General features: G+C 36.1%; 30 protein-coding genes, 2 long non-coding RNA genes and 1 pseudogene across 45 annotated transcripts in view; 22 read left to right on the forward strand and 11 right to left on the reverse strand.

Moving 5' to 3' along the window:
- Nucleotides 1–210, forward strand: part of LOC130717689 (leghemoglobin-like) — a 1,049-nt gene extending 839 nt beyond the window's left edge. The window contains exon 4 of the mRNA XM_057568027.1: nucleotides 1–210. This exon is cut by the window's left edge and continues 59 nt beyond it. Within this exon, the coding sequence (XP_057424010.1) occupies nucleotides 1–70 (70 nt within the window). The 3' untranslated portion in view covers nucleotides 71–210.
- Nucleotides 211–5,373: 5,163 nt separating this feature from the next.
- Nucleotides 5,374–5,835, reverse strand: LOC130717505 (uncharacterized). The gene has a single exon (XM_057567748.1). It carries the CDS (start codon nucleotides 5,833–5,835, stop codon nucleotides 5,374–5,376), a length of 462 nt encoding a protein of 153 aa, XP_057423731.1.
- Nucleotides 5,836–18,425: 12,590 nt separating this feature from the next.
- LOC130720708 (uncharacterized) lies at nucleotides 18,426–20,831 on the reverse strand. The gene is made up of 2 exons (XR_009013222.1): nucleotides 20,341–20,831; nucleotides 18,426–19,063 (listed from the first exon to the last, which is right to left on the reverse strand). It is a non-coding gene; the product is annotated as an uncharacterized LOC130720708 (long non-coding RNA).
- Nucleotides 20,832–23,072: 2,241 nt separating this feature from the next.
- LOC130716920 (uncharacterized) lies at nucleotides 23,073–34,574 on the forward strand. Of its 2 annotated transcripts, XM_057566962.1 has the most exons (16): nucleotides 23,073–23,220; nucleotides 24,168–24,564; nucleotides 24,675–24,900; nucleotides 24,978–25,223; nucleotides 25,320–25,435; nucleotides 26,017–26,115; nucleotides 26,219–26,306; nucleotides 26,921–27,150; nucleotides 27,833–28,014; nucleotides 28,243–28,442; nucleotides 29,637–29,969; nucleotides 30,077–30,178; nucleotides 30,379–30,676; nucleotides 33,086–33,234; nucleotides 33,315–33,599; nucleotides 34,241–34,574. In XM_057566962.1, exons 2-16 carry the CDS (start codon nucleotides 24,266–24,268, stop codon nucleotides 34,454–34,456), a joined length of 3,069 nt encoding a protein of 1,022 aa, XP_057422945.1. In that variant the 5' UTR covers nucleotides 23,073–23,220; nucleotides 24,168–24,265; the 3' UTR covers nucleotides 34,457–34,574. The 2 variants fall into 2 exon arrangements, 1 of the variants encoding a protein (XP_057422945.1); XR_009012223.1 differs by lacking the exons at nucleotides 33,315–33,599; nucleotides 34,241–34,574 and adding an exon at nucleotides 32,062–32,164 and having other exon boundaries at nucleotides 33,086–33,224.
- Nucleotides 34,575–36,622: 2,048 nt separating this feature from the next.
- On the reverse strand, nucleotides 36,623–40,267 carry LOC130720611 (probable inactive heme oxygenase 2, chloroplastic). Its single transcript, XM_057571278.1, has 5 exons — nucleotides 39,869–40,267; nucleotides 39,183–39,406; nucleotides 38,338–38,445; nucleotides 38,101–38,245; nucleotides 36,623–37,091 (listed from the first exon to the last, which is right to left on the reverse strand). The coding sequence occupies exons 1-4, from the start codon at nucleotides 40,239–40,241 to the stop codon at nucleotides 38,153–38,155; spliced, it is 798 nt and encodes a 265-aa protein (XP_057427261.1). The 5' UTR covers nucleotides 40,242–40,267; the 3' UTR covers nucleotides 36,623–37,091; nucleotides 38,101–38,152.
- A 7,375-nt stretch (nucleotides 40,268–47,642) lies between these two features.
- Nucleotides 47,643–48,752, reverse strand: LOC130717512 (uncharacterized). The gene has a single exon (XM_057567759.1). The coding sequence runs from the start codon at nucleotides 48,750–48,752 to the stop codon at nucleotides 47,643–47,645; it is 1,110 nt and encodes a 369-aa protein (XP_057423742.1).
- An 829-nt stretch (nucleotides 48,753–49,581) lies between these two features.
- Nucleotides 49,582–50,193, forward strand: LOC130717515 (uncharacterized). The gene has a single exon (XM_057567761.1). It carries the CDS (start codon nucleotides 49,582–49,584, stop codon nucleotides 50,191–50,193), a length of 612 nt encoding a protein of 203 aa, XP_057423744.1.
- Nucleotides 50,194–51,871: 1,678 nt separating this feature from the next.
- Nucleotides 51,872–58,395, reverse strand: LOC130717373 (uncharacterized). 5 transcript variants are annotated; one of them, XM_057567581.1, is made up of 10 exons: nucleotides 57,358–58,383; nucleotides 55,821–56,993; nucleotides 54,545–55,699; nucleotides 54,339–54,380; nucleotides 53,531–53,607; nucleotides 53,314–53,398; nucleotides 53,160–53,243; nucleotides 52,939–53,040; nucleotides 52,757–52,855; nucleotides 51,872–52,327 (listed from the first exon to the last, which is right to left on the reverse strand). In XM_057567581.1, the coding sequence occupies exons 1-10, from the start codon at nucleotides 58,072–58,074 to the stop codon at nucleotides 52,217–52,219; spliced, it is 3,645 nt and encodes a 1,214-aa protein (XP_057423564.1). In that variant the 5' UTR covers nucleotides 58,075–58,383; the 3' UTR covers nucleotides 51,872–52,216. The 5 variants fall into 5 exon arrangements, with proteins under 5 accessions (XP_057423564.1, XP_057423563.1, XP_057423568.1 ...); XM_057567580.1 differs by having other exon boundaries at nucleotides 55,821–56,996; XM_057567585.1 differs by having other exon boundaries at nucleotides 55,821–56,946; nucleotides 57,358–57,496.
- A 3,790-nt stretch (nucleotides 58,396–62,185) lies between these two features.
- LOC130717520 (60S ribosomal protein L7-4-like) lies at nucleotides 62,186–68,158 on the forward strand (annotated as a pseudogene).
- Nucleotides 68,159–70,255: 2,097 nt separating this feature from the next.
- LOC130717521 (uncharacterized) lies at nucleotides 70,256–71,732 on the forward strand. The gene is made up of 2 exons (XM_057567766.1): nucleotides 70,256–70,711; nucleotides 70,800–71,732. Exons 1-2 carry the CDS (start codon nucleotides 70,256–70,258, stop codon nucleotides 71,730–71,732), a joined length of 1,389 nt encoding a protein of 462 aa, XP_057423749.1.
- A 4,202-nt stretch (nucleotides 71,733–75,934) lies between these two features.
- Nucleotides 75,935–78,551, forward strand: LOC130718301 (patatin-like protein 2). The gene is made up of 7 exons (XM_057568857.1): nucleotides 75,935–76,151; nucleotides 76,480–76,661; nucleotides 76,894–77,083; nucleotides 77,248–77,409; nucleotides 77,534–77,836; nucleotides 78,021–78,196; nucleotides 78,324–78,551. The coding sequence occupies exons 1-7, from the start codon at nucleotides 76,011–76,013 to the stop codon at nucleotides 78,397–78,399; spliced, it is 1,230 nt and encodes a 409-aa protein (XP_057424840.1). The 5' UTR covers nucleotides 75,935–76,010; the 3' UTR covers nucleotides 78,400–78,551.
- A 1,290-nt stretch (nucleotides 78,552–79,841) lies between these two features.
- Nucleotides 79,842–84,502, forward strand: LOC130717830 (26S proteasome non-ATPase regulatory subunit 14 homolog). Its single transcript, XM_057568207.1, has 6 exons — nucleotides 79,842–80,134; nucleotides 80,225–80,402; nucleotides 81,258–81,339; nucleotides 82,258–82,434; nucleotides 82,529–82,696; nucleotides 84,088–84,502. The coding sequence occupies exons 1-6, from the start codon at nucleotides 79,993–79,995 to the stop codon at nucleotides 84,277–84,279; spliced, it is 939 nt and encodes a 312-aa protein (XP_057424190.1). The 5' UTR covers nucleotides 79,842–79,992; the 3' UTR covers nucleotides 84,280–84,502.
- A 2,419-nt stretch (nucleotides 84,503–86,921) lies between these two features.
- Nucleotides 86,922–87,503, reverse strand: LOC130717522 (probable carboxylesterase 4, mitochondrial). The gene has a single exon (XM_057567767.1). It carries the CDS (start codon nucleotides 87,501–87,503, stop codon nucleotides 86,922–86,924), a length of 582 nt encoding a protein of 193 aa, XP_057423750.1.
- Nucleotides 87,504–89,351: 1,848 nt separating this feature from the next.
- LOC130718881 (succinate dehydrogenase subunit 5, mitochondrial) lies at nucleotides 89,352–92,267 on the forward strand. The gene is made up of 4 exons (XM_057569512.1): nucleotides 89,352–89,593; nucleotides 90,135–90,445; nucleotides 90,551–90,736; nucleotides 91,982–92,267. Exons 1-4 carry the CDS (start codon nucleotides 89,452–89,454, stop codon nucleotides 92,036–92,038), a joined length of 696 nt encoding a protein of 231 aa, XP_057425495.1. The 5' UTR covers nucleotides 89,352–89,451; the 3' UTR covers nucleotides 92,039–92,267.
- Nucleotides 92,268–93,033: 766 nt separating this feature from the next.
- Nucleotides 93,034–94,520, reverse strand: LOC130718038 (uncharacterized). Its single transcript, XM_057568475.1, has 2 exons — nucleotides 94,254–94,520; nucleotides 93,034–93,613 (listed from the first exon to the last, which is right to left on the reverse strand). Exons 1-2 carry the CDS (start codon nucleotides 94,419–94,421, stop codon nucleotides 93,143–93,145), a joined length of 639 nt encoding a protein of 212 aa, XP_057424458.1. The 5' UTR covers nucleotides 94,422–94,520; the 3' UTR covers nucleotides 93,034–93,142.
- A 6,313-nt stretch (nucleotides 94,521–100,833) lies between these two features.
- LOC130717866 (uncharacterized) lies at nucleotides 100,834–106,929 on the reverse strand. Of its 2 annotated transcripts, none has more exons than XM_057568247.1 (7): nucleotides 106,359–106,929; nucleotides 106,147–106,235; nucleotides 105,892–106,051; nucleotides 102,844–102,933; nucleotides 102,564–102,686; nucleotides 102,027–102,289; nucleotides 100,834–101,528 (listed from the first exon to the last, which is right to left on the reverse strand). In XM_057568247.1, exons 1-7 carry the CDS (start codon nucleotides 106,516–106,518, stop codon nucleotides 101,418–101,420), a joined length of 996 nt encoding a protein of 331 aa, XP_057424230.1. In that variant the 5' UTR covers nucleotides 106,519–106,929; the 3' UTR covers nucleotides 100,834–101,417. The 2 variants fall into 2 exon arrangements, with proteins under 2 accessions (XP_057424230.1, XP_057424229.1); XM_057568246.1 differs by having other exon boundaries at nucleotides 102,844–102,939; nucleotides 106,359–106,907.
- Nucleotides 106,930–108,385: 1,456 nt separating this feature from the next.
- Nucleotides 108,386–109,373, reverse strand: LOC130720588 (uncharacterized). Its single transcript, XR_009013178.1, has 2 exons — nucleotides 109,085–109,373; nucleotides 108,386–109,000 (listed from the first exon to the last, which is right to left on the reverse strand). It is a non-coding gene; the product is annotated as an uncharacterized LOC130720588 (long non-coding RNA).
- A 271-nt stretch (nucleotides 109,374–109,644) lies between these two features.
- Nucleotides 109,645–113,512, forward strand: LOC130720587 (uncharacterized). The gene is made up of 12 exons (XM_057571240.1): nucleotides 109,645–109,801; nucleotides 109,989–110,048; nucleotides 110,126–110,179; nucleotides 110,270–110,330; nucleotides 110,420–110,496; nucleotides 110,584–110,633; nucleotides 111,128–111,210; nucleotides 111,486–111,556; nucleotides 111,653–111,812; nucleotides 112,759–112,901; nucleotides 112,982–113,080; nucleotides 113,182–113,512. The coding sequence occupies exons 1-12, from the start codon at nucleotides 109,763–109,765 to the stop codon at nucleotides 113,251–113,253; spliced, it is 969 nt and encodes a 322-aa protein (XP_057427223.1). The 5' UTR covers nucleotides 109,645–109,762; the 3' UTR covers nucleotides 113,254–113,512.
- Nucleotides 113,513–114,403: 891 nt separating this feature from the next.
- Nucleotides 114,404–117,638, forward strand: LOC130721294 (DNA-directed RNA polymerases II, IV and V subunit 8B-like). 2 transcript variants are annotated; one of them, XM_057572061.1, is made up of 5 exons: nucleotides 114,404–114,542; nucleotides 115,211–115,331; nucleotides 115,873–116,006; nucleotides 116,794–116,885; nucleotides 117,312–117,638. In XM_057572061.1, exons 2-5 carry the CDS (start codon nucleotides 115,259–115,261, stop codon nucleotides 117,427–117,429), a joined length of 417 nt encoding a protein of 138 aa, XP_057428044.1. In that variant the 5' UTR covers nucleotides 114,404–114,542; nucleotides 115,211–115,258; the 3' UTR covers nucleotides 117,430–117,638. The 2 variants fall into 2 exon arrangements, with proteins under 2 accessions (XP_057428044.1, XP_057428043.1); XM_057572060.1 differs by having other exon boundaries at nucleotides 114,412–114,547.
- Nucleotides 117,639–119,861: 2,223 nt separating this feature from the next.
- LOC130721418 (origin of replication complex subunit 2) lies at nucleotides 119,862–123,945 on the forward strand. 3 transcript variants are annotated; one of them, XM_057572219.1, is made up of 7 exons: nucleotides 119,862–120,019; nucleotides 120,797–120,976; nucleotides 121,076–121,182; nucleotides 121,516–121,648; nucleotides 121,842–122,136; nucleotides 123,030–123,254; nucleotides 123,443–123,945. In XM_057572219.1, exons 2-7 carry the CDS (start codon nucleotides 120,827–120,829, stop codon nucleotides 123,637–123,639), a joined length of 1,107 nt encoding a protein of 368 aa, XP_057428202.1. In that variant the 5' UTR covers nucleotides 119,862–120,019; nucleotides 120,797–120,826; the 3' UTR covers nucleotides 123,640–123,945. The 3 variants fall into 3 exon arrangements, with proteins under 3 accessions (XP_057428202.1, XP_057428203.1, XP_057428204.1); XM_057572220.1 differs by having other exon boundaries at nucleotides 119,875–120,019; nucleotides 120,802–120,976; XM_057572221.1 differs by having other exon boundaries at nucleotides 119,905–120,120.
- Nucleotides 123,946–127,124: 3,179 nt separating this feature from the next.
- Nucleotides 127,125–132,341, forward strand: LOC130718867 (probable protein phosphatase 2C 12). The gene is made up of 10 exons (XM_057569495.1): nucleotides 127,125–127,282; nucleotides 127,511–127,830; nucleotides 128,531–128,702; nucleotides 129,981–130,134; nucleotides 130,221–130,284; nucleotides 130,714–130,821; nucleotides 131,019–131,144; nucleotides 131,344–131,579; nucleotides 131,670–131,869; nucleotides 131,964–132,341. Exons 2-10 carry the CDS (start codon nucleotides 127,621–127,623, stop codon nucleotides 131,987–131,989), a joined length of 1,296 nt encoding a protein of 431 aa, XP_057425478.1. The 5' UTR covers nucleotides 127,125–127,282; nucleotides 127,511–127,620; the 3' UTR covers nucleotides 131,990–132,341.
- Nucleotides 132,342–139,685: 7,344 nt separating this feature from the next.
- LOC130717530 (uncharacterized mitochondrial protein AtMg00810-like) lies at nucleotides 139,686–140,093 on the reverse strand. The gene has a single exon (XM_057567776.1). The coding sequence runs from the start codon at nucleotides 140,091–140,093 to the stop codon at nucleotides 139,686–139,688; it is 408 nt and encodes a 135-aa protein (XP_057423759.1).
- A 20,140-nt stretch (nucleotides 140,094–160,233) lies between these two features.
- LOC130721401 (ethylene-responsive transcription factor RAP2-1-like) lies at nucleotides 160,234–161,311 on the forward strand. Its single transcript, XM_057572201.1, has one exon. It carries the CDS (start codon nucleotides 160,424–160,426, stop codon nucleotides 160,967–160,969), a length of 546 nt encoding a protein of 181 aa, XP_057428184.1. The 5' UTR covers nucleotides 160,234–160,423; the 3' UTR covers nucleotides 160,970–161,311.
- Nucleotides 161,312–172,262: 10,951 nt separating this feature from the next.
- LOC130717540 (uncharacterized) lies at nucleotides 172,263–172,802 on the forward strand. Its single transcript, XM_057567786.1, has one exon. It carries the CDS (start codon nucleotides 172,263–172,265, stop codon nucleotides 172,800–172,802), a length of 540 nt encoding a protein of 179 aa, XP_057423769.1.
- A 4,136-nt stretch (nucleotides 172,803–176,938) lies between these two features.
- On the forward strand, nucleotides 176,939–182,055 carry LOC130716987 (polyadenylate-binding protein 2-like). The gene is made up of 9 exons (XM_057567059.1): nucleotides 176,939–177,456; nucleotides 177,610–177,728; nucleotides 178,284–178,940; nucleotides 179,037–179,114; nucleotides 179,207–179,296; nucleotides 180,038–180,175; nucleotides 181,066–181,239; nucleotides 181,325–181,525; nucleotides 181,647–182,055. Exons 1-9 carry the CDS (start codon nucleotides 177,183–177,185, stop codon nucleotides 181,887–181,889), a joined length of 1,974 nt encoding a protein of 657 aa, XP_057423042.1. The 5' UTR covers nucleotides 176,939–177,182; the 3' UTR covers nucleotides 181,890–182,055.
- Nucleotides 182,056–207,541: 25,486 nt separating this feature from the next.
- On the forward strand, nucleotides 207,542–208,123 carry LOC130717548 (NAC transcription factor 29-like). The gene is made up of 2 exons (XM_057567802.1): nucleotides 207,542–207,964; nucleotides 208,115–208,123. Exons 1-2 carry the CDS (start codon nucleotides 207,542–207,544, stop codon nucleotides 208,121–208,123), a joined length of 432 nt encoding a protein of 143 aa, XP_057423785.1.
- A 137-nt stretch (nucleotides 208,124–208,260) lies between these two features.
- LOC130718755 (uncharacterized) lies at nucleotides 208,261–212,500 on the forward strand. Of its 2 annotated transcripts, none has more exons than XM_057569380.1 (3): nucleotides 208,261–209,114; nucleotides 209,568–209,780; nucleotides 211,557–212,500. In XM_057569380.1, exons 1-3 carry the CDS (start codon nucleotides 209,010–209,012, stop codon nucleotides 211,602–211,604), a joined length of 366 nt encoding a protein of 121 aa, XP_057425363.1. In that variant the 5' UTR covers nucleotides 208,261–209,009; the 3' UTR covers nucleotides 211,605–212,500. The 2 variants fall into 2 exon arrangements, 1 of the variants encoding a protein (XP_057425363.1); XR_009012784.1 differs by having other exon boundaries at nucleotides 208,264–209,184.
- Nucleotides 212,501–223,455: 10,955 nt separating this feature from the next.
- LOC130717710 (probable E3 ubiquitin-protein ligase RHG1A) lies at nucleotides 223,456–229,697 on the forward strand. The gene is made up of 6 exons (XM_057568049.1): nucleotides 223,456–223,888; nucleotides 224,710–226,644; nucleotides 227,166–227,216; nucleotides 228,748–228,846; nucleotides 229,101–229,241; nucleotides 229,328–229,697. Exons 2-6 carry the CDS (start codon nucleotides 224,803–224,805, stop codon nucleotides 229,457–229,459), a joined length of 2,265 nt encoding a protein of 754 aa, XP_057424032.1. The 5' UTR covers nucleotides 223,456–223,888; nucleotides 224,710–224,802; the 3' UTR covers nucleotides 229,460–229,697.
- An 8,103-nt stretch (nucleotides 229,698–237,800) lies between these two features.
- Nucleotides 237,801–240,648, forward strand: LOC130716607 (transcription factor LRL3-like). Of its 4 annotated transcripts, none has more exons than XM_057566576.1 (6): nucleotides 237,801–238,186; nucleotides 238,581–238,688; nucleotides 238,775–238,840; nucleotides 238,989–239,054; nucleotides 239,892–240,149; nucleotides 240,381–240,648. In XM_057566576.1, the coding sequence occupies exons 1-6, from the start codon at nucleotides 237,935–237,937 to the stop codon at nucleotides 240,459–240,461; spliced, it is 831 nt and encodes a 276-aa protein (XP_057422559.1). In that variant the 5' UTR covers nucleotides 237,801–237,934; the 3' UTR covers nucleotides 240,462–240,648. The 4 variants fall into 4 exon arrangements, with proteins under 4 accessions (XP_057422559.1, XP_057422561.1, XP_057422562.1 ...); XM_057566578.1 differs by having other exon boundaries at nucleotides 238,584–238,688; XM_057566579.1 differs by having other exon boundaries at nucleotides 237,803–238,183; nucleotides 238,584–238,688.
- Nucleotides 240,649–242,576: 1,928 nt separating this feature from the next.
- Nucleotides 242,577–245,136, forward strand: LOC130720346 (probable BOI-related E3 ubiquitin-protein ligase 3). Its single transcript, XM_057570972.1, has 4 exons — nucleotides 242,577–242,735; nucleotides 242,899–243,011; nucleotides 243,323–243,639; nucleotides 244,433–245,136. Exons 1-4 carry the CDS (start codon nucleotides 242,653–242,655, stop codon nucleotides 244,958–244,960), a joined length of 1,041 nt encoding a protein of 346 aa, XP_057426955.1. The 5' UTR covers nucleotides 242,577–242,652; the 3' UTR covers nucleotides 244,961–245,136.
- An 11,710-nt stretch (nucleotides 245,137–256,846) lies between these two features.
- On the forward strand, nucleotides 256,847–257,988 carry LOC130718381 (transcription factor HEC2-like). Its single transcript, XM_057568967.1, has one exon. It carries the CDS (start codon nucleotides 256,960–256,962, stop codon nucleotides 257,596–257,598), a length of 639 nt encoding a protein of 212 aa, XP_057424950.1. The 5' UTR covers nucleotides 256,847–256,959; the 3' UTR covers nucleotides 257,599–257,988.
- A 9,914-nt stretch (nucleotides 257,989–267,902) lies between these two features.
- Nucleotides 267,903–272,625, forward strand: LOC130717503 (triacylglycerol lipase OBL1). Its single transcript, XM_057567747.1, has 5 exons — nucleotides 267,903–268,323; nucleotides 269,320–269,513; nucleotides 269,657–269,690; nucleotides 271,411–272,018; nucleotides 272,207–272,625. The coding sequence occupies exons 1-5, from the start codon at nucleotides 268,014–268,016 to the stop codon at nucleotides 272,486–272,488; spliced, it is 1,428 nt and encodes a 475-aa protein (XP_057423730.1). The 5' UTR covers nucleotides 267,903–268,013; the 3' UTR covers nucleotides 272,489–272,625.
- A 289-nt stretch (nucleotides 272,626–272,914) lies between these two features.
- Nucleotides 272,915–277,842, reverse strand: LOC130717502 (uncharacterized). The gene is made up of 8 exons (XM_057567746.1): nucleotides 277,403–277,842; nucleotides 277,122–277,281; nucleotides 276,948–277,040; nucleotides 276,129–276,845; nucleotides 275,304–275,667; nucleotides 274,703–274,784; nucleotides 273,849–274,088; nucleotides 272,915–273,280 (listed from the first exon to the last, which is right to left on the reverse strand). The coding sequence occupies exons 1-7, from the start codon at nucleotides 277,598–277,600 to the stop codon at nucleotides 273,882–273,884; spliced, it is 1,821 nt and encodes a 606-aa protein (XP_057423729.1). The 5' UTR covers nucleotides 277,601–277,842; the 3' UTR covers nucleotides 272,915–273,280; nucleotides 273,849–273,881.
- Between the last annotated feature and the right edge of the window lie 6,245 nt (nucleotides 277,843–284,087).

Consider the following 284,087-nt stretch of genomic DNA (forward strand, 5'->3'; position numbering starts at 1 on the left):
GGAATTGAGCACTGCTTGGGGAGTAGCCTATGATGGACTCGCAGCTGCAATTAAGAAGGCAATGAGCTGAAGTTGAAATTTATAGCCATAATGGCATAAATAGTTTTAATAATAAAAATAATATGTACTCCAATAAAACTTATTACAAATAAATTCAAATACGTTGAATATAAATTTATCTATTCAATTAAAGATGTTTCTGGTTTCGCATGGCATTTTTTCTAATTTTTAGGTAGAATACTTGAGGAGACATCTATTTTATATATGGGGTTTTTGTTTACCACATAGGATTATAATAGGGATAGCACCCATGCGGATCAGGAAGTAGTGTGGAAAAAATTAGACTGAGCTTTGCATAAATAGAATTAATGACCTGCTTAAACAAATCAAGCCTTGGGTCTGCCATATTTGTCATATGCTTTTTTCTAGGCCTAACCTGACCTTGAAAGTTTAGTCCCGGCCTGTTATCCTGTTTAATTGTATGTTCCATAATAAGAAAACTAAGTAAATTGATAAATCTATGTGTAAATAGGCTAAGAAGCTTATAGGCTAATGGACTGAAATATATTAAAACAAAACTATCTATAAATTGTCCAAATGACTTTATCGTGCAAATTGTCCAAACCCCTCACTACTAGCTCAGTTCTAATGGCTCTTGATACAATTGGTGCGGAGACAAACTTTTCTAGAAAGCAAATAAAGGTTACCTAATTCCATAACTCAGATAGCAAGTCCGTGGATCCCAAAAGATAATAACCAATATGAACATTATGCAGGCTGACATAGGCAGAAGTTCTTGGCACTCTAAAATAATAACAATAAAGAGAGCTGCTTATTTCAATAACCACATTTTTCTTTTTCCCTGGGAGAGTCTCTTGTTTCTATTTGGTAGTTTAATTTCAAAGAATCAATTGGAACACGACACCCCTGCCATTTTCTTTACACTTTTCAAACTAATTCTAGAAAACTAGGAGAGTTGCTTCTTAAACCAAGCTCAACGTGTTCAAACATGTATCAAGAAGGTAAAATATAGATATTAACATTGTAAACTAACCTGCTGGACATGTTTCCTTCACTAGCTGGCCAAGGTGGAGTTTACTTTGGTCCTATGCTGATTGTGCATTAGCTTGTAAGCAGCTATACCATTAGACCATCAAATAAGGAAACAGATCAATATGGCTCTTGTCTCTCCCTGCACAGCCTCTGCAATTCTCTGCTCTGCATATGTAGTGAAGACCTAAAACCACATTCAACAAATTGTTTCATGATCAGAGTATTAATTTTGCTTTAAAATACCACAAAACAAATCAGTTGACAAAGCCAAAATCTATTCTTGAGAGAAGTGTATTTGGCTGAATTTCTCATTGTTATTGAATTCAGAAGTGTTTCTACTTATATACCCATAGCTACAAAGAGAGAGAAAAAATAACAAAACTGCTAACAACCTCTAACTAACTCTAACAGCCTCTAACTAACTCTAACAACCTCCAACTAACTAACTGACTATATTCTGCATAATTAACTATTAGTCCTCTAATTTAACTATATTTCCAATACCCTCCCTCAAGCTTAGACATACAAATTTTTGAGACTAAGCTTGGACAATAACAGCTGAAACTGAGGAGCAGGGAGAGCTTTAGTATGGAGATCTGCAAGTTGTGCAGTTGTCGGGATAGGCATGAGTTTGAGGATGCCTTGTTGAATCTTGTCTCTCACCAAGTGACAATCAATCTCAATATGTTTTGTTCGCTCATGAAAGGTTGGATTTTGGGCAATATGAATGGCTGAGAGATTGTCACAGAACAAAGCTACTGGAGTCACCATAGGCTGATGAAGATCTGCCAATAAGTATATCAACCACTGAATTTCACAAGCTGTAGTAGCAATGGCACGATACTCAGCTTCGGAGGATGACCTGGAGACTGTGCTTTGTTTCTTTGATTTCCAACTAATCAATGAGGAACCATAAAACAGATTGTACCCTGTGACTGATCTTCTGGTGTCAACGCAGGAGGCCCAATCTGAATCACAAAAACCTGTGATTTTATGTGTGGAGCTAGCTGAAAAGAATAACCCCTGACCAGGTTGTTGTTTGAGATAGCGTAAGACTCGAAGTGCAGCATCATGGTGTTCCTTCATTGGCTTGGAGAGGAACTGACTCAATGTACTCACAGCAAAGCACAAGTCAGGTCTTGTATTGGTGAGATATAGAAGTCGACCTATAAGCCTTCTATAGGCAGAAACATCCGGAAATGGATTATCGGTTTGTGCTGTGAACTTGGTGCCTGGAATCACTGGTGTTGTGACTGGTTGACAGACCAATAAACCTGCCTCCTCTATTAATTCCAAGGCATATTTTCTCTGAGAAAGAACTAACCCTTGCTTGGATCGGGCCACCTCAAAACCAAGGAAATATCTGAGATCTCCTAAATCCTTGATTTTGAATTGAGTGTCGAGAAATTGCTTGACCTTAGTAATTTCCTGCAAGTCATCACCAGTCAGAACAATATCATCAACATACACAAGAAGAATGGTGAGATGGCCATCAGTGTGTTTGACAAACAAAGAATAATCACTCTTGGATTGCTTGTATCCCAAGGAAATCAGGGAAGTAGTCAACTTGTAGTTCCATTGTCTGCTTGCTTGTTTCAAACCATATAAGGATTTGATGAGTCTGCAGACCTGAGTAGAACGAGTTGTTTGATAGCCAGGGGGAGGCAACATGTAAACCTCTTCATCCAAATTACCATGCAAAAAAGCATTATTTACATCCAATTGCTTCAAGTACCAATTATTTGAAGCTGCCAGGGCAAGAACCAATCTCACAGTAGTCATTTTAACAACTGGAGAAAAAGTTTCAAAGTAATCCAAACCCTCCTGCTGTGTGTAGCCTTTGGCGACTAACCGAGCCTTAAAACGTTCAATGCTACCATCTGCATGCCGCTTGATCTTATATACCCATTTGCACCCAATAGGATGCTTGCCAGGAGGTAAGTCAGTCAATTCCCAAGTATGTTTTTTCTCGAGAGCTGCAATTTCAAGGTCCATAGCCTCCCTCCAACATTCCTCTTTCACAGCTTGGTTATAAGTTGTAGGTTCAACAAGTGTAGAACAAGAGAGAACAAAAGATTGATATGTAGGAGAAAGAGAAGAGTAGGATAAAAAATCAGAGAGAGGATAATGTGTACCAGATGATTGAGAAACCTGAGATGTAGTATGGACCAAATTGCAATGGTAATCCTGTAAGTAAGAAGGTTTTGTCTTGGGTCTGGCAGACTGTCTTACTAAGGGCAGAGGGGGAGAAACGGGGGGTGGAGGAGGAAGAGGAGTGTGTGTATTTGAGACATTTGGTGGTATAGGATCAGTGGTAGAGGAATTAATGTCAGTGGGTAAGGACAAGGAATTAAGGGTAGAAGTGTATGATTCAGTGCCACTGCCATGAAATGGGAAAATGTTCTCATAGAAAATAACATTTCTAGAGAGAAAAATCTCTCGATTTTGCAAATCTAAAAGAAGATAACCTTTGACCCCGTCCTTGTAACCAAGTAAGACACACTTTCTAGCCCTTGGTTCAAATTTAGTTCTGTGTGCCTTAATGGTAGTTGCATAACATAGGGAACCAAAAACTCTTAATTGAGCTAAGTCAGGTTGAATGTTATGCAAAACCATAAATGGTGTTTTGAAAGATAAAACCTTTGAAGGTAAAAAATTGATCAAGTACACAGCATGCAAAACAGCAAAGGACCAAAACTGAATTGATAGTTTAGATTGGAACATCAAGGCACGAGCTACATTTAGAATGTGCTGATGTTTCCTTTCTACTACCCCATTTTGCTGTGGAGTCTCTACACATGTTAACTGATGTTGAATACCATGTTGTGTGTAAAAATCTGGCATGCTAAATTCAACACCATTATCAGTCCTTATGGTTTTAACCTGTGTATTAAACTGTTTTTGTGCAAAGATAATAAATTTTTGAAGAGTGATTCGAGCCTCAGACTTTGATTTCATCAACTTAATCCATGTAAATCGAGACTTGTCATCAACTATAGTAAGAAAATACTTTGCACCAGTTACAGAAGCATGACTATAAGGACCCCAAATATCCACATGTAATAGAGCTAATACATTGACAGAAACAGTGTGACTTAATGAAAATGACAATCTTTTTTGTTTAGCATAATGGCATGAATCACAAGGTGTACAATGGGATAGAGGGATAGTAGGGTACAACTTATGTAAATTTTCAAAACAAGAATGGGAAAGGTGACCTAGCCTATGATGCCAAATATGAGGCAGTTGGATTGGTAGGGACCTAGCCATATTGACTGAATGAAGAGTAACTAAAGGTTGAACTTGTTGTAGTGGTGGAAGTACCATGATATAAAGTCCATGCTTGATCTCAGCTCTCCCAATCATCTTCAAAGTGATCTTGTCCTGTATATGACAGTAATCATCACTGAAAATCAGTTTGTATGACAATACCTTGGTAAGTTTATGGATAGATACTAGATTAACAGAAAAACTAGGCACATAAAGAACATTATGCAAAGTCAAAGTGGGAGAAAGATATACTGTTCCTATGTGTTGTGCTATTGCACTTTCTCCATTGGGTAATGAAACAGGCACGGGCTTTATGGCATAATAAGAAGCAAAGAAACTGAGAGAAGAAGCAATGTGATCAGTGGCACCTGAGTCCAAGATCCATTGCTTAGTAGGTTTACCTATGGCATTGGAAATAGCATTGTGACTGCTCACAAGATTAGAAGAATGTGTAGTAGCTGTAGGCTTAGAGGAAGGGAGCAAAGCTAAGAGACCTTGAAGTTGTTCCCTTGTGAGTTCCAAACTTGAAGAAGATGACTGCTCCTCATCAGCAGGAACATCATCACCTGAAGCAGCAAGATAAGCCTTCTTTGGCTTATATCCATTTGGAAATCCAGGAGGATATCCATGTTTCTGAAAACAAGTTTCCACTGTGTGATTGTTTCTACCACAATAGGTACACTGCCTGTTGCTCTTGTTGTAAGATTTTTGGTAACTCGGTTTTCCTTTGTTAGAAACAGATGACTGAGATTGTGCATTCTGCGATTGTGATTGTGAAGTTTGAACTGCCATTGTTGCAGGTTCTGGCAACACTCCTATGCCAAGATGTCTCTCCTGCTGTATGATCATAGAGAATATCTTTGGCAAATCAGGTAAAGGATCCATTAGCAAAATTTGTGAACGGGCTGCAGCATAGTTATCATTCAGGCCTCGCAGGAAACAAAGTACACAATCATTGTCTCGATACCTCTTAAAGGTTTTCACAGCTTCACAACAACAAGCATCAGGAGAAGTACAAGTTGGAATTGGCCTATAGTTGCACATTTCATCTCAGAGAATCTTCATTTTTGTGTAATATGCAGTAATTGACAAATCAGCTTGCTTAAGAGAATACAATTCATGATGAAGATGAGAGATTCTTACAGAATCACCTTGTGAAAAACGATCTTTCAGATCCTTCCAAGCAGCTGATGCAGTATCAATCCAGATGATACTTGTGGCTATCTCATGCGAAACAGAGTGATTGATCCATGAAAGAACAAGATTATTGCAACGCTTCCAGGCAGAGAGCATAGGATCTGTATCAGAAAGCTTGGTGATAGAACCATCCACAAAACCAAACTTGTTCTTCATCTGCAGAGACATTTCCATCGCACGAGCCCAACCGTGATAATTGCTTCCATCAAGAATCGGAGTCACAAGCACCAAAGACGGATTCTCATTCGGATGAATGTAGTAATCATGAGTTGAATCCTGAAGATTCGCAGCAGTGATCGCAGCGTGAGTCGCCATTGTTGAAGAAAGGAAAAAGCTTCAGTTGAAGGAGAAAAAAAAATTGCTTCAGAAACTGAGCAAAAAATGCTTCAGAAATCGAGCAATCAACGAGGAAAAAACAGAGAAATGGTGATCAAAACACGATCCACCATTGTTGAAGTATGTAAGAAGCTTCAAGAAGCTTGGTAGAAACACAGAAAATCAGAGGAAGAAGAAGATATTGTGCGGAAGAAGAAAGAGAATTTTTGCTCTGATACCATCTTGAGAGAAGTGTATTTGGCTGAATTTCTCATTGTTATTGAATTCAGAAGTGTTTCTACTTATATACCCATAGCTACAAAGAGAGAGAAAAAATAACAAAACTGCTAACAACCTCTAACTAACTCTAACAGCCTCTAACTAACTCTAACAACCTCCAACTAACTAACTGACTATATTCTGCATAATTAACTATTAGTCCTCTAATTTAACTATATTTCCAATATCTATTACCAAGAGAATATTGTTCTCCTTCCTTGCTAACTTTTGAAATGAACAACTAAAGACCAAAATACAAAAGCCACAGATGGATGTTCGCAAACCACAATAAACATTATATTTTCGATCAATTGAAAAAACTTGGTCAGTGATGCTTTCTACAGAGCCATCTCAAGAAAAGGATCTGCGAAGGTTAAGTACCTTGAGGCTAGATGAGAGAACATCGAGTCATGAAGAAGCAGAGAATGAAATCAAGAAGACACAGAACGCAATCGTGAAAGAAATCGCGAGTAATGATTGAGGAAGAGAGAAACTCGTTCGTCTTCCTTATCATGCTCTCCGCCCTCTGAACGCCGCCGCTATGCCTCCCACCGTACAGGTTTTGTTGGAAAATTAATGATATTCCAAAAGTTCCAAGTCCCACAATTTCCACATGTGCACCATCCACTTCCTTCAAACCTTGGAATTTCCAAAGCTTGTTGACTGTGCATTCAACCTTGAAACTACAAAGCTTTAATTTTTACTCCTTTCAAACATTGGAATTCAACCTTGAAACTACAAAGCTTTAATTGTTATCACCCAAAATTAATGTGCAACTTACCTTCGAATTAAGGGTTTTTTGGCTATATATAGAGGACAAATTTTACATTGTTGATCACTCTCATCTCCTCTCTTCCTTCCCTACCTTTGTCCAGTTCTTGAGCAATCACAATATTATTATTATTTCTCGCCAGTTCTGTTACCCAACTACTCGGAGGAAGCTATTTAATCCTGGGGAGGTGTTCTGGATATTCCGGGATAAAACCTTCAAGGACAGCGAATTGATTTTCGCGACTCAGCTTATTTTCTTGCAGGTTCAGTTCGTGACTCCGTTGGTGCTTCAAAGTCACTACTCCGCGTCAAATATCCAACAGGTTTCACCACGGGAGGCTTCGCCATTCGCCATCTCTTTCTTCAGAACCGATGAGGAAGGAGAGCGAGGGCGACGTGGGAAGAGAAAGTGAGGGAGAGGAATCACTTGGTGTGGAAGAGAAATCGCTGGAATGAAAGCTTTCATTTTTGTGACAAATAGCCGCTATACATACTCTAATTTATTAGCGACCAATTTCAAATTGTCAGAAAATTAGTAATTTTGCATATAAAATGTCTTCTAAAGTAAAAGAGTAAATAACTCATCACAACTATTGATTTTTTTTTGGTACAAGAGGAAAGAAAGAAAAGGAAAGCAAGAAACAGAAGAAAAAAAAATAGCACTAAGACCTCAAAAAGGAGACACCAAGCGCATTTGCAATCAGCAGGCGACCTAACCCCTCAGTCAGTGTCTCAACTAAGGCCAGCTCCAGCTCTTGATTAGCCCAGAGCTTCGCTAGGAAATCTGCTCAAGCATTCCTTTCTCTGAGCGTGTGATTAAGCTCCACCCGCCATGCTCGACTCAACAAATCTCTAATGTCCCATAAAAGCGGAGCATAAGCATGAATCAGCGGAGGCTCAGACTTCACCAACTCAACAACACACAGGGAGTCTGATTGACATTCCACCACTCGATATCCACGATCCCACGCCAAGGATAACCCTCAAAAGATAGCCAATAATTCCAAAAGCAAGATATATGGGTCATCCAAGAAGCCATAAAACCCAGCAATCCATTCTCCACCCAAGCTACGAAGACAACCTCCAAGGCCACCAAGATCCATGACGCTACCATCAACACTAACAACAGTGCAGTCGTGAAGGGAAGGAGACCACCTAACCCAACAGTGTTGTCCATGAGGAGAATGCGGACCCACAAAAGCACAGTCAACATCAGACGCCATAGAAGTGATCAGCACAGCCAGGGTCTGGTCTGAAAACTACAAGTTCTTAAAGCAGCAAAGGTTCCGGGACCTCTAGACCCACCACAAAGTTGCACAAGCTACTGATAGGACAGAGTTGTGGATGGGTTGGAGCCAAGTGCGAAACGGAGCACTATCCACATCAAACTGCAACAACGACCAAATATGGCGAGCCCGGGTGCAATCACGTAAGCCCGAGTCATCTAAAATTATATTAGTTACTTTAATATAATTTTAGATGACTCAAATTCTAAAATATTGACAATAGTACTAATTTCGTTATAAAATTGTCGCTAAAGACAATATTTGTTGTAGTGAAATAGGTCGGCATGATTATTATATATATGTTAAGTGATAACGTGAGATCATATGCGAAGTTGTATTGGATTTCTTAAGACCCCGAAGCTTTTTTAAAAGTATACTTCATAGTGAGGTATTTAATTGTCTGATCTATTTCCAACCCAAGGGGAGCACCTCTTTACTAGTATCATGCGTAGTTATTAAATTATACATTTGATAAATAAAAATACAATTGATATAGAAGAGTTGTAGTTGATTTATATGAAAGGTGATAAGTAAGCCAATTAATTAAATGAGTGTATAGATAAAAAAATTAGAAAAGAAATGTCTCGGTTTTATAAAACAATAAACATTTTTTAAAAATGAAAAAAAAAACTAAAACAACAATTTTATGAACGGAGATAGTACTTAATTACCAATAAAAACATGATTTTATAGCCAGAGATGTTTACATCAATTGAGTTGAAAGATATACAAGCAAAGTAAGAAGTTCAAGATGCTACAATAATAACAATAGGGATAGATTTCCAAAATGCATAAAAGGGACATATCTACACATCCTAATTATACATACAAATCATGGACTACAAATATATATACACATCATAAGACCTTGGAGGCATATTTTGCATCATAGAGAAAATAATGACGGGTTGAAATCTCTTATCCTAAATGGCTTTCAATTTCGGTCGTAAGTTTGTAACTATCGCACTTCTATGACCTTGGAGGCTCGTTGGCATCCATGGGAATCGGAGAGGAATGGCCAACACCGGGACTATGACCTGGATCCGTTGGTTTGAAATCGTTGATCAATTTTCCAACCTTGTGATCATTTTCTCCTGTGGCCATTTCTTTCACACTGTTATTTTCGTACGTTGTCACGTGCTCCTTGTTCTCTGTTTTGAGTGGCCTGCCATGAGCTGAAAAAATGAAGTTAGAAAACATCAAGGTTAGAAGAAGAATAGAACTGATCGTGAACACAAGCTTCTTCGAATTGGTCATTATTGGCTTTAGATAGATAGATGAGGGAGGTTTTATTTTAATTAAAAGAGAAGCAGAGAGAATTTGAATTCAATGTAAAGATGTTGAGAGGTGTGAGCAAAGGTGCGCTTTGCAAAATGTTGTGCGAGCGCGGGTATATATAGGCCTTGAGGGAAGAAGCCCGGGGGTTCAAAAGTTCAATGCATCTAAAGTTTTAGTGAGAACGTGGGAAAAGAAACTGAAATATGGTGAATGTCTATTAGATTTTATTTTTTTTAATAAATCGCATCCGCCAGGAATCGATTCTTGGATCTCCCCTACCCAACTCATATGTCTCTTGCTCCTACCACTTCCCTCAACTATATTCTTTTTTGCTTATTTCAAAAAATAAAAACTATATTCTTTTTTGCTGTTGCTGATCTCCAATGAGACGGTGTGTTTTGAGGGAAAGACGCGGTGGTGTTATTCACTAGTGTAGTTTACTCTGTTTAATTTTAGTGTATAAATAAATGGCAAATTGCACTAACATCAAATGAAAGTTATTATTGTTGCACTAATTTTCTTCCTTATAATTTAACAATATACTAATTATCCTTATTTTAGTGAGAATTTTTAAAGAAAATAATCATTCATAAAATAAGAATACAAGTATTAGTTTCCTATAAAAAAATTCAAATTTAAATTGCCGTAGAAGTTAACTGAAAAACCCTACTAATATCTTATTGTCTGTATTGAATAAATAAAATATAGTTTGGCTTTGTGGTTAATACTTTTCCTTACTTCTTGCATGTCCAAGGTTTGATTCTCACATGCTCCTAATTTTTAGTGAGCATAAACATTTTTTAGCTGTCGTTTACTTTGACCAAGCGGTGACTCGGCCACCTTCATATCGGCTGAGTGGTACCGGTTCTCACTAGTCCCCTTATATATCGAATGACTCTGATCCTACGAGAGGCTTGGACCGATCAGGTGCCCGATTCTCGGACGTCCAACCAGTCAAATTGATCGGTCCAAGAGTTTTAAAACACAGATATGGACAAATAGTATTTATAAGATATGTGAGGTGAAAATTTATGTATTTCTTATAAATAATATTATTTATAACAAAAACTAAATTATAATCTAATGTGGTAAATTAATTAAACAGCCTCACGTTTTCACCTTCCTTTTGAAAATAAGAGTTGTTTAGGGTCTCATAAGTATAGAATGAGATTAGAATTTATTAAATAGAAATAAGAGAGTTTCCCTCTCAGAAATCCCTCTCAGAAATCACAAACAAGTCCTAGGTATTGGAGACCCGATTCTCTCCTTACCGAATTACTTTAGAATTTCCTGATACCCAAACTATCTCACACTTTATATATTTATAACTACTCATAATATAATTAGTATAATAAAACATAACTCAAACATATATAACTAACATTAATAATAACTAACAAATAATTTCTCTTAACTGATCGAGGACTAACTTTTTTCTAATCTCGCCTCCTGCCCTGTACTTGTCACCTGCAGGTAGTGCGCCTCAGCCACCGTTGTTGTGTCGCTTGTGGTGATCTTCCCTAATAATGTCGTTGGTTTGGGTTCCTGCGATTGTAAACCTTAATGATTGGGGGTCACCCTCTTCCAGGGTCCATTGTGAAAAATGAGACACAACAAATTAGTTGCCTAATAGCTTCAAATTAGTTAGAAATTTGCAATGGGAATTCCTAGCTAATTTGCTGATATTCACAGCTAATAACGTGTTTGATTTCACTACCTTCTAGTGAATGCTGGAATACATACTTGCATTCTCTATCTGACATTGTCAGAAATTTAGTTCAAGACGAACCACTTTCTCTTTTGGGTGCAAGTCTCTTTTGTTGGCAACTATGAGAGTGTATCTTCCATTTAGATTCTTGTACGACTCTGTTTTTGCATGGCGTGCATATTCTATTAGTGCAGTTGGCTAAAGTTCATCCCTCAAGTACTGAATAGTGCGACACAACTAGACACACCCACTATGCTTATCTTGATGAGACGTTTCTGGTGCGATGAGTCCAACTTTCACAAATAGTTTGGCGGCCCCTAGCTATAGATTCCTGACTCTGAGGAATTAGTTAATGGAAGCAACTATATACCATTCATCATCATAGTTCACGTGGTGTCACTCACTGCCACTAGGGTGAAGAAGAAAACATTAACTACACTAGATAGGCAAATTACTATGCATTTTAATTGTAGATGTAGCTATGAATTGCTTTAATAGATTATGCGAAGGGGGTCTGATATTTAAAGTTGATTTTGAAACACTACAACAAAATTGTTGATTAACAACGGCTCAAGAGCGTAAATTAGTGTTTCAGTCAATATCAGCGTTAAGCTCACAGTAAATTGGTCTGAAACTAACTAATAATGTCGGTCGGGTGATTCACACTACACTTTAGTGTCGGTTCAGATGACTTTAAGTTGAAGAAACTTAACTAACACTTCGATCGACACAAATTCATGAAAACTAGCGTCTAATATAAAGACCGACTCTAATTAGCACCGATCAAGCTGACACTATGTACAAAGTAAAAAATCATGAACTTTGTGTCGGCTAGGCCGACGCTAATATTAGTTGTTAATGCAAAATTGATGATGAGTTACGTCATTTGCTCACAATTTACATGCCCTTAAATTGGTCTCTCTCGACTAGGCCAACCAATACTCATAATTTGGAGATATTATGCTTACTATCTCCAATATTATGCTTAATATCTAAAAATTACAAGTATTGTTTGGCCCGCAAGAGACCATCAATGTAAGGACCTAAATTGTTAGCAAATGATGCACAAAATTACTGAAGGTTAGCGTCCACCCCGATGTGCCCATCCAACCGCTGTTAACTGAGGGCGGACACTACATTGGTCGATAATATTAGGGATGTCAACAGGTCGGGTCGGGTTTCGTCTTTCCCAAACCCAAACCCAAACTCGAACTCTCATAGCAAACTCAAACCCGTCGGGTTGTGGATTTACCCAAACCTGTTATAGCCTCAAACTCACGTCCTAACCTAACTTGATGCACATAGTTTTTCGCAAAACAGAATGTAACTTATATGATTTTGTTATGAAAAAACATTTTATATCTTCTTTGCAAACAAATATAGTATCTTGTAATTCAAATATAATCAAATTGTTAACAAATCAAGTTGTTAGCATGGTATATATAAGAATAAGAGTAATTTTATTATTTTATATATATTGTTCGAGTTCGATTGCGGGTTTCACCGATATCAAACCCATAACCCTAACCCAATCATATCAGGTTTTACCCGTAATAAACTGAGTCGGGTTCGGATGGGCCCACGAGTTCAGGTTATTTTGCCATCCCTAGATAATATTAGCATCTATTAGGATCGACAATAATTAACAATAAGGCGATGCTAAGTTAAGTGGTTCGAAATTTTGAACCGATGCTTGCATCAACTTTTGCGTTGATTTGGCAGAGGCTAAAGAGAACAAGTTAGTGTAAAATATATACTGAAAATGAAGAGAATTTTACGGAGTATGTAAAATATCTTCAGTTCATTCAAAAGAATATTCTCATTTTTGGCTTGAATATAAATAGGCAGACCGTACAACTAATGTAGATTTTCTCTCCCTCAGGGCCCGTTTGGTGCACCGTATTAGGTCTGATTGTATAAGCTAATACAATACGTTATGGGCTTATGAAGTGTTTGGTGCTTACATCGTATTGGATTATTTTATCCATCAATCCTTCTAATACATCAAAATGATGGATAATTTAATCCATCATCTAAAGGGAGGATAAAGCCTGATAAGTTTTGATGTATTAGCTACTTAAAAATATTCCAACCCTACCCTAGCCCCATTCATCTCGTAATCGCTCATCATGTTCTCCATCGACGTTCCACTTCTGGCTTCTGTCACGTTCCTCTTCTAGCTTCCTCTCTTTGACGACTTGATTCATCTTCTTCCTCTTCTTTCTCCTCCATTATCAAGTAAGTTATTTTTCTCCATGGCTATTTTACAATTTCTCACCTTATAATCTCTTTTGCTTTCTTTCATCGTTTACATCATCCTTGTTATGAAAATTGTTAATTTTCTTATATTGAAAATTGTTTGAGTAGTTTCTTTGTGTGGGATTTTGTTGGGTAAAATTCATATGTTGTTATGCCTCTGTGCATCGAGGGGGGAATGGGGTGCCTATGTCCAATTCATATGTGGTTGATATTGTCCTCATAGAGGGGAATTTCTGTGGGTGTATGGTGATTAGAATTGTTTGGCTTAAATCAGTTTATGTGATATGTGATGTGTTTATGCAGGTGGGATTTGTGTGTTTATGCAGTTTATTTTGTCAATTTAGTATGAGGATAATTCATTGAAATTTGTGTCTGTTATATGACTTATATCTATAGTACTTTTGGCCTAAAACTTGACAATATCAATTCATTGAAATTTGACTAAAACATGTTAACTACTTCACTCAAAGTCAGATTAAAATGAAAAGAGAAAGTGTCCACTGTACAAATCTACCTCAAATAATCTAAGTTAGTTGGTCTTACTGGTTGTTGAGTTTACTAGTTTTTGTTTGGGTTGTCAATTGGTGTGAGATGGGTGGTTCGTGCGTGATGGGGGGAGGGGGTGATATGTTTTATTGGAGGCTTTTGTGTCTTGTGTGGGGTGTTATGTTTTTGCAATTGTTTTGAAGTGTATGCTTGTTTTTTGTACTGTGTCTCTGCAATTCTTGTTATATTGTGTTATGTTTTTACCAAAATATACTTAGAACAAAATTAAGAGTTTGTAGTTGCTTGTGTTGTCCACTCAGAAGAAAGAAAGGTTAATAAGGAATTTTAATCAGTTAACTCTTTGCTTTATTAGTAAATTTTAATCAGTTAAGTTTAAAAGTTAAGAGTTAACTCTGCTTTATCCTATTTGGGAAAGGTGCAGAAGATCCCGCTGATGTTGTTGAGGACCTGGACAAAGAAGCTAATACTCATGGGAACAATATTACTGATGAACATATGGAGGAAGTTATTGGGTTAAGTGATGAAGATATTCAAGATGTCACTCAAACAATGTCCACTAATCAAAATAAAGTTAAGGAGAAAATTACTCACTCCGAAGGTCGGAGGGCAAGAAAAAGGTTAAAAAGAGAAGATGCAATTGCCAACAGCATGGACAAGTTTGCTGACCAGCTAGTAGAAGTTGTTGGAAAGTCTGCAGATAGGATGGGACAAATGGCTGAAAGTGTCAAGTGCATGGCTGAAGGTGTTAAAGTTGTAAAAGAATTTTATAATGATTCAAGGGGAATTGCTGATGAGTTGATGAAATTGGAAGATCTCACACCTAAGGAGCGCAACAAGGCTGGTCGTTTGCTTATGCAAAACCTCCCAATGGTGCATTTATTTTGGGGTTTTCAAGGCGAACACAGAGTTCAATTTGTGAGAGATTTACTTGAAGATAGCTAAGGGCACTGCAATTTGGAGTTACAAAATTTTATTATGCAGTTAAAAGTTATGACAGTTAGTAGATGAAGAAATTTGATCACGTTTTCTATTATTATAATTTGATATTACTTGATGTTACTTTCCATTAGAACTTTATATTTTATTATGGAGTTATATGTTTGGCTATTATATATATGGTGCACTAAAAATGTACAGTTCTTACTTATTTTTTATATAATTACGTTGTTTGAAGTTTTTGTATGAGACTTGCTAGACATCAAAAATATGTTACATAATATACCGTAAACTTTTGGTATGACTTTGAAATTTTTGTACTATAAAATGCTATATAGTATACCGTAAACGTCTTCTAATAAAGGGTATTTTTGTATATATATTTATTTTTTATACTATCCATCATTATCCATCACTTCACCAAACGTAGGATTGTATTAAGTTAAACAATACGAGAAGTTATGCGATGTCTCACCAAACGTTGTATAGTATTAAATTTTTAGCAGGCCTAATACTATCAGGCCTAATACTATCAGGTCTTATACTATCAAGCCTTATACTATACAGCGTACCAAACGGGCCCTCAATGTCGAGATATGTCACTAAAAGACCAAGGGATCTTGACCAAATGCGCACTGAAGCCTGGAAACCATTGCAAGCAAAACAAAGGTATATACACGTCTGAACCCCACTAGGATTCCATGTGGACCCTTTTGCCTTAGTCCAAAATAATAACGAAAATTATTAGTCAAATGAATAGATGATGGTTCCAGTTAACTTCAAATTAAAGGTCCTCTCCCTGTCCATTAAAGGAAGCATGAGAGGTTGATGAAAACTTTGTTGACTCCAAAAGCTGGGGAAGTTCAGAACCATCGAATGGTGAATGGAGCTGGGTCCCAACAAAGCGTTTTGGTTATGGTGCTAAATAATCTCATAAGAAGGGGAAAAAAGGTTTCATATGTGATGTTTAGTGGTACAGTGATGCATCAAGTCCTCATATAAGTTTCCAGCTCTTCACTCTTTTTATGCGTGCAAAATTATTTTTTTAAACAATGAAATGATATTATTAATTAAAGTGTAGCATGTTCTGAATGATAGCTCAAGTGATTACAGTCGGGGAGCATATGAATTAGGGAGGGAAAGATTTAGGAATCAATCGTTAGATGATGTTTTTTTTTTAAAGACAATTATTAGATGATGTAATTTATCTTTCTAATGTATCTAAAAAATTAAAGTGTAGCATATACAATTAAAGGACAGGTGCTACGCACAAACTAAACATTATAACAATTTTTGCCTAAAAGGCACCTTGTCTATAACAACCTTAGAGCATCTCCAATGCAAGGTTCTTAGTTCTTATTTTTGAGTTAAGAACTAAGAACTGAGTTCTTAACCATTTGGAGAAGATGACGTGGAGTTCTTAGTTCTTAAAAATAAGAACTAGGTTCTTATATAAGATGTTTTACTTTTTGAGTTCTTAGCATGAAAAGTTAATTTTTTTCTCTCTCATTCATCAATTCATTTAATTTAAATATTAAATTAGCATTTAAATTTAAATCAAAATTATATGAAAGTAAAAAATATTACTACTATAATGATATTGTGGGACCAAATAAATAGTACTAAGAACTAAGAACTAAGAACTCATGGTTGGAGCAAAATATGCATAGAGTTTCTTAAGCACATGTGGCAGTACAGACCCACATGAATAGTGCTACGAACTAAGAAATAAGAACTAGCATTGGAGATGCTCTTAGTTTTGCTAAGGAATTACAAAAACTATTCACCTCCCTAAATACATGTAATATGTCCAGGCACACAAATTCTAACAGATCAATTATGTTTAAGAAGTTTAGCAGTTTTCATAGTCTATTTGTCTTGTTGTTAACCCAACCTACCGCGAGAGTTGAGTCACTCTCAATTATTACTTTTGATATGTTAAACCATTGGCAACTGTTATCTGGTCTCATAAGCCCATAAATGTCTCAATTGTTTGGAGAAGCATCCCAAAAGAGAAGAACATTAGGAGTGACTATTAGAGTAGTTTTAGCATAAAACTCTCCAACTAAAATAATGAATTGTTAGTGTTTTTTTTTTCATTCTACCGTCTCACATCCCAATTATAAAGTTATAAAGCTCTCTAACCAAAATAGTTAGTGTTTTTTTCACTCTCTTATATCATTAAACCATTTACCTCCAATTCTTAAAGCAAGTTAAATACTTATCGTAGCAATGTAGCAAGTCTTCAACTATTTCTCCTTCTTGTTCCAATGAGTCTTCCACTCTTTCTCCTTCTTTTTGTTCCAACGATTCTTTCACTATTTCTTCTTTTTGAACATCCAATGAGTCTCTTGCTTTTTCCACCAGAGTCCTTTTATTTGGCACTAGCTTGGTAATTTTAATGTTTGTTATTAATGTTTTTTAGTTTTTATAGAATTTTAACTCTTCAACCGATAAATCTTTTTCTTTGACATAATTTAATGTTAACACATTTTTCTATGTAACATTGAAAGCTATTTTGGCTATTGTTATTGGGATTTAATTTCCACTGACTGGATAAGACTTTGAATTGAAGCAATGAGAGTTATTGAGAAAAGAGAATTTTATGAAAAATGTGAAATGAAGTTATTTAAAAAGTAAGGGTATAATTGACAAATTACAATCTTAAAACATCAAAATGACAATTAAAAAGGAACGAAGGGATTATGCACTTGCCATTGAGTTTACACCCCTGATGTGTGGAGAGAGCACACTCATCATTTCTATCTAATTTGAAATACTTTATGAAGGAAATATTCAATTTTGGATGGAAGACCATGAAAACCTTTGTGATATTGTGTATTGCCTCATCAGTTATGCTCCTTACTGCAATTGTCGTTGATAACTTGTTATTGAGGACAAGAAATTTCACTCATTTTAGGGTTATATTGTTTAGGGCCCGTTTGGTGGCCAGGATAGGATAGGATAGGATATGATATGAAAGCAGGATATCAACAGGATATGATAAGAGCAGGATAGATTGTTATCCTGTCAAGCGTTTGGTGTGCACCAGATAGGATATACCCATATCCTATCCTGTGTTTGAGGTGGACTGGATAACAACAGGATATGATAAATATTATACTCAAATGACAAAATTACCCTTTAATGTAAATTAAATGTATATTTTTCCAAAATTATATTTTACACAGTATTTAAAATTAATATCTAAAATTATATCTATAAAAATGGTTTTTGATTAGTTGTATGATATAAATAATTTAATTATTTTCATAAAGGACACTTTTGTTTTATTTCTTGGAAAACAAAAGATATGTTTGATTAAATAGTAGCATAGGCTAAAAACTCTCTCAAGTGACTAACAAAGATTATAACCAACATACAAAAACAAGAGCAACAAATATTATAAACTAGTCCTAATGAAATTGCTCTCTAATAATAAAAACCAAAATAAATAAGTTCAAACAATAATTTGAGACAACATTATCAGCACCCCAAGGCACATCCAAACTTGAAAAGACATGGGTATTAAATAAGGATACCACACACAGTGAAAATATAATGGATAAGTTGAATCATGTGCTTTTTATAAATAACATAAACATCATAAACATCCTCCATCAAAATAAAGTAACATAGCATAAACACCGTCCAACAAAATGGTGTACTATCCGAATGTAATAGAGGAGCAATGTCATCTCCACCCTAGAAATAGCATAACAAAGCCAAATAACATAAACATCCAACAAAATGGTGAACTATCCGAATGTAGTAGAGAAGCCAACATAAACAAAGCAAAATAGCATAAACATCGTCCAACAATATGTCATTCTCCAAAGCAATTACTCAAAGCAATTATATCAATGACTTCACAAACTTGAGACGGTCCTCTCCATGACAAGCCCAAAACATGTGCACACGATGAGGCATAGACATTATCTTATCTCTAGCTACATAACGCTCTTGATCCGTTAAACCCATTTTCAACAGCTCATCCATGACGCCCCTGGAATCATCAAACATGTCTTTATCAACTTTGAGGCTATTACTAGCCTCAGCCAATCTTTCAGCACTCAATTCAAGCCATTTCCCAAGAGTATTTCCTAATTCAGATATACTATTAGCAATCAGATTTGCTCCTCTGTTTTTTTTCCTTGATTGACTTTCCACAAGACACATTTACCCCTGTTATCAAGACACATTTCTGACAAGTATAAACATAGTAAACTATTAATGTGAAGTTTATGGTTCCATAGGGAAAAAATAGCAAGGAAGTTAGTAAAAAAATTACAAGCATAACATAAGGGACATAGATAACTAAATGAGAACTCATCAAAGCTACCACTTAAGCATACATACATAGGTAATTAAATGAGTATACAGATTTGGTATGCTACCATAAATATCTACAATGTTCTATGGAGGGAAAATACTATGTTGAGATCTATAATTAATTAATCTAGACCCTGTGTCAACTTGCAAGTACTCATATATTTATTTTTTGGTAAGCAAAATGTTCATTTAAGGAGGTACTAGGGGTACCTCAACCCAAAAGAAACAAGGAAGAAAGGGGAAAAGAGAATAAAAAAACTCAAAAGACAGAAGAAAGAGCCACCTAGACTACCCCAAAACTCAACAAAATCCTACTGCCAAGAATAGCATGCCATATACAAAGAGTCTATTCTTCCATTTCCATCAGTGCATTTTCCACAGCCTTGTATACCACTTCACCACACTCATTCATCAATAAAGCTTGGTGGAATGATATTTGAGAGCGTATGAAGGCTTGGTGGCACACTTGCACAAATACTGGAGGCATGTATAGGCATCGAACAAGCAGTTATTGGTTTCTTATTAGGCAGGATAAAACAGGTAGTGAGGTATCAGGTTCAAACCCACAACCCAAGAGATATTAACAAAGCAATGTAGTTGGCCCGAGACGTGGAGGAAAAATTAAGAGCCACAAGGATGTACCAAAGTCTCAGGGTCCAATGCATCACATCGATCTTAGGGGAGGAAAATGCGCTTTCTGGTTTATAATTGGGCATTCCATTACAAACTGCTTCAATCTTTGCTTCAATCTTATGGATTTATAATAAAACACAAATAGCAGACCCAAGGGAGAAAAAACTGGTACATTAACCGTGAACCTTCAACCATGTTCTTCTCAACATGAAACATAAATTAGGCTACTAAATTTGAAATCAATGGTGGAGAAGAACTCATATATAACAAGATTAAATTTTAAGCTACACCCAGAAATAGAAATTAACAATTTTAACAGCTCAATTGAAAATTACAGCAACTGAAATTTTAGGGTTAGAATTTCATTCATTCACATGGCAACCCAGACCACCATATCAGTTCAATAAATTAGGGAAAATGAAAGAAGAGAGGAAGAAATCGTTTTCCCCTTTCTGAAAAACCAAGATAAATAAATAGAAGAAGAAGGAGGACGCAAGAGGAGAAGAGTTGCCATACCTGCAACAGGTGCGTGCGGCGGCAGCGGCGGGCGGCAGCAGCGAGAGTGGCGGCCGGTAGCACTGGAAGTAGAAGAACGAAGGAGGAGAAGAGTAGGGCTTGCAGAAGAGAAGACAAATGAAACGCGTGAAGAGTAAGGGAGTTGGGTTTGGAGCCCCACCCCTTAGGCTTTGCACCCCACTAAAATAGATACGGAATTTAAATTTCCGTATCAATACGGAAAATAAAATTTCGTATCTGTTTTAGTATATAATGAGTGGTTGAAAATGTGACACGCATGCTTAAATACAGTACGGAATTTTAAGTTCCGTATTCAATATGGAGAATACGGAACTTTAAATTCCGTATTTGATAAAGTGGGGTGCCAAGCCCCATAGGTGGGGTGCCAAACCCAACTCCCGAAGAGTAAGGAGAAGAACGTAACTTTTTTTCTTATCCTATCCGGTCCGTTTCTATCATGTGTCCCCCTAGGATAAAAAAAATAACTAAAGAGGTAGGATAGGATATGATAAAAGGATAAGCTATCATATCCTATTGAACCACCAAACACTGGATTAAAATAGGATATGATAAGTATCATATCCTATCCTATCATTTCCTGTTCACCAAACGGGCCCTTAATTATGTCATCCTAATTATCAGAATTTAAATTTTAGATGGAAAGCCAACTTAGCATAAACTGTTAAGTTTTAGATAGAAAGCTAGCGGTGGACCATAAGTGCTTAATTCATAATATGAATGCTCTCACTTCGTGCATTAGGATAGTCAAGCCTAGAGGCATAAACTAAGAAACACACAATCCCATTTTTTTTGGGAAAAGGTTGAGAGGGTGAGTGTTGTTGTAGAGAAGAAGTATTAAATTAGGGTTTACCATAACCGATGTTTCAGGCTTCCGAAATACAATGGAATTTACGTCAAGTTGATAATTATTTATGAACGTAAAAAAGTGAATGGACTAAAATTACCAAAATGAAATCAGGGAGACTAAAATTAAGTAATCAATAAACTAGAAGGACTAAATTAAATTGTAATTAAACAAATTTTTTTAAAAGAAACTATTCAACTTACTTTTGGCGTGGGCTTTTCTTGTACTCTTTGACAGAATTGCGATAGTGTGGGTTTTTTTTTTGTTTTTGGTCAAAGTGTGGGTTTATTTTGATCAAAATTGTCATGTGGGCTTCAACGTTTTAGAACTAGGCCTAGCAGAGACCAAAATGAAGTTGATTTCTATATATACACACACCATATTATATCCATGCACCCTAATATTTTAATTCTCAAAATATGAAAGCATATGGGCATCTTATGTTGGTACTTAGTAGTTACGTGTACTAATTACTATAAATTATTTTGTTTTTGGAAAACCGACCAACACTACCCGGGAGGGGGTAGGGAGAGAGGGGAGCGGCGAAACTCCGGCGAGGGGGTGGCGAAATGACGGTCTTGACGATGCTCCATTGTTCGTCGTGCCCGGAGGGGTCCCTGCGATGTCACTCCGACGCTCAAGTTAGAACGTGGGTTAAGATTGTGAAATGGGATAGATGAATGTATACCTTAAGTTATTCATGCCTTAGCTTTTATAGAGTTTGAGAGTGCCTAGTACATCCTTGAGCTTCGTGCCTTTGCCTTGGTTGTTGGTCCATAATTGCCTAGTTCGCCGGACGGGGTTGATCGTCCCTATAATTAGTCGGGTTGAGGAGGCAACGTGATTGACCCAGGGGTGATCGGCTCGAGTGTCTTCCAGAAGAGGATGCAGTCGTCCTATCATGGTCGAGTGGGGAGTGAGCGATTTTGCCGACTCCCAGAATATATATATATATATATACACACACGATATTATATCCATGCACCCTAATATTTTAATTCTCAAAATATTAAAGCATATGGGCATCTTATGTTGGTACTTAGTAGTTACGTGTACTAATTACTATAAATTATTTTGTTTTTGGTCAAATGAAATCCCCATTCTAATAAATATAAATACATGCAATATCCGGGCTAGTTTTACAAAAGAAAAGTATACCCGGGCTTTAGTTGTGGTAGTTGTGGGTCGGTGCTGACAAGAAAACAGGACGGAGGAGAGACGCGGAACGAAGCCAAACAATTAAAAGTGCACACAAGATGGCGAAACCAACGTGTCGTGTACCTATCCATCTATTTCAATTCTTATACGTCTCTTAGTATAGGAAAATTAATTAAAAAATATTAATTTCATAGACTAATGCAAATGGCGTGCGGATGTCAAATGCATCAATTCAAGAACAGAAAATTTGGATTTGTAATTATTATTTTTTTAAAATATTTTATGAACATAGAAAAAACACATCTAGACTTCTAGTTAGGTGTCACATGCTGAGGAAGCTAACAGAGGTTCACTCTTGGAACAAAACGCACACTCCTAAAAAGAAGAGTTGTCCACCAATTAAAATTTTAATGTAAGAGATTCAAATCTTCGACTAATAAAATGGTAAGAATTGAACACGAGACTAACTAGCTGGACAACACGATATGAGAGTTATAATTTGTTGGTTGCACCTCGGGGTTCAGAGTTAAGGTTCGATCCCTCAACAAATCTTAAAGTCTCGAGTGATTAGCCCCATTGCTACTGACTAACGAAAAGATGCATTAAAAAAATAAAACTTAAATTTCAAGAAAAGAAAATAATTTGTTGGTTGCACCTCGGGGTTCGGGTTTAGGAAGCGGGTCAAGAAGAAAACGGGTTTAAAAAGAATATGCCCATTATGCCGTTGTATGTTGTTCGCAGACATTCTGAGATGCCTCAATCTCTCTCTTTCTCTATCTTTGTTGTTTCATCATCTTATATTGGCACGCACTTCACATGCTACTTTTTTCATTTCCACCTTCTCTTTCCATAACCAGGTTCGTTCGTTCTTCATCTCTTTCTCTCTCAATTCAAATTTCAAACATTGGGAACATCGTTTGTGATCTTCGTCTCTGTGCAACTGTTCTTTCGAACATGTTCTTTTCTTTGGTGTTCGGTGTTGTTTTCGTTACGTGTCGTCATTCATTGCTTTCGTATCTTTGTTTGAAGATTTTGTTTCCTAATGTATTGTTTTCTTTGGTTCCTTTTCTGTAAACTTGTTAGGTAAGGAAAACCAAAATTAAACACAACAAAACAGAACAATAGAATGGGAATTAGAATTAGGGCTTTGTTTTGTTTGCCCAATTTCACTGTGTAGTTGGTTCCTCGAAGTTCAGTTTACTGCTTTACAGAACCTAAATTCCAGGGCTATTCTCTTCTAGGTGTGGAATGAGAGCGGTATTTTTCGTCGTATGCATTTGAAACTGTATGGATAGGGAAGTGTTGAAGAATTCAATTATTAGGGAAATCATAGGAAGAGTGAAGGATAGGAATGAGTAGGTAATAACTAATAAGTGAGATAGAATTTGTTGGATTTTATTCATTTAAAGAGCCGGATGATTCAAAAATTAACTACCTGAATTTCATCATACTTTGTAATAAATGAATCTGGGGTTTCAATCAACAATTTAGAGCAGCCAAGATGAGAATGTGATTCCTGAAAATAGGGAAAGGTGAATCCATAGCATAATTTCAGTTAATTTTGACGAATGATTTCCTTAGCGTGCCATGAATAGCTGTGCTTATCAAAACTTGTATTTGTTCTGCCCATTAGGTTTTTATTGTTGTTCTGCGTCCTGTGCTTTGCTATTATGCCATGTAAAATGAATATTGAGTTTGCAGTTGCACTTAGCTTATCTTATGGTATCATTGTACTTCTTGGTCATGTATATTGATGTGGTTCTGTTGCCATAAATACTAATGCTGTTATTTTTATTTTCTGCAGGCTGTTCTTTCTGGTTTTCTGGAACTCCTAAAGTGAACTTCATTAAAAGAACATTAATTCATTATAATAGACTTTTTGTTTTTTTATGAAAGATTTGGATGGGCTCTGATAAGCAGTCGGCTGGTTTTCTTGATACAATAAAGATGGAGAGGGTTAGAACTATATTTACCCACACTTATCCTTACCCTCATGAGCATTCCCGCCATGCCATAATTGCTGTTGCTGTGGGTTGCCTGTTTTTCATCTCATCTGACAATATACATACTCTAGTAGAAAAATTAGATAACAATATTAAGTGGTGGTCTATGTATGCCTGCTTGTTTGGGTTCTTTTATTTCTTTTCAACACCTTTTATAGGCAAGACTATCAAGCCAAGCTATTCAAATTTCAGTCGATGGTGAGTTTCTTTAACAAATTGATCTCCCTGTATGTGAATGTTTACTCTGTATCTTTATGAGGAAGAATTCAATTTACAGGATTTGAATTAAGTTGATGTCTGCTTTGCAGGTACATAGGGTGGATTTTAGTGGCAGCTGTGTATCATCTTCCTAGTTTTCAGTCAATGGGAGTGGATATGAGAATGAATCTATCTTTGTTTTTGACAATATATGTATCGTCTATTGTATTTCTTACTGTGTTCCACATTATATTTTATGGACTCTGGTATATTGGCCTGGTTTCGCGTGTGGCTGGGAAGAGACCAGAGATCTTGACCATTCTTCAAAACTGTACTGTAAGTTTGGAAGATGATTTTTTGTTCCTCGCAAGACTCTATATTATTCTGATGTTTATTTAAAAATAATGTAATAGGTACTTAGCGTGGCATGCTGTGTATTTTATAGTCATTGTGGCAACCGAGCCATGTTAAGAGAAAGACGGCCTGACCAAAAAAATTCGAATTGGTTTTCTTTCTGGAAGAAAGAAGAGAGAAACACATGGCTTGCGAAGTTTCTTCAGGTGTATGAGTTGAAGGACCAGGTTTGTTCATCTTGGTTTGCTCCAGTTGGATCTGCAAGTGATTATCCTCTTTTGTCAAAATGGGTTATTTATGGCGAGGTATTTAATTTAGTTATATAAGTTGTAAAGTCTTCTATGTCTATGTCCGTGTAGTTCTTTCCATGTGATGATGTCAGAGTTATTTTTGTGTTTTAGATAGCTTGCAATGGTTCATGTCCTGATTCATCTGATGAAATTTCTCCCATCTACTCACTCTGGGCTACGTTTATTGGGCTTTACATGGCAAATTATGTGGTTGAAAGGTCCACTGGGTGAGTAGTTCTTTTCAGTTGGTTTTATGTGCCGAACTTTGTTATTTTCTGCATGTTAGTATGATCATTTCTTTTTCGTAGTCCAAAGTATAAAAATTGTGTTGAAAAATGCTTTTGATAATAATGCAAATTAGCGTCATGTAATATACAGTCTTTTTTAATTAAATTGATCAATAAATAATGTCAGTTTTTGTTCTTGGCAGCAATCTTCTGTCGAGCATTTCTGAAGATTTGTAACAGATTTATTGTGAAAATTTTGACCTAATTTAACATTTTTTCCTTTTTTCCATCCTTCATAATGAGATTTTCAGAACAGAATGAGATTAAGACTTAAGTTTTCCTATATATTAGTTTTTTAGGTAATATATGTATTAGTAATTTATTTTTGCAATACTGTTTTCATGGACTATATTTCCCTGTGAATAGAAACGTGCAATAGTGCCATGAGCCTTTGGCACAATAGTGCACATTGAGAAATATTTATTATGGGTGGTATGGCATTTTCATTTTGCATTACACCAGCCTTTATTTTCTCATTATTTTACTTAATTTCTTTGTTTATATGTTTTAAAAATTAACAGGTGGGCTCTCACTCACCCATTATCTGTTAAAGAATATGAGAAGGTGAAGAAGAAGCAGATGAAGCCTAATTTTTTGGACATGGTTCCTTGGTACTCTGGGTATGTGTATAAAATATTTTGTTCCAAATTACTTTTATATTATATTTCAAAGGTGTTTTGAAGGTTTTCTTGGGTGCATGGTCACACTTGCTAAATGATGCAGAACATCTGCCGATTTATTCAAAACAGTTTTTGATCTCATTGTATCAGTTACTGTCTTTGTTGGGCGTTTTGACATGCGTATGATGCAGGTAACATTTTTACTTTTCCTTGCCCATTGTATTTCATTTAAATTTAAAATTATAGCTTGAAGATCAAAGTTATTTGCTACTGTATTATATTCTACGTAGTATTAAATTATAATAATTGTTGCTGCAAGTATTTTCATAAATTTAATTCGAATAAGTTTTTAGTTACTCACTTACTCCATATATGATGTGAGGATAATGTTAAATCGTTGTAGTTCTCTATGTTGTGCCCAATGACCTCGTATGTGGTCTTTGTTTCTTGAAGAACATCACGATAAATTCAAAGCCTGAATCGTGGATGTGCTTGCATACAAATTATAGAAGGGGTTTTATGATAGACAATTTTTTCATGCTTGTAAAATCTTCTTAACATTTAACTTCTAGTCTCTAGGTTTAGATTTAAATTGTTCAGCGCAGTTTTTAACTTTCTATTGAGCATGCAAGTGCTGAACTTTTTTTCACCTGTCTTTGCTGATAGTTTATCACTAATATCTTTAAGAAGTCTTCGTACATGGCACTTTTTAATTCTCATATTTATGGTTGAGGATGTATTATTCTCAAATTTGTAGTTTGCTTTGCATTATTCCTTATTGTTGTCACAACACTGTCATCAACAGGCAGCAATGAGTAGGGCTGATGACGGAAAGCAACAAGGTGACCTTCTATATGATCATTTTAGTGAGAAGGATGATTTTTGGTTTGACTTCATGGCTGATACTGGTGATGGTGGGAACTCTTCTTATGCCGTTGCACGACTTCTTGCTAAGCCTTCCATTCGCACACTAAAAGATGATTCTGAGGTTTCGTTACCACGTGGAGACTTGCTAGTTATTGGGGGTGATCTTGCGTAAGTGGCCATACTTATTTGTTGTGGCTATTATCACATGATTTGGTCAATTATTATTTATTAACTTCAAGCTTCGGAATGATAAGTTGATACCATTTATATCATGGTTCTTGATTCAGAATTTTGAAAACCTTGGTTTAGAATCACATCGTGAACAACAAAATGCCGAGCCTTCTCGTTAGTTTGGATTTTTTTTTTTCAACTTCTACTTGAATTAAGATTGAAAGTATTTAGTTTTGTGTGTCTAACTCTTGGTTTCTGGAGCATGTGAGTTATAAATCCTCATTATAGAACCTAACAAATTCAATGTAAGAACTTGTGAACTTCATCCAATGCTTTTAGATTTTTGGACCGTGATTTTGCTATTCTCCCACCCTTTGAAAGTCTCTGTAGTTTAGCTAAGATTAAATGTCTTAGCTTGCTTTGACATTGACAGCTGATTTCCCGCTTCACCCTTTTGCATAAACCTGATGGCTAACTTGTGGCGATTTTATGACATTAGATTTACTGATTTTGTTTGAGGTTTGTTGACACATTGTGAGACACCGAAACTGCTTTTTCAACTGACATCAATAATCAATTATCTTTTCGTAATCTTTTGAAGTTTTAACTCTTTTCTTTTCATTATTCTTTTTTCTATTTCTGTGCTATTCTGCAATGACTTATTTATGTCATGTTATAGATATCCTAATCCATCAGCATTCACATACGAAAGGCGTCTTTTTGTTCCCTTTGAGTATGCTCTCCAGCCTCCTCCATGGTATAAAGCAGAGCAGATAGCTGTGAATAAACCCGAGGTACCTTTTGGAGCTCAACTGAAACAGTATGATGGACCTCAGTGTTTTGTTATTCCTGGGAACCATGGTTAGTTTTGCTCCTGGTTTGAGCCTCAGCAAATTATATGTTACTTTTTCCAAAGTTCATTGAAGTTTCATAGCTTTCCCTTTTTGTGTCTATTATTATTAAGTTTCGTTTTTCCCATTTATTCTTTCTTTTTGTCGTTTTTCCTTATCTCAGTTTTCAAAAGACTTTAAACTTGTATTTTAGGCCTAATGCCATTATGATGTATTGTTATTATTGTTTGATTCACAGACTGGTTTGATGGACTTCAGACTTTTATGAGGTACATATGTCATAGAAGTTGGTTAGGTGGATGGCTCATGCCCCAGAAAAAGAGTTATTTTGCTTTGCAACTTCCTAAACGGTGGTGGATTTTTGGGTTTGATCTAGCTCTTCACGGTGATATCGATGTGTACCAATTCAAATTCTTTACAGAGCTGATAAAGGAAAAGGTAGAGTATTCTGTCTATTTCTTTGTTATATGATGGTGAAATACATCATGAATGTTTTTGTTCACATTTTTGCTTGAAGGAACTGTTATATGATAATTTATATCATATACGGTCAATTTTGGTAGAATGACTTAAGTGTCAGCATGTCAAGTCTCAAGACTCAGACAATGATATGTAGTGAGTTCATTGTAGAATGTGGTTATTTCACTTATTTGATTATAAAGAGTTGTGATTTCTTGACTAAATTTTAAATTGTTGACTGTTTGATTCAGTATTTCAACAGCATCTATTTGAAATCTTGTTATGCATTTTTGATATTTTACTAGTGATCTCAGTTTTTCTTGTGGTCACCATTGTTTTTCTTGATCTCAGTTTCACTTACTGATTGCATTTAGACATTCAAAGTATCAGCTATCATGCTTTATGACTAATTTTGTAAGGTTATGGTTACTCTGTCTTTTGAGACCTTCTTGGATATTATGCTTATGATTTTGGTTTATATCTAGGCTAGGAATGTAATTTCTGCTTGATGCTTCTAATCATTCATAGTTTCTTGGAATGGCTACAACATTCCCCAACTACAGGAATGAATTTCGATGTTCACTCATAATTTATTTAATTTTGAAGCAAACTTAGTATTATACATGGATATAGATTTGGCTCCCTCAAAATTAAATGTTCTTATCTTGAAGTCTCTTGATTCTAATGTAGTTTTACTAATGTTATTTGTACACAGCACTTTGCACCCCTTTATTACCAGTCATCTTTTTGTTGTTACAAAATAATGCTTGATGTATATATAACATTTACTAGTAAAAGACTTTGGTATGAGAGGTGGAAAAAGGATTAGGATTAAAATCTGTCCTATATTTTTCTGGCTGCTATAATCATTGTCATGGACTATGTATTTCATCGAAGGGGCCAGTGAATTTTGTTTTATCATAAGACTAGTGAAACATATTAAGTACCATAATATGCTGTGTTTTTATTATGTACTTTTGCTTATGAGTGGCTGTCCTGATCTATAAGTTTTGACTAGTGGATACAATATAGTTTTTTTTTTGTTCTTTATTTACTGTTGCATATTACTTTCTGGTTACAATTTGGACCCTCTCTGTCTTTATACTTGCTTTATACCTCCTTATTTGATCCATAGACTGATTGAGCTTACCTGTTCACATTATGACAATTTAGGTTCAAGAGGATGACTCTGTGATCATTGTTACTCATGAACCTAACTGGCTTACTGACTGGTATTGGAACGATGTTACTGGAAAGAATGTTTCACACCTGATTTGTGATTATTTAAAAGGAAGATGTAAGCTTCGAATGGCTGGGGACTTGCATCATTACATGCGTCATTCCCATGTAAAGTCAGATGGGCCTGTCCATGTTCACCACCTTCTTGTAAATGGTTGTGGTGGAGCATTTCTACATCCCACCCATGTTTTCAGTAAATTTAGTAAACTTCATGGAGTTTCCTATGAATGCAAAGCTGCATATCCTTCCTTTGAAGATTCAAGCAGGGTTTGTAGTTGCTTGTTATTGTCTTCCATAATTTTAAGCACTAAATCCTTGTTTTCTAATACGCTACTAGAACATTATGGTGTAACATATTTTTAAATTTGATGCAGATTGCATTAGGGAATATCCTAAAATTTCGAAAGAAGAACTGGCAATTTGATTTTATTGGTGGCATTATATATTTTGTACTAGTCTTTTCAATGTTTCCACAAGTGAGTTCCTCCATTTCTTTGGTATTCTCTAGTTTTTTTTAATATTCTTATGATGTTAATTTTGTTTTTATTTATTGGATTCTTTTTCTTTCCTTTTGGCCCATAGAGTTAGCACTATTAAACTTTATGCTTATCAGATACAGATAGGGTAATGTCATTTGTCACTATCATGTAACAATCTTCTTTTACTTATTTTCTAGTGTGAGCTGAATCACATCCTCCAAGATGATACATTTTCTGGTCAACTAAGAAGTTTCCTTGGTACTGCGTGGAATGGATTTATATATATCCTGAATCACTCTTATGTGTCATTCGCGGGAGCTATGCTGTTATTAATTGCAGCATATTCTTTTGTTCCACCCAAATTGTCACGGAAGAAACGAGCAATGGTTGGAGTCCTTCATGTTTCTGCGCACCTCACTGCAGCACTGATCCTTATGTTACTTCTTGAAATTGGCATTGAAACATGCATCCGGCATAACTTGCTGGCAACTTCAGGTTTTGTTTTCCTTCCTGTTGAATGATTGGTATTGATATCTTTTTCTGGAACATGTACTGCCTAAGTTGATTAATTTTATAGGTCCATTCAGTTTCACTAAGCTTTTATTTTGGTTCCTCTTCTGAAATGCAACTTGTGGTTTTGAAGTTAATGCTATTAAGGCCCCATGACGGATTGGCATTGATGTGGTACTATGGCATGCCATTTCCAATGTCCAGAAAAAAGATGCTTTATCATCAATTTTTATTATTTTTATTACTATTCTTGTTGCCATGTCACTGCACAGTGCCATATCAGCACCAAACTAATGAGTGTACTTAACTGCATCATTTTGAAAATGATTAGAAATATAACTTTGTTCTTGGGCATTCATGGAACTTTGTGTTAGTAACCCAAGACTCGGAACTGAGAATATATTTTTATTGAAAGAAAAGAATAGGAGAGTAATCTTCTCCAAGGGTTGCCCCTTACAACTGAGCAACTTCTTTGTTTCTCCCAAGTATACATCTGAGTTCCTCCCTCCAATCTCACATCCTACTATATCTAACTAATCATCTCATGTTATCTACTAACTAACTGCAACAGCCCTAACTACTATAGAAGCCCCTTACTCATTTTTCTTCACTCTCTACATCCTAACACCTTCCTAGCTTTTAGGTAAGTTGTTCTTAAACGTAGTATTAGAGCTTCTAAATTCATATGATTAATTGGTTTGGTATTTGATTTGTACTGCCCTTATTTTAATTAATAAGTTAAACTTTGGTAGTTGTATTGACCACATTTTAGGTGAAGCATTGCCCACATTTTAACCCAAAGATCTATTGAGTGGGGCAGTTTGCTAGAAATATTAAAACAATATTATGAGAATAAAAGCATAACGTGCAGTGAAAGTGACTAATAGGGATGGCGTGGGTCCAAGACCCATTGGGTACCCACAAAAAATACCCACAATGGGTAGGGTAAAAACCCGCTAGATGGGTATGGGGTTGGGTATGGGTAAATACCCGCAAAAACTAATGGGTACGGGTGCGGGTATGGGTACTATAGTACCCAACCCGCCCCATACCCGCACACATATTATACATTTGCATACACATAATTGGTAGTATATGTTAATAAACTTAAAGTATAACTTCCTCACTTCTTTTAAAAAATACGTAAGTGAAGTCTTAATATTATATATACGAATCATAATTATTCTCACTTATTTTTAAAATAAATTATTAACCGACAACTTTAGGAGTTTATCAATAATCTAAATTTATAAATTTAAAGCTTCAATTCTCGCTTATTCTTTTTATAAAATTTATACCTATTCCAATGATTTTACTTCTTAAATATTCGGATGATCGTTTGTATTTTTAATTTATGCTTTTTTCGCTAGCTAAATTGCGGGTAACGGGTACGGGTATGGGCATATAGGTACCCACAGGGTACGAGGACGGGCATTCAGGCTGCTACCCACGCGGGTATGGGAACGAATACAGGTACTTTTTGGAAACTCGGGTATGGGGATGGGTACTATAGTACCCTACCCAAACCCTACCCATTGCCATCCCTAGAATTGAGCTTCAGTTGAACTAGGAAGACCATTAATGTAGTAAGGGATGTATTGTATGTAGCTGTGCAGCCAGGATCGTAAGCCACACAATACTGATACATCCACAATAGCCAGAGTGCTTATAAAATATTAACTATCATATTCATAATTATTTACTCAGGTATTTATTTATGCTTCAGTTAAATGTTAGGAACTAGGTTCAATGTTAGAAACTAGGTTCAGTTGGTTGGCTCCAATAATCTTGTTTTGACTCCTAATCTGGTGAATTTTAGTTGAGATCCAGTTACTCTGTCATTATTTATCACAATAATTTAATGAGAAAAGGATATGCATCCTTTGTAAAATGTAAAGTAGGGTTATTGAAGGTGGCCTAACTCAACCCGAAAGCTAGCTCACGAGTTAAGGTTTGCACAACCATATATAAGCAATTGCTTGGCCACATCTCTAGCTAATGTGGGACTCTAACACACCCCCTCACGCCCAGTGTAGAACATCTGGAGCGTGGAATGAAACGGGTGACCCAAATATGGGGAGTCAACAAATGGATCTAGGATAGGGGCCCAGGCCCATGGTCAAACAACCATCAGCTCTGATACCATGAAGGAGGCCTAACTCAACTCAAAAGCTAGCTCAAGAGTTAAGGTTTGCACAACCATATATAAGCAATTGCTTGACCACATCTCTAGCTAATGTGGGACTCTAACAGTTATGTCCGAGTATCCTATTTGGGACCATTTTTTTAGTACTTATGTTGTATGCACTACACCCCTGATAGTATTGCCGTTTATTCTTAAATGGCTTGTTTCCTCTTTGGGTTATAATGACTAGTTATTTGTCTGTAATTCAGGTTATCACACTTTATATCAGTGGTATCAACAAGTGGAAAGTGAACACTTTCCAGATCCAACTGGCCTCCGAGCTCGAATTGAGCAATGGACATTTGGTCTTTATCCAGCATGTATCAAGTATTTAATGTCTGCTTTTGATGTGCCAGAGGTATGACAATTGTCGTGATTTTTAATTCTGACCTCTTATTGTCCTTATAGCGAGTACTGTAATGGAGATTATTTTCTCAGGTCATGGCTGTCTCACGAAACAATATTTGCAAGAATGGATTGGAGTCTATTTCCCGAGGGGGTGCTGTAATATATTATTTTTCCATCTTCCTTTATTTTTGGGTTTTCTCGACCCCTGTTGTTTCCTTAGTATTTGGAAGCTACCTATATATTTGCATCAACTGGCTTCACTTGCACTTCGATGAAGCCTTCTCATCTCTCCGAATAGCTAATTACAAGTCATTCACGCGATTCCACATCAATTCTGATGGTGATCTTGAAGTTTATACACTGGCTGTTGATAAGGTAGGAAGCCATTATTCATTTTATGTAAGTTGAAGTATTGAGTTGGTTCAGGTTACAATCATTAGTTAAACAGAGTTACCGAAGATACTTTGATTATGTGATTGCTGTGTTGTTTTGCTTTCTTTAATATTTTAGACTCCTTTTTTCTACACTATCAAGACACTTGCTCTTATTGACTGCACAATAAATCCCACATCCCCTTTTTGTGTTTACAAAAATTAAATATTAGATAGAAGAAGAGCATGTATATATTCATTGGAGAGGAGTGCTACTATCATACTCTTTTCAAAACACACACACACTCCATATGATTGGTCTATTTATAAAATAGTGAGAGAAATTCACATATTAAAAAATGTGTTGACTTTTGAAAAATTAAACCAATCAAGTTGAAGTGTGTTGCTAGCATTTCTCATTCATTGGTAATTTTTTGTATATTCCTGGTTAAAATATTTTAATTGTATACGCATTTAGCGTTCTCTGTAATCGATGAAAGGTTCAAGAACACTAAGATTGCTCAGATTCTTGACTGGAAATTCTTTGGGGGCTGCATGAGAAAATTTTAAATAATAACTATATTATCTTGGATTTGATTAGTTTTCACCGCTTTATTAAACAGTGTTAATATTTTGAATGTGTAGGTTCCTAAGGAGTGGAAGCTCGATCCTGATTGGGATGGGGAGCCAAAACAACCAGAACATTTGAGCTATATGAGAAGCTTTCCTAGCAAATGGAGGGCAGCCACTGCCCACCAGGATCCAGTGCATACTGTCAAAATTGTTGACCATTTCGTTATTGAACGAACTGAAAAGAATGACAATGTTACTGCTACAGCAGCTAACGAGCCAGTTCAATGATTTGTTGATTTGGTTATTCTAGTTGTAACATAATTTAGGTAGCTTTTCAAAGAAATGAAAAGGGAAAAAAAATGCAGTTTCCTCTAGTTATTACAATCTATGTCCCACAGCTTCACCACTTGTGTAGTTTACTATGCATTTCTGTTATTTTTTAACTTTCTGCTAAGATAGGCCGAAGTTGGGGAGTGCCGAGTTTATAGTTCAATTGTGATAGTATAATATGTATCTGGCCCTGATGGAGGTGCTGGTGACAGTGAGCCTAGAAAACCAAATGTAGGATAACTTGTGAATAGAGTGTAGGTTAACTCATGAGTAGGTGAGCAATTAACAACACTGTTGAATTGGAAGTGTTTATAGACCCAAGCTTCCTCAACGATGGACTTGAGAGGAGTCTTGAAGGCGTCACATTCTTACCGTCTCAGTCACTTTGTTTAACTTGTGAACTTTCTTTTTCAATTAGATTCTTTTAATTTTAGCTAGTTCTTATCAAATTGTGATTGACCTTTGATAAGTGGCTCGTTAGCTAGTTCTTATATCTCAAGTGAGAGATCTAGAGATCTTTGCTCTAAACTTGAGATATAAAACCTGCTTCCCCGTTAGGCAATTAATACATGTCTATCAAGAGAGTAGTCTCCCTCAAACAAACAAGATTCTCTCAAACAGGATTCTCTCAAGAATGTAGAAAATGAATCTAACTCTCATTAACCAAATACACATTATAATTTAATAACGTGCCTAGAAATAACTGTTTTGTTAACATTTTGAATGTGTAGGATCTATCTAACTAGACGGTAATTTAATTTTGATTTGTTCTAAAAAATTCCAATTTCCAACAGGACAAATCCTTGTTTATTTGTATCAATCAGCCATTTTTGTACTTCATCCCAGTTTTCAATTTGCTTTGCTAAGGGCGCAGTATGGATCTTGACCTGATGGTTGTGAAGATGTCTTATAAATTCTTGAACTTCCTTGATTGAAGTAGATGAAATTTGAAAAGGAAAAAGCTAGATGGCGTGAGGGTTCTCATCCACAAAGTGACATGAATGCTCTGGCTGATCCCTTCATTTAACTTTTGTTTTCCTCGCCGTAAAAAAGACTTTCCATTTCCTCTTCTGCCTTGGATCATCTCAATTGCAACTTTCAAGCCCTGATCTCCTCAAAACCACCGTCCTATTAAAATGTTCGTTGCTTCAGAAAATGGAGTTAGGTGAGTTGTCTGATTTTGTGAAGACGAAAAATCTCTAATAATAGATATTAAATCCCAAAAAGATTTAATAGATTCATTGGATACTTAAATATATGAGATAAAATATTTCACATAACTATCCTCTCCTTTTCACAACCGATCGTCACCTCCATCTCACTGTTGCGTTTGTAATTGGTGGTTTCCACATGACATCGGCATCCAGGGAGATCATCTCTACCACTACCAAGGAGGAGATGTGAGGTGGTAAAAACATGTACATATTTTTTTACTACTATTAAGAAAATCATTTATTTTGAATGACTAAATTAAAAAAAAAAAATCATTTATTTTAATACATCACCTATTTGGTGGTATAAGCTATAGAATTCATCATTAGAAACATGTACATAGCTTTTTACTACTATTAAGAAAATCATTTATTTTGAATTAGACTAAATTAAAAAAATCATCTCTTATACAAAATAATGCAAAGATTTAAATGAAATGACTATGTAATTAAAGCATATCTCCGCAAGTAAGGTATAATTTATCTAAAAATAAAATCAGCATATACTTTTCATTACATCCCTTTCGGAAGATTCACTATTATTATATTAGTATGTTAAAAAAGTATAGGAGAAAAGAGATAACACACCATCAACCCTACCATCAATGCCATCTATGAAAATCAGGAGGGGCTTAACTCACATTGTAATTGATTTATTTTTTAGAAAATGTTCTCACTTCTTTAAAAATTGACTTTTCCAAAATATAAATCAATTATAATGAGTGTGTTGGAGTGGTTTCTTAAAAGAATGTGTTGCTAGCATATTTCTCCTCAAATCATTAGTGCACTAGTCTAAATGACAAACGTAAGGGATCTTCCTAAAGAGGGATGCTCTCCAAGCATAAATTTGGAAATAGCATCCACAAGTAGATCTACAGAAGTTAGTGAAAAGACAAAGGTTTTGGAGATAATATGGAAAATTGCACCCATGTAAAGATCAATAGTCATATATACCACAAATTTTATACATTATGGATAAAATTTTCAATATAGCAACTCAACAGGAGCATAAGGAATATCTGTTAAGATATCCGTTAGTCACCGGTGTACAGGACATTAGCAAACACTTGTTGACAAAAAGTGAATAAAACCCTTCATATTGATTGAGGTAAAAGTTCATTCACGTTGCACTCAACTAGTATCCAAACACACTAAAAAGGATCTTAAAATCTCAACAACATCCAAATTACAACATCAAACCATTAATAGCTAGCCGGAAATAATGTCCACAATACGAAAGGAATCATGAACCTCAAGAAGTTGCCGCTAGGCTATATCTGTATTCTGTAATAAAGATTTAAGTCTTACCCCCTTTGGCTCTACCTTAAAAATTCTTGCCAATAAGGAATGGGCAAATTCTTGACAGAGGTAATGTCCTGCATCTAAAAGAAACATTGAAATTAGAATAAATGTGAGCAGTGACAACAATAACAATAACCAAATCTTTTCTGAGTAGGTAAACTACGAATCTCTAACTTTATTAATTGTTTGGTTGATTTCTCTCTACTTCTAGATTCGTCATCCTTCCTAGTTGATGGTTTAGTGGGTCTTATTATATGTGAAAATTATCTACAGACTAAACTTTACCATCTTTTCTACATAAGAGTTAGCCATATTTTCTCCCTAATAATCGTACTACAAGTTCTATATTGTCTTGTTTATTCACTTATCCATTGAAACAAACTCAAATTCATCTATTTGACATTAATTTTACTTTCATGCTAGCTCTTTACACCCAACATTTAGTCTCAGATATTCTGTATGATGGACCAAAGGTACCTAAACCATGAGACCAATATATTCTCCAATTTTGACCTCTAAGTTACAACTCGTATCTATCTTGATTAACTTACATTTTATACACTTTGTTTTTATTTCACTTATACAAAAGTCATGTGTTACCGATGTTTGTCTCCGTCTCACAAAATTTCCATTTATTTCTTCTCTTCAATTTCCAATTAAGAATATAACATCCATAAAAAAGCATGCATTGTGGTATTCTCTGGGATATGCTAAAATTAAATGATAAGGCTCAAAGTCATCCCTTTGAAATTTGGCCTGAGACAACAACAATATTTGCTGTGACAAGACTGCTGCTATGACCTCCTTGGGCTTAACTAATATTCCAATAGCCCAATAAACAAATTTTACATGCAATCTAATGTAAGAAATATGATACTCAAGAGCAATACCACATGTTAAAACATGAAACGTATCATTTTTCCTTTTCAGCATTAAAAGTAAAACAAACATATATTTCTCTTTTAAGAATGAAAAACATTTTGTAAGAATGCATCAAACAATAGCGGTGACCTCGCCTGATCCGATATCAATTAAAAGCCTCAATTTCCAGAAGTTAAAGGAAGAAAAAGGAATTTCTAGAAAGCTTACCATAAAAAAAGTCAGTGCTATTAACAAAATAGAAAGAGCATCAACAGTCTTCTTATAAGATGATCAGGCGAACAATCTGTCCCATATACCGGAATGACTTTGTTGTTTCTCTTAAACATTTATTTTTTTCATCTCGAGACCAATGCTGCATGAACCAGTCAAACATAAATAAATAAGAATGACAGAGCATCTAAATATTATACTAAAGCCACAATTAAAGGATACATAGTAATCAACCTCTGAGAGCATGTTAAGCTTCTCACGAACACCTTTCAGCATTTCTGGTACATCTCCTTCCCATCTGAAAAATTCCAGCTCCTTACCTTCCAGGAGCTGTTCAGAAACCTAGAAGCAACAAAAATAGAATGATAAGCTTAGGGTTTCATCCTATGTACATAATTAAGTTCTTTATATAAGGAATTCTTCAATTCTGATTCAAAGTTGAACTGCAGGGTTTTAAAACCTATTAATATTGGAAAGACAAATCATAGTCTCTCTTCTGCAAGATTGGACGGTCTATCTGCACAGAAAACCTACTCCTGCCTTTGTTCTGATATCATTATGTGTCAAAATCAAAATTAAGCTATCACTCAATACAATCCAAGAGTTAATGGGACAAGATCCACACTAAAAACATTTAATTGCTTGATCCGATGGCCTATTCTACTCCAAGTTTCCAACATCCCTTTCAAGGGCCAATATTTCCTCAAATACCTACCTACATAATAAGGGCAATCAGATTATATTCAGTTATTCCATGAATCCATGCTTGTGCAAATGGAACTTCAAGTTTTTTAAGAAAGCTAAATCTTTGAGTTGTGGTTTCATTTGATAAGCGATAACCAATCAAATTCCTACTCTCTCTCTCTCTCTCTCTCACAAGGGTCTGTCTGTATGTCATCAACTTCCAAAACTCCCTTCACTTCTTATATTAAAAAATATAACAAATTATCTAACTGTTTCATCTATCACTCACTATCAAATGGACTCAAAACAGTTGTCTCCTTTCCTGTTTCTCCAATCGAACAACAACACCTTGGTAAGAAAGAAAGAAAATCCCACTTTCAGAGGAAGGTAGAAACCTTTTTTGCTATGACCTGACCAGCAGCTATATGAGAAAAATGGATGTTGTAGAAATGGGAGAGAAACAAGGGCGCACTTGTCTCTGCAAGCTCCTCCAAATACTTTGCATATGTAACCCCCGGAGAGCTGGGAGTCGGAACCACAAGCCCTCGTTCCTCAAACCATGCTAGATCCTTCAATATCCCTTTTGATCTTTCCAATCCACATTTCCTCATGTACGCATCTGCAAACACACAAAAGACTCATAATCATAATCTAACCATAATAATTATCCAACTTCCATATCAATAAATAAATAAATCATAAGTATAATACATTAATAACATATTGTCAAAATACCTTAACTTAAAAGTAATAATATAGTGGAACCTAATATAATACCTCCGCGATTAACGACTAAATGTTTGTTTGAATTTCCGTTGAGCTCAATGTGGCAAAATCTTACTTCTCCGATCCAAGTTAGGTTAAACGAAAGCAATTCTAGCTTCTCTATTGATAAAGTAATAATATATTGGAACCAATTAGTAGCCTCACTTGCATAGCAACTAAGTGTATGTTTGAATTTGTATTGAAGTAAATATGGATCTACAATTGAGCTCAATCTTACTTAACCTTGAATTCAACTTGAGAAATTCTAGCCAATTTCAAAATTAAGGAAAAATCTAAGCTGAAATTAAGGGTTTACATGAAACGTTGTCGGACTCGTCGACGATGCGTTCGAGTGTGGCGAAGACGAGGTTGTTGTCGACCAAGAAGCGGAGGAAGCCATCCATGGAGGGCTGCCACGTATCGTCATGGGAAGTGGAGGGAGCGGTGGCGACGGTGGTGTCGTTGCGGAGTTTCATGGCGACGAACCTCATTTCTTCGGTGATTCCAGTGGTCTCTCCAGGGTAGAGCTTCCGGTACCGCTTCCTCTTCTTTTGCACCGGCGGAGAAGTGTTGTTGAAAACCACCCTCATTTTGACGGTTGTTCTTGTGGCGGAGCTCCACTTAGAAGGCGGAGGAGGTGGTGTTGCTGGGAACCATAGTTGTTGCACGGGTTTCGCACTTAACCACATCGGAAACACTCACTTCTTCTTTGTGGGTTTTCAAGATATATATATATATATATATATATTTTACTTTTTTTTTGTTTTGGTTACATTTATTTTTTATTTTATTTTTTTTACTTTTCTTAGAAGCCTTAAATATGTTTATAGTTAAAATCAATATCAATATCAATATCAATCAATTAGAAAAGAAGAACTCTCATCAGGCCAATTCGATGAGGTGTCGCTTCCAGATTAATTCTCAGGCCAATTTAATGACGTGCCGCTCCTAGATTAATTCTCAGGCAAATTTGATGAGGTGTCACTTACAGATTAATTCTCATTTAATATTAAAAATATTAAAAAAAACATATAGAAAATATTTTTTAAGGATTTTATTTTGTTTTTATTGTTATTTGTTAGATTAATTTATTATTAGTCTTATCTCATTGAGATATAGTTTAGATTTGTTTCTCTATTTTAGATTAGTATCTACTTAAATAGTTAAATAGAGATAAGTTTAGATATATTTAGTTTCTTTTTATCTCTTTGTTAGATTAATAATAAACTAAATCTTAACAGATATTCAACAGAGTCCTTATATGTCTTTGGCTTCTCTGCATTCTTAGCACTTTCTTCTTCCCCATCTTCTCTATTGGTACAACTTGCTTTGTTCCCTTTTCATAGACAATATTTTGTTCTATTTCTGCTGATTTATGCTACCTTTAATCCATGGAGACTGCCTTCTTGATTGAATGATTGACTTTTACTTAACTTTTTCCTGACTGACATAGAGTAAACGTGTTTTGATTCTGGTTCGATATGAGAATTTTTGAAATTGCTATATTCGCACAGATCCTTCTCAATGACCTTCAAGCTGTCTGTTTCAGAGACCGTGAGTGAGGAATAAATTGATTGAAGAGGTAAGCTAACATAGAAATAGAAACCGTTTTGTGTTTTATGTTTTTGATATGTTATTTGAATTGTGATCATTGTTATTGCTCACATTTCTTTTCTTGGATTTTCCTTCTCTATATTGTGGACTGCACTCTAGAATTTAACAACTTCAGTGTTACTGTATACATATGCATGTAGTTTTGTTGTTTGATCAACAGTGATATAGTTCTCTGACATAGTGTCATCTAAAGTTGCATACTTCACTTTGTTATTCCTAACCCTACTTTATTAGTTATAGCATCATATTGAATGTTGTTTTTAATAAAATATACACAAATTGAATAATTCTAAATAGTTAGTGTATATTATTTTTTTTAAAAATTGTATATTGGAAAACACAAAAAAAAACCGTTTGAATTAATTTTTTGAATAGGTAACTGGATTTATATTTAAGGCATTTATAAAAAAAAAATCACATGTTGACCAAAAATATGAAGAAAAATACAACAAATTATCTAAGCACATGTTGACCTTTTTAAATTTTAGATTTGATTAGGATTTAAGTTGTTTATTTCTTGATTTTAGATGTTATTATTTATTTTGCCCTCTGAAGATGTTTGCCACCACACAAATTATATCCATAAACCTTTTTCTCCGTGGCAAAAATCAAGCAATCACCATTCATAACGGCAAACCCTTCAACTCTTGGATCTTTCTCCTTCAATCCCATTGCTTTCACCCTTATTTCAAAATCCTTCTCCATAAAGTTGACTTGTAGTCTTCCAAGATCCATACGGTAAAGACACGCTTCCGGTACCTTACTAAACAAATTGAATGAACTGAACTCTTCACCTTCCCCCATTCAAAAATGCCCATGTCGCAGCTATCATCATGAGAACCCCTTCTTGCATCTCTTGGGAGCCTCAGCATTGTTGATTGACCACTCTCATAATTGTAGTCCATTATATATGGCCTAAAGAAATGACTTGGTAAAATATGGAGAACTATCAGATATGACGTAGAGAGAATTATTCAGAGTCACAGGCATATCAAATCTCATGTTCCTACTACCAATGAAGAAGCTTTTCTCCATGGCCTCTCACACACCTTTCTTTGGAGAATACACTTTCTGATGATTTTCGCTGATTTCGCCAAGAAACTCAAAAAATCTTATAAGAATTGAAAGTCACTTTGAATGATGAGCCATTTTCTGAGTTTCTTGGCGAAATCAGCGAAAATCATCTCATCAAGCAATGGACTAGCCTTGTGTCGAAGCACGTCGAGAGAGTGAAGTTGAGCTTTTTCTGTGCAATCCTGTCACAGAAACATGGCTCCCAATTGCTACTCCTGCCAGTGTTCATGAATCCCCTAATGCTAATGTGGATGTTGTGTTTCAGTGCATGAACGATAATCTTGATGTGGATGACTATAGAATAACCTTGATTGATGGCCCCCTTGAATGGTCATCACATCGTGATTTGAAAGTCTATTCTCCAAAGAAAGGTGTGTGGGAGGCCATGGAGAAAAGCTTCTTCATTGGTAGTAGGAACATGAGATTTGATATGTCTGTGACTCTGAAGAATTCTCTCCACGTCATATCTGATAGTTCTCCATATTTTACCAAGTCATTTCTTTATGCCATATATAATGGACTACAATTATGAGAGTGGTCAATCAACAATGCTGATGCTCCCAACAGATGCAAGAAGGGGTTCTCATGATGATAGTTGCGACATGGGCATTTTTGAATGGGGGAAGGTGAAGAGTTCAGATCATTCAATTTGTTTAGTAAGGTACCGGAAGTGCGTCTTTACCGTATGGATCTTGGAAGACTACAAGTCAACTTTATGGAGAAGAGTTTTGAAAATAAGGGTGAAAACAATGGGATTGAAGGAGGAAGATCCAAGAGTTGAAGGGTTTGCCGTTATGAATGGTGATTGCTTGATTTTCGCCACGGAGAAAAAGGTTTATGGATATAATTTGTGTGGTGGCAAACATCTTCAGAGGGCAAAAGAAATATGTGAGCGTGGATTGAGAGGCAAAGTTTGTTTCACTTCTTATTCTAACATTCTTCGACCGTGTGGAACTGGTGCCACAACCTTTCATGGTTATGATATCACTCATTGTCCCAAGGAAGAAAGAAGCACTTCAGCCTGCAACACGAAGTTCTGCTCAGAAGAAAAGTGACCTCTTATTATTTCTTTAATTGGGTAGAGTTGCGGAATGTTAAGTTGTAATTTTCAGATATTGTTAAATAATGAGATGTAGTTGTTTAATGAGTTTGTACCTATTGTTTTACTAATTCTATGTCGTTATTCTGATATTCCTTTCATTGAATTCAATTTTTCTGATTTCCATTCAGTTTTACTTTTTTTTCTCAGCTCCATATCAATCTTTCTTATAACTTTGCCATTCTGAATATTTTGTTTATTTTCTTTTGCCAGAGGCTTTTCAAATCCTTTAGCATTTGTAATTGTATGGTATAAAGTATTGGTGGTTGTTATGCAGGGTTCTGTTAAGGTACTTTATTTTGGTCTTTATTTTCATTGAAAACTCAGCGTGCTTGAAATTTTGAATTTGGAAACCAATTCTCTTTTGTATTCCGGTTACTTAATTTTGGAACAATAATGAGCAAAACAAAAGGGGAAGAAAAGTCTCATTTTCCTAGCATTGGCATTTGATTCATTAGGGATAGTTAACTTGATGAAAACTGTTATAGATTATAAAATATAAACTTACAAGCATTTAAGAAGGGAGCCTTTGACGCAATGGTCAAAAGTTGTTGTCATGTGGTTGAGATCACGAGTTCATGTACAATAGACCAAGTAATCGGACCCTTCCCTAGCATTCAGATTTAGCATAGTAAGTGTTGGGGGGTAATGAAGAAACAGAACCATCAGTTTAGTAAAACAAAACCTATAAGTATATATGATCAACGCTATGGCAAGTGAGTTCTTCTTTAAAAGGGAACTATTGATGAATAAGCATAAGATATATTCCTAGAAACAAAAGTAGCAGCAATGTAATGAACACATTTTTTTTGGAGGCAGGAGCTTAAAAAGCAGTGATTATCAGAGCATTATATTCCATCACTTGTTGGGTTGAACATATATCACTATGCTGATAGAACAATGTAGTTCGATCTAATAAGCTAATGCCGAAATTCATTCTAAGACTGTGTTTTTCGGAGACAGAATATTGGTAAACATCTAAGAAAAAATTATCTATATTTAATCCACCTTCATTCATACCCAAAAAAGAAAAATTGCTTGGCTTATAGCTATAACTTCTATTTTAGCAAACTAACTACTTTGGGACAATGGATTACAATTTTTGGGTAAAACATGATGCAAGAGCCCTGACAAGTATTTTGTTCAGATTACCATAGGCCCGGACAAAAGGGTCTTATTCATAAAATTCTCACATGTTGAAGTAAAAGGTATTTTGAAATTTAAGTTGAAAAAACAATTCATAATTCATGCTTAACTTTCCTATAAATAACTCCAAGAGTCTTGGGTTTGGAAGAAGAGATTTATATGACACAACCTGAAGGTTTTGAAGTTCCAGGCACGAAGAATCTTGTATGCAAGCTTCACAAAAGCTTGTACGGTCTGAAACAGGCACCGAGACAGTGGTACAAGAAGTTTAATGAGTTTATGAGCAACTCAGGTTTTAATAGATGTGACATGGATCATTGTTGCTATGTTAAGAAATTTGCTGACAGTTATATTATTCTTGCTTTGTATGTTGATGACATGTTGATAGCAGGATCAAATATGACTGAAATTAATAGGTTGAAGCAACAGATGTCAGAAAACTTTGAGATGAAGGATCTTGGTCCAGCCAAACAAATCCTTGGTATGAGGATTTCCAGAAATAGATCAGAAGGTGTTCTGAAGTTGTCCCAAGAGAAATATGTTGAAAAATTACTGGACAGATTCAATGTTGGAGATGCCAATACCAGAAGCACCCCTTTGGGAAATCACTTAAAGTTTTCAAAGAAGCAGTCCCCACAAACAGATGAAGAAGAAAGTTACATGTCAACAGTTCCTTATGCATCTGCAGTAGGGAGCTTGATGTATGCTATGGTTTGTACAAGACCTGATATAGCACATGCTGTGGGAGTTGTCAGCAGATTCATGTCAAATCCTGGGAAGGAGCATTGGGAAGGTGTAAAGTGGATACTGAGATATCTGAAGGGTTCTTCAAGAATGTGTCTATGCTTTAGAAGAAATGATCTCACTTTACAGGGGTTTTCTGATGCAGATCTAGGAGGAGACTCAGATGGTGGAAAAAGCACCACAGGTTATATTTTCACCTTAGGAGGAACTGCTGTGAGTTGGAAGTCTAAACTTCAAAATAGAGTTGCTCTCTCAACCACTGAATCAGAATATGTTGCCATTTCAGAAGCAGTCAAGGAGATGATATGGCTGAAGAATTTTCTCAAAGAATTGGGAAAAGAACAAGATGTTCCTCCATTGTTTAGTGACAGTCAAAGTGCTATTTGCCTTGCAAAAAATCCTGTCTTTCACTCCAGATGCAAGCACATACAGATGAAGTATCATTTCATCAGAGAACTTATCAATGATGAAGAATTATCTCTGTTGAAGATCTTAGGATCAGAGAATCCAGCTGATATGTTGACCAAGACTGTTACAGCTGATAAGCTGAGGCTTTGCATTGCCTCAGCTGGCCTTCGAGGATAATTGAAGACGAAGGCGCTACACTAGGTGGAGAGCAGATTAGCTTATTGCTTACAAGAAGTTACTGCAATTAGACTCCAAGTGGGAGAATTGTTATGTTATGTAGTCTATTTGTAGTCCCACATCGCTTATGTAGTCTATTTGTAAGTCCCACATCGCTTAGAATAAGGAGGAGGTTGACTTACTCCTACTATATATAAGCACCTCATTGTAAGCATTATACACACCAAAGAAATATTACTACCTAGTGTAGCCGTGGACGTAGGTACGCACATTATGTTCCGAACCACGTTAAAATTCCTGTGTGATATTTCTTTCTCTCTTCTCTCTTTTCTATTGTTGCTCCCAACATTGGGTACCAGCACAACACATTTTCGTCACATTTCAATAAGCAAGGTGATCAAGTAGCTATTCACATCACAGTCACACGTACACTAGCCACAATGGTTGCCAAATTCAGTTCTATCAAGTTTCATTGGCATTGCTTCTCTTTTTGGCACTCTAGGCATTTCAAGCGGAATCCCGCACTCTCTACGATGCATCAGTGCATGCGAGGCATGAGCAATGGATGAGTTGCTAGGGAAAAATCTACAAGGATCTCCAAGAAAGGGGAAAATGTAAATTACATTGATGCTTCCAACAATGTTGCCACTAAGCCTTACAAGCTAGGCATCAATCAATTTGCAGACTTCAAAAATGAAGAGTTCATAGCAACTAGAAATAGATTCAAAGGGCATATGTGCTCCTCAATCACAAGGACAACCACATTTAGGTATGAAAATGTGACTGCAGTACCTTCCACTGGGGTAAGTGTCCTATAATTAAAGCATTAAATCTCATAAATTAAGATTGAAATGTCATTTAAGTCAAGTTTTAATTTACCTTTAAAACTAACACATCCACATTCCTCAAATCACAGTCAAACACAAACACCCTACCTTTTTGCTTTTTTTTTCCTGACACCTTTTACCTCTACAATCTATCATTACATTACTGAACAGCTAACTGCTGCTAGTATTGTCATCACTGAAACATGCTGCAGAGTGATCATGATCATAATCTCCTCCAGGGTAACTAGGCAAAGAGGCATAATATATAATATATAGGAGTAATTTGATTAGCAGGGCTGAAAGTGTTATGAGGTTGTTGCTACATAGCATGCCAATAGTCTGCATCATGCATGTTCATGTTCATCATTGGTGATGGTTGGTTATTGAAGCCATTCATCATGTTCATTAACATTGATGATGGATATTGATTTGGGGCAAAACCACTATTAATTTTGAATAGCAGCAGCTGCAGAGAAATTTCCCTGAATCATGTTGTTGGACTGAACAGGAAACACTCTAATCCCATTGGAATTTCCCCAAGAACAATTGCATTGCCAACATTACCATTATGAAGTTTTTATTTTTACAAATTAAATCGGTTAATATTACCCTACTATAAACTAAACATATTTTGGTCTTTGATCAGAAATGCCCACAAGCATGGCCACCCCGTCGAATCGGAATTAAGTGGTGATTCATAGATTTCAATTTTTTTAAACATCATAGGTAAGTTTTACTTAATATTTTGTCCATTTATTAAGAGGAATAGAAATGCATTAGGTTGAAATTACTCCCAACAGAAACAAATCCTAGTTTTATTTTGTCTACTCAAAATTTAGTAAACAATTTCAATCATAAACATCATGATAATTCCCAAAAAAAACATTCAGATGATAGTCCTGCATAGTGCATACATTGAATATCTACGGAATGATTAAAAACAAGATCTAGAAAATTAGAAGACATAGGTGATAATACAATGCAAAATAATCAACTTAGACTTAAAAGTCATCTGAAGTTGGAACCACCCAAACAGGTGGTGGATCCATCTTATATGCAAATGGGGTGAGGAGTTTGACACATCTATCTTCAAGGTTGAAAACACCCCAATCATGCCCACCATATGAATAGTCCAAATTCATCTCTTCACTTCTATCGTCCGTGAAGTAAATCGAATTCGCTTCACATCCTTTATACTCTTTGGCAGACACCGAAGCCGACTCATTGGCACCAAGAAAAAGAACTCGGTCATTCAAAGAACTCTTCTTTAACCACTTGTTCTTCATGTAGTCAAGCTTATACACCACAAAATATTTGGTCCTATAAGGACAAATTACTTCACTATCATAACCCGGTGGCTTATATCCTTCATACACCACTTCACCGTCGGCATTGACAAAATCTCCGATAAGCCTTTTCACCAACAACAACTCTCCCTCTGACATCACCAAATATATCTTCGACGAAAACTTGTCTCTCGGGAACTCTTTCTCTTCTTCCTCGTCCCACTCCATAGTTAGTTTAAAATCTAGGATTTTTCTTGGAACTTCTTTATTAAAATCCCATTTTTCAAGAGACCCATCTTCCGCAAGAGCATAGAGGATGTTGTCGTGGAACACAATGTCGCAATAAAAGCACTTAGCACTAGTGGGTTCCACCCATGTTGAAGAGTTAGTGCAAAAGGCGAGTCTGCATGGGTAGCTAAACAGTATGGCAAGTGTGTATTGCGAAGAAGATGGAGAACGCATGAGCACTGCTTTGGACACAAAGGAATCCAACAAGTGTTGCACAAAATAAGAGTATGTGATTCCGGCACGGTGCATGAATGCTTGAGAAAAGGTTGGCAACCGAATGCAAGTGGAAGAAGGTGGGTTTAGTAGAAAAGGACACCCTTCAGTGTCTAAAATCATAAGCCAACCACGGGAAGAACCAACACACCAGGCACCTTCATAGCCCTTGAAAATATTCTTCAATTCAAATAGCATGTTCTCCTGCACAATGAAGATGGAACGATGAGCTGGGGTTATGTGATCTTCAACATCATGATCAGCGTCATTGTCTGTTTCTTGGAGGCAGGGGAGGATCGCATAGGGAACAGAGAGGAAACCCATTGAAGCTTTAATTCGTGATTATTTGTTTAGCACTGAGTTCATCCTAATTTGTAAGTATCTTTATATAAAATCAGATGAAGCTAGCATATCAAATATATATATATATATGTATCACGACTTGTGATTGTTTTTCCTAGTTAAAAGATTTGATTTCTGGACTTAAAAGGTTTTAGATTAGATTTCAAAAAAAAAGTTTTTAGATTACGTTAAAAAAAAGATTAAGTTAGATTAAATTTGATTTGAAGATTCTAAAAAAAAATTGATTTGAAGATTTAACGTTAAAAAAAAGGTTAAGTTAGATTCAAAAAAAGATTTGAAGATTCAAAATAAAAATAAACACAAAAGATAATCCAATAGAAAAGTTCGTTATCTTATTTGATTCTAACTTTTTCATATTATATAACATTTATCTCTTATTTTAAATTTCTTGATCTACAGAGGATATAAGTTATTTTAATTGGAAATAAAATTAATTATGTAAATCAACAAAAAAGGAAACGAAAATCAATGAAGGAAACAATCCAGTGATTGTACATCTTAAACAAAAGATACACTTATTCCATAAAAAAAAAAAAAACAAAAGATACACTTAAGATATGAATTAAAGTCGACCAGTTAAACAAAAGATATGAATTATTTTGTCGAAAAAAAAAGATATGCATTAAATAAGATAACCAAATTGGAGATCAAGTTAAAGACTAAAATTATAAATAGCCTTCATTCTTGACAAGTTAACACATCTGAAATCATAAGACCTATTTTGCTTCATCTCACTGTGTCTCGGCCTCTAGTTCAAGATTAGAGAGTGTTTTGTTCTACTGTGTTAGTCATGGCATTATGTGAGGATGAGCTATTTCAAATCTTTTCATGGCTTCCAGCTAAATCATTGTGCAAGTTCAAGAGTGTTTGTGGGTGGACCTTGAATTTCAGCAAAGAGACATATTTTTGCATGAAGAATGCACAAAATATGTTGGTACAAGACACTGGATTTTTTATACAGCAAGACAATGGTCAGAGGTTTAGTGGAAGAATTGAAAGCCACTCTTTCAATGCTGAGGAATTATTATGTTCTGGGGTGCCTCAAGATTTCCTCAGTTTGTTGGCGAAATCGGGGAAAATCATCTCATCTAGCAATGGACTAGCCTTGTGTCGAAGCGCGTCGAGAGAGAGTGAAGTTGAGCTTTTTGTGTGCAATCCTGTCACAAAAACATGGCTCCCAATTGCTACTCCTGCCAGTGTTCGTGAATCCCCAGATGCTGATGTGGATGTTGTGTTTCAGTGCATGAACGATAATCTTGATGTGGATGACTATAGAATAACCTTGATTGATAGCCCCCTTGAATGGTCATCATATCGTGATTTGAAAGTGTATTCTCCAAAGAAAGGTGTGTGGGAAGCCATGGAGAAAAGCTTCTTCATTGGTAGTAGGAACATGAGCTAGACTTGATATGCCTGTGACTTTGAATAACTCTCTCCACTTCATATCTGATTGTTCTCCATATTTTACCAAGTCAAGTCCTTTCTTTAGGCCATATAATGGCGTACAATTATGAGAGTGGTGAATCAACAATGCTGAGGCTCCCAAGAGATGCAAGAAGGGGTTCTCATGATGATAGTTGCAACATGGGCATTTTTGAATGGGGGAAGGCGAAGAGTTCAGATCATTCGATTTGTTTAGTGAGGCACCGGAAGAGCGTCTTTACCATTTGGATCTTGGAAGACTACAAGTCAACTTTATGGAGAAGGGTTTTGAAAATAAGGGTGAAAGCGATGGGGTTGAAGGAGGAACTTCCAAGAGTTGAAGGGTTTGCGGTTATGAATGGTGATTGCTTGATTTTCGCCACAGAGAAACAGGTTTATGGATATAATTTGTGTGGTGGCAAACATCTTCAGAGGGCAAAAGAAATATGTGAGCATGGATTGAGAGGAAAAGTTTGTTTCACTTCTTATTGTAACACTCTTCGACCGTGTGGAACTGGTGCTACAACATTTCAAGGTTATGATACCACTCATCCCAGAACAGAAAGAAGCACTTCAAGAGCCTGCAAGACAGACTATTTCTACTGTGAAGAAAAATGATTTCTTATTCTTTCTTTATTTTCAGATCTTGTTAAATTGTAACATGTAGTTTGTTTAATGAGTTTGTACCTATTGCTTACTAATTGCACTTTCAGTCAAGTCTGATGCTCCTCTGTTGTTGATTCAGATATTCCTTTAATTGACTACAATTTCTAGCTTCCATTCAGTTTTACTTTTTTTGTTTCAGTTCCGTGTCAATCTTACCTATAACAATAACAATGTCATTCTGAATTTTTTGTTTGTTTTTCTTTGTACGAAGCTTTCTCAATCCCTTTAGATGAAAATTATAGTGTTTGTAATAGTATGATAGAAAGTATAAAGTATTAATATGAATACAAATAATAAAAGATCACATTAATATGAACAACAACAACAAATATATATAAATATATATATATATATATATATCATAAAGTACTATTGGTATTTCCTCATGCTACTCCTAAAATGCTTTTAACTGTTTTGTATCAATATTACATCAGCTAGACTACTTATAAGCATATAAATATTATTATTTCATAGTTGTGAATAATGACCATTGACATAACGGATCTATACAATTGGTTGCGAGGGTAAATAACCATCAATATTATATATTACATAACATATACATAAAACTATATCATATTTGTAATTATTTAATATGTTTTATTATTATATACTATTACAGTATTACTTTGTAATATTGCACTCAACATTCCTTAATTTTAATCTCACACTTTAGCACCCTTGTGTGCTCCTTTCAAATGTTTGATTTTATTAAAAAAAAGTTATATATTAAATATTTTTATCTTTCATCTAATACTTCTGAACTGTAGAAACACATAAAAATTAATTATGAGATATTTTAGATTTTAAAACTAATATATATGTTATGTATGTTGCCCCTACAACATAAAGTTTCTGAATCCATTACTGTAACGAGGTGGATTGTTTTTACACTTACTTTAAAACAAAACATCACACCAACCTTCTTTTGCAAAGAAATCGAATTATAATTACATCTGAAAGAGAATTCAGAACCCTAAATGCTTCCAGAATTCTGACATAAAAAAAGAAGACTGATTATATGAATAATTGAATATACAGGGGTTATAATTGTGTTTCCTATTATGTACAAGGCGAACGGATTAAAATCCCCAAGAGCCAACTGACCTACAACATCAATCACAAAATTTGAACCAAATGAATCGAACAATGAAAAAATGTATAAGTTACTAAGACCAAATCTGTCAGGTCATCATGAAGCTTCACTCAACTTGTTGAATGGTATCAAGTTATCAAATGGAAGCCACGTGATAAATGAGCTCATGCATTTTGCATATTAATATCACACCTACCTAACTCTTCAAAAGTATTTACACATCTCCACAAAAACGGATCAGTCAGGTATAACACGCTTTTAATTTCTCTAAGAACTTTAATGTCTCTGTATAAGAAGGGTCTAAGCGGCTCACTGGTTTGCAAGAACTTATATGATCTGTTGACTCCAATACCTGTTCAAAAATTGAAGATATTAGCCAGCACTAAAATACAACATCAAAAAACTCACTTCACAATATTGAATGAAACTACTCTAAAGCGTTATTGTCTCTTAAATGCACCAGGGTTACTATGTGCATCAGAAATCGATTTTAGAACTCAAGCACTTTGCATATGGGAATTTAGGGAGGGATGAGTATATGATTAGTATTCAAAACAGTATTTTATTATTTATTTCATTTTTTCTTTGACACGGGAAATATTTCACAAAACTTACTTAGGAACATAACAAAAAAACCATCTATGTGCCTTTGCATGCTTCAAGGCCCAACGCTCTTTTCATGAGGGGGCATGTTAGGACTTGGAAATATAATACTGAATCATTCATGTGTCTTAAAACCAACCGTTTAAGTTTTCAAGATAGTTGGTTCATAACAACTTACAACAAGTTCCCCAAATCCAGGATATGCTGACTCAATAGGTACAATTTCCATTCGCAAAGCCCATCCACCATAACCTTCAACTATTGGAGTTACTGTGGTCTGCAAAACACAGCCAATGACAACTCAAACTCATAAAAGACATTGATATAGATTATAACAGAAAATTAACTGCTTATTATTACCTCACAAAAGCTGAGGACATCAAGCATACTTTTCTTATAAAGCTGACGAATATAATCATTAAGCTCAATCAGTCTTGAAGACCCACTTCTTAGCTCTCCTATCTATAAAACATTAAGAACAAAGTACTATAAAAAATCTTTCAAATGTAGAAATTTTTAGAATAAGAAATACACTAACAACATCCACAGTTAAACGAAAGAAGGTAATTTTAAATACTAACTGTTGGAGCAGGACGAAGCACAAGGCCCATTCGCCATGGCATATCTGCAAGTCTGCTACCAAAATGAGGACAACTATAAAACACCTACAACCAAAATAAAGCATTAGACAAAAGTGCAATGTTTTAAGTATATACTTAAGGAGTTTATACTTACGATTCCTATTGTACTATTCACAAGATTATCAAAATTTCGCTCCTTCGCTGTATGAAGAATCTGCTTCACAACCAAGCCCCCCATACTGCAGACAACAGAAAACAACATGACACAAAAGAAGAAAGGTGCAATTTTATAAAACAAATAACCAGGTAACAAAAACATTTGAAAACCGCAGTCTAAAAAAATGTGAATACACTCAAGCAGCCAAACTAACCTGTGAGTTACAAAAACAACAGGTCGATTCCCAATTCCTGCAGCAACAAGCTTCTCCAATAGCATAGAACTAACTTCCTGCAAAGTTCAAATAAACATGTATATGATATGAACTAGAATGGTAACTAGAGAACAAAGCAACAATTGAGAGGAGAGCTGAGGGAGAGAGAAAAAGACCTGCCTATGAAAAATATATAAGTGAGTAAATAACTAACACTAACAGATGGATATAGGTTAGAGAAGTTAGCTCACCAAGGTTCTAATGGCTAAATACATGAAGTCATGAACAAGAGAAAATAATAATGCAGAAACTAACGGATGAACTGATGAAGTAAGAAAGATATTTGCTCACATACATCCACCAAATGCAGTCTCACTTCAACAATTTACGCACAGGTTAAAAGGAAGACCAAAAATATTTTCAAAACATAAAAGTACTTAATAAAATGTATAGATCCATGTGTTTTAGACTTTTAGCTTTTAAAATGGTCCTAATATTGAATATACAATCATGTATTATTATGCATTCGGTCTCAAGCAAATAAAAGCATCTGCTGAAATTGCAACCTGCAAGTCAGCTTATGGTAATGCTCCACAGTGACTGTAGGTCTGTAGCATTAAAAATGATAATTTTTCAAAAACCCTTAACAAGGCTCATAGTCATAGAGGATGAAACTCCAATACACAAAGTCAAGTATTTGGAAACTTCCTAGGTGACTAACTAGTCAAGCCAATGGTAGAGAAGTAAAATGAGCTGCTGTTTCTCAATCACTTAATCAGATAATACAGAGGTACAGTAAGAGATTCACCTGGAGAGGCAGGCTAGCTCCAGACCACTGTGTGAGATTAGACTGTATAAAGCACTGAGAGTTAGATGCATGTGAAAGGGATCATATACAAGGAAAACTTAAAGAAGCTGTTAAAACTAACAGTAATAAAGAATACAATAAAAATACTCATAAGCTAAAGTCATTTCTTACTTAGGAAAGCAAGTCATAATCTTACAAATGCAAACCTTGTATTTGAGGGTAAACAAGCGAGCATCTGGATAATCACTGGAAAGCCATTCGCCAGGCCAAAAGGTTCCAAGCTTTCCTGCTTCCTCATCAATCTTCTCCACCAAGGTGGACACAGTTGAGGATTTGTCCTCAGATATACGCCAAGTTTTGTAAGGTCCTCCACGGAGGCCATGGACAAAAACTACGTCCAGCGGAGGACAATTTCTATCTAGGCCACTTTCAGTTGAACCAATTGAACTAGAGCAGTTGCCATCATCTAAGGTTTTTATCCCATCCTCAGTAACATCAGAAGTAGACACAGATACGTCTTTTGAGAAAGGACCTCGTCGATCTGTTTCTTTGGGACACTTCCAGTGCGGAAGATGAGAATTTATCAAGAATATCATGTCAGCATAACGAGGACACAAGTTATTTTTTACACCACCATCAGAAGAGCTTCCAGTTCCAGAGCTTCCAGTTTCAGACATTCCATTAAACTGGTCCTCACAAAATATATTTAAAAGTGTTGCCCTGGCATAACTTTGCATTTTAAGGTCACTGCAACCTGGAATCTTCCCATTAGCACAATCATCAAGCCAATTGCACCAAGTTTCATCAGCTATAACGACCTTCTTGACTTTGGGATGCAGGGAGAGGATGGTCAATAACCGAGCTGCATGCCTGCGGACATGAGCTGTGGGTGGAACTCGGACACTAGCTGGATCATTTTTATCTGATATAGGAGGTTTGTCTCCTTTATTTGACATCCGCTCCTGCCCCTCATGTGCTCTGGATGATGCATCATAAGCCTCAATGGCAGCCAGTTTCTCATAATCATCATTCAATAAAAAGCGCCTCAGCAAACATAAAATGCCAAAATCAACAACCTTGTCCTGACACACTGAGTTTTCAGCAATAACTTCAGCCAAAGCCTTAATACCTTTCAGGGTTGCCAAGGCAGAATCTGCAGCACCAAATTTAGGCAGACTATCTTTTTTTAAATTTTTAAATGGTCCTGCTAGAGGTTCCAGAGAGAGAAAATCAGCCAGAGTGGATGTATCCCCAGAATTAGACGCAATTCTCAATTGTTTAGCTGCCAGATTGACCACAGCACTAGATAGCTGATTTGCAACTTGTCCAGCCAAAGCAATATTTGCATTATTGATTGAAGTCTGAAAAGGTGAACACACAGCAGAAGTGAGGATTAAAAGTCGACTAGGAATTGAAGCAGCATAATCAGCTAACAATGACATGTCAGTTTTAACAGAAAGAGAAAGCAAAATATTTCCAAACCTTCACTTTATCACTGTTAGGCTGACTGGCTCCTTTATCATTTGATTTCTTGATGGAATTTTGTACTTCAGTTAAGAGCATGGCTAACCATCCTTGAGAAAGTGGTATACATGATGCTCCATAGTCTTCTAAGATCTGAGAAAGAATCCTTATGGCTGAACTTCGTATAGTATCTGAAGAAAATGTTCCAAAAACCCAGGGAAGAAGAATGCCTGACCATTTTTGACTCTCTTCAAGAGATAAATGCAGGTCCCCAGTACAAAGTAGTTCTAATGCCTTTGCCATTGCTTCTTGGACCTGCTTATGCTTTGTTGTCTGTTTAGCAATATCTCTCATCAAATTAAGACCCTTCTCCATCACTATCTTCTGCACGCCCGGACTCCTCTCAACAGATAACAGAAAGGCAGAAAAAGCTACCTGAGCTAATGAAACATCTTCATGCTTACATGCCTGAGAAATAGTAGAAAGGAGACTGGAACTCCAATCAGAAACAGATTCATTCAAAGGTGTATTGCGATCTTCTAATAGCAACCGCACCACCAAACTTGCATGCCATTTAACAGATCTCTCAGGTGCCATTAAAGCAGACAAGATAGCATTTCCATCTTGATCCAGTTCCTGTATGCGAGATCTATTCAACTGTGATGCCGTTGCCCAATTTGCCAATGCCCAAGTGGCAAAAGGAACAGCAACATGTTCACAATGCAAATCATCCCATAGACCAGGAACAACAGCAGAAGACATATTGTGTTGTGCCTGTGAATTGTCATACTTATCACTTTGATACACAAGGGGTTTTGGAGTATGATGCTTCAATGATTCTTCATGACTGGAATTAGAGTTATTATCCAACTTCATCACGCTGCTGGTCCTCGAAAGCCCTAAAACAGTGGTACCTCCAAGTATCTTGATTCCAATCCCTTTCCTTCCTGTCCCACCATCATCATCGTCATCTTCACCTTCTGGTGGCTCATCCAAGTGCAAACCCCCTTCCTCAATAACCTGTAGGGCTGCAGCAATGTCTCTGGTTTCAGCATTTCCAGGCAACGATGGCCTAAATGACACCTTTTCTGCATTGTCACAGCTGGACGTAACAATGTCCATGATGGCAGCCACGAGCATGCTCCTGCCTTTCAAAGAATCAGAAACATCAAATATACTGCGTCTTGAATGCTGCTGCCAAAAAAGATTGCATGATATCACAAATGTCAAAATCAGAAAAAGGACACTACCAACTTCTTGAGTGAAGCTTGCATTTACACAAATATACACATACGCATACATAATTAACACCGACCAAACAACTATACTAGAATGGTTACATCCATTTCTACAGTAAGGTCAAGAAAACATGATCTCATCTAATGCGCGCCGCATATATATAGTATATTATATAAACAATGATCAGATTATGAATGCATTGTTATTAAAGGAAAGAAGCAAAATCTACAATGCTAAACTAGGTCTCATTCAAGATAAGTAGAAACAACAATAGCATTACGATTCACACAGAAAGCTTGGATATAGAATCAGTTACCTTCTTATTCTTGGAACGCCGAGGCTGGCAAGAGAAAATGAACCTCAGAAGATTCGGAATAGCATGAGGTCGAGCAAGCACAGCAGCAGAAACGTTCGGGTCCGCAATCAAATACGCCAGCGCCCTCGCGGCCTCCGCCTGAGTACCGATACCGCCGTCCTTGGCCACCGCAACAGACTCGAGCAGCCAGTCAACTACGGCGCCGCCTCCAGCGCCAACAATCGCCGCCCTGCGGCTGGAGCTCGCGGCGGCGATATCTGCCAGCAGTGCCGCGACACGAATCTCGAAGCCGGAACGGACCTCGTGGTTGGCGGAGGACAGCACCGAGCGGAGCGACTGCCATAGGACAGAAGCAGCGACGCCGGTGCGCTTGACGTGGTGGAAAAGCTTGTTGAAGGAGTCGACGGAGCGGTGCACGGCGTGCTCGGCGCCGGCATAGAGAGGATTCGGCGCGCCGTCGTGATCGGAGTTGGAATCGGAGGAGAGAATCGCGGCGGAGGCGAAGAGTGCGGAAACAGCGACGGCGGAGAGAGCGATGAAGGAGGTGCGAGAGAGAGGCGAGGAAGGAGTGGGAGAGAGGTTGTTAGGGACGGTTGGAGGGGCAATTTGGGAATTTTGTAAGTCTTTGGATGGTGAATTGAAGGATTTTCTGGAGATGTAGCGGGGACGAGGGAAGCGAAGAAAGGGGCGAGTTGTTCTCAAACAGATTCGAAGCATTGCGAGTTAGATTTTGATGATATTTGTAATGTGGTTTGTTTGTTTATATAATAATAAATTATGGTTTTGATTTTGAGATTGGGACTTGGGAGGGAAGAGAAGAAAAGAGAATGAGAAGTGGATTGTTTGTTGCTTTCTTGAGTTGAGTCTCTTGTTCTGCGGTGAAGGAGGTGATGTTTGTAGGCGAGGATGGCGGGAGGATATCTCGGATTTGTACATGGTAACATGGGTGCTAGGACACTAATGTGTCTCCTTTTTGCTATATAAAGGATCAAGGAATTGGTAGGATGCTCACTACCAACACTGTGCCCTAGGAGAGCAACGGTAAAGAAGATAAGAAATAAAGGAAAGAAAAGACTAATTTGATTGTTCATTTCTTCAGCAGTAAGGGTTTCCCCTTTTACATAGTGGATAATGGGTCTGATAGGCTCTTGGGCCTGCTAACTTCCTAGCCCAATGGTATCTAGTACCTTCATTCAAGGAAAAGACAAAAGAGGGTTAAACAGTAAATAAACATCTAGGAGCTTCTAGGTCCTTCTACTGAAGTGGAAGGTAGTCATTCATCCAGATGGGTTTGTAGAGATTGCGCTTGGGCCTGGGGTTAATGGGCCTGCTACCATCCCCTTCCCCTTGAAGACGGGACTTGTCCGCAAGGCCCTTAGGAGCAGTCTGGGGTCGGCCCAAGGGGGGAAAATGCAATGGGTCAGTGAGAGGCGGTGTGGTGAGAGATTCCTTGCCAAGTTGGTGGGCCTTGGCGGAATGGTTCGACGGTCCAGATTGGATTGAGTTTGTGGTGGGTGGTGTGGATTGAGCGAGAGGAATGTCAAGGTTTCCCGCGCCTTCCTTGGAGGTTGAGTTGGATGCTCCTGTGCGCGTCACGTGGGTGATTGTGACCGAAGAGACTTGGGAACTGGAATTTGAAGACTGAGGGGTAGGTGTAGTCAGAGGCTCTTTAAGACCTTGGCTTGCGTGCTCAACAGCTATTTCTTTGGACTTAAGTTGGCCAGTGGGAGTCTTCGAAGATACTCTTGGCTCTGTTTCTCCTTCTTCTCCAATAGACCCAAACTTGATTTGTGGGGGAGAAAGCGTTATGGTGTTGGACGGAGCTCTAGCAGCGATATCGGCGGAGCTCGCAGCCGCGGCGGGCGCTGGGGGCGGGGTTGGCTCCGGAGGTGGATTGGGAACCAAGGTTGGGATCGAAGGAGGGGGTGGAACATCTGTGAACGGCGCCGGTGCCTGCAAGGCCGCCGGGGTGTTGTCCAGAAGATCAGTAGCAAGCAAGGGCAGGGGGTGGTACGCTAAGGCGGGGTCGCCTTTGAACCGGCGAAGCAGTGACACATGGAAAACGTTGTGGAGCTTGCTGGAAGGAGGAAGATCAAGCTCGTAAGCCACTGATCCCACGCGGCGGAGGACCTTAAAGGGGCCAAAGAACCGACGGGCTAGCTTCTGAGATGTCCGACGAATCAAGGATTGTTGTCGGTATGGTTGGAGCTTGAGCAAGACCCAATCATCCTCTTGAAAGGTAATATCCACCCTCCCTTTGTCTTTGGACAGTTTCATTCTTTCCTGTGCCTTCATAAGATTGGCTTTCAATGTTCTAAGAATTTGAGTGCGGTTTTGCAAGGTGACATCCAAGGAACCAATCCTACTGCTTCCCTGCACGTAATCAAGCATACATGGAGGCTTCCGGCCATACAGAGCGGTGAAAGGGGCCATGCCAATAGCTGAGTGAAAGGAGGTGTTGTACCATAGCTCCGCTAAGTGCAGGTAACGAAACCAAGATTTTGGTTGCTCACTGGCGAAACAGCGGAGATATGTTTCCAGACCGCGGTTAACGACCTCGGTTTGCCCATCCGTTTCAAGGTGATAGGCAGTGCTAAAATGAAGCTTTGTGCCCTAAACACGGAAAAGTTCACGCCAAAAATGACTAAGGAAGAGCTTGTCGCGGTCGGAGACGATTGACCTCGGCAGGCCGTGCAAACGGCAGACTTCGGAGGAGAACCGATTGGCCAAGGCTTCAGCCGTGAACTTTGTTGGCAAGCCAATGAAATGACTGGACTTGGTGAGGCGGTCAACCACCACCCATATCACTGTGTGCCCTTGAGACGGAGGGAGGCCGGTGACAAAATCCATGGAGATGTCCTCCCACACCTGGGATGGCAGGGGTAATGGGTTAAGAAGGCCTTGCTTTTTGGTTGGGCTGTATTTGCTGCCTTGACACACTGCACAGCTCTGAATAAATTGTTTGGCGTCTTTGTACAGGCCTGGCCACTGGAAGGAGGCAATCAATCTTGCCAAAGTAGGCCGCAGGCCGGAATGACCAGCTGAGGGTGAGGAGTGGTACTCCATGAGTATCTCTCTTCGCAGATTATCGGTATCAGGCAAGAACAAACTTCCTTTGTAATACAGCATGTTGTTGTGCTGTGTGAAGTTCTTCTTGGTGAGTAGGTTGTCCCATAGCTCGCGGCCTTGTGAGGTAGCATAGAAGGAACGAATGCGATCCAGTAAGGATGGTACCGGCGAAGAGAGAGTTGCCAGCAATGGTTCCTCGGTGTGGCGACGACTTAAAGCATCAGCGACCTTGTTGGTCGCGCCAGGTTTATAGTGGATGATGAAGTCGAAGCCGAGCAGCTTCGAAGCCCATTTCTGCTGCTCCGGGGTCTGAATGGTCTGTGTGAGGAGGTGTCGGAGGCTTTGTTGGTCTGTATAAATATTGAACCTTGCACCCAACAGGTATTGTCTCCATTTCTTGATGGCCTCAGTTATAGCATACATTTCCCGCACATAGGTGGATTGGTGCTGCATCTGTTTAGACATTTTCTTGCTAAAATAAGCGATTGGATGCTTCTTTTGTGACAGAACAGCGCCAATAGCTACGCCAGAAGCGTCGGTTTCCACATCAAATGGAAGAGAAAAATCTGGGAGGGCCAATACTGGTGCTGTGGTGACTAACTCCTTCAGCTTGGTGAAAGCTTCTTCAGCCTTTGCATTCCATTTGAACCCGTCTTCTTGGAGTAGGTCGGTGAGGTGGGCTGCATGAGAAGCATAGTGGCGCACAAACCGGCGGTAGAAGCCGGTGAGCCCTAAGAAACCTCGCAAGGCTGTCAAGGTTCGGGGCGTGGGCCAATCAATAATTGCTTGCACCTTGCTAGAGTCGGGTTTAATGCCCTGTGGAGTAATGATGTGGCCAAGGTAGTCCACGGTGGAAACACCAAAAGTGCATTTAGACTGTTTAGCATAAAATTGATTAGCCACTAATGTTGTAAGGATCATCCGTAGGTGCTCCAAATGGGTGGTGATATCCGGGCTGTAAACCAAGATGTCGTCAAAGAAGACGAGAGCAAACTTGCGGAGAAATGGCCTTAGTAAATCATTCATGGCGGCCTGGAAGGTTGATGGAGCATTTGTGAGACCAAATGGCATGACGAGAAACTCGTAATGGCCATCGACGGTGCGGAATGCTGTCTTATGCGTGTCTTCGGGGGCTACCCTGATTTGGTGGAACCCGGAGCGGAGGTCTATCTTGGAAAAGACTGTGGCTCCCCCCAACTCGTCAATGAGTTCATCAATGGTAGGTATAGGAAATTTATCCTTGACTGTAATGGCGTTCAAACTCCTGTAATCAACGCAGAAACGCCATGACCCGTCTTTCTTTTTGATTAGCAGTACCGGGGAGCTAAAAGGGCTGGTGCTAGGCACCACAATCCCAGCCTGCAGCATGTCACTTAGGAGTGTAGACATAGCCTCCTTCTGCGAGTGAGGGTAGCGGTAGGGTCGGACCGTCACGGGAGTAGAGTCTGGAAGCAGCATGATGCGGTGATCATGAGTCCGTGGGGGTGGCAAACCGTGAGGTGCAGCAAACACCTGAGGAAATGACTGCAATAGTGCTTGCAAGGAAGGATCCATGACGTCGGTTGAGGTGGGAAGATTCTCCAGCAATGGGGTACCCGAGGGGAGTGGGGTCGGTGTAAGTTGGATGGTGTGATATTCAGCAATGGCCCCACTTGTTTGACAACGACGAAATTGATGAAAATTGACAGACTCAGGTGGGGTGAAGGGTTTGCCTACCAGTGTGACTGTTTTGTTGCCGACAATGAAAGACATGGATGGGATGGCGAAGTCGGAAACAGTAGACCCCAAGGTTTGTAGCCAGTCCAAGCCTAGAACCACATCAGCGCCATGTACATCGAATAGGAAAAAGGGCACCAGAAAAGAGGTGCCTTCCATAATCACCTCAGTATCGGGGCAATAACCCGCACAGCATATATGCGCACCATTTCCTACCATGACCTTGTAACTGGGAACCCCAAGAATGGGCAAACGAAGGAAATGAGCCATCCGCGGAGGCATCACGTTGTGGGAGCTGCCCGTGTCCAGTAAAATGGAGACCACATGGCCAGAGATGGTGCCTTTAACTTTGAATGTTTTGGGGGAAGGAATTCCCTGTATTGCTTGTGGAGATAATGTGAAATAGACTGGTTCCTCAGATTGAGCTGGTTGTTGAGTTTCCAAGGGGGTGTCCGGTGTGGCCAGTGAGTCTTCCTCATCATCACCGGCCATGAGCAGAAACAGTTTTGGTTGGCAGCGGTGGCTGAGGACGTATTTCTCGTCGCAATTGTAGCAAAGGCCCAAGGCTCGGCGTTCCTGCATCTGAGCAGCGGATAAGCGTTTAATGGGCAACGAAGATTGGGCTGGTTTCGTGGGCTGTGAAGAAGAAGAGGGTGCGGTGGTCGCCGGTGTGAGCCTAGCGGGTGTGGAGGCTGCCGCGGGAGTGTAAGGAGTAGATGGTGGGCGAGGGAAACGCGGTGGGGGACGCACATCAGTATGCTTCGCTTCCAATAACTTTGCGAGCCCAATCGCATTTGACACGGAGTAGGGTCTGAGTACGGCGAGTTCGCCCTTAATCTCCTTCTTCAAGCCAGAAATAAAGCAATTAAGGATAGTTTCAGGCGAGAGACCTACCACCTGGTTGCATAATTTTTCAAATCTGGTTTGATAATCAGTGACTGAACCGGTTTGGGTAAGCTTCATCAATTCCTGTTCTGGGTTGTCGTAGGAGGAGGGACCAAAACGAAGCACCAGCGAGCGAGAGAAAGCGTCCCATGACGTGAGTTGCTGGTTGGAGTGCATCCACTTATACCAGCTGAGAGCACTTCCTTTCATGTAGAAACCCACGAAATCAAGACGGTGGTCAATGGAGATACCGTGAAAGGAAAAGAACTGGTCAGCATGGAAGAGCCAGTCCAAAGGATCGGAGCCCTCAAAGCATTGAAGTTGCAGTTTGATGGTCTTAGGCAACGTAGATGCTGCAGTTGGTTGAGGAAGGATCTGAACAGGTGGGGGCGGGGTGAATCCCGGCGGAAAACGACCCAGTTGGTGTAGTGGGCGTGGAGGGGGAGACGGGGAGGGCGATGGGGAGATGGCAGCTACCTTCTCCATGAGATGGTTGAGGGAAGATGTGAGACCCTCGTGGCGGGTGTCTTGTTGGTCTTGACGGAGCAGGACGGAGGCAAGCTTGCCATCAATGGCAGCTAGGAGCTCAGTCAGGTCGGGTGGGGAGGGCATTGAAGCTCAATGAAAGCACCAATTTGGTAGGATGCTCACTACCAACATTGTGCCCTAGGAGAGCAACGGTAAAGAAGATAAGAAATAAAGGAAAGAAAAGACTAATTTGATTGTTCATTTCTTCAGCAGTAAGGGTTTCCCCTTTTACATAGTGGATAATGGGTCTGATAGGCTCTTGGGCCTGCTAACTTCCTAGCCCAATGGTATCTAGTACCTTCATTCAAGGAAAAGACAAAAGAGGGTTAAACAGTAAATAAACATCTAGGAGCTTCTAGGTCCTTCTACTGAAGTGGAAGGTAGTCATTCATCCAGATGGGTTTGTAGAGATTGCGCTTGGGCCTGGGGTTAATGGGCCTGCTACCAGGAATTTCTTGTAGGAATATGCTCATTAACTATATAAACATTTTTCATTTTCTGGTCTTGTTCATGTTCAGAAGGGAGTTAGGTAGTCCAAGCAAAAGGACTCCATGAGAATTCTGAACACAACCTTTTTCAATTCAAGTGAACGTAACATTTACAATGGGCTCTCGAGTAGTCATATGAAGGTGAGTGTCATAACCCTAATTTAATTGTCTCATACCAAGTAGCTAGCAAGCGTTGTGATCCCAGAGACGTGATCCTAAACGCCTATTACGAGATTCAAATAACTGTGACTTGCATACAAGTAAAAACTTAAGGTCATACAAAGACTTCAGCTCGCCAGCAATGACCCCAGCACCCAAAATGATCCCATAAGAAGCTTAGCCCAAACTTTGAGTTCCCCTTATGAGGCCTTAACTCAACTATATGGCCTAAATCACAAAGTCACTCTCTTTAGGCTCAGTTTGGAATAGCTTATTTGAGCTTATCTGACAGCATAAGCTCTTATGCCAGTGTTTGGGAGGGCTTATGCAAACAGCTTATGGCCCTGTCATAAGCTATTTTCAGCTTATTTTCATAAGCTACTCGTGATAGCTTATGAAAAACAGCTTATGCTTATATACAGCTTATTTTTAATTTATTTCAATAAATTTTTAAAAATAGCTTATGAATAAGCGCTTATGACCATAAGTGCTTAATTAAGCTGTTTTTCCAAACGGGGTCTTAGTCCATAAGCCTGCAAGACATCAAGCATATAACATAAAGGCAAAGTGTGTCTTCAAGCTTTGATGAACTTTTGCAAATGCCACATTTCAACCCTAGTGAAGTTCGCCCAATTTCAATGGCACATCGCTTGCTTAATCCACTGCATATCTTGCGTACAACCTATTGAGCATCTATCTATAAACTCTATAAAAGCAGAGTTTCTGCAGTCTTAAGAACAAAATTGATATTTTATATATTATTAAACATGGTTGAAATTTTTTGTATGGATATTTATGTAATTTACTGAATAGAGAATCAATCTTGACCGTCGTTTAGTCTTTAGTTTGATATTGGCCGTTGATTCTTTGATAGAAAGCCAAGTCTTTTTTTTTTATTTGATAGGCGATAGAAAGCCAAGTGAAATCATAATTCGTGTGTCTGTCTTCAAGTCTTAGACCATTCAGTTGCCAATCGACCATCAGAATTCAGAACGGTTGTCTTTTGGGTTTCTTCGATCATTCACCTTCCAATCGACTCATGTGTTCGTCTTTAAACTCTCCTCCTCTCCATCATTCGTTCAGTTTGTTGTGTTGCAGGTTCCGTTGCACATGGGTTCACCACTCCTCCTTTCACCTCCTTCCGTCGGTGGTGTGTACAGGTTGGGTTGTTTGTGCCCCTATCTTTGTCGTAGACATATTTATGTTTGATTGCTGCAATTTTTAGGTTTTCGTTCGTAACACTGCAATTATCTCGGCTTCCGCCTTTATCCCGGTTTCAGCCGCCGGTGAGTACAAGTTCATTTTGTTACCATGCTATTTCTTAGTCAATGGATTACAAGATGTAAGCTTCAGATTGTATTGGCTTGAAAAATATATTATGCGTGTTAAAACTTTGGAGTTGTTGCAAGATTTTAGAGCTTTTAGATCATGTAAGTTACTGTCATGTATTTTCCCTCCCTCGCTCATGAAAAAGGATAATACAGGTATCTATGTAATTAACAATCCATTGATAAACTTTGGTCCTGATTTTGAATCAATCTATTTGGTTTATTACTATTTAGTTTTTCCTTGAATTTTTTTTTGATCTCTTAATTATGATCACTTTGCTGATACAAGCTTATTCTTTAAGAGGAGGAAAATCAAAAGTAGTTTTCTTGGTCTGTGCGAGCTTACTCTAATTAGAATTTAGACACTTTGCCATTGTAAGAGGTACAACACCAAAACCTTCTCAACACTATTCTACTAGCATATTTTTTGCAGTGGTTCAATCAGTGTTTCTTTTATTCATGCTTCAGCTTTTTGCCTTCTTCTACTGGCTTGGCATATTTCTACCTGATAGCTACCTCTATTTTGTCTTACAATTATCTTTGTGCCAGATTCTACAATTAGAAAAAATACTAAATGACCAATTTGAGGTCAGAAGTATGTTGGTGCTTGGATACAGACCCAAGGTAGGTACTTAAACATAGTTTTTATCTTTTCTCCAGTTGTGTGCATGTTCTTATGAAATTTGTTTACTTCAAAAGGAATTTTTTTTACATATTGAGTGCTATATGTCTCCTGCAATAGAAATAAATAATCAGATGAGGTGGATGATACACTAGAAGTTCAATATCATAAAGGAGAGAAGTATACCTATTTGAGAAAGGTAGGTTACAACTAAAGACTGTTATGACTCTAAAATTTATTAAATTCCCCCAAAGTTATTTTGGTACTTTACTTTCTGTTAAAATTTGAATACCATTTTGAGTTGTTATCTTTCAGTTATCCTTTTACTAAGTATATAATGTGTTAAAAAAATGTATATTTCTTTCTAGAACAATGCATTAATTAATTTAAAATTGGTGCCTTTAAAATTGCAGTGGCATCCTTGCAGCAGCTGACGGCTTCCCAGACCATGTATTGGTTAGGGTAAGTTGTAGTCTCTCTTGGAATATTTGCATTTAGTTTTTCTTGATTGTCAGCAACTCCTTTAGTGTGGGACTTACAAGTCACAAGTCCCCTTCTTTTGTCTTCTATGATTTTGCCCTGAATGTTGGTAGTTATTGATACTTTTTTTTTTTGAAATGTAGTTATTGATACTTAATTTGATGAAAGGATGCATTAGGAAAAAGTTAAGAGTATACCAATTATTTCAGTTTTTTTTATTCAACTTTCTTCTCTCTAGACTTGATCAGGCCTTCAAAGTTAGGAAATGGTCCAAATAACCAATTTGGCCACTCATGAGCAAAGATATGTGTGAGATCAATTTTATCAAATGAACATATCAAATGATGGTATAAAAGGTGAAATCACAGAAACAGTGCAATCTATCTACGACTAACTGGCGAACCCCAAAGGGAAAGATTAGGCTCTGGGCGAGATAAAAAATCCAGAAGGTAACTTGAAAGAAAAAAGGGAAAGCGTGGTGAGCATGTGGTCAAGAAAAATAATCTTTATCATATTCCCAATGTTACCTAATAAGAAATTCAAAATATTGCATACTACTTGGACATTCTTTTTATTGTAAGTTTGAGGCTCATAATTACATATATCTTTAAGAATTAAGAAAATCATCTTTTTCCTCTTCTTTCGTTAAAAATTGTATTGATATTTAATCATTGCGGCTTCTGTTTTGATTACCTAATTTAACCACTTAAATGAGAGTTACGATTAGAAATAAAGTCACTTCTTATCAGAAAATGAAGGTTTCACAGTTATAAAAATGAATTGTCATGAGTTATTATGCATTAAGGAACCATGTTTGATGAAAGCAAACTAGGAATAGAGCCTTATGTAATTCAAGAGTAAGTTCTGAAGACCTTAAGAGAAGTTTAAGGTGACTTAATAGCGGCATCAAGTGTATAAATTATTTTAGCTTTCAGTCAGTCAAGGGCCACTTATTCTAAGTAAGCTCTTCTTTACTATAATTGATCAAATTCTCTTTGCATGTAGGACATTGCTTTGAAGAAGCGAAAGAGGGAAGAGGGACATGCCTTGGTGAAAAAGCAGGAGCTTGAAGCTGCTAAGAAGAAAAGAGCGAGAGTCGTAAGATGATCTACAATAGGACTAAGTAGTGTGTGAAGGAGTGCAATGAGCAGGAAAGGGAATTGATTCGATTGAAATGCGGGGAAAAGATGAAAGGTTGATTTGATGTTGATCCTAATGCTAAGCTCTCTCTTATTTATTATTCGCATCGTTAGTATTAATGTCGTGCATCCTAAGACAAAGAGGATTTTGCAGCTTTTGAGATTGAGACAGACTTTTAATGGTGTTTTTCTTTAAGTTAACAAATCAACAATGAAAATGCTGCATAATGCATAATTGAGTCCAAATCTGAAGAGTTCAGGCATGGAAAGTTGAACCAACAGAGAGGATATGGAAAGTTGAACAAGCAAAGAATTTCTCTGACTAATAACTCTATTATTGAGGGAGCCCTAGGTAAGTATGGCATTATTGAGGGAGCCCTAAGTTGAAAAAAACTACGTTGAATGTGTTATATAATGAAATAAAAAATAGCAATAGAAATTTCAATAACTAAAATAACGATTAAAGGTTTGTGCACTGTCACTGTAAATATGGGTTGGTTTCTGCAAAATTGTGAATAAAAGAAAAAAGTTATTAAAATTTAAAACTTCAAATTATTTTTCTCTAATTATTTTCTTTTATTTCAAGAAAATCATGCGGGACAGAATAAAAACTTACATATTCATGTTTTCCTATATTTAAAATTAATTTTGTTATTTTAATTCATAAATTATTTTTTAATAAACATAATAAAAATAACAATTTTTTAACAATAACTATAAGATCTCATCATTTGATTCTTAGATCAATTTATCTTTCCGATATACCAAAAAAATCAATAAAATATATATCTTTGAAAAAACACAAATTTTTATAAAAAAACACAACACTAAAAAATGAATATCCCCGTGCATCGCACGGGTCAAAAGTACTAGTTTAGCATAAAGGCAAAGTGTGTCTTATCAATTCGAAATCAACATGTCTATTCTTTTAAGCCATCTGAACTTGTGCAAAAAACATTCCGCCAAATATGTCTTTTCACATATCTTCAAACGTCTTTTCATTCTCCAAGGCACATGTTCCTTGCATAGTAATGATGAGCAATAAATATATTTTTGAAAAATGGAAAATAAGGAGTTAGTACCATTTTAAAGCACAAAGCTCAACAATTCGCCTTGCAATTCACATGCGTTGTTAGAGCTTCGGACAATACCCTATAAAAATGGGCTAAAAAGCACAATACATTTGTTTTTCTAAACTCGAGTTCCGACAAGTCTTTCCCTTACTTAGCTTCATTTTACAACACTTACTTTCATTTTCTTCATTGTTAATCATCACTTGAGTCTAAAAAACAATGTTAGGCTTAATCTTTCCTTATAAATATTACATTTATACCACCATTCCAGTTGACGAGGTTAATCATGGCCAAAAATCATGTTATTGGCTTCCGCAGGGCCAAGGATAAAAAGACCTCTTCCTCTTTCGCCCCTTCATTTTCAGGCCATGTAGGTTTTTTGGGTTTTAAGGGAAATAGAAAAAACTTATTCCAAATATAGAACCCTAGATGACATAGTGGAGAACTTTAAAAAACGTATACTCTCTCCTTCATTTAGTGATTTTAAGTTTTATATTTTGAAATTTTTAAAAACTTAAATTTGTTTTTAGTTCTATAATCCGATGTTAGTTTTTAGTGATTTTAAGTTTCAAAAGTTGTTGACATTTTTATAAATTCACGGCATCACTCACCTCTATCAACATTACCTCCAAATGATATAATATTATAACATGTGTAATGGTGAAGTGTTGCGGTCGTGGTAGAGCAAACCAATGGCGATGCTTGTGAAGGGTGTTGGGTGGTTATGGTATGGGATACTGGCCGGTCCCAAGTAGCAATGGTGGTAGTAACAGAGATGTTACCTAGCCTAGTGACAACAATGGTAGAAAATTATAATTAACTTTAAACTTATAATTGTAGATTTTTTAATACAATCCCAAACTTATAGGCTAATAACTTCAAATTTAAAAATAAGTGAAAGTAATTATTGCACCATCAAATATAATATTAAGATGTCAGTTACTCATTTTTTTTAAATACTAAGTTATAAAATTATAGCATTAAATTTGTTAATATAATGGAGCATATATAGCTGGGCGTATGAAGCTAAAGTTTTTATCATCTAGTACCTCTTGTACTTTCCTTCAATATATAATCCATTGTTTATTCAAAAAATATCCAAAAAGCATTGTTGTTCTGTAAACAACATTTTTTATCAAATGTGGTGATTGAGAGTGACTCTAAAACCCAAGTGTTTGCTTTTGTCAAGGAGAGGGTTTGGAAGAAGTTGAAGGGGTGGAAGGAGAGAGCTCTCTCTAGAGCGGGAAGGGAAGTCCTTGTGAAAGCAGTGGCCCAGGCGATACCGGCTTATGTTATGAGTTGCTTTGCACTCCCATTGTCTCTTTGTTCGGAGATTGAGGGGATGATAAATAGATTTTATTGGGGGGGTGACGTGACAAGGAGGAATATGTGTTGGATGAGGTGGGAAAGGATGGCACAACCGAAGGAGAAAGGAGGTCTTGGTTTTCGCTCTTTTCATGCTTTTAATACGGCGTTGTTGGCCAAACAATGGTGGCGTTTGATGACGGTGGAGAATTCTTTGATGGCGAGAGTGCTTAAAGCATGTTATTTTCGACATTCACCCCTGATGGAGGCTACTAAAGGCTCTCGGCCAAGCTACACCTGGAGTAGTATTATGGGGGCACGATGGGTGCTGGATAAGGGCTGTTTGTGGCGGGTTGGTACAGGAGAAAATATTAATATTTGGTCTCACCAGTGGGTGCCAGGGGCGGCGGGTTTCAGATTGTTCTCTGGCCATAATTATAGGCCTGGTTTACAAAGAGTTTCTCAGCTCTTGTTGCCAGGCAGGAGGGAGTGGAATCATGCTCTCATTCGTCAAGTATTTGCTCCTCACGAGGCTAGTCTTATTCTTCAGATTCCAGTTTCGGTAGTAGGGGGAATGGATCAGATCTTCTGGGTGGCCAAGGAGGATGGGGCGTTATGATACTAAATCTGGTTATGAATTTATTTTACAGGGAAATGCTCTGGCTTCATCCTCTGGTGCAATTTCAGGAATTTGGAAGGTTCTTTGGCAAACAAAATCTATCCCTCGATGCAAGGAGCTTCTTTGGCGGGCCTGCCATGATATTGTCCCTGTGCGTGCTGTCTTGGTGAACCGTGGCATTGTCACGGATTCTATATGCCCTCTTTGTGGAGATGACGACGAGACTTTGGTTCATGCTTTCTTTGGGTGCTCGGAGGTGGCACCGGTTTGGTTCAGCTCTCCTTTGTTTATGGACTTTCGTCACGTCCCAGATAACTTCTCCTTGGTTCAGTGGTTGTCTCAGATTTTGAAAGAAGGAGATGATTGGCTTGCTGATTCTGTTTTCACCTTGTTGTGGGCAATTTGGGAGCGGCGAAACAAATGGTGCTTTGATCACCAGTGGTACCCGTTTGATTTTGTGCTCCGTCGGGCTTCTTCCTTGGCGTCTGTGGGCTTTACCGTTGGTGATGAAGGATCTGTTCTGCATGGACAGCGCCGCGAGGGAGGCAACGCAACTTGGAGACCACCACAGTCGGGGATTATAAAGGTTAACGTTGATGCTTCTGTCTCGGCTGGCTCACTTATGGGATATGGCTATATTGCTAGAAACTCGAGGGGAGAAGTGCTTGCCACTGCTGCTGCAAAATGGCCAACAGCGTCGACGGTGGCTCTTGCAGAGGCGATGGCATTGAGGTGGGCTTTGCAATTGTCCTTGGACTTGGGTTTTTTTGCGGTGGACGTTGAGATAGACAGCAAGATGGTGGTTGACGCTTGGAGTAATCATAGCCGGCAGTGCTCTTATTTAGCTCTAGTTGTTTCAGATTCGGTTTTTATTTCTCAGTCTTTTCACAGTTTTTCTTTAGCTCATGTTTTGCGAGCAAGCAATATGGCGGCGGACTTTTTAGCCAAATTTGCTTTGTCTTAGTATTGTTTTGTGGGGATTGAGGAGTATCCCGTCGGTCTAGAGGGGGTACTCGCTTCCGATTTGACTTCTTCTTGATTAATGAAATATCTTTTTCTGTAAAAAAAAAAATACTCTAGCAGTGGGTTGGGTAAATTCTACTTCTAATAGGCCTTGGAAGCTAATAAGCGTTCTAAATCAAATTGACTTGCTAATGGCAGAAGTCGTTTGCGTAGGTGTTGTGCACATATTCAGGGAAGCTCATTCCAATGCTGATTTTCTTGCAAAATCAGGTTGTAATAGGGAGATTCCTCTTAATGCCCTCTTTTGAGCCATGGCTCTTTTTTGTGTTTGTCTGTTTTACCTACTTGAGAGGGTTGGTCTCAAGCACCTTATTACCTAATAAATTGATTGACTTTTCTAAAAAATATTGTTAATAATAATATGTGTCGGTATGGGTCAGGTTTGGGACTCATACGCACCACTTTTTGGGTTATTTACATTATACTTAGGCTTAATAGTATTTTTGGTCCATCACTAATCGTGATTTGACAGTCCTGGTCCCTTAAGGAATTTATTAGTACCATGCAACGTTCCTCACGTTTACTAATTGTTGCAGTTTTGGTTTTCCGTCAACTTCCATCCAATTTTTGACCGTTTTGATTAAAAAATCAGTTAAAAACCATAAAATTGTTAATTTGAAAGCATCAAAACTATTCTTCAAGCCTTTTTTTAATTAATTTTTTAATTAAAAACCGTTAAATATGGGATGAAAGTTGACAAAAAACCAAAACTGCAACAGTTAATAAACGTGAGAGACGTTATAGGCTAATAAATCTCTTGAGGGACCAAAACTGTCAAATCGTGATAAGTGAGGGATAAAAAATGCTATTAAGGCCCCGTTTGGATAAACAGCTTAATTAAGCGCTTATGGTCATAAGCGCTTATGACATAAGCGCTTATTCATAAGTTATTTTTAAAAATTTATTGAAATAAATTAAAAATAAGCTGTGTATAAGCATAAGCTGTTTTTCATAAGCTATCCTGAGTAGCTTATGAAAATAAGCTGAAAATAGCTTATGGCAGACCATAAGCTGTTTGCATAAGCTCTCCCAAACACTGGCATAAGAGCTTATGCTATCAGATAAGCTCAAATAAGCTCTTCCAAACTGGGCCTAAGCCTTATACCTCTTAAGTGAGTTTTTACTTTACCCATGAGGGTATTTTTTATTTTTTCAACAATAAAATTCAATTTATTACAAAACAAAGAAGAGAACACTTCTCAATAATAAATATTGTTTGTTAGTATCGAATGATCTGAGACCCGTTACCACCCTAATATTAGAGTACTTGCAGAGACATTCAATTTATATATAGACTTGACTATATATATTTCTTGTTTCATATATTTTTTTCTCATTCAACAAAAAAACAGCAATTATAAACATCCCTACACTTCACGTCACCTGAGTTATAATGAGACGTACTTAATTGTGAAACTGCCAGGTGGGTAGACCTTATCACCTTATTGACAAGTTTCCTTTGAAATCTAAAGGCTTAAATGCATTTGGTGCCCCTGATGTATTTCAAAAGTGCAAATGATAACCCTACTCTTTTTTTGTAAACGTTTGTACCCCCTTTGTTTTGAGAAAGTACACCGAATGCCCCTCCGTCAGGTTGACGTTAAAATCCTAACGGAGGAGCTGACGTGGATATTATTTTTACTTTTTCCTTTATTTTCTCTAATGCCACGTGGATTTTATCAACTAAAAACAAAAAAAAAGGAAAAATGACAAAGGCTTCAAGAAATTGGTCTTCTTTCTCAGAACAAAGCTCGCCGGAGAAACGCCAGTGGCGGTGGTGGCGGTCGCCGGAGTGACGGTGGCCGATCATCAAATTGATTGAGGGGTTTTGAAGCGGATGATGAGGGGAGTTTAGCCATGGTGTTGGTTTCTCCAAAAGGTGAGCGGTTCGCCGGAGATCGGAGGTTGAAGGTGGCGGCTAGGGTTTGGTTTCTCCTCTATTTCTCTGTTGTTTCTCATCATGTTGGTGATGATGGTGCTCGCGGTGGTGCTGGACGTTGGTGGTGTGCTCGTATCTGAACCAGAGGTAAGGAAAAGAGGAAGATGATGGCTTGATGGTGCTGGTTCGTGAGGGAGAAGGTGGTGGTGCTCTGGCTCGCGTGAGGAGGGAGCGGTGGTGGCGGCTGGCACGCTGTGGTTGCTAGCGTGAGAGGAAGGAGGGAAACATGGTGAGGGTGATGATTCATGGTGCTGTATCAGAAGAAGAGGAAAATGGGTTTGGAGAAGAAGAGAGAAAGAGAGATGTCGAGTGAGTGAGAAGAGAGAGAGCGTGAATGAGGGTAGTATCCACGTCAGCTCCTCCGTTAGGATTTTAACGTCAACCTGACGGAGGGGCATTCGGTGTACTTTCTCAAAACAAGGGGGGTACAAACGTTTACAAAAAAAGAGTAGGGTTATCATTTACACTTTTGAAATACATTAGGGGCACCAAATGCATTTAAGCCAAATCTAAATAATGAAATTTGATATTAATCCTATTAATATAACTCGTCCAAGTATAAGCTTGGTCTAAAATTTCTTGTGATATCATTTCCTCATGTGCCACTCAGGCTTTTCATAACCATACGAAATTATAACTCCTGGGTTTCATCAGTCAACGAGGAATATTATGCACTGATGAGCCCGTCCTTTTTTTAAAAGAATGTGAGAGAGAGACTAGAACAATCATTCTTAGTTGGTGCCTGAAACCCGAATTGAAATGTGGTTCTCAAGACTACTCTTCATAATAATTCATTATTGATCGATTATGTTAATTTAATTAAATCATATATAGTATATACTTTTGATCTCTAGCTATATCGATGTTGACGCGTGATTCACCAAAAAGGTATAATACAATTGATAAATAACTGATATCTTTAAGTAGCTTATAGTTGTTGATAAATTAAGGACTAAGTAGTTGTGTAGGATGGCAGATAAAATTAAAGTAACAATTACCTAATTAAGTGATTATTTGATGATAGGTCTCTGTTTCTTAATGCAGGTTCTTAAGACACTTAAAAGAACTGTTAGTGATTGCTATTGTGAAGTTTGAATATGTAACAAAGCTAATGAACTAAGGTAAGAGCAAAAATAAATAAATAACCGTTTAAACGATTAATATTAAACGGTTGAAAGCTGAATATATTAAGCGTTGGAATAGTGAATGACTTTAATTCTACAAAGAATTTTAAAGACTATAAAGTAAAGGAATGAAAGTAAAGGAAAAGAGTAAATGCGGGAAATATGTAATTTGATTGATTGATGAGTTGCGTTTGTACAAATGACATTTCCTGTATTTATAGAGATAAATTCATCTAACCTACGACAGTTAACAAGAACATGCCACTACTCATGTTCTTCGGTGTTCACAAGCATTTACAAGTCGTAGGGTGTTGGTGATTTGCTTCTCCTAATCAACAAGGAAACTTATTTTAAGCCGATCTTCCTTGCATCGGTTGATTCCTAAGCACTAACCACTTTCCCTATATTGAAAGGACGAACCACTTAGTGTTCTTTTCTTTAGCATGTAGGGACCCTTCAGAAGCTCATAAAATATCTTCCATCATGCTTGAAGTCCTTGCACTTTTCCTAAAATCTTACCCAAATTCAGAACTTTGTCACTTTCATCCAGCATCATTAACTAGTTACCGCCACGGCTAACACTTCTCAACGGCTAATTTGCCACGTAGGCTAGGCGAGGCAATTCAACTGCCTTAGTAACCGCTACGAATTTTTGAGTGAAAACAATTGATCTATGTTAATCTTAACATAATTAAACTTCAAAAGGATTAACCCAAAAGAGTAAAGATATAAATATTCTAGATTTGTAAAACTAGAAGCATATATAATTAGCTCAAAGAAAGCTATCGAACTAAAATTGTGCGTAGTATAAAGCATATGACATTTCAAACCGCGGATCTTAGGGAGATTCATTCCACCTAGTTTATTATCATTCTTCAGTCTATTTACATGACTAGGTCTTCCTTCAAAATTGACTTCTCCTTTTTGAATTTTAAACTAAAAGAACAAATCAAATTTTATGGGGTAGCTCTCTTGCCATGATGGACCACTATAAATAGGATTATGAGCATACCCATATCACAACAAACATACCATTTACCTAACAAATCATTTTAATTTGTCCCTGCTTCCTAAAAAGAAACTACAGCCTTTGCCTTCAGCTTTTTCTTCAGCATTAATCTTTATCATTGAGAGTTTAGATTTTGTTCCAATATCTATGGAGAAAACAAATTCATCCCTTGAACAAATTCAGCCCCCTACTTATGGGAACTTAGTAACCATTCTTAGCATCGATGGTGGTGGTATTCGAGGCATAATCCCTGCGACAATTCTTGAGTTCCTTGAATCTCAGCTTCAGGTATGAAATGAATCTATAGGCACTGGCTACAAAAAAAAAGGCATAGTAATATATCAAGCAAATCAAGTGGTGCATTCTTGATTCGTCTTAAACAAACTCTCCGCTGAAAGAGTGAGTCTCATCGAAATGTAATTAGTTTCGACTTGAATAAGATTGTACGGTAAATAATGATGCTTGTGTTAGAAGAAAAAAAATTGTTTTGATTGTGATTGCTCGCCTCACTTGAACTTTATGCATATTCATCCAATCATATTTATTAAATTCATAGAACTTTTACAAAATAATTTTAGTATCCATAATTTAACTGATCTCAATGTGGGTCATGCAGGAGTTGGATGGTGAGGATGCAAGGCTTGCAGACTACTTTGATGTGATATCAGGAACAAGTACAGGGGGTCTTGTAACCGCTATGTTAAGTGCTCCAGATAAAAATAATCGTCCACTTTTTGCTGCCAAAGATATCAAGCCCTTTTACATGGATCACTGCCCAAGTATATTTCCACAACACAGGTAAGAATTTATACATCTTTTTTATTTCTGTTTAAACATATATATTCTTAATAGGGAAAAAAACAAGAGTAAGTCCGGCCCTCTCAAAATGTGGATATTCTCAGCTTGAACATAATTAACTTTTGTGAAGATATTTGTATTTGACAAACAAAGTAAAAAACATTTACACTTGTAATTTGAGTTTTAAATAATAATTGAGGAATTAAAGTTTTTGAGGTTCAATTTCTTGTAGAGGCTTCTGTGGGACTATGTTAGCAAAGGTGATAAGAACTCTTGGAGGACCCAAATATGATGGAAAATACCTCCATTGGGTTGTGGGAGAGACACTTGGAGACATTCGCTTGCATGAGACTCTCACCAATGTTGTCATTCCCACTTTTGACATCAAGTGTTTGCAGCCAATTATTTTCTCATCTTATAAGGTTTCCTTCTCTCCCTAATTATATTCACTTTAAAAATATTTTTAAAGTGAAAATATTCACTTTAAAAATATTCACACTTTTAATCTCATTTTCAAACACTTATTTTTTCCAATCAATGGCCAATTAAACATAGTCTAATTAAAAGATTTGAAATTTACATGTAGCTTAAGATGAACCCTTGCATGGATGCAAAACTCTCAGACATATGCATCAGCACTTCTGCTGCACCTACTTATCTCCCTGCTCACAACTTCAAGAACCAAGATTCTAAAGGGAACGTGCACGAATTCAACCTCATTGATGGTGGTGTTTGTGCAAATAACCCGGTATGTATAAATTATTCACAAATAACTAATGTAATCACGGTTAGAATTTTTATTGAATTACTAATTAATTGTGGAAGTTCCACTATTTTTTTAGTCTATCTCATGTGGGAATTTCATGATGCAGACTTTAGTTGCCATGAACGAAGTAACAAGGCAAATCATTGATGATAATCCGGATTTCTTTCCAATGAAGCCTCTTGAATATGGTCGCTTCCTAATAATTTCATTAGGTACAGGGACAGCAAAAAATGAGGAAAAATTTGATGCAAAAATGGCAGCTAAATGGGGGCTATTAGATTGGCTAACCCATGGTGGTTGTACTCCTTTGATCGATGTTTTTACTCAATCGAGTGGAGATATGGTGGATTTCCATTTATCTACTATCACTCAAGCTCTTCATTCAGAAGATAATTATCTTCGAATACAGGTAAATGTTAAAATATAATATAAAAAATATTCATGTCAAGTGTGATAGAATGAATAAAATATTTAGTTTAATTTCTTTTTTCAATATTAATTATGAAATTTAGAAGCTACTTATTGAAGTTTTCCGTTATAATTGATGCTGGTCATTACTTATAGAAATGATCAATTTGCTTCATAATATGCAGGATGACACATTGATGGGAACTGATTCTTCAGTGGACATTGCTACAAAAGAGAACTTGGGAAGATTGTGTCAAATTGGTGAAAAGCTATTAAAGAAACCTGTCTCTAGGGTCAATTTGGAAAATGGTCATTTTGAGCCGCTGAAAAATGGAGAAACCAATGAAGATGCTCTCAAAAGGTAAAAGACTCTACAAACATATCTATATACATATATATAGTAGTTCATTTAATCATGATTCGCATTCTGAATCAACAAGACATGATTACAATTATGTTAATGACACATTTGATTTTAATGTGTTCAGGTTGGCAAAAATACTTTCACAAGAGAGAAGACTCCGCGAAATGAGATCTCCACACACAAATAAAATGGCCTTTTAATCTCATTCCTTCATGTTATTTGACTTAGGCATTATTTGATTCAATTCATTTATATAATGTAATAATATCAGTAATGAAGAATTTGACTAGATGGGATTTTAGATATATAGGAGTTAGAATTTAAATTGCTTATTAAAATAATGTAACTTGTAGTCTTGTTTGATTCAGCTTAAATCGGTTGACAATAATAAATTCACAATCTTGATTCAATTGTTTTTTTTTTTGGATAAGCCATGACAATAATATTAAAAACGGCATAAGAAATGCCAAAAGAGTACAAACAGAACAAGAAGAAAGAAAAATAAAACACAAAACCAGTGCAGCAAGCAAGTAACAGCACTCAACTGTTATTCTTCAATCTCAGTGTAAAAGTCAATTCGACTCTCCTTTGGAATTATGTGTACCAAGTATTTATGAATGAAAAACATACAACAACAGTTAGACTTCTTAAACATTTGTTGTTATCATAGTCTCGAGAATTAATCTCATGACTACCAACTATGGGAATACCTTGCAAAACCAACAAAAAAGGTTATATATAATATACACTGAACTAATAATGAGCTAATTCGAGGAAACAAAATTCACATGTCGTGGATCGTACTTTGAGTCTAATAAATCAATCGTGCAATATAGCACCGTTGGGACAAACTACATTATCTTCCCTTAATAGATGTTAAATTGAGTTGGACCATTCGCAAATTTGTGTTTTGATAAACTCAGACAACTTCAGTTTAACATTATTAGTATTTGCGTAAACTCAGGTACATTCACTCTTAAACTTGTTTTTGCACAAATTTAAATAAATTCGTCACAAGCTTATCAATTTTGAGTGCGATGTGAGCAGATTTTCATATCAATCAAGAAAAAGAGTTTCGTTCAGTTTGTTATTTTGAAGCGCATGTTGACACTAATTTGTATCGGTGTTAACGAATATCAAAACATGGTCTTAACGTGTATTTAGATTTCAATTGAGTGCAACATGAACATACTCTCACTCTCACGTCAATTCATAATAAGAGTTCATTAACTTATCATCTTGAAATACGTGCTAACATATGTTTACATTGTTGCCAAGAAACATCCAAACATAACCTTAGAAAGTCATTTGCAAACATCAAATTAAAATGATAGATTTGTTAAATTGCTCTCGCAATTCCTACCCGGGTGTGGTAAAAGTTAAATGTCTCATCAAAAGTACGGCTTCTAGAAACCGATATTTCGACCTAGGAGTTTTTCTTTTGCAATTCGACCTAGGAGTTCAAACAACCACTTTTTAACATATCTTGGCTTCTTTTATTTTTTGTCAAAAAGTGTAGGATGTGCCAAAAATCTTGTCATTTTTTTAAGCTGGCCCAAACTAACCGTAATGGGCCTTTTTTTCCCAGTTTCTTGATGGAAACGTCACTCTTTGCTACATCCTATTTAAGCAAGCATCACTGGTTTCCTGCTCCAGAAGCCATTAGCATTTAACAAAGCAAGGTTTACAGCAACACGATCCACACAGAGAGAGAAGAGAACTCTCTCTTTGCTTGCCACAAAATTCAACTGAATTCCAAGCTTCTGTGTTTGTTTCTGTAATTGGTGGTTTTCATGTCGGGTATGGAGAGGCTTCAAAGAATGTTCGCGGGTACAGGAGGAGCACTGGGTCACCCTCCACCTGATTCCCCCACCCTCGATTCCTCAGAGCAGGTTTACATCTCCTCACTCGCTCTTCTCAAAATGCTCAAACATGGTAATCACAATGCTCCTCTTCCTTTTCTCTCAATTGATGATTCACTTCACCAACCCCAATTTTGAACGAAACCCTAATTTTTTCGTACAGGTAGGGCTGGTGTGCCGATGGAAGTGATGGGTTTGATGTTGGGGGAGTTTGTGGATGAGTACACTGTGCGCGTTGTTGATGTGTTTGCTATGCCTCAGAGTGGTACTGGTGTTAGCGTTGAAGCTGTTGATCATGTATTTCAGACTAACATGCTTGACATGTTGAAACAGACTGGGAGGTATTTCTTTACTTCTATCAAGTTGTTTTGGATTAAGGGTTCTCTTGAATTTTATATTTTTATGCACTAGTTAAATGGGAAGGTGGAGAAGCTTTGGAAGTAGTTGACTTTTTCCTTTTGAAGTATAAATAAAAATGGAATGTGTGAAATGTAAACATGAGCTATGCCAATTATGTGAAAATTGCTGTACCATGCCACAAGTCACTCAGCTCAAGTGTTTAGAGGGATAAATGGGGATGTGAAACATAGAATTCAAATAAGGTAGAGAAAGCAGAGGAGTTCTACCTCTTAAACTTAAGAAAAATGATTACTTTTGCAGTTATAAAGATCTGCAATGTGATATGAGATTGAGTGTGTATGGTAGAGAGCCAACTAGACAATATGTCAATATCAATATTGCAGAAATAAGAAATCTAAGATTAGAAATGATTACATTGGAGAGAAAGTTTAGGAGTACCTCTAAATGGAAAAGATGCTAAAGTCTCACTTTAGGTGATTTGGGCATGTGTGGAGAAGATCTGAAAATTCTCAGTAAGGATAGTAGATTAGATAGATAGCAGCTCAATTGTTAAGTTGGAGAGAAACCAAAAACGTGTGTGTATTATTCGTAGGTCAGTCCTTTGAGAAGGATTTAGATTTGAGTGACTGGTGATTGGACATGAATCCACAATACATGATATGACATCCTTGCGTCGTTTAATTAGTCAACTCCGCCAACTGGAAAAAGAATTTTCCTATTGTTGTATAACTGTGCATTTAGTTATAGATTGTCATCCCATGCTTTATATATGTCGACATGAATGATGTCTTGATTATTTTACATCAGTTAGTTGAAACTTGGACTCTTTGTTTCAGACCAGAGATGGTTGTAGGTTGGTATCATTCACATCCTGGATTTGGCTGTTGGCTTTCTGGAGTGGATATTAATACACAACAGGTTTCAGATTCTCTTCAGTCTTTAGTTTGTCATGGTTGCATGAGTTTGTGATGTTGTATTATTTTTGTGCTTGAGACTAATTGGATATTCTTATTAGAGTATGATATTTATATTCTTTTATTTTTTTCAAAGAAAAAGTAAGGCACACACTAAATGTGACACATCTCTTTAAATTCAGAAAAACATGATAGAGTGAGAGCAGGAATGAGTGACAGAAGGCGGGGGAAGAATGGGATAAAAAATAGTGAGGAGAGTCTGCGATTTATTTTAATTTTAATCTATGTTATTTATATACCAGACATGGAAAGTAAAACATGATTTTTATGGAACTTCTGGGGGTGAAAAATAAAGGTGGATGACTACCTTCTTTTTATTAGTAAATATGGACGTATAGACAAGTTAACTAATTTCTGGGCTTTAGTTTGGCTGGTCTAATTTCAAATGAAAGCAGCATCAATTCAGCAAAACATATTTTTTGGGTACATAGGGAAGTGCAATTGTGCAAGCACCTGTGTAGGAGAAGGAATATGTAAGGTGGTGTAAGGATATTGTTGGATATCTAAGGCTCTAACATCATCATCATTGACTCATCACATTCCATTCTTAGATAGGGGCTGATGGAAGTTGAGTTACAAGCATGCTAGCTGAGTGATGGAAACTTGTGGAGAAATAATAATGCTTCAGTCGTGAAATTGTACAATAGTTTTTTAGTGTTTACTATTGATAAAAAAAGAAGATTTTTATATCACTTTGATTTGAATTTACTGCAATTGGATTAAGAAATGAATCTCTGGGATAATTAGTAATTGTAACTCACTGTAGACTGGGAAGCTTTTACATTAACTTTTGAATTTAATTAAGCCATGACAATGCCTTATTTAGAATTTTAAGTATGTGTATTCTTTTCATCTAATACAGAGTTTTGAGGCTTTAAATCAACGGGCAGTGGCTGTGGTGGTGGATCCTATTCAGAGTGTTAAAGGCAAGGTGGTGATTGATGCTTTCCGGCTGATTAATCCACAAACTATGATGCTCGGTCAGGAACCGCGACAGACAACCTCTAATCTTGGTCATCTGAATAAGCCATCTATTCAAGTGAGTATTCTGGAAATTCTATTCAAGAGAATATCCTGCATTTATCTGTTTGTCTTTTGTCTTTGCTAACTTTCACTCTTATTCTGTTGTTTAGGCTCTGATCCATGGCTTGAACCGACATTATTACTCCATAGCAATTAATTACAGGAAAAATGAGTTTGAAGAGAAGATGTTACTTAACCTTCATAAGAAGAAATGGACTGATGGGTTAACACTCAAGCGTTTTGATTCACATTCTAAAACTAATGAACAGACTGTTCAGGTAAATTAAGAGTTTCCATTCTAATCTGAAATAGGAAAATAGAACATTCAACGTATTTGTTTCTGTTATCTTCTTTCCACTTTCAACACTTATTTTAATATTTCTCACTTCTCTTTTCTGAATTTATTGCTTATGTGAGAATTGCATGAATAATACATAAGATTCTTCACTGTGTATGCATCCCGTATACGACAAAGTAGCCTGTATAAATATAACCATCTGCTTTCATGACTATGCTGCACAACAACAGCAGCCAAGTCATTTTTTCCATCTAGGTGGGGTTGGGTACTTAATGTTGGGGAGAGTCACGGCGAGGACCCATGGTCCAAGGCCTAGAGGAGACACCGAGGAGATCTTGGACACCTCATCTTAACCCAAAACCTTAAGGCATTAGGTTTATGGGTCACGTCTCTTATAAACTCTCCCTCTCACCTTGACTTCTCCGATGTGGGACTTGACTCCAACACTTGATTCCAACAATCTCCCCCTCAAGTGTGAGTCCTTCAACCACATCACTCATGGTCCTCCCGTCTGCGGAAGCTATCCACCTTGCACCGCCGTTCACTGCCAACGGAACCCGCCGCCTAGCCACACTGCTATGAAGACTTTCGACACAAGGAGCCGTCATGGTCCCACGAACCATCGGCTCTGATACCACTTGTTAGGGAGAGTCACGGCGAGGACCCATGGTCCAAGGCCGAGAGGAGACACCGAGGAGATCTTGGACACCACATCTTAACCCAAAACCTTAAGGCATTAGGTTTATGGGTCACATCTCTTATAAACTCTCCCTCTCACCTTGACTTCTCCGATGTGGGACTTGACTCCAATACTTGATTCCAACAATACTTAAATCTCAGAATGCTCTTGCATATATTAAATTTACAGATTGACAATTTACCTCTAAATATCTCTTGGTCTCACTCTATTTCTAAATTCTAACTACTAGATCCTGTTGCGCAGCAACAATTAAAAGTTGATGTAGTACTTGATTCGAGATTCTGCGATATGATTTAGTAAATTTTAAAAACATACGGAACTGATTGGTTCTTTTTTTTCCGGTACTTTCTGTCTCTTGTCTCCCTTTTCTACCTTCCCTCCTTCCTTTTTTTCTTTCCTGGATGATATTGTGGGTGTATACCCGAGGGTTTGCTATAATGATTGGGAAGTTGGGACCCTTGACCTGTTATTATTTGATTAATGGCTCATATTTTGCTTGCTTGGGATGATCCACCACAGCTATGAATTAGTAGAATCACCATAGAAACTTAAGAAAGGGTGATTCTGAAAGTAATGGTTGGTTTCAACAGATTTATATATAATATTATACTGTACTCAAAGGAGACAATCTTTCTTCTATTTTCATCTTTTTTTGTTTTCTGGTAATTCAGGAGATGTTAAGTTTAGCAACAAAGTACAACAAGGCAGTGCAGGAGGAAGATGAGCTGCCACCAGAGAAACTTGCAATTGCTAATGTGGGAAGGCAGGATGCTAAGAAGCACCTTGAAGAGCATGTTTCCAATTTGATGTCTTCAAACATTGTTCAGACTTTGGGAATGATGCTCGACACTGTTGTGTTCTAGAGATACTTGCCACCATCCAATGTATTTTCATGCTTATAATGCCTTGGGATGGTTCATAGCACTTTTTACTTGTTTGTAACAGAAATTATTTTATCAGTTTCTGCATATTTTTATTTGTGATTTCAAAAAATGGAGGAGCGTGTTGCATGTTACAGGATGAGAATTATACTTTGAGCTCTATAAATGTCAAGCACACCCTCAGGACCTGCACTAGAGTTTTTTACTTTTGTGTCTTCATTATTACGATTATTAATTGATTATCCACAGGTCATATGCATGTCAATTGACAAATTAAGCCTGTTATGAAACACTGGAACTCTTAGATAGCTTGGCTGTGCTAAATCATATGGTTGTAGGCTTGTAGCATGTAAAAATCAGAAATCTCAAATTCAAATAACTGATTGAAATGGAACTTGTGGTCACAGCTTCATAACCTTGTCATCATACTTCAATGAGCTGGTTTACATGCTTGGAAGGAAATACATACTCCACAATTTACACTGAACATGGTAATGTTGTTATCTTCTAAGCCCACTTCCCCAAGAATATTTTTAAATTCCTTGAAATCAGAATAGAATCATATACACTAATAATATACCAACACATCTTGGTGTAACCAGGCAGGAAGTAAGATTGAGATATGAATTATATGAATGGTGCTCGTCATCATCCTGTCAGTGCCCATGAAGCCAAAGTTTGATATCCTGTCAGTTGAGGTTCAGGACATGAACATCGCCGCCGACAACCCAATCGGAACCACCGCCTCCATCACCCTCACCATTCGCCTCATCTTCGAAGCTGATAACCCCAATAAGTTGGAGATCAAGTACGGCGAGTCCAGGTTCACCATCCTGTACGATGATATCCCACTTGGCAATGCCTCAGTTTCAGGGTTCTTCCAGGAAGGTCACAGTTCGAAACAAGTGGTCGGAAGAACCCTGGAACGAAGGCATTGCCGAGTGGGATATCACCGTACATGATGGTGAACCTGACTCGCCGTACTTGATCTCCAACTTATTGGGTTATCGGCTTCGAAGAGGAGGCTAATGGTGAGGGTGATGGAGGCGGTGGTTCCGGTTGGGTTGTCGGCGGCGATATTCATGTACTGAACCTCAACTGACAAGATATCAAACTTTGGCTTCATGGGCACCGACATGATGACGAGCACCATTCATATAATTCATATCTCAATCTAACTGTAAAATTCACTTGCAGCTAGCAGCACAGTATAATTGATCCAAAAAAAAAAAGAGTAGCAGAGAAAGGTGCAGACATGTGCCGTCAAAGGTGGCAGCGATAGGGTGGAAGATTGGAATCCAAAGAATGCCTACAATTGATAATTTGACAAATAGAGAATTGAATTTTCCTAACAGCTCCTCTGCTATGTGAAAATAATCTGGTTTTCAACTGTTTGGAGTGTCTGGCTTTGTATGAATGAAGTTAGATTCAATGCAGGGAGCTTTGCGGTGGAAGATATATGTGACTTGATCAAATGGAGGGCTTGGTTATGGCTAAGGGTAACAAGATTTCAACTCTTGAATAGGTTGAAGGGAAAAGCGGAAGAAGAAGAAGATACCAGAAACTGTGTATTGAATGAATGAATGTAATCTACAAAGGGGTTAGGCTTTTATACAGAGTGTCATAGTTTTAACCATAAGCCTTAACCAATTAACAACTATGGTTACAATATACTCAATAAAGGGCACGAGTAGCAGCATTTAAGGCTTCCTACTATGAGTGGGAATCACATCCTATTTGTTGTCTAATTAGAGGTGCACCTGATGGGTGTTGATCTTGCGGTTTATATAGCTGATTTTGAAGGCTTCCTACTATGAGTGGGAATCACATCCTATTTGTTAGTGGGGCATCACGTTATTGGCTCTTGTTGGAGAATCTGATTTTGAGGTTAGTGGGGCATCACGTTATTGACTCTTGTTGGAGAATTTGCACGAGTCGCAGCATTTAAAGTAAACACATTACTACTCGCTCCGTTCCTATATAAACTGATACTTTAAGGTTATTGCACAAGTATTAAGAAATAGCAATTAATATTTTTGTTTTACTAAAATCACTATCTAACTTCCAATTATACCATTTATCTCTCTTATTAATTCTAACTTTTCAATTTTTCTACCACCAATAAATGAAGGGTACACTTGGTAAAGTAGAATTAATGCTCTCTTGAAACTTTAAAAATATCAGTTATATAGAAACAACAAAAGAACCAAAATAGTATCAGTTATTTAGGAACGGAGGGAGTAGAGTACCATTAAGTTAACCCTAAAATGCTTAAATGCTAAGTAAAAACAAACAAACATATTATGCTTTAAGACCAGTTAGGGTGGTTTCTCACCTCATCTCTTAATCATAAATTCGAAAGTTTGATTCACGTTCATCATAATAAAGTCTTGAAAGTGTGAAAATATTTTGTTTAATTTTAAGAAAAATATTAATATCGAGTAAGGATTCAACCCACCCTTGTGCAAGGTTACACATAATTTTTGTGTGTACATTAGGCGGACCCTACTTTATTTATGTGGGGTAAAAAAAATTAATTTTCCTTTCAAAATATTTCTTACTTTTATAAATATTATAATTAATATAAATTCGGTTGAACTCGATTGAAGTATTGACTCAATAGTTTAACCGAGTTGATGATCCATTTCAAGCCCCGAATCGGAATCCCCAGCAAACATGGCCAAGTTGTGAGCTATGTTCGCGCCGGCGTTGTCTCTGGCCAAGAAGACTCGAGAAAAATCTGCATGGTTGTTCAACCAAGGCTCAAGTCCATTGTTGCTACGGTGGGACGCGACCCATTGGAGCGCGGCCCAGGAATCCTCGTAGGCGGCGGGGAGAGGGTGCTCCGGCGCTAAGCGGTAGCTGACGGAGACGGCGAGGACTTTGGCGTCGGCGACGACGACGGTGAGGTAGTTGTGGTAGGTGGTGGAGAAGGGGGAGGAGCAGCAGAAGCCGCCGCCGTGGAAGTAGATGAGGAGGGGGAAGGTGGTGGTGGTGGTGGCGGTGGGGAGGTAGAGACGGGCGGGGATAATGTTGGAGTGGGTGTGGAGGGTGATATCTTTGGATGAAACGACGGAGTGGGGGTCGGTGGAGGGTGGGACGACGTCGGTGCCGGTGAGCCTGTGGATTGTGCCATCGGTGAAGACACGGATGTGGCCGGGGAAATCGTGAGCTATGAGGTTGGTTGAGTGCTCCTTTTCTTCCATGGCAAGTAGTGTTAACGAGAAATGCTAGCTAGCTTTCAGAATGGTCTACTCTTTGTATTTTTCACAAGACCATCATCCTACTATCATTTCCCATCAACTCTCTATCACTCATGCACTTCCATGTTATCACTTTATTTTTCCGACCACAAGTGGCAGCAGTACTCACTTTCACTTTGACACCATTCTCATCAATCAGTTAAAATTTATCAACACGTTAAAATTTATATGAATCTCACTAAATTGGAAGTGAGACTTATATTTCTAGTCAGTTTTACATAAATTTTCCTTTAGAATTTTGATTCATTAATGCGATTATCTCACATTCTACCATGGCCCTTCTATTCTTGTTGGATGAGTGTTTATTCACACTTGAACTACACATCAATCAAAATAAGAAAGGAAGAAACAAGAGAGAAAAATGAAATGTGATAAGTGACGATGTGACAATGAAAGAAGGGATAGATATGTAGAAAAAAGAAGTGAAAATAAGATAAAAGAGAAAGAGATAAGTGAATAAATCATAATCAAAAGTTTTCAACCCTCCCTCACCTCCTTCTCCACCATTCCCAGAACCCAGCAAAGGTACCAACCAACAATTTTCTCTTTCCGTAAGGGTTTCCTTCTCCCCATTCCTCCTCCGACACCCACAAATAAAAACCTCAAAAAGATCAAAAGATTTCAACCCTTTTTCCTATAACCTAACATATTATCCCTTTTCTATATCATTTTCAAATCTGGCGTGTAGAGAACATGTCTTCTTTTGTGATCTCAAACCCACCATCCACCGGTGACTAGTCACGTGAGCCGCACAAAACGACAAGAAAGAAGAAAAATCACAGCAGGCGAGGCTTCAATGGAATCAACAAGAGCAGTCGCAGAGCCGCACATAATTTGAGATCGCAGGTGCAACAACAACTCTACTCCGGCGACGGTCTCGGAAGGGGGAAATAGGGGTTGAGTTTGTTTACAGGATAACAACGTCGTCAACAAGTCTGACCATTTGTAAATGATGGTTTTTGACTAGGTTTTGATGAACCGAGTGGCAGAGAGGGAAAATGAGAAGGAGGAGAGGGTTTTTGTGCATCCCATAACCGCCGACTTGGAGCTTAGGGGACCAGTCGGTGGTGGTAGCTCGGGCATCGAACGAATGAAGCCTTATGCATCTTTCCCAAAACTGTGCTAGTGAGAGAGAGGTTAGGTTTGGAAGAGCGGAAAATTACGTTTATTCCCTTTTATTACTCGTTTAATCCTAACCATTGATTTAGAGAATATTATTAAATTCTTGCATCCAACGGTTCTCATTAATGATTCACCAATGGACCAAAATACTAAAGGTTCACCCTAATGTGCACTATCAACCTTATAGCTTCTAAATTTTTGTTGTACTTTCCTATAAAACATGTGCCTCTTGTTGACTCTTGAACTTTAGTTCCAGCCGCCTCAGACGCGGACACAAACAAAGTCTAAGTCTAACACCTAAAGAATGTGGATTTATTCATGAATGTTGATCTTTCTTAGTAATTCCTTTTTTGTTTTGATATAAGTATCTTTCATGAGAGACAATTTTATTTGAGTTAAAAAGATCCACATCTTGATGAGATTAACTCTTCTAGGAACTTTTTTTTATACACAAAATTTGAACCTAAGACTTTACTAAAGATAATTAAACATTTATCACTTAAACCTAATTATTTTGAATTTGAGTTATGAACATGAACATGAACATGTACATGTACATATTGTGGTTTGGTTTGAACAAACTATTTATCATAAAATAATTGATTAAGCAAGTGACGTGGCAAAGGCATGGGAGATTTAAGAGCATCACATCACTTACCTCACCATTTTAGGCCCATTAAGCCACAATCAAATTATTTATTTTATCAGACACCACTATTCGCAATCGAGCTTCGTCGCGTGATTCATTCCACCAAGCCAAGTGTGAAAGATGAAGACGATGGCACTGCGATCCTTATTCCGATCACTCAACTCCAGATCTTACACTCTCGCCGCCGCCGCCGCTGCATCCACCAACCGCCACCGCACCCTCCAGACCCTTTCTTCTTCTCATCCCCTTCCTTCACCCTCAGGTACTCTCTCTACCAATTTCTTTCAATTCCATTACATTTCTAGTTTTTCTTCCGTCAACGTTCATATATTTTATTTTTCCGAAACAGATTATTGGAATTTTTTTAATCATACAATTAATCTTATTCGATTGTTTCTCTGTTAATTGATGCATCAAAACCTTTTATTTTATATGTTAAATTCAAAACGTTAATCGTATGTCTTTGAATCTGGTCATTGAAGTTTTGTTCTGATTTTCCAATTTCTTTTCAAGTGATTTTGGATGCGTTTGAGTAATCAGCTTAATTCAATTGTTAGGACAATAAAGCGCTTATTGAACTAAACTTCAAATAGGTTGCATAAATGGTTAATCATAACAGATTATGAAAATAAGCTAAAGACAACTTATAAGTGTTTATACTATAAGATAAACTCAAATAAACTCATCCGAATAGGGCTTTCTCATGAATAAAACCAAAGTAAAGGAGCTATGTGTAACTAGCTTATTGAACTTGGAGATGGGTATTATATGCTGAGTTAGTTTTGTGCAAAATTTGTTCACAGAATGCAGGTCTCCTTTCTCAATGGGCTTAGGAAGCATGAGATTTTACAGTCAAGATGTGAGCCACATGCCTGATATTAAAGACTCTGACCTTTACAATGCTTTCAAGGATTTGATGGCTGAAAACTGGAGTGACCTTTCTGATTCTCTCGTTAATGATGTTAAGAGTGCCTTGTCTAAGAGCACCGACGACAAAACTGGCAAAGAGGCAGTGGAAAACATGTTCCGAGCGGCTCAAGCTGTTGAGGAGTTTGGTGGGATGCTTACCTCCCTGAAAATGGAAATTGATGACACTGTTGGAATGAGTGGCGAGGTATTTTGATTTACACATGTAGAGCTGTGAAATTATTACAATTTTGTATTGTCTTCTTATGGACCACCCATCACATATGGCTGATGATTTGAGTTCTTTGCCTAGAATATAAAGCCTTTGCCTGATCATATGGCAAATGCTCTGCGCGTCATCTTTGATCGCTATACCACCTATTTGAATTCTTTTGGGCCTGAGGAGACCTATCTGCAGAAGAAGGTGGAGACAGAGCTGGGCTCAAAGATGATACACTTGAAAATGAGATGCAGTGGCCTTGGTTCTGAGTGGGGAAAGGTGTCGTATACTTCCACTCATTCCCACTTATTTATCTAGTAGTATTTCAATTTTCAAATGTTATTGTCAATGGTGCATGGGTGGTTTCTAAACTGTCATGGCAGATAGTGGTTGCTACTGCTACCATGTTGGAGGTGCCAATTTTTTATTATTAAAATTTCCTTAAATCATGAAAATACTTGCAAAATGAAATATATTTCAACTGATACGAAAACATCCATGAAAGATGAGAAAAGAGCTTCAATGCTGCATTGTGTTCAGACTTCAGAGTTCTCTGCTGTCTGCACTGTTTTTCTTTTGTTTTCCCCTTTTCCAATTGAAGAGGCCTACGCTTCAAATTTCAACCCCATTGGTTGTTAGAGCAAAATGGGTTGAAAGATGTAAAACAATCTGCCACTATCATTTAGGCTTTTGCCGTGGCATGATAAGTAATGGCTGCTACTCCCCTTGGCTTCCACCATGGCACCACCATCTGAAGCTGCACACCATGTGGGTTTGTGGTTATGGCCCTTCAAAACCACCATGGCAGTCATCACAACTCTTATTCCAATTTTTTATGTGTCAGTATAGATAACCACCCCTTAGCTACTTTAGATAGTTAGTCAGTTAGGGAAATCATGTGGTTAGTTAATGATGTGGTTAGAGATTAGAGATAGTGAAGAGAGACTGTAAATAAGAGGGTGAGGAGAATAGTGAGGGTATCTTGTTTGTAATTGGGAAATTAGGGAGTGTCCTGGTCTCTCGAATACCAGGGAATCAGTGTAGTTTTCATATCATACTTTCAATAGAATTCAGTATTTCTTCTTTTTCACTGCTGGTATCTAACATGCACTTGCAAGTTGCAACATCCATCAATTGAGTCCTTGAAAATTTCTAGTTAAAGGTTTATCGTATGTCATGTATACTGGTATATATCTTTTTATTTTTTTTCATTTCCTTGCTCAAGTTCCTCATGGAATTATTTTTTCATATATTTTTGGTTGGTATCTGTCCTGGGTAGCTATTAATAAGAAGATTTTAAATGCTTTCTTTCGCAAAATATCTCATGAAAGTAAAAAAACAAGAGGTTTGTCGTGTTCTGTCAATGACCTTTTTTATTTTTCAACTTTGCCTTGTTCTCTTTCCAGCATGATTGATTATGACTTATAAGCCATTTGATAATTTAGTACAAAATAGTATTGCTCTATTAACAATTGCAGAAGACCAATTACCGTTCCCTTATCTAATCCGGTGTTTCTGTTGCAGGTTACGGTTCTTGGAACTTCTGGGCTTGCAGGTTCATATGTGGATCAAAGAGCATAGAAGAAATACTTTAGAAACAAAAGAGTGTAATTGTTTGTTCGTGTTTCACATCATGCTTTTGATGCTTGTAGACCCTTTGATTTGTTGTCACTTTTTTGTTGCCAAGCGTTTGATGGCATGGAAATAATAGCACTCTAGCTTTGCTAACTGAGATAATTCTTAACAGTGTTTTCTTGCATTTTCAATGTCACCTTTCCATGAGCTAAGAATGCTGACGAAGTTTTAAGCACTTTGTATTTTCTTAAGGACATGAAAACAACATCAGGAAGTTAGTTTTTATTTTGAGTTACTCCTCGTTTCTATCTGCATCCATTGTCTGCCAACACAAGCTGCAGAAAATAATATAATGAAAGCAATTATGTGTGTTTGGATTTCCGTTACATTCACTTAAAGACACTTTCATTCTAATTGATTTCCATTCAAACTTGAACGTTCTTTTAACCCTTGCTAACGGTAATCTATACACACACCGATTGTTCTATTGCAATGCGCTTTGTCTTCTTTTATTTGCTAAAGGCATGCGCTCATGAATTTGAGGAAGACAAATATGTCAGACAATGAATGAAATTGTTCTTGACAAATCCAAATGAACAAATTCAATGTGGATACTGTTTTATCAGCTTAGTTAAGAAATCAGCTTCACTTTGTAATTGTGAGATAAATGGATCCTTTGCTGGTATTGCCATTGGTTATCCATGTCGATATCAGCTAAAATGTTGAAGCCAGATTTGTTTGGCGGGAATAATTGAATGGTATTCTTTTAATAAAACTGAGCTTATTGAATGAAGAGTATCTGAATTTATAACTTTAATCAAATTACCAGTGAAACTTCTATTTTGGTTGATAATGTTAGTGGCTATCAAATAAGAAAAAACTGAATACTGGACACATTTATTTGGGGACATAAGATCTTGATACGATAAGGTTGAGGTAACTTTTGTCTATATTAAATTTTAAAAATATAATCTATATTTCAAGCTTCTTTACTTCATGCATATTAGAACAATAGTCTATGTATCCTTTATTTGATAATCTTCAATTAAGCTCTGAATGTTACAATTCCAGATTTAACAGGAATAGGAACGAAAGTTTAGCTATATAGATTCAGGTAACTTTGGTACTTGGTTGAATTTTACTTGACAACCATGATTCAGATGGTGATTTGGGCAATGGTGGAAGTAGCAAAGCTTTTCGGCACAAACCAAAAGGCCATCCCTGGCAATGACAGAGCTCCTGAATTATGGAACGCTTCCAATATCCTGAGAAGTCAAGCTCATTCATGCTTGAGCTTATGGAAAGGTTAGTCTTCACAGAATAAAATGCTTCCCTTGAAGAACAGCATGAGAAACAACTCTTAACTGACAAAAATTCTTCACTTTGATCTTGTTCTTCATCACCTCCTGCACTTTGATCTTGTTCTTCATCACCTCCTTCACTTGCTTGTGGTGCCATTTTCTTAGTGACATAAAATTCTCTAGTTGCAGGAGAGTATACCAAAGAAAAGCCATCTCTAAATGGACTTGGCTTTTGCTTTTGCTTTTCCATGGCTCTGCTTCTAACTGCTGAAACAATCACCTGAGGTAGCAGCACAATAAGAACAATAATTACAATTGAGATTCAAAGTTTGACATGGAATTCACATTAGGCAATGTTTGAATATCTGGTTGAAAGTAGAGTCAAATTGAATGAGATAAAATGGAATGAAGTTATTATTCATTTGTCCAGAGTATGTTTGTTTTCACGTCTACCTACCTCAGAATCGCGTAAATTTTAGATAATCCACCCAGACGCGAGTAGATGCCATATGTGAAATTTCCAAACATGCTATCGTGGAGGAGGAAGAACAATAAACTTAGTTAATTTCATACCCTCTAAATTGAAGTGGAAGAAATAGGTGGAGTATTGTATGAAATAGTATGGGATTCATCCTATTACTTTCATTCCATTCCATCTTACTTTAACCAATTCAAACCACAAAGCTTATTTTCCATTCCATTGCATCTTTCTTTCATAAATCCAAGCATAATCACTAAGTGGATGTTTAGAAGTCTTTCTACAATTGATTCTAAAGTCAAAATCAAATTAAGGGAAAAGCCTCTATGAGCAGCTTCTGAGTGTAAATTCAGAGGAAAAATAAGTTGATTCGAACATGCTATATAAAAAGGAAGATTTTTTCAAAGATGCGATTAAGGTTGAGTAGTGAGGTGATTTGTACTTCCTGTTCTTCATCAAGATCACTCATGGGGAACTCCTCTTCAAGGCTTGCAGTTGAAAGCCTTCTGCTAAAAGTTTGACAGTGGGAAAACACTTCCTTCAGTGTAGCTCCAAGGAATTTGCATCTCTTGGTATGGTTTTGTGGCTCCTCATGGTAGAAGACACCCATGATGGAATATTAATTGATCAACTTTTCACACAAGAGGAGAGAAGATATATAGGGAACTAGCAATACTCCTTGCATAAACATTTTTTACTTTTGATGCCCTTCATTGATAGTGGCCCTGCAGCATACTGAAGCCCCACTTTGCTCTCCCTCCTTTAAGGTAAAGGCAGGTTAAAATGGTCTAAAGACAATAGTAACGAATGGCAAGAAAATTCAGTGTGTGGTTCAAATGCATGTTTGACAGCTACAAATAGTAAACACTTTTTTTATTACACATGCCTCTTCAGAGGCAAAGGCAACGAATATCTTGTTCGATCCAGAAATATCTTTTTGTTCGAGTCATAAATATTTACATTAGAGACAGAACCAGTAAAAAAAATAGTTAAAGGAGGCCGAAAATTTAACACACTAAGTAATATTATTGAAGAGTAATTGAAAGATGCAGTATGAGAAAAATTAAGCAGGATGAGTACACATTTGTACACTATTCTGCGGAAAAAATATTATCTCAAAGGGTGACTGGCCCATTTTAAAACACCTAGTTTCGTGCATGATCCACATCATCATAATAAAATTATTCGCATAGAAGAGATTACTTAAAGCGAATAAAACATGTATCACTATCACTTGCCCGTTGCTTGATAAATAGTAAATATTTTGATGTAAGTTTCAACAATTTATTTATTTCTCAGACTTATAATGTGGAAGTGGTGCTTATTTAGAGTTTACACTTGAAGCTAAAGTCATGTTTAACACAGGACGTGCCACCAAACAGATACTGCAATATCTCATAACTTTGTTGATTGGTTAATGCTTATCCTCCAATTGAAGTAGTTTCGTGGAATACAATTCAGAAAGAGACGACAGAGTTTTTAGATTTTGCGCTAAGTGGTGTCTTATTGCATTGCTTGAAAGTTGAAACTGACTGCCATGACATAAAAGAGGATTCTGTGTGCAGGAAAAAAAAAAGATTTCGAACAAAAGATGAATACTTTTATTTACCAAAAATACAAGAAAGAGAGAAAAGGTTAGGATGGTGTCTCAGAATTCAAGGAAGCTGGAATGAATAATAATCTTTTAACACACCAATTCCACCTCCACCTCACCAAATTATGAAGAAAAAAAGAGAGCTAAATAAGTGATATGATAGGTGATGTGACCGGAAATGCAGAAAGAAAAAGGAAGAAAAAAAAGTGAAAATGATATGTAAGAGAAAGAGAGGTGTGAGTATATCACAACTCAGCAGGAATTAGAGTGAATAGCTAAATTTGTCGATGAACGTGTAAGCATCATGATGTTAGTTTTCAAAAGAAAGAAATGTAATTTGCAATATTTTAGTATGTACATCATAAATTAAGTTAATTCCTATGGTTAGTTTGGATGAGTAGTTTCAAACTTATTCTAAATAATTTGGATTGACAAAATTGCCTTCATTATAAGTGAGTTTTGTGTAAAATAATCTCTCCTTGAAACAATATTTTTAGAGGTACACTGCTGATTGTCTTGCGAAGCAAACAACTCATGATGGGACTCCTCGGCGTGTCTGGAGGCAGCCTCCTTCTTTTATTTTTCTGTCTCAGTAGCTTGACGCTTTGAGTAGGCAGTTTTCCTCTTAAAAGAGGTACAATTGAGATTATGAGTTCTCAATAATAGTAACAATCCAAAGATACCATAATTTTCAATGGACCAATACCTCTCCTATTTGTCAAAGCATTAATCATCAACATTCCCTTTAGCTCGCAACCAGAAGAATTTCCAGCAACGGGAGCTGGCGGTACCTGCGGTTCTTGCCCGTGTTCGAAGTCTGGTGGAGCAGGTCCACGTCCGTGACCAAGCGAGAGCACCGTCGTCTTCATTGCCAGCGAGATGGAAGCGTTCAGGTCCAGGTATTGTCAAGTACAATTTTGATGCTTCTTTCTTTGAGGACAAACTGGTCGGCATGGGCATGGTGGCTAGGAATAGTATGAGGGAAGTTATGGCAGCAATGTGTTCTTACCCCCTCTCTACTATTTTCCCTTTGTTGACGAAGGCCCTAAGCATGAGGTGGATGATGAAATTGGCTATTGATTTAGGCTTTCGCAGAATTTGCTTGGAGATCCACTGTCTACAACTCTTTAAAGCTTTGAGGGCTAAGGAAGATGACAGATCATACTTGAGCTATATTATTATGGATTGTCGTTTACTAGTTCATGCTTTTGATTATGTAACTCTTTCTTTTGTTAGACGCACAAGAAATGCTGTTGCGGATTTCTTGGACAGGAACGCTGAAGCCTATGCTGATTTAGTATGGGTTGAAGAGGTTCCTAATGTCGCTATCCCTTTGGTTAATTCCAATGTAATGACTCTATCGCCCCGGTTGACATTTAATAGATTTGCAGTTTACTTTCAAAAAAACATTCTCTTTAGACAAGTTTTAACTTAAGGTGGTGTTTGGTGCGGACAAGGTAGATCCTAAATCAATTATGACGATTCTGGCTTTTCTGTTAAAAACACACTGAAACCCCACGTGAGGCTGAAAAACTTGATATTGATCACAAATTCACAATCAGATTCAGCGCATAATAATTCATTCCAAAGCAACATTTCAAACGGTTTACATCTTAATTACACAATTTACGCTTGGAATCACAGTGAGGTTTCTTTAGCGGGCGATTGAAGGTGCTGAGAAGTGAGGGAGATCAGCGATTGAAGCTTGGCCACAGCGGAGGTCTTATCGGGAGGGCATTTCGAGAGGGAAGCGTTGAAAGATCGGAGCGCCTCATCGAGCTTGCCGGCAGCCAGGGCGGCGCAGCCTGCCTTGTACGCTTCGTCGGCGGAACGGGCGTCGTGCCCGTCGAGCATAGCGGTGGCGCGTGCGTACTCCAGACTCGAGATCGCCGAGTCGATCTCCGCCATCAGGGCTTCCGGCGTGGCCGCGATTATCTTCACGCCGTCGTAGACGCTCCAGTGGATTTTGTTGCTTTCTCTCGAGCCCATAGAGATCTTGAATTGAATTGGTAGAAGATGCAAAAGAAAAAAACTAGGTCAAATAGGAATTATCAATTAATAAATAGTAAAAAATAATCAGCTTTCTCTCTACATCTATTTAGCATTTTTGATCATTAACTATGCTATTAATTTTTTGTAAATGCCTTTGTTCAATAAGGTGCGGCGTGGTGGTTACTCATTCGTCTCCTTAACCATGATATCGAGAGGAATTGATACCCACCTTAATCAGTTGTTTATCACTTAATGTGAGCGTCTGCGACTAAAAAGCTTAAACTCGACTGATCAGACATTTCTGTTGTCGGGTCTCAAACCACTCATTTATGAGCAATTCTTTTAACGTAATTGCTTGATATTATGAACTAATCTATCACGAAAAAATGGGAAGCACCGACAAACACTAATTCGAAGGGATTTGAAACGTTACAGTTACATAATCACCAAGATTTTCTCTCAAACATCCATTGTATCTAAAGTTGCATTTTCTAAATGATCGGGCTAAGCCGGTCAAATCACTCGGGGAGGTGTTGATTGAGGTGGAAGCGGTGGAACCTTGGGGGGAGAGGGAAAAGGAGGAGGCTTATGGAGAGGATGTCGAGGGAGGATGAGATATTTGAGCACCGCTGTAGGGGTCCTTGTAAAGGAACTTCAATGCCTACGTTAGTGGTTGAGCCATTTAGTGAAATCTCTTAAGTTAAGTGTGTAAGAATAGCATACTTGATATACCCTCTGTGAGAGGACCTTATATACCTGCTCGTAGAGTCGAAGTAGCCCTAGGGGATGTCATGAGTGCCTAAATCTCGGGCACATCTAGTTTGTAGGGTCAGCGATGTGATGAGTGAGGTGATCAAGATCTTATCTCGTTTTCGAGACTAGCCCAGCTCGGTGGGGTAGTACTCGGGTGTAGTTGGCTGGGTTGACCGAGTGCCGGGTATGATCGGGAGGGTAGCAGCTCGATCGACCCAAGGGTTGATCAGTTGCGAGGCCTCCCGAAATTGTAGTCCTTGGAGCTTAAACTACAAGAGAGCTTTGATTCGTTGGTGTTGCAATGAGTGTCATGACACGACGGGACGACGAAAAACAATTAATATAATAAGATAGAGTCGCCACCAATTATTAAGGGAAATTAGAATGAGAGTTCTAAATTTATGAGTCGTTTACGTATGGGGAAGGTTTTAACATCCACAACGTCCATTTTAAAAAATTGGTACCTCTAATTAATTGTGGACAATCTAATACATAACTAATCTTATCTAATAATTAAATCCTAATTAAGTCATAGTTTGTTTTTTTGAACGTAGTCATAATAAGTGATGTTAACTAAATCCTAATATTGTAACAAAACAAAAAAACAAAATCCTAATATATCACGGTTTTTATTAGATAATAATAAGGATATCCACTTTCAAAAAAAAAAGGATATCAACAACTATAAATAAAAGGTCCCCCCTCACTCAAAAGGTTCACATTAATTCTTTCTGTGAACTGAATGATCTGTACTCACATATTTTGTACCAGGCCATAAACGGAAGCTTGTTCTAGATCGCAGTCAATAGATAAAGATGGAAACAAAACTCATACTACTTATAGTAGTATTTTCCATGGTTTTGATCTTCATCATTGGTGCCATATGGATGAGAATTTGGCAAGCAAAAGGACTAACGCCAGAGACTCGAAGTGGTGGTGGTGGAGGGAACCACCAAAACTTTCATGATGGAATGATGATGGGTGTGATCATTGGGGGCACAGGTGGTGGTTGTGGAGGTGGGGGATGTGGAGGCGGAGGATGTGGTGGAGGATGTGGAGGCGGGGGATGCGGAGGCGGATGATGAGAGGAGCGCCTCGTCGAGCTTACCGGCGGCCAGGGCGGTGCAGCCTTCCTTGTTCGCTTCAAGAATAGAAACAACTTTCTCTATATTATTTATTAGCATTGCAGTCCGCAGAAAATATTCGATAATTAACTATGTTATTAATTTTTTGTACATGCCTTGATTCAAGAAAAGTTTCTGAAAAATCACGCTATGTGCTATTTTGGGTTGCTCATTCGTCTCTTTAATCATGATGTATGGAGATTCAATATCCTCCTTATAAGAATGCAGCACATTTATTTACCGCTTATTGCGAGCCTATGCGACTAAAGACCTTCAACTCCAATGATTAGACATTTTTGTTGCCAGATCTGAAACCAAGCATGTTTAACCCTGATTGGAAAGAATTTAAAACGTTACATAATCACCATGATTTTCTCTCCAAGACCCACTGTATCTATTCTTGCATTTTCTAAACCATTTATCCAGTCTATATAGCATAGCTCTTTTTTTAGACATCACTACAACTTTTACAACTTTAATCAGCAGAGTTGCAACCTGTACAACTTTTAAAATCATGGTCTCAACTTCACTTCAGAGCGTGGAGTAGATGAAAAACATCGTCAAAGGTGGTGGTGGAGAATGGGTGAGTAGTGGCGGGGAGCAAAAGCGCAAAGGTGGAGGGTGGGAAGCATGTTTTATCAAAAAATAGAGAAAACCAATCACAATGACAACAAAGGAAAAACAATAGACAAACAAAGGATGAACCTGTAGGGAAAAGGAGGTGAGGTGGTTGTGAGAATGAGCCGAAGGAGTAGTGGTGGTAGTCGGACAAGTGGTGGTGGAGGACGCTGGTTAGGGAGAAGGAAGAAAAGTCTCACGGAGGAGAGAGAATAACCTACCTAATGCAGGTAGAAAATTCCATCAAGGGGAGAGAGAGGCCCCATCCGGAAAAAAAAAAAAAGAACTCCCTTGGGGGCGGCCGGACAAGACTAGAGGAGATGTTGCTGCTGGGATTTGAGAGAACCACCTGCTCCGCTGCTGATGCTGCCAAGGTTCCCGTTCAGCTATCAATACCTGTGTTTAAGAGATAGTACTTTTTCACTTGTCCCATGAAAAGTTTAAAATTGCACCTGAAATCCTCCTAAAATGGTCTTTCTGCCATGTGTAAATGCAAAATCTCTTCAACTTTTTTTCCCTTTTAGCAACACGAAATCTTTTGAACATAAAAGTTGTTCACCTTCACTTATTGGATGATATGAACCAGGACATGGAATATAATAACCATCCTTATTACTTTCTTTAAACAAAAAAAGGTTGAGGGGGTAGCCATTAATTTACATAGTTTAAAAAGGTGAGTAAGAAACATGAAAAGCACTTCAGGAGGAGGCTAACCACACACCAAAAAGATCTTAACTCTTAGCCACCAACTTAGCAAAATGCAATGCAAGGAGACCACATATGCAGTGCAATCAATAGCAATATTGGGTACCTATAATACCTGATAGTATTAATAGTGGAAGCCCTTCAGAATCTGATCAATAAAATTACTTGGATTATACAATCCCTATGTTAACAGTCTATTTACACATGTCTGAATGGATAAAAACAAAAACAAGGCAGGGCAAAGATATGGTTTATGATCATCATCAACAATGACATGTGTTGAACAGGAATTATATTGAGTAGGATTACAAATTCCGCAGGTACAATGAATTATGATATCAGATAGCTCACAACAAAAAACAACTTCCTCATCAGTCATGTGCATGTTTGTTTCACATTTTGGTGAACACAAACAGGAAAATAACACTTCACAATGCACTTGAAAAGAAAGTAAATTTCGGTTCTGTGGTCAAAAGTCCTATTACACCATTCAAGAATCTAAAACAAACAAACCTAAGTCACCTCACCTCAGTGTTAGGCTGGTCTTGGGGTAAAATCCTGGGCACTGAGATGATGAGTCAGTCAAATAACACATTATGACCAAAATCAAGTCCAAAAGGTAGGAATGGCCATTGGGGACAATCCTTTACTCCCCACTTAATTTCGTTGATTAAGAAAAGCAAAATCATGTTGAGTAACATAAGTATAATCCACAAAGCATGACAAAAGCTTTGCCAAAGCTAGCTTTGAGGCTTGTAATCTACAAGGTAGCTCTGGACTCTGGTCGGTCATGTTATACCTTTGGTGTTGGTTATTTATCTTATGCACCAACAACTCCAGCAGCCCATGGAACGATCACCGGTGCAGAAGGGTGTGAGTTTCGATACCATTCAGGATACCTATCCTTAAAATTTAATTTGGGTTTCTCATCCTGGATTCAGAATACCACAAGGGAGTATATTAGCCACGAGGGAAAAGGAAAATTAGTATATTGCAGAATTATGAAGGAAATTTAGACTAGACAGTTTTTTTTCATGCTGAGACTAGACATAATGTGAAAGTAAGACTATTTTGTCTGATCTTACAGGAATAAGACCCGTAAGATATTATTTGAGTTGATCTTATAACATAAGTGCTTATGCAAGTGTTTGGGAGGACTTCTATAAATAGCTTATGGCCTATCTGTAAGCTGTATTGAACTTATTTTCATAAGTTGTTCAGATTAGCTTAGTAATAACTTATTTTTAGCTTATTTCAATAAATTCCTCAAATTAGTTTATGAATAAGGGCTTATGCGATAAGAGTTTTTATTGCCATAAGCACTTAATTAAGCTGGTTACCCAAACTCACCCTAAGAGTATCCAGCTATTAAGCATTATACATAGAGAGGATGCAAACAAGTGAATCACATTCAGGGGGTACAACTTACATATTTCAGCCAGCATTCCTGATGTTTGTGCTGGTAGATATCTGGTGAATGACACCCAAACTCTGATGGGCAATAAACCCAGATATTGCATTTCTTATCTCCTTCCTTGGCACGTTTAGCATGGTCCAAGCAAGCCTGACAGCAATCAGCTGCACTATCTTTGTGGTGAGTAAGACCCCATCTTACTGCAGTACCACCATAATCTGTATGAAGTTCAGTTTTGCACTCCGGTGGAAGAGGCCTTCCGGGAAGAACTTCCTCCTCTGGAGAAAATATATATACTTGGTAAATATACAGATTACCTTTCAGCATGGAAAAATATGTGCACACCTCCAGATTCTAACAACAGTGCATGCATACTATGTCGCTTACAGATTCCAACAATTAGGGATAGAGTATAACGAATCATAATGTCGTGTCATATTTAACCAAATCACTATAGTGATGATTTTTTTTACAGTAAGGGAGGTATAGGGATAGAGTGAAAGAATGCAAAAGTATGATGGGGAAAAGTGTTTTGACTGGAGAAACTATTACCTAACTCCTCTACGCCCTCAGGTTTGTCATCATGTACTTCATTAGCAACTTCAACAGGAATCCAAAGGCCAAGTTCTTCAGAAAGTGCACCCCAATCGGACTCCAAAGCTCTTACCAGCATTCCTAGGAAGTTGAAACAGATATTAGTACAATGTGTCAAAGATTTGTAAACCATTAATTATTAGTGTGCAAAGAGACAAGATTTATCTAAAAGTGCTTCACAATCAACTAAATTTAGAATGTCGGAAAACAGAAGAAAATCATTGTTCACAGTTCACACCTGCCTCTTCATGAGAAATAGTTGAGTTGGAAGCCCCTCCGGTGACGGCCAACTTAACCTCTTCCAGCTTTTCCTTACGCCAATTTACAACTGTTTCTGTAGAGATGAGTCGATTTTAAAAATATGCTATTCACAAAATATCTTCTAAGAACTGAAGTTCCAAATTCTACAAAGTTATCATTGACATAACATTAACAATTTTGGAGTCTAAAATAGAATGATTTATAGTTCCCATTTTCCACAGCCCCCTCAGGTTAAAAAAAAAACAAAAAAACCCAAGGAAACCAAATGAGATTCGTTCTGGTCTACTCTCCTCTAATCTCTGGCACAATCAGGATTCCTCCCTGCGCCCAAAAGAGACTTGTTCACTTTGACACTGAGAGCATAATGATATTGAAACAGATTAATAGAAATCTCCACATCAAGCCATTAAATGAGGACAAGAAATAAAAATATCGGGCTCCTGCAATTGAGTTATGTGCTATGCTTTTACCAAGATTTCTCTCAAGTTTGCTATTTCCCCTATTTCCCTACTCCCCAAACACCAAAAGGAAATGACAGATCGAACAGTTCCATATGGAAGATTCAACTGGACATCATACAGAATGTCTGATGCATTGATTTGAATTTTGAAGCTGAAGATACTCTGATAGAGACCCAGGTCCAATCAGAAAATGACTCAAAGGATGAGACAATAGCTCTTGAACCCTAGCCCAAAGCCCAAGATATGGAAAGTATGTTCCTGAAGGAAGCTGTGGGGGTTATCCAACATGAGCAGTGCTCACAGGCAAAACGCCAAACCAAACATACATTTGAGTGTTTTAGGTGCAGGTTTTTCTTTTGAGATATTGTGTACAACCATATTTCTCTGGTTGGTACTTTTTCTGATGTATAGCACTGATTTTCTGATTCAATAATACTCTAACTGCTGTGAGACCCTATCAATTCCCCCAAATACTCGTGTTGATTACTCTAACCTGTGCAAGATATTCTTAACTTTCATTTCAGTTTCATAAGATATTTTATTAAAATCATTTACATTTTAATGAAATAATGTGATCCAATTTGGTAAAAAGAAATCAGTTAATTACACACAATGTCAAATGCTGAATTAATTAATTGATCCACAATCATTATCAGTGTAAAAATTTCTGTGCCCTAGGTAAATAAAACCTGAAAATATTGAATAATGTTCTTTCATAAATCAAATAGATAACGAGCATTCTGGACACTCACGGCAGTGAGAAAAGTTCACTCAGTGCCTTCATATATTACTAAGTATAAGAACTATTATGCTAAGTTTTAGTTCTGAGTTACACATCCATATATACATTATATAGATGAAAAAAATGAAAGGTTCCATCAATCACTCATACCAGGATAAATATAATGCTTACAATCAAAAAAAAGGTTTTTTCAAGCTATAAGTAAAAGTTTCGCACCTCCATAATCTCACATCTACTTCTACTTAGATTCCTTTCTCTCAGTTTACTTATATTTAGACTATGCCTCACTTTTATTAATACCTTCTTCAAGAAGAAAGAAAACATACTGAAGGATTAAAACAGGAAAGTCCTTCGACAAATCAAATAAAACATAAATTAATCCCACATGTTTAAATACTTAAATCTTGCATCCAATCCAAATGAACAAATCCATTTTCTTATTAAACATCAAACTTTTCCTTACAAAGTAAAATGATCTTCAGGGAAAATAGATGGGTGATTGCCAACTTCATGCATTATAATTATCATTACATGTTTCAAAAGTTAGAAGATTCATGCTCCTTTAGGTCAGCGAAAGAGTTGATCACACAATAACCTCCAATCAATGTCATCCAACTGTAACACGAGGTTAATCTTCACTCTTCAATTATTAATTCACTTCATCATCTAATGAGATAAGCACACCCAGAAGTAGTTTGTGTTGTCAAATTACGATCTCTTGATGTTTGAACTAGGACCAAATTAATACAATCTAAAAAGGTCTCTTTCCTAAGTTTAAGAATGAAAAAACAAAGGAAAAAAAGAAGAGCGGTGCTATTTTGCACGGCTCTCACAGGCACTACTACGCACCATCAGTTAGTAATCACTTGTTGTGGAGGTGAGCATAAAAATGGGTCGTGCTAAACAGCATAATCCCGAAAAGAGAGGAGAGTGAATTATCTTATTAAAGCAATTTCCTCAAAAATGTTAATAAAATGGATTTACAATTATGTCTTCTAATTGTGACTGACCTAAGATTTACATAAAGCAACTATTCAGTCCAATTTATATTTGAATTGAAACCTGAAACAGATAGTTTCCTCCTTAAAAAACAGAAAATACAGTAAATGATCTGCCAGCAATCAATAAAAACATAAAAATAGAAAAGTCACATCTAAGAATTCATCATATCTAAACAAAAATATATCAGACCTTTTAACTATGCAGCAGTTTTGCTCTAAAAGAGAGAAAGAAAAAAAAAAACAGCATGCTGTTAAGGACAGTGAAAAGTAAAATCTTCCAAGGGTTCAATGATGTTATTAATATGAAATCATGATCCTCTTAGTAAGGGTGTGCTCAGTGTCAGCTTTTTAATATGATCCTCTTATTTTTAACAGTTAGGTCAATGACTTAATGAAATGCGTATGTCAATAAACTCACACAAGCTTTCATTCATAAGCTTATTTGATAAGCTTATTGACATAATCTAAAAAAAGCTTATAGGTATGTGTAAGTGCTTATTCATAAGTTTATCTGCAAAGCTTATCAAAATAAGCTCAAATGAGCTCATAGATAGGTCATAAGTAACTTCTATAAACTTAACCAAATACTTGCTTAAGTGATTACGCAATATAAACCCAAACCAACTCTTCCAAAAGCTTCATAATTCTGACCCCAATTCGAATAAATCAAATCCCATGAAGTTCACAATAAACATATTTCACATATACTTCGGATAATAATCAGGTTGGCCATGTAAAATTGGTATCAGTTCCCCTTTTAGTGTTCAACTATAGAAGGAATAAAACATTTTGTGCAGCACAATCTATCACAATGCACTCACCTCGCTCCTTAACAATGACCTGAGAGTGAGAGATATTTGTACTGCTGCTACTCAAGCTCCCTAGTCTTTGCAAGACCTCATCAACTATTTTCTGTTTCAAGTGCTGAGGCAACTCAACCTCCACATTATCTCTCGAAAACTCCTCTCCCAATGCCTCCACCTTGTTTTGCACAACAATTTCATAACATCAAAACTTCAATTTAACTTAAAAAGAATTGATTTTTTTTCAAGCCAAATGCAAAAACCAGTCCTTACCCATTTTATCAACTCCACCGGTTTGTGTGACTTGCGGATTTGGATTGACTCTTCCATTTTCCGAATCTGATCTGGTCTATACACCACAACTGAAATCACAAAAATACCCAGATAAAGAAACATTCAAAGATTGAATTTTGTTAATATGGGGTGTTTCAAAACTTTCCATAAAAGGCAAAGCAGAAAAATTTACCCAGATTGGATTAACTTACTGTTTCGTCCAACGCTACCGGAGTAGATGTAAAGAGAAGCATAAAGAGAACGAAGACAGAAGAGAGCGACGGCAATGTTGAAAAAGCAAACTACAAGAGTGATTTTCTTGTATGAACAAATCCACTTTCCTCGTTGAGCCCTCCACTCCCCTCTCGCCATGTCTTCTCTTCCACCTTTATCCTCATCCCACCATTGCCCTCTGAGTCTGAGGGCGCGAGTTTTTGACAATTTGAACCTCGGATTGTGCGACCCAGAATATAGATCCAACCCAGGTTGTTGTTGTTGTTGTTGTTGTTCGTGGGTAGCTAGCTTGCGCTTCCTTGTTGTGGCGTGTGCTAACGTGCGCTTGATGTCGGAGACTGGTGGTGAGGGTGAGGTGGGGAATCGGATTGGGATGAATAGATCAGCTAATCATTTCGGTGGTTACCGGCATCATTGATGGTGTACCACCTGCCCCTGCTAATATGCGCTTCTAATTTATGACAGACCGTGTCTCCTTCCTCCCTCGTTCAAGCTAACATGCGCTACTTTACAACTTTGTCTTTTTTTTTTTAAATAAAGCAAAAAAATAAATTGAAAATAAATTAAACGGTTCGGCTAGGTGCAGTCTTCCTTGTATTTATAATATTGCGTCATGTATGGGTTTGACTCATGGATTCTTCATCTAACAATATTGAATCTAGACTAGAAGGACTCACCTCATGTCATATATTGTTTGGAAAAGAAAGTGCTTATTTAGACGTAAAATCAGCAGCTCTATTACAACTTCTTGTGCTGATAAGATGAAGAGCTTTCTTGTGAGAGTTAAATATGGGCCAAAGCAAGATAATCCGTTTTGAAAAAGAGATTGGTAAACCCCATATGTAAGCACAAGTTCATGCACCAACAAAAACACAACGCTTTAGCGAAAGTCAAACATAGTTTCAAAGCTCTAAAGCGATGACAAGCAATAAACACAAGTTGGCCAGTTTCATTTCGCAAAAACCATAACCTATTGACTCCATAATGGTAGCATCAAAATTTGCCTTCAGGAAATTGACTAATGGATGTTACCACACCTTAAACCCAAAGCCATCGAGCATGGGCTAGTTGCATGCATTGAAGATTCACCAAATACACTCATGGAAAAAGCAAGTTCTTGAGTTTGTGAAGTTTAAAAGACATATGCATGGGATAGCTTTCTATTTCTTCTCGCCCAAATAGCCCATATAGTCATTGTTATATTGCTCACCACTCATTTGTCTTCAAAATCCAACAATGTATGAAGCCAGGAGGTGAAGGAGTCCATGGTCTGCAACAACACCCGAATTGAGAGTGGGAAGGTGAACCATATTGTTCGTACCTCATGACAGGCAAATAAAAGCATGGAAGATCATCTTTGCTCTAGTCCACAAATCGAACAAATGTCATTAGAAGTAATCCTTCGGTGGTGTAGTTTGCTCTGACAGAGTCACATTACAGCAAGCCCGCCACATTACATTCTTACATCAAGCAAAAATAACTAGCATTGTGAGACAATTTCGCATCATGGATGGAGCAGGTTGAGAAATACTTGGCCTTCAAATTTGTGGACACCTCTCATTACCTCCATGATTGATAAGACGTGCAAGACAAAACTTATTTGTGTTCTTCTCCATTTCTATAAGAAAATAACTCTGTTTGTGTTTAGTCTTCAATTGATGAACAAACTTAGGAACATTGTGTTATGTCGTTACCTATTAATTTCATTGATGATGTTGATGACTCATGTTTGTAAACAAGGGTGCCCACTAGGGTGGGTAACTTTCTTTTTGGTCTACCGGTGGACCATGATTTATCACCATTAGATTTTAGCATTTAGGAATATTCTTTAATTGGATGGTCAGGATTTGATAGAAGACAAAAGGGTAAAAATGTAAGTGTAACACTTCTTCCCCACCCCTTCCCCTCCTTGCTGAAGCTGAATCACTACTTTTTTTTTATGAGGCCACGTTCGTCATAATTTTTTGAAGAAACTAGCAAATCACCACTTCCAGAATCAAGAAACTGTTACAAGATCCTTAATTTTTTTTTAAAGTTCAATATATATTGATGAATGAAAAGGTCAGAGATATGTACAATAGGAAGCAACAGACAACACATCAGAAAACAAGATGAAGATTCTAAAAAACAAACAATAGGAACAGGCTCCTAAAGATACAATACGAGTACTAACAGTGGCTTTCATAGCCTACAAAGCAAGGAAATAGCTAATAAAAATCAAGGGGAAGAGCCACAAAATGGCTAACAGAAAAGATCCTTAATTTTGTCCTCCAAATCCCTAACTAGAACCACCACAGTCTTCATCTTCTCCGTCGCTTCTCCCTCACGAGAAATTGGTCCTTGCCACAAAAATCACAAAAGCTCCAACCTAGAATCAAATCCATCTCTATCGCACCCTTCTTTGCGTAACCAAGCCCCAGACTCACTAAGACTGAAACACAGACGATGGAGAAGATGAAGAAGCGAGCCAGATACACTACCACCCACACCCAGATTTCTCCACCACTGCTCCTCGCCGTTGAGAGCCGGATCGGAGCCGTACAACCACCGTCGGACCAGATCTGGCACTCTCCCCTTCGATTCACACCAGATCTGCAACTCTTCACTTCGACCCACTCCTCTGCAACGTTAAGCTTTGGTTAGGGGAAACAAGGAGAAATAAAAATTAAAAAACAAAAAGAGAGAAGGAAAAGGAGAAATTCACCTTGACGTTTTCTTCTTGGTAGTGCTACTGCTGCTGATGGTGCTTGTGCTGCTGGAGTTGGTTGAAGTGAGAGGAGGGGAGAGTGGGAGGGAGAAGAAGGAGAAGGGGAAAAGTCTAAAATATCCCGAATGCAAAGTCTGAAATGCCCCTGGTCCACCGGTGGACCAAAATGAAAGTTCCCCACCCTAGTGGGCACCGTAAACAAGTGCTTTGTAAAACTAGATAGTGGACCAAAATGAAAGTTCCCCACCCTAGTGGGCACCGTAAACAAGTGCTTTGTAAAACTAGATAGTAGCGTAATAGTAAGGTTTAATTGTCAAATTAGTCATTGTCTTTGTAAGGAGTTTTGATTTTAGTTTATCATCAGAAAATTTTAAGGTCTATATCTCCCTACAATTGCATGCATTTTAGTATTAGTCATCGCCGGAGCTCCGATCTCTGACGAGGCCCCACATGGCACACTTAAGTGTTTTTTTGGTACATCGGAAACGAGTCGTAAGTAGTTTTTTTTTTTTTAAATTTATTACACTCAAATTATTAATTATAATGTTTTAAAAAATGTAAAAAACCTAAATGCCCTTCACCAAATAGCGTGTGCTCGGTGGGATCTGTCGTTGTTGTTCTGCTCTGCAATTGCAAAACGCTTTGATTCAGCCACCATCACCATTGTCGCCGCCCATGGGTCTCTCGAAGGAACAACTTCTAACGCAGTTACAGGTTCGTTCTCTAATTCAACTGGGTATTTTCTTATTTGATCAGTGCCTCTGTTATTCATTACAAAGAAGTTGATTCAGCAGCAATTTGAATTGATTTGATTATGCAATTTGAGTTAGCCCTAGATTCAGCAGCAATTTTTTCATGCATGTCACTTCCTGCTTCAATATATCTTGTCTTGTTTCCCCAGGAGCTTCAAATTGAATTTTCCAAGTATGAGCATCCACTTGTTTTGACTGTTGAAGCCCAGGTAAAAGCTTATCTTGTATATCATGTTCATTGTTTTTGTCATTTTATTTTTATGATTCATTGTCTATTTTCCTTCAGGCAAAATATGTTGGAAATTTGGGGGGTGGCTTGAGTAAAAATTTATTTTTGAAGGTACGTTATATTTATTTTTGAAGGAAATCTATGTTTTTGTTACTTTTTTTATAATTGGTCATAATGCACATGCCCTGATAATTTAAACAGGACAAGAAAAGCAGGTTTTATGTCGTTTCCGCCTTAGCTGACACCAGGGTAGATCTCAAAGGTATGCGTAATTTTGTAAACGGAGTTTGTTCACATGCCTCACTTTAATGTATATCAATGAGATGTCTTTGTTGCTTCAAAGCTGAGCAGTGTTATCTCAGCGGCTTGGTTTGGGAAAAGGTGGTTTGAGAATGGCACCCGAAGAGGCTTTAGGTGAAATACTTCAGGTCTGTCTATGCCTTGTTCTATCATTGACCGTGTGAAAATGACATGGTTGAAATTATTGTCTTACTTTCTTTTCCTTATCTCACAAGGTACCCTTGGGTTGCGTCACTCCATTTGCACTTGTAAATGAATCTGCACGGTATGCTTCTGTTTTACACTACTTGCTTACACAAATTTATTGCAATATTATTCTTTGTTATTTATTTACTAAAGACATTTCCCTCTTTCAGTAATAAAATGGTGTTCTTTGAAATCCATCACCAACAGAATCTCTTGTAGCTTTCTCTTCTATTCTTAAATTATTCTTTTCTATGTACTAGTTTTCTTATGAAGTTTCTTCTTTTGTTTAAGAATTTTCTACGAGTTCTGAATTTAAAGTTTGTGCTGCTTTTCAACCATAGGATATAAATTGATATTTTCTTGAATGATGAACTGGATGTGTTGGATTGTTATTAATGTCTTGATCTTAGCAAACTACTTAATAGTGCACTGGCTTGTTGGAGGATCGTCCTAGTTAGAAGTGTTCATGTTTTTGCGTATTATACTGTTCAAACATTGTTCTAATCCACGTAAAAAATCTATTTATTAGGAACTAATGTATATTTTGTATGCCTCATCTTTTCCTTTCTGAAGAGATGTTTCACTGTTATTGGATCAAGGATTCAAGACACATGAGCATTGCTTCTTCCATCCACTGTCGAATGACATGTCCATATGTAAGTGATTAGAATCTTACAAGAGAAATGTAGTTGCTCATGTTTTACTAACTCTTTTAAGTTCATTAAAATTCTATTGATGCAAACCCCTTAACTTGCGGAATATATTTTTCTTGTATTCTTGTATCTAAAGTCTAAACACATTTGTAAATTGAATATTTATAGTATTTTGTGTCCAAATAACTTGTCCATAAGTTTTTTGTCCATGTCAGTTCTAATGTGCTTTGATTTAAAGTTCCATAAATTAATTAGAGTTACATCCTTTACAATTGCAGCTCTAAATGCACGTGATCTTGACAGATTTCTTAAATCAATAGGAAGAGATCCCTCATATGTTGATTTAGAGGCGAGTGAATTTGAGCACCTGTTGTAGGTTTTGTTTACAATAATAAGTTCACCTATCATTCATTGATAATCTCATGTCTGTCTCATCTCCTTACAGGCCACTCCTACAGTGGGGAAAGATCAACCCCCGGATCTAGCTGCACTAGTTCCATCCGGTTCAATAGCTTTGCCTGATCAAGCAGAAAAACAATCATCTTCAGAAGTTCCCAAGGAAGGAAACACTGTTTCTGTCAGCAATAAACCCAAGACAGTTTCCGGTAAAAGTTCTATTGATTGGTGATTTGTTCTGTCTTAATTCATATATTATTTATATGAAAACAACACCTGTTGTTTGAGCTGTCTTCTTTTCTACCATTTGGATAGTATTCACAGAGCATTGTACACCTAGTCACCTATATTTTGATATTTATTTTTCTAAACGTGGATTACACTGTAACTGAAAATATTTTTTCTTTGCTTTTAGATTTAAAGCCTGAAAGCAAGCAATCTTATTAGGAATAAGTTATTATCTAGACCTCAGAAAACTAGTGGAGAGCCAGATTTGATAATCCCACTTAATGAGGTTGATATGAATTACAGTCCAAATACCTATGGAAAATGGAGAAAAGTTTTTTTATTTTGCTTATTTCTTTCTAGGAGCTCAGCTAACCCATCTGTATATTATATATACATTGCCTAAAGGCCTAATTGAACAGTTTGGTCGTCTACACAATTAAGCCTAAATGCATAATGAAATATGTCACCTATAGCCTCCCTGCCTATAGGTATTGTTTCTGCGGATTTTCATTCTGTCAGCAATCAATTTTGTGTTTCTCACCTTGACCATATGGCTCTGGGACAAGACAAGAGCTGATGGGAAAATTTATACCCAAATTTTATGTTCAAACCTTTTTAATTTGGTTTTGTTAAGTCCCTCTATTTTTTCTTGCCTAGAAACTCTAAATTGTCAGTTTCTACTTAAATAATTTGGGGTCTTAGGATGAATTTGAGATACGAAATGATTTGAATAGCTCAGTTAGGAAATCTGGTGAAATTTTTCGTAAAATGTGAACTTTTTGTAGGAAATGAGGTTAGTGTTTCAAAGAGATATACATTTGAAATTTTCTCATTTATGTGAAATCAGATGTTTTGATTTTGTGCTCCGGCTGAAATATCATGGTGATTGATTACATTAGTAATGAAGAGAAAATCTTTCTGATGCAGCCAAAGTTGTTAATCCATGCATTGTTGGGAACAATACTAAAGGAACACCAGTCAAGAACGTTTGTTCATCAGGCTCCTTCGCAGATGTTGGGAAATTCGTTGAAGAGATATTACAGAAGACATCAGAATTATTGCTTTCAGAGGTGAAAAAAATGTAAACTTTCTTTGAAATTCAAACTTGAGCTGTACTTTCTGAATCATTTTAACAATCTTGATCATACAGATCAAGGAAGAAACTATAGGTCTACACGGAGAGCAGCTGAGTGCTGTGGTATGCGACAAATTACAGAAAAACCTCAACTCAGATCTTAAAAATCTTGCTGTAAGTATTTGAAGATGTTGGTAAACTTTTTCTTTTCCTGAAAAGTTAAGCTTCCATTATAAGAAGACATGATTCTGATCACCAGATTATCTTTATTGTAGATGATATTTAAGAACACTGCATACACAGAAGGGTTCCATGCTGGTACACAGCATCAGCCCACGCGCTGGTGAAGTTCAAAGATTAGATGATTCAGTATTTGCTGGCAGAAGAGTAAAGAGGGACCAAAATATTAACTGTATTTGTTAAATCTTTCGTTCATGCCAACACCATGCATTGTTTTTCAGACAGGGGAATGTTTGGTACCGAGTAGATTTGATTAATGAAAAAAAGTCACAATTTTAAATAGAGTGGTGAATTGTAATTTAGTTGTCAAAAACTCAAAATATCAGTAAATTCTAACTTTGGTTATAAATTTACATTTCACGAGTAGTCCTTGAATGGTACAATCGCTAGTAATTTTGTCATTTCAAAATGTTTATGCTTTCAAATGAGATTTTTACAGTGCTAGTAATATAAAAAGTAATATTCATCGTTGAAATGTTTTACAGCAAACAGTTGTAGCGATTGAGTAGTTGGAAAATGCTTTGTACTTATGTTTTACAAAGTAATCATATTTTTTTAAGATTATATGATAAAATAAAAGAAATGCTTTCAGATAAAAATATAATACTCATATTTTGTATATATTTGTTTTTTTTTTCCTCTCACAAATAAATATTCATTCAATCTAAAAACACATTATATTTTCCAAGTGTAATAAAAAAATAGGCTAAAAAGCATTTTTGGCCTCTGATGTTTCAAGTTTGTGCAAATTCTGCCCCTATCTATTTTTGTTGATGTTTCTACCCCTCATGTTTTCAAACAGTGCACCGTCTACCCCTGACGATGCACTGTTTGAAAACATGAGGGGTAGAAACATCGACAAAAATAGAGTAGGGGCAGAATTTGCACAAACTTGAAACATCAGGGGCCAAAAATGCTTTTTAGCCTATCTTTTAAATTAACATTTAAAAAAAATTGAGCAAACATACAAGATTTTTCTCACTTAATTATTTTATTTTGTTTTGATAAACTATTCGATCACCTTTCAGATGCCAACTATTCAGATTTGATGCCAACTATTCAAATTTGAAATTTAGTTAAAGTTTCTCTGCACATTCAGTCTGCGTAGCCAGCTGATTTACCCGAAACATTTTAAAAAAGTCAGACAAATTTTTTTTCAGGCAAATTGACTTCGTTATTTTTTATACTTTGCATAAATATTTTTAAAAAAAAGTTAGTATATAAATATTAAATAAGCACTCCTTATATATATTGGATAGGGGCAAAGTCAGGGTTTTTATTCGTGCAGCAAGACGTGAGTGAGCTTCAAAACGCACCCAAACCCTTTCCTTCACGTTCAGTCACAGCCACCACGTCGTGCTCCCTCGTCCCTCCGTGTTCTCTTCCTTCGCCACAGGTAAGGTAGGTGCTTCACTTCCTTTTCTCTGTTTCGTCACTCTTCTCAAATGCAAGATTATGTAGATTTCACTCTTTGCACACAAACTGTTTGAAAAAATGTTTGTCATGAATTATACCTTATGATTTCACTCTTCAAATATTCCCTGATTGAATTTTTCTCCTGAAATTATGTTGCTGGGTTTGTTATAAGCTAAAGACCTTTTCTATGTTGGTTTGAGGGAGTATGTTATAGCTTTTACAATTTTGTTCTTGTACTTTTCAGGGAGCAGCTACAGTTTTCACTGCTAGTGCCTTGTCTCACATATACCTTAGTATTGGGTTGAAATACCCCTTGTACTTATTAATATATTTTGGCTTTTCAAAAATAAAATAAAATGGGTAAACCTACTCAAGTAATAGAACAGCTTGTTTTAAGCCAAGATGGAAGGACCAAATAAAATAAAAATTAAGAAAGATGCATAGAAAGATGGACATGAATTTATATGTCAAGGGTTCTAGTTTTATTCTTTTAAATTGCACAATGATTTATAAGTAGCTTATTAGATTCATATTAGTTCAAATTTTGCACCTCAGTATTTCTGCATAAGGGTCCATTCTGAAATAAAATGAGGTATAAATAGTATGGTGCTCTTCCTCTAATTTCTTGTGTTTATTTTCTCTGCTCAGTCTGAGGCTGCTTTCTTCTGATCTGTGCACCAAATTTACTCTTGAAGGATGAGTGAGATTTTTTTTGATGACATTTTTAAGGTTGAGAATCTAGACCCAGATGGTAAAAAGTATGACAAAGGTATGTTCACCTCGTACTTATTGTACTAGAATTGTTGCAGATGGATGGATTATATGAATTGTCAGGCTTCATTTGTAGAGGAATTGTAACATATGATGTGAGTAAATCATATTATATATTGAGCAAAATTCAGTTAAGCAAATGGAGGAAAAATGAAGTTTTTCTTTTGCTCCAAGAGTGTGCACTTACTGATATAAGAATTATGAATCTATGAATAGTCTAGTATATGATTATAAAAACTATCACTACTTTGGATGCTAATATGGCAGTTCATTATAGAGATCGGCAATGAAATTGCATATAGTTTTAGCAATCAAGTGTTATACAATTTGCAATATTTTTACTCTTTTTCAGATGTTGTTTTGATAGATACTGAATCCATGTTGTTTTTTACATGCTTTGCAAACATTTAGTGATGTGGCCTAGTTATCCTGTGTTATATGTGTGCTTTCCTCCTGTTTACATTCTTCTGAAATTTGAATTAATTAAGTGTTTGTTTAGATGGCATGAGCTTTATAGTTTCATGACTATTTTCATGTAGTTTCTCGGATTGAAGCACGAAGTGAGAAGCGTGACATGTACATGCTTCTAGATGTAAATACAGAGATTTATCCTATGAAAGAAAATGAAAAATTCTTGATGGCTCTGTCTCCGTCACTTGTTTTGAATACTAAGGTAAACTGAATTCTCTTTTCACTTTCAATTTCGTGCTTTATAGTAGACAATATGAACTTAGTTGTCTTCTTTGCTCAAATAAGTTATTATCTAGATACTCCAACTCTAATATAGACTTCATTATCTACTTGATCATTCGTTGGTCTTTCCTAAAAGCCATGCTTTTAATCTCACATATGTAGAGCTGCTTTCTGCTGGTGCTAACATATCAGTTTCTCATTTGTTTTTGATAATTGGATCTTAAATTTGGCATAATTCCTACTGGAATGTAGATTTCCTAAATTTAGCAGAATGGACTGGTTCAGAATGACTAGGCACCGAGTTAAATGTATTCCATGCATTGAAATATAGAATTCCAATTTGCAGTTGACCATGCGGAGAAATATCCAAAAAATGACTGTTACCTAGTAAACTCGTTGGAAAATAAATAAAACCACTGTGGTCTCTTTAATTTGTTACTCCCAAATTGTCTGCCTGCAAATGCTTATATTTTGAAGCTGGAACTAATTATTCGAATGTCTGTAAAGGATCAACAAATTATAGATGGTTAAGGATTTTTTGATGTGATAACTGATAAGTAAGAAGTAATGAAAAATTTATCAGGCTGTTTTAAATTTTATGTAATAAACTACAATAAAATTTTTATGTTAAAGCGAGTTTATCACAGTTAGGATCATGTTAATTTTATGTTATGTACAACAAATATATCTGTAAAGTAGTTTTACTGATTTTAGCTGTCTTAGAAGTAGCAGATATTGCCTTAACACTGAATTGATTTCTTCTCCAGGATGGCTCAGTGCCAATTCACGAAAAGTTTGAATACATCATGCATGGAAGGCTATATAACATCACAAATGATGAAAAATCTCAGCATGAAGTGTATGTAAACATTTCCCATGTTGTTTTACTCTTTCTTTTCATTAGAATCACCATAGAATTTTGACTAGCATGTTCAGTGGTTTGCCATTAGGAATAATTTATGATAGGACCTTATAACATTGTAATCTATGGTGCTATAAGATAAGTTCAAATAAGCTCTTCCAAACGGGTCATGTAGCTTTTTGCTAAATGGGGTTGTATCTTAGTTAATACTATTATTGGATTGCTAGCAACCCAATATGGGAAACATTGGAGGATCCTCTGGGATGTAAGGATAGCCTATCTGCAATTTTTTATACATTCTTATTGTTGATATCAATGGGGTTTCTTCTGTTATTTAATTTTCTTTGAGGGAATACATGAATCTATTAGTTTTATTTTTGTTTATGAGATTGGTCAATTCTCTTAGTTTTTTTCTTGTTTCAGGGAGGTATATGCATCATTTGGTGGGCTTCAATTGATGCTGAGAGGACACGTTTCCCATTGTGTAAAGCTTGCAGTCGATCAGAAGTTGTTTTTGCTTATAAGGAAGATTGAAAGTTGAAACTACTGATGTTGGTGATGGCTGAGAAGATGAACATGCTAGCATTAAATATTGTTTATGATCTTGCATTGGTTCTTTAAAAATTTTGAGCAGAATGTATTTTGAAAGACTTGCATGTTCTCTCTATTATTTTCTGTATGAATTGGATGAAAGAATGAGCGGAATGTTTTTTTTTGTTATACTATTTAGATAAAATCATTGTTGTCAAACTTGGGAGTCAAGTTGTAGACTCGACGAGTTTGAGTTTACATAGCAAAATCGAGTTAACTAATTGGTAAGCACATTTTTTGCTTGACTTGAGCAAGCTCACATAGAATATTAAACATGAAGAGAATTGTGCATGCTGCCGCCGCTGTTCTTTGTGAGAAGCTCTCTACTGTCCTCCTCGCACCCTGCCAGTGAGTGACGTGAGTCTTGACTTGGTAATGGGGTGTTTTCTCTTGGCTAAAGTGCTGGATGTCTTGGCAGTGGTGGGGAAGAAACAAGGGAGAAGGAAGGCAATGGATGTAGATGGTCATGGTAGTGGTAGAATGGAACGTCTTTCATTCAAACACCACACAACTTCGAGCCCAATTAAAAAATCAACTACATACATCACACCTTCCACCTTTACCTTCTTTCTATGTCCAGCATGGTTTCAATTTATTTTTTTTCTGGAAAAACAACACACTCCGGCCACTTTTCACATCCACGATAGATGAAAATCAAATCTTGCATATTATACAAAGACCAGTGACATAATTTTTTTTTGGTCACATAAGGAATTAAAAACAAGAACAAGCAGAAAAGAAAGCTATCCTATTGCATCTTGAGCCAACGCGAGGACGAGAAATGACGGAGGCTGACTCCACACCCGACGCTGCGCGCCGCCCCTCGTTGCCTCTCTACCCAACAAATTTGCCGCTGTGTTGCGCTCCCTGGGAGTATGAGCTACCGTCACACGCCAGTAACATAATTAACTATACTTTATAAAATATTATAATATTTTTAATTATGATAATAACTTACTCTAAAATCTAATTGTGTAAGTAAATGATAACATGTTAATTAGTTAATTACATATCGTATTGACCTTTGAATGATAGATATTGTCTCGCCACTGGTTCTAAAAATGATTACAAAGTCTCTCCCAACTAATGTATTTCCGAATTTATATTCGTACTTTTAGAGCATCTCTAAATGCAAGGTTCTTAGTTCTTATTTTTTAGTTAAGAACTAAGAACTGAGTTCTTAACCATTAGAGAGGATGACGTGGAGCTCTTAGTTCTTAAAAATAAGAACTAGGTTCTTATATAAGATGTTTTACTTTTGAGTTCTTAGCATAAAAAGTTAAATTTTTCTCTCTCATTCATTTAATTTAAGTATTAAATTAGCATTTAAATTTAAATCAAGATTATATGAAAATAAAAAATATGAAAATAATGATATTGTAGGACCGGATGAATAGTGATAAGAACTAAGAACTCATGGTTGGAGCAAAATCTGCAAAGAGTTGCTTAAGCACATGTGGCAGTACGGGCCCACATGAATAGTGCTAAGAACTAAGAAATAAGAACTAGCATTGGAGATGCTTATTGTCTCTCCTACCGTCCCACACTAGGGGTGAACATGGGCCGGGTAGATCCAATGAACCCGTCCAATCCAATTAGATCCAATAGAAAAAATGCGGGTTGGATCGGGTAATCGGGTTAATCGGATGGATTTCACTACAACCCAACCAAGTTCGGATCGGATTTCGGATTCAGTTCAAATCCATCCAACCCAACCCAGAATCCATACATATAATAATAATTTTTTTTTATAACTTTACTCATACTTGGAGTGCTAGTGTTTGAGTGATGACTTTTTGAAACTTTGAGACTTAAGTATTTATAGTTATTTGTCATATTTGAACTTAGAGTATTTGTTTGTAGTTATTTGTTACATGTCTATATATATTATTTGGTATGTTGGAGACATCTAAGTTCTAAGTGTCATGACATGACATTTAGTGTTGTTTTTCACTTTTTAGGTACTATTTATGTTAGATTGTTTCATGTCATTTGGTAATGAAGTTTTATGTTTTCATAATATTTGGTTATATGTCATTTATGTGATATTATTTCATGCTATTCGGTATAACTTTTTGTGTCATTTTCATGCTATTTAGTATTATAACATATTTAGTATTTTTATAACTTTTTCTGAATTTATAATAATATTTGCAAGATTTTTTAATATTTCAGATATATTATTATGTTAATATAGTGACCCAATCAATCCATCCAACCCAATCCGAACTTCGTCGGGTTGGTTCGGATCGGGTCCGAAGAAGAAATTCGTGAAATCCAACCCAACCCAACCCAGACAATTTTAATCGGTTCGGATTTTATTTTGACCAAAATCCATCCAACCCAACCATGTGCACCTACTTTCTGTGGATTACGCGCTTAATCAGATAAGAAATGGCGGGAAAAACGTCTAGGGCAAAAGAGCAAGTGCATAGTAACACACAGAATCGTTCTCCTCTGCCGCTAGCCAACGCAGTCTCAACCGCCGCCGTCCGCCGCGCTCCTCCTCGCAGACGACGTCACCGTCGCACTTCATTCTGGTTGGTCGTGCTTTCTTCAGACTGTCTGTGTCTATTTTTCTTCTGGTTTTGAAATTCATCTGGGATGCTATTTGTCTGCTTCTAGCTTCTGGCTTAGATGGGTATGATTGCAGATTTTAGGTTTAGTTTTGAGGGGTGATGATGTCGCTATATTAATCAGCTTTTATTTCTTTTGCATTTGTTTTGAATCAAAATTGTAGGAATTGCACATCAACTTAGATCTAATTCCTCTGCTACTGGTTATAATGAATCAGATTGGAAACCCCTCATTACCTCCATGATTGATAAGAATGTGACTCTGTTTTTGTTTAGTCTTCAATTAATTAACAAGCTTAGGAACATTGGGGCACCTACTGATTTCATTGAAGATGTTGATCACTCATGTTTGTCACCAAGTGTTTTGTAGGACTAGCTAGTAGCATAATATCAAGAAAACATGTCGAATGCTCATTCACCTCAATAGAGGAACTATGCCATGAAATGTATGTCTTGATTCTTGACCATATGGTGACAGATTGACGGTAAACCAAGCATACCGATTGCTATTGAATAGAAATTATAATTGCTTCTAATTTTGAACACAAGTTGCTGCCTGACATAACTGGTATTGCCTCTTTGAACAAATTGCAAACCAATTGCTATTTTGGGTTTGAAAATGTTTGATGTTTTCGTTTAATTAGGTACTTGTGGGATGATCATTATTTTTGAATTAGGAGTATGGACTTGTTTAATTATGTTGAATTAAAATACTAATAATAATTTTGCATTTCATTTCAGTGCAGTTTACTTTTTCTCATAGACTGATCAATGGACAACAATGGCAATTGGGCGGAGGAAAAGGAGGAGGACGAGGAAGAGTACGAATTCTCAAGAAATTATTTCCTGGCGAAGGAATTGGCATCCTCGGTGAAGAAATCGAAACAAAAGATTACCGACATCAACGTTGTTGATGAACAGGTACCTATTGTAAATGCCCTGGTTGTTCTTGTTTGGTTCCCACTCCATTCTCTCAAATTTCCGCTTCTAGCTTTACCTTGGGTTTTCGTATGTGACTAGGAATTGAGGGAAGCTGCATTGCACATTCAACCCAAGCATGAAAATGAGATTGCCCTCTTAATGGATTCCTATAAAGCTATGTATCCTGAATGGCTTTTTGCGCTAAAGTATGCATCTGTTCCCATCCCCATCAACTTCTGTTATATTTATACTCCATGCATATTTGAAAGTTCTTCTACAATTGATTTATAAAGTCAAATTCAATTATGCGAAAAAATTTCTGTAACTAGCTTTTGAGTACTAAAATTTATTATGTTGAAAAAGAAGTTGATCCAAAAATGTTATCGTTCATTGTTGTGTCATAGCTAGACACACACACACACACACACACATATAACTTTGTTTGAGTAATGTTTTTTAAGGATATGCAGTTTTAAGTTTCTTAATCTTGGTAATATTGTATGAACTTAAATTTATTTTTGTTACATCATTGAGGTCAGGTGTGGTTTTGGTCTTCTAATGTATGGTTTTGGGTCTAAGAAGGCTATGATTGAAGATTTTGCTTCAAGGGCACTGGCTGAATATTCTGTAGTTGTCATTAATGGGTATCTTCAGACCATTAACTTAAAACAGGTTTGTTTCCCTCACTGATATCATACCTTCCCAAATAAGTACGTAATGATAACTCTTTTGAGGGGAAATTAAAGGCGCAAAAAGGAGATAAATAAAATTTTGTCGGAAGGGCGTTAAGTGTTCTGCCTGCGCTGTCAAGCTTGTTCTCATCATGCATAGCTGCTCACTAGTGTTTTTAGTTTTGATGTGTTAGGTTGTGGTAGCTTTAGCTGATCTTCTGTGTGATTACATGAAAACTAAACGGAGGGTTTCCACTCGGGACTTGCCCAAGAGTCAGCAGCCATACAATTCTCAATCCATGGATGATCTTCTTACATTTTTGGATGAAGTGGAATTAGAGGATGGTGATTGTTTTGTTTGTGTTGTCATTCACAATATTGATGGACCTGGGTTGAGGGACTATGAAACACAACAATATCTTGCTCGCCTGGCTGCTTGTACCCATATTCGTATTGTTGCATCTATTGACCATGTTAATGCCCCACTGTGTAAGTTTACTGAATACTGTCAGTCTGCCACATTTTCTAGTGCAGAATATATTATTCTTGTAAGTTGTTAGTGTAGTTAATATTGTCTTATTTCATTTCTAGTTATGCTTCAAACTTATGTATACTCGAATTATTTTTCCAAGGTTTGAATTGTTCTATTTTGAGTTTTTGAACTCTGAATAGAAGCTTTAATCTGTAATCTGTTATTAGTGTTTAATATCAGGTACTTTGTTATTAAGTTACTACAAAAAAATTTAAACGTCTTCACAAACATATTATTCAAATTTTTGTTTGATCCATGCTGCTTATTTATATTATTGGAGGTCTTCTAAGGCTCTGATCCTATCTTCTCTATGTTTAGCTGGGCAATAGGACTAAGTGTATACCTCTTCAGAAGTTTGTTTTGGTATCTGGACTTGCTGTATTTTTTATTTTCAGTTTGTGCTTTAAAGTTAGATGTAGGAGAAATGAATGAATAGATAAGGTGAGAAATGATTATACTGGGGAAAGTAGGAGTAGGCGAGTAGCACATACTGAAGTAAAGATGATAGAATGACATCTAAGCTGGTTTGGTCAGGTGAGATAAAGACCAATAGTGATAATAGTTGATCAAGTGGAAAATAGCCTTAATAGTTAGAGTAAGAAGATGAGAAACACTTCTAAATCCTAATATTACTATTGACTTGGATCTAAATGGTTGCTTCTAAGACTTGGTTTTGATAAAATATAATGATGTCATTTAATCTATGAAGCTGACTCAACTTAGAAGAAATGACTTTTTTGTTTGTTGACGTAGTAGGAAAAAAATGAAGGATGTGTGACTCTGATATTTTTATTTTTTATTTTTTTTGGTTGCCTCTGTCTTTCTTAACAGTTTCATCTTTTGTTGGCAGATTGGGACAAGAATATGGCTCATACACAGTTCAACTGGAGCTGGTATCATGTCCCTACTTTTTCTCCGTATAAGGTTGAAGGCATGTTTTATCCGATGATTCTCGCACATGGCAGTGCCAGCCAGACTGTCAAAACAGCTACAATAGTTTTGCAAAGTTTGACGCCCAATGCTCAGAGTGTATTCAAAGTCCTTGCTGAACATCAACTCTCTCATCCTGAAGAAGGCAAGTATCTATTATTTTAGTTGTATGTTGTTCTTTTCATATTTATACAACAACAACGAATCCTTTTCCATACAGCGCCATAAAACTTAATCATGTATTAAATTTAAAGATAGACTGTTTATCTCTAGATTTATCTGAATGATTTGGCTTATGCTTTTTGATTAGTAAAATGTTATTTTCTTTTTCAGGAATGCCCATCAGTGATCTTTACTCAGTCTGTCGAGAACGTTTCCTTGTTAGCAGTCAGGTTACTCTGAATTCTCATTTGACTGAATTTAAAGACCATGAGCTGGTCAAGATCAAGAGGCATACCGACGGCCAGGATTGCTTGTACATCCCTCTGGCTGCAGAAGCACTTCAGAAAGTTCTGCTAGAGATCAATTAGTACTGGGGCATTATGATTCAAAAGAAAGGGAACGAATAAGCAAATTAGTTCATACAGTGCCACACGCATTGCTTATTGTCTGAAGCTTGTTTCAGATGGGAGCATAATGTTTGTGTTTTCATCCTAGTTTTACAACAAAATTTTAAGTGAAAACATATACCCCTGACTGCTGCGAATACAACTCCAAAAAACATATTTGGATAAGCAAATTAGTTCATACAGTGCATTTTTCCAAAGTGGATGATAGACATGCATTACTTATTGTCTGAGGCTTGTATCTATTGGAGCCTAATGTTTGTGTTTTCATACTAGTTTTAAAACAATTTTAAGGGAAAACATACCCCTGCAGCGAATCCAACTCCAAAAACACATTTGGATTTTCTTCTGTAAAATCCTGCATTCACGCATTCAATCATTTTGATATGTCTAATCTTTGATTTGACGATTTACATTTCAAGTTGTAATAAAAAACTTGGAATGTGAGTCAACCGATCTTGATTGGACAATATAAATGCAAAATTCTTATGACTAGTGAATCCAAGTGGGATGGGCCAACATGTCTCGAGAGTAGAGACTAGAGACCAAGTATTTTTCAATCCAAGTCATATATAACGTGGGTGGGATGTAATCATTAATGAGGTTTTGACATGGTCGAAACAATACCCTGCATGGAAACTTAATCACTGTACTTTCGTGAAAAATAAGCATAACTAGATTGTAGTTTGAATAATAAAAGGAAGAAAAATATCACAACCATTGATTTTGGCTATGATGTCTCAAACTAGGGCAAGCAATGGGGTTTGTTGTGAGCTACTGAGCTGTACTGGATTACGCGTATTTGATGGCAACACTGACTTTAGAAGGTTGATGTTTACAGCTTGCAAAAACATGTACCATTCCAAGTCTGTCTGTCTGGCTTGACTAGTTGGTTGAGCATCTAATACGCCCAAAAGAAATAATAAAAAGGAATAATTTCATATCTTTGGGTCTACTCTCTTCATCTCATCCACGTCATAATGAGTTAGAGGTTAGCCACTCAAGTCTGATTAAGCAGAATGACACTTCCACAAATAATAATATCTTGTTTGAATCTATTTACTTTTTTTAAAACGAATTTTGGCGCTCGAAAGTAGGTCTGTCAAAAATAATTTCGGAATTATGAGTCAGTTTGGCTCAACCCACTTTTGGGTGGGTTAGAAAATATTAGCTCATATTTATGCGAGTTATATATTTTTTTTTCGACTGACCTAACTTAACAGGCTACACCAGTCAAAATGGGTTGAGCTAGCTCGTGAGGAAGGTTATTTTTATTTAAACTATTATTTGTTAGTTAATAAAAAACACTAAAATGATTTTTTAATATAATAATAACATCAATCAGATTTATCAATGAAAAACATTTTTTACACATTTATGATAGTTGAATATTATTTTTTTCCTCGCACTTTAGTAGCTTTTACATTTTATGAATTTTTGTTGATTTTGAATTTTTTTTGAATAAAAGTGAGCTTGCTCACCTAATCCACTAGCTCGATGTGGGTTGAGACAAAGTATAATTTTAGAGACTCACTAGAAAAGTGAGCTCGAGGCTTAGCCCCGTCATGTCACTGGAAAAAGAAAAGAAAAGTGAGCTAGTTCGGCTCAGCTCATTTTTCTTCTAACTCGGGGTGAACCAGCTCGAGCGAGTCGGAATGACTCACTTTTTATTTTGAAATTCAGGAATGACTTACTTTGATAGGCCTAAACTTGAAAGTTATTCATATAAGCATCTCAAGAGAATTGTTTTTAGCTTTATAATCAATTATAAAAGGATTTTTCAAATATGTACTAAATGATTAAGATTTCGCCTTTCATCATGTTACTAGAGAGGATTTAGTCATTTAGGTTTCTATTATACATACTTGACTTTAAAAATGTAGCAAAATTTACTTTAACACTCTTTTATTGATTAGCTGAAATTTAAGTGAGATACACTAAAAATATGACCTCACTTTCAATTTAATGTTTTCTATATGAATTTTAATTAATTAATAAGAAATTGTTGAAATTTTTTGTTAAAGGGAGAGTTGCTAGCCGTGACTTTTTTGATCGGTAGCAGTTTGGTTGACATTGTATACTTAGCCGTCACTCGCCTGCATGTGTTGATGACTACTCCAGCCCAATTCATTGTTCATTCAATGAATTGATCAAACTCTCAGTCAATACTTTATTACAAATACACAGAAAGTTTAGTGCAAAGACTTGGTCATATGCGACATAATCATGTTGGATATCACATGAAAGAAAAGAGAAGACATATATCATAGTGAATGGAGTAATTACATAGTATCTTGTTATTTTAATCTTGTTGACTTATTAATACAATTACTATTTTTCTCTATTAAGATGGTGTCTTGCACAAACACTCTGTCCAAGTGGATTGTGGTATGGGTTTTGTAGTTGACAACTTTCTACAACTGGGTCCTTCACTGCCTTAATTGGCGCCAATTGGATCATAAAAACACGTTTTGAAGCAATTTCTTTCTCTAGTTGGGAGATGATGCTGAGTCAATCAACTCAAGATCTAGATAAACTCAACATCAATTTTGACGAAAGCAGATGTTTATGCATTTTCACCAGAATCCAATATTTTTCTATTTGAAGTAATTTGATAAATTAATATCTTGAAGAAATTCTGGATTTAATTTGTAGGCACTAATAGTATAATGTTTTTTTGCATATACATCAAATGGCATCTCTTTTCTATTTTTAAATTAAATTTAATTATAACATGAAAAATTAATGTATTCTAACTAGATAATCATGTAATTTTTTTACATTATCAGTGTCTAGTAGTTAAACTCGAATTATAGCTTAACTGGTAAGAGTTGAATGACATAAGAGTTTAAGAAATGAAGGTTCATAAATTGATTCATGAAGAGTGTAACTTTTCTTTCCAATGTAAAAAAAAATTTGTTTTCATTTAAATATGGAGTCCATAATATTTCTAATTTTCATAGAATTCAAAATAAAGCAATACTTCTATTTAAAAAATAAAGAAATAAGAAGAATTTTATTTAGGTTAAAAATATCCCTTATTTCAAACCTAAAATCATGCAATTATTACAAGGAATAATTAAAAAAGGTAAACACAGAACCAAATAACAACGATGATTTATGTACCAGAATTAAAATAATCATCATAGCTTTTTTTTTTGGTACATTGCAAAAATAAATTGTACCCGCCACGAATCGATACATAGACCTCCCCTATCTAACTCATATGTTTTCCGCTCTATCCTACCGGGACCATAGCTTTCTTTTATAAAAGAAAAATAAATAATACAAATAATCATAGACAGCAACATGTAATTATTGGAGTCAATTTTTAATTGGTCGCGCCGCAACGTGAAGACATATCAAAGAGACATTGACATTAACACCAAAACGCAGCGTTTTGGCCACGTCATTCATCCAATTTTTTTTTGTTCTGCAAAAAAAAGGTTCATTTGTTGTGTGCTTTGAGTTTGTTCTCCATTTCTATCAACAATGGAATATTTCCAGAACGCCACGATCTGCATTTCTCGATCGCGCGCCACACCATTTCCACTTCCACTTTCTCGCGCGTGAACCTCAATCGCCGCCGTTCACTTCCTCTTCTTCTGTAAACAAACCTCTCCCTCTCATTTCAATGTTTCGCAATTTGCAAATTCCTCTCTCATTCTCGTATTTCTCTGAATTGAATTGTTGATGAATTTTTTTGTTAGGTATCGTTTTGTGTGCATTACGATCTCGCGTTGATTGGATTTGGAATTGGAATGAAAATATGTGAAGATTTTATTCGATTTTTTCATTAATTAATGCGTGTTTTTTCATTTATTTCCTTATTTAGGATTTGATTATACATCACTGTAATGGAGGATTGAAAACCGCATTCATCAGCATCAGCATCCAAATCGTGTTTGATTCGGCGGAATTTGAGGGTGGCGGCGTCGTGAAGCAATGTCTACCACCACCAGGAATGAGCAGCACCACCAGACGGTTCCTCTTTCGGTGTTGCTGAAGCGTGAATTGGCGAGTGAGAGGATTGAGAAGCCTGAGATTGTTCATGGTCAAGCGGGGCAGAGTAAGAAAGGGGAGGATTTCACGCTGCTCAAGGCCGAGTGCCAGAGGATGGTCGGTGATGGAGTCTCTACGTATTCCGTTTTTGGGGTATGCTTGTTTCTTTTCTCACGCCCTTATTCAATCACATTGCTTTTCATGTAATTAACTTTCTAGGGGTTCGAACTTGTGTTTTCACCCTTACCCTTATCAGAGAGTATAGTTTGCGTACCACTAGACCAACACCTTGTTGGATGCTTTTGATGTATTTAATTTTACATATTGTCATTCTTTGACATGGTATCATGAATATGTGAAAAAAGGGGGGAACTATCTCATTGCACTGATTGGAAATGCAGATTTACTTAGACTCCAATGTCTTATTTTTATGCTTATATTTGATGTGCTTGACTTTTAGTTGGTAGATGAGTGGCTATGTTTGTTTATGCTTGATTTCCATTAAAAGCTAATGGAACATAATGCTCCCTTTCAACTTTTCCCTCTTGGAAAGTGGACAGTTAAACCAACCATATACAGAGTTTTGATGTCGCCATGAACATGGGGAACTTTATATTACTGACTTAATTCCTCAGTTTATGTGAACAGTTGCCCTCAGCTTTGGTTTATTTACTTGTTCTGGTTTTGTTCTTATGTTTGTGCTCATTTTAGTTGGACCGTGAGAAGGTTATCCGATTTTAGCCCCATTTATGCTGTGTTATTATGAATTGATGCCCCTTTGTTCTCTTTCTAGTTTCTGGCTTTTCTTTTTGCATTTTCCCTAGTTTCATTTTCTGATGTAGAAGTTTTACAGCTATTTGACGGACACAATGGATCTGCTGCTGCTATTTATACTAAGGAGAATCTGCTAAATAATGTTTTAGGCGCCATTCCTTCAGATCTTAACCGAGATGAGTGGATAGCAGCATTGCCTAGAGCTATGGTTGCAGGCTTTGTAAAAACTGATAAAGATTTTCAAGAGAAAGGTATGAATAGTTTATTCCTTTTGGTGTTTTCTTTGTCCTCTGTTAATTGTTTGTACTTTGTAGAGGAAGCAAATTCATGTGCAGCAACTGGAATCCTCATGTCATGCAAAGTGTTTGTAATTATTTCCAGTTATTGATGCCATATTTCATTCTTGGCTTCTCATTAAAAGGAAAAAGAAAAGCTTTTTGCAGATATATATGCTAAATGGGCTTACCATATTTTGAAACCTTGGTATTATTTGTTGTATTTTTAACGTCTTTGAAGGTTTTCTACACTTCTACTAGGCCTGCTTGAAAGAAACGCTCCCATAATCTTGCCTCTTGCCATAATTATTGTGATTTTTAAAGACTTTGATTGTAAATGTTCATGGGTGAGAAAACTGCTTTACAAAGTGGGGAGGATGGTTTTTGGTATAACCGTTCATGCAATGCTTTTGAAAGCTGATATTGCAACTGGTTGGATTAGGTTGGATTTCTTTGCTTGTTATCTGGACATGAATCTTGCATGTTTCGGGCACCAGCTTAACTAGCTTTAACAATTTGATATTGCTTTGGCTAGAGTATGCACATTAAATTTTTTCATATTTCAAACAAAAGTTTTCTATCTTAAAATCCTCTGGCAGATTAATAAGCAATTCATGTAGGTCAATACTTCTTTGAATAAAGCTAGATAAATTTGTAGCACCTTAATGTTTGTTATGTGGTTTCCCGTTTTAGGAATTTTCATAAAGTTTGCTTAGGTTCATCTGAGATTCTAGAGATGAACATAGTCGATTCAATTGTTGCTTTTGCAGAACTTGTCTTAGATTTTAAAGGGGTTTCCCTTCCCCTCGTAGGGCAATTAAGTTGGTCTTGGCAGTAAAATTTTAGTAGTGCAACTTTTGGTGAAGCAAAATTGTCTACTGCATAGTGCACAGTGACTGTAAACTGTATAATATTATTTACTTGTATGATAGTATAGTTGGCACTGGATCTAAATTGTGATCTGTAATCCTGTGATGTGGCTGCAATATCTCGACTGCGATGGATTTCACTGTTGCATTGATCTGCATTAAACCCCAATAGCTACAGTCACAGTGAGACTTTGACCACAACACCATAGCAACCACAATTTAAATTCACATGCTAGGTATTGTCATATTAGACTAATATTGGAGTATGGTTGATGACGAAGATCAATTCGTAATGGAAGTTATTAAGATGGTCTACTGAGCTTGTGATGGATAGCTTTTATACTTCTAAATTAATGTTTTTAATTTTTTTTATTTGTCATTACAGCACAAAAATCAGGAACAACTGTCACCTTTGTGATTATAGAAGGATGGGTTGTAACAGTTGCGTCAGTTGGTGATTCTCGTTGCGTACTTGAATCTTCTGATGGTGGAATTTATTACTTGTCAGCAGATCATAGGCTAGAAACAAATGAAGAGGAGTAAGTTGTAAATTGAATTTTTTATAACAAATGCTTGGATTTGCTTTGTTATAAACAGCCTAATCCTTCTCTTTTACTTCTATTAGGAGGATGCGCATCACCTCAAGTGGGGGTGAGGTTGGTCGGCTAAATACTGGGGGAGGTGCAGAGGTACATATCCCTTTTAATTTGATTGCTTTTAATCCAAATTACTTACTCCATGACAAGCTTTAACACCCACCCTGCTCCACACACCACCAAAAAGAAAGAGGAGGACTTGTTGTTCATTTATCTGAAACCGCTAGTGATACTTTATTTTTGGTACACAATGCTTGCCTCATTAAATCACATATTCAGAATTAATTCGGAAATAAACTAGGAGAATCATACCATGGAAAACTTGGTAGCAGGTGTGCACTTGTTGATTTACATATATGATGATATGACCATATGAAATTAACAATACAATACTCATTGCATTTCATTAAAACTTGTATAATCTTTGAGAAAGCTTTTGTTTACATTGTCATTATCTCTTTAGAAGAAATTTGCATGAGTTGATAATACTAAAATGCCTAACTAGATTATTAATTTTTTTAGGTTGGTCCTTTGAGATGTTGGCCTGGTGGATTGTGTCTTTCAAGATCTATTGGAGATATGGATATTGGTGAATTTGTTGTCCCTGTACCGCATGTAAAGCAAGTGAAGGTTTGTCACTACTCAATCTACACATAAAGTGGTGTTGGTTTATGTAAATAAGTTAATTTTCAATTGCACCCTTCACTCTCAGTTCCCGGGTTTATATAATTCCTTTCTCTTAATTAACCTTATGTGTGCTTTTCTTTCTTTTTTAAGAATAGCTTAATTTCTTTGTTTTTCATACCTATTGATGTCTGTTTATTCAGCTGTCCACTGCTGGAGGCCGGCTTGTTATCTGCAGTGATGGTGTTTGGGATTCTTTACCTGCAGAAGTGGCCCTTGATTGTTGTCGGGGCATGTCAGCCGAGGCTGCTGCACCACATATTGTTAAAGTGAGATTAATATACAAATTTCAAACCATTTTGTGAATTTTGTTTACTAAGCCTGTTTTGATGCTGGGTGTAATAGTAATTCTGACTTCAACATCATAAGATACCTTGTTTGCATTATTTTCTCCTGATTACTTAGTCATTTAGTGGTATGAATTATGTGTTCCTATCCCTTTATTCCCCTGTCTCTTTCTATCTTCAGGAAGCTTTACAAGCAAAGGGACTTAGAGATGATACTACTTGCATCGTCGTTGATATATTACCTCAGGAGAAGCCACCTGTATCTGTGCCACTACAAAAGAAGCCAGTAAAAGTAATGCTCAAGTCCATGTTTCGTAAAAAGTCTTCTGAATCATCTTCTTATATGGACAAAGAATACTTAGAGCCAGATGTAGTAGTGGAACTGCATGAGGAAGGATCTGCTATGCTTTCAGAGAGGTTTAGTTTTGTAATAGCCCTTGTCAAAGTTAGCACGCAGATTCTTTCTAATTTTCTCTTAACAATAACACATGTCTGTCTAAAATGCAGGTTAGATACTAAATATCCACTCTGCAACATGTTCAAGTTGTTCATGTGTGCAGTATGTCAAGTAGAGATAAAACCGGGAGAGGGTATTTCGATACACGAGGGCTTGCCCAACGTGAGAAAATTGCGTCCCTGGGATGGACCTTTCCTTTGTTCAAGTTGCCAAGAGAAGAAAGAAGCCATGGAGGGGAAAAGACAATCAGGTTTTTTTATGATTCTTTTATTTCTGTTCATCCTCCTTGAGATATATACCTGTCCTTAATTTAACTCACTATTTGAACCATTTTTTTATTTCAGATAGACTTAGCAGTGGAAGTGAATGATCTCTCATGTATATTTGCATTTTGAGAGTGATAGAAATTGTTCATATGATGGGAAGTTTGAACTTCCAAGCAACAGCGACTCCCTTCTATTATCACAGGGGCTTTATATCGTTCTAATTTGGAATTCCACTTGAAAATACATATCAAAATCAATAGCAGCTCTTGAAGATTTTTGACATGGAGGTATGGAATACCAGGATTGTGAAAGGTTTTTGTGTTAAAAGTGGTAGTGCACAACAGGAAGTGGAGGCAATTCATTCTTTTTTCATGTTTCTTTCTCTGGGATCCTTTTATTTTGTATATGGGTCCTTTGTAATCACACTAGACTTTTGATGAAAGTGGTCTTTGTTAATTACAATGTCATAGGGGGTTTAATTAGAATTCATAGATCAATCCTACGGTAGGATAGATGTGTGTATCTTGGAATGATTTATTCTTTTAGCATATGATTTTGATAATTCCTTTTACCATACAAACATTAGTATTTTTTGTAATAGTTGTATTAGGTGGAATTTTCACTGACTTTCTTCACCTTACTAAAAAACAAAGTAAATTTCTATTCTTTCATGTTACATCATCTTGAGTGTTATTCTTCTATGTAGGAGGTGGTTAGCTTTTACAAGCGTTTGTAGGTAGCTCTTTTTTATTAGATTGGATTGCCCAAGCCAAGTTAACTGTACAAATTAAAGTATAAAACCAATTAAATTAGTTTAGATTAACTCAGTTACTTATTTCATTTCACATTTAACTCAAACCAAATTAATTATTCTTTTTAATAAAAAGAATTAATTATAATTATAATTGGTCATGTGCCACTTTTTTTCGTTTATAGTGCTTTAATCTTTTTGTCCAGTCTTAACAAATGATTTTGTTTCACATGCACAAAAAAACAGTTAGTTCTACATGTTTTTTGAGTAACATGGAGGGGCAAAGCCTTAGAAAGGCGAAAGCACTACAATGTAAGATCACCAAGAGAGTCTAAAGCCTAAGTAGTGTTCTTAAACAACAAACTATGACACTGTTAAAGGGAAGTGCAAAACATGGAGCCCAAATCCAAGTGTATCAACACTCCTAAGCCGAATTGTTTGCTACGACATTCGCTTCACAAGGAATGAGGCGAAACCTCACCTCTAATTGTGGAGGAACTGCATGATGGATGTACTAAACTAACTTCAAGTAGGGACTAACAAGGATACCACCATCAGCCACACTTGACTCAATAGCTCAAACTGAGTCATTCTCAATGATCACTCTCGGCAAGACATGTGACACCTTAAAGTACTATGATGTAATTGCAATTATTAATCAATCTTCACATAACTCTAATACAAGTTGGTCATTGATTACCGAATTTACAAATCAACAAAAACCTCCTTTTTTTTTATAATCTTTTTAACCATTCACTTAAATCTAGGGAGGATCCCGCGACTCCAAACACTAGAGATTGCTGGACCTGGCACCCTCATGAGTCAGGCATGTACTCTGTGGCTGCAGGATATGATTGGCTTCGTACTAGGGAGGAAGAGGACCTTAATACAGAGGAGTGGCACTAGGTGTGGAAGATAAAGGCGCTGGAAAAGATTCGTGTGTTTATTTAGCTTCTTCTGCACAATGGTATTCAAGTTAATGATAAACGGTTTGCTTGTCATTTGGCGCAATCCCCTGCGTGTCCTCGGTGCTCACATCCTATTGAGGATAGGTTACATTGCTTGAGGGATTGCCCTCACTCCATGGAAGTGTGGCGGCGACTTAATGCTTTGGCTTGGCCAAATTTTTATGCGCAGGACATTCGAAACTGGGTGCAGGTGCTAGCTAGAGGTCGAGCAACTACACTCTTTTTGGCTGGCCTCTGGGGTCTATGGCGGTGGCGCAATGAAATGGTGCTCGGTGATAGGAAATGGACGGTGGATTTTGTGGTCTAGTGGATCCGGGGAGAGGAGCGTATTTATCATAACCTCCTTGGTGCAGGAACTGACTCTCTCCTTGGGATGTCGCAGGTGGCAAAATGGCTCCCTGACCCTCCTCCTTGGGCTTCTGCTCGCTGACAGTAGATGGTGCGTTCAGTCACACTCACAACAGGATGGGAATCGGAGGGGTGATCCGTGATAGCACAACAACCTGGAAATTGGGCTTCTATGCTGGTGCAGTCTGAGGGGACCCCATGATTGCGGTCTTGCGGAGATTCGAGCTATGGCGGTTGGTTTGCAGCTTGCATGGGCCATGAACATTCACTCACTATACTGTGAGACTGATTGCAAAGAGCTCGTGAAAGCTCTTCAGGACAGGAATTATGGATACCATGTTCATGCCTCTGAACTCCAAGCGATCCATTTGCTCCTCAATAGGCAGTGGAAAGTCAGGCTCCGGTTTATTCTGCGAGAGGCGAATGGTCCAGCGGATTGCCTTGCGGGTGAAGGTGCTCGTTTGCATTGTGCTCTCATGGAATTCATGGACCCGCCTAGTGTGGTTGTGCCCTTCTTGGCTAGGGATTATTTAGCGCTTTAGTTTTATAATTTTCCCATGTACCAAAAAATAAAATCTAGGGAGGATCACTCTATTTAAGTATTATATCTAAGGATGAAAATTAAACTGAACCACCATGGGTTAGTTTTGAACTAAAACCTTATCATACACATGAGGATGAAAGGCCTTATCATCAGGGGCGGATCCACAGCAAGCTCAGGAGGTTCAGATGAACCCCCTGAAAAAAAAAATCCGACTTACCCCCCTATAAGTTTTTTTTGAACCCCCTGAGATTTTAAATTTGCACCCTAGATCCCAACTTCTCTCTCTCACACACCCATCACAAAACGCAGCAAAGCAAATATAGAAGAAACATGGTGAACGACACATGAGCATGAGAATAGGAAGAAGACAGCAACAAAGCAAATGTAGAAAAAAATGGTTGTGCGGCGCAGGGGCGGACCCACGTTAGACTCAGGGGGTTCAGATGAACCCCCTGAAAATGAAAAAATTCTCACTTACCCCCCTGTATAATATTTTTTTTGAACCCCCTGAAATTTTAATTTGCACCCAAGACACTCTCTTTCTCTCTCACGCACTCAGTACCCTCAGTCCTCACTCCTCTCCCTCTTTCTCTCACTACCTAGGTCAAGCACACACACAAGCACCAGTGCACCACCACGACATCACGCCACCAAGAATGGGATCGATGTTGGTAGCCTCGCCTCCGTCGCGGTTGCGAATGCTTCGTGTTGAAGCTGGTTGTAAACAATGGGGAAAAGCTCAAAGCATGGGTTGATTACGAGGCTGGTTTGAAAACGTTGGAGGTTCGTTTGAGCACATTGGGTGAACCCAGGTCTTCAGATCCAATCGTTTCTCACCGCATTGATCTGTTCAACGTCTGGAACCGCAAATCTGTGTTCGTGGGTATGATTCTTCACCTATTTTAATTTTGATTGATTTTTTTTCCCATTAATTTTGATGGATTCTTCACCTGTTTTGTGGGTGTGTTGTGATCTGATATGAATTTTTGTGCTGGTTGGGGGAATGGGGATGGAGCTGGTTTCGCTGTTTGCCAGTGTTTTTTGGTTGGAGCTTTTCTGATTTTTGCTACTGTTTTTAGCTTTCATGGGATTTTGGTTATGGAGGGTATGATAAATAAACAAACAATGGTCTTGTGTGGCTGGTTAGGAAGCGCTTTTGGGATTTTGGTTAATTTTCACGGATACTTTGTTTATGTTGTTCTTGGCTGGTTAGGAAGTGCTTTCTGTCATGGGCAAAAGGAGTGTGGGTGCTGTCATGGTCTTGGGTTTAAAGTAAGGCATAAGTTGGCAATGTGGTGCCAGTGGTGGGCAATGTTGGAATTGATTTCGTAAATTTAGCTTCCTTGCTGTCATGAAAATACCATGCGTGGTAGAAAGCTTTTGGATATGGCATCTAGGCAAGTGGAGGGTTTGATATCTATTTAGACAAGGGTGGGCTTTTGAGGACATTAGAGGCACAACGTCACTTTTGTACTTGTTTTTGGTTCTTAGAATTGAATTTTTGTAGGCAGGGGACATGGTATTGGGATATTTGTATTATTTTTTCTCCTCCCATTTTATATTGAATAAACAAAAAGAAAAAAATGAACCTTCACTTCCTTTAGCTAGTTATGGATTTGAAGCCTCTATGAATTGTATCATTTTCTGCACTTTGTCCATCACAGCTTTGTCATATTGTTTGTATAGTCTTGCAAATGTAAGATATAAGAGAATTGATCTATGAATTGTATCATTGTCTGCACTTTGTCCATGAATTGTATCCTTGTCTGCACTTTGTCCATCACAGGATGTTTTTTCTCCACCCTGCAGATGTAACCCTGCAGATGTAAGGTATGAGAGAATTGATGTGTCTATTGAGAAGCATACAAAAGATGATGAAAATTAGAGGCATAGGTTATGTGATTTGTGATTTTTTAGATGATGTTGTTGTTGTTGTTGTGTATCTATATGATGTGTAAAATTCTTTTGTAGGAGATTATGATTAGATATTGTAGATTTACTGTAACCAATCATGTAAAATATTTGAACATCTTGTTTTGGGAGCCACTTTGATTATAATCTTGTTTATCAATTTTTGCACTTGAAAATTTTGTAATCTCAGATGATGCTTAGCTTAAGTGTCGTGTACTTGTGTTACCATATATTGCTACTTTTCCCCCCTTCAACAAGAGTTAAACTGCTGATTTAACCCATGCGGCCATGCCTTGCTTTTTGTTTTTCTCTTTCTTTTGTATAAATCTCACTATTTACTATTTTTATCCATGTGTTCATTTGAAAAATTTGAAACCCCTGACCCCGGGTCCTGGATCCGCCACTGGTGCGGCGCATGAGCATGAGAATAGGAAAGAAGACAACTTAAAAAGTAGGGTTTCTTGGTTAATTGGGTCAAGGCCCTTATAGATCCACACAAGTAAATGAATATCACAACCTGTTGTGGAAAAAAAATAACCTTTGGTTAGATGCTGATGTACGCAAGTTACCTCGAGATTTTATGTAAAAAATAAAAACCACGTTTTTCATTTAGCTGTGCGATTTGGCTGCACTTGGACCTTAGGTCCCTTAAAAGCTCTTTTTAATATAATAGTTGACCAAAAGCATACATGAAATGGTGTTTTTTAATATTATTAAGCTATGAATACAAAGTTGCAAAGTAAAAATTACAATAAGTGAAATTATTCATATAATATAAGTTAATAAGGGAATAAAATAGTATATGCATATTTGTTAAAACTAATTTTGTTATAATTTTTAATTTATTTTAAACTAAGTATTTATATTTGTTTCAAAAAAAAGTATTTATATCCATACAAAAAACTAAGTATTTTTTTAAAAAAAATGTGTCAACCGAGTCAAGTGGTTCAACCAGTGATCCATTGGTCAGATCAATGACTCATTGACCCAGTGCCCTGACTTAGTCGATCACCGGGCTGAGTTTAATAACATTGCGTCAGACAGACTAACTCTCATTCTCTCACGATACACGCACAAGCACTCTCACCTAGGTCTGGCCGTCATCAACTCACGCACGCCCGCACGGGAATGGCGCACCACCACCGACCACCACCACGCCGCATCACCATTGTCCACCACCAGACCAGTCCAGCCGTGCCTCTGGCTCTGCGGCTCTACCCTAGGTATGGATGATTTCCCTAAATGAATAAATTAATTTCCTTTCTCTTCTCCTTTCTCAAGCTTGATTTCCCTAAATTGATTTCCTCAAATGTCATAATTTCATTCAAATGATGCTTCTAACATGATTGTTACCCAACCTGAGAACACAACTCCATCAAAATCATTATGCAAAAGATTTAAGGTTTGTTCACTATCCTTACCTAAAGTCCAAACTGAGTGTGATGTACAATGAGAGACTACAAATGCTTAATTGACATTTTTATTGGAAAAACTGAAGTGTTTATATCACAAAAAGAAGGCTCATGTAACTGAATAGCTATCTATGATCTACCTTTGGAGGCTCTCTTAAAGTACAGAGCAGGCTGCAGCTATTGTGTTTGTGCACTCCCTTAGAGATGGTCCCTGGCTGTGTTTTTGTCTAGCTACTGTTGGTTTTGTACAACCCTTTAATTGTAGTTTTTTTAGGGGTTTTAGCTTGTCGCGTAGAGGACAACTAAGATTTGTATAATTTCTGATGTATAAACATATTACAATTGTTTTTAATTATATTTTTATCGATGTCCTCATTTGAAAAATTTGAACCCCTGACCCCGGGGTCCTGGATCCGCCACTGCTTATCATACCATGGGTTATCTTTGGTTAACAATGTGATGATTAATCTATTTTTAAAGTACAATAGATAGATGTGTATACTTTATGTGAAGAAGTTCTTTTGCTTCCAGCATAGAATTTTCATATCAGTGTCTCTAGCAGAAAGAGAGTGGATAGGGTTCTTGTGGATCTTGCACACCAAATTATGATTTGGCTAACGTCACCGAAGCACAGCAAAGCTATTTTTACGAGACTAAAACGCAAACGTCTCAAAACTAAAAACTAAAATGTTTAACTCTTATTATCCCCTCCTACCCCTTTAAAAGCGTTACTTATTGGGTTGATGTATATTTAGGATTAAGATTCACGCTGATAGTTCCTAACAGAAATATAGAAATCGGTATCTTTTTTTGGGTTTATTAAATGTCTTCCGGTCACACATCATTATGACATTTAATGAATTCCATCTATATTTGTGTTAGGCTTCATCTTGATGAGTCTTTGTTTTTTATATAAGTTGATTCATCCTGATAAACGTATAACCATCTTTGCTTTTTTATCCTGAGACTAGTGTGTTTTAGTCTTCCTAAACCTTACTTTGTTGCGCACTTGTGACTGTAGCCTATTTGTAGTGCAAGATCCACAAGCACTATGTTCACTCTTGCAGATTTGTTAAGGAGGAGGCAGGGTATTGTGGTGGTGGATGTTGGAAAGATAATAAGTGTTTGTCTTTGATTTAATTGTAAGTCTTGTTAACTGAAAGATAACAAGTGTAGAGCTATTACTTAGCTTATTAGTTTAAAACTTGTTAACTACGTGTAACAGATTTGTTAATCCTCTTTTAGGCTAGTTAGCTTTTTATCAGTTATTCAGTTAAGGCTTTCATTCTATCACAAGCTTCATTCTTTTATGTTAGTCTCTTATGTCTAGATTGCTATGCGTGTAACAGATTTGTTAATCCTCACTTATTTGTTCTGCGACCTGTATGTTTGCTAGAATTCTGGTGACTGGCAGCAACAAATATTGGGTCTATTGTGCCACTCGTACTTACATTGGTTAATATAGCTATAGTAGAGAATTGGGTCTGTTGATGAGATTTATCTTTTTTGCTGTTTTAATCTGCTCTACTAGCTGCAAAAATTTAACCTGAGAATCTTGATTTAACATCTAATCAAAATGAAAAAAATGAGCTATAGTTTACTGGTTCATTTGTGCATATCACAATGGCATTTACTTTTGTTTTGTGCAGGAAAAAAGGAGCTGGTTAAGAGGCCAGTTAAAGGGGTTCTCATACTAATTTTGTGAGTGGTCTACTAATCCTAAGTTGTGCCTGGAAGGTGTTGGTTGAATTGGGGGTGGGAGAGGTACAAGAATTATACAAGTGAAGAACTGGGTTGTGAGTCAATGCTACAACACCCATGTTGTCACATAAAGGGAACCTGAAGTTCCTGTAAAAGAGATTGTATTCACAACAATTCAGCAGAGGTATTTGCCAAGCTCCTGTATTCTACCTCTGTGCTGGACCTAGCAACTAAGGTTTGCTTCTTAGAGCTCCAAGAGACAAGATTAGGTCTAAAGAACACACAAAGATTAGGTCCAAAAAACACACAAGACCCTGAAGTTGACCTTCTATCATCAGGATCTGAGCCCCAATCTGCATCACAAAAGGCCAGTAATGGGACTGGAGAAGTTAAGGAACATGGTTTTAGATGCAGGCCATGATGAATGGTGGCCTTGAGATATCTAAGTATGCGCTTAACAGCCTTCCAATGATCCTCCAAAGGCTGGCTTAGAAACTGGCATACTTTATTCACTGCAAAGCTGATTTCAGGCCTGGTTAGAGTAGCATATTGGAGGGCCCCTACAATTGACATGTATAGCGTGGGATCAGCAAAGTAATCTGACCCATACTTGCTTAACTTCTGCACCACCAATCATAGGAGTAGAGATACCCTTAGCTTCACTCATATATGCTCTTTCAAGTAAATCATGGATATATTTGGTTTGAGTCAAGAGTAAGGATCTGTCCCGCAAATGATGGACTTGGACTCCAAGAAAATAATCAAGCTTACCCAACTCCTTCAAAGAAAACTCTGAATTCAGATTCTTAACTATTTGAAAAATTGTTTCCAGATAATATAACTATTTTTAGTTTCTCTTTTTGGTTCTTGGCTTTATTGCATGAGAGTGAATAAGTTTTTTTTTTTGACGGGAGAGTGAATAAGTTATTCCATTGCATTCAGTTTTGTTATATATTTTATGCCAAATAATTATTTATGGATGTTTATCCAATCAATTATTGTTAATCCCGTCCCCTATTTCTTTTTTCTTTTTTTTCTCTTGAAGTTAAGTTAGTAAGTTAGATTGATGGCGGAATATAGCTTAGATATTATTGTCGTATTTATCTGACTTTTTTTCTCTTTGTCATCCTACGTTATTTTTATTTTTTAAACAATGAAAACATAAAATTTGTAGTTAGGACCCACATACATTTTCTTCCTTAGTATTTAAGTCACTATACCTAAGGAAGGTTGTCATCACTATAGCCTGTCTTGGTGGAAATAAATAATTAATTCTGATATACGGACCACGAAAAAGAAAAGCAAAATTGTGGCGGCTTAGAACCGCCGAAAGTACCGCCTCAAAATTGGAAATTGACAGAAAAAACAACTTTGTCAGTTTTGTGGCGGTTCGGTGTTGCGTGGCCCACAAATCTTTATTGATAAACCATACATCAAGATATTCTTACGACTTGTCTTCCGTCGGTATATGTATCAACAATATAGACAAAGTAATTAGCCAACAAAGACATGTTATAAACATATCAAACATAAATTACGTTAACATTAGATGACATTTGAACATTGTAAAGTCATAAACATAGACAAGTGAACTCATCTCAATTTTCCTAAAACACTATCAAGGACAAGTGCTTGGCCTTCATCACTAGTTTCTCCGTGTCGATTAAATTCCAATACCATGTCGCATTCCTTCTCACGCTGTTCCAAGAAGCGTCTCTCAGAACTCGGAAGGGACTCTAATCTAGAGATTTTTTATATGAACCCAGCATGTACTGCAAAAAAAAAAAAAATGCTCAAGCTTTTACCTAGCACATGTATAAGAATGATAAGAAATAAGACTGCATTTGGCACCAAATTTTGACCAAGCCTATCAGCATTAAACACTTATGATATTTGCTCTAATGTGTGTTAATCAACACTAGAGTACAATAGTGCAACTAATCAAATCGAGTTAATCAACACTGGAATACAATAGTGCTTCTGACCTGCTCATGAAGATTAAATATGAGCTCTTCATATGCTTTCATCAATTTGAGTGACCTGTGTATCATAAAAAAGATAAAATTAGTAAGTTGTGCATCATTCATATACAGTGCAAATAGCTATAGTATGCTTCTACTCACAGCTCAAACATGATGAATAAAAAGGAGCAAAATTTGAGAAATGAATATAAATTAAGACTATCCTAAGTTTCCTGAAACCAACCTTATTTCAACAGAAGGGTGAAAATAAAATCCACACATCAATATTTGTTCATTTGCCTCTTAACCAGCACCATGATGCACAACAGATAAATAAATAATGTAAAAATAGAACAAACAATTAAACTTTTGCTGTCATTTTTTATGAAACCGTGGTCTATAAATTTTGAAGAGTGTCTTCCTACCTTAATGGTCATTGTGCTAGAATGTAATGATAAACTTGTAAAGAAAAACCAAAGGATAACCCTTTGAGAGAAGTTGTTGGTTTCCCAAAGGATAACCCGTTTGCAAATACATGGATGTTGAGCAGCCATCTGAGAAGAAAGGAGTGACTGAAGGTGAAGAGGAGTAGAAGGAATTTGGAGGAGAAGGAAGGAAGAAGAATGTGTACAGGAGTGAGTATGTAGAGATTTTGGGCTTGTTGAGGTTGCAGAGAAAGTGATGGTCATGGTGGCACGCAACCATAACAAACAAACCCTCCTCCTCGTTGTCGCGTATATCGTAGGCGTTGGACTCCACTTCTTCCTTCGTCGACGTTCACGCTTTGATTGAATGATTTCGTTAGAATCCACCGGGGCTACATTTGATTTGGAAGTTATTGTTTCTTATTACTGCTCATTGAATTGAAGGTGAAAATGGGTTGAAATTTCAAGTTCAGATGTTAGATTTTGATAGAATTTCAATCATCATGTATAAATTTTGGAAATGGAAATTGCGGAAATCCAACCCAATTTGATCCAAAAAGGGGAGAGAAAGTAAGAAAGGGAAATGGGAAAAAAATGGAAAATGTAATTACTCATGTTACCCTGAAAAAAAAAATGAAAAAATGAAAAAACCCGACATATCAGCACTTACCTACAAGCTATGTAAGCATGAAAAACAAATTTTGGATTTTATTTTTAATTAATATTTTAATTTTAATTATGGAATAAAATAAAAATTAAATTACTTTCCAACGTGTAATTAAAAAAATTAAAATCTGGTTAAATAACTGACACGTCACTACTTACCTGCAAATTGGCATGCCAAGTAAACATGGAATCGATTAAGAGATGACAGCCTAACGGTTTTATAAGTTAAAAGATGTTGAACATTAAAAAATTTGTTTAGGGACGTATCCCAATTCCTGACTATACTTCAGGGACCCCAAGCATAAATAACCCTATTCTTATTCAAAGTGTTGATGGTTGTTTATCTATTTTTAATTACTGCGACTGCATTTTATCATTAAATTCTACTTTAAGCAAACTGCCCAAAGTGATACAGTAGTTCTTTAAGGGCCCGTTTGGTACAACGTATTAAGCCTGATTGTATAAGCTTATACAATACGTTATATGCTTATCAGGTGTTTGGGCTTACATCGTATTGGATAACTTTATCCATCAATCTCTTCTAATACATTAAAATGATGGATAACTTAATACATCACTCAAATGAAGGATAAGGCCTGATAAGTTTTGATGTATTAGCTACTTAAAAATATTTCCAACCCTAGCCTCATTCATCTATCATCACACGTTCTCTTCTTCCTATGTGGCCTTCATTCATCTTCTTCCTCCCCTGTTCCTCTTCTTCTTCCTCTTTTCTATTTTTTCTCCTAGCCCCTTTTCCTCTTCTTCCTCCTTTCACCTTCCTTTCCTTTCACGCTGTTTCCCCCAACTAGAAATTTCTCTTTCTGTGAGATCTGTGGCTCTCGAACCAGACCCAAAACCTCCACAAAATCACCGCTTCTAACCTGCAACTTGAAGAGGAACAACCCAGGAACCCATCGGAGGAAGCTCCGCCGCGATCTGGACGCTTCCCCGGCGAGCAAATCGACCTGCAACTGACGAAATCCATCTTCTCCAACCTCCATTGGCCGCGAAAACGTCACCATAGTAATCAGATTGAAGAGAGGAACAATCCCTTTCTGCATTTTCATCTCCGGCGAGTTTCTCCGCCGTCATCAGCCTTCTTCTCCGGAGAAGACCCGCCGGAAAATTTCCAGAACCTGATTTCTGTACGCTCTCGACCCTCTGGGCTTGTTTTTAACCTCATATCACCAAGATTCAAAGAAAAATAACATATTTCTCTATGAAATTTGTGCCTTAGATAGTTTGGAGAGAAACAGGCTTGATCCATGGCCTTTGGAGATGCATCGGAAAGGTGTGGTTTTTAAGGGAGAACAGATGGGAGGTCATGCTTGGAGGATTGGCACATGTTCTGATTTGTATTATCTGTTATTGTGCCATTGAGCGTGACTGTAGCTTGCATATCCCTTGGTTTTGATCAATTACTGTTTAGGACTAGGTGTGGCATGTTATTTTAATTGATGAAAACTATTTCTATATTGCTATTAGGAAGATTGTTAAATTATTTCATAGTTCAAATCAAGAAAATATTTTGGCAAGTATTATAAAATTTGTTTAAAGGGTATTTTGTTAAAGGGTACTTTTGAACAAATATTTAATTTTTATACTATCCATCATTATTTATGACTTCACCAAACATATGATTGTATTAAGTTTAACAATACAACAGGTTATACAATGTCACACCAAACATTGTACAGTACTAAGTTTTTATCAGGCCTTATACTATCAGGCCTAATACAATCATGTCTTATACTATCAGGCCTTATACTATACAGCATACCAAACGAGCCCTAAAAAACGGTAAAGTGGTTGTTGATAGTATTAGTTTTGTGAACTCATTGGTTTCATACACAACTTGGGATTTTTTATCTCAATATTTTGACAAAATCATAAATATACGTATACTTCAATAAATGCAACGGTGGTCACAAGTGAGAAAATAAATAGAAATCAATTCATTAAAAACTACTCTCTCTATCCCCGTCCACTTAGAATGAAAAAAATTATTCTTATTAACCTGCTCAACTAAAATTTTAAGAGAGCAATAATTGATATTTGTCAAAATAATGTTCATGTGAGAAGAATAAATAAGAAGAAATAAAGTACAATCAATATCAATCAATATATATTAGAAAAGAAGAACTTCTAGCATGACGTGTCGCTCTCACAGGCCAAGTTAGTGACGTGTCGCTCCGAGATTAATTCTCACTTAATTATTTACACGTCAGCTTTTCCACCTATTAATTCTCATTTAATAATTTACACATCAGCTTTTCCACCTTGGCCCTATTTGCCACATTAAATTTTAGATTTGATTAGGATTTAGGTTGTTTATTTCTTGATTTAATCTTAATTTATTTTTAATTTATTTTTAGAGCATTAATTAATTTTTATGGTATTTTTATTGAATTTTCGGATTTTTAATTAATTCAAAATTTTATGAGTTTTTATTGTGATTTGCAAAATTTTGATAGTTTTTATCTATATTTATTTAGTACCTTTTTAAATTTTAGATTTGATTTTTTTTTTTTTTTGAAAAATGATTCATTCAATTACGAAGAAACAGAGGGCTCAGAGGCCATTACATCAGATTGGACTAAGCCATAAAAGTCTTGAGGGATCTCCTCAATCCAAACCCAAACACCCAAAATAAAAGAACGCTTAGCTAAAGCATCAGCGACACTATTGCCAGTACGACGAATAAAACTGAAATCAAAAGCATCAAAACCAGAAGACAAACGACGACAGTCTAATATCAAAGAGTCTAAAATAGAGCAACCACCCCGGCGCTTCCACGCCTCATAAAGAAGGAGACAGTCGGTCTCGAACACGACGCGCCGGAAACCAAGATCCATAGCCAAACCGAGCGCCCAACGGAAAGAGAGCCCCTCCGCTAACAAAGAAGATGCTGCTGGACCATGCGAGGAGCACGCTGCTGCCAACACTTCCCCACGAGAATTCCTAGCAACAAGACCGAAGCCTGCGTCGCCGGTAGGAGCCATCGCCGCATCAAAATTGATCTTGAACGTGCCCGGATGTGGACGGGACCAAGTGTTGGGACGATGAACTTGCGGAACCATAGGACCCTCCAAAGGTGGCAGCGGTGTGAGTGAAGCTGCATGGGTCAAAATCTGCTCCAATGTTGAAGCCTTCTCCTTGAAACATAGCTCATTTCTGGCCATCCAAATCGCATACAGCAAGGTGAGAAAAGCTCCAAGGCTGGACATGTCTGCAACCTGCATAAAATCAGAAACAAACTCGTGCACTCGGCACTCATGAGCTAGGCGGAAACCAAGAGAGCTGGCAAACCAAATTGGCTGCACCATCGGGCAAAAGAGCAACGCATGTTGGACAGTCTCCGGAGCTACCAAACAACGCGGGCACGTCGGGTCCGTGACCAAACCGCGCGCATGAAGGTAGGCTCGCACCGGAAGGACCTCAAGGCACGCCCGCCACCCCGTCTCACGGCATCGAGGGAGCGCATCAGCTTTCCAAAGCTTCCTCCAATTCGCACGCGGAAGAGAGGGAACCTGGGAAGAGGACGCAACAACAGCTTCAGCGCCGTGGCGTAGGAATTGGTAACCTGACTTGGTCGAGTAATGACCATCTGAAGAGAAGGGCCAATACAGAACATCATCATGAGGGACAAGAGGCAAAGGAATTGCCATAATCGCTTGCGCCGTCGGCGGACAACAAATAAAATTGATAAGCTCCCTATTCCATGCCAGCAAGCCCGGCAGCATAAGGTCAGACACAAGAGTGACTCCAAAATGTTGAGCAAGCTCCACACTATACACCAGTGTATCCGTCCCTGGAACCCACTTGTCTAACCAAGTCTTAACACTTTTTCCATTACCAATATTCCACATACCCCCAGTTGCAAAGATCTCACCAGATCGCATAATACTAGACCAAGCATAACTCGGGCGATAGCCACGTTTAGCCCCACGGATCGTGCCTCGCGGGAAATAAACCGCTCTATAAACCTTCCCCATAAGTGATTCAGGATTGGATTTGATACGCCACCAATTTTTGGCTACTAAAGCAGAATTAAACATTTTAAAATCTCTGAACCCAAGTCCGCCATTATCCTTGGCCTTGCACAAATCCGTCCAACTAAGACAATGCATGCCACGTCTCGTTACATCCCCGCCCCAATAGAACCGGCTAATCATTCCCTCAATCTGGTTACATAACCCATCAGGGAGTAAAAAACAAGACATGACATAGGACGGAATCGCCTGTGCCACCGCTTTTACAAGCACCTCTCTCCCTGCTCTAGAGAGTGACCTCTCTTTCCAGCCCTTAAGCTTCTTCCAAACACGCTCCTTGACAAGATTAAAAATCTGAGTCTTCGACTTACCAATGATGGTAGGAAGCCCCAGGTATTTGTCATAGCTCTCCACCGCCTTTACAGTCAACAGCTGTCTAAGCTCATGAAAACAATCATCTGGCACATTTCGGCTACAAGAGAGCATCGATTTATCAAGGTTAATGACTTGACCCGAAGCTTGTTCGTAACTTGCAAGAATTGCCTTAATGGACAGAGCCTCCTGTACTGTAGCACGGGCAAAAATGACACTGTCATCTGCAAACAACAAATGGGAAATTACAGGGGCAGTTCTAGCAATTTTTATACCATGAAGGGAAGACGCTAATACAGCCTTATTGATCAGTGCAGAAAACACCTCACCACACAGAATAAAAAGATAAGGAGATAGGGGATCCCCTTGTCGAAGACCTCGATGAGGTTGAAAAGGTTCCTGAGGTGCACCATTTAACATAATAGAAAAGTCCACAGTGGACACACAAGTCATGATGAGGCTCACCCATGAAGCAGGGAACCCCATCTGCTGTAATACACTCGCCAAAAAAGGCCATTCCACTCTATCGTACGCTTTTGACATATCTAATTTTAAAGCCATTACGCCATTACAGCCACTTATCTTTTTCTTCATATAGTGAAAACACTCAAACGCCACCAAGGCATTATCCGTGATCAGACGACCAGAAACAAAGGCAGTTTGAGACTCGCAAATAAGATCAGGCAAAATTATTTTTAGCCTATTCGCCAAGGTCTTAGTAATAATTTTAAAAATCACATTACATAGACTTATGGGCCTAAATTGATTTGCATGCATAGGTTTCTTTACCTTAGGTATTAAAACAAGAAGAGTTTTATTGATAATACCTGGTGAGATGTCTCCATGAAGGACCTGCAGGCAGAAATGTGAAACATCGTCGCCGATAATATGCCAAAATTTTTGGTAAAACAAAGCAGGCAAACCATCACACCCCGGTGCTTTAGTTGGGTGCATTTGGAACAGGGCCTCTTCCACATCCTCTTTAGTAAAAGGAGTGGACAAGATCTGGTAGTGATGTGGTGAGATTCTTCCTGACACTAGCGATGTGACTGACTCAATGTCGACAGGACCATTGGAAGTGAAGAGGTTCGTAAAGTAACCTGCTAGAACCCGGTAAATATCCTTATCCTCCTCCACTTTGCGCCCCCTGTCATCCTTCAGCTCCTCAATCGTATTTCTTAGGTTGTTTGTTTTTATAAAAAATATTGTTTTTTATATAGAGTATCAATATCAATCTATATTAGGAAATAAAAAGGGTTAGTAGAGCAAAAAAAACCTTCATACGTTCTCTATCTCTAAATACTCACACAATTTTCTCTATTTCTCCCTTCTTCATCTCAACCATGGCAAACCTCAAATCATATATGCTTCAAAAACAACATGGTCCTTCACTCACTTCAATTAAATTTTTCATTATAAATTTATCCCCATCACAATTGAGAATTTTTTTTTATGGTTACCAAGGGAAATCACAATTGAGATTTGAGAGTGCATGTTCTTCAAACTCAAAAACGAGTTTCTCACTTCTTGCTTCAGCCTCTTTGTTCCAGGTATGTAAAAAACAATGCTTTGTGGCTTTGTAGATTAAGAATTGTTATCACTCAAAAGTCAAAGGCATATCATTTTCCTCATATCTCTGGTAGTCCTTCTTCTTCAATTTTAATGATTCTTTCATGTAGTTCTAGAAGTGTCTTTTGTTCGCCAAAGCATGTTTTAACCCATTCTATGTTTCATTATTATTGTTTTGTAATGTTCATGTATTAATGTGTTTGTTGATAAAAAAAAATTAACATTGATAGATGAACATCCCATTTTTTTTTTTCATTGTTATGTATGTTATTTCAACATTTATCTGTTCTCACTGGTCATGAAAGGTGAATTGTTTTCTATCTGTTCTCACTTTTTAAGGGGGGATTAAAAGTTTCTTTGATGTTGTAAGCTTATGAATTAGGCTAACCAGATCTTACTGCAGTGTGTTATCCAAATCTTAAGGTTAATGGCCATAAGTACGTACTTTAATTTGAGGCATGTACTACTAACAAAGATTGAGATATAGGTGCATTTGAATGTTTGTGAACATTTATACAAACATAGTCTTAGTGACTAACATAAGCGAGGTGAGATCCATAAAAAAAATATTGTGCATATAAAATAAAAATCAGAAATATTCACTAAAAATACCATAAAATTTAATTAATACTCTAGAAATAAATAAAAAATAAATTAAGATAAAATCAAGAAATAAAAAATCTAAATCCTAATCAAATCTAAAATTTAAAAAGGTATTTTTTATGAGAATATAATTAACTTGAGATCAATAAAAAAATATTTTGCATATAAAACAATAGAAAATATATATTTTTTAATTAATCGAGGTATGTGGAAAAGTAGTGTGATTCATTTCACCTTGCAATTTAGATTTTTTCATAGTTTGGGTGGGATTCTTCTACAACTGAATACCTATAGGTTAGTGTTAATTTGGAATTGCCAAATCCTATTGCTATCAGGCTGATTTAGTGACGTGTCGTTCTCACGTTAATTCTTAATGACGTGTCATTCCCACGTTAATTCTCATAAAAAAATTCCACGTGTCATTCTCAGGTTATTTCTCATAAAAAAAATATATTTTTAAATTTTAGATTTGATTAGGATTTAGGTTGTGTATTCCTTGATTTTATCTTAATTTATTTTTTATTTATTTATAGAGTATTAATTAATTTTTATGGTATTTTTATTGAATTTTCGGATTTTTAATTAATTTAGGATTTTATGAGTTTTTATTGTGATTTGCAAGATTTTGATAGTTTTTATCTATATTTATTTAGTACATTTTTAAATTTTAGATTTGATTAGGATTTAGGTTGTTTATTTCATTATTTTATCTTAATTTATCTTATTATTGATTTAAGTTGTTTATTTCTTGATTTTATTTGTTGGTCTTTTATTTTATTTTTGATTTATTTTTAGAGTATTAATTAATTTTTATGGTATTTTATTGAATTTTCGTATTTTTATTTAATTCATGATTTTATGAGTTTTTATTGTAATTTGCTAGATTTTGGTAGTTTTTATCTATCTTTAGTTAGTATCTTTTTTAATTTTAGATTTGATTAGGATTAAGGTGATTTATTTCTTGATTTTTTGTTGGTGTTTTCAAGTATCCTTAGACTTTAACTAGTGTTCTTTTTACCCGTGCGTTGCACGGGGAATATGTTTATTGTATTTGATACATCGATCATATTTTAAATTATAAAAAAATTTAAGATACTAAAAATGTAAGAAAAATCTTAATGAAGCAGATGATAAACACATATTAATCATGGAAAAAAAAAGAATGTGTCTATTGTATTTGATACATCGATCAAATTTTAAATTATAAAAAATTTAACATACGAAGAATGTAAGAACAATTATAATAAAGCAGATGATAAACACATATTAATCATGGGAAAAAAAGAATGTGATAGTAGCACAAATTAGGGTTGTGAAAGATAAATCATAAAAATATGACATCATTTTGTTTATTTGAAGTCATAAAATAGCAATATATCAGATTTTGTACAAAATTTACGAACCTTAAACCGACAAAAATAATTTTGCATAGATTGCAAATTAGCCAACATAGATTTGTTTTGGCAATAAATTTTAGGTGCAGAAATTTCTCCTCTCCATTTATAACTGAATGCATTCAGTTGGTATCTGTTGAAAGATTTTTTACCACTCTACGTTGAATCTCTCAAGACTCAATTGTAGTATAGTAAAGGGTTTTGTCGTATCTACAGGGAGGTGTAATACTTATGCCGTTCAATAGCTAACAGACTTAAATGATGGTTTACAAATATATTGGGTGTTTGTTTAAAAACATAAAAACATAAATAAAGAAGATAAAAGAGTTGGATTCACCAAGGTAGATAGTTTTGCTGAGATTAGAGTTTCGTTGTCTAACCTCTATGTATTCTATTGATTCACATACAAATATAGTTCTATGAAATTGATTCCTCCCACCATTTCTTATCTTACTACCCAGTCCCCCGGCGTAGAAAATTATCAACTCAGCTATATTAACCCTCAATCCCTTTATCGGTTAACAATAGTGAGTAGCATTAAGCATGAATGTTTGAATGGACTAATGATCTAACCCTATCCCTAGACCTTAGAATCATTAGATGATTTTACCTATTTCAGGTTTAAATAGCTAGTTCCCACCATCCTATTAAACCTAAATTTATGTTCTAGGTGATCAATCCAAAACAAGCATAATGCACAAGGTAAAATCATTGAATCATGGCAAAGATACATATGATTAACTCTAGTTCAGACTCAAGAACGTGTGAGTTCCCTACACAAGTTTGAATCAATCAAAATACCCAAGGGGATCAACCTAAGATATAGCATGAAGCAAAAGAGAAAACCATTGATTCTTTAACATAGAAACATCAAATTTGCATGAAAGGAAATCAAATAGATTACATGAGCATCAAAACAACTAGTTCCAATCCCAACAAATGAGAAATTAGCTATCCATTTCCATGGATAGCTTTACAATCATAAAAGAGAAGAAGAATGATGAAAAACCGAATACGTGACGGTTCCCCGGCGATGAAATCGGCTCTAAAGCCTTCTCCCAAGTCTCCTATACCTCCCTTGATGCTCTCCTTCGAGTTCTATCTTTCCCAAAGTTGTGGGTTTCAGTTCTGGTCCCAGAAGTTCCCCTCTGTTATGATTTAAATTTTCCTTTTAAATTGCAAATCTGGCACGACCGCTCAGCCCCTTTTCTGGCCGCTCAGCGCCCTGTTACTTTAGGGATGGGTTTTCTTTAACCGCCTTGAAGACGCTCAGCCCCTTTCTTGGCCGCTCAGCCCTTTTCTGACAGGATAAAAGGAGCTCAACTGGTTTTTAAAGGGCTCAGCTGGTTTTTAAAGGGCTCAACTGATTTTTCCCAAACCTTCCAAAACTCTTTATCTTTTCACCAAATCTTCATCTCTTCACTAGATTCATGTCCCTACAACAACAATTGAGATTGGATCTCCATTTAAACACATTCTAATCAAAAGAGAGTCAATTTGCAAGATAATTTCCATAAATCACATAGACAAGTGCCTTAATAACAATGGAAAACTACGTAAAATTGGCACTTATCAGTATCCCATTTGATTTTATTTGAAATTTAACATAATATCAATCAATTAGTTTAGAATATAATGATTGATGTGACAGGTATAAAGATGCTCTCGGACCATAACCCCAAACATTCTTGAGCCAAATAGGAAACTGCCTGAAAATCAAATAGAATCAGACCTTTAGTTAAGCAAATTTAGAATTTTAACCCATGTACTAATTGAAAAAAAGCTTACACTATTGAGATAGTAAAGCAAAATAAAAGAGACTATAAAAGCAATTTACAATTGACAACAAAAAAAGCTATTAATTAATAAGAAAAATAGCAAAATCTGGAATTGAAAGCAATCATATGAATAAGTATCTTACCTAAATCTCATTTTTTAACTGGGATCTTGGGTCAAATTTGTTGGACGTCCCTTCTTCTGAAAGAGTTTCTCTGCCTTCATGATGCTGACATTGTAGATGAAGTTTTGACAGCCAAAACTGGAAGACAATGATGCAATTAAATAAACTTGCAATGGGAAGGATAAAAACATGTAAGTCTGCTATCAATTGGCCGATTAAGAACATTCAGAATAAGGGTTGCATAAGAGAAAGCATCACAACATTAGTTTATTTAAGAGATATGGAAGCATCACAGAGACCACCAACAAATACTAAAGCATATATGAAATTAAACAAAACAATCACAAAATAGGGAACAATGAACAAATTAAGAGAAAATTAACTAATACTCTAAAAATAAATAATAAGATAAATTATGATAAAATCCTGAAATAAACAACCTAAATCCTAATCAAATCTAAAATTTAAAAAGGTACTAAATAAATATAGATAAAAACTATCAAGATCTAGCAAATCACAATAAAAACTCATAAAATCTTGAATTAATTAAAAATCCGAAAATTCAATAAAATACCATAAAAATTAATTAATACTCTAAAAATAAATCAAAAATAAATTAAGATAAAATCAAGAAATAAACAACCTAAATTCTAATCAAATCTAAAATTTATAAATGTATTTTTTTATGCAAATTAACCTGAAAATGACACGTGTAATTTTTTTCTGAGAATTAACATGAAAATGACACGTCACTAAGAATTAACGTGAGAATGACACGTCACTAAATCTGCTTGATAGAAGTTCTTCTTTTCTAATATATATTGATTGATATTGATATAAAATTTAAAAATGTACTAAATAAATATAGATAAAAACTATCAAAATCTAGCAAATCACAATAAAAACTCATAAAATCCGAAATTAATTAAAAATCCGAAAATTCAATAAAAATACCATAAAAAATAATTAATACTCTAAAAATAAATAACAATATAAATTAAGATAAAATACAGAAATAAACAACATAAATCCTAATCAAATCTTAAATTAAAAAATGTACTAAATAAAAATAGATAAAAACTATCAAAATCTAGCAAATCACAATAAAAACTCATAAAATCCGAAATTAATTAAAAATCCGAAAATTCAATAAAAATATCATAAAAATTAATTAATACTCTAAAAATAAATCAAAATTAAATTAAGATAAAATCAAGAAATAAAAAACCTAAATCCTAATCAAATCTAAAATTTAAAAATGTATTTTTTTACTAAGGAGAAATAAGGTAAGGAAAAATCAGGGCACATGTGGCAAGTGGGGCCAAGGAGAAAAAGCTTACATGTAAAATATTAGGTGAGAATTAATCTGGGAGCGACACGTCACTAACTTGGCCTGTGAGAGCGACACGTCATGCTAGAAGTTGTTCTTTTCTAATATATATAGATTACGATAAAAAAATTAGAATATATTTTTAAGAAAAATACAATGAGAAATAAATTATATGATTCTGTCTACTAAGTTAAGACACAACCCCAAGTCCTAATTCTAAAAGAAGAAATTATCTATCACTCTAATATAATCCTCATGAAACAGGAATGGTCAGTCAGCCAATTATACATATTCCTTCATTACCAAGATAACTGCACTAGATACTTATGTTTTATCTATGTCAGCCTGCTACATGATGACACCATTGTAAACATGAGGGAGCATGGTTTTCTAATAACAGGATGTTTGCTTGAAAGGCTTCTCCTGATTGCTTGATGGGCATTATCAGTTTGAAATACAATCAAAAGTTAAAAACTTTATTTTCCTAGATCTCAAAAGTTATCTGAACATATATTTTTCTCTTCAAAGTCCAATTACTATTTAAGTTGACGTGGTCATTGCTGGATTTTGTTGGGGTGCAACCTTAAGAATTAAGTTAGATTTCCTTCCTAGGTCTTTTGTTTTAAGTAATTTTAACTGTCCATTACCACCTATGAAGAAGTAAAGGGCTATAGAACAGTGCTAAATCAAAATTAGGGCTATGAAAATAAACTACAAATATTACACTGATTAAGTCCATGAGATGGTATGAGAAAAATGATAATTTGATTTAAACGGGTAAAGTACAATTTTTACTCATTTAACTTACGATTAAGAAAAAGTAACCAAAACATAATGCAATAAGGGGAAGACAAGTATGGTAACATATACAGAGAAGAAAAAGAAATAAGTAGACAACCACAAGATCTCTATGGCGCAAGCGACAGAGACGCATACCACACTTCAAGTCTTCAACCCCGCCCCCAAAAGCCTCCTCAAGGACATGCCCTCCGCCCCTGAAACCAACGCCGATTTGGGTTTTCGCAAGTTGCATAGGATCATCGACAGGGAAGATGATTACCGCCAGAGGAGGCTCAACAACATAATCTCCTTCTCTGAAGAAGGACCTCTACCTCTCGCTTTCCCACAATCCTCCTCAACGACAATGGCAAAGAGGTAACTTAATTTTTTTCCCCTTTATTTTTTGTGTCTGATGAAATGCTTAGTAGAAGGGAAACTGAAAATTTATTTTGGTGATGGTTTTCAAAAGAAGAATGATATATCAATTCCAATCTGTTTCTCTGGCTTAACAAAATAAAATAGCAAGAGTAGTAAAGCATTTCAGCAAGAACCTGTGTTTTGGTTATCAACCTTGACATGTCTTTGAGCCATCAAAAAAAATTGAAAATAAGAAGAGAAAATGATATCACTTTCCAGAACCATAAATCTAAAAAAAAAGGGAAAAAGTAATAAATGATGAGAATACATACATCAAATTTTTCATCATAGATCGTAGCACCAACCTGAGCCATATCGTGAGTCTCAAAGGTAATCACACCGCTCTGCCATGGGATTAACACTGTCATTACGAATACTTTCTTCAACCTACAAATCAAGGAGAAAAAATCACACATGTTATTTAACCCCTGAAAATGCATAGAAGCCAAAGATATATAAGGACTCTGTTGAATATCTGTTAAGATTTAGTTTATTATTAATCTAACAAAGAGATAAAAAGAAACTAAATATATCTAAACCTATCTCTATTTAAATAGATATTATCTCTATTTAAAAAAATTCAATAAAAATACCATAAAATTAATGAATACTCTAAAAATAAATCAAAAATAAATTAAGATAAAATCAAGAAAAAAACAACCTAAATCCTAATCAAATCTAAAATTTAAAAATGTATTTTTTATGAGAATTAACCTGAGAATGACACGTTGAATTTTTTTATGAGAATTAACGTAAGAATGACACGTCACTAAGAATTAATGTCCCTAACTTTTTTTTAAAAGAGTGAGTTTGAAAGCTATAGCTTAAGTTAATTTGTTAATATATTACCTAATAATAATAATAATAATAATAATAATAATAATAATAATAATAATAATAATAATAATAATAATAATAATAATAATAACATATGTGTGCGGGTATGAGCCGGTTGGGTACTATAATGCTCATACCCGCACTCATACCCACTACTTTTTGCGGGTAATTACCTATACCCAACCTCATACCCATTTTGCGGTTTTTTACCCTACCCATAGTTGGTATTTTTTGCGGGTACCATATGGGCCCGAAACCCTATGGGTCCGAGACCCACTGCCATCCCTACATTTAGATTTTGGTAAAGATGAAGAGCTTCCTGTAATGACATTGAATTGTCTAAAGGTGGAGAGCATCGAGTTGCTACCCACGCGAGTATGGGGACGGGAACAGGTAATTTTTTAAAACGCAGGTATGAGGATGGTTCTATAGTACCCTACCCATTGTCATCCCTACTTAGTTGGAATAAACACAATAATGCCATACTTTATGATTTATCTTACACAATCCTAATTTGTGCTACTATCACATTCATTTTTTTTAAGATTAATTTGTTGCTAATTTCTTATATCTATGATTTGTGTTATTGTCTTCATATTCACGAAAAATGTAAAACGAGTTCCTGTTGATCTCAACCAGGCTTATAACAGAAGTATTTATGTCAACTTTGCTTAGCATTTCTGAGTCTTCTATTTCATCCATTGTTTAATATATTTTTAATAATCAAGGTATTAATTGACGTATCAAATACAATAGACGTATTACCCGTGCAACGCGCGGGTAAAAAAACACTAGTTTAAAGGTAAAATAAGAAAATAAATAATATTTTTGTAAATTTTAGCAAAATTAATTAATTTTTAATATGTGTATTTCTTCTCATCCTAAACTGGACAATTAATAAGAAACTAAAGAAGTATTAATTAATGACGGAAGAAGTACTAATTAGTGGTAAAAAAAAAAACTTCTCGGTGAAAGCAGCTAATAATGTGGACGTGGTAAAGTTAATGTTTGAACCACATTCATTCAGTTTTGAAAGTAGATTGACTTATTGAAGTAATTGAATCCATAGGGACTAAAATCACGCATTTGTAAAACTATTGAACGTGCAAATAATTAAACCATTAGAATCTACATACCAACGAGTGATATGTTTGAATAGTAGATGTTTGATTAATTTCTCTTAAGGTTTAGGACAACAAATATCATAGCTAGCCAGACATAGGGCTCCATGGATATATATATATAGTTACACTACTGAGTTCTAATAACGACGCGTGGGGCTTGCTATTTGTCTTGTCTTCTCAAAAGCATGTAGTTTCTGATATGTATGGTTGTTGTGATTCTTGTGAAAGTTGCTTTGTTGTTAATCAATTATAGACGATTCATCATGCATAGATGGGTCTATTTAGCTGTCCATGTGGCGCAGAAACTGCTATACCAGCTTACCAATCAGTTATATAATTCATGAATGATGAGCCAAGGATAAGAACCTGAAACATGCAAAGTTTTGTTCTTTCTATTTGATGTGTGCTTATAGCCTTTGATGAAGATTATTATAATAGATAGCAAGCTAGTAATGTCAAGTGCATCATGATATATGTTATCAGGATAAGTTGGAATTGTCATTATAAAATAATAACATCAGTGGGCAAAATGGACTGCCGACTGAAACCTCTCCATGTTGGAAACATTGGTGGAGCCCCTGTCCTGCATCAGCTAATTTGAATCATTCATCTTCAATGGTAAGTGGAATTGATTTTTCATTTCCAATAAAAATGAGGTATATGGACTTGTCATTTCTTGTGTAGGATTTACAAATAGGGTATAACTTTTTTTGGCTTTGGGAACGTGAATTAAGAAAAAACTGATTTATAAGTTACATATATAGTCTAATATTGACTAACTCATACGTTTATGAAAGTGAAGATTCATAATTAAGATAATAGCCTTTATTACTGAATAATATTTGATATACAATAATATCATAACCACACTTGATTTTTTCCAGATTTTTTACAACCCATATATATATATATATATATATATATATATATATATTAAAGGGACACATATCAGGTAAATGATATTTCCTAAAGCCTAGTCCTTATTTTTCTCCGGCCTTATTAACTTGAGCATCAGAGTGTCTTGTAAGAACTCACCTATAGTGCCCACCTGATAAGAAAAGAAAGATATATATGCTTCCTTGTAGGACCAGACCAACAAAGCAGCCCTACCGGCCACCTTGTTTGAGTTCGTTTGTGTTTCCATAACGAAACATTGGCATCGTTTGTGGGAAATTAATAGACCATATTCTCATCCACCTTTGTTATGAAAAACACAACAAAGCAGCAAAGGAACCGTGCTCCCTCACTCCTTGGATAGGAAATTAAACCTGTTACGATGGATGAAGAACAAGTTCTCCAGAACGACGATCATGAGGAGTTAGAGGTCAACCAACCACCTACACCTCTGCAGAGCCGAGGATGACGTCGTACGTACTGCAATTAATCTCCATGATGAACTCATCAACGTGTTGGAGGCATAGTTGCATTGTGAATGGAACATAGCCATATGTCATTCAGGCCCTCCCGGTTGCACGACCCAAGCTAGCCAATTAAATAATTAAGGCCATATTTTTGCCCTGACACAACCCTTACCCGTTCAATGAGATAACGCGACCATCCGGAGGCGTATCCAAGATTTAATACACATTTGGGCCCACCCCTGAATAAAGGGATCGAGCAATGTGTATATAAGCTACAAAATGTAATTCGAGCTCCAACCATCACTCGCATACGAGGAATGACGACCATCTCACACCTCGATGAAGAAGATGAATCTCTTCATTTCCCAACTCATTAATTCCTAGCTTTGGTGGCCTTGTAGTTACCAATGTAAACTGTTGGAGTTGAAGAGCACTTCCAAAATATTTATATTTGTCTCGCATTTAGGAGACTGGTAAAGGTTTAAACCTACGACATATTAATGAAGTATGATTGTCTATCATGCTCTACTAAACTAACCTTCATAAATTAAAATACTTGCTTACATTCCATGTCAATTCCACTGAAGTCCAAGTTACACGTGTGCTCTTGTATTATTGCGTAGACGGAAAGTCATCTTTCTATTCGAATCCAAATAAATCCATCCGTCCATTTACCACCGACTTCTCTCAACCCTCCGATTTCACCCACCTGTCCCTTTGTCTCACCAACCAATGACACACAACACACTCATTTACCATAATTATCATTCCAGACCAAACTCACACTATTATCTAAACAAAAATTAATTGCCACTGCAAATCCCATATTTGACAAAATTATTAATAATTGCTTGTATTATAAGCAATAACTCCAACCTTTTTCACAAGAGAAAAAAACATCACATTTCCATTTTAGAGTGTGCAAGAGCAACTATAAATGAAAGGAACCCGACCGCTTGGCATGCACCAAAGGAGCGGGTGTTTTTAAGTTATATATTTATGAGTGAATCTATTTTGTTGGTATATTTATGAGTGAATCTATTTAGTGGTAGATAAATTTACCGCTGTAAGAATTATAAGATATGTTAAAACCCTGAGGAAATTATTTATTGAAAAAGAGATAATCATAATTTTTCAAACAGATTTACTCGAACAACAAAACAAAGACATATTTTTCATGATGAACCAATTAAGTGATTCATTCATGAAATACATATCAATTATTTTTAAGTAAGATTTTATGTTAAAAATTTGTATATATATGTAAATTTTTTTCAGAAAATAAAAAATACTCAATTGGATGGTCTCCACCAGTTTGTGACGGTTACCACAAACATATATATATATATATATATAATATAGTTTGTGACGGTTTTTACTTTTTAGCTGGTACACTCATGACTCATATATAATGTTTATTTTACTTAATACATTTTCAATTTGTGGTGATAAAAAATATCAATTATATGTGTTATGCCTACCAAAATGTGAATATTCTCCATTCAAATAGAATTTACTTATTTGTCATATAAGCATATTCAAATGGTTTTGTTTTCAAGTAAAATTTCATATTTGAATTTTACATTTGAAGAAAATCTCCATTATTATAAAAACTAATTTTACCATGATGGAAAATTTCATGCATATTTTTTCTTCCATTTCTTCTTTTATCCTACATTTTATTTTCTACTATTACATCAAAGGGGTGTGAATTATTTATCATGTGAAGGTTACATATGAGCAAACAAAAAAGAGCTAGTTGATTGTAAGAGGTTGTGTCGGCCATCTATGATTTCATCTCATCTCTAAGGAAGCCCATTGTGGCGGTTCTATCAGGTGACACGTGGAAACCTCATTTTTTCTCTAACTTTCCCACTCGGTTCACAACTCCACACACCACACACAATGCAAATATAAAAATAAAATAAAATAATTTATAATTCTCATCTTCATATAAATAGAAATAAATCCTTACACACTAGCAGCATGATTCGAGGGTCAAGTGTGTGGTTGGGTCTGAAAGGAATCTCTCTTAAGTTGTTCTATAAAATCAAATATTTGAAGATCACTTCAAAAAAGAAAGATAAGATATGTTCTAGCTATTTATATAGTATATATAGTTTTTTATAGTTACTTGATAGGTATAGAGGTAGTTAATTTCGTAGCTAAATGATGGAGGACAGGGATTATTGTTGTTCCACCATGAATTCAACCGCCACAAGAACCAGAATCAGCAGCACCAAAGAGAAAGGGATCACAAAGCAAAACCAATTAGAGAAACCAATGAAACCATACAGAGGGATAAGGATGAGGAAGTGGGGGAAGTGGGTGGCGGAGATCAGAGAGCCCAACAAGAGGTCGAGGATCTGGCTGGGATCCTACACCACCCCTGTCGCCGCCGCACGCGCCTACGACACCGCCGTGTTCTGCCTCAGAGGCCCCTCAGCACGCCTCAACTTCCCGGAATTGCTTTTCCAAGACCAAGATAAGGATGGTGGTGATGGTGATGGCGGTGGCGGTTCCATCCAACAAGGGAACATGTCTGCTGATTCAATACGCAAAAAAGCAACACAAGTTGGTGCTAGAGTGGATGCTCTCCAAACGGCTCTTCATGGTTCTTCACTACACTCCTCTTCCAACACTTCCTCCTTGAAGCCTGATTTGAATGAGTTTCCAAAACCTGAAGAAGATTGCCTTGAAGCACTTCAGGATTGATGTTGATTAATATTAATATCAATCTTAAATTATTTTCTTTTTACTTTCATAATCTCTCTTATGACAACTACATTTAGGTAAATCATATATGTGCATGCATGATGACAGAGAGTTTGGGTTGTAAGTAAACCACACCTGTGTCTATCTTTCTGTGTTCAATTTTCAGATATCTTTTAATTTGTGATCATGTTATTGATGTATACATGTAGGGTTTATGCTGGGCTAGGTAATACCAATAGCTAGCATAGTCGCTAGTGGGTTCTCCTGGTGCAAAACTATTAATTGTTCCAACCAGAAAACACACATTTTATCGCATTAATGAAAAAGTAAGATTTTATTGTACTTCATTTCAATATATTCATTGTTTATAAAAAAAATGGTTCACTTTAACTTACACTAGGTACTATAACATTTTTGTTTTGTTTTATCAAAATAGTAGTACAGTTATAAATCTATACCTTTATTTTTGCCCCGTCATCTTGTTTGTTAGAACAGCAACACGAATACAGATCAGAGTAGAGAGAAACACACAAAGCTTTGTTCACGCAGTTCGGTCAAATTGCCTACCTCTGCGACTATAGAGCAGCTATAGTTCCGTTTATTGATTCGAACCTGAATACAATCACTCAGCAATTGCAATTTCTCTCAATTGCATTAGTGCCTCTTGTGTCTCTTATGTTTTAGAGTTACATTGTTATCCTATTTATAGTGGATTCTATTTTACAATAAAATCCTAATAAATCCTATAACAATCCCTTAAAACCTTTTACAATCCCCATTAAATCAAATCCTAATAAACTAAAGATTTTAACCCAAAATAAAACAGAAACAAATCTGAAACAAATCTTTCTGATTTTTTTCTCTTTCTAATGAGCCAAAACTCAACAATCTCCACCTTGGCGAATTCCGGACTCCCCCTATGAAGATCTGCTGCTTTAGTTTCCTGATTCTGATTTCTGGGATTGTGAGCCTCCTCTGCTTAACATTGGAGAACATGCAACAAGTTCAAGCAATGCTTAAACTTGTCACTGGTGACTGGCTTGGTCAACATGTCTGCTGCATTCTCTGATGTGTGAACCTTCTGAAGTAATATCTGTCTGGACGCCAACAACTCCCTGATCTTGTGGAACCTCACATCAATATGTTTGGTTCTAGCATGATACACCTGATTGTTCGCCAAATAGATAGCACTCTGACTATCACAATGCAACTGAACTCCACCTTGCTCAACACCCAACTCTTTCACTAACCCTGTAAGCCACAATGCTTCCTTGGCAGCTTCAGCTACTGCCATGTATTCTGCCTCAGTTGTAGACATAGCTACTATGGATTGAACTGATGACTTCCAACATATAGGCCCCCCTGCAAGAGTAAAGACATATCCTGTTGTAGACCTTCTATCATCCAGATCACCTGCATAGTCAAAGTCCACATATCCCACAACTGATGGAACAATACCTTGCTCCCTGCTGAACATGATACCGCGATCCGCTGTACCCTTCAAGTACCTTAGGATCCACTTGACTGCTTCCCAATGCTGCTTCCCTGGCTTGGACATGAACTTGCACACTTGACTAACTGCTTGTGCCAAATTCGGTCTAGTGCAAACCATAGCATACATCAAACAACCAACTGCACTGGCATAAGGAATCTTAGACATACCTTCAATCTCTGAGTCTGTCTTCGGACATTGTTCCAAAGAAAGCTTAAAATGATTCGCCAATGGAGTACTCACAGGATTTGCCTTGCTCATGTCAAATCTGCTCAAAACACCTTCAACATAGCTCTTCTGAGACAACCATAATTTCTTAGTGCCTATGTCCCTGTGAATTTCCATCCCAAGAATCTTCTTTGCAGCACCCAGATCCTTCATGTCAAACTCCTTACCCAACTTGGTCTTCAACTCATTTACATTATGTAAATGGTTGGCAGCAATCAACATGTCATCAACATAAAGTAACAGGAAAATAAAAGAGCCATCATCAAGGCTCCTCACATAAACACAACAATCATAGTCACACCTTCTATAGCCAATCCGGAGCATGTATGAATCAAAGCGCTTGTACCACTGCCTTGGAGACTGCTTCAAGTCATACAAAGACCTCTTCAATTTGCAAACAAGTCTGTCATCTCCAGTTTCACTGAATCCCTCTGGCTGCTCCATGTAGATTTGCTCCTCTAGATTACCATGGAGGAAAGCTGTTTTCACATCCATTTGCTCTAAGTGCATATCCCTGTTGGCTACCAAAGCTAATACTGCCCTGATAGAAGTGTGTCTAACCACCGGACTAAAAATCTCATCATAATCAATCCCCTTCTGCTCTGATACAATTGTTAGAACAGCAACACGAATACAGATCAGAGTAGAGAGAAACACACAAAGCTTTGTTCACGCAGTTCGGCCAAATTGCCTACCTCTGCGACTATAGAGCAGCTATAGTTCCGTTTATTGATTCGAACCTGAATACAATCACTCAGCAATTGCAATTTCTCTCAATTGCACTAGTGCCTCTTGTGTCTCTTATGTTTTAGAGTTACATTGTTATCCTATTTATAGTGGATTCTATTTTACAATAAAATCCTAATAAATCCTATAACAATCCCTTAAAACCTTTTACAATCCCCATTAAATCAAATCCTAATAAACTAAAGATTTTAACCCAAAATAAAACAGAAACAAATCTGAAACAAATCTTTCTGATTTTTTTCTCTTTCTAATGAGCCAAAACTCAACATTGTTGCTTGCTTTGTTCGGGCTCATCCCGTGCTTGGTATCCTAGATATGCAATATAACGTTCGATGTGCTCTATCTTTATGAAAGATCTCTTCTCCTGTTAAGCTCTCGAGTATGGTCTCGGCGTTACCAATTTTCTTTCATAGCAGTTTCCCATATGTTATAATAGCATTGTGTAAAATATTATGTGGAATATGCAACAATTATTACGTAGTAACAGATGATCCTTATTATAAACACATAACACTTATTTACTGTTGTAAAAGATCGTGTTGCCTAAAAGTAGTAGGTTCAACCAACGCCGCTAAAGCACTATCACTACAACATTCTTAGGTGAGACATGAAAAATATCCCTTTCCGCTAGGTCAGGCTCAATAATATTACAACCTCTACCTCAACTTCAGGGGTCAGTCAATACCTTGCAAGCCCCTGCTCAATGATACCAAAATTTTCAAATTTTCAACCCTTCTATCCAAATCATCCTGCTAGTAGCCCCGGCCTACACCCTTTGTTGTGGTTGTTAGCTCCGAGTGAACCCGAAATATGCCATATAGAGTACATAGATATACCTAATCATAAGAATGTCTCTGATATTCAATCATAAATTACTTAGCCTACACCTTTTGTTGTGGTTGCCAAAACTTTGAGTGAACCCAAAACATGCCATAGATTTGGATCTTCTAAATGATAAGAATGTCTTTAATCTCTGATATTCAATTATAAATGACTTTGTCTTGGTTGTATTGATAGATAAGAGAGACGGTTGTTAATAATAAATTAACAAACAATCCTTTTTTTTATAGTTCTCGAAGTTATCGTGGTTTGAATTGTATGTTATTAATTTAATTAAAATGTGTTTTTTTTTTACATCAGAAAGATAAATTGCACCCGCTAGAAATCAATCGAATCCTGGACCTCCCCCTACCCAACTCATATGTTCCCCAGCTCCTACCACTTGAGCTATCTTATGGGGACAATTAAAATGTGTTTCAATCTACTTTACAAACTATTAGTAATAATATAATAGTATATATACCAACAAAAAGTATGAATAATATAAAAATGACAGGTAGTTTCGTCGCTAACAGCGACGGACACATCCGTCGCAAGCAGCGTCGGACTGCTATGTTCCGTCTTAAATAGCAACGGAGTGTTCCGTCGCAAATAGCGACGGCTAGTTATGTTCCGTCGTAAATAGCGATGGAATCTCCTGTTGGAAATAGCGACAGATTCATGAAATAATCATGTAAACGATTTAGCGACGGAAATCGTCGCTAATATCGACGACCAGTTTCCGTCACTAATATCGAGAGATTTAATTTTCCATCGTTGACTTTTTATCGATGCCACTTACCACGACGGATGACGTTCTGTCGGTAAAGTTTTTGCGATGAATTTTTGCTTATTTAGCGACAAATTTTGTCTCTCGCTAAATAGCTTTTTTTTAATAGTGAAGGTGGTTATACGAGTCGGTGGTTAGGGTGAGCTAGAAGATGGTTTGATCAAATTGTTTGTTGGTTACAGGAGAATCATATTTTTCATTTTTAATTCAAATCGAGAGAGCATTTTCATTTAGTTCTTTTCAATGATGAATTGATGATATGCAGCCCACTTAGTACTCACAACTTTAAGTATTTCAATGGCAATTTTTAATTGTCGTGCAAAGTTGATCTTTGTAATAGTGAAAAAACAATCACAAAAGTGAAGTGTCTACAAGTTGTCCGTTAGCGGACTGAAAATCTTTTGTTAATTTATCAGGGATTGTGTAATTGGTGAGTTTGGAAAGAAGGCAAGGGGATAAGGATGGGAACAGTAGTGGCCAAACGAAGCCAGACAACATTAGAATAAATACAGAACCAATGCTTATATGCTCGCTCATTTTGCTGAATAGTAAGCAGTGGATGAAGTGATAAGGCAGACTTGAGCACCAACAGAAGCAGTTCTTTTCATGAAGATAAGAAAAAAAGAATATTAATTGTAGAAATTGTTTTCAGGGTTCCATAGTGACAGTGTATTGGGGCGTAGCCCCTCCATGTAAACAAAAAAAAGTACATAGTGTATTAATTACATTTTCCTATAGCATTATGTTACTTATCTTAATTTGTGCTTATAAAAAAAAACTTATCGTAATTTGTATAAATATTTGTCCATATTTTAATTTAAAAAGAAATGATATAATTAAAAATGAAAAAAAAAATGCAAATTAATTTGAGAGAGAAGGGGAGAACAAATTTGTATAAAGACATGTGAAAGCGGTTTACCCTATCCACTCAACTCACTTTTAACTTGTTGTGATGGCGTGATAAGACCAACAATAACATAAAATGTCTAACGGAAATGAAGGCCTTCTCAAGAAGAGTGTCCGGAACCACGTTACATACTACTTACCTAAAATAAGTAGACATGAAAAAGAAAAGAAACACCTCTCAACTCACTTTTAACCAGTCCTCTCGACTCACTTTTAAGTAGTCGTGAGTGGGAGCAGGGTGTGATTTTTTTATAGACAAATGTTAGTTGTTAGTAATGTTAGTAAATTAGTCATCCTCAGGGTTCGAACCCTGGACCCTTCATCACACCCAACCCTTATGTCTCTAACTCTTACTACTTGAGCTCTCAGCCTACCAGTGTGAGTACTTTGAGATATCCATAGCCTATCTTGTTTAAGGGCAAATTAGCTCACCATAATTTTTTAAAAATAAAAAATAAAATTTTGAAGTATTAAAATTTTATTTTGTAGGGGTAAAAATCAGTGTTTTAAAACTCGGTTCGGTCATCGACTCGACCAAGGTACTGAGTCAATGAGTCACTAGACGAACCAGTGACTACACTAGGCGAACTGCTTGACTCGGTGTATATTAATAGATACCAAAATTTATAATAATGGCTACCAAATAATTAATAAATTCATACTCAAAATTGTAAAATCATTATCATCACTCAAATATCTAATTAAAAATTTAAAATCGCACAAATATTTAAGTTTGATTGTAATATGTGTTTTATAAATGTAATATCCAACACTGAAGTTCACATGGTGTAGTGGTAAGACATGTATTCACTTTCTCTCATGTACTGCGGTCAACCATTGAACCGGCCGAATCAAACCGGTTCAAACCAAGCAGCATGCAAAATTGATCTGATATGAGGCTCGGACTAGTCAGGTGACAGAATCTTGATCCAACCGGCTGATCCGAGCCAAGATTTTAAACTATGTTAAACTTATATTTTCAGAAAATTGATATTAGCGTATGTTTGTTTGGCGCTTGAGTAAACGGTAACGTTATTTCACGTATCTCAAGCAGAGGTATATCTAAGGGAAGGTTGGCAAACACTACAAGAATGTGCTAGTGTTGGACGACACATACGCTAAATTTCGCTGATTTGAGTTGGTTAAACTGACGCAAAGAGCTAAAAACAACTACTTAAACATTGAGTCAGTCGAACCGATCGACGCAACATTGTGTTGGCTTTGTGATCGCTAGTGTGGGTTTTAGTCGTCGTTAGGCTCCCCGACCAACTTAATTAGCATCGACGTCCAGATTTGTAGCAACAGCCTAAGCGCGTACTTTTTCCAATGAACTTTGTGTGTTGTAAGTGTACGATTTCATAGCACATTGTCCAAGGCTTGGCGTTGGCTTTGACCAGCTTTAATGCAACACTCTGCTCCAAGCAACCCGCTTTATGGTTAGTGCCAGCGATGCATCTCCTTCAGAAGGGTCATCATCTAGTGAGAAAGAACAAATTGCTGAAAAAGAGGCCAAACAATGTGCTGAAAAAGATATTGAAACCAAGTAACAAACATTGTTGGTATGGGCAAACACGTAGTATAGCTTGAAACAAAGCATTCACCTTAGTGATATGCATACTTATACTGAGATATATGTCACCTGAAATGAAATTTCCTGAACCTATACATGTTGGTGATCATTGAAAGCCATAGGAAGGCCAAAGAAGCTATTCTTTATTCATTAATAGACAAATCAATGGCTTTGCAGCTATACTTGAAGAGGAAGAAGCAGCAGAGGTTTGCAAGTTAGAAGCTCAAAAGATTGAAAAACTTTAAGGAATTACTTGCAGATCAATTTATATATACTTAAACAAGGTATGCAAAAAACAAATCACCATCAAAATGTGTTATGAAAGCAATCTATGAAGAAATTTGGTGAGTATGGTGCAGAAGACTTAAGATGCTGAAGAACAGTAAGAGTTTGAAGAGGAATTTTAAGAGAAGTAGCAAGGTGAGAAATTTTCATGTGACTTCCATGTGGTGACCCTATCTCTGAAGCAAGTCTGGAGAAGCTCACTATCACCATAGCACATCCATAACAAAACTTAATCATTCTAAACATAAGCTCTAGTTATATTACATAACATTTAGATTAAATAATGTGAAAGTGATACAGACAACAACAGACAGAAATGGAGGAAAGTTCCATGTCACAAGTGACAAGACTTTTCATACCAGACAAAGTTCCAAAATAAGTTTCACATAAAGAAAGGTGAAGTTTTAGAGTTTGACAAATCTTGATTATTTCGTACTCAAATCATCAAATCCCATAACTATTGAGCATTTAAAGGTGTTGAAAAGGATGCATAATATTTTTAACTGAAAACTAAACTCCGGGATTGTTTCTTTTTTTTTTTTTTTGGTTTCCCAAGGTATCCCCACAGCCGACAGTCATGAGACTAATCCTTCGAGGCTTTGAGATCACGTTAAGTGGGTAGGTCTCTCCCAACAAATGCTTCTCCATACGCACCGCCCAGGAATCGAACCCTGGACTAGATGGTTAAGGAGCCCAACTATCTACCGGTTGTGCTACACCTTGTTGGTGGGATTGTTCCTTAATTGGCAATGATCTTGCATCATCCTCCTGATTCTCCCAAACAAACTGTATTTTTTATTGCAAGTGGCTTCCTGCAAAAAAACAAAGGCAAGGGAAGAATTAGGACATGTTGAGGAGGGAACATGAATGGACTAAAACATGCTTTACCATCTTTGACTATTCCCAAAATTACTAGCAAGTAGCCTTCAAGAGATTGAAGAAGATCAGCCAGTGTTGAACCTCCTGAGGATTAAATTGGGTGATCCATCATTAAATTAGCGCAAGTTACTTATTAAAAAATCATTCATCCTTGCTAACACTAATTCCATGATCACTATGTACAGAGTTCCCAACAGAAACTCAGGATCATGATAATTAATTATTAATCTAAATTAAAGATGAAGAAAACCTCTACACACCAGGACCACAATGAATTAGCCATTAGGGAATCACATAAGCCAGAACAATACAATTATAAAAATGAAAACTTGAAAGAGGAGAACTGCAATGGATACGTGTATCAAGTTTCACCAATTTGCGAGTAGGGAGATTAGAGACCAGATGAAAACCTGGAACGAGCTTAACAAATACCTGCAACCAGAGCTATTTGCAATTAGGGAGAAGAAATTGGATTTTCCATGTGATTCATGACTGCTTAGAGAGAAGAGCGACAACAAGCACAAGTGCAACATACTATCTAAGGTTCATTGTTTTCCTAGAATTTGAAGCATAAATTGAGAAAGCTCTAAAAAATATAAACATCATACCTCAACTGAACCAACATATTGTGAGAACTCCATAGTTATGGCTGGGTTTATAGTGCATTTTGCAAAATATTGCTTGATCCGAAAGTTGTCATTATGATTCATCATGCTGAAGTGGTTCTCTTTGTGCCTTCATCATACTGGCAGTTTGCCAAGTTCGTCATATCACCTAAAGAAGAAATTACTCAATAAATCTAAGCCTGAGGATTTTAATTAACAACTAGATTGTCATAACAGTTACTGCCTTACTGGTACTACAAAAAACAACAAGAATCACAATGGAATGTGAAAAAGTCAGCTAGAGAAATTACATAAGGCAATGTTCACATTACAGCTACTGTTCCATTATATAAAGATATTCTACATGAGACTTAAAACAAACATCGATTTTAAGACGGAGAGAAATGCCACAGGCACACACCAGTTCATTTTCAAGACTAAAATTGGCAAATGTATAAACAATCCTAATTATTTTTCCATAATAAAGAGCTGTTTGAAATAAAATCTTATGTAGATAGGCTGAGGGTGTGTTTGGATGCACGTTGGATCAGGCCTGATCCACGTTTAAAGACCTCAAACGTGATTTTCCCATCTCCATTGATGTTTGGATGCTAAATGTTGATCCAATTCTGGCCCCAGAATTGGATCCATCCTAACACAACAATTTGTTGCTTCAGCATCAATGCTGATCCAATTGTCCCCTCACCCTTTTACAGATCCAATTCAAGTCTATCAGATCCAATTCCTGATAAATGTATCCAAACATAAATTACGTCACTCAAACTCACGTTTACCAGATCCAATTCTTCCAGATTCAATTCTGGCCAGATCCAATTCTGCTAACGCTAATCCAAACACACACTGAAGATGAATAAAGGAACAACCTCTCCAATACGACCCACAACCTATGAATGAGAAGATATAATGCTAATTGCCCCCATATCCTGCAAAATATCTTCAGCAACAGTTGTTTAATTTGTTCTCTTAGCCTTGAGCAAGCAAAAGATATATCTTATGGAATTTCTCTATTCAGTTTATGGCATACCATCTGCATGTCACAGAAGTCTAAATCAACAAGGATTCAATTTGAGATGCTGGAAATTCCAAAGCAAATGGGATGCAAAAAATTATATTGATATTTAGAAGCCTAATCATGCATAATAAATCATACTTGTAAGAGCTATGAGACATATGGGTTGGGGTGGAGAGGTCCAGGGATCAATTCCTGGAGGGTGCAATTTATCTTTTTGATGTACAAAAAAAAAATCATACTTCCTAATCTGAGACGATAATAATAGGCTTGTTTGCAGGGTAATACTGATGAATTTGCAGCAGGAAAAAAAAGTCTAAAAAAGGCTGGTGCAACAAGTAGAAATGGATAAAACTTATTTTAGGTACCTAAGTTTTCTACAAATTACTCTTATGATATATAGCCTACTAGATGGAAGACAAGTTTAATTTATTATTGACCAGGATCATATAATAAAATGGAAGTACCCAAAACAAAATCACAACACCAAACATGAGTTTTACGAAACTGATAGATACCACATTTGAACGAAAGTTTGTGTTCCTTCTTTCTTGAGGCTTAAGAAAGGAAACCCTACCTTCCCTGCCCAGATGGGACACACATGCAGAGTTCTCTCACACTTCCTTCAAGTTCCAGCTCCTAACAATCTCATGAACAGAAACATGATCAATTAGAACACTCAGAAACATAATTCAAAAACAAAACTCAAAATCAATATCGAAGATTAAGACAAAGAGAAACCTAGCCAAAAATTCAAAACGGCAGGCCACTATAATTTTTGGTTCCCCAAGGTATTTCATGGCGACAACATGAGACTAATGATTGAGAAGTAGGCTTCTCATAACAAATGTTTCTCCATACATACCGCCAAAAAATCGAACTCTGAACTAGATATTTAAAGAGTCAAACTATATATCAATTGTGTTACAATATTTTACTATAATTATTTTTTTTGTAGTGAGAAACTCGAAACAGGTAATTTCTATGCTCTCAAGGAGTTTGCTATGGCCTCCAGTTTGCGAGTTAACTTGGATAAGTCCAAGATGTTCGGCTCCTCTAAAGTATCTCGTGTGAGAAGAGAGGCTTTTACAACTATAACATCAATTAAGGGCACCTCAAATTTGGGGAAGTATTTGGGGGTAAAGCTTTTTAAAGAACGGAGCAGTAGAAGACAATTCAATTATGTTCTTGAGCGAATTGATCGTCGTCTCTCTTCTTGGAAGATGAAAATGTTGAATAGGGCTGGAAAATTATGCTTGGTTAAATCAATTTTAAGCTCTTTTCCACTCTATGACATGCAAGTTGCCTGGCTGCCAACCTCTGTGTGCAATAAGATTGATCAGGTAAACATAAAATTTATCTGGAGTTCTGACCCATCAAAGAAGGGTTGGCATTTAGTGAATTAGGGAGAGATTACTAACGTGAAGAGCAAAGGCGTTTTGGGAGTTAGGGAAGCTAGGAAGGGGAATGTTGCGCTCCTTGGAAAGCTGGTTTGGAGAATTTTGAACGATCCTACATGCCTTTGGGTGCAACAATTTCAGCATATTTATTTGAAAGGGACAAGCTTTGTTGAGTACAAAATCACAGGTCCAGTGTCTCTTGCCTGGCGCAGTATAATTAGAGTTAGAGATCTTCTAATTGAGGGGTTTTCTTTCCTTCTGCAGGCGGGGAATTCCTCACTCTAGTATTCGAATTGGACCGGGATGGGTGCACTTTGCCATTATGTTCCATATGTTCATATAAGTGATGTTAACTTGACACTAAAGGATGTCTGGGAGAATGGTTGGAGGTGGGAGAAAATTTGGACTATCATCCCTCATGAGGTCCAGGTTCAAGTTGAAGCTCTGACAGGTCCATCTGGAGCTGATTTTCCAGACGCTTGGCGCTGGCAGCAGAGACCGGATGGAGGAATAATATGTTGTTTGGTGAAGAAGTGTGGACCATGGATCATGTTCAACGACAGATTGTGACTTCAAAGTCGAACCCGGATGGGTGGGTTGCCAGTGCTGAAGTTCTTCAGGTGGCAGCGAATTTCACTCCAGCGCCGGTGGGTTGGACGGTGATGCACGTGGATGGCAGTTTCAACCGTCGTGCAGCTGCTATGAGCTGCGAAGGCCGTCTTCAAAATCATGAAGGTGCGCGGATAGTTGGCTTTGCTAGTTTTGAGGGTATTGGGGAGGTCTTCCTTGCTGAGCTAATTGCAGTCATCAAAGGTTTGAAGTTGGCTTGGCAGAAGGGGGTTAGGAAGCTCCTATGCTATTTTGATTGTATGGAGGTTGTGGAGATGCTCTCCGAAAATAGGTCCCACAACTTATATTCCCATGCTGCGTATTTGTCAGAAGCAAAGAATTTGCTTCATCAAGAGTGGGAAGTATCCCTCCATCACAAGCCTAGAGAGCAGAAGTTGTCCGCTGATGCGTTAGCAAGGATGGGAATGAGGCTTAGGCTAGATTTCTCTATGTGGCTCACCCCACCTCCCTAAATTGCTATTCTGGTGGGGTGTGGCTAGTTGTTTTGCTTTTGTTTCTTTTTGCTTTCCCATGTACCAAAAATAAATGTATGCCATGTTTTTTATTCAAGTCCCTAATAAGATAATATTGAAACTAATTATATGTTAAGAATCGACGTTAAAACATTGATTTGGAGGAAGAAGCTTCTGGTAAAAATGGAACTCTATTATATTAAGAAAGTCATATATATCACATTTTTTCAATGAAAAAGAAAACGAGTAATTTTCAAACTAATTTCAAAACAAACAAAATTAAATAAAAGGATTGACCGATTGAAGATAGAAATATAGAATTGAGATTTTTAAGAGGATAATGATTAATAATTTAAGGCTTAATTGCATATTTGGTCCCCACATATATCTTTTCCACGATTCTGGATCCCAACAAAAATCAATTGCATTATGCGTCCCCAACGAATACCTCCGTCTGCGGAATTAGTTTTTCGTCCAGATTCCATCCAAAAATTAACAGAAAGCTGACATGGCTTTTTAAATTTATATTTAAATTGAAAAAAATAATTTTTATTAAAGAACAAAACTAGAAAAAAAAAACATGGTAAAGTTATGAAAATCAAAACATCTTCATCTCCTTCATCATCTTCATCCTCTCATAAACATCTTCATCTTCTCCATTCCATCATCTTCATCTCGTTTTTCAGTACCCAAATTAAAAAAAGTAAGGTCTAGAACCTCAATCTTAATAATTTTGCTAACTACTCAATCTTAACAATCACGCATTTATCAACCCCTTCCAACGTTTATTATTCACATATTCATCAAACCCATAATAAACTAAATCTTTTAATTCATTTGCATCACGCATTCATCAAACCATGCTCTTGATTCCTTTTCTCTGCAACAATGGCCATGGCACTCAGATCCATTGGTGCTCAACCCAAGCTCTTGAATCCTTTCCTCTGCAACAATGTTCTCATCACCTAGTCATCGAGATCTCTCTTTCTCGGTTCTATATCCATGCTCTCTTCTCACTCTCTTCATGCAACCCCATTGCTGGTTTGACAGCGTCGCATACCACCATCGTTGGCGGTGTCGCACGACCCAAATCTGGTTAATGGTCGCTCCAGTTAAGAGGAAAATAGAACCCAAAACCCATATTTGTTGCAAACCCAGAACTGTCGATGGGTGTTCGTGAGAAGAGAGATCGCGAAAGGGGGAGATTTGCCCAAGAGAGGGGGAGAGGAAGGAGCCAGAGATTCGAAGAGAGGGGAGATCATATCGAGAATGAGTGAAACAAGGAGATTGTGGGAGAGAGATCAAGATCGAGATCAATGGGGTTGATTGGGAATTTCTTTTGAGCGAGAGATTAGGAATTTCATTAAAGCTTTCAAGATTGGTTCTTTAGGGTTCTAGAAATTGGGGGTGCTGTTAAGAAAAAAGGAAGGAAAATGGAAGGTGAAGAAGGTGATCTCTGCCCAGAAATTGAATCAAGTTCAGTGATGGTATGGAATGTGTGATGGTGGTGGGGATTTTGGCATTTTTTTAATTAATCTGGACCAACTTGAGATCTGTTATTTTTTTCATTCTGATTCAATTAAAAAAATTATTATTTTCAATTTAAATATAAATTTAAAAAGCCACATAAGCTTTCCGTTAGTTTTTGGATGGAATCTGGACGGAAAACTAATTCTGCAAACGGAGGTATTCGTCGGGGACGCATAATGCAATTGATTTTTGTTAGGGACCAGAATCGTGGAAAAGGTATATGTGGGGGACCAAATATGCAATTAAGCCATAATTTAATATATAACAACTCAATGAGATTGGTAGCTTGAAACCCGGGGACAGTTCAAGCTGCGAAGCGGCTTATCCGTTCACAAGTTCCCAATGTGGTCTTTCTTTCTGAAACAAGGAGGAAAGCTCATGAGTTGCTAGCGAAACGTAGTGATATGGTGTTGCCCAATGTCTTCCCTGTGGATTGCTCTGGGGAGGGCCATTCCCGGGCAGGTGGCCTTTGTTTGGCGTGGAGCGAAGATCTTGATGTCCACGTATTAATTTTCTCCCTCAATCACACTTTGTTTTTTATTAATCTCTCTATGGCTGAAGAACGGATGCAGGTTTTAGCCATTTATGGTTTTCCGGAGGAAGCAAGGAAAAGAGAAGCGTGGGCTTTAATAGCGCGTCTAAAACCCGAGGTGAATATACCTTGGATGTGTGTGGGTGACTTTAACGACTTCCTCAGTCCTTCTGACAAGTTGGGAGGAGATCCTGTAAACATGATCCGATTGGAGGAGGCGACAAGAGCTTGTGTTGATAATGGCGTAACTGAGGTGGGATTTTCGAGATACATATTTACGTGGTTGAATAAGAGACACACTCCTCATACAATCCAGGAGCGTTTAGACTATGCATTGGTCAATGACAGTTGGCATCACCTATGGCCCATCACACATGTTACTCATATGCCCAAGTACAAATCAGACCACAATCCGATTAGGGTCGATTGTCATTTTAGCAGGAGATACGAGACAAGGAGAGAGCATCGATTCTGTTTCGAAGAAATGTGGCTCCAAGACATGCCAGAGTGTGAAGCCTTAGTTTCTGACGCTCGAGAGGGGGTTGGCCGTGGGCTGCTAGGGAAAATTGGTGAGGTGGGACAGGCTCTTGACAGCTGGGGGAGACAAAAGTTTGGAGACATACCAAAAATGATCTCAGAGGCCCAAGTGCTTTTGCAGAAATTGCAACGGGAGTGTCAAACACAGGATGTTGTGCATAAGACAAAGCCGACATAACGGGTCCTTGAGGACTTATTGCGGAAAGAAGAGGTCATGTGGGCTTAACGGTCTAGGGCCAACTGGCTGAAACATGGTGACAGGAACATGCATTTTTTCCACAAAAAAGCATCACAGAGAAAAAAAAGAAATATGATAGAGAAATTGGTGGATGATGGTGGGAGGAGTTGGGTCGAGGACGTGGACATTGGTAGAGTGCTATCTAATTACTTTGGAGGCACTCATACTTGCTCGCAGCTCGTATGATATCCATCTGAAGCATCTCTAGAACCGAGTACCCTTACATTGTCCTAGAAAACATTATGAATCCGACTCACAAGTATGATCCTCTAAAGAAGATAGCCCTCTTATCAAAAGCAATTAGATTAGAGTGAACGTGACGAAGATTATGATGACTAACTCAAAGAAAATTTCGCACTCTTTCATTTATAATAAAGCAATCCATTTATTTTAATTGAAATTATAATATTTTTTCTATTGCACATAAGAATTAACTTTTCCAAAATTTTTAATATGAGAAATTATTTTCCATGTAGTTTATTAATTTAATGTAAATAAATCAATTAGTCTAAATTTTAAAATACCGTCCTAAAATACTTATTAATTTTTTTTAAAGATACTCGTGCATTCCACAGTCTACTTACTAGTTACAAGTAATAATTTTATCGGCATAAACCCTAAACAATGTTATCAAATTACACCTCATCAAAATAAAAATTTATAAATACAAGTTGTGTGATAAAGCGATGCGCCGCTCAACCATGGCTAGAAATGATAGATCACACTTGCAAAATTGTCTTTGCTCTGTTTATCGTCCTCCATGATGAATCACCCCCATCCCATTAGATCTCCGACGATTCTTGATTCACTATTCAAATCTTCCTTCTCGATTCTCCTACCTCGACCGCCCATCGGAACCAGCGGTTTAAGAGCACGCACGCCCACAGACGACGAGCTACCGATGTCGTCATTCCCCAATCACCCCATCCACCACAACGACACTCCTCCGCCTTTCCAGGTCCCACTTAGATCTCTCTGTCTCCTCACAATAAATTCACGCCATGAACCATCTTGTCAGATCCAATCTTTTCCGCCGCAAACCACGCTCTAAAATCCATGTCGTCATCACAACCAAATCACACAAATTCCATCAGAGTATCTTTACAGGTACCTACCTGCATCATCGATTCACATTCACACCAATCCATTCCAACCTCTTTTAGCTAAAAAAAAAAAATCAAATCAAATCTAACATTGGGCAAACACAACACTAATCAGCAGTGGGCTTTAGCCCGACCAAGATTGTCAGGCCTACATTGAACTAGGGTTTCCTCAGCACCACCTATATAGTTCAAAAACTGACATGTATACCAGTGCGGTGCAGCCAACCTCTGCCCCTCCTTACTGTTGAACTGAGAAAAAAAATACAAAAAAATTTTTCAGTTTCTCCGCCGTCATTCTCACCCTATCCTCGCCCACCGTTCGGATCTCCGGCGGGTCTATCTCTACTATATTCTCTCACAAAATCAAAAAAAGTGCTTCGGTTAGGGTTTAGTTTATCAGAGTTCAATTTTTCTCTATTTCATCGGAATTTTTATCATCAATGGCGCAGATTCAGGTGCAGCATCAAACTCCTCCGGTTGCCGCTGGTCCGGCTACTCCCAACGGCGCCGCTGGCGGTGTGGCTCCGGCCCCGAACGCGAACTTCGTGACGACGTCGTTGTACGTTGGGGATCTTGACCAGAATGTCAACGATTCGCAGCTCTACGATCTGTTCAACCAGGTTGGACAAGTCGTTTCTGTTAGGGTTTGCAGGGACTTGACCACTCGCCGCTCACTCGGTTATGGCTATGTGAATTTCAGCAACCCTCCTGATGGTTAGTCTCTGAATTTTGCACGTTTTTTTATTTTATTTTGATGAATCTCCTTCAATTTGTTTGTTTTATGGTGATGTCGAATTGGTGATGATTATGGTTGAATTGGAATTTTCTGTTCTGTTCTGACATGTGGGTATGTTGTTGTTTTCTTAGCTGCAAGGGCATTGGATGTGCTGAATTTCACTCCACTGAACAACAGGCCTATTAGGGTCATGTATTCCCATCGGGATCCTAGTATCCGTAAGAGTGGTACTGCTAATATTTTTATCAAGGTGACCCTCCTTATCTCTTACCCATTTTGAGGTTTTTGTATGTATAAATAATTAGGGTCAAAATTGCAATTTGATAGATGGTATTACTTTTCAATCATATTTATGTTTTTGGGTTGATGTTTAAATTTTCAAAATTTAGATCTAGGTAGAAGGATTGAAGCTTTGTTGATTTAGGAGTTAGGATTGAAGTGAAGTGGAGAATGATTCTGATGTTTTACTCTATTTGTTTAGTTGTGGGGCTGGGCAGGAAGTGTCTGTTGTGTGTTGTTTTAATTGACTTATTGAATCTGATGATTTGCTAATGATTGGTGTACTGTTAGTGTAAATCATCCAATTGAATTTCGCCAAATTAGAAAATGTGTTTTTGTTTAAATTAAAATTTAGAACAGAAGTAATTGTTCCTCCAGGCATGCTGTGATTGGTTGCTACTGACTGTGTATATCTGTTAAACTCTCATTGTTTTTTTAGTTGTGGGGCTGGGCAGGAAGTGTCTGTTTGTATGCTGTTTTAATTGACTTATTCGGTCTGATGATTTGCTAATGATTGGTGGTGCAGAATTTGGACAAGGCAATTGATCACAAAGCGTTACATGATACTTTTTCTTCTTTTGGAAGTATTCTTTCCTGCAAGATTGCAACTGATGCCTCGGGCCAGTCCAAAGGCTATGGCTTTGTTCAGTTTGACACTGAGCAATCTGCGCAGAATGCGATTGATAAGTTGAATGGCATGCTGATCAATGATAAGCAGGTTTACGTAGGTCATTTCCTACGCAAGCAGGATAGAGATAATGTTCTCTTTAAGTCAAAGTTCAATAATGTTTATGTGAAGAACCTCTCGGATTCATTTACTGATGAGGAGCTGAGGAATGTTTTTGGAGAGCATGGAACCATTACCAGTGCTGTTGTAATGAGAGATGCTGATGGTAGGTCAAAGTGTTTTGGGTTTGTCAATTTTGAAAGCCCAGATGATGCTGCCAAAGCTGTTGAGGCACTGAATGGGAAAAAGTTTGATGACAAGGAGTGGTATGTTGGAAAAGCCCAGAAGAAGTCTGAACGAGAGGTTGAACTGAAAGGAAAATTCGAGCAGACTGTTAAGGAAACTGTTGATAAGTACCAAGGTGTGAACTTGTATCTGAAGAACTTGGATGACTCCATCACAGATGAAAATCTGAAAGAACTGTTCTCTGAGTTTGGTACAATAACTTCATTCAAGGTATGTGATATGATTCTTTTTGCTGGTTCTGTATTGGTCAATTTTTTTGTCTTGTTAGAAGAAATTGAGCATTACATTTCTTTTTGCCTCTTGCAGATCATGCGAGACCCAACCGGGATAAGTAGAGGATCGGGATTTGTTGCATTTTCAACTCCTGAGGAAGCATCACGAGCTGTAAGTATAAGACTGGTAGTAGCTATCTTTGTTTTGTTTAATTTTCACGGAGTAACTTAATTGCTCATATTCAAATCTGTTGGAACTTGTAGCTCGGTGAGATGAATGGCAAAATGATTTCCGGCAAGCCTCTGTATGTTGCCCTTGCTCAGAGAAAAGAAGATAGAAGAGCAAGATTACAGGTAATGTGGTAGAAATAGTGGTTCTCCAGTTTTTTATGTGCTTTATTACTGCACAGATTTTAATATTAGCCCAGAAAATTCCTGAATTTGGTATATTGCATGTTTTCCTCTTAGTAGTTTGCACATAAGAAAGAAATCCCCTGTATGTGCACATCAACAAAAAAAAGTCTTGAAAACCTTAAATTTCATTTTTTGAAACCAAGATACGAGTTACAATACTTTAAGGAATGATTATTTTAGTTGAAGGTGCCAAGAGGCAGGTCTTAGGCACTAAGGTAAGATGTCAAGTTGAGAGATATGGCCAAGGATTGCCTATTTCTGCCTTAGGCAGAGTGCCCCTTCAGTGAGGTACACTTTTCTTGCTCTTGAGTGTGTTTTTCCCTGACAAGAAAAGCCATATAAAATGAGCAAATGGAGTTTGTATTTTTTTTTATAGAATCGAATTGTGGCATTTGATTTATGTTGCCAACCTCACATAGTTCGGTAATCATATTGCTTGATTGATTGTTATTGTGGTGTTCATAATAAGTAATTTTTCATTTAAAATATTTAATGTCACATTAATCAGTTAGTTTTTCCCATCTCAAGTTATATATGCTCTAGTATGATGGTTATGTTTTAGTATGATTGGTGGGTTATTGCTAGTTGGGAAATGATAAATGTAAATTAGAGAGGATCTTAGCTTATTGTATTTATATGTGCAGCTGTTGGTTTCTCACCTTAATTACTGATTTTATGCAGGCACAATTTTCACAGATGAGGCCTGTTGCAATTTCACCTTCTGTTGCGCCCCGCATGCCAATCTACCCTCCTGGTGCTCCTGGTCTAGGGCAACAATATTTGTATGGGCAAGGCCCCCCAGCCATGATTCCTCAACAGGTAATTATGAACAACTTAGTAGCGTATTAACTATACGTTTTATTTTTGTTGATAGATCATGCATTAGAAAGTTGATGTTTTATTGTAAGATCGAAATTTACATAGAAGTCAATGAGTTTATGGCATTGGTGTGCCTGCATGGGATGTCATGTGTTTTGTATGTGTGCATGAGGCATGTGACATGTATGCATGAACGTTTGCATGGAGCATATTAATTTAAAATATGAGGTAAGTTTCTCATGACCATCAATGCATAGTTGTATGCTCAAGATTAACTAATCTTACTTCTCATTTATTACAGTGTTCATTTTAGTATGTATATGAGAATGAATAGAGTAAGAAACTGCATTCCTGTAGTGTGTTGCGTCCTTTCTTAATATTTCTTGATTTTAAATATACTTTTACATATTTTAAGCTGGCATTTTGAAAGTTATTTAAGAATGAAATGATTTTTTTTGTAATCGAGCTCAATGGTGCAGTGTGATCCATATAGCCAATCTCACTTAGTCGGATAAGAAGCTTTTCTTGTTGTTGTCTCTCAAGTGTCAAAGAAGTATTTGACATGTGTCTAAGCCGGTAAAAATGATGATTTAATAGGATGTCTGATGAGGAGTTTATTATGTCATGTGCCATGTTTCATAGCTATTCACATTTCTGTTGGTCTTAATGTTCTTTTACTTGCGAGCCTCGCATTTGTTTGTTAATACATAATATATAATACCCGAGTAAAGTTGTTTTAGTTTTTATTCTTCTATTAGGTCTGCATGTTACATGGTTCAGTGCATACTGTGTTTGTTTCTGAAACTATTTGGCATACATATATTGTCAATTTTTTAAGTTTATTTGTTTAATAACCAATTTATTCATATTGGTAATCTGCCAATGTTCAGGCTGGATTCGGATACCAGCAGCAACTCATGCCTGGGATGAGGCCTGGTGGCGCTCCAATGCAGAGCTTCTTTGTTCCAATGGTTCAGCAGGGCCAACAAGGCCAGCGCCCAGGAGGACGCCGAGCAGGTCATGTTCAGCAACCCCAGCAGCCAATGCCTATGATGCAGCAGCAGGTCTGCTCATGCACATCTCTGGTTTCACCCCTCATTTTCACTGTCTGGCTTGTTGATAATTAGAATTCTGTTTTTTTTGTCTCAGATGCTTCCAAGGGGACGTGTTTATCGTTACCCCCCTGGTCGCAACATGCAAGACGGACCTATGCAAGGTGTAGCTGGAGGAATGATGTCAGTCCCTTATGACATGGGTGGTCTTCCAATCCGCGATCCTGTGGGACAGCCGATGCCCATTCAGGCTTTGGCTACAGCTCTAGCAAATGCTCCCCTTGAGCAACAGAGAACTGTAAGCCCTGTTTCCTATCATTATTTCAGCACTTTTTTTTAGTTGTAAACATGTCATTATGTGCACTATGTTTGTGTCATTCACCCTCATACTGAAACCTTGTCATGAATGGTTTTGCTAGATGCTTGGTGAAGCTTTATACCCGCTAGTTGATCAGCTGGAACATGATTCAGCAGCTAAGGTTACAGGCATGCTTTTGGAGATGGACCAGCCTGAAGTGTTGCATCTGATTGAGTCACCTGATGCTCTGAAGGCTAAAGTTGCTGAAGCCTTGGATGTGTTGAGAAATGTTGCTCAACAGCAAGCCAACAACCCGGCCGATCAACTCGCATCACTCTCTCTCAATGACAATCTTGCGTCTTAGATTCTGTTAGTTAAACATGAATCCAAACTCTGGGTGATTTTTTCTATGTTAGTACTTAGTACTGTGAAAACTTGTTATGTTTGATGTTTTTATGTTACATTTTGGCTTGCTCTAGAAACTGCCCAACACTTAGATTGATTATTTTATGGATTTATGGTTTGCTTTATTTCGTTGGTGCGCTATTTGATTGTTTGTGTGATTGCAGGACATCTTATCCGGGCAATATTTTTTCTTTAAATGAATTGTTTTAGTATGTGTGAAATTTTGTTTGTTTTCAGCCATTTGATTGGTTGAATATTTGAGTTATATTTTTTCAATATTGTAGCATTTATGCTCTATCACAGCCATTTGGTTGGTTGAATACTTAGGGGCGCTTAGAGCATCTCCAATGCATAGTTGCTAGTTGGGTTGCTTAAAAACTATTTCGGTGGGTCCAGACTGACACATAGGATTTAAGCAACCCAAGCAGAATTCGCTCCAACCACGGTTGCTTAGTTTACTTTTAGTTGGGTCCCATTATACCTCTTATATTTATATTATTTCAAGGTAATGACACTATACAAGTACATGAATGAAAGAGAAAATATGATTTTTAGTCAAAAAGTAAGGAGAGAGAAAATAAGTAACCGTTGCTTAAATTTAAGCAACCCAACTGCCACGTCATGTTGCTCCAGTGGTGCTTCAATAAGCAAGGTACAAGTTTTAGAAAAATTATTCCCTGGTATTGTGGATTCTATGAAATGCAATTTACATTCTGGCATGCAATTTACATTGTTTCTCCAAACTTCATTCCCATGTTCAATGATGGTATCTTGCATTCTCATTTCTCACTAACTTTTCTTTTTACATCAAATTTTATATTTTTAAATGTTTTAATTAAATATTTTAAAAAACATACCTGGGAATTGAATTTATCAACCAAACACTTTTAAAAGATGCTCTGCAATGACATTCTCATCATGATAATCCTAGGAAATAAGATTCTTAGGTATCATTTTTCAAAACTTGCAACAAACGAGAGTTATATTTTTTCAGTATTGTAGTATTTATGCCCAATCATTCGGTGTTTTTTTTTATGTATTGTTTTAAGCATCACAAATCAAAAGCAAAATAGCAATCTCGTGGATAACAGTTTTTGGAATCGAGTTTACTTAACATTCATGTTGATTTGGATCTTGTGAAATTTATTATCACAGTTTTTTATTTTACAAATTGGATTCGTATTCGAACGTGGTAAGGTACTTTTTCATGTTTGTGTAGTTATTTTTAAATTAAATTTTAAATATGAGTGTTTAGCGGAATTTTAGTGACTCGATAATCTGGATAAAATTAGTTTGTGAGTATATATAATTGTGTTATATCAATTTGATGATGAATTAAATCAAGAATATGATTGATTTTATTAGTATTAGTTATCAGGTGTGTCTTCTTTCTCTAATGTCTTTTCTCTTCATTGATTTTATTATAATTGTCTTTTTTCTTCGAATTAAATGTTGTGGGTGTTGAAAGGATTGGAACAGATCTTTCGTGCTTGTCTTTGAACAGATCATAACTACCAATACTGTTCGTGCTTATGCCTCTTAAGTTAGATCAGGGGCTTCTTTGAAAGAAAAGATGAGTGGATTTGGAGAGTCTCATTCAAGGCATTCCACCCGGAGAGAAAATTCATAGGTGGTGATCTAAATGGGGACATGTAGCTTGGGGGGTTTTGCTAGAGTTCATGGTTCAGCTTTGGAGAGCTTAATGAGGACTTACAATCATATTTAGATTTTTGTAGATTTTGAATACTTGTTTTGAAAAACGGAATAGCATCTTGTTACTTATAAAAGCCCCCATGAAATCATAAATTGATTTTCTTTTTGTTAGGAGCTTAGATAAGAGGGCTTGCAAGGTCATACAAAGAGAGAGAGAATTTGACTGCACAACATACAGTTCTAGTCTTTGATGTCATCTTTAAGGGTCGTAAAGAGAAAACTTGACAAATTACGAATTTAAGAATTAAGTGGTGGCAACTCAAGGCAGAGAAACTTTTGACTCTTCAATTGGAAATTTAGAAGCGGAAATGCTAATTTCATTCGTGATGATGCTTGAGAAGCAGGGCCGGTCCCGACATTTTGGAGGCCCTGGGCAAATAATAAAAATGGACCCCCAATAATTTTTTTTAAAGAACATTATCTATTTAAATTATAAATAGCATCAACAACTTAAAAAATATGTGACTAACATAAACAAAATGTCATATTCTAGTCAATATAATCCAAAAAAAAATTAACTACTTAAATAAAGCCTCTCTCCTAGCATTTTTTGAAGCAAAATTTTCAATCAAGTTTCATATTGTATATTCTCCAACATATTATTCTCAATTGCTATCAATGCTAACCCATTAAGCATTTTCAGAGTTAATTGGTTCACCAATTAATATCCACTTATCGAGTAAATTAAGTAGAAGAACCCAAGGAAACCTTTCACATTCCAATGCTAATTAAGCTCTTAAAACACCGGTATATACAATTAATGTCCGAAATTATTAACTAGCAATGTGTTGGTTCGCTTGGCAACGCATCTCCTGGCCATGCAAATTCGAATTAATGGCTAAAAAATACCGCCAGGAGGATTTGAATCTGTACCACACAGGTACCAGAGCATAGTGCTTTTCCATTGAACTAACTCACTATGGGCCTGTTTGGTGGTCAGGATAGGATATGATATGTGAACAGGATATCAACAGGATAGGATAAGAGCAGGATAGACTCTTATCATATCCAGTGTTTGAGGTGCACATGATAAGAACAGGATATGATAAGGAAAAATGTATCAGATTTATATTTGAATAAAAAATACATTTAAAATTGATAATTCTATTAAATTTAATTTCTTTATATTTTCATGAATGAGTCTATATTTTAAAATAAATAAAATTAATTTAAATTTTATTAATTAGCCTATTTTATTGTTTTGAAGATGTCATATATGTTAAATAAAATTATGCAGTTAACCGATTGGTTTTCACTTAGTTGTGACACGTGATAATTAACAATAAAAGTTAACTAAATTAAGAATATTATTATTTCAAAAGTACTTTATATTTGAATTATAAATTATTATATAAGTAGATAAGTAGTTTTAAATAATAGGAGATGAAAATAAAAAATTAATCTATATTTGTAATAAATGTTTTTCACTTAGTTGTGACACGTGATAAACAATAAAAATTAACTAAATTAAAAATATTATTATTTCAAAAATACTTTATATTTAAATTATTATATAAGTAGATAAATAATTTTTAGATAATAGGATATGAAAATATTAAATTAGTCTATTATTATTAATAAATCAATATTTGTAAGTGAGTAGTCTATTTTACTATTTATGAATAATAATTTTATTTATTTTTATTTTAGTTAAATTAATATTTTTATATTTATTAATTAATATTATTATAAATTATAAATTATATAATATTAAAATAAATTAATTTGGAGTTAGGATACTGAAAGAAAATATATAACTGATATCCTATCCTGCTCTATCCTAGCTCCCCCCTCAAGATAACTTTTACACATGATTGACAGGATAGGATAGGAGACAGGATAGTGTTATCATATCCTGCTGGCGCAACAAACAACAAATAACAACAGGATATGATTATTATCCTGTCTTATCCTATCCTGTCTTGGTCACCAAACGGGCCCTATATTAGAATTTTTTCGAACATTAATAATTTATATATTTTGGAAATATATCTCACAAATTTTTTTTGGGCACCTTCTTTTTGGAGGCCCTGGTGAGAAGGTTAGAAGGGCGGCAAAGGTAAAATTTAGAAGTAATGTTCCAAGACTTTACACGAATGCAACAATACTGAATCGGTACGAGAAGGCAAGAAATGAAGCAATGAAAGTTGTGAGTGAGGCACTAGATCCAAGGAGTATGAGGAGTATTTTAGAGATATTGGAATAAAAATAGATAACGTAAAACAAGAGAAAGAAAATCAAGAGACTTAGGTCATGGTGAGATGTATTAAAGAGGAAGATGGAAGAGTTTTGGTTAAAGGTCAAGGTATTAGAGAGAGATGGAAGAATTATTTCATAAGCTTTTCAATGATAGCTAAGGATAAATCTTTAACATGGAAAGCTTAGAAGTGAGAGAGAATGAGTAAAAATATGACTTACTATCGTAGAGTTTGTGTTGGAGGAGTTAAATAAGTTCTTAAGAGCATGGATAATGGGAAAATAATGAGTTGTGATTGTCATGGGAAGGAACCAAATGTGGAGGGCTTCCATCTGGGATTTCTAGGTAAAATTTTCTGGGATTTTATGCATAAATCTAATTTGGGCTTTGGGGATGGAGATTGGGTGGGCTTTTGTTTTTATAAGCTAAAGAATTGCATTAAAAAATAGCACAAGGGGTGCTATGCCCAAATATAAGGAGGAAGAAAAGCAAAAGAAACAAATACAACATCAAAGACAAGAGAAAATAATGAAAGGCACTAAAACTCCCTGCCTCAAAAAAAATCCCACCCAAACACATCCAGTACAACCCATTTCTAATGTCAAACCCCACAAAACTCATATCTAACTAATTCCAAATGAGTAACCGTATCCGTATGGGTATAAAGATATCAGCACCCATAGTCTCTTTATTCCACTTCAGCCGATGCTAACTCAAAATAAAGTACCCGTGGCAGATTTATGTTTTATGCTTAACGTTTTGGTTGACTTTTGGAATGGAAGAATTATGAAGGTTTCTGGAAATGTAAGAAGAAAGATGAAGAACGGAATTATCATGAATTTAAAAAACAAAACAATTAAGGGTTAAGGATTAAGGATTAAGAAGGTTTTTTTTTTGCAATTACAATTTTTAATCAATACTTAATTTAAATTAATTTTGAATTATATAGGTGGAAATAAATTTAATAAAAAATTACATGGATAAAATCATGTATCGTCAGTCACTCAGCGCCATCATTGGAGCTCCGCCATCGAAAGAGGATCAAAATAAAAAGGTTGACAATCTTAGGGATATGGTACAAACTATTTTTCGATGTGGGACTAAAATCAACAAGCTTACGAGCCAAAAAAATTAATCATTTAAATAAATTAAATATAATAAAATGTAAAGGGAAAATATATAAATAATAACAACCATCCTTTTTTGTGGAAAAAAATTAAACCATTAATAAGACTAAAGAACTAAGAGGACAAACTCTAGGGGAAATATTTGGCTTTTACCATATTGTTTCGAATATGATTACCTCAATAGAGAATACATATTAAACAAATAAAAAATAAACTGAGAAGAAAGAAAAAATAATTTTTTTTACAAAATTGGGAAACTTAATACAAATAAAATAAATATTATTTTAATTATAAGGGGAATCTTTCAAAAAAAAAATTATTGTGGATATCCATCCTTCAGAGCAAGAACTAGCTGAGTAACCCGTGCATGTGACTTTTATTGTATAAAATCTGAAATTTGTATCATACTATATTTGTGCATCTTTTTAAAACTTTTAATGTTTGTTAGAAATATATATATATTTTTTGTGGGAAAAACATACAACCACATTTCGAACAGGTGGTGACAACCATCAAGGACAATATATATATATATATATATATATATATATATATATTTTTAAAATTTAATTTTTATAGATTTCAAATTGGTCAGGGTAAAAATGAAATAAAATATATTATTAATCTTGGAAAAATAAATTTTTGATGACATATTGAGATTATATAAAAAAATTGGGTCAAAAAATCATAAGAATGCGTATTTAAAATCAAAAATTATTTTTTGTGTAAAAAAAGTTGATATAATATTTTTTTTGTTTTGGAGGGAATTGAGATGATATGAGGGTGCAACGTGGCAGAACATTCTAGAAAAAAAAACCTTCTTTTAGTATATTATATAGATAGATATAGATCCTTTTTTTTTAACTAAAGAATACATTCATTTTTTTTCAAAAGCAAAATCTATATTGATATAAAGATGCAGAAATAGTCAGAGTATACACCCTCCTCAAAGGGATTAAAAAGTCATAAAAAATCGAAAGAAGCTTCAAAGTACGCAACCCTAAAATGCCACACCGACCCAAAAGGACCCTAACAAAACAACCTACAAAATCTATACAAGAGCACATGTAACACCCCATTTTTCGTTATTAGGGTATTTACTATTTTATTTTAATTATTATTATGCTATATGGTAATTTGATAAATTATGTGATTTAATTAGATGATAAGGTGATTAAGTGATTTTATTAGATAATTAAGTGATTATGTGATATAGATAAATAAGGGTTTTAGGTTTTATAGTGAGTAGTTGGGAGTGAGGCCCATTGTAAGACTATTTAAGGGTTAGGAGTGAATTAGAAAGAGAAATCAGAATTTGAGAATTGAAGAAGTTAGCAGAGCAGAAGAAAAGAAGCGTGAAAGAGAGAAGGGGAGAAAAGAGAAGAAAAATCTAGAATTTGATCTTGAAGAGGTAAGGGTTTGAATTTACCTTGTATAATTGTAATATAACAGAGGTTAAGTTTAACAAGAAGGAACCCCCAACTTCTTTGAAAATTCAGAACTGAGAGACTGTGTTGAGTGTTAACATGTGGTGAGCAAAATTGATTTTGAGCGAAATTGAGGTTCTGGTGAAAATTGGGTTCTGTTATGCCTGCAGATACCCTAACAGTCTGTGCTGTAGAGAGCATAACTCTCTCTACAAAATTCCAAATTGAGTGAAACCAATTTTTTATGAAAGCTAACTCATTGGGTTATATTGGGTAATATTTTCATAATTTTTGGATTGCTGGTTCCGTACCAGAATTATCTGCAAGTTCACTGTTTCTGCCCGCAGACACCCTAGCTGCCTGTACTGTAGAGAGCATAACTCTCTCTAAAGAATTCTGAATTGAGTGAAACCAATTTTTTATGAAAGCTAACTCATAGAGTTATATTGGGTAATATTTTCATAATCTTTGGATTGCTGCTTCAATACCAGAATCATCTGCAAGTTCACTATGTTTCTGCTAGCAGACACCCTAACAGCCTGTGCTGTAGAGAGAGTTACAGAATTCCAAATAGGGTGAAACCAATTTTATATGAAAGCTAACGTATAAGGCTATGTTTGGTAAAATTTTCATAATTTTTGGACTGCTCTTTTAGTACTAGAATTATCTGCAAGTTTGCTATGTTTTTGCTTATTTCTGGGATTGATTCTGGAACTGGTTCTGGTATTTGATGTGAGACATTTGATGATTTTGTGTTTCTAGTTTGTCGGTGGAATAGTGAATGATTTTGATAAATATATTGAAGTGTTATTTTATGCAATTTTGGTGTGATTTCCGTTATGGAATTTAGTGAGAAAATATGTTATATATTTGGGGCTGGAGTGGTCTCAAATTGCATGTTTCAATTTATGAGTTTTTGCATGAAATCTATATACTTTATAAAACAAAATCTTTATCCACTATTTTATAACACATGTCACTCTAAGAATTACTCCCCTCAAACCCATCTCTCTGGCTGACAAGTGTCACAGCCAGAGAGTATTTCGCACATTTAATTCACACATTAATATACCCATTTAATAATTTCCAGAGAAAACAAATTCAAAAAATTAAAATGTCAGATTTGAAAATTGAGATGGAACATGGAAAATTAGTAATGAATGCTTGACTATATGAAATTACGTTACTATTGTTTTGCTGCTTGACATTTTTAAGTTACTATTGTTTTGGTAATAAATTCTTGACTTCACAATTCCATTCGGCTCATTCACTTGATTGACATAATTTTTGCCTAACATTCAATGGACAATTCCATTCGGCCAATTCAATGCCATAAGTTATGTATGACTTTTTAAGAAACTATGTATGAATTCAAGTTAAATGCTTTTGTATGAATTCAAGTTAAATGATATATTAATCTTTCAACCATAAATGCTTGATTTGGTCCAAACATAACTTTTTAATAAATGCTTGACTTCACAATTCCATTCGGCCCATTCACTTGATTGACATAATTTTTGCCTAACATTCAATGGACAATTCCATTCGGCCCATTCAATGCCAGAAATTATGAGTGATGACGAGGCTATAATTTCATTCACTCATATAATTCCATTCACAAGGCTATCATTTCATATAATTTTTTAGAGTGATGACGAGGCTATGACAATTCCATTCGGCCCATTCAATTGCATATCATGTCATAATAGGAAATTATTTGACCCGTGCGTTTAATACTGATCAATCATAGGGAAATAATTCAATTTCACAAACCCTTCATTCAGACTATATATACACCCCTCATGTGACATTTCTCCTCAATCATTCCCAGCATTTTCCATCATTCCTTGCATATTTCAACTTAACCTCCTTTTTGATGGCTTCAAGGATCGACGATCTGGCAAAGGTGGATGCCTCCAAAGAAACCTGGACAATTGTTGCCAAAGTCAGTCATCTATGGCTTAGTCCGAGCCTATATGGCTCAAAGCTACCCTTTTCAATGGACATGATACTGATGGATGACAATGTATACTATTTTTTGATTATTTAAACTTTTTTCCCCTATTTTTCTTATGCATACCTAAATTGCTTAGTTTGTTTATTCTTGAAATGTCAGGGCTGCAAGATTCATGCCACTGTTAGGAAGACTTTGATATATCAATTTCAGTCTTTGCTAACTGAGGGAAAAGTATACCAGATTTCCTACTTTGGTGTGGGCGAGAGCGGACGTGATTTTCGCCCGACCGATCATCCATTCAAGATCAACTTTGATATTCAGACTTCTGTACGACTACTACCTAACAAGGCTATCAACATAACGCCGTACTCTTTCGTTCCACTTGCTGACATTATGTATAAGGACCTTGATACATCATTCCTTATAGGTATTTACTCTTCTGCAACATCTTGATCTTTTCAAAAAAAGTAATTAATTTCTCTTACAATTTTTTAATACTTTTTTTTCACCAGATGTAATTGGAATTCTGACGGGCGCAAGTGGAGAACAGGAGTTCGAAAAAGATGGTACTAAACAGAAGAAGATAACTATAGAACTTGATCAAGATGGGTACACCTCATGTTCTTTATTTATTCAAAAGATCGATCCTAATTTTACCATTATGAAAGTTAAATGAGTAAACTATTTTTGTGATTAGGGTTCGTGTTGAATGTGCTTTTTTCGGGAAATATGTTTTTGAGGCCATTGGTTATCTTTCATCAGTTGATGCAACCAATGCTGTCGTGGTTGTACAATGTTGTAAGATCAAGCCATTCAAAGGTATTAATTAATTTTTCAGATTTTTCTAAGATTTGAATTATTTAAACGTGGTTTATTTTTAATTTTAATTACTTTTTTACAGGTAAGACTAGCATTCAAAACGTTTATGGTGCTACTATGGTTCTTTTTAATCCTCAGATTCAAGAAGTTGCCCCTCTCCGTGCTAGGTAAATTATATTCTGAAATAGTTATCACAAATATTGTTGATTTATTTTAACAATTTTTTTATAGTTAAGTTATCACAAGATATAATTAAGTGTTATCTCCAATTTGCATTGGAATTACTATTTTGAAATAAACTGGGCATCGATTTTAAAATGGTCAGAATTGAATTATGGCCGAAAGTTAAGTCTAACTTTTAATTTCAAACTTAATGTTGTTGATTTTCTTAACCCAAAAACAAGAAACATTAACTACACATTTTTATTTAATTGTGTTAAACCGTGAGCCTCTATTAAATATGAGTCAGAAATTAAAAAAGAAATTTATTTTGTCATTAAATCCTATTTAATGTGAAACATAATTTGGAATATACGTAATTTTGGGGGTTGACACGTTTTTTAATCATGGCCGACCATGATAAATTTAAAAAATCCTAAATCTAAGGGAAAAATATACTCCACCTTTTAAGAATGATGTAAATCTGGCCATGATTGACTTTTGTAAATTTATAATGGAAGTTTTAATGTAAACAATTATGGAATTAATTTCTAAAAATAAATTAGAATCAATTAAAGAAGGCTGCAATTATGAACCTTCTTTCTGCTAGGGTTTCTCTAACCCAAACAGACTTGTCGGCGGCTGGAGGAGTTGGCGAGCAAGGCGCGGCGAAAGAAGGAGAGGCGACGGAAGAAGACGAGCAAGAGGGTGCTCTTGGTGACCCGACTCTGGTTTCGTATGCGGAGGGAGCAACGACAGGGAAAGTAGGACCAGAGGTGGACGGGTCTCTCCAGTGCGACGGCGGAGCGCGGCGAAGCGTCTCTACCCTCTTCGTGGATGGCATTGAGGAGGCGATTGGGTACCAACATATTCGAGGCTTGTTCGCTCTGTTCGGAAAGATTTCGAACGTGTTCATTCAGCGGAATCGCAAGTTTGGGCGGCGATTCCGTTTTGGATTCGTTCGCTTCTTCTCTGAGGAGCAAGCCTATTCTGCAGTCAACGTTCTTGACGGCCTTAGGGTGGGTGGAGCTGCGCTTTCGGTGGCACCGACGAAGTTCCCAAGGGACAAGTCGAGAAGCTCTGTTTCTCAGGGATGTAGCGGCAAGGATTCACCGGCGTCGATGGCTGATCCTTTCAAGGCTAGCGTTCGTGGACAGAAATCTTGGAGGGAGGCTCTTGTAGGTAAGTGTTGTTTGTCTGTTACCTCTCCTTTTGAAGAGCTGAAGGGGCTGGATCGTGGCTGCTTTTTGGGGGAAAGAATCCCTGTTGAATTTCTTTTCCCTGAAATTGGTGTTGGGTCTCTTGGTTTGGATGAGGTGCTGCCTTCCTCGCCTCTGCAGCTTCTTTCTTCTGTAGGGGTTAGCGAGGTTGGAGAGTTTGGAGAGGGAGTTAATCTTGGGGAGGCGGAGGTTGAGGCTAGTCATGGGCAGGAGGTGATACTGCCTAGGAGACGCGGGCGCCCTAGGATACAGGGTCGCAGAGCTCGGTTAGCTGGTGGTATTGTTGGTAGAGTCCCTGAAGGGAAGGATGTTCGCCGTCGAGGTCGGCCCAGGAAGAATGTGAGCAGAGTCAAAGAGGTGAGCATTCACAAGGGCTCACCTTCCTCTAGCCCGCTAGCAGAGGACCCTTCTGAAGGCCGTCAGTTGATGCTCTTGCCACCGGAATTTTCAGCTCCTCGAGGCATTTTGACTAGAGCAAGGAGTGCTCTTCTGATGGGGAAACAGTTGGGCTTAGAGTACTCTTGTTCTGATATCGTTGCCTTAAACCAGATTGCGGCTCAGATTTCGACGCGTTGAGCTTTGTTTGGGTTGGTCTTTCTGGTTGCGGTTGTTGCTCGACCTCACTGTTTGGTTGCTTTGGCCTTGGGGTTTTGTGGGGGGTTTCTCTTTAGGTTTGTTTGTTTTGTTTTGGTGGGCTTTCTGTTGTACAGGGGAGGGTGTGCTTTTTTGGTCGGTGTTGTATAGGGCGTTTGTGATTTTTTGATAGAGCTGTTGCTCTGCTCCCTCTGCTGTTTTTGAAGAGGGCGAGTAGCTTCTCCTCTTCATGGGGTGGCTACTGTCTTGTTTTCCTCTCTTTTATCATATATTATATTTTGCTTTCGAAAAAAAAAAATTAGAATCAATTAATGTGATATGTTTTGCAGTAGACAAAAAATAGCAGTGCAGGATAAAAACATGCATTCTTTCCAAAAAGATAATCTGCAAATTTTTTTTGATATTACGTACAGTTATTTCAATTAATCATATGTATGTATAATCCCTAGGTTTCTGGAGTCAAATGATCCTGCAGCACACATCATTAGCCCGCTTCAAGACAGTGCAAAAAAAATATCCCTAGAAGAAGATTTTCTGAAAAAGAGTGATGGGAAAACCATCGAGCAACTCAAAGATCTCGCTGAAGTATATTGTTTACTTCATAACTCCACAATATTATTTATGTTCGTCCTACTAACATGTTACAGTTATTTATTAATGCTTTTTTTTGACAGAAATCAATTTGTGTTGTACTTAGTACTGTTAAGTATATTGCAGAGGGTATGGTCTGGCATTACCCTGCGTTCAAGTGTAGCAAGAAAGTGTATCCTGCCGATGACATGTATTTTTGTGATACATGTAACCGTCACGTTGTTTCTCCAACTCACAAGTTTAGAATTCAACTAAGGGTTATGGATTCAAAAGACACCGCTACCTTTGCGTTATTTGATCAGGAGGCGTCTGCACTGCTGAACAAGTCATGTTCAGATCTGCTTGAAACTTATGTATGAATTTAAGTTAAATGACATAGCATTCATCTGCAATTACAAATATAGCTAATTAACGACAATAATATATTTGTTGATTATTTCAGGGTTCTGATCCTCTCACAATTCCCACGGAAATCTTGAATTTGATTGACAAAACATATTTGTTCAAGATTGAAGTTGCAAACAGTTATCACTCAAAGTTTGAAAAGTCTTATCGTGTCAAAAAGATTTGTGCTGATCCAGAAGTTATCAATAATTTTAGAGCTGCAATGACATTTCAGCCTGTAATTAGTTGCCTTGATCCATGTATATTTTAATTTTATAGAGTTTTACCTCATGGTCAATGTAAACTCTTATTTCAATTTATTGCAGGATGGTTCTGATCCATTTCTTACCATGACAACACCAACTTCTGGATCAAAGTCTGAGGCATCTTCGTCGGGATTGGCTAAGGTATGAGCCTTTATTTAAAATTCATACACTTATATCAAACTTTGTTATTTTTTTTATTATATGATCTCAATGATGCTTTTGTGGATGCTGGCGATCTCCAAAAAGATGAATCTCAAAGTGATAAGATTGCTGATCTACCTTCTAATACTCTACTTTGTACCCCAAACAACGGTAAATCAGTATTGTCAGATGATATTGAGGGTGATCCAAACGCAATCAAACAGTCGTACAAAATGCAAATGGAGCTTGTTCAGGAGTTGAGGAATCAGAAAATAAAGGTACTACTTATAAATTTAATTACACAATTCCTTAATTTACAATTTTCATGTTATTTTTTTGTATTAATTCACTTATTTTTATTGATTACAGGATCTTCAATCTCAAATTGCTGCTGTTGTTGCTGGAAGTTGTGTTGGAGATCCGTCTGTTGGTGGTACTCACGGAGATCATGCTGTCATAGTTCCTGATGATGATGGTGGTACCAAAGCAAGTCCGATTGCAAAGAGGCCCATTCCTCCAGATGCTGATTTGGATGGAAAAATTAAGCTCCTCAAAGCAGTGAAAAAAGAGAAGGTATGAGGATATGATTTAAATTAAATTAATACACGAATAGTAAATATTCCATAATTAAATTAAGGCTTAAATACTCTAAAGGCCCCTGTAATTTAAAAGGGAATCAAACCTGGTCCCTAAAAAAATTTTGCATCAATCCTGGTCCCTAAAAAAAATTTTTTAATTCAATTAAATCCAAATTGGCTCAATTGCTGATGTGGCTACATTTTCTCTCACTAGCCATTTCCACGTGGCTTTTAACATTTTTTTAAAACCAGATTTATTATTTTTTTATTCCAATCTCAGAGTTAATCCCTAACCCAACATGTTTTTAACCCTAATCATGTAATCTATTGAAGAAGAAGAGAACGAAGAACCAGAGGAAGAAGAGAAGGCCTAACCAGAGGAAGAAGAGAACGAAGAAGAGAAGGAAAAGGGGATCCGCACAACCGGCTGGTCACGGAGGCCACCATAGCTGACCAGACGACGGAAGGTAGAAGAGACAAAGAGGACGACGATGATGAAGATGAAGCCCGAAAATCACGAAGCTTCCATGAACCCAAGGTTTAGTTCGCGTTCCTCCACCTCGTGCTCTGCACTATTGTTGAAGAAGTGTGGCTGTGGGAAAGAGGTTGTTCTCTACAGATCCAATTCGAAGAAAAACCCTGGAAAGCTTTTTTGGAGGTGTCCTGATTGGAAGGTATTTTGAATCTCCTATTATGTTTGATGTCGAATTACTTTCCCCTTATGGTTGCTCTCCAATTTTTTTCAGGAAAAGGGGAGTTGTGGTTTATATAGGACCTGTTGTTGAGGATGATATGGAGGGATCTTCAAAATTGAATGAAGGATTGAACCTGAGGCAAGACATGAATGAGATGATGGAAAAAAAAGCTAGCTAGGTTGAAGGAAGACATTGATGAAATTGTGCAGAAGGTAATTGTGAACTTTCAGAAAGACATGGATGATAAGAAGGACAAGAAAATAGAGAGGATGAAGATGAAGCTTCAAAATGAGGGATTGAAGTTGAATGTGTTGTGGTTCTTATGTGGGATTAGTATTGCTGTAGCACTGTCAAAGTGGTTTTAGGAAATGGTGCGTTCAAAGTTTATGTTTTGTGCTATCCTTTGTTGTTACATGTGTGAAAGTCTTTGTATTAAGCATGAATTGAGAATGTAGTTGTATCCAAACCTAAGTAATGAATGCAATGTGATTTAATGCAATGAGTGTTGGTTGGTTTGAACATGAATTCTGCCTAGTTTTCCTTTCAATATTGTGGTCCATTATTGGCATTATTTTTCACAGTCAATGCACATGATGCAGCTACAAAACACCACCATGAATTCTGCCATGTTTTTCCTTTCAATATTATGGTCCTGAAAGCTATTAAACATCAAGGTTGTATTCAATTCATAAAGCACTGTTTTTCACAGTGTATGCACATGATGCAATTACAAAACAACATAACAAGGTGGTCACATGATGCACATTTGACTGAATAAACAAGTCTAGCCATTAAACAATCCATGAGGAAAACAAGTGAGTCTTCAAAGCTATTACAATAAGGCCAATAATGGTTCTTGTGGTCCCACAATTGCAGTGAATAAGCATAACCAAATATCCCACTAAAAGCTATTACAAAAAAGACAGATTTGAGCATCTCAAGTTGTCCTAAAGTATTATGTGAACACCTTTATCTAAATCCATCTCCTTTTGATCAATTTCTTCTTCCCTTGCCCTTCTCTGCCAACAAGTGCCTTGCCTTTTTCCCCTCTTCCAGCAGGTGCATTCCCAGATCCAGTAGCGTGAGCTTCTCCTGGAATTCAATGGCCGATCTCATTGTCTGCTCCCCTCTTTTTCCCTCTTTGTTCAGGGGCAGTTGTAGCAGTTTTGTTGGCCTTTGGTGGTGGTTTTTTGGGCTGAGGGTCAGTTTTCTTGGTCTGTGCAGCAGATCTACTCTTTGCAGATGCTTGTGGAGCTATTGGTGGTGGTGCAGGCTGTGATGGTGCAGCAGTGAATCTTCTCTTCCTTGGCTTGTAGCAGCAACATGTGCAGGCTGTGATGGTGCAGCAGCAGCAGTAGATCTACCTCTTCCTCTTCCTTGGTTTGTAGCAGCAGCAGGTGCAGGAGCAGTTGGTTGGTCTTCCTTGGTCAACAGTAGGTCTTCCTTCTGGTTGACTTCTTAAAACAACATCACAGACAGCCCTTGTCTTCCAATAGTTACAAGTGCAAGTTTGTTTCTCTATATCAACTATGAACTTGTCTTCAAAACTTAGATGCTCAACCTCAAACAGCCCTTGAGCAACCCAAGATGCCACCCATTTCCCACAATGCAGTATCTCCCTATCCAATCTCTTCCTAGGTTTGGGCATGACATTACCCCTCCACCTTTTACTTTTTTCTCTCAAGGTAGCAAACCTAGTCATCAAGTACTTCCTAATCCACTCAAACATTGTAATTATTGGTTTGTCCCTAGCAACTAAAATGGTACAATTGAATGCCTCAGCCAAGTTGTTCATAGTAACATCACACTTAGGGTAAAATGAAAATGCATGCCTACACCATTGATTTGTGGGGATAGCCAGAACCCACTTGTATGCATCTTCATTCATTTCTTTGATTTCTGCCATTTTCTCTTCCCACATCTCCTTGTATGTTGCTTTGGATGCCCACATCAACAGATCTCTTATCTCAGTGCCTCCACCAAACCTCTTCTTGAAGTTTGCGTACAAGTGCCTCACACAGAAGCGATGTTCTACACCAGGAAAATCCTCTGCAAATACTTGTAGCAACCCCTGCAAAATATTTAGCATCATGTAAGAACATTATTCTGTGGACTAATGTAAGTAATTGAGAATAAACATTTTAGTGAGTTACCTTCTGCCTATCACTGATGAACACCCATCTTTTGTCACCAATATCCCGGATCAAGTGGTTCAAAAACCATTTCCATGATTCCTTGCACTCAGACTCGACCACTGCAAATGCCAGTGGGAAGTACTGGTCATTTGGGTCCCTGCCCACAGCAATAAGAAGGATGCCACCATACTTAGTTTTGAGGTGGCAACCATCAATACCAATGAAAGGTCTGCAAGCTTGCTTAAAGGCTGATTTGCATCCCTCCAAACACATATAGAAACATCCAAATCTTGGCTGAAGAGTGATGGGAACATATCTCAGAATTATAGCAGTTGAATTTAGCTGATTGGCCCTCCTAAGCTCAGCTGCATAAGACATAATCATGGTGTACTGCTTTAGGGCATCTCCCTCAACAGCATCCTTGGCCATCCTTCTTGCATTCCAAGCAGTTCCCCAGCTAACACCTGTGCTAAACCTTGTCCTCATCTCATTAATTATGTCCTTCACTTGCACATCACCACTTGTATTTTTCATTCTTTCTTCAACAACCTTTGCAATCCACTTAGCTGTTGCATTCTTATTGTTGAAGGTTCTTCCACAAGTGTGCTTAGGATTAAGTGTCTTAATCCTATAGGATGTAGTCCCTGAAACCTTGGATAGATATGCCACAAACCCTCACCCTTGATTTATCATTCTTCTTGTACACCACACACTTCCCATTCATGACTGAATGTTCAAGGATAGCATCCTTAAACTCCATTGTATTGGCAAACTCCATCCCCAATTTGAACTTGAAATCTTTGTCCAACAACTCTCTCTTGAACCTCTCAAACCTGGGCCTGGATGGAATATCTTCTTCACCATTGGACACATCACTCATCAGCTCATCACTCTCATACTCATCCTCAATCATATGCTGGTCTGCATTTTCAGAGGGGATTTCACAGTCATCATCTTCACTGCCATCACCATCATGCCACTGATTGCACACATCCAAACTCATAACACCATCCTGAACATGCTCGTTGTCATCATCAAAGCCATCATTGGGCAAGTCTTTGCATATTTCATCCTTACTGTCTATGATAGTATAATTGTCACTGTCAGTATCACTGGAGAATTCTATCTCACTCTCATCAGAATCAATCCCATACAGTTGTATTCCCTTGCCCTTTTCAACTACTTTCCTACCATCACTCTCAGCCACTTGTTTTCCCTTGCCCTTATCAAGTACCTTCCTACTATGGCTACTCACAGTAGGCAATACAGGATCTGAAGTCAACACAGGTTCAGGTTCAGGGGAAACATGATCAAAAGTCAAAACAGGTTCAGGGACCACAGGATCTTCAGAAAACAAAGGTTCAGGGACCACAGGATCTTCAGAAAACAAAGGTTCAGGGGCCACAGGATCTGGCAACACAGGATCTTCAATCATCAAAGGTTCAGGGGCCACAGGATCTTCAATCAATGATGGTTCAGGGATCACAGGATCAGTAGGCAACATAGGTTCATTATGATCCAGATAGATATCAACCACCCCCCCAGAATCAATTGCATACATAACTAAATCCATAGCATCCTTGTCCAACGCTTTCTGCCTCATGTCTAGATCCCAACATTCTTCTGACTTTTTCCACCACATTGTGTAGCCATCATCAGGATAATTCAGAAATCCTCTCACCCAGCTTTTGATGGAAAAGTAGGAGACTCTGTCAACATCAACATGATCAAGTTCAAACATTTCTCCCCTTTCATAGCTCAGAGGGTTGCCAGTGAAACGCCCCTTGTGGTGGAATCTGATTGTGATTCCCTCTGCCATTCCTGCCATAACAAAATCAAACACTCTTACTGATGAACACACACTTAACAATAAAACTAAAGGTACAACTAAGGAACAACCCTGCAACAAACCCCCTGCAACAAACCCCCCTTTTCGTTGCCCTAATTTAGTAATGCAAGCCAAAGCCTAACCCAAACCCACTAATCATCACGAAAAACAACAAAGGAACAATCCAAACCCTATTATGCTATACCATGTAACCACAGAATTTGTAATAGCATAGTGTCATACCTGGTTCGAAGAGGATGGGGTTCGATGTTTCTAAATACAACACCTTCCACGAACGATTGGTTGTCGACCTTCTTGCCTTCGTCGTCGTGCCTTTGTCGTTCTACCTCCAAGACTACCTCTCGCTCACGATTCGCCGGAGGACTCTACTCTCTTCTCCCTGTCGCCGGAGGACTCTACTCTCTTCTCCCTGTGTTCTATCTTCGTCTTTCAGACAAAACTAGGGTTCTATTTGAGGCTATTATTAGGGATTAACTCTGAGATTGGAATAAAAAAATAATAAATCTGGTTTTAAAAAAATGTTAAAAGCCACGTGGAAATGGCTAGTGAGAGAAAATGTAGCCACATCAGCAATTGAGCCAATTTGGATTTAATTGAATTAAAAAAAAATTTTTAGGGACCAGGATTGATGCAAAATTTTTTTAGGGACCAGGTTTGATTCCCTTTTAAATTACAGGGGCCTTTAGAGTATTTAAGCCTTAAATTAATCAATATGTCTTGGTAATGAAACGACTTAATAAACTTTACCAATATGTCTTGGTAATGAAATTGAAATTAACTATTATATTTGTGCTTTCATTCAGATCTGCATATAGATGATGAAGAATTAAAGAACCTATGTTTGATAGAGATTGAAAAAATTCTTCAAGGAAATGGAAGGTCACTGAAGGAATTTCCATGTTTTCCATATCCTAAATTTACTGAAGCACATAATTTTGAAAATAGATTCGTTGCAGATGAGTTGAATTACAATAAAGATGAAATGCTTAAGATTCATGAAGAATTGGTTTGTTGCCTTACTTCAGAGCAAGAGGGAGTTTATAAAAATGTTTTGAATGCTGTATTATCTGATAATGGGGGATTCTTTTTTCTATATGGTTTTGGAGGATCTGGGAAAACATATGTTTGGAACACCTTATCTGCTGCTTTGCGTTCAAGGGGCCTTATTGTGTTAAATGTCGCATCCAGCGGAATTGCATCGCTGTTGTTACCCGGAGGTAGAACTGCTCATTCCAGGTTCTCTATTCCTATTTCAATAAATGAGATATCAACATGTAATCTCCGTCAAGGTTCCCCAAAAGTTGAATTATTGAAAAAAGCAAGCCTAATTATTTGGGATGAGGCACCTATGTTGAACAAACATTGCTTTGAAGCTTTGGACAGATCTCTAAATGACATTATGAAAACTAGATCTACTTATGGTCATGACATTCCATTCGGAGGGAAAGTTATGGTACTAGGAGGCGACTTTAGACAAATACTCCCAGTTATCAATTCTTCATATCTATGGAAGCATTGCAAGGTAATGAAGTTGACTGTTAATATAAGATTGCAGAATGCTAACTCATCTTCTTCAGCAGCAGAAATTAAAGAGTTTGCTGATTGGTTGCTTCAAGTGGGAGACGGAACAGTTACAACCATTGATGAAGCCGAATCACTCATTGAGATTCCTCCAGATCTTCTTATTGAACCGTGTAAGGATCCATTACTTGAAATAGTAAATTTTTCATATCCGAAACTTTTGATGAATTTGGAAAAAAATTCATTCTTCCAAGAAAGAGCAATCCTTGCACCAACACTTGAAAGTGTAGAGGAAATAAACAACTTTATGTTAGCTATGATTCCTGGGGAGGAAACATAGTACTTGAGTTGTGATACTCCATGCAAGTCCGATGAAGATTCGGGTGTCAATGCGGAATGGTTTACATCTGAATTCTTAAATGATTACAAATGCTCCGGAATCCCAGACCATCAGATTAAACTAAAAGTCGGTGTTCCTATCATGCTCATTCGAAACATTGACCAAGCTGCAGGGTTGTGTAATGGCACTCGAATGATAGTCAACGCTTTGACTAAATATATAATTGTTGCTACTGTTCTAAACGGAAACACGATGGGAGAAAAAACCTTTATTCCAAGGATGAGCTTAACTCCATCTAATTATGATATTCCATTCAAATTCCAGCGCAGACAATTCCCTGTTACTTTATGTTTTGCAATGACTATAAATAAAAGTCAAGGACAGTCTTTATCTCATGTTGGACTGTATTTTCCAAGGCCTGTCTTTACTCATGGACAATTATATGTTGCACTATCAAGGGTTAAATCTAGAAAAGGTTTGATGATACTAATCCTAGATGACCAAGGAGTAGGTTCTAACACTACCCGCAACGTTGTCTACCAAGAAGTCTTTGAAAATATTTGATATGTAAGTGCTGTTTTTTACTATAATTTTGTTGGGTTTATATTTTTTTAAATACCAAATCTGATAGTGTCTTTGTTTTAATTGTTGACAGTAAAAATAAAAGTAAAGCAGCTTATTGACTATCTAACTTGAAGGATAATTCATTTGCTACAAGGTTTGTTTTTAATTTTCAAATGATATATCAAGTTCATCTTTGTATTGCTTACTAATTATTATTGGTATATCTACTTTTTCCATTGTAGGTTATGTTGTTCAAATATTGAATTGGTAGCAAAATGGAACATCTAGGACGAAGTCATTATCACTGAATATGGTCAACAAGTTCTATTAAGCGATCATGCTGTTGACATTTTTGTCATTTGTTAATTTGTTGGATTTTGCAACGCATTCTGTAAAAACCTGGATTTATAATATTGTTGTTTTCTTGTTAGCCGTTTGCTGTTTTCTGTGATTGCTGTTGCTGTTGTAGATTTCTGCTTTGTTGTTGCTGAAGCTGCTGTTGTTGTTCCTCTGGTCCGGTTTGCTGTCTGTTGGTTGCTGTTTGGGTTTGCTGGATGCTGTTTTGCTGATTGTTGTTGTTGCTGTTTCGTATGGTTGCTGTTTCGTATGGTTGCTGTTTCTATTAGCTGTTTTGATGCTACATAGATTGGAATATTGCTGTTTTTACTGTACACGAATTTCCAGTTGCTTTTTGGGCTATTTCTCATGTTTTATAATTGCATGGTGGCTTTCCCAAGTTGGTGGTACTCTTTTTCCTTGCTGGGTTTTTCTCAGTAAGGTTTTAACGAGGCTCCTTCTTGGGAACATGTTAGAAGCCATCATGCGGGTTGGTGGTTGGTTTGGTGCACTGTTAAGCACTTGGTTTTGTCAGGAATCATTCTGTTTCAGATTGTACATTACTCTTGCCTTAAGTTATTTTGCCTCAAGCATTTTCTTACTAATATTCATTTCGCTTTCAAAAGAAAAATATTGTTCATGTGTTGACATCGGTAGGTCATACAACGAAGTCTATTTAAAATTTTTACGTTGGTCTATTCACATACATGATTAAACCTACTCTCTGTTATTTGGTATTCTTCAAATATATCTACAAAATAAACTTAATCGTCGTGCAATGCACGGGTGAAAATGACTAGTACACTTCATTTAGTCAAAAGGCAACGTGTTGGTTTTCCTCGGAAAGCGGGGGCTTGTCCCAGAACTGGAGTGGTTCTGGAAGTCTGGAGTGGACTTCATTGGTGGTTAACTACCTGGAGTGGACGCGGTGATACCACTAAAGTTAACAATTGGTACCACATGCATACATTGGAGTCTCACACACTAAGTTTCACGTTTTCAGTGGTTTTATGTGTTTGGTGAATTGTTTTGCTGTTGTGGTAAAGTCGAATTATTATTCTTCTTAAAGCTTATAATTTTCCGAAACAATAATAAGAATTATGAAACTGTCTTGAGAGAAAATATTATAATCACTCAGATTTTAAAGAAAATGTGAAGAGTTTATAAATCAAGATCTGAATTGTTTACTTGCTCTTTGTTATGCTATATTTTATACAATGTAAGTTCTTACCCTTCTGTTGGAATGTCTATGCGACATCGTACAGGTACTGGGGGTAGAGATGTGGCTCATGAGGAGTAGCTTCGGAGAGTCTTAGTTTATGTTATTATTATTATTATAATAAAATAAAGTGTCTTGCTCTGTAATGTAACACTGGGTAGATATTTTACGTTACTTTTACATTTCTGTTGAGAGGATTTTATAACCTCTCCTTATGGAAGTTGTTGAATAATTTTCTAAATTATGGCGATGTCGTACTGTTGATGGCCGAGGTGCTTATGAAATTCAGTTATGAGTATGATGAATTTTATTGGAATATCATGGAAGATAACCTATTTAAATAAGTGATTTTATGCATTTTAGGACTATTTGGCTGGTTTAGAAATTTTATTGGCAAGAAATAATTCATTCATTGAAAACCATATGAACTTATAAATTTTCAAACACAACCAGCATTAATTTTAATGAGTTTTCGTGAAGAAGTGTAATACTCCCTTGATATGTTTTTAAACTCTGATAAACGTTTTTAAATAAAACAATGGGGAAAAGGGGGTGTTACATTAGTGGTATCATTAGTTAGTATACTAAATTAAAATAGTAAAAGGGAAAATGAAAAAATATCAAGCATTATTTTGTTGAAGAAACAAAAAAAAAATTAAAAATATAAAAAAAATACATAATTAATTTTTTTAAGAATTTAAATTTATGAAACTCCATAATATAAAAATACAAAATGATTTTAAAAGGGAAACCTTAAAAAAATTTAAATTATTTTTAATCTTATACTTCCATATATAGTATTTTAGTTAAGTTATGTAGAAAAATAATAACTCTTAAATAATATTTTAAAATGAATATATTAAAATGAATATATTAAAAAAAAGTAAAGGAAAATGAAAAACAATAAAAACCATCCTTTTTGTGAAGAAAAGTATGATAAATACGAAAAATTTAAAAACTGAAAAGAACAAATAAAAATTAAAAACTGAAAAGAACAAATAAAAACTATTTTTTTACATGTTAGAAACATATTAAATATAAAGTTACTATTTATTATTTACTTTAGAGGGGGGAAATTCCAAAATATTCAAATTATTGTGGAATTCCTTTCTTATGATCAAAAAAATTTAAGTTACTTTTTTTTTATAGAAATGAAATATATTAATTAGTTAATAAAGTACTCCCTCCGTTCCTTTTTAAGTGTCATTATAGCAAAAAGCTCTCCAACCAAGATAGTGGATTATTGGAGTTTTTTTTCCATTCTACCCTCTCAAATCCTAATCATGGAGTTATAAAGTTTTTCTACCAAAATAGTGGATAGTTAATTTTTTGTTCTACTCTCTCTCTCTGATATAATCAAACTATTTAGGAAATTGTTATTCAGACCCCCCACAGCTATTTAGACCCCTCAAAAATTGCAAAAATACTAAATTACCCTTAATGAACAAAAAAAATTCTTCACCCCACTCCTTACATTCTCTCTCCTCTCTCCTTACCTCTTTCCTATTTCTTCCACCCACCACCACCACCCACCATCTCCGCCGCCACCACCACCGCCACCACCACCCCCTCCATCTTATGTCATTTTTTAAAATTTCAATTTCAAATATTATGGAGTTGATTATGTCGTTTTAATTTTTTTCTGCAATTAAACGCACTTTAATAGTGCGTAGTTAACACACTTTAGAAGGGCGTGACAAACCCCCCTTAAAAGTGCACGCACTTTAAAAGTGCGTTAACTACGCACTTTTAAAGGGCACGCACTTTAAAAGCGCTTTTGTCACGCACATCTAAAGTGCGTGAGTCAGGCACTTCTATAGTGCGTTTAATTGCAGAAAAAATTTAAAACGACAGAATCTACTCTCTAAAGTTTGAAATTTTAAAAAATGACATAAGATGGAGGTTGTGGTGGTGGCGGTGGTGGCAGCGGTGGTGGCGGCGGCGGAGGTGGTGGGTGGTGGTGGTTGGTGGAAGAAAGAGGAAAGAGGTAAGAGGTAAGGAGAGACGAGAGAGAATGTGAAGAGTGAGGTTAGAATTTTTTATATTTTATTTCATTAAGGGTAGTTTAGTATTTTTGCACTTTTTGAGGAGTCTAAATAGCTGTTGCGGGGGTCTGAATAACAATTCCCAACTATTTATCATTCTTCTCTCTCTAGTAACAATAAAAATTTATAACCTCCCTCCAATTTTTAATGTTAACACATTTTTCAATGTAACTTTGAAAGCTATTTTGGGTACTTTCATTGGAATTTAATTTCCACTTACTAGACAAGACTTTGAATTGATGTAATGAGAATTTAATTTCCACTTACTAGTAAGGGTATAATTGATAAAATAGACCTTAAAACATCAAAACTACAGTTAAATAGGAACAAAAAATTTCTTCTAAAACAACACTTAAAAAGGAACGGAGGGAATAATATATTAATTTTAATTTTGAAATTTTTGGAATAATTTTAATTTTTAAAGTAGAATAAAGAACTAATTTTTATTTTGTTGATTCAATAAAAATTATTAAACTATATATTACACTATGAGGAAGACATAAAATTATTTCCACTTAATATTATCATTAAATATGAAATCAAATGATTAATCATAATTGAATTTTAAAGAACTTTATAAACTTATTTTAAATAATTTGAAAGGTAAACTTTCAAAACTCTTAAATTATTGTAGATTTTGATCTTTTGACCAAGAATATTACTTATATTTTTTTGGAAAAATATATATTTAAAATTAGAATGGTATGGATTATTTTGTGTTTTTTAGAATAACATTTTATTTGTTAACTAAATAGTAACTGACAAATTAATATTAATTTTATTGATATAATGAAAATTTTATAATTGATATTATATAAGTCAAAAAATATGAAAAATATATAAAACTTAATTACTTATCTATTTTATAAAGTTAAAAATCATTCTAAATATGTTTTTCCTATTTATCTATTTCTTTATAAGTTTAACCCATGTTAATTGCTTTTGTTTTTCTTTTTTTGTCTTTGACCAGTATAAATTTGTTCACAAAACAGTGTGGAGGTCCTTCTTAACAAATGACTTTCCCGGGTTCGAATTATTCAAGTCACCCTTATAAACATCTAACTTTCCTACTACTCGATCAACCTATTTTGAATTAATTAACAAAACGTTAAATATTATAGCAGGAAATAAATGTTTTAATAAAAATTTAACTAATAAATTAAAAGTTTATTTTATTCCTTAATTTATCTATCAACCCCTAATTGTAGAACGAGAAATGAGAGGTACGATACGTGATGTGATAGAATAAATGAGACGAGTGGGAAGAGAAAGTTAGTGGAAATGAGTTGAGTGTTAATTAATCAAAACGCTAGTAGAACCGAACCATAGTCGTCTGTGTCTTAACAAGTAGCATTCATCGCACATGGGAATAAAAAGGGCTTTGAAGCTGCATGAGATGAGATAGGTTTTTTCCACCAGAGATCACCTATCATCATAACCTGTTATGATTCCTTTTACCATCACAACCAACGAAAAAGTGACATGTCAACAGTCACCTACAGAAGAGTAGATGAGTGAAAGTCACACCCTCACTTTCATTTCCCTCTATTTCCTTAAATTTGATTTTCTACAATTATGTTGACTTTTTACACAACACGATTGTGTGTCTCTCTTCTCGTAATTATAAAAACCCACACACTCACTCTCATTTCCCTCTATTTTCTTAACTTCCTCTCTAAGTCTTAAACCCCTCCCCTCCCCTCCCCAAATCTCTTGTTTCACGACTTGGCAAAGATGCAGCATGCGTTATCTTCTCTACCACCAGGTTTTCAGTTCTTCCCCTCAGAGGAAATTCTCCTCAACTACTACTTGATCAACAAGAATCAAGGTCAGGATTTCGATGGTGCTAATTTGATCACAGAACTGGAGCTTTTTGAATATGACCCGTTCGACTTGCCTGACTCTACAAGCTTTGCTTATGATCATAGAGGGAGGAAGAGGCATTGGTACTATTTCACCGAAAGAGATATGCATAGGAACAAGATGACTATGAGTGGCTTCTGGCTTAGGGATGGAAGGGTTCAGATCCCTTCTAGTGGCGCTGGAAATGTGGTTTTGGGCACCAGGACCAGCTTCATTTTCCACACCGGAAAATCCATAAAAAATGTTGCAAGGACCAATTGGACTCTTTATGAGTATGCCCTGGCTGATCATCAGGTACTGCAAAATATTTTTAAAAAATATTCAGTTATAAAATATATCATATTTCTTTACCCCAAATATAAGGTGTCAGTTTGTTGGAAAAATTTAACATGCACAAGTAAAAACTTGTGTAAGGTTACACTTATACCTTTTGACCTGCAATAGACAGTTTAAAAAAAAAAATCAAAATACATATTTTCTTAATTAAACATTTATGATTTATCTTTTAATTAATTTCAATTTTTTTTATCTTAATCTGTTCCTCTTCTCTCTCCTTCTTCACCACTACCACTAAAACCCATAACACAAAATCCCCAAACTTTTTCAACCACATGATCATCCATGACACAGAACAAAATCAGAAAGTTAAGGGCAACCCAGAATTTTTTTCCAAAGCAGAATCATTATCAAAGAACAACCTTTCCATGCACCACAAAATCAGATTTTTTTTTATTTGCTTCTCAGAACCAGGTTCTGTCGTTGCTTCTCCGTCGTGATATCGCTTCTTCACTCCTCCTCCGTCGTTCTCTTCACCCACCACAACCCCAATCACCGACCCCCCCTCCTGTAACCCCAATCACCCACCGCAGCCTTCTCCTGCAACGACGCTATGGTGCGACGGTGGTGGGCAGATCCACATCCAGATCGAGAGAGGCACGACAAAATCAACAAAACAAACCTCGATCTGATCTGTTGCAGATTTGTTGGTTGCAGATCTGGTAGTCGCTTCTCTCTCCCTTCACTCCTCCTCTATCGTTCTCTCCATCGATTCTGTCCAACAACCTCGATCTGATATGTTGCAGATATGTTGGTTACATCGTGGGTTCTGGGTTGGTGGTAGCATGACGATTGGTTGGTGATGGGGGTGGGTTTGGTCCTCTTCATTCTTATTTCTGGGTTTCTGGTGGTGGGGGTTCACTGAGATTGAAGAGATGAGATGAGGTGGTGTGGTGGCGTGGAGATAGGTGGTGGTGATTGTGGTGGGTTCTGGGTTGGGGGTGGGTTCTGGGTGGTGGTCAGTTCTGGGTTGGTGGTTCTGGGTAATGGATGGTGGTGAGTTATGGATTGGTGTGTGATGGTGGTGGGTTCTGGTCACTCCCTTCCTCCAGATCTGCAGAAACCAAGGCCAAAACGTGAAGGTGGCTTGGGTGACTGGCTCAGGAAGGTGGAGAGATCTGGGTTATTTTGTTTCAGATCTGTTGATGTTGATGATGATGAACTGGTTCTGAATTCAAGTTTAGTAGATCCAATTAATTTAATTAAAATTATCACAAGTTAATTATTATAATTAATAAATATGTATTTTTATTTATTTTTTTAAAAAATCGGAAAAACCTGCTAGTACAGGTCAAAAGGGCAATGTGTAACCTTACACAAGTTTTCAAATGTGTACCGTAAATTCCTCCCAGTTTGTTAGTAGGAAAACTAAACCTATAGAGGTTAGGAAGAAAATAGTATGAATCTCGGAAAAGTCATTTATTTGGATGGACTGTCACAATTTACTAAATATAATTAGTTTTTCCCCGAAAGAAATATGTGTTGATTAACCCAAAGACATTTGTTTAATCTCAATTCTATTATATTTTGATAAAAAATAATTATTTTATTCTTTGAGCAGGCTCCTTTTGTTCTTTGTCGTGTATTTCGTAAGCCTCGTAAGAATTCTTCATTGGAGATTGCTTTGAGTTCAGCGACTGGATCGTCAGTTCGCCACATAGGTATTCAGCACGATGGAGGTGTGGAGTATAATGTTGATAATGATGGTGCTCCAACAGATGTTAATGAAGTTGAGAATGTGCCAATACCTGGTTTTCCTCATGATAGTCCGCAGGTAAAATAAACTCAAATTTAGACTTAAAGTTAATTTTGATTAAATAAAAATTTTTACCCTCCAATATTGAAAATTATTAATCTTTTATTTTACTTCAATATTTACATTTTCAAAAGATTCATATTTCAATTTTTAAGAGAACCAATACAAAAAAACAAAAGTCAATTTGAATTATTAGTTTTCAGTAAATTTCTTTCCTAAAAATTTTATTTTTCTTTTAGTCTTTTTTTATCAGCATTTTTCTATTTTTGAACGTGACTAAGAGCGAGTAAAACTAATAATTCCAATATAAATGCATCATAAATATTTTTTTATAGACAAATCTTAGTTGTTATAAATGTTAGGAAATTAATTCCTCTTCCGGGTTCGAACCCGGAACCCTTCACCCTTCATCCCACCAAACCCTTATGTCCCTAGCTCTTACCACTTGAGCTATCATTCGGGGACATGCACCATAAACATAATTAAGCCAGCTATTTTTATATTGTTTTTTCTCTGCATTATTATATTATTTTTAGGGCACCATACAGTGGCAGAACCATGAATTTTTTTTGGGGGACCAAAGTAGAATTTTAACACATAAAAAATGTTTTTAATTATTGAGAGGGTTGGAGATCCAATTTCAATACATAAATTAAAATATTAGTATTTATATGTATATAGCAAAAAAGTAAATATTAAACTAATTAATCTTACAGGTGTAAGAAAAATGTAAGAATCTCAAATGCATCAGCGGTGGAGAAAAAGTCGAGTAACACCAACCATAAAAATCATATATCCACTATCTTTAGGCCAAAAAGACTGCTGCCTAAGGCCCCCAAAAAACAAAAACAAAAAATTGAGGCCCAAATTTTGTTTTAGTTATAAATGACCCAAACGGCCAAACAGTGAGCTTATGTGTTTGGATTGAAAAAAAAAACAAATAATTAGTAACTGCATTACTGCAATGTTGTCACGTTGGAAATTGTAAATAGAATTGAATGATTGATTGATATACAATATTTAGGATTCATTAGAAATACCTACCAATCAATAAAGACTCATAGTGGATCAAAATAAAATAAATAAAAATCATTCATCTTCCCTAAAAATTAGCCAAGTAAAAAGGGAAGTTACATAATATTCTTTTTTTTTAAATAAGTTACATCAATATCATCTCTTTTAAAACTATTCAATATCATCATTAATATAAATTAAAATATTTATTTATCCTAAAATATAAATTCCTTTTATTCCTTAATTTATTCCAATTCTCTTTTAATCTTTCACTCTCTCCCTGGTTTAGACTATAGACGTTTAGGCTTTTGCTCCTCCTGGTTAAAAAAAAAATTCTCCTCATCTCTTTCCCTTCATCTCTATTCTCTTGAATTTTAATTAAAGGCTTGTAATTAATTGATCTTCAAAATTCTAAAATCTTACAAACCACACACGCGCCTTTCATCTCTATTACGTTTCCAGGTTCTATTGTTTAATTCTGCAGTTCTCTTTAAAATTCTTGTTAAAAAAAGGTCCCTTTAATTTTTTTTGCCTTAGGCCCCAAAATCTCTGTACACGGCCCTGATTAAAGTAATGGTGGTCTTAGACATAGATTTACAATTATACCCTACAGACATAACAATATGTCATATGGATTTTGAGGCTAATGTCATAGTGATTTCTACAGTTGTATTTGAGATGATATCTTAAGATCTATGTAACGTTAGGAATAGTTTCACGTCACATTTGGTAAAGCTTGTTTGATGACATATTTAGTGGTTTTCACCCTTTTACTCTTAGTGGTTTTCATTAGCGGAGAATCCAAGTTCCCATCAGCTTGAAGTTTAAACTCCCCCCTGCTGGTTGTATCAGTGATCGTTGAGAGAGTGCAAAGTATGCCTTTTCTTGTGTTGCTGGTACAAGTCATATGATCGTTGGTAATCTGCAGCTCGGTCCTGGAACTCTACTAGGCTATTCAGAGGCCTGCTTATCAATGAGGCATGGAAAGATGTGCATGGTAGAAATGCATTGACGACCAACATCAAGATGTCCTCTGTTTGCAATCCAGATGTCATGAACACCTCCATATGGAATCACTGTAAGAAATCTCTTAGAGATTCATCACTCCTTTGCTTTACTTGTGTGTAGAACCAGAAGTAAAGCAATCAAACCTTTTATTATTCTCTCATCAACTGTATAGTCTCATACCTATTTAGTCTCGAAATACCTATTTTCTGGGTGCTGCATCAGTTTAGTCATGTTTCCCTTCGCCTATGCGATCACTCCCCGCCCATGGCAATCATTCCTCGTCCTCATCGGTCTCGAGTGTCACACAGACGATGCCAAATGTTCTTAAGAGAATCATGAATGGTTGTTCTCCTTGGACTCTGTGGCGATGCTTAGCCTCAGTGAACTTGAGGTTGTGGTGTTGTTGGCCTCGAGCCTAGGGGGAGTACTTGCAAAAGAAAATCTAATGCTCATATCAATATGTGAGCAAGGAGAGAATCCACGGGCCTTAAAAACCCATGTAATGCTAAGAATGAATAGAATATTGTATAAATGAATTGTAGAACCTGTATTTATAAGGTTGGTGTATGTGTTCAATATCCCTATGAGTGTGAAGGAAGTCCTCGAGTGTAGTTTTCGAGCTCATGGTTGGCTTTGTGTTTTCATGCTTTGAGTGTTTTATCTCGGACCTTTGTGAGGGCGCTCGAACACTTTTCCAGTTGGACAAGGGTGGTCCATTCTTGTACAAGGTCATGTAGACCACCCATATGGTTTCTACTTTAGAGCAAACCCTTGTGGGTCGATTGCGACGTCATCGAGTCTTATGGAGTAAGAGCTGACTAAAACAATCAGTAATCTTAATTTACCTACAGAAAATAGAAGGCATAAAATTCGTACATATTGAAATCGTCAATAACTATTAGGCCATGGTCATGGTAGGTGAGGAGGTTGGGGTCACATTTTTCAGAGAATTTTCGGTTTGGGGGTGGTGCTTCGAGTTGGTGGCATTGTTGGCCTCTCTTTATAGGTCAGGCGCGGTGGTTTTTGGTTCTGGGTGATTTAGGTCCTTCATGTGTTGGTTGGAAGCTTGTAGGGTGCGATGCGACTATTTGGTTCTTGCCAGGTTGATCCTGTTACTTCTCGAGAATCTGAGGACGTTGTTGAGGCTACGGTTTCTTTTCGGCCTCAACGACTTGCTTTCTGCAAGGTTTTTGGTTTGTTAATCTCCTTGTGGGCTGCATGAGTGGGTTTGTGCTTTTGTTTTAATCCTTTTTTTTTGTAGTTTTATTAGTTTTCTATGCTTGTTTTTCTTTAGGGTCTTAGTCCCAGCTCTACAACGTTTTGTTGGTTTCTTGATGTTAGGTATTTTGGTTTGCACGCTTGGGGTGAGTTCTTGTTTTGGTAGGTTTCTTGCGGTTGATAGTATCGTTTGAACCTATTGCCACTCTTCGATTGCAAATGAAGACCTACCCAATATGGTGTAGACTAAGGTTGTTTGTTGGGCTTTAGAGAATGCTTGGGTGATTGTGAGGTTTGTGTTTAAGGTTTTAGGTTGGGCTTTCAAGCATGTCCATATGCTTGTGGGGTTATTTAAGATATTTTTGAGTGGCTTGCATTGTAGTTTTTTGGCTTTTGCCAGATGTTTTTTGGCTTGACCACTTCACCCATTGTTGAGATGAGATGTTTCTCTACTCCATATCAATATATATTTCCTTTTTGAAAAAAATTCAACATCACAATTTATTTTTATTTTTCAAGAGCTTGCCTAAATCACCCGAAGTAAATATAAGGTAAAAACAATTTAGCCTTAGGTGTCTCAGTAATATTTTGACACATGTCATGTGATGTGGAATTTCCTAAAGACACATATCATGAAATGTGGAATTTCCTAAAGACACATGTTAAAATATAACTAGGCCACCTAGAGATAGAGTGGTTTTACTCGTTATTTACTTAAGGTGATTTGGACATATCTACTTGTTAGTATTATCGTTTTATTCTGCATATGACACATAAACGGAAAAATTGTTTCGGCACAAAGATTTCTTAAATTATTCATTGCATTTCTATATAATTTATTTAGAAAAATATTTTGTAATAAATAGACGCCTAAAATACCCCCACTCCGACCTTAAAAAGACCGGCGTGCCATGATTTGAGATGCAACCTGGGAGAAGGCTATAGAATTTGAGCAAGCATACATCATGCCCAATATCTTATCTTTTTAAAATTATAAAGTCTATGTTTAATGTGTAAAGACCAAACTTCAATTATAGATATGATAAAAATCTTAACAATTAATTTAATTCAAAACTAATATATTTTTGGTTTTGATAAAGGTATTCTTATATTTGATAGTCGTGAGACTAATCCCTTCACTTCACGGTCAACACATTAAGCAATACAGAGTTGGTCAAAGAGTTCTATTCACAAGATTGAAAACTAATATAATTATACATGACTATTTTAGATTTTAAAATATTTGAATGGAAGTGTTATTTTTTTATCATAAAAATATTATTTATTAAAAAATAATATAGACACATATACTAATGAATTTATTAATATATTTATTTTCCTACTATAACCAAAAAAATTATTAACATATTTACAATTTTATTATATTGATTACAATATTTAAATACCAACAAATTAAATATAACATTTAACACTTGTTCAAGTTAATTTACTTATATAAGTATAACATTCAATATAGTTTTTAATAAATGTACCAAAAATTATATTAGTGCATTAAATATAACATTTAATATTTATTCAAGTCAATTTTACATATAAACTTTTTTATATTTCTTTACAATATTTATATATTTTTATATTAAATATAAAATTTAATCTTTGCTCTAGTCAATTATATATATATATAATATTTTATTCTATTTATTTGCAATATTTATATATTATTTTATTAAATATAACGTTTAATACTCATTGAAGTCGATTTCCTTTAACATATACTTTACTTTTATACTTTTTCTCTTTCTTTACAATATATCATTATATTGTACATTGAATATAGTATTTAATACTTGTCAAGTCATTTTTACTTATATTTATATTTATATATAGTATCATTTAAAAAATTTAGAATACTATTTTTCAAATAATTATTCATAATAATTAGTAATTTTAATATTTATCATTTTAATTTTATGTATGAGAAATTTTAAAATTAATAATATAAGAATCGTTAATGACTAATTATATTGTCAGTCAAGTCAATTTTACTTTTATACATGTACCAAAAAAAAATTTACTTTTATACTTTTTTCCTTAGTTTGATTAAGGTATTGCATAGCCGACAATTGTGAGACTGATTTATCGTCTCACAGTCAATGCACTAATTACCAATAGAGGGTTGACCAATGAATTTTTTTTCATTACTAAGTGATGGGATTCGAATCCTCAACCACTTACTTAATAAATGAAGTGATTAACCACACCACGTTAGCCAATTAGTTTACTTACTTTACATGTATACTTATTTATATATGATAAATATGTTTAGAATCAAAATTATTTAAATAATTAGGATAACAGTTAGTAATTTTATTATATTAATATACATAAACCACAAGGTATGACACAAGTGGTGAATGTGCATTTCCTTAAGGGATTTCGCCTAGGCTCCTGGCCCGGGTTCGATCCCCTTGAGGTAAAAAATAATACATTTGTGGCCAGGGACATCACTACCGTATCCTGAGCCAGATTAGTCACGTGGGGCCCTTTCCCCCATGGAGACTGGTAGCCAAATGACCAAAATAAATATTAGGCTTAATTGCACTTTTGGTCCCCCACTTTATTCAATCGTGTGATTTTGGTCCTTAACAAAAATAATTAGCACTTTGCGTCCCCCACGTTAACTTCTGTTTGCACTTTTAGTTTTCCGTCCACTTTCATCCAAAAACTAACAGAATATTCCTTAAAAAATTAATTAAAAAATAAATTTAAAAACTTTTCCTAATCTTCATCTTCTTTCTTCATCCAAAGAAAACAAACACAGATTCTCCACACCTTTCTCCAGAAAATAAAAGCCAAACCTTTATCCTTTCAATTTTCCATACACTATCATCTTCTCATTCTCATTCTCTTTACTCTCGATGCCACCACCCCATCCTCTCTCCACGTTGGTGCCAAGATTCTGCTTGTCTGATCATGGAGAATGGAAGATCTGGAGTTTTGGGTTTTTTGCTTCTCTAATCCTTCTCCGATCTGGATTCATGGAGAAGGGACAATCTGGATCGTAGATCCAACCATACCCTTCGAAACCCTTCAATCTGGATCGCAAAGCCAACCAAAGCCTCCTCCACCGCATCTTTTTCAAGCTCGACAAGCTCCTGATGTGAAATGGATGGAGATGAGAATGAGATGGAAGAGAAAGGTTTCATTTTTAGGGTTTAGATAAGGGTGATGACGGATTAACAGAGAGAAGAGAGATTTATGGTTGAAGATATGGGTTTGCCGGATTTATGGCTGTGTTGTGGGTTATTGGGGTTTGAAGATATGGTTTTGCTGGAATTGTAAGTGTGTTATGTTCTTATGATTTGAAGATGATGGGGTTGTGTTGGAATGAACCTTAATTTGGGGCTGAAGGTCAATGAATTTCGGAATGAGTTTTAGGCTTTGTTTGTCCCAGCTTATTTCAGACTTAAAAGCTACTTTTAAGTCAAAGATAAAAATAAGAGCTTTGAATAAAAGTTAGAAGTTGTTTGTCAATTTTCATCTTTTTATAACTTAAAAGCTACTTCTAAGTTAAAAGTTGTTTGATAAAACTATTTTAAAAAAGCTTCATATTTAAAATTTTTAATTTAATTAATATATAAAAATTGGGGCTGAATTTGTTTGTTCTGTCTGGGAGGATGGGGAAGAAGATAAAATCAGTGGCGACGTGCCTCGACGAAGTGGATCGGACCATGTACTCCACCTTCTGCACCATCGCCAACTCTCACATCTCTACACCAACGCCATGAATCAACAGAACCTCTCCATCCAAGCCATTAAATACCACACTCTGGTCTCTCCCTCTCTTCTACCTGCTTCTTAAGCTTCTCCTAATTTTTAGTCAATCAATTAATTAATTGAGTTTGAATTCTCAGACGCCACACCACTTTTATCTTTTATTCGAAGCAAAACTAGAGTAATTTGTGTTCGTTTCTTTTTTAATCCCATTTTCAGTTTTAGGGTTCAATTTCATATATTCATTTTGACAATAAAATTCTAATTAATCTATTGATGTGAGTGATTCCAACGTGAAAAAGCCAGATGATGTTGTTTTCATGGTGATTTGGTGTGATTTAAGAGCTGGCTTTTTAACAGAGGAAAAGTAGTGAAAGACATAGCCACGAAGGATATAATGAGGGATTGAAGATGAAGAGTGGAAAACCAGACAGAGGCCAAGGATTTCACGTGATTTGGGCTCACACAAAAATTAGAAAAAAGCTCCTTATTTTCAAAGTTCCTCACAATATCTTTTTCTAAAAAGTTACTTTTAGTGTTTTTCTTCAGTAAAAATAAGTGACTTTTAAGTCAAAGAAAATTTTAATGAAATCTGTTTGGCCAAATTTTACCTTAAAAGTGACTTTTAAGTCAAAAATAAGTTGGACCAAACCCTACCTTAGAAAGAATACATGGTTTGTTGGATTTGAATCCTAATCATGGCTGCTCATCTTGCAATACAGATGACTACGTGTTAGAATGATAGTAAGTAGGATCTTGTGCATAGGTAGGGGTGGGAGAATTCGTGGTGGGATTTGGATGATGATATGTTGTTCGTCATTCAAGGCTTCGGATTGGAAATTAGAGATAAAAGATTTATTTTTTGAATTTTTCTAGATTTTGGGTTTGAAGATGATAGAGGAAGAAGATGAAGATCATATTTTTATTAGTTTTTTACTTTTAATTAATTTTTTAAAGATTAAAAGTTAGTTTTTAAACAGAAGTTGGACGGAAAACCAAAAGTGCAACCGAAAGTTAACGTGGGGGACGCAAAGTGCTAATTATTTTTATTAAGGACCAAAATCACACGATTGAATAAAGTGGGGGACCAAAAGTGCAATTAAGCCTAAATATTAATATACATACATATAAATAAGTATATCTATTATCATTTGTCGGTTAAAAAGATAGTTAGACCTATATGAATATCAGCCATTTTTATACACACTTTTGTGGCGATTTTTTACTGTCACAGAGTATGTTGTGATAAAAACCCACTTAAAAATAGGTGTAAATGAGAGTAATTATTGCGTTAGGCAATTTATGTATAAGGGTTGATTATCATTTTAGCCACTATTATGTGTTCATGATAGGTTGGTCTGGAGGTGGACCAAAGATGGGGTGTTTACTGTAAAATCTCTATATCACCAGCTGCAAAACAAAAAGATTGCAGCGACCTCTAGAATATCAGTGACGGGTGCGTATCCTTGGAAAAATGTGTGGAAAATTCAGACACCAAGTAAGATCAAGCATTTCCTGTTTTAGGTTCTCAATAATTCCCTGCCTTGTCGAAGTAATTTGGTTCGAAGGGGAGTGCTGGTCCATGATTGCTGCCCTTTGTGCGATGGTAGTGCTTCAGAGACACTGGATCATGTCCTGCTACATTGTGAATGGGCCCAGAGGTGCTGGTTCTCTTCCCATCTGAGTCTACGCGCTGCGGATACACCTTCTCTGAGGTCATGGCTATCGAGTTTGTTGTTGCAGAAGGATGAAGAGCTTGTAGCTGTCGTTGTCATGATGTTATGGGCTATTTAGAAACAAAGGAACACTGTGGTTTTTAGTACTGATAGTGCAGATATTCAAGGGGCTATAACTATGGCTGTTCAGACGCTGCAGGATTGGGTACATGCAGCGGGTCATCGAGACAATCACGGATCAACGCATATGGGTACTTCGGCGAGCTCGACTGGAGGGTGGAAGGCATCAGGGGATGGGGTGATGAAAGTCAATGTGGACGCGGGTTGGACGGGGAATGGAGGTTTAGGGTTTGCCATGGTGGTCAGGGATCATGTCGGGAATTGCCTGTATGCAAAGACAATCACGGATCAACGCATATGGGTACTTCGGCGAGCTCGACTGGAGGGTGGAAGGCATCAGGGGATGGGGTGATGAAAGTCAATGTGGACGCGGGTTGGACGGGGAATGGAGGTTTAGGGTTTGCCATGGTGGTCAGGGATCATGTCGGGAATTTCCTGTATGCAAAGACAAGCTTCATTGAGCACAGGTTGGAGTCCACATTTGCAGAGGCCACGACTTTACGGTGGGCGCTAGCTAGAGTTCAAGAACTGGAACTGGACACAGTGGAGGTGGAGACCAACGCGCTTAATGTGGTGGTTGCGTTCAACAAGGAAAAAACTTTGTAGACTTGGAACCGGTGATCAAAGATTGTCGCATGCTAGCTGCTCATTTACATTCCTTTAAGCTCCAACATGCAAGACGAGAAGCAAATAAAGTGGCTCATATTTTAGCTTCTTTGGCAGTTGATTATCCTAATAGGTGTTGGTGGGATGATTTCCCCGCACAAATTCAATCTGTACTGTTAGCTTATGTTTTTTCATACTGATTTAATGAAGTATGCATTTTGTTGGGGTTGATTGCAATGTAAGTCTCACATTGCTAATGAAGGAGAAAAAAGATCAAGTTATGCATCTTGGAGAAGTCTCACATCGCTTAGATTAGTGAGGGGTGGGAGAGTTCAAGACTATATATAGGGATCTCAAGCTCCTTGTTTCAACACACTAAAACACCAAAGATGTAGTACCTGAAAACACTTTAAGTTTATATTTGTGTTTTCTTTTTCTCTTATGCTCTTGTTTTAGAGTATTGTGAGATGTAGTTCAAATATTTACTTTGGAGAGTGTGGGTGTACTGGGGTTATGGGGTGGTTGAGAGCGAAGTCTATGTGTTGTAACAATTTTCACATAGTGTTTATTCTCTAGTTGTCGGTTTTGACAATGGCCGTGATTTTTTCTCCTGTTTTGGAGTTTCCACGTTATATTTTTGTGTTGTTGATTGCGCTCCTGATTTATTTTACTTCTTTAGCTGTGTTATTTCCTAACTTTCATTATGATTTAATGAAGTATGCATTTTCCATAAAAAAAAATATGTATAAGGGCTATTTGTCATTTTAGGCAATTGAGTTTGTGTATTATCTGACTCTTAATAAACGTAAGGTGCCAGAAATGTCAGAACCAGCTGGGAAAACTTTTGGTATTCGCATATAGAGAGATCCATATTCTAATCAATTAATGGTTCTGTTGTTTTTCAAAGGTGCCATCACGCGATGAGTTGTGAAACAAAGTGAACAAATGGATAGAGTATAGACAAGAAGTTGATTAAGTGGCCGAAATAATATTAATAAACAACTCCATAGTGGAAAGAGATATTGGAAAGCAAAGTAACCCCGTTTAGAAGGGCTGGAAAAGAAACAAGTGGGGGAAAGGAAGCACAAAGATGGCCAAGTTCTTCATAATAATAAAATAAAGAATAATAATTGTCTAACCCTAAAAACTACTGAGACACAACTGATATTTGTTTTTAGGAGCGATTTTCAACTACTGCTAAACACAAGGTGTAAAAGAAAAAAATTAAATATGATTTTAACCGTTTCAAACCGCCACAAAATTTAAACATGTTTTAAGCTATTTTTTTAACATTTTACATTTAGCATCAGTTTTCACCGTCGTTAATTGTGTATGTTGATTGTGTGTAGTTAGTTTCTAAAGCCTACATATTAGAGTTAACTTGCGGGAGTCTACCTATCAGGGTTTGTAAAATAAAATACCCACACTATATATAGGAGCAATGGGACACGCCGTTTGAAGAAGGACAGAATCCAATAGTTGATGGAGTTAACTTCTTCTAGGGAAAAACAAGAAAAATTAAATTATAGAGGTCATGTGGTGGTGGTGGAACCTGCAATTTGCAAAGGTACCTCCTGGGGGGCTTTTAGGTCCATGTCTTCACACATCTTTAAAGCAAAGTAAAATTGATAGATAAATTGGTTGTACCCCGAAACACCCAAAAGCTACCACCCCATCATCACAATCCACACAACCACACACCAAGCAGGCAGGAACACATTAACACTTTGGCTAAGTCCTACCTAAAATTGTACCGACACAAAATTTAGGGACTCTAGGATGTTTCACATTTGGTCATTTTTTATTTACTATACATGCTACATGATTTCTATATCCGACCAAAATAAGGGGTGTATCATTATCAAATATGAGAGAAAGACAAAAGAAAAGAAAAAATTGTCCTTAAATAGTTAGTCAAAATTCATACAAGCAAACACCAAGATTTTGGGCATATCATATACAGAAAGAGGGGAACTGCAGGTCATCAAGTGTGGACCCTAGATAGTTTACTAACGCCACGTGCACTATTATTGTCGTTACCTTTACAAATCAATTGACTCCTAAACCACGAGAGAGAGGAGTGAAAAAATAATAATAATGGGGAGGGGCATGTGAATATAAATGTGAATGTGAAGGTAAAAGAGGATGGGAAAGGTGGGTGCTTGGCGTGAAGGACATGGAAAAACAGGATGAGGATCGGAGAAGTGGGGGAAGCTCTTTTTGCGGCTATATTAGAGTAATGATATCTAAACATACATTTTTAAATGGGTAACTATTAGAGAAATATATTTGTGGCAGTTTTTAACTTTTATAATATTTTGTGGTGGTTAAACTCTCACAAAGTAATATATTTAAAGGGTGTCCTAAAATCAAGTGTTTATCAATCATTTTTGACGATACAATTATACTTAAATTTGTTTTAAGATTAAGAGAGATATTAATAAATCATAATTTATTTCATTCAGTCAATTACTCAAACACTGAGTGATAAATTTGTTCAATTGCATTGTAAAATATCGAAATATCTTAACATTTTATTGCGCCAACATGATATGATAATACAACCTTGTCTTTATTATATCATGTGTAAAATTTATCCCGAGGGGAAGCTGAGTTAGAATTATCCTGACATGATAGGATAACAATTTTTGATTCTTTTTTAGTACCATAACCCTAAATTCAATTAATTCAATATACAAGTTTTATTATTTATCAATTACTAGTTGTTATTGTCGAGTTAAAATTATTTAGTATTTCATAAATTTAATTAAAAAATGAACTAATTTTTTAATGGTGAAAATATTGAATTTAATAATATAAAATAATTAAATTATCATTATCACTTTTTTGTGTGCATCGGAAATATAAATTGTACCCTCTAGGAATTGATCTCTGGACCTCCTCACCCAACTTATATGTCTCATAGAAATTACCACTTGAGCTATCATTCAGAGACAATTATCAATATCTAACATTATTTTTTATTTATAGTATAATAAATAAAAATAAAAATTTTATTCACTAGCAATGAAATAGACTACTCTTTATAAATATTGATTTATTAGTAAGTGTATACTACTTTTATATTATCACTTGCTGTTATAAAATTATTCCTTTACTTATATAATAATTTATAATTTTGATATAAAATAATTTTGAAAATATTATTTTAATAATATTTTGAAAATTAATTATTTTTTATCACTTTGCCACTACTAAGTTAAAACCAATTGGTTAAATATACAATTTAAAATTTTAATTAAAATAGTTTTCCTTTGGGAGTAAATTAAAATAGACTAATTAATAAAAAATAATTAAATTTTAGTTAATTTTAAAACATAATCTCATACATAAAAATATAAAAAATAAATTTAATAGAATAATCATTTTTAAAAAAAGTTTAATTTAGAAATTTAATTTTTAAAAATACTAATTATTCAAAGGAAAGTTTGATATATTTTTCACTATTTATATCACATCTTAGTATTATCATGTCTATCTCAAACAGAGGATATGACAATAGTCTATCATGCTCTTATCATATCCTTCTTTTATCTAAGTCTCTATCATATCCTGCTCTTATCATATTCTAACCACTAAATGTACCATTAAAGTTTAAATAATATAATTAAATTCAGTTTAATCTTTTACTGTTTCTTAAAGGCCTCTTTTAACTGTCCCTTAAATGATAATCCTGAGAAAGTAGAGTTGTGTTGACTATTGGCAACTCATTTATTAGCATTATGTTATTTTGTTTTTACTTACATTCAGATACATGAATGGAAGACAAAAAAAAAATAGTAAGATATATAATATATATATATATTCTTTTTTTATTCAGATAAAGGAGAAGAAAGTGAAGAAACATGATTTAATTAGTAATGTAAATAGAAAATAAATAAGAAGAAAAAAATGAGTGAAGATAAGGATCAGCGTTCGTGGATATATCGTGGAAAATAAGGATAAAACTAAAATAAAAGTAAGTAGTCACAAAAATTAAAGAAAAATATTAATGTTGGTTCACCATGATTTATCACCGTGTATTCAAACATGCATTATATATAAATTGATTATGATTACGTATGGAGACACACAACATAGGAAGATGCAAACAAAAAAAACAAGAGACATATACAAACATCACCCAACAAGTTCACAAACAAGGGTGAGAATAAAATGCAAGGCACCCTTTCATCCTAAAGCCACATTACCAATTAACATAGTAAGAAAATCACCAATTAATTAATTAATATTAGTACATTTCTTAATCCTAATGATAAAAATATATAAATTTTTGGTGCGTGTGTGTAAATAGTAAATATCATTCATGTTTTGGTGGAATGGAAGCTGCTGTCTCCACCTCCAAGGCTATGACTTTTGCACACAATAACTCTCCTTTCTCAATTGGTTGTTTCTTTGTTTCTTTTGTAAATTGAAATAAAGACACACAACACAACACAACACACCCCTCTTTTAAGTTTAATCTCTCTTCTCTTCTCTTGCCTTCACAATTCTCATTTTCCCATCTCATTTTTGTTTCTGATATCATCGTTTCTCCACCACCCCACCAACACAAACACCCTCTATTCTTTATCTCCCTTTTCCATTCCTCTACCCAAGGTGTGAAAACGGGTCTATAAAGCAAAAAAATTCATATGGGGTGTGGTGTTTTTCAGTTTTGCTTGTTCTTCTCTTAGTGAGTCATCGGTTTGATTTTCTGATAGATTGGCCTTGTTTCATCCACACACCGTAAGTTTTCTGCACTTTTTTTTCTGGGTGTTTTTCATTTTTGCTTGTTGTTTTTTGGTCTGATCAGTCTTTGGTTTGCTGGGATTCAGAGACCATAAAGTTTGAATTTTTTTTCTGGGTTTTTTTTTTTTTTCATTTTGTGTGTGTGTTGTGTTTGGTTGGAACATTCAACCTGGTTTTTGTTGGGTTTTGAATTGTTTAATCCAGTTTGGCTCTGAATGGGTTTAAACCCAATTTGTTGTTGCAATAGTCTAGCTGATTTTTGGGAAAGATTGTAGCTTTCTCTTTGTTTTGCTCATTACATTGTGGAAAAAGGAGTTGACTTTGTTTTTCTTCTGTTGGGTTATTGTCTATTTGTCTAGTGGTTGTGCAATTTCGTTTGATGTTAATCAATTGGCATTGCTGCATTAGTGGGTTTTATGCTGCAGGGTTCTCCAGTTGATGAAAGTGGTGTGACTGGTAATGGTGGTTGTGATGTTTGGAATTGCTTCCCATTATTGTTTCAACTTTCAACAATTCTACTAAATGTGTTTTGAGAGTCTTGCATGTTATCACATCATGGATGTTTGCTACTTCTGCTTCTTGCCTTCATATTATAATCATCATGCAGTTTCCAGACAATGCTTTACTTACAAAGTGTACTATATATACAGTTGTGGTTGTGGTGCATTATGCAAAAAATTAGAACTTTTTCTGCTGCTTTAGAAGTTTGAATGAGATAACACATTTAAATAATTACTCCATGATGTGACTTGCTGCATTTGAGATTTTTCATGTGCATTTTTTATGCCTAATGACCGCTTTCGTTTTTTGTTGGACAGATTTGCTAACTTAGTGCATCCGTTGCTGCTTTATTGAGGAATTCCTTTCACATATCTAGCTGTATTGAGCTGGGAAACTTGTAGATTTCTTCAATGCAAGGGCAGAGAGGTACACTTGGTTCCTTGGCTGAAACACTAGAATTTGAGTTTGAGTATGGACCTACTCAAGGTACTGCTGCAGCAGATCAGCATAGTTTCTGGAATAATATACTTTCCCCCACTGATATGAATCCATCTTATATCAATTCTGTCAACCATGAATGGCAAAACTTGAGTGGATGGAGCTTAGGTGAGCCCAGTTCCAGTAATACTCTGAATGAGGTTAACACCAATGAGCAGAAAAGGGAGCTAGGATTATCTTCTTCAATGAATGCTGGTGCTATAGGTGGTCCAAGACTGGAACAAAGGCGCTTGGAACCAACCAACGCTTTTTCATTGGACAATGTCAACTCAAGTCCTATGTATATAAGCAACTCCAATTCTCATTTGGTGTCGCAGAATCTCAACTTAAATGCTGGTTTGCCAGATAGTGGCAGTGGTAATAGCTATCATGTGGAGCATCCAAACTTGCACAAGTCTAGTGTACCTAATGTACCGGTAAATGAGCATATTCCACCTGCTATTGGTTCTGGTTCTTTTCTGCAACCGTCTGGAAGTAACAACATGTTTGTTGAGGATACTGATGGTAGGCCAGGTTATTCTCTTGACACCCGTCGTGTATCTTGTAAAAGAAAGGCAATTGAACGAAGTGTTGGACAATCTTCAGATGGCGGAAGTTCTGGCTATACTCAGCATACAGATGGTAGCGCATGGAACATTCTTCCTACTCAGGATTATGCAGGGAGCATTTTTAACAGATCTGCACCAGCAGAACAGGCCAATGCAAGACTTGGACTGAGTATGGGGGGTGGAGCCTCTGAAAGCATTCCTGAATCAAATGTTGCAGGAAGCTCAGAAAGCTTCCACAGAAATTTCCGTTTGAGGGTGAATCCTTCAAGCCAACAAATTCCTGTTCCTCCCACTACATTCTCGAATGGGAGTGTGATCAGGAATTCTGCTGTTCCTTCATCCCTGCCAGTATTCCAACGGTTTCATCCTGTTGATAATTCTCAGGACTTGAGGCCAGTACCACCGGCAGTACGACCGGCTGATGCCATGATTCCTCAAAGCCAGCCCCTTCGGATTCGTGATTTACAAAGAAATATAGAGTCATTCAGGCGGAGTGGTGGTTCTAGCTCAACAAACAACCATTCACCGAACCCTGTTATATCTGCAAACAGGGATCCTCGGCCGAATGAGGAAGGGAGCTCAAGAAATATGCCTCGGAACATTTTAGAACACCCAGTCTTCGTACCTCCTACCAATATAAGAAATGTGGTTCGAAATCCAACTAGAGCTCCAAGTAGTGCAAATGTAAGCATTCCTGGAAATGTTGCTCCTTCAAGCATTCCTGGAAATGTTGCTCCTTCAAGCATTCCTGGAAATGTTGCTTCTTCAAGTATTCCTGGAAACATTGCTCCTGCAAGCATTCCTGGAAACATTGCTCCTGCAAGTGTTCCTGGAAATGTTGCTCCTTCAAGTATTCCTGGAAACGTTGCTCCTTCATTGCGGACTGGTTTAAATTCAACTATTAATTCATCAGCTGCCTCGGCTTGGGTTTCTCGTCCCAATCCTCAGCAGTATCCTCGTAGGTTATCTGAATATGTTCGTCGGTCCTTATTTTCCCCTGGTTCTGAAGCTGCTGGAAGTCCAAGCAATAACTATTCTTCTTTGCATGGTCCTCCTACTTCATCTGAATCAAGGGGACCGTCATCTGGGGTTAACCCAGGAGCAGCTTCATGGTTGGAGAGGTCAGCTGATAGTGAGTTTGGAATTCCCCAATCCTTACGATCTTTGGCTGTTGCCGGTGAAGGAGGCAATAGACTTGTATCTGAGGTCTGTATTCTGTTCTATCTTCTCTTGCATTTCAATTTTATTGTATTTGTCATTTGTACCTGCTGGGACTTTTTTTTTCTTGCCTTAGATGTATGGAAGCATTTGAGCCATCAACATCTTTCTTTGAAATTAAATAGTTGATCAGGAGACTTTTTAAATGGAAATTGTGTTGTTTTGAAATTGTAGTTTCAAGCTCAACACATTTGGCTCACACAGTGAGTTAAGACTTCATGATTACTTTAGTTCCTCCACCAGTTGTTATTTTAGGCTTAGGCCTTAAGTGTATATTTAAGGAAAGCTCCTCACTGGATGAGGTAGAGTTTAGATTATAACAATTGGCAATGATTTCTGATAAATAAAGTAAAAGTATGGTGGTGGATATGATTATGCTTGTGTCGTGTGGTTGCTTAATCATCAATACTGGATTCGATTGGATTGCTTGAGTTTTGACTTGGTCAAAATAAAATTCAATACAATGTAACTAACTTTTTATTTAAACCAATATTTTTGTTTTTGTGCAGCTCCGCAATGTATTGGGCCTCATGCGTAGGGGTGGGAACCTGCGACTTGAGGTTAGTTTTATTTCAAATCAATGGTTTATGCTGATAATGCACTGGTTTTTAAGGAAGTTTTCTTGGTATTTTTTTTCTGATTTATAATACTACCATTGTGGCTTAAAAGTGGTTCAATTCTGATTCAAAAGATATTTGACTTGACTTGTTGTTTAGCTCCTAGTGTTGATTTTTTAAGTTTGCCCTAACCGGCTTTGATTTATTTGTAATTCTAATCAGACTTACACTTTGATTCTCAAAAGGCATTTTCTGATTATCAGTTGAACATTAGCAACTAAGGAATAAGTAATAAGAATCTGCAGCATCAGTTGAGGGACAATTTGGAAAGATGCATGGTGTCGCACATAATATAGTAATTTCATTACTTTAATAGGTCAGGTAGTAATATGTCCTGCTAGAAGAATGAAATATATCTAAATGCTTACAGACTGTTATTAAGATGCAACATCATGAAAATCCAGGTACAAAGTATTTGAGGGTTCCAAAAAAATAATTTAAATCTTAAAAGATTAAATACATCATACTTTCATAAAAAAAATAAGCATGACTTTTCTCTGTATGAATATTTGTGTATTGTGGAATCTGTAGTTTGTGCCAAACTTTCTAGAAATATTCACATAAGTAATTAAGCTCATACTTGTTTTCCTTTTTTTATTTCTGAGCCTATCTATGACTCTTTTCATAACAATTTAAAGATGTGGTGAAGCTCCAATATTTCAAAAAGGAAAAGGAAAAAAAATAAACTACTCTAAACATATCCATGCACCTTTTCTCTATAAATTTTTGTGTGTGAAAGATTGTAGTTATTAGGAATGTTAACAATATCATAAGCCTTTTTCTCAAATAGTAGCTAAAATTTTGTCAATATTTTGAGAGATCTAATACTGAACCCATTCTTGCAGTTTTTGTTGAATTATTATAGGTATTGTTCATATTTTTGTTTTTTTTTTTCAATGTGCTAGTTAGTGTGTTGCATGAATCCAAGAAATTTTAGGATGTTCAAATAATGTTTGTAGTTAAGACTTAAGTTAAGACTCCTTTTGGACCATTTATCTGGGTGATTTTTCTGGTTGTCTTGAGCCCACTTCTCAAATTGCTACTGGGTAGTTTAAGTCACTGATATTGGTACTTAACCCCTTTAGCCAGTAAATGCTATTTGGTTGGTTCAAAGAGAAAAGCCATCAGGTGTCTGAGGATTTCAATGTCTTCAGAAAAATAATAGAGGGGGGTCCCAAGTCAATAGCATTTAGTTTCTTTGCCTAAAGTGTTGGGGCCCTACCAACCTTGACATGAGTATGAACACACCAAACTCAATTTTGTACAACATATAGATGAAGATTTGTCAGGATTTTTAATTCTCCAGGAATATGATCTGACCCCAGAAACATCCCCATTCCCGAGTTAAAGACATATTAAACATGAATTGTTCTCTGCATACCATCCCATTTAGGTTGTGTGAGCTATTTGACCGACTTTAATATATTGTGCTAAGCTCTTTTTGTATGACCTGTGCTTTATTTTTTTGTAATAGGATGTTATGATCCTCGACCAGTCAATGTTTGCTGGAATTGCTAATATTCATGACCGACACAGGGATATGCGACTTGATGTCGATAACATGTCTTATGAGGTAAAGACATATTTCCACATTTGCATGTATGTTTTAATATGTATACTCTTAGTGTCTTTTCCTTCCTTGCTTAATGTGTTTGGATACCAGTTGAGTGCAACGTGAACAGACTTTCATCCTAATCCATAATAGTTCTATTCACTTTTTCCCTTAAAATGTGTGCTAACATCTGTTTATACCACTGTCAACGGATATCCAAATATAAGCTTACATGTTGATGCTTAATTTTATGAGAGTTTCTTGTTATGTAACAGGAATTATTGGCTCTGGAAGAACGCATTGGAAATGTGAATACTGGATTGACTGAGGAGACCATAATGAAACTTCTGAAACAGAAGAAATATTCGGCTGAACCAGGATCTCAGGGTGATGCAGAACCCTGCTGTGTTTGTCAGGTAAACATGACTGGTTGTGATTTCTTTGTCCTTTTTCAATGCATGTGTGCACATGGCTCATATCTCTTGAATGATGTTTTGTGCAGGAGGAGTACAATGATGGAGATGATATCGGATCGCTCAATTGCGGGCATTTTTACCATACTGGGTGTATTAAACAGTGGCTAATGCATAAGAACCTGTGTCCCATTTGTAAGACAACAGGGTTGGCAAAATGAGACTTGTCTCAAATATTTTCTCTTAAAAGATAAACATGTAGATTGAGATTTAGCCTTTGCTGCCTATTTAATGGCCCTTTACCCGAATTTGTGATTATCATTTTTTGTCTATTTTCCCAAGCCAATGATCTCGATTAAGGACATGAGAGAATTGGTGTGGATGGAGGAGCATTTGTTAACTATAGCTGATAAGACTTGTGTTTCATTTATGAAATTTTTACATGACTTATCTTATTTAGCTTCTAAGCTCGTGTTCCATTGCTTATATTATATTGCTTCAAATATTTTTGGTTGCGCCTATGGGTTGAACTCTAGCTCTGATTAAAGGAATATCAGAGGGTCACTTATAAAAGAAACTCTGTTGGTAAGTCTGTTTAGTCGAGCAGAGTGTACAAATATAGGAAGGATTGTGAGTGTGTATCTTAGATTTGCAGGGTGACTCTTATTTATAGATGGTGGAAAGTGGAAACCGCTCTATTATGATTGTTATCCCTGTATTTGAGATATTATGGGAGTAGTTTTTATGAGAAAACAATTTGTGGTTACTTAGCTAATTCTTTATAAGATTTGTTGAAACGAATAGACCTAGATCAAGTGTTTGACCCTAGTGAGTGAGAGATTAAGTAGGCTGAGCAATTTGGGCCTTGAATTTGATTCGTAATAGTTTTTGCCTTTTCAATAAAGAATAAGGATTTTCCAAGTCTTTGACATATGTGCTGAGTAGGTTTGGCATAGACACATGAGTATGCAATTCAATCTGTGTATGTTCATCCTCCTCATACCTCATGAATATAGCATGAGGTGCTAACAGGTTCTGCCAAGAAATGCTTAGGTAATTATTTCTATGCAACATAGTTCTGGTCATCTCTTGAAGAGTCTTATTTTATCTCTCCATAACCCCATTTTGCTGTGGAGCTAGAATAGTAGATTTTTTTCCTCAAATCCATGTAGTTCTTGTAGGTCCAAGCTGGTCGGTGTAAAAGTTCTAATGATCTAGAACTTGAAGCAAAGTTTTTAGATGGAAAACAATTTTTCACTTTCTTCCCCTTCTGACACGCTTCACACAGTGCATTTGAATCATAATATAACTTTGGCAGACCTCTTACTAGTTTTTGTTTAGGGTCATCAATTGCATTGCTTCATTGAGAAAGATGTTTAACCAATCATAATAAACATGAAAAGTATATAATTCTTAACCATGGTAACATCCCCGATAAAAGACATAGAGAAGAACTAATGCATCTCCACCTTCAATCTACCTCTAAAGTGTTTTTCCTCGTTCCTCTTCTTTCGCAGCACACTAAGGTACTCGCATATGCAAACCTCGTCTTGCTTGATGTGATTTTTTATAACCTAGGAACCTTATATAGGCTTCTAAATCGCTTTCTGGGCATGTTTGGACGTCATTTATGAGTTCTGGTCTTAGCACGGTTGTGTCCGTTAAGAGGCATGACCATGGTTAAATACTTACTTAGCTCCACGACCCTGATAGATTCAGCATGATCGAGGCTCCTTGTTTAACCTCGTTTTCACCGCACATACATCTTCTTGACAATCCGACCATTCAAATTGAAGATATAGAAGTCTATAACAACATATCCAAATTTGATCCCTATCCAAGGGTGAACAAAGTCGCGCGAGCCAATTTATGGAAAGTGCTCAAAGTAGACAACATTGTCGAATTGACCAATTTTGTCCATTTTCACCTGCTTTTCTTGCGTATTCACTTTTTCCCTATTTTAACCAATTAATGCAAATACACTATAAAACACACGAGTCTATAAATGTATATCAAGGTGTAAAACCACATGAAAATAATAGTAAAAAGCATGTGTTTTAGACGCGCATCACACATCTCATTCACTCATTGGTGCATAAAAAGAATTCACTCAAACTGATCATATAAACACAATGCATCAAGTCTGGCTAAGTTAAGTAAAGAAGAAGTACATATGAGAGAGAGACTTCAAAAGAGTGTAATGTGGCTTAAGGTGCGATGCAAGGTAGGATATAGAAAGAATTGGAACACAAAAGGCTACAAAATCTCAGTTAAGTGATCCTACACTTTTAAACACACAAGAGCATTCAATCCAATTCCACACTTGAAGTTTTTTCTCTCTTCTCTTTTTCAATACTTCTTCACTTTTTTTTTCCAAAACAAAGTTATGAAGCATTTTCACTTCAACACAATCTCTATATTTTTTTCTTGGCTTTTCTTTTTCAGAGGCACACATCTCAAAATTTTCAATTTTCTCAACAAATAACAAAAGCCTTTTTTTTCTTTTTCAAACATGCTCTATATTTCAATTTATGGATCACCTAACCCATAAAATAACTCACCAAAGAAGGGTATCAAAAAATAACTACCTAAGGCTCAAATAAGGTTATTAAGAGACATAATATAACAAAAAAGTTCTAAAAGATATGAAAGCATCCTACTTGCCTCTCTCAGATTCACACACTACTTCCATTACTCAACTGTTATGCATGTTAAGACATATTCAAACATGAGCAAGCAAGTCAATTATAATCACTCTACAATAAGGGTGTATAAATGTAACCTAAATAAAGCTCAAAATATCTCATACAGTTGTTTATGCTGAAATCCATACATCATCATTAATAATCTACTCATTCAATGGAAGACTCTTCAAACAGGAAGACGCCAACAAGTGTGCAATCTGGAAAATTTTAGAATATCTAAATAATTTAAAATCACTTCTTAAAAGAAAAAATAACTATTATATATATTTGTAGACAGAGATTAATGACTTTCTCCTTTTCAAAAAAATAACTTACAATAAAATCAATTATTCTTTTCAAAAGTAAAATCACTTTTTTAAGCAATGACAAACGAGTCAATTAGAGTGCGCTTGATTCAACTTATTTAGAAAAAAAAAGTCATTAAAAAAATTATTTAGAAAAAACCACCTTTTTAATCAAAAAATCATTTTTATGTTTGTTTCTGCTTAAAAAAAAACTTAAAACGGAGTATTTGAAAAAACTACTTTACCTTATCATGAAAATCTATTATGATAAATAAGAAGAGATAAAAAAAAGTGATTTTAATTAAAGTAACAAAACACAAATGAGTTTATGCTTTTCTCAAAATTTCAAAAAATTAATCTTTTTTATAGAGTTAAAAATTATTATTTTTTAATCGAAACAAACACACTCTAAATAACTTAAAGAAATAATCAAATTTCCACTTTTTTCAAAAGCATACTCAAATAACTTCAATAATATATAAGTGATTATTATAAAAAAATTGATTATTCATGAAATAAGCAATAACAAACGAGCTCTATGTATAATATTCAATTGAGTTCAACTCTTTATCCTCAATCAAATATTAAATATGCAAGGTTATATATGTAATTAAAATTATGGTTCTGTTCGAATGACTTGGAATTGTCAAACAGAACACATAGAACATTATTGTCATGTTCCATCCTATTTTGTCCCCTTCCGTTCCGTTCTGTTCTGTAATGTTCTTTTCCGTCACCGAACGCTACCCAAGATTCCACAACAACAATTAATCAATGGGACAACATATCATATCAAAACAGGATAGTCATGAGGTTGCGATGTAATCAAAATGCTTAATTGCAAGAAATACAATAAGATGAATGCAATGAAATCCTCCCCACACTAAGCATTCGTGCTTCGTGCTGTCCCCAATGAAAACAAACTAAAGACCAACTAAAAAGAAAAAAGAAAAAAGAAACTCCCTTAAGCAGAAGCGATGTCACTAGGATGGGAAGTAGAAATTGCACCATCATGATCAACATGTCACACACCCGACTCATCATCTTCCCTTTGATCTTGCTGAGCTCGTGCCTCCTGCACCACTAGCTCTGGTGGAAGAATCATAGAAGTTCATCTTGAGGTACCCGAAATCAAACACAAAAATCAGTCAGTTCCAGCGCAGGTTAAGTTTATCATTGAGTCCATGCAATTTTTCATGGCATTCTCCTTCCCGACACTTGTGTTGTTGTTCTACACAAGTTTTCATTCAGCTGATATTGAAATCTTCTTTGATTTAGTCATAATCTCAGCCTTGGACTCCATCCGTAGAGTTTCTAATTAAGGCATCATGCACATGTAAGAATTTGCCATGTCTATCACTACAATATCAACAAAATGAGTGAAATTCCAATTACTAAATGAGAATGACACAGCCATGGCCTTGTCGCACGATGCACGATTGTGCTTTAAAGAAAATAAAATGACCATGGTCGTATCAACATGGGACACGACCGTACACACGAGATCATGCCCGTGTTAATAGGGGCACGAACGTACGTAAGAGACTATGATCGTGCCTATAGGAGACACAATGTACTATTGAAAAAACAGAATAGAATGCACATAATTTAAAAAATTAATACTAGGCGAAAAGACAAACTTCTTGAGTAGGCTGCCTCCTAATAAGCGCCTGTTTACCGTCATGAATTTGACGTAACTAACCACCTTAATGCACCTGCGAAACAAAGGTAACCTTTCTCTCCTTCAAGATTCCTAAGAGCTTCTCCTTTAGTATTTTAATCAAGTGTGTAGTACAGAAAACTAGGGGAGCAATATGAGGTGCATAATCAAAGAATTAAATGAATTAAAGAAACAACGTTCCCAAATGATAGGAGAATAAATTGCCTCCTTTATATCCAACACCATAAAATCGACAAGAAACATGGACTTCTCCTCCTTGATCAACTCTTCCTCTGTTTTCCCTTTTCTGGATGATATGACAACCTGCTAGAGTGCTGGAGGAAAATATTAGTATGTTGGGGTTCAGACATCCTCAACCTTCAAAAAAACAGATAAAGACATTTCATTCACATTTGAATCCAAGTTAATCAATACCTTATCAAAGAGAGAGTTGCCAATACTGCAAGGAATTATAAAACTCCTTGAATCATTAAGTTGAGAAGGCAATTTACCTAAGGATGCAACAAAATGATTTTCAAGCAAATCAATAATCTCAAATTCTGCCACATTTTAGAAACAAATTCTCTTAAACGTTTTGGCATTTGAGCAATAGCCTCAATAAAAGGGATAACAATTTGCAATTTTCTAATTATTTCATAAAATTCAATATACTCTCTATCATTCTGGGCATCCTGGAGTAATGGAGGAAAATAGGCACTTACAATTATCAGTGAAAACTGTGAAATTATGCTTTTACCTCATTCTTCAGCTCTCTCTTACTGCCTTCAGTAGGAGTTTCATCCATCATGTCCTCAAGCTCTATGGAATGATCCAGTAGTTTCTCCTTCATCTCTGTGCGTGAACTTGCAGCAATAACAATAGAAAGAGAAGTCAAGAGATAATAACCTTAGAGAATTGAACGATATCCCTTTTTCTTTCTCACCAAGCATGCCCATGTCTCTATCAATGGGCTCTTCTTTCACTAGTGCTGCCAACTCTTCTTGGGATGAAGTTATAGAATATGAATGAATGTATGATAACTAGTAAAGTGAAATACACTAACTCTATCGATGTTTATCAAAATGACTCTCCATCTCAATTTTGTTTAAAATATTAACTCCACCCCAACCCATTTCAACTTTTACGAAGGAATATCAAAATCTCTTACAAAATCCAAATTGTAGAGATAGGAGTAGTGACAGATTTTATAACAGGATTATTTTCATCGCAAAAGTCATCACTAATTTATACCCCTCTATTTTAGGGATAATTTTTTTTTCATCTCCAAAACTTATCACTAATACACGCAGAGTTTAACAAGTATTTTAAATTATCGACATATTTTATAGAAGAAAAAACAATTGCCGCTAGAAAAGAAGGTTTAAATTAGTGACAACTTTTGCGATGGTCATTTATAAAATACGTCACTAATTTCGTCTCTATTATTCAAATTTTGTGACAAAATTTTGATAAGGCCGTGGGGGGTGAAACGTATATTATAGACAAGAATGAAGTGAAGTATCCCTTGAGGGGGTGAGTGTATTTAATTCTAATTCAAATATTATTTGGAACGGTCCGGGTGACCCGATGGTCAACCCAGACCCATTCGGCCGACTAAAAATTGTGTTAGTTGAATATTTTTTTTGTATCCTTTCTTTGAACCGGGTCGGTAAACCTTGCCCTACAAAATCATGTTAGAATGGGTTGGTGAGCTCAACCCAATAACATAATGTTAGAATTTGTTAATGAGTCGGGCCGAGTATTTTACACCCGTAATATACACTCCATTTGGGGGTACATATATACCATAAAATGCCAACCAAGTTCTCTCTCTCTGGTTCTGCAGTTTCCTTTGTAGCCTCCACCTTCCACATTTAGGCTATATCTTCTTTGAAGCTTCAGAATGTAAGACAAGTCATAATAGTTTGTTTTCTTAAAGCGTAAAAGCAAAACAACAATATTGGAATATGATTGTGAGATAGTGCTTTGGAGTATTTGATCTGTCTTTGTATTTTGATTTCATAGATATACAATTTATTGGTGGTTTCTCTGTCATTTTCTTCGCCCTTTGGTTAGGTTTACTGCGATGTCATGTTATTAGCTATATAGTAATACTAGTTTGAACTGAATTGTGTATCTTTCTGCTATGTGGTAGTGTTATTTTCAGGGTATTAAGTCCTTCAACATTATTGTATCATTGCTTAAGATTTTAGTCTTACCAATGCAAGTGTTATTAAGTAACCATTTGGTATTTAATTCAAGCACGATTTAAAAAAAGTATATACCATCATCATTCGGAACAGAAGAATAAATATAAAATATGAATGATAAAATAAATGGTTTAGTAAAGAGGAGAAGAAAATAGGTGGTATAATATAATACTGCTATGTCCCTGTGAGGCGAGCAGAGCACACGCTACCGAAAAGCAGCCTCGGGAATTACAAATTTTGGCTGTATAATAAATTGGTCTTGCTGGACGTTTGGTTGGATAAGACGGTGAAGATGATTACTATGACGTCTTTGACTTTTGCTTTTTTCTTTTCTATTTTCATTGTTCCCCCTTTTCTTCAATCTCTCAAGTTTCAACTTAACTCTCAGTTCAGTTTCAAAAAAAAAAAAAACTTAACTCTCAGCTCAGGTTATAAACCCCACGGTCAATAACACGAAACTACATCTGACATTTGCATTAAATAACCAGTGATTGAGTTCTATCTAGAAGAAAATAACATAACAGACTACCAATATTTTATCACTGCCCACAATCATGGAGACTAATTAATCTCCTGCTAGAGATAAGAAAGTTCGTTAGGGAAGAAATGTTTTCAATGAATAATGATTAATTTACGAATTTGTGTGCATGTTTGTTTGTATATTTGAAAGAAAGTTCCTTAAATAACTTTTGCTCAACCTTCACAAGCACATGAATTTTCCGCTCTTTTTAAGAAAAGAAATTGAGTTCGAATTCTGTCCATTTATGAGATTATGATTATTTTCTACCTTCCCACCTATCACATGTGAATATCAAACACATACACACACATTATTCAAAAATGAGTTTTAAATTAAGCCCCATTTAGTTATCAATCAAAATCGAAGAGTTTTTTTTTTAAAAAAAAACTATATGGTACCCACCGGTATTAGTCACATTTCAAATGTTAACTATTTTAGATTCAGGTTTTAATTACCATTAAGATTCATTATCTTTCCCTTATAGTATATCGTATGGAGATCGATTTCAAAATTTCTTCCTATATATTCATTCTGCGTTGTCAATTGGGTTACCCATTTTAGGTGAAATAAAAACGTATAAATTAAACATGAGAAAATAACGCATAACAATTCATTCCCTTTAAAAACCACTTAATGAAAAATGAAGCTGATGTAAAAAAAATTTCATACTCACATGATTAAACATAATCTTCTTTATCAACATGTGAATGTTTCTGACTTGAATATACTCAAATGTAATTTGTCTTGAGTGAATAACACTGAATAAAATATTTGAACATGAAAAACACTCACAGGAGGCTGGAATTATGGTGAAAAGTCACAAAAGTTAAAGAAAATTACTTGTATACACAGTGATTTTCCTATCATTGTGATTTTTCACGTGTATTTAAGGTCGAGAGTTCAACTCTCACATCTCCATAATTTAAGGGTTCTAATCTTTCATATTTAGAGTAAAATCTCAATTGTTGGATAATTCTTATTGAAGAGATCTCCGACGGTCATATCAGAGTGTGAGTCTCCGCTCATCTCCGACTGAATTAATGGAGGCGAGAGAGTAACCTAATCAAATTTGAATGATTAACCATAAACCACCTCGTACACATGGTATAAAACCAATTTAAAACATTAATCCCGCTACAAAACCTCAACGTCACACCCTTTTGGCTTTTGTCCTTTTCCCTATTCCCTAGCTAGCTGCTGAGCATAGCATATTATAGCAGAGAGCACAACACAACAACACAGACATCAACATTCTCTAAATTCTTCTCCTTTTTCCTCTTTTCTCAGTTTTGTTTTCTGACCACCTTTCAAAGTTCAATGGAAGGTGGCAGCAGTAATTTACACCGAACACAACCACCACCTTTAACAAGAGCCTCACCTCCTGATTCTGAAGACTTCACCACCTTGTTCAACCACCTCCTCCACCACCCTCCGCCACCAGATATGGATCCGCATAATTCCGGGTCTGGTTTCAATTTCTCAGATCCTTATGTGAATAATGCTTGCTTCCCTGACCCTCATGATATCACTTCCTTCAAACAACACCAGAATTTCACTTCTATTGAGGTGGTACTACCTCCTTCAATTTCTTCTTTCAACTTTCAAATATGTTAGCATATACATACACCCATTAGGCCCATTTTTTCAATTTAAACATCAAAATTGGAACTTGTTATATGTATTAGAAATTCTCTATTTCTATTAGTTAGTATGTGTTTCTGGTTGCAAGGCTTAATAAAACTCAATTCAAATTCTTCTCTCTAGTTTCTAACAGAGATGTTAACACATACATACACCCTTTGAACCCAACTTTTCAATTTTGATATCATAATTGAAACTTGTTATATTTATAAAAAAAATCTCTATTCATATTAGTTAGTATGTGTTTCTGGTTGCAAGGCTTAAGAAAACTCTAAAAAGCATAGTTTGGTAGATCTTACTGTATTTTGTTTTTTTTTGGTAGAAGAATGTTGCTGAGGCTTCAGAGTTGCCATCAAATTCTGTCCCACGACCACGTTCTTCTTCATCAAAGAGGAGCAGAGCTGCAGAGTTCCATAATTTGTCTGAAAAGGTTAGATTTTGAATTGATCCTTCAATTTTTTTGGAGAAATCTTTCTGATTTTGAAAATTTTGTGGATAATTTTATTGGATGAGCAGAGAAGGAGGAGTAAGATTAACGAGAAAATGAAAGCCTTGCAGAATTTAATTCCAAATTCTAACAAGGTATTTCTATATACATGTTCCTCATTTTTTTTTTTTTTCTTCATTGATTACTTTAACTTATCTTACAAAAGACTTTTTATTTGGTTTCTGGTTTAATTCCTTATTTGCTTTCTCTTCTGGATGAATTCGGTGTGTTTGTTTTAAATAGACTGACAAAGCTTCAATGCTGGATGAAGCCATAGAATACTTAAAGCAGCTTCAGCTTCAAGTGCAAGTGAGAATTCTTTCCATCATGGCTGTAATATTACATGATCACTCCTCAGATATGTCGTTTTCTTAATACCTTGTGCTGCTAATGTATATGGGGGATTTTCTGAGTGACTATGTTAAGTTTGTCTTTGGATCAGCGCTAGCAAATTGATTATGAACAGAACCGAGTCTACTATAATTGCATATAGCAAATGTGAGTTAAGATGATCTAATTTATGTTTGGATACTTTTATGAAAAAAAAGGATTTTAAGGTAATGGTCTGAAATTCAGTTGGAAAATATCATAAAAGATTACCAGCAACAATACTTATTCACTTTCAAATTTTCATTTTATGAAATACTTTTTTGTGATCATGGAATGAATGGTTTTTCCAACTGAGGCCTTCCAATAGGATGAAGAGATGAGAACTTTTAAGCATGTCTTGTGCATTGCAATCAATATAACATACTGCTAGTCTTAATAAACAACAAATGTTATGATTGTTTGTTTGCAATTTGCATGCTCAACCATGATTTAGCATGGGGTTTCTTTTGTTAGTCACCAAAAGATAAGCTTTCCTATAGCACTACATAGGTCCTTAGGTTGTGCATGTTTAGAAACTCGTTTGAAAACCCTGATGAAGTTAAAATCATTGTGAGAAAAAGCAAGTTTCTGTTGATAAAAACAAAAGATTGTATGTCCTTCGTTGTTCTTCTATGAATTGAGTAAAAAGTTTGTTCATGCTGCACTCATGTACCCAAACACACACTTGGAAGTTGGTCGTGCCACATTCGGGTCATGTAGGTCCATTAATCCTTCATTGACTAATTGTTACTTTAGTGCTTGTGATTGATTCTGCAGATGTTAATGATGAGAAATGGTTTGAGCTTGCATCCAATGTCTTTATCAGGAGGATTACGGCCTTCGATATTTCCCCAGACCGGGTTGAATATTGATGAAGGTAATGGATTTCGGAATTCTGTCAGTGCAAATGATGAGAGTTTGGTTCGGTCTGCTTTTAGTTTTCCAGAGCATTGCAGCATCTCAAATCAGTCCATACCCTCAGTTACAAACATAGCTACTTTGGATACATCATCAAGTTTTCAACTCTCCATTAAGGTTCATGTTGGATACTTTAACCTTTCAATACCATGAATTATAATTTTCATAAATAATACTACTTTGTTTGTTAGCGTCAGTTTGGATACAGTCCAAATGTATGAAATCAGTAAAATAACACATCTCAAAGTGTCTCGAGATGTGCTATTTTTCAATTTTCATACTTTGTTATTGGTATCCAAACAGGCTCTTAATCTGTTGAAATTAACAACTCTTTGTGCAAACATGAAGGATGCACTCGGCAGCAACATGCCACAAATGTTTCTGGATACAGCAAAGATTGGAAAGCCCCCTTCTCCAGATTTATCCTAAAGAGCTTGAATTCATCATGATCTACGCTTAAACTTGAATTTGCTAACTGCAACAACACATTCCATTTGGATCCGTGGTACAGTTTGACAAAATCTTTGTGCCGTATAACAGGTGCATTAAAATGTAATAGCATTTTATAACATAACATATTCAATTGCAAAATGAAGCTAAAGAACATTCTGCAACATGTTATGTCTTTCTTTTGATATTTTTGGATATTTTGATTGGTTATATACTATCTACTTGAGCAGAAAACATAATCTCTGTTATTACTTCTCGATTCAAGAATTACATCTCAGGGCTTAATTGCATTTTGGTCTCTAGTATAGTATATGGGTGATTTTGGTCCTTCAGAATTTTTTTTGCTTAATTTTGGTCCTTTATTTTTGAAATCAAACAAATTTGATCCTCCTATTAATTTTTCATGAAATAATTGATGACTGCGAATATTTCATTGTGTTAAAAAACCAAAAATCAGATCTATTAACTGAATAAAAATACATCACTTCTTTTGAATATACGACCTTTAAAAAGAACGAAGTTTAAACACAAACTTCAACAACAAAAAATAGTAGTTTCAACTTTCAAAGTTAAAAAAGAAAGACGTTAAAAAAAAGTTAAAAAAGCAACATAAAGAAAACTATGCAGTTATTTTGGTGATTCGACCATGCAAGATCACACATATGATGGTAATGGAATTGGAAGCCTTGATCACCACTTTCATGCAACTGTCACCATTGATGCCCCCAGTTGACGATGGAGCTATCAAGATATTTGAATTCCCTCAATGGATAGCTAACACTTTCTTGCACTAACCGTGAGAATGACGGTGGTGATGGAGTTGGAATGTTGTGAGTTAGTTGACAATCTTTTGTATTCTTCTTGTTGTTGTCATCTTGAACTTCTTTGGTTCTCTTCCGGTCATCTAGTGGAAGTACCTTGGTTTCAGCTAAGGGTAACTTTGCAAACACGTCATCGTTTCCGTCTTCCAGTAAATCATCTATCATGTTCTTGAGCATCTTATCTAATTCAACCCAAGAAAAATCATCTGATTTAGCAACACCATGTGAGATTTTGACATCAGAGATTGACGCCATTGGGACTATTTGGGAGAGGTTGAAACGTTGAATTAATGGGAAGAGAAATTTGTGAGAGGGAAGGGTAAAGGCGCAGGTATTTATAATCAATTGGGTTATTTTTTTATTTTTATTTTTGATAAAACCAATTGGGTTATAATCTTGTTTAAGTGAAGTTTGTTTAGATTTAATATATGACCGTACTTTCAAAAAAAAAAAAATATATATATATATATATATATATATATATATATATGTGACCCTAACTAACTACTTGATTTAGTTTGAAATTAAGTTTTGCCATCATGACATGATATATATGCAAAATCGTTTCCATAAAAATAAAATAAAATGATATATATGCAAAATCTAAAAAGTTCATATATAGAATCTAAAACGTTGATTTAATTCATATATGTATATATATATATATACATATATAATATTTGCAACATAAAAAAAAAGATTGTTAACTAGATTAATAGATTTCTTTGCACTTTTTTCACTAGATTTAATTGGTTGGAGTTTAACCTGATCAAGTTCTAAAACGGCCAAAACACAAAACATACATTCTAGTCTATTTTGGGCCAGATGGGCCATGTCTCAAAGAGGCCAAGTCCAATGAGATTTTATTTTATGAAATAAATTGTCCAATAAAAAATAAGAATTAAAGGGATATGCCGTCAGCGTAAACAAATTTTACACAGTCATCCAATTGAATTCCGTCACATTTAAAATCAAATTTATTATTCCTCCTACGTGGCATGTTGCGTTAAACTCAAAAAATAAATAAATAAGTAAAATATTGGACAGAAATAATAATATGCTTAATAGCTCTTTTAGTCCCTCACATTTACACATGTTTGTCGTTTTAGTCAAAATAGGGATCATTTTTGCAAACAAATAAGCAATGTGAAAGACTAAAAGTGCTAATTATTTTATTACTATTATTAGGGACCAAAAGTGAAAAATCGTGATAAGTGAGGGACCAAAAGAGCTATTAAGCCATAATAATATTTAAAAAAAAAAGCATTGAAGAAGGGCAAGTGTGGAAATTACAAGAAAGTTCTGTACACAGATCCTTATGGTGTTCCCATTTCTCTTGTTGTTCATCCATGTCCATGGCTTTCCCTCAGGACCAGTTTCAACGTCACTACCAAACCCAACAACACCACCATCCACAAACCAAGCCTTTCAGGTAACAACAATTTACCTTCCCAGTATTTCTTCAAATCCCCAAATTTCCCCAATCAATTTCCATTCTTTCTACCTTTCAATTGACCTAACTTTTTCCCCCTTTTTTGCAATTCAATCTTCTCATTTGATTCTATATCTTTCTCAATTGTTGTTGTTTTTGTCAGGGATTTGCTAACAATTGATGGTCAGATGCAGCAGCAGCAGCAGATAGCATTTTACAACCCTAGTGATCTACAAGATCAGACTCATCATCATCATCCACCCTACAATCCTCCCTGTATGTAAAGCCTTCATCTTTGGCTACCCTTTGTTCAATTTGTTTGTTTCTGCAATCTGCACCTTTTAATTTTAGCTACAGCTGTTTAATCTCCTGAAAATTTGAGGAAATTGCCCCAGCTAGGTTTTTTAGTCACACCCCTTTTGGTCATTTTGAATCCAAGTTATTATATGATGATTAAACCACTGGAAAGTTCAAATTTTTATGTATTTTCTGTGTTCTGGCTCAACAATTTTGTGGGGTTGACATGGTTATGATTTTAAGCTAAGTCCTGGGTTTTTTTGTGTGTTGTGATTTTTGTCTTTGTTTAGTTCATGTTGTTGGGTTTGCTCCGGGTCCTGTGCTTCCTGCTGATGGCAGTGATGGTGGCCTTGACTTGCAATGGAATTATGGTTTGGAACCAGAGAGGAAGAGAATAAAAGAACAGGATTTTTTGGAGAACAATTCTCAGATAACTTCGGTTGATTTCCTGCAACCTCGATCTGTTTCAACTGGGTTGGGATTGTCACTTGATAATACCCGCCTGGCTTCCACTGGGGACTCGGCTTTGTTGTCACTTATCGGTGATGACCTCGATCGCGAGTTACAGCAGCAGGATCTGGAGATGGATAGATTTCTCAAAGTGCAGGTTAGCTCAAGTTTTGATTTCTTGCCAGTTCAACTCTATTTGTTGTCAGTTTAACTATGTTTGTTGTCCTGAAAGATAAAGTCTTCCATGAATAGATCACATTATTTATACACATTTGAATGTATCTTTTATTGTTGGTCGATAAGGGATCTGTTAAGTGTTTCTTGCATGTTCTAAAAAAAAGTAAAGAAAATTGTTACATCGGCAACTTGTTGCGTAATATAAATGCTTTTTGTATTTCTGTTAAGCAATGATTTTGATATTTTCTGTACGTGATGCCACTTGTCTGAAGATAAATAGAGTGAAAATTTCATATAACCTTTTTTGTGGTTATTTTCGTCCATTTTGAAATGTCGGGTACTTGTGAAATATTTTCTTAAACCTGGCGCACTTAAGTTGGGTGTGCTGGACTAATCCTGCAATTAATTAAGACATAATTTTAGTAACTAGTAAGTAGTAACTGATTAGTTATTCACTACCAGAAATAATGATTTGATTTGCTTAGTGCACCCAACCTAGATGCTTATGCAATTCTTCCCATCTTATTGATACTGTATGCACCCAACTTGTGTGCTTCTGATCAAACTTGATCATCATATTTGTCTGCAACAGCATTGTCTATAAACTGCTTTTCTTTTAGTAATTGCTTCACGTGCCTTCAAAGTTCAAATGCCTAACTGTGATGCATTAGAAATTGTATTGGTTATAGCCTGATTTAACATCTGTGTAGATGGGAAAACAACTTTCTCTGATGTGAACTTGCAGCACTTACTAGTCTTCTCCTTTCTAATAGGGTGAACGATTGCGACAATCAGTACTCGAGAAGGTTCAGGCATCTCAACTTCAGAGTCTTTCAATCATTGAAGACAAAGTCCTGCAGAAACTCCGTGACAAAGAAGCTGAGGTAGAAAACATCAATAAGAGGAATATGGAACTTGAAGATCGAATGGAGCAGCTAGCTGTTGAAGCAGGTGCCTGGCAGCAGCGAGCCAGGTACAACGAGAACATGATTGCTGCTCTCAAATATAACCTTCAACAAGCATATGTCCAAAGCAGAGATAGTAAAGAAGGATGCGGCGACAGTGAGGTAGATGATACGGCTTCCTGCTGCAATGGCCGCACCCTCGATTTTCATCTGCTCTCCAAGGGAAATTCCGACATGAAAGAGATGATGACATGTAAGGCTTGCAGGGTCAATGAAGTGACCATGGTTCTATTACCTTGTAAGCATCTTTGCCTCTGTAAAGATTGTGAAAGTAAGCTTAGCTTTTGTCCTCTATGCCAATCCTCTAAATTTATCGGCATGGAGGTCTTCATGTAACTGGATATTTTACTTTGACCACTTGAAGTCTCTAATATTTATATTAGAAGTTATGTAAGTCTTTTTCTCTTGTTGCTGATCATAGTTTTATTCAACCTCTGTAAACTTGTATTATCCCTAAGGACCATGGCACCTTATTTAGAACAGTAGTAAATTTTGGAAAGATGTTTATTAAACTGACTTATGCATGTGGCTGTGACATCATGTGACTGCAAGAAATAAGTGCTGGAAATTTCAATGTTTTGGGGTTGGATGTTAAATCTGTTATTGTGATTTAATTTTTATTAATGGAGGTTTTTCATGCACTAGGGCTACTTTCTAACCCCTCATACATGTGGTATCAAAACTATGTTTTGGCATTGACAAAAACAAAACTTGGAAAAGTATTTGGAGAATTGAGATGTTGGTTGGTGTTCCGGTGTCTAATTCATAGAAGACCTGTTCTTAGTTGAAGACCTGTTCTTAGTTGATAATCATGAATATTTGGTAAAGACTTTCTCGTGAAAATTTAATTGAGTGAAGCTCCTATTAGCATATAAACCCCAATTGACGTTGATAAATGGGGCCACAGCTATCTAAGAACTGATAGGTAATGTCCGAAATGATGTAGAATGAGCAGCCACCATGAACAATCTAAAAGTCCTGAAACTTCTCCATGGATGTAAGATTTGATGAGCCAGTTTCATCATGCATCCTCTGTAGACGAGAAACTCGTACCCATTCTTCTTCAAAAGAACTCAAATTGCCCTGTGTAAGATGATAGGCTTCCATTTCGTCCGAGAGCATGTATTGAAACTCTGGTTGGACCCTAGGGAGGTAGACTTTCGTTCCCTTGTCCTTTTGAGGACTTCAAATGTCTTCTACAAATGGGTGGTGGGGGGATGGAAGTTTGGAGCTAGAAAAATTACATGTATCTAGGACGTTGAGTCAGAAGCTACAACTTGTTTCTTTGAAATAACATGTTATTGAGTATGCGCTATGTGCACATCCAAACACGCTCCATTTAATGGTTGAATACGGTTCGAAAATTGATGGAAACAAATATAATGTACACTTAGTGCGAGCATCCGTGAGAGAATTAGTGATTATTGTCCGCCCTAGCCAAAATAAATGCTAATTGAATTTGAAAAATTGCCAAGGCCTAGGGGAAAAAGAAACACCAAACTTAAGCATTTCTGGTTATTGAAAATTTTAGTAGCTGTATTGGAGCTAATTGCTGCTATAAGAAAGGTACAAAGTTGGGGAATATTCTGGTAAAAACCAACTTGTACATGATCAGCATGACACCATGGCGCAAACCACTATACAAACGATGCAACAAGGAAAGAAGTGTTCCTGCAGCAGCATTAAACTCTCTGCTTTACTCTTTCAACTCTTTCCCAAGTACACAAACAAATGCTTTTCTTTTCTACCGACAGGCGTAATGTGAAAATGAACTAACTGAATGATGAATCCAAACAACTAGTTAGATTCTCAGACTGCATGACTTGAGCAATTGGGCAAATAGAAAACAATCCAACTTGATGAATGATGAGGTGATGAAAATCATGCAAGCACAGACAAATGAATGCATTCAGACACTGTTGTATTACAGAGACATATATGCAGACCTGGGACCATTTAATTTGCAGATTACGCAAGTTGTATCTATCAGTGTCATTAGTGTTTTCTTTTACTTTACAGGTCAATTTCTTCCAATTAATTATAAACTCCTATATATAACATAAAAGTTATAATCCCTTTTCCTTATAGCATGTGTGGATCAAGGTTAATTTTTTTCAAGTCAGTTCTGACACACAACAACTATTTACATTAGTTTTTACTTAGAATAAATAGAGATTGAGTTAATAATGTCATAATGTCAAAGTTCAGATTGCATGCATGTTTAGATTCAAAGGGTAGTTGATGTATTTTTCCTCTGTAACAAAAAAAACGGTAGTTGATGTCATGAATTGGGAGGGTAGACAAGTTTTACAAAGGCAGGAAGCTGGAGAACTTCTTTCTGCATTTTGCATATGAGAGACTTCAGACTCTTGAGGCTCTGCGCCTTTGCCTCTACCAGACCCAACAATACATGTTTTCTCTTTCTCTATTTTATTAAATCTTTATTACTTGCAATTTTCATTTAAGAGCCAAAAAGAAAAAGAAAATTCACCTCAGCTTCATTAATTATGTGTCACAACTCACAACCACATTGCGGCAATAATGCCACTTGGTAAATTCATTGGAACTCAAACTCCAACAATGATTAAAAGTGGGGTATTTCCTTCCTTAACGGAGGGTTTTTTTCAAATTTTACTCCAAAGATGAACTAAGATGAGTGGATCACCATTCTGCGTGTCATATAACGAAAAGTTAAAAACAAGAACTAAAAACTGTTGGGATAATGGCATTCAAGAAATTCTTAAAATCTTATTTATGCTATTAGTCACTAAAACAATAGAGTTATTGTCATTTAACTATTTTTTTCAGTTCTGGTTTTAGTCCATTTAGTGTACGGTTACTTAGTTTTGAATGACTTTAACATAATATTCATTATGGTTTAATGGTGTGCATTTCCGTTAGAATGAAAAGAGATGCAGCATTCGGAAAATAGCATATAAGAAGCGTTTAGTGTTTGACTTGAGATATATAGAAAACAAAATAAAATTAAGCCTTCTACTCTATTCTATTCTGAGCATTATTGTAGAGACCCCAACACGTCTAGGTTCTGAGTGCACAGTACCTTGCGTGTAGTTGTGTTAACCTTGGGGAGCAAACCCGGCACTGGATTGCATCGAAGGTCTGCCGGAATTTTTACTTTCAAGGTAGTGGTTCGTCCACGACACAACTTATCTTCTTACAATTTCCAACAAAAACATAATGTAGTACACTTGTGAAATTAAAAACTAATTATAAGAAATACTTTTGCAGGGACTAAAAGCAACATTAATTTGGTATATTTCTGGGAATTAAACCCAGAAAGTTTTGATGGAATTATCACATTAATACCTAATTAGCTATATTTTAAAAGTTTTTAAATCTACGATAAAAAAGTGTTACTTAACAAACTTCTATAAAAGAGAAGATCGAATAGTCAGTATTTTTAAATGACTGATAATTTGTTCCCCACCGGAGAGCTAGTCATTTAAAAGGATATGTAAGTCTGACACCTGACATGTTAGAGTGGGGAGTCATGGTCCCCAGAAAATAAACATGACTCAAAGTTAGCATGCATCACAATTCCATACTCATTGAACATTAAATTAAAATATAGAAAAAAATAGAATATCTAGCAAATGATAATGCGCCATAGAGAAAGCAATTATGCTAGATAGATATTCTTACAAACCTGCATCCTAATCCCTCAAAAGACAGCCTCTTTACTAACATAAACTCTGGTAATTTGGAAAAACACAATATAGCTCGGAATATCAAAAAGCTATAAAGTTACAGAAAAATCACAAATTTTGTCTAAATCGACACACCACCATAGAATAATATCATGTGAATTTTGTATAATACATAATGTCACTCTTAATCATCTCATGACCTGAACACACTAATTAACTCTTTAAAATAAATATTTAAACTATAACTTATTATATCCTAAACTTAAAAGGGTTTCTGATGCGTACTGGTTGATGTAAACAAACATTTCCCATTTAATAATAGTGTGTTTAATTTTCGTCATCAGTTTAAGAACTGTATTTGTAAGTAATCATTACGTACCCCTGTAAACAACCTTGCTCCGTAGTGATGTGAGGAGATTCCAATCTATCCAAACTTTTATTCAATGAAAAAAAAAAAATACTAATACGGATAAAAGATTTGGCCTCCAAGTTTGATGGTGCGTGTGAATTATGAACCTGCCTATTTGCCTAACATTGATTGAAAAGCATTTATATTCCTACTGTAGGTTTTGTTCTTTTAAATTCAAAAGGAGATGCTTTCCCAAATTAGAAATATAATCATGAAAGCTCAAAACTTTGTAGCGATAAAGGTGAACGAATAAAGATAAGCTTCCACTTATGGTTTAGTAAACGATACAAGAGATAAGGATGAAGATTTTTGAACTCTTTTTTGGGTTCCAAGAAAGTCAGATAATAATTGATATATACAAATGATATTACTTTCATTAGTTTTGAAAAAATTGTTTATTTATATTTATCTAAATTAGAATTTTAAGCAAAGTTTTTTTATACAGAGAAATGCTGATAAGTATTACAAGAAACACAATATTTAAACTCTGTTGTTGATTTCAAATTTTTTTTTAACTCTATTGTTGTTTGTCTTAAAATTAATTAATTATATACCTATTTTATTTCAAGGGTTATGTGTTTAAATTAAACACGTTAAACTATATAATGATTTAACCATATAAATCTTATTAGAAATGGACTAATAACCTATTCACTTTGATTTAAACAATGTGTTACTTTAATATAGTTTAGCGTGCTAGCTTATAGCTAGGTTTGTTGACACATGATTACATATAAATTTTTCAATCTACTTTAATTTCTAATTATAAAAAGATCTTCAAATAGATTACCAGATTAGTCCATAAGTTTAAAAGATTAGGCTCAAGCCTAAAATAGCTCCATATCGAGTTACAGAGCTTAGACTATAAATTTTTCAAATAGTTCACATTTTATTTAAGTAAGGTTTAGCCTACTCATCTTATTTTTACCTATATATAAAAAAATGAGAAGTAAAAATGAAAATGAACTTAAATATGCCAAAAATTGATTTTAGAAAATTAGTATTACTTGGATAAACATTGACATACATTTTACGAAAATTATCTGTGACTATGAGATAAAAATTTCATGATATTTCACGACCTTTCATCCTTCATAAAACTTTCCCAGTTAAAATTTGATATACTTTTCTACATGAGTCCTGATTTGGTGGATCATAACATATTGGACTCGCAAATAACACTTTTTCCTTTATATATTTACTTCTATCACATCACATTATATATTAATCTATTATTTACTAGTCATTTTCACCCGTGCAACGTTGCACGGCGATTAAGTTTATTGTGTAGATATATCTGTAAAATATCAAATAACAGAGAATAGGTTCAAACATGTATGTGAATAGACCAACGTAAAATTGTTAAATAGAATTCGTTGTATGGCCTACCGATGTCAACACATGAACAATATTATAAATCCAAGTTTTTACGGAATGCGTTGAAATAACAAAAAAATTAAAAAATCACAAAAATGTTGACAACATAATCGCTTAATAGAATTTGCTGTCCATGTTCAGTTATAATGACTTCAGACTTGAAGTTGAATTTTGCTACCAATTCAATATTTGAGTCTCATAACCTACAATAAAAAAAGTAGATATCAGAGTAATAATTAGTAAGCAAAACAAAGATGAAGTTGATATATCATTTAAAAATTAAAAACAAACCTTATAGCAACGAAATTATCCTTTAAGTCCAGGAATGGCCAATAAGCTGCTTGACATTTATTTATACTGTCAACAATTAAAACAAAGACATATCAGATTTGGTATTTAAAAAAATATAAACACAACAAAATTGTAGTAAAAAACAGCACTTACATATCAAATATTTTCAAAGACTTCTTGATAGACAACGTTGCGGGTAGTGTTAGAAACTACTCCTTGGTCATCTAGGATTAGTATTTTCAAACCTTTTCTAGATTTAACTCTTGATAGTGCAACATATAATTGCCCATGAGTAAAGACATGCCTTGGCAAATATAGTCCAACATGAGATAAAGATTGTCCCTGACTTTTATTTATAGTCATTGCAAAACATAGGGTAACAGGGAATTGTCTGCGCTGGAATTTGAATGGAATGTCAGAATTAGATGGAGTTAAGCTCATCCTTGGAATAAAGGCTATTTCCCCCATCGTGTTTCCGTTTAGAACAGTAGCAACAATTATATATTTAGTCAAAGCGTTGACTATCATTCGAGTGCCATTACACAACCCTGCAGCTTGGTCAATGTTTCGAATGAGCATGATAGGGACACCGGGTTTCAGTTTAATTTGATGGTTTGGAATTCCGGAGCATTTGTAATCATTTAAGAATTCAGATGTAAACCATTCCGCATTGACACCTGAATCTTCATCTGACTTGCATGGAGTATCACAACTCAAATACTCTGTTTCATCACCAGGAATCATACCTAACATAAAGTTGTTGATTTCCTCTACACTTTCAAGTGTTGGTGCAAGGATTGCTCTTTCTTGGAAGAATGAATTTTTTTCCAAATTTAACAAAAGTTTCGGATATGCAAAATTTACTATTTCAAGTAAGGGATCCTTACACGATATTCAATAAGGAGATCCGGAGGAATCTCAATGAGTGATTCGGCTTTATCAATAGTTGTAACTGTTCCGTCTCCCACTTGAAGCAACCAATCAGCAAACTCTTATTTCTGATGTTGAAGAAGATGAGTTATCATTTTGCAATCTCATATTAACAGTCAACTTCATTACCTTGCAATGCTTCCATAGATATGAAGAATTGATAGTAGATCCCACAATCTCAGAACGGCTTCCTTTGGAAATAACTGGGAGTATTTGTCTAAAGTTGCCTCCTAGTACAACAATTTTCCCTCCGAATGGAATGTCATAACCATATTTAGATCTAGTCTTTATAATGTCATTTAGAGATCTGTCCAAAGCTTCAAAGCAATGTTTGTTCAACATAGGTGCCTCATCCAAAATAATTAGGCTTGCTTTTTTCAACAATTAAGCTTTTGGGGAACCTTGACGAAGATTACAGGTTGATATCTCATTTATTGAAATAGGAATAGAGAACCTCGAATTAGCAGTTCTACCTCCGGGTAACAACAGCGATGCTATTCCGCTGGATGCGACATTTAACACAATAAGGCCCCTTGAATGCAAAGCAGCAGATAAGGTGTTCTAAACAAATGTTTTTCCAGTTCCTCCAAAACCATATAGAAAAAAGAATCCCCCATTATCAGATAATACAGCATTCAAAACATTTTTATAAACTCCCTCTTGCTATGAAGTAAGGCAACAAACCAATTCTTCATGAATCTTAAGCATTTCATCTTTATTGTAATTCAACTCATCTGCAACGAATCTATTTTCAAAATTATATGCTTCAGTAAATTTAGGATATGGCAAACATGGAAATTCCTTCAATGACCTTCTATTTCCTTGAAGTATTTTTTCAATCTCTATCAAACATAGGTTCTTTAATTCTTCATCATCTATATGCAGATCTGAATGAATAACAAAATATTTTTAAATTAGAATTAATGAATAACAAAATCAATAACACTAATTTAATTTTAAAAGTCATCCATCACAATTAAGACAAAATAGTAAGGTTTATTAAGTGGTTTATTATGTTTAAACAAATGCGTTTGTGGGTGGTAAATTAATGGTTTCATTCATTAATAAATATGAAAATCATTTAAGTTTTTAATTATGGAATATGAGGTATGAATGTTTTAGTATTAATTTATTCAAGCATGCTAAAATGAATGTTGATTGTTTTAAAAGACATAAAAGAAACATAAACTTGATTACAACCTCTAATTGGATGACCGTTTAAGTTTTCAGCCTGTAATTAATTGGTAGAAAAAATCTTGATTTAATGCTTGACTTTCTTTTAACAAATTGATTGTTAAAATTTAGAAATAAAATAAATTCTATTTAATTGGTGATACTCCCCTGCTACTAAAAATAAATACTTAATTTCAGGAAATTATAATTTAATTAGGTTTTAATGCATTAAAAATATTAACAACCATCATTTATTATAAATATTCCAAATTTATTGCATTAATAACGAATTATTGTATACGAAATTCAAAATAACAAAATAGGTAAACTGCATTAATTACGTTCAATTATTTTTAGAATAAATCTGTTAAAGTTTTTCATTAATTCGGTTGACTTATCTTTAAAAATTCATGACAAAATTTATTTATTTTACTTAATTACAATGATTTAATTATGTAATTTAAGTCACGGTTACAAAAAATAGTATTAATCACGCATTTAATGATTTTTTTCTGAATTAAATTTTACTCAATAAATAATCAAACGAATTTATGATTATTAGAATTTAAAAAACTTAAATTTAAATAAAGGTATTTTTCCACCTTTGTAGCATAAAAAAAACCATATTTATTAAAAAAAATACCAAATTTACTGCATTAATAACGCATTAATTACATTCAAAACATTTTTAGTCTAACTGCATTAATTACATTCAAAACATTTTTATAAATGATTGAATACCTGGAATGTTGAGTGCTTTCCTTCTGTCATATAAAATGCCATCACATAAAAGAGACCAGGACTTTCTCCAAACTTCTTGTGGCCGAGAAGACAGGACTTTCTCCAGATCCTCTCTGCAAAAGAGAGATGTTTCATCATCAATCTCTATTCTTGTTGTAATTGGATAACAAATATGCGAACCATGAACGTGCAACTTACACATGCTAGCTTAACTAACATGAACAATCCTGGCTTGTGCATTTGTAAACTTGAAGGTAATCTCCTGAAACGGCTGGACATTATTAAGATCGCAGAAGCTTCTCCAACCACCGCCTATCTTCGCATACTTCTTACTTCAAGGAATGATGACATTACACTTTACCTCTGAACCGGAACTCCCAATGAAAATCCACCTTTGAACACCCGCTTGAATAAGGTATTGCTTAACCCTTTTAGGAGCATGCTACTTGTAACGGAAAAAGAATGGAAGTTAATACATTAACAAAAAAGAATTCGTGCAAACTGTCCAAGTAAGATAAATATATTTGAATGTAACTTTAAACACACCAGCATGTACCGCTTAGCTTGACATGTGCTAAGGGTGTGAGTCCATATTAATTCATATTGACCATTGAATTCTGGACTGATGACGGGCTCAGGATTTGGCCCTTCATTCTGATGAAGGGGTAACACCTCGTCTGCAATAGGCCCCTCTTGAGAAACGTCGACAACCCGAACATCATTCATGCCAGGATTGTCAACATGCAAAGGGATTTTCGGTTGTTCAGTGTTGGGATAGAGAACTTCTTTATCCAGATAATCTTTAACCTGGAAATGGAAGACAGAGTCACCAACAAACCGGAGATCGAAAAGACATTCTTCTTCAATCTGGTAGAAGTCACGCAACGCATAAAATCCGTCTGTCAGTTTAGGATCTGAAGGATTCATGTTGTATACAACAACATGAGTATTCCCAACAGGGTCGATCAACGTCCATTGGTCGCTGAGCTCATCCTTGAAATCACGCACAAAAGATTTCGAAATAACTCTGTGACGCTGCATAAGTGAAATAAAAGAGATGGTTAAATATTTAGATACGATAAGGGAAGAGAAATTCATAGGAGTTGTGATTATAAACAAACCCGCCACTTGTAACTTAGGATAGGAACCCAATGCTTGTGGTGCAGCCATGGATAGTCTTCAATATTTTCCATGGTGGATGAATTTTTTAGCAGACCAGAGAAGGTTAGAAATATGTTAGGGGAAAAAGCAACCAAGACCGTATATAAGGGAAAAAGTTTGCACTTAAATTAGGTAATGATGGAAAGAAAACAATTTTTATCTTCCATATTATTTTCTTAATTACATCATATTACCATAATTGATTATATTTTATTTGACAACTAATTCTCTCATCTATAGATAATAAAAACAAACGTGGAACATAAAAAATAATTAATTTTTTTTATAGATTTAAGTGTCAATTTTTAATCTGGTTGTTAAATTTTTTTTTTTAATTATTAAGTGTCAACTAATCTGGTTGTCAATTATTAACACATAATAAAAAAACTAATTCTCTCTAATTTAAGTGTCAATTTTTAATCTGGTCAATTTATTTTATTTGACAACTAATTCATTATAATTTTTTTCCATAACTAATAATCACCCGTTAAGACTCGAGACAAAACTTAATTAAAACTTAAGATTTTATTCAGTTTTACTTGAAATTTTTTTTGATACTATTAATTATTTGACTTTGATTAAAATATGTTTTGGAAAATATTACCATCATTCCTTTTTTGAAAACTTGATGGAAATAACGATGTGCAATTTGGTTTAAATCATTCCTTATTTAAAATCTCCGTCAATTTAGCGGTTCATATTCAGATTTTGGGAAAATATGGAGGAATGAATTCAGTTTGCTCTATTTCCTTCAATTCTTCCGTTTTTTTTTTTTTTTGAAATAAATCAAGCAGAGATTAGTTTTTTTAAAAAACAAACCTTAATCCAGTTTTTTTATAAAATATCACTAATTCAAAATTTGTGTTTAATTAAGGAAATACTGGTTAATTAGAGAAAATCTCACATTTATTTACCAAATTATTTTATTATGGGTTAGAATCAATCAAACATTAATGCCCAAAGTATTTCCCCTGAATTAAAGCTAATTTAGCCAAGGAATAGCAAAGTTCATTGTTGTGGGCTTTTGGTTGATTCATAGCTCCTTTATATTGGGATGTGCATGAATTCTACTTTGGAGAGACCATTTAATAGGAGACAAATAATCAAAATTATGGGGTAATCAGTTTGTATAATTAATTTATGAGTAAAATACACTCACTCCCCTTAAGATTTGTGAGAATAACACTTAGCTCCATTCTTATCCAAAATATGCACTCCACCCCAATAATAATCTCACTATTACACTTAACTCAATTCTTCTCTAAATTCTACACTCCACCCCACCCCCTTTAACACCATCCAAAAGATGCTAACGGAATATTCTTTTAACTCAAAATTAATTAATTTAAATATAAATACATTACATTATCTTCTAACTAAATAATAAATATACTTTTTTTAAAAAAAAAAGTAGCACGAGATAATCATTGCTCATTCAAGTAAACAAATCCTTGTTATTTGGAGGGCAGCACAAATGATCTACAATAAAGCATGTTCTGGTCTTCTTGGTGTAATTTCAAATTCATAGAACTAGAACATTTCTTAAACGAGAACAACTTCTGTTTTACTTCTTCCGGATCTGAGTTACGTAGCTTCCAGCTAAGTTTGAAATCATCCTCTTCAAGGCAACAACATTTTCCATCACAAATTTAGCAAAACTTAACTCAATGTCAGAACCATCAAAACTCAAAAACTTTACCACTAAGTTTACTAAAAAAATTTGTCAATAAGTTTTCTAAACTTTAAAAATATAATTGTGTTATGACGATATGTGATTACCTTAGTTATTAGGTTGTATGAGCACTTAAGCACATGACATTTTAAGTTCTAAAATATAAGTTGTTTAAGGTTATACACAGGTATTAAGAACTCATCATTTTATAAATATTTTGACTGAAATACTCCATATTTAAATTTGAGTTATATTAGAGAGAGAAATATTTTGACCATAATAAACATCAAGTTTAATTATTATTTTTTATTTGGAGGTATTTAAAATATTTTATAAATATTTAGAATATTTACAAAATTATATTACAATTATTATTTGGTTAGAGGATAATGTAATTTATTTATCATTTATATTTTAATTAATTAATTTGAGTTAAAGGAATATTCCGTTAGCATCTTTTTGATGGTGTTAAAGGGGTGGGGTGGAGTGAAGATTTCAGAGAATAATTGAGCTAAGTGTAATTATGAGATTATTATTGGGGTGGAGTGTATATTTTGGATAAGAATGAAGTTAAGTGTTATTCTCACAAACCTTGAGGGGGTGAGTGTTTTTTACTCTTAATTTATTCAAGTCTCTCTGTCTGTGACACTTGTCAGCCAGAGAGAGAGGGGTGGGAAGAAAATCATTCTGGGAGTGTTATGTGTTAATTTTTTCTAGATAAGGATTTTATTTTAATAATAAGTATATAGATTTTCAACAGAAAACATTATTGTTTCTACATCTGTTAGTAATTTTCTTGATCTCAGCTCCTCTGCTTCATTCCCCTTTTAAATACTAGTCCATCCTTTTCCTCCAACTTCTAACTTCTCTTCTCTGTTCTTCCCCCACCAAAACTCCAAATCTTATCTCATAAATGAACACCATCAACTCAGCAAACTTGAATGATGACAAGATGCACACTATGCCGATGTGGATGCACCATTCCCCTGAATCCCCTGCATCTCACGGCAACAACAACAACACAGTGACAAGTTTTCCACCGCCACAAATATTCTCTTCCGCAACTTCAATCAATAACAATAACCCTCCAACTCCTTGGTCTACCTTCACTCATCACTTCCCATCATCAACCACACCCTCTTTCCCTAATAAACTCTATACTTTTATGACCCCTGTTCTTCCAGAACAAGATCATCACCAAACCCCAGAAGAACCCAAGTTGCTGAATTCAGAGAAAAGCAGCTCGATGGCGGCGATGAGGGAGATGATATTCAGGATGGCGGCGATGCAACCGGTTGTAATAGACTCAGAGTCAGTGAAGCCGCCGAAGCGGAGGAACGTGAAGATCTCAAAGGACCCTCAGAGCGTGGCGGCGAGGCTCCGGCGAGGGAGGATCAGCGAGAGGATCAGGATACTGCAGAGGATGGTCCCTGGTGGAACCAAGATGGACACTGCTTCTATGCTTGATGAAGCAATTCACTACCTCAAGTTTCTCAAGAAGCAGGTTCAGTCGCTGCAGAGACTAACCGCCGCTAATAGCTGCAGAGACTAACCGCCGCTAATAGCTGCAGCAGGGTTGGATTCCCTGCTTCTTATCTTCCGACAACAAAAGGTTATCAAACTCAGAGTGTGAACTGTTTTAGAGATGCATGCTGAGCATACATTACATGTCACATGATTATGGTTTGAGAGGAGTTTTTATTAACACTCATTTTCTCTCTTATCCTATTTATGTTCTTTTTTTTTTCTAACATTGTCTTATCTTCAATTTTACAATTTTCTACTTTTATGTTACTTAATCAGCGGCTAGACATAGATATATTGGAATGTAGACACACAATGAATGATCTAAATAACTCATGAGCAAATTTGAGTTAAATCACTCATGTATAGATGTACGTACTAATCATATTTAAGTCTTTGCTTGTCATTCTTCGGACAATATTTCTTCTAGGTTACTTTATCTTGTCTTTAACGAGATGAGAAAGTCTATATCTCATTCGGGATACTTGCTCCGCTCGGGAGACTGTATCATCTTGGGTTACTTATGTTTGATGTTCTCCTGAGGAAGACAAGACTATATCCCTTTCGATTTACTTATGTCCTATTCTTCCCGGCACATGCTATTATATCTCTTTCGGGTTACTTGTTTTCCGCTTGGAACCTTTGTCTTCATATACAAAATGAGAGAGAAAGAGAGAATAGAATCCTTCTGGAATTCACATAAGCTTTATTAAATTCAAATAAACTTATAAATGAAACACGAGAAAAGTCTTATTTTGTGAAGTGTACTTCACATAATCTGCTGGAGAGCAGTGTGTTAAATCCACTTCAATTGCAAAATTAAACTTTTGACTAGCGATGGGATTTTGTTCACCTTAAGATTCTTTGACTTTATTTATGAGTTCTCTTTCTAGTGTTCACTCATACTTTCTTTAGTGAGATCTCTTTCTCTGCCACTTTAAGGTTTTGATCGATAAATTGGTTTTTCTTTTCCCCGTCGTCATCCTTATTTCGATATAATTCTTAAGAGGGACTCGATTCCCCTGTGAATCCTATCAGCTTTGTTTCAAAGTCAATCAAGTCTTCCTTTGTGGATTTCAGATAAACCCCAAACTCTGGTCTGAACATTCCGATCTCTTTCCTTTATCATATTAGGAGATATCTTTTAAGAATTTTGATAGTGCTTGAACCAGCTCAGTGCATTCCCCTTTAATGTGGAAAAAAAAGCTCTGCAAACAAGTGCATCTGCACCACCGAAGCTCGTGATACCCCAAGCCTCAAACGTCCCATGAAAGTACTCACATGCTAGCGTGTACTTACTTTTCATGGGAACGAATCCACATCTAATTGTTCTCGCAACCCTTGTTGTATCTCCATGAATCGAATTTCGTCAGTAAAAGGAGCATAAATTGATCTTATCCAACTTTCCCAACGCGGAGGGTAAGTGCCTCTGTGCCCTGCACCGGTAATCTTTGGTTCTGCTTGAACGAGGTGTAGATTTATGAACATGTAGGAGTATGAACTCATCTCTATTGCAGAAACTTGGTTTGCATAAATTTCCTTCAAAATGAAGAGCACGTCACTACACCAAAATGCACTATTTAGCGGCGGTTGAAGTTGTAAATAGCGGCGGTTTAAACCGCCGCAAAAAAGCTTCCCGTTGGTTGTCCAACCGTCACTGTTTCTTGCGCTGCGAGTCACCATGACGTCGGTTTTTAGCAACCGTCGCTATATCCTAGCGGCGGTTTAAAACGCCGTAAAATTACAATCCAAATTCAACGTCGGTTGAACCCGACGCGACCTAGGTAGAAATTCACAGTACTGTTAGCGGCGGTTTGAACCGCCGCAAAGTTACAATCCAAATTCAACGTCGGTTGAAACCGACGCGACCTAGGTAGAAATTCACAGTACTGTTAGCGGCGATTTGAACCGCCGCAAATTATGCATATCCTTTTTGCTCCCATAAATCACCCCCTGATGGATTCTGAATATATATATATATATATATGAGAAAGAACTTATAGCATTAGTTCTAGGCATCTAGCACTCCAACATTATTTGATTGGAAGAGAATTTGTAGTGTGAAAAGTTAGAAGGAACTACTGCAACATAGATTAATTTTCTATCTCTAAATTACTTGCTACACTTGAATTCATACTAGCTAACTTATATGTGACAAATTGTGATATTGTAAAATCATTTATCAAATAAAAGAGATACAAAAAAAACTACACACTCAAAAGCTGATGAACCAAAAGAAGGATACCTTCCAAGGCAGACAAACAAAATTATTCAAAGAAGTGAGCTGTTCCAATTTGATTTCTTGTAAGCATTCTAGACCTGATGCAATAGACAAAGATTTCAGAGCTTATGGAACTTGTGCACATAGAAGGACACAAAGTTAGAGAAAGCTGAACATAAATGGCATATTCAATTCCACAAATGAATATACGATCTGCCAAGTTCTCCAATGAAATTGTGCAAATTTATGCTCTTTATTCCCCATATCAGCCAAATTGAAAAATAGGACATCATAGAAGAAATCTCATGAGAAAAAAGGATAATTAAACTAGATACAACTTATGAAATAACTTTTAGGGAACAAATTCACCAATGTCCAAATGAAAATCAATATACAATTTTGCACTTACTCAAAAATTAAATACAGCTCATACTGTTTCTTAATGATAAAAAATTGCAGTTGAATTGAAACGGTCTAAGAGATACTGAGAAATGAAAGAGAATAAAAAAGGAAGGCAATGAGCTAGTGAAGCCCACCTAAAAGATTTTAGAAGCTAGACTTTACTTCAAGCCCAAGAGAATGCACTTTTCTTCCATCTTGCCATGTTTTGGTTTGTTGCTGAATCTTTGGGCTGAAGCTGCTTGGCATCCAATAGGGTGAATATTTTTGAGTTATAACCTATTGAATAAATGAACAACAGGCTATTGGACACTATTCTAATCAGTTACAGTCTTTGAACCAATAATACGGGGGACACATTGTCATGCAACATTGTAATTAGAACCTTTAGTTCATTCATGCACTGAGAACAAAACATAACAGCATCACATTATTTATGAACAAAGAAATTCAGATTGTTTATGCATTTTCTACTGTTGAGGAGTTGAAGGAACTTGGTTACAATTCCTAAATCCTAAGTTTCAAAAATATAGAAGGCCATATGAGCAAAGTATAGAAGGCCATATTCCATGTGGACTGGTCATATCAGTTCCAATGTATCAAAATAAAGGCAAGTTATTACTGAAATTTAAGAATGGTGAAATTAATGAAAATAACCATAGATTAACATTACATTCATTTGGATTCTTCAATTTTACCATTGGACCTAAGCTTCTTTATAGTTATATGAACCTGCAAAACCATTCTTAAACACAACAAGACATCAGTAATATATAGTTATATACCCAATATCTAAAACACATACTCTCATATATATATTTGTGGGGATATGGCTGCATTTTGGTTAGTTCTTCTTAGACCCTCACACATGGCACCACACTTGCTAATAAAAATTGAAGCAAAGGAAACCTGAAACTTGTTTTAAGAGAGAACATCTAAACATAATGATTGGTTTTTGCATTTAAAAAGCCTAAATACATTATCTGAGTAAGTTAAGTGCTCTTAGCTTACAATTGGTACATATTCAGATTCAGAGTATCGGTACTAGCTGTAATAGTATGAGGGAATAGAAAGATAGATAAAAGTAACTAACAACTACATAAAGAGAAAAGCAAATCTGAAAGGAAACGATGAAATCACAAAAAATATCTACAAGAACCAGGAGTAAAGCGAAAGAAATAATGAACACATCAAACTACTCACCTTGAAGTCGAGCTCGCATGCGTGCTGCTACAGGTAATCGTGGATCGCGTACAACATCATCCTGCACTGGCACATCACCCAACCACCGCAAGAAGAGGTTCTCAGTGCCGGCGCTGCCGGAGAAACCGTAATTGTCAGCGCTCAATCGCAGATCATTGCATCTCACAAACCTGTATATAAGATCAGAATCGATCGATCGATCAAAATTGGGAGAGATCGAAATCGAGATTGATAACAAAATTGCATATGGCGTTCGAATTCGAACTCACCTTCCCTGAGAATGTCGAGCATTTGTTTCTTCATCTTCTTTCCCAGTGACTTAGGGTTAACGCTCTGAAATGGTGAATGTTTGAGAGCATGAAAATGCCATGGTGAGTCGGTGACCGTATCTGAGATTATGAGGACATTGAGCGCGAAATAAAGGAGGGAACAAAATCGATTTCACACGGTCATAGTTTCCCGTCGGTTCAAACAGCCACTAAGTATATTAAAAACGCTAGTATCTAACATCGGTTAAGCAACCGACGGGAAGTACAAATTTTAGCCGCGGTTTATTGTCATCCGCCACTAAATCCTGTATTTTCTAGTAGTGCGTGAGAGTTTAATATTTTATTCTCACTCTACTATTTTAACCTTCAATTATTATACTACTATTTTTTTTTAAATGGAAGTGCAAATATATTAATCAAAAGAAGGCATAGAAGCTATTACATTAGAGTGCACAAAACGTAAAGCCTCACTTGGCAGTTGGCACCTCCTCCAACCAAACCATGTCTGTAAAATTGGAAGCGATACCAGCAAGGAAATCAGAAATCAGCCACAAAATTGCCACAACGACGAACAAAAGACAAGTCCACAAAATCAAAATAACGAACTAACATAAAGCAATCATGCAAAATAGTAGATGAATGAGATCGACCATTAGGAGGTTTCTTCCACCGATGGAACAACCGCAAGCAATCCATCTCAAACATTATATATATTTAAATATTTTACAGTAAAAATATCATTTCCTACAAAATAACATTATATCCATCATTTTCTACTAAATCAAATGAGATGATAGATTGTCCACATCATTTTTTTTTTCTTTTATCATAACAAACAACCTACAAAAACTATTACATTTTCACTTATTTCTCTCTATTATTCATCTTCTCTCTTTTGTCTCTTCTCTCATTCTCTCTTAAACCAAACAAAGTGTTAGTATTTGCTAAAAGCTTTTATAGTTTATAGTTTTAATATGTTCCCATACTCACTTACTCACATACACATTTTCTATATCATATCTCCGGTTCAAATATGGGGAATAAAGAATTTGAGAAAACTTTTTCACATTTTGGCGCATCCACCTTTGTTCTGACGCAAAGTGCTTGGAGTAATGTGTGTGTGGCGGTGTGTGCTCGGAGATGAATAGGAAGAGTGATAATGATATACTGGCAGTGGCAGATGATGCAAATCCATGTGACAATCTGACACAGGCTGCTCGGTGGTAACTTTGCACGGCGATGACGACTTAATTTTCCTCGGCAACCCCACGTGATGGCCATCTGCGGTGGTCAACCATTTCATCTTACATGTTTCTCCACGTCAAATATTTAGTTAGGAACTAAATATTCCCCCGTTCCAAAAAGTTTATAGTTTAAAGTTGTGGCACAAAGACTAAAAGAACAATTATTGATGGTATAATTTGACTAGATTGCTCTTATTTAATTTTACTAGTATGATGTGCAACTATTAAATTATACTTAGATAGAAAAGAATGTAATTTTTTTTTTGAACGTAAAGAAGAATAATGTAATTAATAGAGAAGAGTTATGGTTGGTTAATATGAAATGTGATAAGTGGGAGAAAATGTATTAAATGAAGGTATAGGTGAAAAAAAATAGCAAAAATACATTAACTTTCTAAAACAACAAACATTTTGGGATATTGAAAGATGATCGAAAACAATAAACTTTATGTAATGGAGGGAGTAATGAAGAAGCATTGTTTTTGAAAATTTAAGGGAATTCTGTTTTTTTGTGTCAAAAGGGGATTCACATATAAAAATGATGAAGCCTCATTGGCCTCATGTTCACTGAGCCAGCAGAATCATGTCTTATCTATTGGGCCAAATCAAATGCAACATGTGAGGTGCGAACCGGTCAGAAGTCAGAACCTTGCAATGAAATCTTTACCTATGTATACTTTCAAAAAGAAAGTCTTTACCTATGTACCAACTCAAGTGAATCATGTAGTCAGGCCCAAACCTAACACAAAGCATGTGAATGGTCAGGCCCATTCTTTAGTGATAATTGATAAGGATCTTTATAAGGGTATTAGCATGAAAGATAAGGAGTAGTATCGATGATCTTTACTCAATAAAGGGCTTATAGGCGAAAAAAAGGGAAGGAAAAATAAGTAAATGCAAAGATAAAGATTGCAAATATACAATTTTTTTTATAGGCAAATGTTTGACTTCTCCTCTTGCATCCTTCATTGCTCTTTTCCTCATCTTTTATTTATTAACTTAAATAGTTCGAGTCTTCTAAGAATTAAGATGACAACTAACAATCAACAACAATATCTACATGTCTTCGACTTCAACGACCGTGTAGTTTATGAATTTGTATCTTCTCCAGTCATTACACGGCGCACGAATGTGAAAATGTAAGTTAAACAATAAAGTAATTAATTGTCCTCTCACTTCAAATCAAACATTGCCTTTAAAAATAAATATTAAAAGTGAGATTTTGCTCCAAAGTGCTAGAGAGAATACTTGTAGGAGAGAATTCAAATTCGTAGCTTATATATTAAGATAGACATGGTCTATTTTTTAAAAGCAAAAATTACGTATATAAATTGTCAATAAAAATAGAACAACTCTCCAATGATATCCGATACAAACATCTGATAAAACCAAAACAAAAAACTAGGAGAACTAACCTGACAAAAAACAACAAGCCCCGACATTGCACACAACACGTACCCAAAGGAAACAAAAACAAAACATCCAAAACCAAGAGCAGTCTAAACAAGATAGAGCAGACAACAAACAATAATGCCAAAAGCCGAACATAATCAAATCTTTCTATTGGATCTGCGATCCCTAATACATTTAGCGATAGCTTGAATGACTTCATCGTCATAGCACTCATAAGAAAGATCAAGAGGTTTCACCCGCATTAGTGCTCGTCTCGCTCTCGTCAATGCTCTATCATAATCTAGAGCGTCTAGAACTTCTAGAAGAATCGAGGGATTGTTCCTGACCAGTGTAACCTCAATCATACCTCTACGGAAAATTTCCTAGGCCGCCTATTTTTCTTGAGCTAATAGACCTAGAAATAGTCCTAGAGACCTAACAAGGCCTACTACCATTATTTGAGCGTATGTTCTCTTCAAGCCCGAGAAAATGATCTTCTTCAAAGATATAACCATCTACAATTGAGCTAAGCTCCACGCTAGAGACCTAATAGGGACAGATAAAATTGTTGTCACCCCTGAAAGAGAGCACAAAGATAGAGCAAGCCTAGAAGCAAACATAGGCGAACCACAGGTAAGCGGAAAAGATCGAAAAGGCACAACCCCTAGAAACGAACAGGGGAAATCCAAAATTGAAAACCCTCCCATGCTTCTCCAATCTCTGAACGAAAACGCTCGAGAGTCGAGACCTTCCCATACTTAGCGAACAAGTCTTTAACCTGATAAGAACCCACCGAATCTGGAATACCATTAATGAAGAGCATGGTTAAGTTATGGGATTCACCATCATCTCCATGCATGGATCGCACTGATTTTGTCTCCCTACATATCTCTTGAAGTTAGAGCTTCGTCGCCCCGATCCGGTCTGTCGCCTTCATCATTTGCTCCACCACTACCGCCATCCGCGCCATCATCCTCTAGGCTACCTCCGATGCTCTCTCCGTTTCTAGATCTAGGCAAAGATTAGAAAACCCTAGCTAAGAGAGCGTAAATTCTTCGTTTCATCGTGTGTTCCTAACACTACCTTGACCTAATGGTGGCGATGAATTGTTAAATGAAGAAATTTAAGACCTAAAACATGACCTGGCCAAAACATTGAGCAGCCAACGGGAGAACCATTTGCTCTGTTTTCTTTTCAGTCATGGACTTTTTTCCAGCCGTTTTCATGGTTAAGACCAAGTCTATTTATTGAGTAGTAAACGGGAGCATCATCATATAATATATGACTGAACTCATTTTCTTTTTCAAGATGCGTGAATGTGATTACGCGCAATCAGAAAACGGAACTTCGAATCCTAATTTTATCAAATTTATCAAATAAAGCATAAAGAAATTTCTTCAATTCGATCCCTAACCTCGAGCTCAATGTGTATGTGTGCATGCGTTCAAAAGTTACTACAACATTCTTTTTTTTTGTTACTGAAAAGTTACTACACCATTCACTTTTACTATTTATCTGTTTAAAGATAATAAATTTATTCAACGTATTTATTCTTCTAATAGTTTAAGTCTTTAAGAAAAAATAGAATATATGTATGTTTATCTAGTTTTGATAAGAATGAACAACAAAAAAAAATTATGAGCGATTGTTTCAAGTTATACATGTTTAATTCTCCTTAAATAATGTTTTTTTTTGAATTCTCCTTAAATAATGTTTCAGGTTTGAGTTTTGTGGGAAAAATCGCTATTCGAACATGATTGTTTTTCGTAAAAGATACTTATGTTACACCGGAAAGGAAGATAAGAATGAACCATCCGTTCAATCAAGGAATGCCACAACACCCAGTTTAAGGGCTCGTTTGGCACGCCGTATTAGGCATGATAGTATAAGCTTATACAATACATTATGAGTTTATCCATTGTTTGGTGATGACATTGTATTGTATAAGCTTATCCATCAAAGTCCCCTTATACGTTAAAATGACGTATTATTTAATCCATCATGTGAATGATGGATAAGGCATGATAAGGTTGGGACGTATAAGTCACCATCACCACCACCCTCCATTGTTGCCAACTTACATCACCATTGGCACCACCACCGCCACTGGTGTTGCCGACACCACCCGATCACCGTCGCCGCCGCCACCACCTCCTTACCGTCACCACAGGTGTTGCCGCCGCCACCACCACCACCGCCCTATCGCCACCACCACCATAATCGCCGCCACCACAACCCTATCGCCACCACCACCATAATCGTCGCCACCACTCTATTGCCACCACCGACACCACAACCACCACCCTATTGCCACCACCACCACCATTGCCTCCACCCTCCACCGTCGCCGCCGCCGCCTTACCCCCACCACCACCCTATCATCGCCAACACCACAACCACCATCGCTGCCACCACCACCGCCACCACCGACACCACAACCACCATAGTCGTCGTCACCACTCTATTGCCACCACCGACACCACAACCACCACCCTATCACCACCACCACCACCAGTGCCTCCACCGTAGCCGCCATCGCCTTACCACCACCCCCACCATCCTATCATCGCCACCACCACAACCACCATCGCTGCCACCACCACAACCAACCTATCTCCACTGTCACCACCACCGCCACCAACACCAACCTACCACCATTGCCACCACCACCACCAACCTACCACCACTTCCATCACCACCGCCACCACCATTATAATCACATCCATATTTGATTTTTATTATATATCATTATTCAATACTTCATTAAACATAAAATTGCATTAACTTAAACGATATGGTAAATTATACAGAGTATAGCCAAACGCTGGATAGTATAAGAAAGTTATCAGGGCTTATACTATCAAGCCTAATACTATCAGGTCTTATACTATCAGGCCTTATACTATATGTCGCACCAAACGGGCCCTAAGACTAATAACAAAATAAACACGTTTTGGCGGAAATTTAAAATGTAATTAAAAGTCTTATAATACGTGTATCTCGCCCCTATATCATGCCAACTAGGCAATAAACAAACATTGACCCGGAATGACCCGCTACAAGGAAGACCTGGCAAGCTATATAATTTTTGCTCCCCAAACTAGACCACCAAAACCCGCCAAGAATGATCAATTCAAGGACAAAACACCAAAATACAAGTCATTTACTAATATATACATGACTTGTCTCTTTACAACAACAATCACTAATTAATTATACATCGTATACTACCCTTAATTTCCTTCAAACTTCATCTGTGACCTAACAATTCAATAATATATATTTAATACTGGACCTTGGAACATTTATAAATCTGAAAGTTCATTAACCACATGTTGGTTAATTGGAGCATGATAGAGTATTATATCTCACATATTATAGGTTTGAACTCCCCTACTTATTTCTTTGACATCAAATAAATATGTCTTTTTTTTTTTTTGGTTACAAAATATAAGTCTTTTAAGTGCTACTTACTCCTATAGTTTTTTTTTTGCCTTTTTCTACTTTAGACTAAGACATCATTCTTTTATCCTAAATTTTCATGTTTAAATAAAAAAATCTGAAGTGCATTTCCTATATATATAGTACTTGTACTTGCAAAGTTGCAATACAAGGTTACTTGTGAGAGGCTTTGACACCATTATAATTATATATCCAAACCCTGTCACACCTTCTTCCTTATTATTCACCTTTTGTTAAGCCATTCCTTCAAGCTATGGCTTCTGAAGAAGAACCATCTGGTGGCAAATACCTGTTGCTGAAGCCAGAAGAGGCGAGTCTTGTGGATCTAGTGCGTCTCCTATTTTCTTCAAACTTGAACAACAGAAAATTCATTGAGTGCCCTATAGAGCTTAAGGCAGAAAATTTTCGCCAAAGATGGCTTCTCTTTATCTCTGTTGTGGTGCAGAAGATCCTGGTTTCCTCAGGAAGCACGTTGAAAAAGATAGGGGACATGTTTGAGTTGTGGCTCAATCGTGTATCAAGTAATGGAGGGTTGGTGAGGCTCTTGCTCAACATCATAAGAGGTTTTCTCATATTGGACCTTCTCTCTTTCTATGTTCTCATCACTGTCATTTGGACGTTTTTTATGAATTATACCATTCCACTTTGTTTAGTGTACATCATAAAATAGGATACACCACTAATTAGTTGTGAAATAGCTGTCAATTAGCTAGAAAAATTAAATAACAAATTTGTTTATGTCATTTATTTCCTAGCTAATTAATTATCGGCTATTTCACAACTAATACCTTAATTTGTACATTAGAATCATTATATCATATGTCACCTAACACTAACTTATATTGAGTAATTTGGTTCATAACTTCTTATAACTCTAAATTTAAGAGGAATTTGTTACTCTCTCTTACAATATAAGTGATAAGATGTGTACCGGCTACATAAAAAGACAATTTTTTTGGGTGAACCTCGTCAATGTCATCATTTAATTTGCTAGTCTTCGCTATATAGCATTCATGAATAATTATGCAATTGAGTACGTGATTGTAGGTAGATACTCGTTTTTCACTATCAACATAAGTTGTAGCGACGATTTTTAATCGCCACAAATATTAGACGCAGTTTTCAATTGAATGTTGATGAAAACCGAATGTGTGAGTAACGGTTTTTAATTGTCACAAACATTAGAGACGGTTTATGTGTGTGTGCACGTGCATGTGCGTGCGCAACATTAGTTTTATTTTATTTTATATATTTTTGCCCCTCAGACTTAATTTTTCTAGTTCCATCCTTGCAGTTTGCATTATTAACGCACACTTTAATGATGATTTTTAATCGCTACATGTGCATGTGAGTGTGTGCGCGTGCGACATTAGTATTTTTTTTATACATTTTTTCCCCTCGGACTTTATTTTTCTAGTTCCGTCTCTGCGGTTTTCATTATTAACATAGACTTTAACGACGGTTTTTAATCACCGCAAACATTAGCGGTAGTTTTCAATTGAATGTTGATGAAAACTGAAAGTGTGAGTAACATTTTCACTATATATTTGGTGGTGCAGGAAAGATGATAACACCGGAACCATCATCAGCAACATTCTTGTCCGTGGTGGGCAACCTTGACTCGCGAGTTGAATTAGACAAGAGCATTAAACAAGTGGATCTCAAGTACAAAGGGATGCTGTCTATGATGGCTTCCAAACTTTCGTATGAGAATGAACAATTCATTAAAAGCGCAGTCACAAATCATTGGGAGGTAAGAACTTAATGAACTTCTATTGGTTTAATTTTCTCAGTGGATGATATTGCATGATCGAAGAAATTAATGGTTTAATATGAATAAACAGCTAGCAACTATTTTTTTGTGACTTTTTTATGATTGTTTTACCCTTTTTCCAGATGGATTTCTTAGGGCTATACAGCTTCTGGAACGGTACGTAATTGAGCTCTCTGAATATTTCTTAGAAAATAATGCTAACTTGATTTATTTGATACATAAGTAAATCATCTATTAAGCCCTATCACATGGAAATATTTTATTGCTAAGTTGATTTCTTAGAAGCTAAACTAGCTGACATTATATATTGGCATGTTAATATATTCCTCTTTCATATCATTTATAATGTGATCAAGTTAGAAGTAAAGAATTAAATAATCAATATTGTAATGTTTTATAATTATGTCAACTAAGGTAATAAACAAAAAATAATATGAGAAAGTTTACCAGAGAAACATTGTTTCGTGGAATCCGCCCTCCAAATTTTTTTAGTCATATTTGGTTCCCACGGAATCCCACCTAACATCACATAAAAGTTAAAACTTCATTGCTTTATAATACATATATCTTCTTAATTGACAATCAAAACATTTTTCATTTTTTATTATATTTTTATTTATAACAGAAGAAGTTGATGATTCTCCTTTTAAATACTTACTTAAGATATCCGCAACGTATTTAAAAATGTTTTTCAAATTAAATATTTAGGATATTGCGGATTTATTGCATATAGCCCTATAAACGTCTGACCTTTTGCTTTTATTTAATACCAATACCAATACGGCAATACACACGTGACATGTTTAGTCTATGACTTGTGAAAGTTTACAACGGTTTTTCTCCATGTTAGAAGTCTCACATTGGCTAGAGATAGAGCCAAGATAAGCTTTATAAGGGTAGTGCAAACCTCAACTCTTGAGCTAGCTTTTGTGGTTGAGTATAGGCCTCCTAATTTCTAATATGGTATCAGAGCCTATCCTAGATCCATTTGTTGTGGAGACCTCCCATTATTGGGCCACCCATTGTTAATCCCACGTTCCAGTCTGTTCAATCCTGGACGTGAGGGGGTGTGTTAGAAGCCCCACATTGGCTAGAGATAGAGCCAAGATAAGCTTTATAAGGGTAGTGCAAACCTCAACTCTTGAGCTAGCTTTTGTGGTTGAGTATAGGCCTCCCAATTTCTAATACTCCACATCTTTCTTCCTTTCTCTCTTTTTGTTGTTTAAATATATAATTGCTTTCAGTCTTTGTTTGGCAAGAAAGAAAATATAGAGAAAAATAAAATATTGTGAAAGAAAGAGATGAAAAAGAGCGTTGATCAGCAAACATACAATTAGTGGGCAGACATCATGACACCTACAGCCACAAACGACAAGTGTCGGGTGTTTATCACTATTTATATGTTTACCAATATTTTTGGTGAAAAAAAATGAAAACATCAATAGATTTTAGCTGAGATTAAATTGTGAGAAAAGAAAAAAGTTTGTGAGGCTTAGCTCCTACGGGTGTCAAAATACACAAGGGCTGATGAGTCATCCCGAGTAGCTAGTCCCATAAAAAATATAGGTTGGGCTATCAAAACTCAAGTCCGGTCTAGATTTGGCCCAACCTAGCCTGCCTCGAAATTGACTAGCTTAATGTAGGATGATTGTGATTTTTTTTTTTTTTGAAACTGGATGATTGTGATGAGTTGGTATGGTTTTTTTTTTTGCCATGAAGAATATAGCTCAAGTAGTAAGAGCTGGTGGACAAATGGGTTGGAGAGGGGAAATCTAGGAATCAATCATAAAGGATGTAGTTTATCTTTCTAATGTAAAAAAATGAATTTTTTACCATAAATTTTTTACCGATCTTATATTGCAATGATGACATGCAGATTACCAAGAGCTTTGGTCCACACGAGCCATGATAGTGCAAGATACCAAGTCTGAACCCAACTTGATCGTGGTTGGATTCAGGGGTACAGAGCCATTTGATGCGGACCAATGGAGAACAGATTTGGACATCTCATGGTATGAACTACCCGATGTAGGTAAGGTCCATGGTGGGTTCATGAGAGCTTTAGGTGTGCAGAACAACAATGGATGGCCCAAAGAGATAGTGCAAACCGAGCATCGTTATGCTTACTACACAATCAGAGAGAAGCTGAGAGCATTGTTGGAGGCAAACGAGGATGCAAAGTTCATATTAACAGGGCATAGTTTGGGAGGAGCATTGGCCATTCTGTTTGCTGCTGTGCTCACATTTCATGATGAAGCATGGTTGTTGGACAGGTTAGAAGGGGTTTATACATTTGGGCAACCAAGAGTAGGTGACCACAAGTTTGGGGAGTACATGAAGGACAAGTTGAGAAAGTATGATGTGAGGTACCTGAGGTATGTTTACTGCAATGACATGGTGCCTAGGGTCCCTTATGATGACAAAACCCTCTTCTTTAAGCACTTTGGTCCTTGCCTCTATTTCAACAGCCTATACCTTGGACAGGTACGCCACCTCTAATATTTAGAATATTATACAATTGGTTGTAAAGTTGGAATCAATTGAACCAATTGTGAGGAGAAACTTTTGTGGATAGCTTCTAGCTTTCAGAATTGATTCTGAGGGAATAGAAGTTGATCTAAACACGCTATAAGTGTTTCGTTTAGCTGATATGGTTTACTTATTGAAACCAGGTTCGAGAGGAGGAGCCAAACAAGAATTATTTCTCTTTGTTCTGGGTCATACCCAAGATCCTAAATGCAGTATGGGAGCTTGTAAGGGGTTTTCTTATCCCACTTTTCAGAGGTATGGACTATAGACAGAATTGGTTCATGGCAATGTTCAGGCTCCTAGGATTGATAATTCCAGGATTGCCAGCTCATTCTCCTTCAGATTACGTCAATGTCACTCGATTGGGATCCTTACCCGCTCATCTAGGGCTTCAGAGTCCACTACTAGATTCCAAAGCTGACTAATGCCAACCAGCAAAAATCAGCACTTTTCTTTTCCCTCATTACCATTTTCCTTTCTATATTTAGAATGTGTTTGCTTCACTGTGTAACTCAGTTCAATGACAACACTTCCTTTCACGATTTTTATGTTGGAAAGCCAATTTTGACTCTTTAGGATGGATAAACAAACATGCACTGAATGTTCGTTCATGAATTACATCAAGAATATATGGATAATGCCCACTTGTCACAAGAAGTGATCCATGGATGGAGCACATTTCCTAGGTATCCTCGTATTCTTGTGCAAATGAAATCAAGTTAGCACAGTTGCATATCTGAAACGAATAATTGTATCCCTGAAGCAAAGTTAGCAAGAGATAGGAAACAGGAAAATAATTTAAATCAAACTACGAATGAAGAACAAATTGAAGCATGTATCACTCCGAGAAGGAAAGACTAAATTGTAGAGATTTATGGTTAACTAATCGTTCAACTATAGATAGATAATAGATTACATTTAACAGTGAACTGAACTGTCAAGTAAAACAGAGAAAAACCAAAACACAAAAAGAAGCTTATTTCTAAAGCTTGGCCTACTTTACATACATATATTATTTATCACTGAATCAAAACTCACAAGGGTAAAGGGCACAAGAAATGTAGATTTTATCGGATACCTTTCGAAGGTGCTGGTATTTCGTGCATTGTAAAACCGCGATGACACCAATTTAGCGCCAACATAGTAAAGCTGCTCTCTTTTATCCACCATTCATTCATTAACAAGTGGCACATTTAAATCATTCTGAATTCCGAAACCTGGTCAGGCATGTAACACCCTTTTATCGAAATGCATAAGAAAGTAAGAATGTAGCTAGTGCAAATTTCCATGGTAATTAGATGAGGGACTAATAAACATGAGCCTATCAAAACTCAAGGGGAAGCAGGGGTTTGAACATGAAAGCAATGTTGTAAACCGCAGATGGCAGACCATGGCGGAGAGCCATAAATCAGCCATATTTAACAAATTTTGATGGCGGATTATGGCGGGATATCAGCCATGGAGGAGAGACAAAAATCCACCATGAAATTCTGCCATGGCGTATATTTGATAACACTGTTTGAAAGAAGAAAAAAAGAGCGGGCATCTGTTTAAAAACTTGTCAAATTGATATCTGAAAGATTCCTGCATAACTTGCATATAACACTTCCACTAATCAGAAAGAGCAAGACAAAAACCCAACTTTTCAAATCTCAAATTATGTTGACAAATGGTGTTGAAGAGTGAGTTGCTTTACAGGTTTTCAAAATCAAAATATACCAAATTGAAGACTTGCAAACAACTTATCGCTCAACTGGGAAAAGGTGTACAGAAAAAACTACCGACCTTCACTTGAACAGAAAAGAATGCTGGAGAAGCTTAGAAGGCGTGACAGGTGAAACAACCACTTAAAGAACCCATCTGACCAGTTCTACGAAATGATATAACCTTGTGAGAAGTTCTAGTAACTTGATGGGCCTGGTTGGCTAAAGCTGAACTCCTCATTTCCTGAGCTTTTTTCTGAGCCAACCTCAGCTTGTTCATAATCTTATCCATAGAGGATGCTCGCTTCTTTTCTAATTTCATCTGAAATAGCAAAAATAAGGAGATTATGATCCATTTTTTTCTGTCCTTCCTCTCTAATTCTTCACCTAAATACATGTGTGCTGTGAAATGAATAAACAAAATTTCAATCCATTTAATGCTTGATTTTTGTATGATGAAGAAAAAAGGGCTTTCTTTTCGACACAAGACACACATAATGATGCTTTCTTTAAGACATCCTAATTCTATCAGACAGCCGACAATGGGTCGCTTCTGTCCTTCGCAACAACATACTCAATAACTTGTTCATCGTTTTAAGAAAATGGATGAGTGGTCATTGATCAAATAAACTACTTTACTATGCCAAAAGGAAAAGCAAGTCATTAGGCAGAAATACAGCTAACATAGGATAAACCAAAATTGAACTAAAGGAAAGAGGGACACTATTCTGCATTTTGAAGTAAAGAAAATAAGAGAGAATCCTAGAAAGAAACTTGTATAAAAATATTTACTTGAACAAGTATAACTGCTTCGATGATTATTTAAGCCAGTATATTATTACCCATACAGTCAGTTCAAGTGGTTTCTTTTATAATAGATATTTAAGAGGAATTTCTTTTTAACATTTCCTAAGCAAGAAAACACTAGGAATTAACCTCTAATTTCCGTATTGCTGCCTCAGCTTTTGCCTTTTGCAGGTTCTCCCATGCAGTTATTTTGGCTTCCTCCCTTTTAGACCTGGACAAGTAAAAATTGCTGGAATTTTAGATACAGCATAAAGTTTGTGCAAGTATTTCTTAGTATATTATGAGTTTTCTCAAGGGTTAAATTATCAGATCAAATACTTAAAAAAATTCTAATATCTTAGTTTGAACGGGATAAGAATGGACAATTTGTGTGATATTTGGCTGGTGATAAAGAGAGAATATTGACTACCCTGCACACTTGCATTTTAATTAAATCATTTCAAGGCCAATGACATATCTAATTCAGTTAATCCATCACCACAAAATTCCTTAACTCCAATACTGTGTTACCATCAACAACTATAATATCTAGGTAACTCATAGCATTTGTATAGAGCAGAATGGGGAAACAAAAGAGTTGACTTCAAAAGAAAAACTTCACTTCTTAATAGAAAATCCTCTATATGATCTATTAGTTTTAGTTTAAAGTTGTTCTGACTTCTGAGCCATTACCCTTTATTCACCTAATAAATTGAACAAAATTGATGTAGTAATACAATAGTATACATACTTTGAAACAGTCTTTGGCCTTTCAGAAATGTCCCAAGATGAAGGTTGAGTGCTTGTTTCTTTCTTCTTCCAGCTGTCAACATTTTCTGAACCTCTACCGGAGAATAGGGCCCTGTGTTTCTTGGACCACCTTGTCATGGTTACACGTTCATCTACCTGGACATCTCTGACATCCATTTTAGAGAAAGAGACACTGTGCAAATCAGTGAGAGGCAAGGCAGGCGGAGTGGAAGCAGAGAAAGAAAGCCTCATATTGGGAGAGGAGCAAGAGCTACCCTCTGGGCTCATCTGGGTTGCCATGTCCCTCCTTGAAACAGCAAGAGATACATTGGTACCCGCATCTTTGAAACCATCAAACTTCTCCTCTGCAGGTTAACATTAAAACAAAAATAAAGAAATGTTAGATCATAATTCATACGCACAGAAATATGTTTTCAAAATCAGACACTACCCTCATGTCATGGAAACTAGCAATAACATCATAAAGAATAAAAGTCTCAAATATCAACAGATCATCTGTGATGTCTAAGAAAACCATTAGATCCATTCGCATCACCCAGCAACAACCAGTCAATACAGAATGACACAGCATGAAATTCACAGAAGATAGAGGATTAACTAAAAGTCAGGACTATGTACATTAAAATTCAGTTCAGCAAATCCTTATGGGCCACCCTATTGAAACATGTGATCTATCTATTCCCTAGTATTAGGACGCATAGACAAAAGCATTTCTCAAGCTTAAGCATCACTTGATTGATAAATTATGCGTAAATCAGTAAATCACCATTCATAAAAAACCAAATCAGGATAAGGCAATAACAACCTTGGGCAGGCATTGATGACTGGCTCTGCATCTGAGTGCATCCATGGACACTAACCGAGCGTGCCATGCAAGGATCCATTCTGGTGGGAAGCACCCCACCATGGCCACCGGAACTAACCACTAACCCATCAGCAGCAGCGACATTAACAGCAGCGGAAAATGGAGAAGCTGCCATAAAGTTCCCCCCATCAAACAATGGCCCCGCAGGGGAATACAACGAATAATACCCATTAGCCGCTGCAGCACCAGGCGGACCAAGTGGACCGCTCTTTGACTTTAGCTTCCTCTGCGGTGCCGCCGCAATGGATGCCCTTCCAGTGCCATCACCAGACACAGGACTCAGAATCCACCTCTCAGCATCTTCCCATTTGGAAGGCAACGTTCTCCCATTGCTCAAAGGCAACAAAGCTGCACCCACCTGCTTGCGAGCAGCACTTGTATGCGAAGAAGGAACCCGCTCGGAGCTCCACCCCTTTTGCATTGCAACACCACCTTGACGATAGTTTGGTGTTCCAGGACTCGGAAATGTGCCAATGCCGGTGCCAGTGCCAGACCTCCGAGACGAAATCGAGCTCTTCTTCAAAGCTCCAACCCCTCCCAATCGAGGCGAAGAAATAGTCCCAATGGCATTGGCATTGTTCAGATCTAACGAAGCCGGCCTTCGCCGATCATGCTTCTTAAACAAAGCCTCACACCTTGATCTCCGATCCTGACACTCTTCAATCAAAATAGAAATAAATAAAAAACTACAAAATGAAACTAATCTGAAATTTCAAATTCATAATCATTCCACTAGTTAGCTGCTACTACTACAACTACCTTTGAGAGCTAGAGAGAAAGAGCTTCTAGCAGAATCAAATTCCAAGAATTGATTCCCGTCTTCAGTGTCAGCATCACTCTCTTCCTTTTGAACTGCAATGTAGATAGATTCATTATAGATAGTGCAATAAACAACACTGTGACTTTTGCTTTTGTTTGAAAATTGTAACGCACCTTTTGTTTGTTCTCCCTTTCCATGGAAAGGTGTTTGGTGGTTGTTTATCTGCAATGCGGAATCTGCATGGTGTTGTTGATTGTTTGGATCCAGATCGAGATCTGGATCTGGACCACTCCAGCTTTCGCTATGAGCAAAATCACCTTGCACTGCCAATTGCTGCAAGTGAACAAAAAACAAAACAACCACAACAAGATCCTTCATCTCAATTTTCGATTCATTTTCGCAATGAATTCCAATTAACAGAGTGAGTGATGCAATGCAATGTAATGTAATGTACCAGGGAGATATCGGAGGCTAAAGAGTCATGGTCGAAGGAGCAGCGATCGACGCTGGCGGAAGCGGAGGAGAAGAGGCTCAAGTTGGATTCGAGAGTGAAGATGACGGAGTCAGGGCTAGTATCACCACCGCCGCCGCCACCTCTTCTAGAACCTGCGCGCCTCCATGAGCGTCGTTCCTGAAACCCTAACTCCGGCATTGTCAACGAACATTGATGAATCGGCAAGAGAGAAACAGAAACAGAAACAGAGAGAGTGTTGAGAGAGTGAATATGGCGGGTAGTGTGAGGAAGATAGAAAGCGTTATATGTATGTGTGAGTTTGCGTTTCTAATAACGTGTCGTTGTCGTTTGACTAAATCATCATGTGTTGTGAGGTGAGAGATAAGGAAAGTGACTTGTTGCAAAGGAATAGCTTCTTTTTCTACATGAGAGTGGAGTGAGTGAGTGAGTAATGGTCTATTTCCTAGACTTCATTCATGTCACATAGGCCAGCCATGCAAACGGACAAATGTTTTGTTCACGTACGCAGTACGCTCCAATTATTTTGCATCTACTCCAATACCATTTATTCAATTTCAAATTTCATTTTCACTCATTTTTCATTTTATAATTTCATTTTCACTCATTTTTCATTTTATTTATTACTGCATTTCATTTTACATATGTTGGGTCCTAAAACCTTGGGAGATCATTCTATTGGTTAACTAGAACAAAACGCGGGTGGATTGAACAACATATCGTTCACCCAAAATCTTAAGACATTGAATGTATGTATAAGTTTTTTCACTTATAAAATGCTTATCACTCACACTCTCATAATTATCTAATGTGAGACTTCTTACTCACACTTGAATTCTCAAAGATATCAAATTACTCATTTCTTTATTTACTCTTCTTGTTAATCTCAACTGTAGGTGGAAAAGAAGTGTCAATGTTGCATTATTCATTCCAACACATAATATAATTTGGTCATTTTTTCTATTATTATTTTATAAATATTATAGATCACTATATATTATAAAAAATTAAATTTAAATTTTTGAGTGAGGAATATATGAAAGATTTTATAATGCATTAATGATAAGTGTATCTATCTCACGGGATACCTTTTAGATAATATATATATATATATGTTTTTTTTTCAAATAAATTAATACTTAAACACTAAAATTACTGTTTACACATCTTATATGTTCAATTTTTATTGAATTTTTACTTCATACTTTCATTCTTTTCAACAATTTTCAGTATTCTCTTCACCATATATCAGGTTTAATTTCTATTACAATATAACACTTCTAAATTGTTTTGTAAATCATCGTTTGGTTATCTGTGACTAAAACATTAATTAATTTCTTTTTGTTAGAAGTCTCACATTGGCTAGAGATAGAGCATAGATAGTCTTTATAAGAGTAGTGCAAACCTCAACTCTTGAGCTAGCTTTTGTGGTTGAGTATAGGCCTCCCAATTTCTAATATGGTATCAGAGTCTATCCTAGATTTATTTGTTGTTTGTTGTGGAGACCTCCGATAATTCGGCCACCCGTTGTTGTTGATCCCACGTTCCAGGTTGTTCAGTCCTGGATGTGAGAGGGTGTGTTAGAAGTCTCACATTGGCTAGAGATAGAGCATAGATAGTCTTTATAAGGGTAGTGCAAACCTCAACTCTTGAGCTAGCTTTTGTGGTTGAGTATAGGTCTCCCAATTTCTACATTGCTCTGGTACCCATTGAAAATAAGAGGGCACAATACCCTTTAGTTCATTTTTTACCATACAAATGTCGTATTTGTAAATTTTAAAAAGTCTATTATAGAGAAAAACATGACTAAAAGATATAAAACCCTCCATTTTTTAAAGGGTTCCAAAGAAATTTCCATACTTTTATCATAAGTTACCGTGAAAATGAAATGAGACAAATTTTGTTCTCTTTCGAAACTTAGACGAATTCCTGAACCTTATTTTGTCTTATTTTGAAAGTGTATTTGTTTAGGAACTTGAATTTTTTTAAACTAAATTTTGGTGTTGGAAAAAAAACAAATACAGCTTCCATAAATTGAGGGGCAATTGTTTTGAAATGTGACATTGTTTGTATCCTTTGAGGGGGAATTTTGATCACATTGGTTTGCGTTTGATAATGAGAAGTGCGGACAGGGATTTTGGACATGACAAGCTTGCTTTTCTTTTGAAATTGAATGATGATCCTTATTAACCTTGACCATGAAATTTGACTTCTTATGAAATGACCATAAGGTCCTGGTGAATTTAACGGGTGCCACTGCCACAAAAGGGATAATTACGAAGGGTATCATTGTCTCTTTAATTTCTTCATTCGAGGATTTAGTAGTATGATAATGATGATTAAGTCAGGCACGCAGTTTACCGTTAAGAATCAAGAGGTCCTACATGATTGTTGCTTTAATTTAACCACTATTTCCAACTTTTGGGGTTAAAGTTTTTTTTTTTTTTGAAATGGTTTTGGGGTTAAAGTAGGATTACTTTATCGATTATCACGTTACTAATTTATGCAAATTAAAATTATAATGGGGGACCAATTGAGTGTCTTGTTATGATTAGAATTGATAAATTTTGAACGGCATAAGTTGATTAAATTAACCAACTTTTACTGTTAACTAGATGTGAGATGTTGATAAACAAAACTATAGTCTTCCCCTTCCTTGTCGGTATATTTTTCATTAACACACACATTAGCACAATAAAAGCATGACTTTAACTCAAATCAAATGTTATAGAACTACTTTTCTATTGCACCAAGAAAATCACAAGGTCATATGATCGACTTTAAATTATTAATTAGGCTTAGGCCTGACACTACTTGAAAGTTAATTCATAATATGAGAATTGAATAATTTTTTTAATTTCTGACTATAATTATATTTCTAGTTGGTTGGTATGATCTCCATACTCTTTTTAATATCTATGAATATGATTATTTATAAAAAAAAAAAAAAAAAAACGGTTATCAAATTTTACCAACTTACTATTGGTTCACTAAGAATGGGAGTTAAATTGTTTTTGTAAAAAAAGAATGAGAGTTAAATCAGCTTTCGTAGGTTACTTAGAGAGCTCATTATGCTATGGGTTGTTTTAGTGATTCTAGGTAAAGTTTGGGTTAAATCATTAGTTTTATATGGAGTAATGATATTTTTTTTAAGTGGTTTATAAACTTTATATTTTATCACTTATCTTAAATATCATTGGCCCACCTAGCACTAGATTTAACTTAAATTTTGCTTATGATTATTTAGACAACTCATTATTATTGAGTTTAGTGGACTAACATTCAATGACATGCTATATAAGATGGAAAATTCATTTGTTTTTGATTAAAATAAAATATATTTTCTGATTTTTAGAAATCAATCGCATGTCTGTGTAAACAAATTTTACACTGACTGTACACAACGTATTATTTCATTATTATTTCCCTCATACAAAATAAGTTTCAATCAATACACCCTACTTGGCTTGCAAACACAGCTTACAACTTGATCTGAGAAAATTTTATTACGACATATCATAAATTCATAAAATCCAAAAAAGAGTGAACCTTTTTTTATTTTTTAACCTTTTTCATCATAATTAAAAGCGCCCAAATATTTTTTGGATAAGAAACACTCAAATCTTAACTGAAAATGATTTAACAGATATTTGTTTCAAAAAGAACAAGCTGATGATGGCTGAAATTGACAAAATGTGATCTGAAAAATAATAATATAGCCGGAAGTGTGCATAATATTATGAGGTGGTTGGGGAGCATAACTTGATGCTCCTTAAAATGAGATTCTGGAATCTTAGAAGAAAAGACAAAGAAAATGAAAAAAATTGCTGTTTTATCTGTCTCCAGTTGAAAATAATAGTGAACCATTGCCGACCATATCTTCGTCCAATCCATTTTTCATCGTTAATTTTTTATCTTAAAAAATATGTGTTTCCTATTTGTAGGCATATGCAGGAAAGCTTGCACATGTGATGCCTGATTCTGACATTTTTTAAGCAAAAACGCAGCTTATGTCTAGGGAAATAACCCATACACACCCATATTTCATCTTATATACCGTCTTGGATTTTTGTCACGTTAATAGTCATCCTATCTCACTGGAAATGCGAGAGGAAAAAGAGAGGAGAACTGTGTTAGTGTGTTTGATATGTGTATCTACCCGAGTTTTTGACTGTGTTATACACGACCTCTCTTTGGCATGACGTACTGGTGCGCGAAAAGTTGTTTGCGAGATGGATTACTTGAATGTGGCTGTCTAACGAGCTCGGTTTCTCTCAACCTTCACGTTTGTGCAGATTATATTGCAGAGACGTCGCGGGTGTTGATCAAACAAGAGTGGAAGCTTCAATTCCAACATGTCCCAAGGGAGTGTAGCAAACTTGCAGATGTATTTGCCAGGATGGGGTTAAATGATAGGTCGAGTTTGAAGACGTGGGGAGCTCCTCTAGAGAGGCTCTTCGTGTGCTAGAGCATGGCTAGGTCATCTTTTCTTTTTCTTTTGCTTTTGTTGTTGTTTTTAATTTCCAATCTACCAAAATATAATTAGTAGACGCATAGTTTTTGTTAAATAGGGAAACTAAATTAAAACTCTTAATCGTAAATAAATAAGGAAAAGACAAATCATTATAAGAAATAATATAAAGAGTTAAATATGTTTTTGATCCTTCTTAAATAGCAAATTAATGAATTTGGTCTTCCTTTAAATTCGTTTGTTAATTTTGATCATCTAAAATAGCAAATTATTGATTCTGGTCCCTCAATTTATTTTTGTGGCGGTTTAAACCACCAATAACACATTTTGTGGCTGTTTAAAAATCACTACTGACGTGCAAAAACCACCACAAAATGTGCTAGTGGCGGTTTAAACTGCTACAAAATGCTACCAGAAAGAAATTGAGAATCAAAATAAATAATTTACTATTTTTTAGGGATCAAAATTAATGAAAATTTGAAAAGGGACTAATTTCAATAACTCGCTGTTTTAGTGGGACCAAAAACATATTTATCCCTAATATAAATTACCCTAGTTATTCTAAAATAAGGACAAGATAAATGACATTTATTATTAAATTTAGAAAAATACATACATGTTATCAACTCATTGTATAATTACAAAACTGATAAAATAAATTAATGAATATCAACTAGATGTAATTTTATGCATGTTTTACTTTTGTAAAGAGATATTTTTATAGAAGTGTGGTCTCTTTTTGAGGAAATGCAGCGAGGGTGCAATTAAAGCCAACATAGTTAGAAAATAGTTGTTCAACTTTAGTTTTCATCCAATGCTTTAATTAATTATGTGCCTTATAAAGAAATCGAGTTCACACTTCACTCCCTTACTGTATCCAGTTTGCATGACTCAGCAACATGAACTTGATTAGTAGCTTATACGCCATTCTGATTCCATTTAAAGTGACCAGAGCTAGAACTGCTAATGCTATTCTGGCAAATCTTCATTCACAAGCTTCTTTGAATCTTGTTTTTCTTAAAATATTAGATTATTATGATTATATAAAGCATAAAGGGGGTTGGTCAAAGTATATGAAGAAAATAAATATTTCAGCGCAGATTGTGTTGTAAAGTTCTTGATAGTAGTGTTACTCAATTGAGTTGACAGGCATTGCCTACCTAAGGGTGGACTCTCATTTATTCTACCTTGGCCCCATTACTCACTAATCACTAATTATTGCATCTATGTTGTACATAATTAATCTAAATCTTCCTATAAGATCCTCTTAACAATCTTGTTAATAACCGAAAATATACAACCCCTGCATGTTAGACAATGTTGATATCTGATAAAAAATCACAATAAGCTAAAATCACAGTGGATAAAAGTAAAGTTTTCAAGTTTTTAGAGTTGTCCATCGTGATTTTTAATTTACCATGGATTTCAACGTGTATCAAAATATGCACTCGGATGTAATAGAGCGCTACTGATGAGCAAAACTAATAGTGGGACTACAATTGCAAAGATTCATCAGACATAAATAGATCCTTACATATGATGGTCACATCTCGGAATTTTGGAGACCCTAGTTGGCCAAGCCATAATAAGAAATCGAGAATCACACTCGAGATAAAAATTAATGTCATGAAAGCCAGGAAGACCCAAAACTTATTTAATACTTCCTGTTATGAAGCCTAAACCTTAGTAACAGTCAACAAGCAACTTAGTAATTGGCTGACTGAGGGTCAAACCCTAAATTTGATCTAATACTCATGGTAGTCATCGCACGATATGTATCCCGATACGATACGAAAATCAACCAAACGATATGTATCCCATATATGTATCTTTTTGTGTTCGTATCGTGACCTGTATCGCACATATCGCATGAGTATCGCACGATACGTATCCCGATACCATACAAAAACAATTTTTCAAATGCCGTTTCATCTTACTCCCCTAGAAAAATTAGGGAGTGGACATTTAATTTCATTAAAAATTAGTAAATTGCTCTAAAAAGTTATGTTTTCTTTGATTCTTTCACCCTTTCACGTTCAACTTCACTTCAACAGCCCTTTCATGTTTCACGTTCAACTTCAGCAGCCCTTTAATGGCTTGGAATTAGGGAGTGGGCATTTAATTTCATCTCTTTGATGTTTAGTACTTTAGTTTGGCTTATGGCTTGGAATTAGGTTGAACTTGAACTTTGTGAGA

This window comes from Lotus japonicus, chromosome 5 (genome assembly GCF_012489685.1).
Source record: "Lotus japonicus ecotype B-129 chromosome 5, LjGifu_v1.2".
NCBI classification, from domain to species: Eukaryota; Viridiplantae; Streptophyta; class Magnoliopsida; order Fabales; family Fabaceae; genus Lotus; species Lotus japonicus.

Excerpts from the sequence above, each read along its gene's own strand:
- LOC130717505 (XM_057567748.1), bottom strand. The coding sequence starts at position 5,835 with ATGGCGACTCACGCTGCGATCACTGCTGCGAATCTTCAGGATTCAACT.
- LOC130716920 (XM_057566962.1), top strand. The coding sequence starts at position 24,266 with ATGGGCTCTGATAAGCAGTCGGCTGGTTTTCTTGATACAATAAAGATG. Across the intron at positions 28,443-29,636 it reads CAGAGCTGATAAAGGAAAAG|GTTCAAGAGGATGACTCTGT; the intron begins GTAGAGTATTCT and ends ATGACAATTTAG. Across the intron at positions 30,677-33,085 it reads TAACTTGCTGGCAACTTCAG|GTTATCACACTTTATATCAG; the intron begins GTTTTGTTTTCC and ends TCTGTAATTCAG.
- LOC130720611 (XM_057571278.1), bottom strand. The coding sequence starts at position 40,241 with ATGTGGTTAAGTGCGAAACCCGTGCAACAACTATGGTTCCCAGCAACA. Across the intron at positions 38,446-39,182 it reads GTCAGGTCATAGCAAAAAAG|GTTTCTGAACAGCTCCTGGA; the intron begins GTTTCTACCTTC and ends TGTTGCTTCTAG. Across the intron at positions 38,246-38,337 it reads AGCTTAACATGCTCTCAGAG|CATTGGTCTCGAGATGAAAA; the intron begins GTTGATTACTAT and ends TGGTTCATGCAG.
- LOC130717512 (XM_057567759.1), bottom strand. The coding sequence starts at position 48,752 with ATGGGTTTCCTCTCTGTTCCCTATGCGATCCTCCCCTGCCTCCAAGAA.
- LOC130717515 (XM_057567761.1), top strand. The coding sequence starts at position 49,582 with ATGGCATTATGTGAGGATGAGCTATTTCAAATCTTTTCATGGCTTCCA.
- LOC130717373 (XM_057567580.1), bottom strand. The coding sequence starts at position 58,074 with ATGCTTCGAATCTGTTTGAGAACAACTCGCCCCTTTCTTCGCTTCCCT. Across the intron at positions 56,997-57,357 it reads GGCGTTCCAAGAATAAGAAG|CAGCATTCAAGACGCAGTAT; the intron begins GTAACTGATTCT and ends CTTTTTTGGCAG. Across the intron at positions 52,328-52,756 it reads CTGGATTTGGGGAACTTGTT|GTATTGGAGTCAACAGATCA; the intron begins GTAAGTTGTTAT and ends ATTTTTGAACAG.
- LOC130717521 (XM_057567766.1), top strand. The coding sequence starts at position 70,256 with ATGGCACAACCGAAGGAGAAAGGAGGTCTTGGTTTTCGCTCTTTTCAT. Across the intron at positions 70,712-70,799 it reads TTCTTCAGATTCCAGTTTCG|GGAAATGCTCTGGCTTCATC; the intron begins GTAGTAGGGGGA and ends TTTATTTTACAG.
- LOC130718301 (XM_057568857.1), top strand. The coding sequence starts at position 76,011 with ATGGAGAAAACAAATTCATCCCTTGAACAAATTCAGCCCCCTACTTAT. Across the intron at positions 76,662-76,893 it reads AGTATATTTCCACAACACAG|AGGCTTCTGTGGGACTATGT; the intron begins GTAAGAATTTAT and ends AATTTCTTGTAG. Across the intron at positions 77,410-77,533 it reads GTGTTTGTGCAAATAACCCG|ACTTTAGTTGCCATGAACGA; the intron begins GTATGTATAAAT and ends TTCATGATGCAG.
- LOC130717830 (XM_057568207.1), top strand. The coding sequence starts at position 79,993 with ATGTCGGGTATGGAGAGGCTTCAAAGAATGTTCGCGGGTACAGGAGGA. Across the intron at positions 80,135-80,224 it reads TCTCAAAATGCTCAAACATG|GTAGGGCTGGTGTGCCGATG; the intron begins GTAATCACAATG and ends TTTTTCGTACAG. Across the intron at positions 82,697-84,087 it reads CTAATGAACAGACTGTTCAG|GAGATGTTAAGTTTAGCAAC; the intron begins GTAAATTAAGAG and ends CTGGTAATTCAG.
- LOC130717522 (XM_057567767.1), bottom strand. The coding sequence starts at position 87,503 with ATGGAAGAAAAGGAGCACTCAACCAACCTCATAGCTCACGATTTCCCC.
- LOC130718881 (XM_057569512.1), top strand. The coding sequence starts at position 89,452 with ATGAAGACGATGGCACTGCGATCCTTATTCCGATCACTCAACTCCAGA. Across the intron at positions 90,446-90,550 it reads CTGTTGGAATGAGTGGCGAG|AATATAAAGCCTTTGCCTGA; the intron begins GTATTTTGATTT and ends TTCTTTGCCTAG. Across the intron at positions 90,737-91,981 it reads TTGGTTCTGAGTGGGGAAAG|GTTACGGTTCTTGGAACTTC; the intron begins GTGTCGTATACT and ends TTTCTGTTGCAG.
- LOC130718038 (XM_057568475.1), bottom strand. The coding sequence starts at position 94,421 with ATGGGTGTCTTCTACCATGAGGAGCCACAAAACCATACCAAGAGATGC. Across the intron at positions 93,614-94,253 it reads ATCTTGATGAAGAACAGGAA|GTGATTGTTTCAGCAGTTAG; the intron begins GTACAAATCACC and ends CTGCTACCTCAG.
- LOC130717866 (XM_057568246.1), bottom strand. The coding sequence starts at position 106,518 with ATGGCGAGAGGGGAGTGGAGGGCTCAACGAGGAAAGTGGATTTGTTCA. Across the intron at positions 102,290-102,563 it reads TGAGGGCGTAGAGGAGTTAG|AGGAGGAAGTTCTTCCCGGA; the intron begins GTAATAGTTTCT and ends TATTTTCTCCAG. Across the intron at positions 101,529-102,026 it reads AGGAATGCTGGCTGAAATAT|GATGAGAAACCCAAATTAAA; the intron begins GTAAGTTGTACC and ends TTCTGAATCCAG.
- LOC130720587 (XM_057571240.1), top strand. The coding sequence starts at position 109,763 with ATGGGTCTCTCGAAGGAACAACTTCTAACGCAGTTACAG. Across the intron at positions 109,802-109,988 it reads AACTTCTAACGCAGTTACAG|GAGCTTCAAATTGAATTTTC; the intron begins GTTCGTTCTCTA and ends TTGTTTCCCCAG. Across the intron at positions 110,049-110,125 it reads TTTTGACTGTTGAAGCCCAG|GCAAAATATGTTGGAAATTT; the intron begins GTAAAAGCTTAT and ends ATTTTCCTTCAG.
- LOC130721294 (XM_057572061.1), top strand. The coding sequence starts at position 115,259 with ATGAGTGAGATTTTTTTTGATGACATTTTTAAGGTTGAGAATCTAGAC. Across the intron at positions 115,332-115,872 it reads TGGTAAAAAGTATGACAAAG|TTTCTCGGATTGAAGCACGA; the intron begins GTATGTTCACCT and ends ATTTTCATGTAG. Across the intron at positions 116,007-116,793 it reads CACTTGTTTTGAATACTAAG|GATGGCTCAGTGCCAATTCA; the intron begins GTAAACTGAATT and ends TTTCTTCTCCAG.
- LOC130721418 (XM_057572219.1), top strand. The coding sequence starts at position 120,827 with ATGGACAACAATGGCAATTGGGCGGAGGAAAAGGAGGAGGACGAGGAA. Across the intron at positions 121,183-121,515 it reads GAATGGCTTTTTGCGCTAAA|GTGTGGTTTTGGTCTTCTAA; the intron begins GTATGCATCTGT and ends CATTGAGGTCAG. Across the intron at positions 121,649-121,841 it reads AGACCATTAACTTAAAACAG|GTTGTGGTAGCTTTAGCTGA; the intron begins GTTTGTTTCCCT and ends TTGATGTGTTAG.
- LOC130718867 (XM_057569495.1), top strand. The coding sequence starts at position 127,621 with ATGTCTACCACCACCAGGAATGAGCAGCACCACCAGACGGTTCCTCTT. Across the intron at positions 131,580-131,669 it reads TCTGCTATGCTTTCAGAGAG|GTTAGATACTAAATATCCAC; the intron begins GTTTAGTTTTGT and ends TCTAAAATGCAG. Across the intron at positions 131,870-131,963 it reads GGAGGGGAAAAGACAATCAG|ATAGACTTAGCAGTGGAAGT; the intron begins GTTTTTTTATGA and ends TTTTTATTTCAG.
- LOC130717530 (XM_057567776.1), bottom strand. The coding sequence starts at position 140,093 with ATGTCAATTGTAGGGGCCCTCCAATATGCTACTCTAACCAGGCCTGAA.
- LOC130721401 (XM_057572201.1), top strand. The coding sequence starts at position 160,424 with ATGATGGAGGACAGGGATTATTGTTGTTCCACCATGAATTCAACCGCC.
- LOC130717540 (XM_057567786.1), top strand. The coding sequence starts at position 172,263 with ATGGATCATGTTCAACGACAGATTGTGACTTCAAAGTCGAACCCGGAT.
- LOC130716987 (XM_057567059.1), top strand. The coding sequence starts at position 177,183 with ATGGCGCAGATTCAGGTGCAGCATCAAACTCCTCCGGTTGCCGCTGGT. Across the intron at positions 177,457-177,609 it reads TTTCAGCAACCCTCCTGATG|CTGCAAGGGCATTGGATGTG; the intron begins GTTAGTCTCTGA and ends TTGTTTTCTTAG. Across the intron at positions 179,115-179,206 it reads CTGAGGAAGCATCACGAGCT|CTCGGTGAGATGAATGGCAA; the intron begins GTAAGTATAAGA and ends TGGAACTTGTAG.
- LOC130717548 (XM_057567802.1), top strand. The coding sequence starts at position 207,542 with ATGCAGCATGCGTTATCTTCTCTACCACCAGGTTTTCAGTTCTTCCCC.
- LOC130718755 (XM_057569380.1), top strand. The coding sequence starts at position 209,010 with ATGGATTGGTGTGTGATGGTGGTGGGTTCTGGTCACTCCCTTCCTCCA. Across the intron at positions 209,115-209,567 it reads TGGGTGACTGGCTCAGGAAG|GCTCCTTTTGTTCTTTGTCG; the intron begins GTGGAGAGATCT and ends TTCTTTGAGCAG. Across the intron at positions 209,781-211,556 it reads TTCCTCATGATAGTCCGCAG|TGGTTTTCATTAGCGGAGAA; the intron begins GTAAAATAAACT and ends TTTTACTCTTAG.
- LOC130717710 (XM_057568049.1), top strand. The coding sequence starts at position 224,803 with ATGCAAGGGCAGAGAGGTACACTTGGTTCCTTGGCTGAAACACTAGAA. Across the intron at positions 226,645-227,165 it reads GCAATAGACTTGTATCTGAG|CTCCGCAATGTATTGGGCCT; the intron begins GTCTGTATTCTG and ends GTTTTTGTGCAG. Across the intron at positions 229,242-229,327 it reads AACCCTGCTGTGTTTGTCAG|GAGGAGTACAATGATGGAGA; the intron begins GTAAACATGACT and ends TGTTTTGTGCAG.
- LOC130716607 (XM_057566576.1), top strand. The coding sequence starts at position 237,935 with ATGGAAGGTGGCAGCAGTAATTTACACCGAACACAACCACCACCTTTA. Across the intron at positions 238,187-238,580 it reads ATTTCACTTCTATTGAGGTG|AAGAATGTTGCTGAGGCTTC; the intron begins GTACTACCTCCT and ends TTTTTTTGGTAG. Across the intron at positions 238,841-238,988 it reads TAATTCCAAATTCTAACAAG|ACTGACAAAGCTTCAATGCT; the intron begins GTATTTCTATAT and ends TGTTTTAAATAG.
- LOC130720346 (XM_057570972.1), top strand. The coding sequence starts at position 242,653 with ATGTCCATGGCTTTCCCTCAGGACCAGTTTCAACGTCACTACCAAACC. Across the intron at positions 242,736-242,898 it reads CCACAAACCAAGCCTTTCAG|GGATTTGCTAACAATTGATG; the intron begins GTAACAACAATT and ends TGTTTTTGTCAG. Across the intron at positions 243,012-243,322 it reads TCCACCCTACAATCCTCCCT|TTCATGTTGTTGGGTTTGCT; the intron begins GTATGTAAAGCC and ends GTCTTTGTTTAG.
- LOC130718381 (XM_057568967.1), top strand. The coding sequence starts at position 256,960 with ATGAACACCATCAACTCAGCAAACTTGAATGATGACAAGATGCACACT.
- LOC130717503 (XM_057567747.1), top strand. The coding sequence starts at position 268,014 with ATGGCTTCTGAAGAAGAACCATCTGGTGGCAAATACCTGTTGCTGAAG. Across the intron at positions 269,514-269,656 it reads CAGTCACAAATCATTGGGAG|ATGGATTTCTTAGGGCTATA; the intron begins GTAAGAACTTAA and ends CCCTTTTTCCAG. Across the intron at positions 272,019-272,206 it reads ACAGCCTATACCTTGGACAG|GTTCGAGAGGAGGAGCCAAA; the intron begins GTACGCCACCTC and ends TATTGAAACCAG.
- LOC130717502 (XM_057567746.1), bottom strand. The coding sequence starts at position 277,600 with ATGCCGGAGTTAGGGTTTCAGGAACGACGCTCATGGAGGCGCGCAGGT. Across the intron at positions 277,282-277,402 it reads TAGCCTCCGATATCTCCCTG|CAATTGGCAGTGCAAGGTGA; the intron begins GTACATTACATT and ends GTTCACTTGCAG. Across the intron at positions 275,668-276,128 it reads GTCATCAATGCCTGCCCAAG|AGGAGAAGTTTGATGGTTTC; the intron begins GTTGTTATTGCC and ends GTTAACCTGCAG.